At 41.9% G+C, this 288,358-nt stretch overlaps 1 protein-coding gene and 1 non-coding gene across 3 annotated transcripts; both read right to left on the bottom strand.

Moving 5' to 3' along the window:
• Positions 1-31,922: 31,922 nt before the first annotated feature.
• Positions 31,923-32,028, bottom strand: LOC122437463. Its single transcript, XR_006268287.1, has one exon. It is a non-coding gene; the product is annotated as a U6 spliceosomal RNA (small nuclear RNA).
• Positions 32,029-143,567: 111,539 nt separating this feature from the next.
• Positions 143,568-266,714, bottom strand: TBX15 (T-box transcription factor 15). 2 transcript variants are annotated; one of them, XM_043459603.1, is made up of 8 exons: positions 266,594-266,714; positions 193,358-193,571; positions 188,357-188,458; positions 186,530-186,701; positions 185,257-185,424; positions 174,044-174,108; positions 158,075-158,172; positions 143,568-146,073 (listed from the first exon to the last, which is right to left on the bottom strand). In XM_043459603.1, exons 2-8 carry the CDS (start codon positions 193,456-193,458, stop codon positions 145,289-145,291), a joined length of 1,491 nt encoding a protein of 496 aa, XP_043315538.1. In that variant the 5' UTR covers positions 193,459-193,571; positions 266,594-266,714; the 3' UTR covers positions 143,568-145,288. The 2 variants fall into 2 exon arrangements, with proteins under 2 accessions (XP_043315538.1, XP_043315530.1); XM_043459595.1 differs by lacking the exon at positions 266,594-266,714 and adding an exon at positions 265,233-266,428.
• Positions 266,715-288,358: the final 21,644 nt, after the last annotated feature.

The raw sequence follows: 288,358 nt of genomic DNA, 5'->3' as shown, positions 1-288,358 counted from the left end.
AAAAGTAGGCTTAAAACTCAACATTCAGAAAACTAACATCATGGCATCTGGTCCCATCACTTCACTGCAAATAGATGGGGAAACAGTGGAAACAGTGTCTGACTTTATTTTGGGGGGCTCCAAAATCACTGCACGTGATGATTGCAGCCATGAAATTAAAGGATGCTTGCTCCTTGGAAGAAAAATTAGGACCAACCTAGACAGTATATTAAAAAGCAGAGACATTACTTTGCCAATAAAGGTCGGTCTGGTCAAAGCTATGGTTTTTCCAGTAGTCATGTATGGATGTGAGAGTTGGACTATAAAGAAAGTTGAGTGCTGACGAATTGACGCTTTTGAACTGTGAGGTTTGAGAAGACTCTTGAGAGTCCCTTGGACTGCCAGGAGATCCAACCAGTCCATCCTAAAGGAAATCAGTCCTGAATATTCATTGGAAGGACTGATGCTGAAGCTGAAACTCCAATACTTTCGCCACCTGATGTGAAGAACTGACTCATTTGAAAAAACCCTCATGCTGGGAAAGATTGAAGGTGGGATGAGAAGGGGACAAACAGAAGATGAGATGGTTGGATGGCATCACCAACTTGATGGACATGAGTTTGAGTAAACTCCAGGAGTTAGCGATGGACAGGGAGGCCTGGCGTGCTGCAGTCCCTGGGGTCGCAAAGAGTCAGACACTACTGAGCAACTGAACTGAACTGGCCAAGGGTACAAACTTTCAGTTATATGATGAATAAGTTCTGGGGAATTCAAAGTACAGCATGATAGCTGTAGTGAACAATATAGTATTATATAATGAAAAGTTCTTATGAAAGCGGAACTTTAATTTTATCACCATAACATCAACAAAACAGTAAGTATATAAGGTAAAGGATGTGTTAATTAACTTTATTGTGGTAAACATTTCACAATATAGTTGTATATAGAATCATCACATTGTACACCTTACAAGTGTTAAGACAAGTGTAACCCAATGTTATATGTCAATTATATCTCAATAAAGATGGGAAAATTTAAAACAAATTGAAAATCTACAGTAATGAAAGAAATTGAATCTGTAAATGATAGATGGGGTTATTTGTTCAAAATATTATACTTGCCGTACATGAATGGACCTAGAGATTATCATACTAAGGGAAGTAAATCACACAAAGACAAATATCATACAATATCACTTACATGTGGAATCTCATTAAAAAAAAGGATACAAATGAACTTATTTACAAAACAGAAACAGATCCACAGACATAGAAAAAAAAATTATAGTTACCAAAGGTAACAAAGGAAGGGTAAATTAGGAGTTTGGGATTAGCATATCTATGCTACTATATATAAAATATATAACCAAAAATTATCTACTGCATAGCACAGGGAACTCTACTCAATATTCTATAGTAACCTATAAGGGAAAAGAGTCTGGAAAATAACATATATATGCATAACTGAATTACTTTGCTATATACCTGAAACTGGCACAACACTGGAAATCAACTATACTTCAATTAAAAAAAAAAAAACTTGTTGCATCTCTTTACCAAGCCATCTTGGTAGGAGAAGCATATTTCCCATATCATTGATGGCATGCTTTGCCATATGACATGTCTAGCCAATGAATATGAGCAGAAGTAACATATACTATGTCTGAGAAGCAGCTTTCTTTCAGCTCTGCTTGCTTTCATCTTTTTCCCACATTTGATCTATATCATTTAAGTGAGTTCAGTGTTCATAAGTGAATAAAACTCTGACTTCCTGTCCAAGTGTCTTTAATGTGATCCTCTAAGAGCACTTTGAGATGTCTCAAATACAGATCTCTTTTCCGTAGAACACCCTAGTTTTCCTGTCTCACTGGAAGCTATTGTTATAACCAGTGCAATCATCACTGGATGGCTATTTCCATGGTGAAAAATATCTATGTATCAAAGAAATAGTACAAAGCCTTGGTTTCGTGGTAAAAAAAAAAAATCCACCTGCTGTACAGGAGATGTAGGTTCAATCTCTGGGTCAGGAAGATCCTCAAGAGTAGGAAATGGCAACCCACTCCAGTATTCTTGCCTGGAGAATCCCATGGACAGAGGCCCCTGGTGGGTTACAGTTGCAAAGAGTTGGACACAACTAAGGTCACATGCATGTACATCAAAGAAAGCCACTGACTCTCAGACAAATGCTGAAGGATTTCTCTCCTCTTCTTTCATCCTCCCCACCAGTGCTACCAGCTCAAAGCACTATTACCCTGCTTCTCCTCTTACAATAGTTAATTCCCCAGCAATTCACATATAGCGTTCTTCTGGTCAGTTGGGCAGCTGTGTGTCACACCCTACCATTAATTTTTATGAGTCGTGAATGTTGGATTTCCATTTGCTCTTACACATGGTTTTCTAATGCTGACACTAGTTTCCTCGTACTGGTTATTTTGCCTATTTGTTAGAAGCAAGTTTAAAATCATTAAGGGGAAAATAATTGGACTATAATTTCAGTTTGAATCACACACAACTGAAAAGAGATATTAGAAATCAAGGGCACACACTCCAGTTTTCTTCAAAATTTACTTCCCAAATCAAAGTCAGAGAACTCCAATCAGTAGGGTTCTACCCATCTCTAATGAAAGAGGAAAATCTCCCAATGAAGCCAGAGCAGAGCCAGAATGCATCTATGGTTTCAAATAGAAAGAAACTTAGGCTGGCAAACACCAGCTGGTGCCAAGCATCTGTTATTACTGTAAAAAGGCAAATGAAGGCTGCTGCCAGTACCTCAGCAAGCCAGGGACCTGGGTTTCTTGGAGTCCACAAGGAGCAGTATTACAGGGTCTCTGCAAAAGTCCTTATGGCAGTCCTTATGGCATTCCACAAATGCATAGACTGATTAAACAGCTTCTGCTCTAATTAACTTTCTGGTCAACATTTTATCTGGTTAGAGATGGAGAGACTGTATTTTTAACAATCTTACACTTTTGGCCTTGAAAGGAAAAAAATAGAATCCCCAGAACTCCACATGTTTTAAAGCCAGCTTCCTAGAAGAGTCTTCTGCTACAGGGAAGCCATGAAACTTGTGTCTTTCTATCACCTTCATGAAGATTTCCTTCACAGCTTTATTCTTAAAATAGTCACCTTTCCATTGCTATGAGCCAACTGGAAATATCCAGCTTGGAAACACTGATAGTTCTATTCAGACCCTATCAGCAACGCATCTGAGACTGAAATTGTCTCACTAAGGGAAGAGTTGATAAGGGGTATCCACAAGGATACTCAGCCATATCTGACTCACAAAAAACTCTAAAGTTTAGAGCTGTGGTCCCCAACCTCTGAGCCATGGACCATTACCTCCTACATTGGCAGATGGATTCTTTCCACTAAGCCATGACTGGATACTATTTCTTTGATACATAGATATTTTTTGCCATGGAAATACCTGTCCAATGATGATTGCAGTGGTTATGATAATAGCTTCCAGTGAGATAGGAAAGCTAAAGTGTTCCAAGGAAAAGAGATGAGAAATAAAACACACAATAAAAGTAATGTTCCTGAATCATTTTGAAACCACCACCCTCCTACCCTCCATCTGTGGAAAAATTGTTTTCCCTGAACCTGGTCCCTGGTGCCAAAAAGTTTGGGGATCTCTGGTTTAGAGGAGGAAGGTGGCTAAAAATCTGCTAGTCCCCTCAGTTTACATATTAGCCAGACAATGCTGTTGTGAAATGAGCAGATGGCTCATTTTCTCCTTGGATTCTGTGAAACCTCAACTGTCTTTCCTAGAAATTCTCCCTACCATTCCCCCAACTTCTTAATTTGTGCCTAAGTTAGCCAGAGCTGCTTTTGGTTCTGGTAATCAAAGAACCTGATACAGAGACCCTGAGAAGGTGGAGGAGAAAAATCTGACGTGTTCACCTCTGACCATGCTGTGTGCCGCACAAAGTTGGTTTCATAAGCAGGCAGCACAGGTGGCCAGCTATGAGGTATAAATCACACCTTTATTCAGACAAAAGTTATGCTTTAGCTAAGTAACCTTACCTGAAACACCACCAATTTCAGTTTAAGCTTTTCTTAAAATGAGTCTATTGCCTTATTCATCATTCAATAACAAATTGATTGCTGGCTCCAGTATTTGACAAAAGTAGGTTTTTCTCGACAGAAACATGAGTGGAAAGTGGGAAGAGAGGGGCAGAATTGAGGGTGGACACTGTGGTGAACAGTCTGGGACAACCGGAGGTATCAGGAGGACACCAGGAGAAGGAGGCGCTTCACCCATGGCCCATGGCCAGGCAGTTACTGCCACCTTGTCTGAGGATCTCATCAGATCTTCCGAGATGCTTGCAGCCCTCCTGACGCGGCCTCCTGTCTGCAGTCCCACCGCCTCTCCTCCTCAAACTCACCTCCCCCACAGAGGCCCATGACCTAGTTGGAATCCAAGTTTGGTCATCACTCATTTGCTTTATCAAAGATTCACTGTCTCCACCACAAGGCAAAACCTAAGTTCCTCAGCATGGCTGGGATGGCCTTTCATGATCTATGTTTCAGTCTGTTTCTTGTTGCTGCCCCATGGTCACTGACATTCTACGTGTCTTTACTTACAACAACTCCACTTGCCCTGCCTTCAAGCCTTCATACTTGCTTTCCCTCCATCTGGAAGCCCCTTCCCTCACATCTCACTCACACTCTTCTCAGTATAAATTCTGGTAACACCTTTTCCAGAAAGACTCGCAGGACCCCACAGTTAGAACTAGGCATCTTTTTTTCTGTTCTCCTAAAGTATCCTGGAATTCACATTTTAACTAAAGTCTATCGAAGAGGCTTTAGCTATCTATTTATAGCTCTAGATTCAGAGCACCTACAGGGTTTAGGACTATATCTTTTATCTCCATATCCTTGGCTCCCAGAGTACAGTGGACTTTTGATAAATGTTGTTATAGAATTCAGTGTTCACAACTGAATTTAATTTTCCTTTAAAACAGCACTCATCACCATTATGCATTTTAAATAATATTATCCATTCCATCAACCACGCTGAGAAATTTATCATATTTAACTCTTCCCTGTCTCTCTCTGCCTTTAAGCATTCTGCACACTCAGGGAACCAAACACCCCAATTAAAGAGTTACAAATGTTTATATGCCGTAAGTAGAGACTCTTCTTTTCTTCACCATTTCATACAAGGTTACCAGAGACCATGAGTCTGCATTACCCCAGCAATGCCCTTGTCATTAGAGCTTTCTGACTTGAACTTTGGTTTATTAAAAATAGTATTAAGTTATTATGGTGTCCATTTGCTGAGGGAACAGAATCCTCTGGGTTTAGTGATAAAAGCTTTAAATGGCACCACATATCTCAAAGATAGGAACATCCGTGGCAATAAAATTATCACCTCAGCCCAGGAAGAAGGGACAAGACCTGAACTGGAGCTGGTGGGGATTAACGTGGAAGGGGAAGCAGGAGCAGCTGGTGGACATTCGACCTTAGGCACATAGTATTCGGAGTTCAAGCTTAGCATGTCAGAGACCTGCCTTAAAACCACAAGCTCCTTTCACTCTTTTCAACAGCTGAGGCTTCCAGCTGAGAGATGGAATACTTGCCTATCTTAGAATATTTTCCTGCTCAGTGATTGATACATTCCCCACTGCTGTTGGGTGTGGGGAAAAGGTCCTCTCACACACTGCCAGAAGAAATGTGAATTGCTACAGTCTTTCTTGGACAGCAATCTGGCAATTTCTTTTAAAATTAGAAATACACATACCCTTTGACCCAGCAATCCAACTCCTAGGAGTCTCTCCCACAGAAATAAAGGCACAAGTATGCAGGGAAATAACAGGGCCAATATTCAGTGAGCACACACCCGTACAATGTAGCAGCCAGCGTCTGCTCTGATTGGTCTGTACCTGTGCCATACCGGTTGTTAAATATTTTTAATGCCACCTCTGAATATACAAATAAAATTTTACATAAGTGAGATTTTAAAAATTCTGAACACTTTTTTCCTTGCAAACTGTGTATGGATACACGCGCCTGGCTTCCTTTCATTTCCTCTGTATTGCCATCACTCCAGGTAATCAAGGTTCTTTAGTGTTTTTTGTTTTTTGCTCATAGAATTTATATATAAATATATATCCTTATGCACATAAAATTTGGGGAGGCTTATAATTTATAAATGAGGAGGCCATATTATAGACACTCCTCTACATCTTGCTTTGCCCTATACATATAGGAATCCCTCCAGTTAAACTTGAAATTCTAATCCATAGTTTTTAATTTTCATGTAATATTTATAGTCTAGATGTGTCACAATATAGTCAACCATTTTCAGATTGAGAAGCATCTGTTTGAAGGGCTTCCCTGGTGGCTCAGATGGTAAAGAATCAGCCCACAATGCGGGAGACCCTATTCAATCCCTGGGTCAGGAGAATTCCCTGGAGAAGGGAACGGCAATCCACTCCAGTATTCTTGCCTGAAGAATTCCATGGGCAGAGGAGCCTGGCAGGCTACATACGTCCATGGGGTTGCAAAGAGTTGGACACCACTGAGCAACTAATACTTTCACTTTCAAGCATTTGTTCTGTTTCTGTTTTGTCCTCTAGGACAAAGATTCCTGCAATATACATCCTTGTTACCAACCTGGCGGTTCTGTCACTAAGTCATGTCCGACTCTTGTGACCCCATGGACAGCACTCTGCCAGGCTCCTCTGTCCATGGGATTCTCCAGGCCAGAATACTGGAATGGGTTGCCATTTTCTTCTCCAGGGGATCTTCCCAATCCAGGGATCAAACCCAGGTCTCCTGCATTGCAGGCAGACTCTTTACCACCTGAGCTCAAGGAAGCCCCTTGATATCAATCTAGTAGAGGAGAACTCGCTACTACTGAGGTAGATATAACAAATGTTTGTATTTTGATGAGTATTTGAATTTTCAATTCTCTGAATTGCTTTTTCCCATTTTTACTGTGTTTTCATCATTTTAGTGTTGATATGAAAGAATTTTGTGTATTTAAATACTATTTCTCATTTTCTCATTTACATTTTATCTTGCTTACGGTACCTACCATAAAAACATTCCTAATTATCATATAATTTTTAAAAAGCAATTTTTTCTTTTAATGGCTTTTAGGTTTTCCATCTTGGATTAAAAGTTCTCATGCCAAACTTAGATATTATATACACTCTCCACAATTTTCTTCTAAGAGTTTTAAATTAACTTTGAAAATTACATTTCTATGAGTAAAGAAGATTTTACCTTATTTTTCATTTAAATGAGTAAGAAGATGGCAGGCTATTTCTGGGCTTCTTTAGACTCACTGATTTTTTTTTTAAGCTATTCTTTCCATAATATCCCTTTTATTCACTAACTTGGAGAATGTGACATTTGCATGTGTTAAATTTTTTCACCCAAGAATATGGTATGTCATTCCATTTTTTTTTTTAAATAGGTCAGCAAACTATAGCCTGTTGGCCAAATCTAGCCATGTCCATTCATTTACATATTGTCTATAGCTGCTTTCATGATGCAACTGCAGTTGAACAGTCAATCCACAGAGTTGCTATAGAGACCATATGTGCTACAAAGTTCAAAATATTATTTTGACCTTTACAGAAAAATATTACAAGTACCGGGCTTATATCATAATTTATGTTCCTGGATAAAATGATATAGTTTTATTCACCAGTACCTTTCTAGTTAAAATTTATTTCTGAGGACTTTCTCATCTTGGTTGTAATGGATTTGTTACAATAGTGTATTTTTCCCCAACTCTATTTCTGAGTATTATTATTATATGTAAAATTAGAGTAACTTTTTTTTTTTATGACCAGGTTCTGTCTTAAGCATTGTTTACATATCACAACTCATTTCATCCCCACAACAGGGCTCACCATCAGATACAAACAACAGCCTTTCATGGATTTCACCAGTTCTACTCTGTGGTCCTTGGTTAGACTTCTGATTTTCCATTCTTCCTCTCTGAGACCTTTACTTCCCCAACTTCTCCCACAATTTTATAAGCTCTTATTTCTTTTTTTTTTTTTAATTTTTTATTTTTTTTTCCAGTGGGTTTTGTCATACATTGATATGAATCAGCCATGGATTTACATGTATTCCCAATCCCGATCCCCCCTCCCACCTCCCTCTCCACCCGATTCCTCTGGGTCTTCCCAGTGCACCAGGCCCGAGCACTTGTCTCATGCATCCCACCTGGGCTGGTGATCTGTTTCACCATAGATAGTATACATGCTGTTCTTTTGAAATATCCCACCCTCACCTTCTCCCACAAAGTTCAAAAGTCTGTTCTGTATTTCTGTGTCTCTTTTTCTGTTTTGCATATAGGGTTATCGTTATCACCTTTCTAAATTCCATATATATGTGTTAGTATGCTGTAATGTTCTTTATCTTTCTGGCTTACTTCACTCTGTATAATGGGCTCCAGCTTCATCCATCTCATTAGGACTGGTTCAAATGAATTCTTTTTAATGGCTGAGTAATATTCCATGGTGTATATGTACCACAGCTTCCTTATCCATTCATCTGCTGATGGGCATCTAGGTTGCTTCCATGTCCTGGCTATTATAAACAGTGCTGCGATGAACATTGGGGTGCACGTGTGTCTTTCAGATCTGGTTTCCTCAGTGTGTATGCCCAGAAGTGGGATTGCTGGGTCATATGCTCTTATTTCATGTCACTTATTTGCAGTGTTTTCCCAGTCAAATACTAACTGCTATACATTTGTTCTTCTGTGTTCTTCTTCCTTTGCCCTCTTCCTATTTTTTAAATGCTCAGAATATTGTTTTTCAACCCTTTTTGTTTCCTGAAAAATGTTGTAAAACTACACATTTCCCTATAAGCATGACTTTAGGTGTAATCCCACAAATTTTGACAGCTCTTAAATTTTCTTTAGTTCTATTTTTCAGTTTCTCTAATGACTTTGTTTATACCCATGTATTATTTATTAGTACAATAATACAATCTGTACAACACTGATTGCCATTTATATCATGTTCTCTACTTCCTCTGGTACCAATTTTGGCATTTTTATTTTTTTCAGGAATATCATTTTATCCAATTTATCTAATTCATTAGCATAACATTATTAGTATGATATAATGGATATCTTATCAACAGACAGTTGAGTGAATTGGACAAGTTACTTAACTTTTGTATACCTTAGCTTGTCAATTGCAAGATGGAAATAATAAGGGACCTATTTTGTATGAAGATTCATATTACTTAGAACTGTACTTCTAAGTTCTTAACTATTCTTAACATTCTAAACACTTAACTATTAGTAATTATGTTAATTTTATCATCATTACTTGTTCCTTGGTATGTATTGAGGTGCCCTTTGTACATGGTAAAATTTTGTAAATATCCTGCTGCTGCTGCTGCTGCTAAATCTTCAGTCGTGTCCGACTCTGTGCGACCCCATAGACGGCAGCCCACCAGGCAACCCCGTCCCTGGGATTTTCCAGGCAAGAACACTGGAGTGGGTTGCCATTTCCTTCCCCAATGCATGAAAGTGAAAAGTGAAAGTGAAAGTGAAGGTTCCTCCGTCCATGGGATTTTCCAGGCAAGAGTACTGGAGTGGGTTGCCATTGCCTTCTCTGTAAATATGGTACGAGTACACAAAAATGTATATTCATTGTTACTGAAGGTTCTGCATATAACTAACAGCTTGTGCATATTGATTTCATTGTTCAGGGCTTCTATATCTTGGCTAATTTTTCCTTACCTCATTCCAAGAGGATTACACTAAAAGTCTGAAACTGAAACAGCTGATTCACCAATTTCTTCCCACAATGGTGTCATTGTATTTTGAGGTTATATTGTAATATAGGAATATTCATAACTATTATATCTTGTTTTATTATTCCTTTTATTAGAATGTAATTCTTCATCTTTGCAAATTTTTGCTAACTTCTATTTTATCATATATTAAGATGGCTAATGTCTCATCTTTTGTTAAAACCTGTTTTTTTTAATTCTTTATTTTATAGTTTCTATATCTTTTTGTTATAATTTCTATCTTTTAGACATTGAATGAAGCTTTTTAGTATTTTTAATCTAAATTAAGTTTAACTTTTAATTATTGAGTTTAGCTCAATAAATATATATCATTGCAACTGCTATAATATTACTATCATCTCATTTCACATTCGATTTCTCAGACTTTTGTTTATCCACTTCATTGCTCTCTAATGAAGAGAACAAAAATTTTTCCTAATGGTTTAAACTTCATTATATTTCATTTTTATTTTTATAGAGATTGTCCTAACCCCAAGACTCAAACATAATACTTCTCAAGTTTTTCATATTCTCTACCTTCCTCTCAATAAGGCAATAACTCTAGAAGGCTCTCACATTTCCAGGGCTTTTCCCACCCCTCTCCCACAAGAACAGTATTGTTTAGAATTTCAATTCTGAGTCATATTATGAACATCCAGGCTTGGGCCTTAAGATAATGGGCAGGCCTCCTTCATGCTTCATTTCCCCTTAATACCAATAGAAAAGAAATTATGGAATCCCAGCTGAGACCACGTAATGATAGTGCCCTAGATGATGGCAGAGCAACATGATGAAAGGAAATAAGGCCCTTGTATAAATAATCTGCATAATGCATATGTGTAATATGTGTGTATAATATCTATCTATCTATATATGTTGTATATGATGCATATAACATACAAAATCAACAGTTCCCAAAGTGTGATATTCTCAACCCTGAGGGTTCCTAAGAGCTTTACAAGGAGGCCACCTGTAAAAACTATTTTCCTAATAAAAATAAAACATTATTTGCATTTTTAATTGTGTTGGCATTTGTACTAATGTGAAAAAGAAATGGTTGGTAAAATTGTTTAGCACAAATCAAGGCAGAACACTTAACTGTACTGGTAGTCATATTTTTCACTGACACAAACTTGCAATAAAGCAAAAAGTGTTTGTTGTATTTGAGAATATCCTGATAAATAATGAAAGAAATCAAAGATGCACAAACAGATGGAAAGATTCAACACATTCTTTGATTGGAAGAGTCAATGTTGTCAGAGTGACTGGGCTACCTGTTGCAATTCATATCAAATTACCAATGGCATTTTTTGCCATAATTCACAGAATTATAACAATAAAATCTTAAAATTTTCATGGAAACCCAAAAGACCCTGAATAGCCAAAGCTATCTTGAGAATGAAAAATGGAGGAATCAGGTTCCCTAGCTTCAGACTATCCTACAAAGCTATAGTAATGAAAACAATATGGTACTGGCACAAAGACAGATTTATTGATCAATGGAACAGAATAGAAAGCCCAGAAATAAACCTAAGCACCTATGATCAATTAATCTATAACAAAGGAGGCTAGAATACACAATGGAGAAAAGACAGTCTCTTCAATAAGCTAGCACTCAAAACTCTACTCAATATTTGTAATAACCTATACGGGAAAAGCAGAGAAGGCAATGGCACCCCACTGCAGTACTCTTCCCTGGAAAATCCCATAGACAGAGGAGCCATGCAGTCCATGGGGTCGCCAAGAGTCGGACACGACTGAGCGACTTCACTTTCATTTTTCACTTTCATGCATTGGAGAAGGAAATGGCAACCCACTCCAGTATTCTTGCCTGGAGAATCCCAGGGACTGGGGAGCCTGGGACGGGCTGCCGTCTATGGGATCGCACAGAGTCGGACACGACTGAAGTGACTTAGCAGCAGCAGCGTATGGGAAAAGAATATGAAAAAGAATGGATACACGTACATGTAAAACTGTATCACTTTGCTGTACTCCTGAAACTAACACAACATTGTTGATCAAATATGCTCCAATATAAAACAAGCACTTAGAAAAGAATCTCCTCATAAAATTAATATTTTTTGCTGCTTTATCAAAACTTAACCCTGAGTACTTCACTTTTAATATTCTGTGTGGTGAAATGCAAAATGTGCAAAGAATGCTTCTATGTATGAAGGTAGGTTGATTGTCTCAAGGAAAATCACTTGCGTGATTGGGTTGAGATCTGAACTAATATATATGGAGATAGACATAGATATAGTTATATTCCACTGGAGAAATGTATGCATGATATATGCACACATAGAAAAGTAATTAACAGTCTTTCTTTCTAAAGACAAAAACTAGAACTCTGAGAAAACCTTGAGCTTGACCCCTTCCTTATACTTAAAGAATTTTCTTCTTTTAAGTATGATGAAATTGGTGAGTCAATTTAGTTTTCTGATAATGAAAACTGATTTTGACAACATTTTGAAGATTAGCAAATGCATTGAAACTATATTTTCCACATTGCCAATGCATGATGTTATAAAACCAAACATGGATAAAAGATCACTTCAAAGTGTGCATATTTAGCTTCTGTAAGTTTTGGTGCACATAGATTTAAAGCTAGACATGATCCTAACCTGCACCTCTTATGATCATGTATGCCTCTTCTTATCTTGTTTATGCCTTTTAACTTATCCGATATTAATAGTGTGACTTGTGCTTCCTTTTTATTTGCATGTACCTGTTATCTTTTATTTTCAAATTTGCTTTATCATTTTGAATTGTTTTACTTGTAAATAACTTGCAATTGGATTTTGTTTCTTAACTGAAAGAAATCAACTCTGTCTTTTAATAAAGGGATTCAGTCTGTTTCTATTTAGTGTTAACAGTTGGTATGCTGACTTTATGTTTTCCATGGTACTTTGTGTAAACTATTTGTTTTACTTTGTGCTATTATCTTGATCAGTTGTTTTAAAGAGAATAAACACACAAAATATTCATTAATAATAAGCTTGGAATCTATAAAGGAAAGAGACATCTTACAGCAGTTAGGTTAAGTTAAAAAATTCACCAGCTTTCAATTAAAAACACATTATTTTATTCTTGTAGATATCATCTGTGAGAGATAATGTCTCCCAGTAAATCTTGATTCCAAAACCCCACTGAGATGACAATACTGTCATTATACTGCCAAATCCTTTTTCTAAGTGGTGTATAGATAATATTTCAATTCATCCTCACAACAGGCATATGGGATAGTTACCATGTTATTCTCTTTAACACATAAGGAAATTGAAGCTCAATGAGGTGACTTGTCACTAGTCACATAATCTATAGGTTTGACTAGGAAATAAATCTCCAGTTCTAAAGTTGGAGATACAAGATAAAATATATATATATGCCTTTTCCCAGAGACCCGGACTAAAGAATGAGTGAAAGTCAACGCGTTAGTCACTCAGTCATGTCCGACTCTTTGTGATCTTACGGAGCCCACCAGGCTCTCTTGTCTATGGGATTCTCCAGGCAAGAATACTGGAGTGGGTTGCCATTCCCTTCTCTAGGGTATCTTCCTGACCCTGGTATTGAACCTGGGTCTCCTGCATTGCAGGCAGATTCTTCTCTGTCTGAACCACCAGATCAGGGAAAGAATGAGTATTAAATACAAATAAGCTTTCTCATCACTTTCTAGCCTCATGGACTGCAAGGAAGAAGGATGGGGAGGGTGCCCAATAGAAGATGCTTCACGCCTCCAGGCAGGTTTGGTATGAGCTGATAGAGAAGGGTGGGTGAAATCTTCCAACAGACCACTAATTCCTCATGAAACTGAGTCTGCACTTTCCCAGGCAAGAGAGAAAACCCACCACCATCAGTTGGTCTGAACAGGTGCCACAGCAGCCACAAAGGCTGAGTAATTCTCATTACTCAGTATTCCATAATTGACTTTCAACCCAGTTTACAAAGTGCCACCTCCCAACAACTGTTCGCATCCTGGATGGTTCTCAGCTGGTCCGTTTCCATGTGTAATGCTCATTCCCTCTTTGAGACCACCACAAGAGACAGAGTCCTGGGATGCTGTTAATAAACAGCGATCTGGCTGGTTCTTGGTATCTCCTTTGTTTTTCTACCCGCCTATAGTTCAATTTGTTTAAGCTATGTAGCCATGCCGTAATTGAAACAGTACTCCAGAAGAATTCAAAAGGAACCCTATATCCACAGAAATCATCTCAGATTGACGCTACCTAAGAGATCATCAAATCCTACTACTTTATATTCTAGATGAAGTCCTGAGGCCCAGAGAAGAGAAACGGGCAGATCCTGTTGATGCCCCACTGGAGAGGTTTCATTTTGCTTGTAGTTAACGGGCTGCCCTTGGGACTTTAGGGAATCGCTCTTGGACCCTAGACTCCTTGTCTTTTACTGAGGGTCTGAGGAGATTGACTGCTTAGTTCTGCACTACCCAACCTCTACTCCAGCCCAGGACATTGAAGAACTACCTAGTATAAGGGTACAAAATTAAGGGGCTTTGCCTCCAGGAAAACTCTTAGGGGAGATTTAACTCCCTGCATTCCTGGGGCTCAGGCTGAGGGAGGAACTTCCCCTGAAACTGCATCCTTACTTGGCTTCTGCTCTCTTCCTCTTCTATTCCTGCAGGTCCTTTCTGGTCTTTTCCAAGGAGCACGATAGGAATAGGCCCCTAGTGTCTGAACTCACATCCAGGAATCTGCTTCTGGGAAAACCACATCTGGGACAGGAGGAGATTTACCCTGGCTACACCCGCACTCAGAGGCCAGAGCAGAACAGAAATGTATGACTTCTGCTTCCTAGTTCAGCACACTGTTCATCTCTCTACCGGGATTCCCCATAATTCAGCTACAAGAAGTGATACTCAGGTTACCCAGTCTGAGAATCCTGTCTGCCCAGACCTCCTTACTGTGGTCTCCTGCAGAATTTCTTCTACTGAAGCGAGTTAGTATTCTGCTACTGTCCTCTCTGAGGGACACAATAAGGAATCTTCTAACACCATGGTGTTTATGGTAGCTCGGTGACCACAATCACCATCTGCCACACAGCCTACTGGCCTTTGTACAGGAGAAATTTTTATTAGACCTCAGAACCAGGAAACGCTCTGCTTCTCTTAAAAACTCAGTGGTCTATTTATTATATTGTCAAAAAGAATCTTGTACTTCATACTTTCACCTATTATTTCGGCCATTAGAATATTCAGAGACAAATTTGCAGCTCATATTCACTGACTGTGTTGGGCTTTTTGGTATGTCTGTTCCTGACTGTTCTCTGCCCTCACTTAGCATTCCACACTGTTTGTCTCTGCCTTACTCTTTTTTTTTTTCACCTTTTGATATATAGTTTTTCAGCTCTCCCAAAACCAAAGTGAAGGAGAGTGTTAAACTAAGATGACAACAATACATTATGTAGATAGAACATGAAGTACTTTACTAAAGGAAAATTGTTCTAGTTTTAAAATACTGGTTTTATTTTTTTTAATTTATTTTTCAAATACTAGTTTTAAAGTGTAAAATACTATTTCTTTCTCATTTTTAAAATGTGTGTTGTCATCTCACACACGGTAGAAAGAATATGCTGCCCACTCTAGTATTCCCTGCTGACTCAGCCAGTAAAGAATCTGCCTGCAATGTGGGATACCTGGGTTCGATCCCTGGGTCAACCCTGGGTCAATCTGGGTTCAATCTCACACATTCTCATTTTTTCAGTTTTTTTTATTTTTGGTTGCACTGGGTTTTTGTTGATGAGCGGGCTTTCTCTAGTTGCGGAAAGTGGGGGCTACCCTCTAGTTTTGGTCCTTGAGCTTCTCATTGCAGTGGCTTCTCTTCGTTTTGGAGCACAGGCTCTAGGTTGCACAGGCTTCAGTAGGTGGCTCGTGGGCTACACAGCACAGGCTTAAAAGTTGTGGCTCACAGTCTTAGTTGCTCTGCAACATGTGAGATCTTCCCAAATCAGGGATAGAACCTGGGTTTCCTGCATTGGCAGGTGGATTCTTTACCACAGTGCCACCAGGCAAGCCCTCTTCCTCATGGTATACTACATTTTTCACTGATTATTTTTAAATAATTTATGGTGATAACTATGCTTTTTCAAAAAGCCTTTCCACAAGATTGCTGTGTGAGATGACGACACAAATATAGAGACTCAGGGTTTAAAGCGCTGCAATGTAATTTTCCCATGGTTTATTTTTTGATTGATTCCTGCATCATTAACACAATAAATGTTTTCAATTTCTGTTACCTTTACTGAAATTTGTACTCATTAGGCAGACATTTCTAGTGACTACTCCCAGCATTTCTGTAAAAATTAGCCATAACAAGTAATAAGACTTTCACTGTGAACCGCTAAGGGATCAACACCTTCTTTAGAGAAGCGTAGCTAATTGCAATTCAATTGCCAGGGGCCTCTTTTCAAAGGTTAAAAGCATTTATGACCATTAAAGGTATTGATTGACTAATATCTTGTACTCAGAGTTGCTTCAGATAATAATACACACTTATCTGGCACTGTCTATACACAGCATAGGCCTTCCCAGGTAGCTCATCAGGTAAAGAATCTGCCTGCAACGCAGGAGAGCCTGGTTTGATCACTGGGTTCATCCCTGGGTTGGGAAGTTCCCCTGGAGAAGGGATCAGCTACACAGTCCAGTATTCTGTCCTAGAGAAGTCCATGGACAGAGGAGCCTGGTAGGCTACAGTCCATGGGGCTGCAAAGTCAGACACACCTGAACAACTTTCACACACAACATGTTGTTCTAAGCGCTTTACAAATATTAACTCAATTTTCACAATGACCCTTTGAGATAATATACTATTATGTCCATTTTACATGTGAGGAAGCTGAGTCCCAAAGAGATTCAATAACTTGCCTTATACTTTTCCTTTTTATATGGAAAGGAGGGGAAGTAGAAAGAAGTAGACACAGAGAATTTAAATTGTTTTAGGTTGTGATCATAACTACAACAAAAATAGAGTGAAATACCACCATGGAATTCAGAATTTCTAGTTCACAAATCCAAATTTAGTATCTCTGTTCTCTTTTTATATCCTTATGAGGTTAGCAGTACCTCCATATGCCTCTTTTGTATTTCCTGAGAGGCCTCAGAAGTAGAAGATAGTGGCCAAAAGCAAGATTCAGAGTTTCTAAGTTCCTTGACCAAACGTTTGTTAAATAAAGTAAATTTACAAAGTGTTTACAGAAATCAGGAACTAAATATGGTAGGCTCTGATCACTGATAGTAAGTACCATAATATTAGGAAAGGATCATCTAGTTATATAGTATCATCAACAAAACACTGTATCTAGACACTTAACTATCTATTCATCAATTTACCTAAAATCCTGTGTTGGGAAATATACAAAGGAAGTAAACCATCTTAGTTCTTGTCTTTGGGGGAGTTTATAAAATGAAAAATATGCGAACATCAGTATTTCACACAGAAATTAACCAAAAACTGCATACAAAGAGGAAATAATTAATACACATTATGCTTCTGTTATGCCTGTACTTTGCTTCCTGTAGAATGAGAGAATCATTTCCCTACAGCATATTCAGATGGAAACCAGGTTGGTCACTGACACACTCCGTCAGCCCTCATACTCTTTAAAATGCCCTCCCTCAGGAACCGTGTCCAGCAGCAGTAGCTTGTTGCCCTTTAGAATCTCACAGAACATACGTGACCTACATGAATAAAAACATCTGGGTCTCCTCATTCTTTTCTGTACTTTTTGAGGCTGACACCAAGAAGAGCATATAAGCTGCTCATGTCTGGCTGAGTCTCCCAGTGGAAGGTAATGCAGGAGTTCTTTGGAAGAAAAAAAAATGAAAAAAAAAAAAGGGGGGGTGAGGGGGATCAGTCCAGGCAAAGTTAACAGATAAAAGAGTTAGAAGCAGGATTAGGATGATGAAGGATGTTGAACAGATTTGTCTAAAATTAGCTAAGAGAAAGGATGGCAGAATAAGGAGATTCAAAAAAACTCAGAGGCACTCTAGCATGACACCTTGAAAAGGAGCCCAAAGGATTAAAGTTTGATTCACAGCAACATGACAAGTCACCAGCCTGGGCCTGCTGCTACTGCTGCTGCCAAGTCGCTTCAGTCGTGTCAGACTCTGTGCGACCCCATAGATGGCAGCCCACCAGGCTCCCCCGTCCCTGGGATTCTCCAGGCAAGAACACTGGAGTGGGTTGCCATTTCCTTCTCCAATGCGCGCATGCATGCTAAGTCGCTTCAGTCATGTCCGACTCTGAGCGACCTTATGGACAGCGGCCTGCCAGGCTCCTCTGTCCACAGGATTCTCTAGGCAAAAATACTGGAGTGGGTTGCCATTACCTTCTCCAAGGCCTGGACCAGTATCCTGAAAATAATAGTCCTGCAATAAATATCTGCTGTTTTGAAGACAAGATTGGCAAAGATGATGATGATGTTAAAGAAAAGAAAGCATGGTGTTGTGCCCTGGTGTCAAACAGAGAAATAGCTTTGGCAGCGTGTTTGTTGCCTTTCAACAGGTTTGGTGTCCATTAAGGAAACTAACATTGAGAGCAGAGCTTTTTTTTTTTAGAACCATACCTTGTTCTTTAAAAAAACACAGGGGAGATAGCACAGAAGAGGTTAGAATTTGAGTTGGGACAAATAGAGTTTAAAGGTGACAACTATGCACGTACCACAGCTCAGCTGGACATCAGCTCTCTGAAGACAGCCCCTCCTGCTTGTACATCCAAGTAACTCTTAGCACGCCCTCTAGCACCTGCATCTCCCAAGAAGCCTAATTCTCCTCTTCATACATACAGTCATTGGTATCTAACCTCTCTCATCACTCTGTCACTATCTTCCAGCTCATCTGGATTTCACCTGTGTAAAATGACTGATCATTTCTGGTGAATAAATCTCTGGATGTTTTCAGGGAATAAAGGCAATATAAATACACATAGGCACGTCTTAGTCGCTCAGTCGTGTCCAACTCTCTGCAACCATATGGACTCTAGCCCACCAGGCACCTCTGTCCGTGGTTGGCTTCTCCAGGCAAGAATACTGAAGTGGGTAGCCATTTCCTTTTCCAGGGGATCTTCCTGACTGAGGGATTGAACCTAAGTCCTCCTGCATTAGCAGGCGGATTCTTTACCACTGAGCCAAGGAAATGTAGCACTGTTTAAAATGAAGGGAAAGGATATGTGCAGGGAAGATCAAATCAAGGCACTGGGTCTTTACCTGGCTACTCTCACATACAGTAACACCTGGCTCTTAAAATAATGAGTAACAACAACAACAAAAAGATCTTATCACTTTTAAAAAATCTTCATATTGGATTAGCCCAAGAGTTCATTCAGATTTTTCTGTAAAAACTCATGGAAAAACCCAAATGAACTTTCTAGCCATCCCAATAATTGGAACATCTGTAGATACTTGGGGAAATGGCAATAAGGCAGATGACACTTTCAATATCAGAAAGAAGATGCCCTCCTACCTTGGAGTTGTAGATTAGAAAAAAAAAAAAAATGAGAGAGAGAGAGTGCTATTTAAATGTTCACTAGACCACTGACACAGAAGTTTAATGTAGTAAAGAGGTTTATGTGGATGCCAGGAATGGAGCTAGCTAAAGAGGAAGAGGAAAATCTACACTAAGGAGAAGCCCATTGGCTTGTAACACATTCAGAGAATGCAGAGAGCTGTGAACCATCAGGAGAAATAACTAGCAAATGATAGGATAATTACAAACAGATGTATCTGAAACTACTGGCAGGACTTGCAACTGTGGATTTTATCAGATGGTAATTTATCCTGGAACAAATGTCAATCAATGAACTATCCCATTCCAAAACCAGGATTTATTTCCAAGGTTTGACAAAATATCATAGGAGAACAATTATTATTGAGATAGTAACCATCCTCTCAAATAAAAGGAATAATCAGGGAATGAGTCATTCTCTTTAAGAGATACTAACTAGCAAACTGAAAATTATTCAGAAAACCCTTGTAACTCTCATCTATAGTTTTGAAAATGATCTGTGATTTTCCATAGAGCATGGTGAAAATAATGGAGTTTTCCTGCTGCTGGGAAACGTGAGGTGTCACTGTTTCTCATTGCCCAGGACTCCAAGTGGAAGGTGTAAAGAACGTGGCTTCCTGTGTCCTGGTCTCACCATCCTTTGGGGGCCCCAGCCTTACCAGAGCCCAGGGGACACCATTCCTTCTGGATACTGGGTTCCAAAGTGCCGGTCACATCATGAATGGAATTCCGTGGAAAGACAGTACTGTCTGCAGATGTTACACTTACTGTTTTAAACAAATATGCCTGATGTCCATTTTTTTTTTTTTGTCATTTGCTTTTATTTCCAAAACCAGAGAGCTGAGGAGCAGCAAAAAGGGATGGGTATGGTGAATCCAGTTTTCTGAAGAAATGGTTCTTAACTAAGGGCTATTTTGCCCCTCCAGGAGACATATGAAAATGTCTGGAGATATTTCTGAATGTCATAATGAGGGGGATGCTACTAGAATCTAGCAGGTAGAGGCTGGGGATGCTACTAAACATGCTACAATGCCCAAGACACACCCCTACAACAAAGACTCATTTAAACCAAAATGTCAACAGTAATGAAACAGAAATGCTGGTCTACAATTACTATTCATTTCTGGTTTACTATTTAATAGGCTATCAAATGGTATGTTTATTTCACATACAAAGAGCTGACTGAAAGAAAGGGATTCTTTTGGGAATAGGCTGAACAGTAAGAGTTGAAGGGTAGGAAAGGAACTATTTTTCTCCAGTGTTTGAGCATGTACTATATTCTGAGAGCTGCACCTGATACATCACTTACTTTATCACATTCAATAATTCAGATAACTTTATGAGACAAATGTTTTTCCTGAACTTTCTTTATAAGTAGACTCTTCTCAAGTAAACAAACTTGAGGAACCTGTAGGCAGCACTATAGAGAAAATGAATTCAAGAGGTAAGAGTAACATATAGGAGTAACATATAAGGAGTAACATAGAGTGTTTTTCTCTGACTTAGTTCACAAAGCATAATACTCTCTTTTATATGGAATCTAAAAAATAAACAAGTGTATATAACAAAATAGAAGCAGACTTGGAGATACAGAGAACGAGCTAGGGGTTACCAGTGGGGAGAGAGAAGGTGAAGGAACAAGATAGATGTGTGGGACTAAGAGAGATAAACTACTATGTTGTTGACTTCCCAGGTAGCGCAGTGGTAAAGAACCCGCCTGCCAATGCAGGAGACGCAAGAGACACGGTTTCGATCCCTGGGTCAGGAAGATCCCCTGGAGGAGGAAACGGCAACCTGCTCCAGTATCTTGCCTAGAGAATCCTATGGGCAGAGGAACCTCGTGGGCTATGTTCTATAGGGTTACAAAGACCAAAGTGACTTGGCATGCTCACATGCTGAACAAGTGCTGAACAAGTCCTTCAGCCCATCTTCGAGACTGAAGAAAGAGCCTCAACTCAGGAACAGAGACACCAAGGGTTTAAACGGTTGGGGTGGGGAGCTTGCATGTCTGAAGCAAGGTCCTGGAGTGGCACCCCACCACCTGCGGTAGACAGCAGAGTGGTCACAGCAGCAGGCTTCGCTTCCAGGGCAGGGGGAGGGTAAAAGTTATAGAATTGATGTCAGGCGTGCCCATCAGTTACCAGGAAAACCAGCAAAGGAGCATGCCCCTCACCACCCCTTTGCTAAGCTAACTTGGTGGAGATGTTCTGACCTAAAGCTAGAGCAATACTTAGTTGGGGCCTGAGGCAAGTACGCAGGGAGGTCAATCTGTAAGTAAAGTGTAAGTGAAGCAGGCACTGGTCAAGCTGGGGATGTAGGCAGAGCAAGAGGGCAGACTCCTTTGGTGGCATGATCATACATATGTATAAAATAAATAAGCAATGAGGAAATACAGCTGTTATTTTGTAATAATTTGAAATGGAGTATAATCTGTAAAAATATTGAATCGCTATGTTGTATACCTGAAACAAATATAATATTGTAAATACGTCAATAAAAAAAAAGAGGTGAGGCTAGAGGACCTAAGTCACTGTGTGTGCGCGTGTGTGTGTGTGTGTGTGTGTGTGTGTGTGTGTGTGATCAGTCATGTCTGACTCTTCACAACCCCATCAACTGTAGTCCACCAGGCTGCTCTGTCCATGGGATTTTTCCAAGCAAGAATACTGGAGTGGACTGCCATTTCCTACTCCAGGGGATCTTCCCACATCTCCTGGGTCTCTTGTATTATCAGGTGGATTCTTTACCACTGTGCCACCTGGGAAGCCCATGACAAAATAGTGGGAAAAAAAAAATTCGCTCAACGAGAACCAAAAAGCACCTAAGACATAAGCTATCACCTGTCACCCTCAGCCTGGTGGGGCTGGTTCTTTTGCCAAGTGGTAGAAAATTCCTTTAATTGTTCAATCATGAGAACAACTGGCTCCTCTGAGTGTAGGATGCCTCTAAGCTAGTTGCACACACATTCTGAATCCTGCCTTGATTTCTGACCTGTGGTCTGAGCCTGTGGTCTCAAGAAGACTGTTAGAGGGGAACGAAAAACACATTTGTTAATCTGGATGGCATTAGCTCTGACCACCCTGCCATGGGACAAACACTGTCAGTGCCAGGCATCTGCAAACCCACAAACACCAGGATGCTGGCATATTTTTCTGGCTAACTAAGATGCTTTGCAGTTTTCAAATTTGTAATGTGCCCACCAGATACTGGCTCTAACAGCATTCTAGGGGTTTGGGGTTTCTATCCTTTACTAGTTATCTACAAAACAACCCTAAATATGTGTTGTTCAGGTCTTATGTTACTAGTCCTCTAATTCTATAGCTGCCATATAGGAATATATTTTGATGTTAGTGGTAGTCTCAGTCCAACACTGCAGCAATGGTTGGTCCAGAGAAGGAAAAAATATGCCAAATTCAGTGTTTCTTCTATAAAATCACTGATTATTATTCAATTGATTTTAAAAAATTATGTTGTACCTAAAGACCATAAGGGAGGATGACTAAAAAGGAATGCAGTCTAATCATGTTCATATTTTCTATTCTCAATTTCTTTTTTTTAAATTGTAGTTGATTTACTATGTTGTGTTAATTTCAGGTGTATAGATGAGTGATTCAGGTGTATAGATGAGTGTGTGTGTATATATATATATACACATTCCTTTTCATAGTTTTTTCCCTTATAGGTTATTACAAATATTGCTACTCTCAATTTCTTTTCATTAATTTATATCTCTTATCCTTGCCTGGTCTCAGGAAAGCCTTTTCTTATATTTCTAACATTGCTTGTCTTCAACTTCTGGATTTCTTTGGGGTTTCTAGCCTTCAGAGCACTCTATGAAAGTTCACCAATTTAAGACTTCATCCAACCTTATTCAACCTGCTTACTTCACTTCTTTAGATAGGACCTTATCTAGTCCTGTGTGCCAGGCTGTTCTTGCCTCCTTCTGTAGCTGAGGACTTCCCCTCATAATCAGAAGAGCACAGTTCCCTGCTCCATCCATACTGCTCATACAACTCCAACTGATCACACAAGAGATCTAGATGACCATGGACTTGCTTTCCAGGTGGCACTGGTGGTGAAGATTCCGCCTGCCAGTGCAGCAGACAAGAGACGTGGGTTTGATCCCTGGGTTGGGAAGATTGCCTGGAGGAGGGCATGGCAACCCAATCCAGAATTCTTACCTGGAGAATCCCATAGGCAGAAGAACTTGGCGGGCTACAAGTCCATAAGGTTGCAAAGAGTCGGACCTGACCGAAACAACTTAGCACACATGCACACATTTCAGCAAGTCTTCTTCACTGAAGATCTGCTGCAATCCAGGAATTCTCCAGCTGCTATCTTTTTATGTGGCTCTACACCCTCATCCATCACATAGCTAGCCTACTTTCTTTTGTCTTTTTTTCTTTTTCTCAAAATTTTAATCAATTTTTGAATGGAGCACAATAGTTCTAAAACTTATCTTTGAGTCCCATCAACATTTTATCATATGAGAACATGATTTGAGAGATGTGAATGCAATTTATTGAAAATCTAAAGACACTATCACCTGCACATCAATGAATACATTACAAACAGGTAAAAAGTGAAAAGGAAAAAAAAATCCTCTAGGGTTCTTGGACTTTAAAATGCAAGCTTTTTCTTCTTTTCAACAACCCGCTAAATGAAAATGTGAAAGGGAAATTAGGTAGTTTAAGCTGTTGCAAGTTTCTTTTAAATTGAATCCATGGTAAGAAAAAAGTAAATGAGTAGTGAATACAGTTAATTATACCTCTGAACAAAATCAGTGGCTGCCAACAGAAGTGTGATTTGAAGGATTCCAGAAATACACATACATCTAAAAAGCAAATCTTCTTCTAGTCTATTAGTGTGTTTAATGTCATCCTTAGAGGATCATGTATAGTATGCAGATTAAAATGTAAATACCCCTGGTAAATAAATGAATTAAATGGTTTTGCTCATTAACATATATATAAGGCTGGGGGGGGCAGGTTGTAATGCAAAGGGATGTCACTATGGAAATGATACATTTGGATAAGTGGGGAGTGGGTAAGGCTGAGGCACAGCTGAAGGAAATAATGCCTGTACTGGGTAGTGTGGTTGCAAGAGGGGAGAGTATACAGGGCCTGGGTAAATAGGAAAAGGTGTGAAGGAGGAGGTATCAAGAAAGAGAAATGAGTGAAAACAGCAAGGTGCAAACACATAATTCACAATTTTCCATAATCTGGAAAAGTATTCTTCTGCACAGCTTTCCCCTTCTGTCTGACATTGAGCCTCTGAGAGTTTCTAAAAAAAGAACACTTTTCCTCCAACTCCTCTTAATACTCTGCTTAAACCCAGCTTAGCACAGTGCCTTTCACGTAGTAAGCACTCAATAAATATTTGATTGATTGATACTCTCCTGTCAGCTTATGTGTCCTGCAACTAACACCACATCTCAAGAGGCTCTAAAAGCGAAGTAGGAAAATGCTCATGTTAAATGTGCAGGAGACAGATGCATTCCCACACTTAATGGTATGCAACCACACAACTGGGTCCATACAGTGGGACAGCACACCACAACTGGTATTTATATAGTTTATTAAGATGGATGAAAAGCAAATGCAGTCGTACTTCTCCTGGGAATAAATAGCAAGAGAACTTCCCAGCATAGGTTACTGTGGTTAGAAAAACAGGTTTAATAATCTTACGTCACAGATGTAAGATCCTAGCTATTAGAGAATTGCAGTATTCAAATGCATTCTAAGTGAACACAGTCAAATGAACAACAAAGCTTGGACTCTTGAAATTACCCACCCAATCCATATCCTAGTCACAGTGAAATGTACCAAGAGTCACTAAATCCTAGGTGGTTACATATGGAAGGCTCTGAAAGGAATACTGCCTTTCATATGCTTTTGCATTATGCTCTTTGGGAAGTTCCATACATTTTTTTTTTCTCTAACAGTACAAATGAAACTGTAAGCTGCTGTTAGTGAATAAAACCAGATTGCTCTGGGCACAGAGCCACACCAATCCAGCCCTAATGTGTCAAACAGAACTGAGCTTGGTAGGTAGCCTCTGCCGAGCAAGAAACTTAAGCTAAAGAGAGGAGAAGCCTACAGATATTTTACTTATGCAAATCAGTCTTGCTACAGAGTTGAAAGAGAATGGCATTGAAACATGTATATTATCATATGTGAAATGGATCACCAGCCCAAGATTGAAGCATGAGACAGGGTGCTCGGGGCTGGTGCACTGGGATGACCCAGAGGGATGGGATGGGGAGGGAGGTGGGAGGGGATTCAGGATAGGGAACACATGTATACCCATGGCTGATTCATGTCAATGTATGGCAAAACCTTGAGAGTCCCTTGGACTGCAAGGAGATCCAACCAGTCCATTGTAAAGGAGATCAGTCCTGGGTGTTTATTGGAAGGACTGATGCTGAAGCTGAAACTCCAACACTTTGGCCATGCGAAGAGATGACTCATTGGAAAAGACCCTGATGCTGGGAGGGATTGGGGGCAGGAGGAGAAGGGGATGACAGAGGATGAGACGGCTGGATGGCATCACCGACTCAATGGATGTGAGTTTGCATATACTCTGGGAGTTGGTGATGGACAGGGAGGCCTGGCGTGCTGCGATTCATGGGGTCGCAAAGAGTCAGACATGACTGAGAGACTGAACTGAACTGAATTGAACTGAACTGATAGCAAAACCATTATAATATTGTAAAGTAATTAGTCTCCAATTAAAATAAATAAATTTATATTTTAAAAAAAAGGACTATAAGAGGTTCAGGGCAGAAACAGATCAGTTAGGGACAGTACTGCAATAAAGCAAGCAAGCTCTGGAAATGGCTTAAACTATAGTGGTAGTTTATAGTGGAAGTCACAGTAAACGGTAAGAATTCCAGATAGAGTCTACAGGTAGATCAGAGAGAATCTGCTACTGAATTGAAAGTGTGATACAAGAGAGAAACAATAACAGTATCTCTGTCCTGACCAATCGGATGAATAGAGGTACTATTTATTACATGGAAGTGCAAAGTTCAATAAGAAAACAAGCTGAAATCATTTTAGTTGAAAAGCCTTTCAGACATTTAAGTGGGGAGGTCAAGTAGACACATGGACCTCTCTGGATTTGAGAGGTTTAGACTGGATATGTAAATTTGAGAGTCATCAGCATAAAGATTTTGTTTAAAAGTGTGAGAATAAATTAGATCATTAGGTGGTAAGTGTTAGTAGAAAAGAGAAAGTGTCCAAGGCCTGACCCTGGGACATGTCAGATTCAAATCATGGCCATATTGATGGAGTTTGCCAGAGGATCATTATGAGAAGCATTCCGGGACCACTGACTAATACAGAACCAAGAGACCATTGCGGGACAGGACTATTTTTATAGATAGAAAATCAACTATGTTAAAAACTCTTATATCCTCTAAATAAGCACTTTCTTATTTATAGTGTATACATGGGGAAAATTGAATAAAGAATCAATTACTCTATAAATAATTACTAGATATTTTTAATCTGTTTAGTCAACCCACAATCCTCCAAACATTTTTTTTAATATTTTACTTTTTATTTTACAAGAGAACTTGGGGATTGAATTGCCGTAATTCTCCACTTCATTGTGCTTGGTATAAAATCCAGAGCCTCCATAACCAAAATCAAAGAGTTGATCTGCTCATTTTTTGATTCATTTGAGTTGCTCAAGTCAAGAAAACTTTTAACTGGGACATATAATTTTGCCTTAAAGCTTAAGCCTATACTATTTTCCTATGTTTATAAATTCCTGGAAATCATATACCCATCTTACATGATTTAAGAATCTAAGTAATCAGAATGCACAGCTTTGGACACATAGAAAAGTATTAATCTCTTTGAGATAATGTTGGTGTGGATGAATGGATGAAGGAAGAAACAGAGAAATAAACATACACTACAAAAATCATTCCTAATGATTAACATACATCAAGATCAATGAAACAGGTAGTTTCTATGACCTTATCTTAATGAAATGAACTGAACTTTCTGGGGGCACACACCTAGTTGTGATTCATCTACACCACTATGCTTATTAGTAAGCCCATAAAACTCATGCCAGATAAATATTCAGAAACCATCTCTTTGATTATCCCAATACTTTGATTAAAAACACTACTGAGACTAAAATCAGTAAGATGATAAGATAGGAAGCCCTAGACTCCCTTTTTTCCCCATGAGCACACCAATTCAACAATACATGGATTCTGCAACCAGAATACACACCAATTCAACAACAATACATAGGCTGCACATAAAACATTTCAACCTTTTCAGATGGTGCCCAAGGAACTGGTTTCTAACTTGCCCATTTCTGAGAACTGATGGGATCCTCCATATACTAGACCCTTGGGGGCTACAGAGAACAAATATGACAGTTTGAGCTAGTGAGTAGACACTGGCCACAGGAGGAGTCCTGTTTCAGTACAGAGCAAGCAGATAAGGGAGGAAAAACCCAGCTCCCAGATTTTCCTTGTGGAAGGAAAGAGCTGAACCTCACATCAAGAATTCAAATATTTTCTGGAGATTGCCCATGGAATGGCTTCTATCTTAGAGTGCTAATGAGACCCAACATATTCTAGACACTTGAGAGCCACTGAGAAAAAAGAAATTGGTTTGAACAAGAACAAAAGAGCACTGTAAAGCCCCTTGCTCCCTGACCCAATGTAAGGCATTTACTGAACCTATCAGAGAAATAATCTGGAGTCATTAAGAATAAAGATGGCAGTTTAGACTGGCATGAAGATTTGAAAGACCCACAGAAGTTGTAGCCAGGTTGATTTGTGAAGGTCTTCTATATGTGGTCAGCATGTAAAGATTGGGAGAGGAGATATTTTTTCTAAAGCATAAATACCTACACAGAATAAAAAAAAATGAAATAATTGGGAAACACAATCCCAACAGAGGAATAAGATCCAGAAACTTACTCTACTAAAACAGAAATACATGAATTACCTTAATTTTTTTTTTCAAAAAAACTTCACAAAAAATGCTCAATGAGCTCAGAAGAACAATGCACAAAGCTAAAATTTCAAGAAAATTTAGTTAAAAGTACTAAACAGAAATCATGGCGTTAAAGAATAAAATAACTGAACTGAAAAATTCAATAGAGAGGTGCAACAGCAGACTAGAATACAGAGTAAAAAGACTCAATGAACCTGAAGATAGGACATTTGAAATTATCCACACAGACACCAAAAAGATGGAAAAAAAAAAACTTAAGGGGTTTATTATTCACCATAAAGCAGACCAATATACACATTGTCAAAGTCTCAGGAGAAGAAGAGGGAGAAAAAAGATAAGAAATCTATTCAACGAAATAAAACCTCATCAAATCTGGGGAAGGGAATGTGCATTGAAATCCAAGAAACCCAAAATATTCCAAGTAAAATGAGCTCAAATAAATCACAGTGATACATATAATCAAATTTTCCAAAGATAAAGACAAAAGGTGAATTTTAAAATGCAAGAGAAAAACAATTTGTCATGACACAGCAAGTCCCATAACATGATCAGTGGGTATTTCAGCAGAATGCTACAAGTCAGTAAGGAATGGGATAATATATTCAAATTACTGATAGAAAAAGAACACTGCCAAAATAGAATATTATGCCTGGCAAAACTGCACTTAAAAAATGAAGAAGAGATGAAGACTTTCTCAAACAAAAACTAAAAGAGTTCATCACCACTAGAAATGCCTCACAAGAAATACTAAAGGGTGTTCTTTGATTTGGTATGAAAGGACACCAAAGGGAAACACAATAGCATTAGAAAGTACAGTTGAACTTTGAGCAATGTGGAGGTTAGAAGCACTAACCCCTGTGCAGTCAAAACTCCACACATAACCTTATAGTCAGTCCTCCATATCTGTGGTTCAGTATCTGCAGACTCAATACTGTGAAGTATAGTACTGTAGTATCTATTGAACAAAATTCAGGTATAAGTGGACCCATACACTTCAGACCGGTGTTGTCCAAGGTTCAACTATATAAAACTTGTTGGTAAAGGTAAATATATAGACAAATACAGAATACTGTATTACAATAATTATGATTGACAAATCAGTTTTAATTCTAGTGTAAAAGTCAAAAGAAAAAAGTACTAAAATAACTATGATAAAAATATGTTAATAGTACACAGAGCACTATATACATATGAAATACAAATTAGATGTAAATTGTAAAGTTGATAACAAAGTTTAGGGGACATTAGTGAAGTATATAATTAATAAAGTTTGTGATTGATGATAAGTTGATAGTAGCTTCAAAAAGACTGTTATAACTATAAGATATTTTATGTAAGCTCCATAGAAACCACAAAGAAAATACCTATAAACACAAAAGAAAGAGAGAAAGGAATCATAGCATATAAATTTTAAAAAAATGAACAAAACACAAAGAAAGACAGGAAAAGGACAAAAGAACTACAAGACAAAGAGAAACCAATTAATAAATTGACAATTGTATATCCTTCCCTATCAGTAATTACTTTAAATGGAAATGGACTAAACCTCTCAATGAAAAGAAATAGAGAGGCTGAATGAATTTTTAAAAACAAGATTTAGCTATATGCTGTGTATAAGATATTCATTTTAACTATATCTGAAAGACATAGATAAGGATAGGCTGAAAGTGAAGGAACAGGAAAAGATATTCCATGCAAACGTTAGCCAAAAAGGAGTAGGAGTAATTATATTTATGGCAGAAAAAAATAGACAAAGTCAAAAATTGTCACAAGAGATCAAAAAGGATATTATGCAATAATAAAAGAGTCAATTCTTTAAGATATAAAAATTATAAATATATAGGTACCCAACATCAGAGCACCAAAATATATAAAGCAAACATTGACAGAACTGAAGAGAAAAATAGACAAAAATAATGGTAGGGGACTTCAATACTCCACTTTCAAAAATGGACAGAACAGCTAGATAGAAAATTAACAAAGAAATAACAGACTTATACCAAACTATAGACTTAATGAACCTAATAGACATGTAGAACATTTCATGCAATAGTATCAGAATTCACCTTTTCCTCAAGTGCACATAAGATTCTCCAGTATCAATGCTATGTTACAAAATAAACTTTAATATAGAAAGATTGAAATTATACCAATTATCTTTTATGACAACATGGAATGAAACTAGAAATCAATAAGTGTCGATGAGGATGTGAGAAACTGAAACGCTTGTACACTGTTATTGGAAATACAAGATTTTTTTGTGGCTACTACTGAAAACAGTATAGATGTTTCTCAAAAATTAAAAAAAAAAATAGAATTACTATAAGATCTAGTAATCCCACTCCTGGTTTATATTCAAAGAATTTAAATCAAGATTTCAAAATGATATCTGTACTTCCAGTTCATTACAGCACTATTCACAACGCTCAAGATGTGGAGACAACCCAAATGTGTATTGATGGATGAAAAGATAAGGAAAATGACATATACATATGATGAATATTATTCAGCCTTTAAAAAGAAAGACATACTGCAATATGCATCAAAATGGATAATGGTCAATCACAAAAGGACAAATACTGCATGATTCCATATAGATTATCTGAAAGTCATCAAACAGGAAACTTTCTAGATAGTCCAGTGATTAAGACTCTGTGCTTCCAATGCAGAGGGTGCAGGTTTGATCCCTAGTCAGGGAACTAAGATCCCAGATGCCACACAGCATAGCCAAAAAAGAAAAGAAAATAATTTTTAAATCTAAATAAATAAATACAAGTAATCAAACAGAAGCTGAGAGTAGAATGATAAGGGCTAAGGAGAGGGAGAAATGGGAAGCTGTTAATTAATGAGTATAAAGCTTTAGATATGCAAGATGAATAAGTTACGGAGACCTACTGTATAATGTCAAGCCTATAATTAACAGTATTGCATAGTACACTTAAACATTTATTGAGAGTTGTTGTTGTTTAGTTGTGTCCAATCCTTTTGCTACCCCATAGACTGTAAACCCCCAAGCTCCTCTCTCCATGGGATTTCCCATTCTAAAATACTAGAGTGGATTGCTATTTCCTTCTCTAGGGCATCTTCTCAACCCAGGGATTGAACTTGCATCTCCTGCATTGCAAGTGGATTCTTTATGCTGAGCCACCTGGGGAAGCCCTTATTGAGAGTAGATAGCATTGAGAGTAGATAGTATTGAGAGTACAGAGTAGATAGTATTGAGAGTAGATGTTATATATTCTTATCACAACAAAATAAAAATTAATAATTTTTTAAAAAATCCATTGACTTCTTCCTACCTTCTACTTTTTTAAAAAATAAAAACCTCTTCTAACACTAAGTTCACATTATGTGCTTAATTGCTCAGTCATGTCTGACTCTTTGTGACCGCATGGACTGTAGCCCACTGGGCTCCTCTGTCCATGGGGATTCTCCAGACAAGAATACTGGGATGGGTTGCCATGCCTTCCTCCAGGGGATCTTCCCGACCCAGGGATCAAATCCAGGTCTCCCGCGTTACAAGCGGATTCTTTACTGTCTGAGCCACCAGGGTAGTCCATGTTATACAGATACTTAAATATACCTTTTTACCTTCAGCTTTTAAATATGCCTTTTCACGTTCAGTTTTCCCGATTCCTTTTTTGTGTTTTTTTTTTTAATTGGGCTCTTAAAAAGATGGAATGCTTCATGAATTTCCATGTCATCCTTGTGCAGAGCCATGCTAATCTTCTCTGTATTGTTCCAATTTCAGTAAAAGTGCTGCCCAAGTGACCACCTACCTCCTACTTGGTGTGTGCTTGCACGCTTAGTCACTCAGTCACGTCGACTCCTTGCAACCCTGTGGACTGTAGCACACCAGGCTTCTCTGTCTATGGCATTTTCCAGGCAAGAATACTGAAATGGGTTGTCATTTCCTCCTCTCGGGGATCTTCTGAGCCAGGGATCGAATCTGCATCTCCTAAGTCTCCTGTATTGGCAGGCAGATTCTTTGACTTAAGTTAAAATGTTTTGACCTACTGTTCAAGGCTCTCTGTAATCCACTAATACCTTTCTTCATCTTACTTTATTCCCACTATTCCTCTGGATGACTGCTTTCCTGATGTCACTATCTACTCATTGTCTGTCTCACCTTCAGCTTTCCTGTGTCATTATGTTTACTCACGCCATTGTATGCTCCACTGCAATAACCTTCCTACTCAGCTCCACCTATACACATTTAGCATTCCTCAAGGCCAAATCTAGGCCTTTTTTATCCACAAAATCTTTATTAAGCATCACAAATGGTACAATATTTCCTTGCCCAAATGCTGGCAGCACAGTAACTATGCTCTTTTCAAGACTTCTGTCACTTTCTGCCTTGACCTATACATATTTCCCCTATGAGACATTAACCTCCTTGAAAATAAAATTCAACTCTACTTCATATTTGTATCATCTTAAGTGATACAAATAATTCTCAAGCATACTGAGTACTGAAAAAGACATTTGTTTAGTGAATAAAGCCATCCTGGAGAACCAAACGTAAGGAATGCATTGAACAGAACAGCTACTGATAGAAAATAATTTATGTTCAGCCTTGGCAAACATAAATAGATACATAAGCCGTGTTTGTGAGCAATAATTTTTTTTTCCTCAGAAACTTCTTTAACTTCTTCAACCATCTTCAGTCCAAAAAAAAAAAAATTAGGTCATCTGTGCATCCTTCTTAGCATTTGTGATAGCCAAAAACAATAAATAAGCTATTTTACATTCCATGTGTGCTTTCCTATAGGCACAGCCTAAATGTTATAAACAAAGAAGCTTAAATTCACACTGGTGCACCCTCCTTTCAGCACCCATTACCACTTCATTACTGCTATGTTTGTTCATTACAAACATAAGAGGAGGCCTTCAGATCACAAAAATCATTATCCAAGTAAACAGTCAATTTTGATGTAAGGAGTTATTGACCACTGCGTTTCAACAACATATATGACCATCACACAAAGCCTTGGTATAAAATATTAATAGCCACTGGTTCCATTCTTTTCCTTTCTCTCCTCCTTCACCTTTTCCCTGCCCTGCCCTCTCACCTTTTCCTGCCAAGGAGGCTTGCAGAAGGATTTCCTTACCTCTATTGTATTTGTCATTTTCCATCTTCTCATTTGGAACAGAGGCTTGCTATGGTCTTGTTTTAAATTTTGTGTTGGACCATGGTGGGTCACTGGTTGAAGTGGAACAAAGTGAAATCCAGTCTGGAAAATGATAATGCTGCTTCCCAACTTCTCATCACTGCATTTTCTGCCCGCCTTGGCTCCAGAAAATTCTCCAGTTATTTCCTTTTGGCAGCACCACTTTTGTGCACTTAATAAATCTGGACTTATGAGGGCGTAGAGTAGCCTTCCCAACATTTTTTTTTAATGTTATGGACGTTGCTATTTCCCTTAGGGAGAGCTAAGTAAAACACCTCCTGCTCTTTGTAATTTCTGGCTCTGCTGTGAGTTTCAGGTTTTGCTGCTCTTGGTGCTGCTTCATGACAGGCAGAGTAACGGTTCATCTATCCAATACGGTTCAACAGGGTCCAAGGGAGTCCTGAGGCCCAAAATTCTTTCCCCTCCTAGAAGCCAATCAGCTTCACCCTTTAGATGTATTGGGTGCTTAAAGTCCCCCCATTAGTATTTATCACCACACATCATTTAACTCAAATGTCCCTTTCTCCATGAAGCCTCTCATAATTTCCTTTGCTCATTTTAGCTTCTGTTTCAGATATAATAAATCAACCTTGCATCTTAATTCTATAATTAAAAGAGAAAATCATATTCTATTATACAATTAGTTGTTTTATATTTCTCTCTCCCCTGCTGAACAGTGAAAGTCTCAGAGGTTAGGACCATATCTTATTAATCTTTGTTTCCCCAGCCTGTGTCACATAGAAGAGGAGCAATTAATGTCCCATGAATGAATATAGTGCCTGAGATCCTATCATACATCATTCCTTTGGATTCCTTTTCTACAAAGCTTCTTCTTAAATGCAAATCCTCTTGGGTAGAATATCATGGTATAATACTAATTCAGTGATTATTATTGGTAAACTATTAAAGCATTCCTCTTGACAGGGACCAGGATCAAGATGAAAACCTTGGGGGCTGGGGAGTATGCCAGAGGATGATTTAAAAGGGAGAGAAAAGGCTCACAAAGGGAGGCATCAAAGATCATCTACTTGATGATTTCAGGTTTTAGGCCAAATCTATCTCCCAGCTCAAGGCTCATTTACTACAGAAAATTATGCTTTCAAAATGTTTGCCCATAGAGGATGTAGGAGTGGACTGTCACAATTAATCCAGAGATGCATTTGTAACTGCAATATAATAGGGTACATGAAATCTTGCCTAGAGCCAATACGTCTTTAGGCTGGAACTCAATAATGATGCGCCTATAAAAAATGTTCCAGCTCTTACCAAAAACTCTGGCAAGCTGAGGGGCTCTTTTCACAGCCAGCCCTCTGGGTTCTCCAGTGACTCAATGTGTCCCTGCTACACCCCAGCTCATTAAGCCGCTGGGTTATACAGACAGACATTAATTACTCAGAATTAAGTGCCTGCGTATAAATGCTTATTTTGGATAATTCAGAAGGTTATTTTAAAGAAGTACCATTAACTGCCCAGCAATTTTGACTTGTGTTCAAAAAGCTTAACTTGGGAAGGCCAGTCACCCCAGTTGGATGACAATTTAGTAAAAAGACGTCACACTTGACTCAACTGGTTTGCTTTCCAGTCTTCCTGGCTCTCCTCTCTGGAGGATCCTTAGCATCTGAGAAGACTGTGTCTCCAAAGATTCATTTACTTACATATATCAGCACCCCTGAAAAAAATGTCTCAATAAATACCTGAATCACTCTCCCGCTGGTTGCGGTGTTGTTGGCACAGCTTTTCTAAGCAGACACGTTATGGTAGTTACAATAGAAAGTTTACTTTAAAAGCAAGATAAAGTGTATGAAACTCTGTCCATACACTTCTCATCACCACAGCTACTTGCTTTGATACCAGCAGACTTTTCAAGACCATGGAGATTTAGGTGCTTGAGCACAATGTTTTTAAATAATCAAATTTATTATTTTAATTTTTTGCCCGAAAGGTACATTTTTAAAATTAATGTCTGCATCCAATTTAAAATTTTCCTATTAGGTGGTTCCTCCCCCACATCCACCCCTTGCCAAGATATTGACATTAAGATTAGTATCAGGGAATTAAACCATAAAATCCACATATCACAATAAAGATCTGAAAAATCATGTTGAAGAGATGATGGCTTCCAAGACCAGGAGACTCTACTGTAAATCTGGCAGTGGTTATATGCACTACAGCATTATAATCTCAGAGCTCTTGTCTTGGGAGTTCCCTGGTGGTCTAGTTATTAGGGTTTAGCACTTTCATTCCAATAGCATGGGTTCAATCCCTGGTGGGGGAACTGAGATTCTTCAAGCTGCACAGTGCAGCCAAAAAACAAACAAACAAACAATAAATAAAATGTTCTTACCTTCCTACTTTACTTTTGACATTTTGCTTTTTGTACCTCAATTTATGCCTCTTTAAGATGGTAACAACACTATCTCATAGGATTGTTTGGGGTATCAATGAAAGGATGTGCTTAGCATAAGGTCTAGTTCATAACACGCACTAAATAACTGTTAGGAATTATTGCTATCCATTGAAAAAATAAATATTCACATAAACACCAATGTGTGCCTTGTACTATGAATGAAAGGGGCATAAATCATGAAATTTCAGAATACAAGAGATAGAGAAACACATCTAGTGGAGAGGGAGAATCCAGACTTGAGCAAGGAACTGGAAACCAGAATGATGTCAGACTTTCTCAACCACAACCACTGAAGCTATAAAAGGATGGAATAATGTCTTAAAATTTTGGAAAGAAAAAGTGATTTAACCTGGAATTCTGTGTAGAAACAATCTAATTATCCAGGGTGATAGGAAAATGATACATTACTATCAATATCCTCAGATAGAAAACACAAGATAATGCATTTGTAAAACAAAAACAGGATGCCATGAAAAGGGATGAATGTGAAAAAAGAGAAAGAAAGAAAAAATTCTTGAAAAACTTTTAAGAAAGTTAATATAATAATTAAAAAATAAGGCCTAAAATATACAGTCAAGAAAATATCTCAAAAATAGGGGAAATAATAAGTTAAAATAAACAACGCCAGTCCAGCTTGGATGCATGAGCAAGTGCTCAGGGCTGGTGCACTGGGATGACCCAGAGGGATGGGATGGGGAGGGAGGTGGGAGGGGGGTTAAGGATGGGGAACACATGTAAATCCATGGCTGATTCATGTCAATGTATGGCAAAAACCACTACAATATTGTAAAGTAATTAGCCTCCAACTAATAAAAATAAATGGAAAAAAAAATGACAATAGAAGATAAAAGAAAAATAGCCAAGTCAGAAAAAAACATTCAACTAATAGTTGCTCCAAAGAAACAGAAGATAGCAAAGGAGGGAAATAAAATTATCAAGCAAAAATTATAGCTTCTCAGAACTGAAACATGTGAGTTTCCAGATGAGAACATTCTATCCTGTGCTTTACTATGGGTGGGAAAAAAAAAAAATTCTATGAATGAAGAAAGTATATAATCAGAAAAATTCAGAAGCATTGCAAGAGAAAAAAACCCCAAATGGCATACAACTGCAAATCAGAATGATGTTAGATAACCTAATACAACTACTGGAGACAGGAAAACAGAATAATGGAATGATGGATGTTGAGGTGCATAACTGGCCTATCCATCTAGTGTAAGAAGAGGCACATGTTCAGAACTATGGGTCAAAATTTTTATTTCTTTCACAGCTTTTTAGATACACCTACCAAGGATTCAATCCAGCAAAAGAATGCATGCTCCAGTTTAAAAAAAAAAAAAAATGGAATGAGATTTGGAATTCAGGAGATAAGAATTCCGTTATAATTTAACAACAAAGAAAAGTCCTATTTTGACAGAAGAAGAAATTCCAAGAACAGAGCAGTGAAGCAGGCCCAGTGTTTAAGGTAAATGGGATCAAAAGGGTAGATGACTCCAGGAGACTTGGGGGAAGTGAAAGGGGAAGTGAAATTGACATTATGATTGTCTGAGCTTTTGTAAATAAAATTAAAAGGCAGTTGGCAGATCTATTGAAACATTTGGGGAAAATTAGAGACAGACACACAGAAAACCAAGCAAATGAAAACTAAAACCACCTAACTTTAGATCGTGATTTCTAAATGCTGCTGCTGCTGCCGTCAATATGAATGCAAACCTATTCAAACCTGGCGACAAGGCCTATGCTCTTTGGGTGAGAAGTGAAAGTGTTGGTTGCTCAGTCGTGTCTGACTCTTTGTGACCCCATGGACTGTAGCCTGCCAGACTCCTCTGTCAATGGAATTTTCCATCAAGAATACTGGTGTATTCCTGGGATAATAGATCACCAGCCCAGGTGGGATGCATGAGACAAGCGCTCCGGCCTGGTGCACTGGGAAGACCCAGAGGAATCGGGTGGAGAGGGAGGTGGGAGGGGGGATCGGGATTGGGAATACATGTAAATCCATGGCTGATTCATATCAATGTATGACAAAACCCACTGGAAAAAAAAAAAAAATTTAAAAAAAAAAAGAATACTGGTGTAGTTGCCATGCCCTTTTCCAGGGGAATCTTCCCAATCCAGGGATCAAACCGGTGTCTCCCGCATCTCCTGAATTGCAGGCAGATTCTTTACTGCTGAGTCACTAGGGAAGCCCTATAATTTCTAAATACCATTCCCCAATAAAAGGAACCAAAACCCTTGGAGAAATGGCTGATTCTAGGGCAAAGTGAGTAAATACAAGATGAGACGGGAGCATCTTATAGTGCCAAAAAGTGAGGAAGTGCTCAAAAAGCATAAGCATGGAAGCACGTCAAAGGGATGCAGGAGTCAACCTAGAAGACATCCCAATAGCCAAAGCTGGAACTATCTGAACAACAAAATAAATAACCTAATATAGAATGATAACCCAAAGTATAATATAGCAGTCCATGAACTCATACTGATATAAACAAGTGACTGAGTAAATCAATGAAAGAGAAGAGAAGAAATCCAAACAATTTATATAGATAGAGTCCTCCCTTCCAGGAGGTGAAGCTAGTTATATCCTTCCATGAGTGTAAACCAGGCTTTGTGATTTGCTTCCAAAAAATAGAATGTTGGGGAGGGGGACAACAGCTTTACCCTGGAAGATACCGGTAAACACTACCTTGGCCAGGTGGTTAATGTTAGCACCACCAGTGATGACTCATGTTGATAGCACGAATCCACTGATATGATGATGAAAAGAGCATTCATCACTGTATCTGTTCTTCCCAAAGCACTATAACCCCAATCTAATCATTAAAAAAAAAATCAAACAAACCCATGTTGAGAGGCATTTTACAAAATACTCGACCAGTACAACTCAAAACTCTCAAGATTGTGAAAAACAAGGAAAAACTAAGAAACTGTAACAGACCAAATGAGACTAAGGAGATGTGGCACTAAATACAATACGGCACCCTGAATGGAATTCTGGAACCAAGAAAAAGAAACTAGTGAAAAAATGAATGAAATCCTAATAAAGTATGAAGTTCACTTCATAGCAATGTACCGACATCAGTTTCTCTGTTCTGATAATGTACCATGATAATGTAAGATGACATTACATTATGAGAGGTATATAGAAATACTCTTTACTATCTTTGTGACTTTTCTGGAAATCTAAAATTATTTTAAAATTAAAAGTTGATCTTTTTAAAAAGTATTCATTAACTCTAGGAAAACAAACAGTTATACAAAAAGAAAATATTATCCAGTATACTACCTGGCTCTGCAGTATATTATACTTGTATTGTTCATGATAAAAAAAAAAAAATCCAAATACTGATTTAACTGAAAATTGTGAGATCACTATTACAAAAGGATGGAAGGAAAAAAGCAGAGGAGGTGTGTGAAAGAAATTTCAATTCCATTTACCATAGGGGGTCCATATGTAACACAATATTGATAAACTACAAGACAGTGCTGTATACGTAGCATTTTCAAATACGGAGGTAAACACCAGTACAAGTTGGACCATAAAGAAGGCTGAGCACCAAAGAATTAATGCTTTCGAACTGTGGTGTTGGAGAAGACTCTTGATAGTCCCTTGGACTGCAAGGAGATCAAACCAGTCAATCCTAAAGGAAATCAATCCTGAATATTCACTGAAAGGACTGATGCTGAAGCTACAATACTTTGGCTAACTGATGCAAAGAGCTGACTCATTGGAAAAGACCCTGATGATGGGAAAGATTGAAGTCAGGAGGAAAAGGAGACAACAAAGGATGAGATGGTTGGATAGCATCACCGATTCAATGGACATGAGCTTGAGCCAATTCTAGGAGATAATGAAGGACAGGGAAGCTTGGCATGCTGCAGTCCATGGGGTCGCAAAGAGTCAGACACAACTTAGCAACTGAACAACAATAACAACAATTTGGTCTTTAAAAAATAAAACTTTGTTCAAAAGTTACATATATATACATACATACATACACACACACACACACACACATATATATAACTGAATCACTGTGCTGTACATTTGAAACTAACAAAACATTATAACTGAACTATACTTCAGTAAAAGGTAAAATTAAAATTAAAGTGAGATTTATACTATAAATAAGAAAACTACCTAGATTTTTTTCCACCTCATGGAATCAGAGAGAAAGTAGATTCAAGAAAGAAAATTATTTTTAAGTTTATCCAAGCAGCATCTAGGGAGAAGACACCCCACTCTGTGAAAGCACTCCTGTGTCCAGTAGCATCCCTACTTTATGCTAGAACTAGCATAAAATAACTAGTAACTAGTGTTACTCTCCCATAGTAGGTCCACAGATATCTTTTAACCAAAGAAGTGAGTGTATGAGTTATAAGGGGAGCTCCCACTATGTGCTAGTCACTAAACATACATCACTTCATTTAAATTCAAAGAAAACTGCAAGGCAAATATTATTTCCACTTTGCCAATTATGAGATTGATGTTTAGAGGTTGAATATTTCACTTATTGTCACACAGTTAGTAAATGGCAAATATGATCTAGACCCAGCCCTCTCTGGCAGTAAAGCCAAGTTCCTTAATTGCCTTTCCCACCCCACTTCCTGTAAGCCCCAAGGAAAGAACAAGTAAAGTATCAGAATGATGAGCAAGCAGCTTGTCTGGAGAGTCTTTTTGGAGAACTTAGACAAGAAATAACCAGAAGGAAACAGCAAGGGATTCATAATTTATCAAAATAAAATGGTGTAAAAGAGCAAGACGCACAAGAAATCATATGGTGACCGGCTGAGCAGCAGAGTAAGGGTGAAAAGGACATGGTTAATGATTCAAATGGTTGGTAACAAGCTGTGATGTCTTCACTAATGTTTTAACCATGACTCTTTTAAGGTTAAGAATGAGACTGAAGTTAGACAACCTAATTCAAATCTTAACTCTGCCACCTTAGGTAAAATACTGAACTATACGTGCCTTGGTTTCTTCATTTGTTAAATGAGGAAAGTAACTGTAAATTCCTCATAGTATTATAGTGAGGATTAAATGAGATAATCCATTAAATGCGTTTAAGACTGTGCCTACCACATAAAGAGCTCAATACACACTGCTCTAATTGGTTCTTAGTGGACTAGTCATAAAATAAAGTCAGTGCATTCTCCCAGCTTGACCTAGGGCATCTTTGTAGTGTTGCTAACTGGTTGGAAACAGAAGATGCTGCCATTGTATTTTCATGGAGTTAGGCATTTATTATCTAGCTGTCCCCCAGCAAACTCTGGTTCTCCCCACAAAGTCAATCTCCCTCTTCAGCAAAATGAATGAGAACAACAGGCCATTATTGCCCTGCCCCACATCTAAACATGGACTCTGTGACATTCCTTTGATTCATTTTTCATCCTTTTGATTGATCAAAACATTTTATAGCCACTTACCATAAGCAAGGAACTCAGCAAGTCCTGTGACAGATATAAAGATATAAAGCTTGGTCTTTATTACCTCTTGCCTCGGCTCTTGCAAAGCATCATTACTTATCTCCTGCCTCCTGTGTCTTACCTGTCTAATCCAATTTATATAGAGCTCCAGATAACTCTTTTTAAAGTCTACTATTTGAATCATGTCATTTTTAGCTCAAACGTATTTTGTAAATGTCTCTTCCTTCGCAACTGAAAATCAAACTCACAAACTTGTCATTTACAGTCAGCATCTGACCTGAATCTACAATTCTTATCTCTTTATAGTTTTACTACATAACTCACATATCCCTGAATTGCACTGCCTCCAAGGATCCCACACTTTACCTGAAATTCCTCCAGCCATTCCTACCTCATGAAATACTATGTAGCCTTAAAAATTAGCTCAAAAAACCACTTTCCCCTTATAAGCTACATTCATCTCATCCATCTATTCTACCAACAAACCTATGTTGAGCATTTGCCGTGTTCCATGTACTACAGTAAGAGCAAGGGACACGCAAGTGAATAAGGTAATACTACTGCCTTAAGAAGCTCAGAGTCTAGTGAGGGGAGACTAAATATAATCAAGTAAGAGTGATATAAATAGAAAATATTTACACAGTGAAATGAACCATAGAGAAACTGTCAGTATGTACTGTTAATATATTTCTTGTCTTGTGACCTGGTGGGTTCAGCTGTAGTTTCAAAGAAGATTCAGCATTTGGGCTAAGTGTGGAATAAGCAAGTGTTTACAAGACAAGCAAGGTGATAACAAGGAGAGCGTGGTGGTGCAAGATGGTGAGGAGAGCTTGAGTCTGAGAACAGGGTATGTACCCGTATGGCAGCCTCAGAGACCGTGAGTGGGTGGGTTCAGCGTGGAAAGTAAGAGACGAGTGGAAGAGAAGACAGGACTGGTCTTAATGTGCCACACTAAGGACACGAGATGTATTTTCTGGGGTCCATGGGAACCATGAAAAAGCTTAAACAAGGAGGTAATATAATGAGATTTCCATTTTAAAACATATGCCACTCTCTGGCAGCAGGATGGATAGGTTAGAGAGGGGATGATGATGGAGGGAGACCTGGTGGAATTCCATCCCCATGTTCCAGTGAGAGATGACAAAGGCTGGACTGAGGCAGCGGCAATGCGCACACAGTACAATGAACAAATTGAGAAATGGTGAGGGAAGGAGAATGGAGAGGATTTGGTCAGAGTTGGTATATAAAAGACTCAGGAAACAGAAGTGGAGGATGACTCTGAAAGTCATCATCTTCCAGAGTTCTGTCCTCTAAGTGGAAAGGGAGCATCTGCTACACAAGAAAAAAAAAAAATGTAGGAAAAAAAAGGAGTAACAGATGTCTATTTTTGAGGAAGAAGTTTTCACATATTGAGGGATGGGAAAACCATTCTGGTTTATATATGATCGAAAGTGAAAAAGTGAAAGTGTAAGTCGCTCAGTCATGTCCAACTCTTTGTGACCCCATGGACTATACAGTCCATGGAATCCTCCAGGCCAGAATACTGGAGTGAGTAGCCTTTCCCTTCTCCAGAGGATCTTCCCAACCCAGGGATCGAACCCAGTCTCCCACGTCACAGGCAGATTCTTTACCAGCTGAGCCACAGGGAAGCCTAAGAATACTGGAATGGGTAGCCTATCTCTTCCCCAGGGGATCTTCCTGACCCAGCAATCAAACCGAGGTCTCCTGCATTGCAGGCGGATTCTTTACCAATTGAGCTATCAGGGAAGCCCTTATACATGATTAACTTCAACTTTATGCTAACTAGAAGAGCCTGTTTTGTGACCTATTAAACATGCTTTGTACATCTGCTTTAACCATCAAAGAAAACAATGCATTTAAAAATCAAGATGGAGTAACCACGGTTCAGGCATCCAAAATGGAGTTGGGTGACCATTGTGGATGTGGTTTCAGACACATTCCTGTGTTACTGAGAACTTGACTTTTCTGAACTCTATCAGACTCAGAGATAACACCCAGTTCCCAAAAGAGTATCTACTGCCAGCTGCCAGCTGCAACCTCATGACCTTAAGATCTCCTCTTCTAACTGTGCAGTCATCTTAGACCACAACCTATCCTTGTTTAACAAACACCCTTAATTCTTGCCAATTTCAATCCTAATTCTTAAAAAATAACTTAAGTAATTTTGACAGTTTTGCCTGTATAAGCCTCCCATATTTTGTAGTCTGGTAGAACACAATCCAAGTGCTTTTTGAATCTGTGTCTCCCAGGCTAAGTCCTCAGTCTGTCTCAAGTAAAACTCTTTTCCATTCCTATTATAGATTGTTATTTCCATTGACAGTAGTGATACATTTCTGTAATTAAGAAGAACAATTTCAGTGACTTCTTCAATCCAGAGCATCCATTTCAAGGTAGTTTTCTGCATCCAATTATACAGAAGAGGGAAAATGTTTAAGTCTCTAAAACATTTAACTTCTACCTCTCCAAATATCTGGTTTAAAATATGCATACCTTAATGGAGGAGACTGTGCCCTATTCATTTTGGAGTCCTTATGTTACCTCATGAATAATTCTCACTCTAAACAAAATGGGCCTAAAAATTCTGAATTACAAAAACATCATAAAAAAACCAACAAGGACCTACTATATAGCTAGCACAGGGAACTCTACTCAATGTTATGTGGCAGTCTGGATGGGAGGGGAGTTTGGAGGAATGAATACATGTACATGTATGGCTAAATCCCTTTTCTTTCCACCTGAAATTATCACAAATTGTTAATCAGCTATACTCCAATACAAAATTTAAAAAAAAATTTTTACGTTTCCTATTTTACTTGTTCAAATGCACTGTGTAAAGACTCTTTTATTTAGTTGTAGGTACCACAATTGCCTATGTCAAAGAATTTGAGGCAAAGTTAAGTGCCAAATATTGTTGGAGAACCTACTACGTGTCAAACAATTTCACCAAGTGCAAATATAGCATAAGGTACCACATTCCTCTGAGATAGATTTTTGTTGTCACATCAGTCACTATGTCACATCTGCCTCTTTGTGACCCATGGACTGCAGCATGCCAGGATTCCCTGTCCTCCACTATCTCCTGGAGTTTGCTCAGACTCATGTCCATTGAGGCAGTATCGCTATCTAACCATCTCATCCTCTGCCACCCTCCTCTCCTTTTGCCTTTAGTCTTTCCCAGCATCAGGCAGTTGGCTCTTTACATAAGGTGGCCAAAGTATTGGAGCTTCAGAATCTGTCCTTCCAAGGAATAGTCAGGATTGATTTCATTTAGGATTGGCTAGTTCAAGCACCTTGAAGTCCAAAGGACTCTCAAGAGTCTTCTCCAGCACATAAGGTATTAAAAAAGAGCTTGCCCAAGATCCAATAGCTAATAGTAGAATCTCAATGCAAAACTATTCAAACCTGGCGCCAGGGCCTACGTTCTTTGAGTGAGAAGTGAAAGGGTTAGTCGCTCAGCCATGTTTGACTTATTGTGAGCCCATGGAAGAGAGCCCACCAGGCTCCTCTGTCCACGGATTTCTCCAGGAAAAAATACTGGCATCAATAGCCATTCCCTTCTTCAGGGGATCTTCCTGATGCAGAGATTGAAACCAGGTCTCCTGCACTACAAGCAGATTCTTTACCATATGAGCCATCAGGGAAGCCTTATGTTCTTTGGGTAGCCTACCCCATTTCTGAAGCATCAAAAGCAGAGCAACAAAAAAGAGAGTTCAAAGGCCCCTACTGAAAAGCAATGCAGTGTATATCAGGTGCAGATCTGAAAATACAAGGGTTTTGATCGCAGAACACTTAGGCAGAAGCAGGTTATCATTGGTTGAGAAATGAGATAAATACTGAAAAGTAGTGTATTTTGCCAGGAAATAATGTTTATAGCACACTAAGAAGATGAAATATTAGTACCCAGAAAGACATCTACTTCTGCATCACTGACTACACCAAAGCCTTTGACTGTGTGGATCACAACAAACTGGAAAATTCTTAAAGAGATGGGAATACCAGACCACCTTACCTGCCTCCTGAGAAACCTGTACGCAAGATAAGAAGCAACAGTTAGAAGCAAACATGGAACAACAGACTAGTTCAAAATTGGGAAAGGAGTATGTCAAGGCTGTATATTGTCACCCTGCTTATTTAATTTACGTGCAGAATACACGATGCAAAATGGCAGGCCAGATGAAGCACGAGCTGGAATCAAGATTGCCAGGAGAAATATCAATAACCTCAGATTTGCAGATGAAACCACCCTTATGGCAGAAATCAGACAGGAATGAAAGAGTCTCTTGATGAAGATGAAAGAGGAGAGTGAAAAAGCTGACTTAAAACTCAACATTCAAAAAAAAACCAAAACTCAACATTCAAAAAACTAAGATTATGACATCTGGTCCCATCACTTCATGGCATATAGATAAGGAAACAATGAAAGACTTTATTTTCTTGGGCTCCAAAATCACTGCAGATGGTGACTGCAGCCATGAAATTAAAAGATACTTGCTCCTTGGAAGAAAAGCTATGACAAACCTAGTCAGCGTATTAAAAAGCAGACATTACTTTGCCAATAAAGGTCCACATAGTCAAAGCTATGATTTTTCTAGTAGTCATGTGTGGATGTGAGAGTTGGACCAAAAAGACGGCTGAGCGCAAGAGAATTGATACTTTTGAACTATGGTGTTGGAGAATACTCTTGAGAGTCCCTTGGACAGCAGTGGCCACAGGACTGGAAAAGGTCAGTTTTCATTCCAATCCCAAAGAAAAGCAATTCCAAAGAATGCTCAAACTACCACACAATTGCACTCCTCTCACATGCTAACAAAGTAATGCTCAAAATTCTCCAAGCCAGACTTCAACAGTATGTGAACTGTGAACTTCCAGATGTTCAAGTTCATTTAGAAAAGGCAGAGGAACCAGAGATCAAATTGCCAACATCCGCAGGATCATCAAAAAGGTGGGAGAGTTCCAGAAAAACATCTACTTCTGCTTTACTGACTACACCAAAGACTTTGCCTGTGTGGATCACAACAAACTGTGGAAAAGTCTTAAAGAGATGGGAATACCAGACCACCTGACCTGCCTCCTGAGAAATCTGCATGCAGGTCAAGAAGCAACAGTTAGAACTGGACATGGAACAGTGGACTGGTTCCAAACTGGGAAAGGAATAAGTCAAGGCTGTATATTGTCATCCTGCTTATTTAAATTATATGCAGAGTACATCATGCAAAATGCTGAGCTGGATGAAACACAAGCTGGAATCAAGATTTCTGGGAGAAATATCAATATTAAAAGATGCTGGTTCCTTGGAAGAAAAGCTATGACCAACCTAGATAGCATATTAAAAAGCAGAGACATTACTTTGTTGACAAAGGTCTGTCTAGTCAAAGCTATGGTTTTTCCAGTAGTCATGTATGGATGTGAGAGTTGGACTATAAAGGAAAGCTGAGCGGCAAAGAATTGGTGCTTTTGAACTGTGGTGTTGGAGAAGACTCTTGAGAGTCCCTTGGACTGCAAGGAGATCCAACCAGTCCATCTTAAAGGAAATCAGTCCTGAATATTCACTGAAAGGACTGATGCTGAAGCTGAAACTCCAATACCTTGGTCACCTGATGCGAAGAACTGACTCATTTGAAAAGACCCTGATGCTGGGAAAAATCGAAGGCAGGAAGAGAAGGGGATGACAGAGGATGGATTGGTTGAATGGCATCACTGACTTGATGGACATGAGTTTGAGTAAGCTCCGGTGGTTGGTGATGGACAGGGAAGCCTGGTGTACTGCAATCCATGGGGTCGCAAAGAATCAGACATGACTGAGCAACTGAACTGGACAGCAAGGAGATCCAATCAGTCAATCTTAAAGGAAATCAAGCCTGAATATTCATTAGAAGAACTGATGCTGGAGCTCCAATACTTTGGCCACCTGATATGAAAAGCAGACTCATTCGAAAAGACCCTGATGCTGGGAAAGATAGAAGGCAGGAGAAGAATGGGACAACAGAGGGCCAGATGGTTGGATGGCATCACCAACTCAATGGACATGAGTTTGAGCAAGCTTCGGGAGATGGTGAAGGGCAGGGAAGCCTGGCAAGCTGCAGTCCATGGTGTCGCAAAGAGTCCAACATGACAGAGCAACTGGACAACAGGATATTTGAAGAACTAAAAGAAAAAGATGATTAACCCATTAAAAATTGGGTAGAAGAGCATGAGTCAGACTTTCACAGAACAGAAAATACAAATGGCCCTTAAATATATGAAGACACTCAACCTCATTAATCGTAAAAATACGCAAATTAAAATATCAGTGGTATCTAACTTTACATCCACTAGATTAACAAAAATTTGAATAATTCGAATCACAAAGAGATGGCTAGGATGTAAAACAATTCTCACTAGCACAGGGAGTATAATTTGGTGCACACTTGGACAAAGTTTGACATTACCTAATGAATCTAAGCTTGCCTACATTTTGTGACTAGAAATTTGACTCCTTTACTTTGAACATATCCAAGAGAGAAATTCTTGTATATGTGTACACTAAGATATATGTCCAAAGCAACACTGTGCATAATAACAAAAAGAAAAAAATCCATAAATAATAAAGTGGATAAATAGATTGTAGCACTTTCATAAAAATGGAGCACTCTATAATACTGGAAGTAAATTACCCACAACATTAACATGGATGAATCTCAAAAACAAAATTTTAGAGTAAGAGGATAAGTCACAAAGAATATACACAGTATGACACAGGTCATATACAGTTTTAAAACAGGAAAAACTATAGAATCTGCCTCTTAGAGATCCACATATAGGTGATATATTTATAAACACAAGAAAATATTAACACAAAATTCAATATAGTGACACTTTCTGGAGTGTGATTGGGGATGGCTGTAGGGGATTTTTAATCACTGATCATGTTCTAGGTTTTAAACTAAGTGGTGAACACAGATGTTTGCTTTATCATTATTCTTTAAAAGGTACACATATATCATAGACATTTATACTATAACTTATTCACAATGAAAGTTTTAAGCAGCTATACACTTAAACCAAAGATGTGACAACTGCACATTTTCACAAAGAATTCCTGTTGGCTCTTTACCAACATGTGATCCAGCATAAGTGGGCTCCAGGAAGCAGGCTCTCCTGCAGGTGCCAGCAGGAATGGGAGATGGCGTTCATGGCAATTGTCCATGGTGATTAGGATCCTGTGAAGACAGGGCTGCTTCCCAGAGCTAAAATTTCTCCACACCTGTCTACTGGAATCTCAAATCTGAGACAGCAAGCAAGGAGCCAAAGTTAAGTACTTCAGTGACCAGTGATCAGAATCTATGATGTGATCATGGGAGAAAATAAGTCAAAGTACTGTCCTGGAGAATCCAAGTGGAATGGTAAAAACCTGTGCACTCTTGTCTTCACCTATCTTCTCTTTCAACTTGCTTTTAAACCACGCAAGGGCCAAGTCTGTCATCTCCTTTAACACCCCAGGTAGCTTTCAAGTAAAGATATACTGTGACTGTCCATCAATGGGATAGGTTACTTGAGAAATACATAAGGTCACTCCTAAAAAAGAATGGTCCACGTTGGCACATAACTCATTTCCCCAGCCAGCAGCCTTGATCAGTCCCCAAATGCAGTTATTTTTACTTCTTTATTTTTAATTGGAGGATAACTGTTTTACAATATTGTGTTTGTTTCTACCACACATCAACAGGAATCAGTCATAGATACACATATGTCCCCTCCCTCTTAAACCTCCCTCCTGCCTCCTATCCCATCCCACCCCTCTAGGTTGTCACTTGCAAGGCATTTTATAAAGTTCTTTTTACAAGTCATATACACATGCAAATGTACAAAACCAAGTCCTTGATTTAAAATCTATATCTTTCATTTTACTGAAATAGGATTGTTGATTAGATCAGCACTGGGTTCACTGGCATTCTGCAGAATAACAGTGCTTCCCAGAGAGGAATGTTTTGTTCTATTAATGTTAAGTAAAGATTGTGTTTCAGGCTCCAAAATCAATTCCATGTTGGGTGCATTTTCTAAAAGTCTACAAACAACTGAAGGATAGTAAGTTAAAAAAAAAAAAAAAAGAGGTCTAGTGTTGGATTCAGGAGCTCTGAGGTTGAATGCAGGTCTGTCTCTTCTCAACTGTGCTACTACCTTGAACAGGTCTCATTTCTCTAGGTCTCAGCTTCCAAAGCAACTGATCTTAAAGAGTTGGCTAACACCCTGAAATGGCTGCTGGGAGGACCAAGTAGGAATTATATGAAATTACTTTGTAAACTGTTAAATACTGTGTAAATGTAAGAATCGTAATTCTAAGCCTAGAAAGCATGAAAAAAGCATAAAGAAGTTTTTAATAACAGATCAGGCTTTGAGGTTAGAGATCTTTATATCCACTTTCCAAACCTAAGAGCTGACCCCAGATAAATAACATAATCTCTCTAAACTTTGGTTTCCTTAGCTATAAGATTGAATTAGTAATAGTACATACCTCTTGGTGCTACAGTAAAGGACTGAATAAGATAATTGAGGTGGCGCAGTGGTAAAGAATCTGTCTGCCAAGGCAAGAGACACAAGAGATCCTTGGGTTTGATCTTTGGGTTGGGTAGACCCCCTGGAGAAGAGAATGCTTATCCACTCCAGGATTCTGCCCGAAGAGTCCCGTGGACAGAGAAGCCTGGCAGGCTGCAGTCCATGGGTCACAGAGTTGGACACAACTGAGCACAGAATACACACACACACACACACACACGTAATACTTAAATCTATTCCTGAAAATAGTGAGTGCAAAATAAATGTTTATCTCTATTATGTGTAATTAAAGTCCTCTTTTTTGTGGTCTCACCCACACGAATTAGGCATTCTCTTTTCCTAGGATCATGAATTAATTCATGAAATCACTAAAAATTGTATTCTTTTTAAAATTGTAAAACCAATAGCCATGAACACACACACACGTATATAGCCATATCCAAAATCACTTCAACAAATAGCTACATTTCTGAGCCTCTGCATCTGAGCCTCTGCCAGTCACCGTACTAGACATTTTACATATATCAGTTCATTTAGTCTTCACAACAAGCCTACCAGGGGGTTATTATTGCCAAGTTTTAGAAAAGAAAGCTAGCCTCAGGGAGGTTATGGAATTTGCCTGCAATCACACAGCAAGTCAGAAATGAAGCCAAAATTTCAACTTAAGTATCTTGTCTGACTGCTAGTCCCATGATAGTCTTTTCTTTTTCTTTCATCTTCTAGTCTTTTCCATCCTTTCTTCCTTTTCTTTCATTGTTCAAAGTTTTACTATAACAGTTATCTACCTCAAATGCAAATCATTTATACTGATTAATGCAAGCAAAATCAGCTTATCTTGAATCTTTTGTTCTGTTAACTACACAAGAAACACTGAACAAAATAAAGATTGAGGGTGGGGTAGTGGGAGGTACAAACTATTGAATGTAAGATAAGCCACAAGGATGTACCGTACAGCACAAGGAATACAGCCAATATTCTGTGGTAACTGTAAATGGAGTACAGCCTTCTATAAAACTTGCTGGGCAAACACCGAGGAAACCAGAATTGAAAGAGACACGTGTATCCCAATGTTCATCGCAGCACTGTTTATAATAGCCAGGACATGGAAGCAACCTAGATGTCCATCAGCAGACAAATGGATAAGACAGTTGTGGTACATATACACCATGGAATATTACTCAGCCATTAAAAGAATACATTTGAATCAGTTCTAATGAGGTGGATGAAACTGGAGCCTATTATACAGAGTGAAGTAAGTCAGAAAAAGAGAAAGAAAAACACCAATACTGTATACTAACGCATATATATGGAATTTGGAAAGATGGTAACGATGACCCTATATGCAAGACAACAAAAGAGAAACAGATGTAAAGAACAGACTTTTGGACTCTGGGAGAGGGCGAGGGTGGGATGATTTGAGAGGATAGCACTGAAACACGTATATTACCATATGTGAAATAGATCACCAGTCCAGGTTCGATGCATGAGACAGGGCGCTCAGGGCTGGTGCACTGGGATGACCCTGAGGGATGGGATGGGGAGGGAGGTGGGAGGGGGGTTCAGGATGGGGAACACATATACACCCATGGCTGATACATGTCAATGTATGGCAAAAACCACTACAATATTGTGAAGGAATTAGCTTCCAATTAAAGTAAATAAATTTAAAAAAACCCATTGTGGTAAACATTTTCACAGTACATAGGTGTATCAAATCATGTTGCACACCTTAAACTCATGCAATGTTATATGTCAATTATGTCTCAATAAAGCTGGCAAAAATAACATCACCAAAAAAAAATTGTATAAAACTTTATTGTTGTTGGGGCTTCCCTGGTGACTCAGATGGTAAAGAATCTGCTAGCAATGCAAGAGACACAGATTCAATCCCTGGGTTGGGAAGATCCCCTGGAGAACGGAATGGCAACCCCCACCAGTACTTTTGCCTGGGAAATCTCATGGACAGAGGACCCTGGTGGGCTACAGTCATGGGGGCAGAGAGTCAGACATGACTGAGTTACCAACACTTTCACTTTATTATTGTTAGAAGATATTATTAAAGTAGATTGAGGAGGTACAAATATAATCTGTGCTGCTCTGACTGCTTACTCTTTGGGGACTTTTTTCCTGTTGTGATACTCATTGATATTTCTATGTAGGGGCAAAGAGTTGCCTTTACTTCAACTGATGCAGTTGCAACTTCATCAGCTCTGGGCCTATCTAGAAATAGCTCAGTCACCCCTGACTCTGACTCCATGTATTGGGAACAGAACTTTGAAAATTTATAATCACTCACCTTTGAAGTATCAATCAAATATTGACTGAACACCACTCTTGAGCAAGGGGTTGTACTAAGTAATAAAGATAAAAATATACTTAGTGAAGTGAGCCAAACAGAGAAAGACAAATATCATATATCACTTACATGTAGAATCTAAAAAAATGAAACAAGTGACCTTATTTACAAAACAGTAATAGCCCCACAAACAGAAAACAAAGGAGAAGGTGGGGAGGGACAAATTAGGAGTTTGGGATTAACATATATACACTACTATATATAAAATAGATAACCAACAAAGACCTACTATATAGCACAGGGAACTCTACTCAATATTACAGAATAACCTATAAGGGAAAAGAATCTGAGAAAAATATATATTATATAATAACTGAATCACTCTGCTATACACCCAAAACTAACACAAAATTGTAAGTTCAACTATAATTCAATAAAAAATAAACAGAATTAAAATTGATGAGTAAAAGTTGAAAAAATAAATAAATAAACAGGCCCTGTTTTTGGCAAGACAGTAGAGTAGAATCTGACTTCTCACACTGTGATGAACAGAGTTTTAAGAAGAAACATTTAGTCAAGATCTCAGGTATACAAAATTCCAATATGAATATGGCAGTAGCAGAGGGGTATCTTTATTTTTTAAGAGTTTGTTTCAGTAATGAATAGAAATGCTTTGAGTTCACCCTGAGGAAAACAGCCTCTGAAATCATAATGCAGCCATGGAAGGACTTACATGATGAAAAGAGGCCACAGATAAGAATCCCAACATGCCTCCACTCTTGTCTCATAACAGTGAACATGGCTGACTCACTAGCCTCTTTGTTCTCCTCAGTCAGCCCAAAGGCAGTTAACAGCACTATTAATCTCATCTTTTATCAGTGACAGTATCTTAAAACACTTCAAATCATGAGTGCACATATTCTTATTACATATTTGATTACAGCAGTTATATCAAAGATGTTGGAAAATATATGCAGGTACTAGTCAAAGCTATTTAATAAGAGTCTCTCTGGACTTTACTGGTGGTCCAGTGGTTAAGAATTTGCCTGCCAGTCTTCAGGACACAGATTTGATCTCTGATCTGGAAGATTCCACGTGCCTTGGGGCAACTAAGCCCTGCCATGACTGAGCCCACCTCTAGAGCCCACCTCTAGAGCCCACGAGCCACAACTACTGAAGCCCGTGTGCCCTAGAACCTGTGCTCCTCAACAAGAGAAGCTACCACGGTTAGAAGCCTACATACCGCAATGAAGAGTAACCCGCACTAGCTGCAACTAGAGAAAGTCCATGCAGAGCAACTAAAAATAAGTAAATAAGGTCAATGATCATGTTTTCAAAACAAAAAACCTCTCTCACATGTAAAGACACTAATTTATTTTGTTGATTGAGTTTGATGGGACCAGGGAGATGTGAGTAGGTGCTTATGAAGGACTTATCCTTGATGGCTGCCCTTGAGGATTTCCTTGAAAATGCTTCTCTCTTCATATGAGACCTTTGGTTGCATCCACCAATGGATCAACATTAAATATGCTGGCAGAGAAACTGAATGACTCCAGAAGAAGCTGAAATGTGTATTCTGAACTTATTAGAAATGTAAGACTAATGTGGTAATAGGCACTCTCACTTCAGCCACAAGCAGTCAAAAAGAACAAAGTCTCTAATTTACACATCAGATACTGGCCATAAATATGGAGAACAGGTTTAATCAGAATGATAGGTAAGATGCTCTCAACTGGGCACCTCAAGACTCTGGCTCTGCAATGTACTGAATATGTCCCTGCAAAATTCAATTGTTAAAACCTTAACTGCACTGTGATGGTATTTGGGGGCCTTTGGGGGTATTTGGGTGGAGCCATCATAAATGGGATTAGTGCCCTTATAAAAAGAAGCCAGAGAGTTCATTCTTTCTACCATGTAAGAATACAGCAAGAAGTTGAATATCTGTAAACTCATCAGAACTTGACCATACAGGCACTATGATCTTGGACTTGCAGCCTCCAGAACATTGACAAATAAGTTTCTATTGTTTATAAGCCCCTCTGTTTATGATGCTTTTGTTATAATAGCTCAAACTGATCAAAACAGGGCCCTACTGAAGAAATATGAAAGAAATATTTATATAATCAACATAATAATTCCATTATAAAAAATATGATATACATTTCAGAAGTAATTAAAACAGTGTGTAGAAATTTGGGCACAAAGGAAAATCAGATATGGATCCTATCCTCAAACAATCTATGATCTAATAAGAAAAGATAAAATATGTAAAGAAATAACTATAATGCAAAATAGAAGCTTAAAAGTGACACAAATAATGATAGAGTTTAGATTTTGTGGGATTTCAGAAGATGAAAAATTTCTTAAAGTTAGAGAAATCAATGTGAGATTTATGATAGAAAGAATATCTGGATGACAGGATTTCATATATGGAGAAGAAAGAAAAGATAAAAAAGAAAGTAAAGATACAGAGAAGATGGTTTTTAAAAAATTTTTAAAGACCTTTTTTGTAATGTGGGCCATTTTTAAAGCCTTTATTGAATTTGTTAAAATTTTGCTTCTGTTTTTTATTTTTTAACCAGGAGGCATGTGGGATCTTAGCTCTCCTACTAGGGATGAAATCCTCACTGCCTGCATTGGAAAGCAAAGTCTTAACCACTGGACCACCAGGGAAGTCCCCAGAAGATGGTTTTAATACAGCAAACTAGCTCTTCGACTGGATTAGAAGGCACAGATGAACCTGCTTGCAGGGCAGGAATAGAGATGCAGACAGAGAACAGACTGGTAGACACAGCAGAGGAAGGAGAGGGTGGGACGCATTGAGAGTGTAGCACTGACACATACACATCACCGTGTGTAAAACACAGCTTGTCGGAGGCTGCTGCATAGCAGAGGGAGCTCAGCTCCATGCTCTGTGACTAAAGGGAGAGAATGAGGGTGGGGTGCGAGGGAGACGCAGAGGGAGCGGATACAGGTATACTAACGGCTGTTTCACATAGTTGGACAGCAGAAACCATTACCACAGGGTAAAGCAATTATCCTCCAATTAAAAAATAAAAAAGAACGTCTATAAAGCATCAGGGCAAAAAGTTAAGGGAACTAAATCACACAGAACGTGAAGTCTACTCACAACATGGCCTGAAGCAGACCTCCCCCAGCTCCCCATTTAGTCTTCCTCTCTTTCCAGAAAGTTCCCATTTATGGCTCCCCACTCAATGCCACGGCTTTATTTAAATCAGACCTGACACCCAACACCTCTCTCCTTTCTTCCCCAAGACATTTCCCTTCCAGCCTTGACAGGATGCACGGCCACAGCGCAGACCGAGCACCAAGCTCCCACTTTTGCAGACCTTCCTGTGAGACGTGTGGTGTGGCAGCTTGCCAGGCCCTGATCACTTAGCCCGGGGAGCCTGCCATAGGGGAGTTCCTCTGACTGCAGAATGAGCCTCCATGCCCCCTCTCCAAAGGCACTGTGAGGGCATCGGCGCTAAATTGTACCTGACATTTAATTCCAGCTTTGGGCAGTTTCGTGTGAAACTTGACTTCAGTGAGACATTGATCAGCCTGCAGCTCTTCATGAGCTTTGACACAATCAATTTTCTCCAGCAGATTGGACGATCATTAGCTGCCTCAGAGAAAGGCCTGGGTCACGCACAACTTTCCGCAGGCCGCAGAACTGCACACCAGGAGGAAATGATGAAAAATTGCTGTTGGCAAGTGACTGCCCCTTTCCTCGCAGAACGTAACCAACAAGCTCTATGAAGAGACCTACCTTCCGTCTCCTCACCTCAGAAATCTGGGTCTCTGAGAGGCTTAAGGAAATCAGTTAATTTAGGAACTAAAGACAAAGTTGGGTGAGACTCTGCTTGAGATGTCCTTTACAATCATGCCTTATTGTCTGAAACATCCTTAATTCACTCACCCCATCTTTACTTAACTAGAACTGTCTGGACGGGAAACGAAAAATAAGGCTCTTGATTAACGTGGGTCCGGATAATTTATTTGCTTCTCTGGGGGCTCAGTGGTAAAGAGTTCACCTGCAATTCAAGAGACACAAGTTCATTCTCTGGGTCTGAAGATCCCCTGTAGAAGGAAATGGCAACCCACTCCAGTATTCTTACCTGGGAAATCCTATAGACAGAGGGGCCTGGCAGGCCATGAGTTCACAAGAGTTGGACATGACTTAGCGACTAAACCACCATCACCATGTAACTTATTGTGGTGTTTAAGTCAATGGATCAACAACAAGCACTTATCGGGTACTTGGAGACATTGTGAAGGCAAAACAGTGTTTTCAAGCCACTAATTCCCATCCTTATATGCAGAATTACCCTGTTAACAAGACAGAATAGGATGACTCCCTGTATTAGATGATTCATAATATACAAACAAGCTTGCTTCTCCAAAAACATGAACCGCTGTATCAGAAATGATGTCAACATTTGCTCCCACCTCTGTGCCCAGTGGTCAGCCAGTGACTTCCACAAGATCAGCACTCATTTAAAAAAAAAAAATAAAGAAAAGAAAGTTGAATAAATGAATGCATAATTCAGGTGCCACATTTCTGATACTGGAGTATTTCCTGCGGTGAAAGCATTACTAAAAGTGTTTCTAGAAAGTTCCCATTAAAAGCACAAATACAAGCTTATTTGCTCTCTTGTATAAATTAACACAGCCTAGTATGTATTCAATAGGTATTTCCTGAGTGACTGAACCTTGTTTATTCAGTCATTTTGGAAAGTGAAGTAAGACAGGCAAATTTGAAGGTGAAGGAGCCGTCTTAAGGCAGTACTGCATCTGTGTCTGTGGAGACACAGGTAGGAGCTGTAGGAGGCTGAGATTTCTGGAGCAACTGGGAGCTTTGTAAATACACAGGTAGCCCCTGCCCCCTACCCACACCTTGAAAAGCTGTTAATTAGGGTGTTTCCGGAGCATGTCTCCTGTTCTTCCCTACCTAAACCCACAGGTCCTTCTGCATTCTCATGAGGAGATGCAGTTTTCATTCCTTTGAAGGAGGAAGGTCTAGGGCGCCTGAACCAAATGGACTTTGGATTACCTCCTCAAGGAAAGCTGGCGTCATCTAAAGTGAGTAAGTGGAAGTTGCTCATTTGTGTTTGACTCTTTGCAATCCCATAGACTGTAGCCTGCCAGGCTCCTCTGTCCATGGGATTTTCCAGGCAAGAATATTGGAGTGGGTTGCCATTCCCTTCTCCAGGGGATGTTCCCAACCCAGGGATTGAACCCAGGTCTCCTGCATTGCAGGCAGATTCTTTACTCTCTGAACCACCGGGGAAGTCCATCATCTAAGGCAGAATCAATTTGCCAGAAACTGGAGATGATACAAGACAGGCCAGATTCAGCACTGCCAGGCACTCAGAACTCAAGGTCTGGAACATACCAGGCATTTAGTAGATATTCAATAAAATTTGCTGAGGGAATTAACCTCATTTCATTAGGTATTTTAAAGTACATTTTATTACTTGTAGAACAGATGTTCTCATACATCTTAAAGCAGCTTGTCAGAGGGGGGAGAGCTTTAATTTTAGAATTAAAGACATATTATACATTCCAATACTGGCTCTGCCTGTCTTATCCTTAACTTCTTTGGCCTCAGTTTCCTCAGCTATAAGGTGGGTATGTCTTCCTGGCAGAGTTTTTATAGGGATTAAATAAGGAAATAAACATGAAAGCTCTGTGGAAAACTAATTTAGGGGATAAATGAAATGTAAGTTTTCATTCATATATAAACAATATAGCTTAGCAGTACAAATAATTTGTATTTGAAGTTTAAATGATATGGTTGGCACATTACTTTACATATGCTGCTGGAAACCCCTAATTAGCCTAATAAGCAAACCGCTTAAAGAAAAGAGGCACAGTAATAGTTTAAACAAGATTCCAGCTGATCCATTCTCAGTATTCTCAGAAAAAGTCATTAGGCTTCTTCAAGCTTCAGTTCCCCTACCTCTTAAAATTGATAATACCTGTCTCATTTATCTCACATATACTAGTGAGAGTCAATTCAGATGGCAGATAGGAACACACTTTGAAAAACATTAAAAACAATAAAAATGTAAGGCACATTTTGTGTTTTCCCTTAAAAAGTATGGAACTTTCTCTGACATGATCCAATGGAAAAAACCATGTTTCCTGCTTTGATGTAAGAGTCTTCTCTGAATACGGATTCTGGCTTAGGAATTGACTGCCTCCGAACACAGTTTCCCTGTTCATTTAGGATGACTAGGAAGTGTGATCATCAATATGGAAAACTTCAGCCATAGGTGTTGGTCAGTGTTTATTCAAAATACTCAATGGAATGGAAATAAACAACCCTGGTTTCCATGGTCTTTCTCAGGTCACCACCCAGGTACAATGTGTCCCTTGGAAAGGAACAAACTCACCAACCATGGGTCACTTTGTCCATCGAGCCAATGACACCAGGAACTGTAGAAAGCCTCCAACTTCTAGGAGCTTAATACAGCTAAAGATTATTTCTGACTTATATTACAATCCAGTGCAAGTCAGATGGTTCAGGCATGGTTCAATGGTTAGATGGGGGAAGGGAGAATATAGAAAAGGTATGTCAAATACTCATCATGTAGCCCTAAAGTGACAAGCATCACTTCTCACAACCCATAGGCTACACTAGACTCATGGCCAACTAACAAGAGACTGGACAATGCAGAGGTGTACAGAGATAGCAGTGAGTATGAACAGTCTCCAGGGGATTCCATCATTAAGAGCCCTAGTCCGAGTTCAGCAGCCATTTTCTGATCCTGTAGACCTAACTGCAGCACAGTCCACCAAGATGGAAGCCCTCAGTAATGTCATTCCTCATTAAGATGGGATGGGATGGATGGGATGGGATGCGATGCAATGGGAAGTGATGAGTTAGGCTGGGTAGACTGAACCCATACAAATCCTCAACAGTGCCTGCAAAGTATCTGGTTTATAACAAATGAACAATATGTATTCGTTGACAAACACAACAAAAGAATGACAGGAGAGAGTGACTATCCAAGAAAGGAGTCTCTCTCACCAAACATGGCCTTAAGTTGTGTGGTTCTCAGCAGGCCAGGATTGTGAAAGAATCAACAAGGCTGAAGAATGGAATGAGGTGAAGCAGTGATCTTTTTTTCTTCTTCTCTTATCTTAATTTGGCTCCACAATCTCTAAGGAGGCACAAACTATTTTCTTCACTCCACTCCTAAATTTTCCATTGATCTCCTCTCTCACTGTCTACTTTCCTCTTCAGCTCCAGTTTTCTCCCTCATATCCTCCTTCTTGCTTTGATTCCCCTTTCCTAGTACCAAGCTACAGAAGGACTGGAGAAGATGTGGTCAAAATTTGAAATGTGGTTAATGTTGGACAAATGGGCAAAACTGAAAGTAAGGTCAGCCATTAAAGAGAATGCTAGGTCTAAAAGGGAATCTAAAGATTGTGGAATTCATAACAAGTAGTTCAGATAACAAGTTCCTATTCAATAATTATGATTAAAATCTTATTCATTCATATTAGTTCCTGATGATATTGATTTTTTATTAGATTCTGTGCTAAAAAGTGGGGAAAAGAGTGATGTAGACCAGTTCTCTTTTTATATATGTGAAAAGAATGAGCCATAAAAGAAAAGGTCGCTGAGCCAAGGTTGTATAGCGAGTGAGTAGTCAAGATGGTCTAGAATTGCTCTGCCCACTATAGTAGCCACTAATTACATGTTGTATTGAACATGTGAAGTGCAACTAGTCCAAACTAGTAAAACACACACTGAGTTTCAAAGACTCAGTATAAGAGAAACATAAAATATCTCCATAACATTTTGTTCTGATTATGTGTTAAAATGATATATTTTATTACATTGAGTTAAATAAAGTATATTATTAAAAGTAATATAACCTGTCCATTTGTTTTTAATGGAACTCCTGTTCATTTATTTTTAATGGAACTCATGGAAAATTTTAAAACACATTTGTGCCTCAAAATACATTTCTATTGCACAGTACTGAACTAGAATGCAGGCCTTTTGCCTTCATGGAAGTTCTTTTCCATACCACAATACTAATTTCCTTTGCTGTGTTTACCTGATTATTTTCTTGAGCACCAGTAACAGTCTGGTCAGTACTCCATCACGTTTTTCAACTTTAAATCAAATGAAACATAAGCAAAAAGTTTCATCATTCTGCTTTATTCCAAATATGAACTTGGTCTTCTACAAAGAGACAATTATTTATCTGTACTCCTCATGTCTTTCTACTATTGTCTAGCTAAGAAACAAGTGGCCTTAGAGCATAAGCTCCATGTTTTAATTTGCCCCTTGTACCACAGATTCAGCTAGGCCTCATGTTTGCTAGCAATCACAAACTCCGGGAGATGGTACAGGACAGAAAAGCCTGGCATGCTGCAGTCCATGAGGTCGCAAAGAGTCTGACATGACTGAGCGACTGAACAAGTGTTTTCTAATTCAGTGAGAACCCTGTGCAAGAAAGGACCCAGAAAAAGCCAAGGTTGCCACTGTTCCTCATGCTCTGGGGAATTTGTTGTTATTGACACATAGAAACAATTGCTAGTCCAACTATTCAATCTTCTATCCAGTTGCCACCTGATTTTTGTATCCTGAGTTTTTTATCTTTTTTGAGTTTTTTCTAAATAGGAATTAAAATAGGAAAGAACTCATGGGGATTGAAATTGGTGGTTTCTATTCCACTGTGAACTCAGAGGAAAATCTAAAGAGAAAAATAACCCTAAAAGGAAGCAGAAGAGGAAAGCAGAAGAGATTACAACCTTTTGTCTTGTCTTCCTTTTCTTGGCCTCTTGCTCCTTTTTATTCTGGCTTCCTTCTCTCATCTATTTTGTTTGGCATGTTTGTCATTATAGTTTGAGCAATAGAAAGAAAAAGTATCTTTGATACAGCCAACAAAGAGAAGCTATCTAGTGTGCAAAGATAGGCCACTTGCCTGCTTTAGCCAATAGGATACAGTCTTTCAATCAGACAGAATCTGATTGGCCTACCAAAGGTGAAAGGTCAGGTGTTGTGTGGTGGTCTGACCTCATATAGCTAGCCCTGCAACATCATTATCCTATGATATATTCAAGGGTTTCACCCAGCTATGTATTCAGAAGAAAGTGAGAAGGCCATCTTCTTAAGATTACTTCTGTACACACCATCCTTGGAACTTAAGCTCAGTCGGAGATACTTGTTTAATGACTGGACTTTTTACTTTTATTAATTTTCATCTCACTGATACTTGCTATAATCCTTTAATAGGAGCTTCTCTGTGGCAAGGTCATGGATTAGAGGTTTAGTTGCCACCAAAGACTATTAATATCCTTAGTAAACCCTGCCCTTCTGAGTTCCTACACTGTAGGTGTCTTTTTCTTGAATTTATTTAACTTTTGGCCATACCAGAATATGTAGGATCTTAGTTCCCTGATCAGGAATCAACCCATGTCCCCTGCATTTGAAGTGCAGAGTCTTAACCACCGGACCACCAGGGAAATTCCTGAAGGTGTCTTTTGAATGACCTTACCAACTACTCTTGAGTGGCCCTATGACTTTTGCAATAACTTCAAAAGGAAATATTTTTCTTAAGACATATGTTCTGGAGTTTGCAAAAGAAGTCAGGGTGTGTTGCCTAAGTAGGCATTTTTCACTCCTCGTGTTCAGCAGAAACACAGCGGAAACACAAATGTTCACTTAGCAACCACCTCTGCCCTTGACCCAAGAAATAAGGAACAGAGGTGATTTTGGAGAAATAAAGAGAACATGTTCCAAACTCAACTTTTACTGCTACTCAGAAGGACTCCAGATTCTAAGGACAAACCTAAATTCCCTGATTCCCTGATTCCCGAAAAAAAGAGCAGAGGAGATCCTTCCCAAACTGCCTCCAAAGTCAGGTCATAAAAACAAAAGCTGTCATTTGGGTCCCTCACCCCACCCTCCCACTTCTGCATGCCTTCTAGGGTGATCATCAACCACATTTTGGTCCCCAGCACATTCTCCTGCACATTCTGTCACATGACTCCCCAGTGCATCTGCTCAGAATCACTACTGTCTCACTTTAATTCAAATCACTTTATCCCTCATTTACTCTGAATGAAAACAAGGAAGGAGGTGGGAGGCGGGTGGAGGGAGCAAGGGTGTGATTGCAGAGTGAAGCAGATGTTGTGTTAGGGAGTGACTGCCTCAAAAAAAGAAGAGAAAGGAAGAATTAGTAATGAACCCCAGTAAACCAATTTGCTGAATTAGTAGACAAGGTCAGGAGTAAGTCTTGATTTGATAGAAAGTATAAAGCAAAGATGTAAACCCATCTTTAGGAAACCATACTACAGTCTCATCCCCTATATTAGTACTATATTACCATGTAAATATTACTCCAAAAACTTACAGGCTCAAAAACAACATTTGTTATTTCATAGTTTCTTTGGATCAGAAATGTGGGCACAGCTCAGAAGGGTCCAGGTGGCTCAAATTCTTTCATGAGGTTGCAGTCATAGGCCAGGGTTGTGGTCTCATCAGAAGGTCTGGCTGTGAAGGATCCCATGGTTGCTGGCAGGACATGATCTCTTACTCCAGGGAGTCTCCTAGTTCCAGTGGCTGTGCAGAATAGGATACCAGAAAATAATACTGAACCTGTCCATATACCCTCAAGAACACCTGGCCTATGGTGTGGGGAGTTTGCTGTAATTGACACAAAAAAATACTGACTGGTCCAATGACTCAGTCTTCTCTCCAATCCCAATCTGCTTTTTATATGATCTTTATATTGAGGTCTCTCCACAGGAATGTCCCATAACATGCCAACTGGCTTTTCCCAGGGTGAGTAATCTGTAAAATGGCAAAAGAGTATTCCTAAAATAGAAGCCACAGTCTTTTTGCAACTTAATATAAGAAGGCAATAAAAGGCTCTAAAAGAAGGATGCAACTTACAAGTTATATCCCAGAACTTTGGCCATGTTCCATTCGATAGAAATATATCTGTTAGCCCAGGTCACATTCAGGAAGAGAGAATTACAGGAGCCTGAACTTTAGGGATAATTAAGACCATCTTGGAGGTTGCCTTACATCCCTGTCTAAATTCATGTTAATTTAAAGGTTTTGGGTTTTGACCAATACGCAGACCTGTATAGCATTGGGGAGTCCTGTGTCACAGCACCTGTGGCGTCCCAACTGGGAAAGGGTCCCAGGCAGCGCATCTGCTTCATGGGTGAGACTTCAAAGAGTGCATTTTGGGCTTCCCACTTAAAATACTAGGATGATCGCAAACTGATATCATCATCAATCTGTGACCAAATTGCAGCTCTGGTTTCATGTTAACACTGTTTTTGTTGTATAAAACTTGGAATGTAGTTAAGCCTGGGGCTTGGTTGGCCTGGCCCCCTCCAGGGGCTCAACAATCTCAAGATTTCTCCCCCATCTTATCTATGGTGCTGCAAATCTTGCACACAAAGCAGGCAGTCACTCACTGTTACTCACAGTCACGACAGTGTCCAGGCAGGTTAGAAGCAAGGTCAGAGGCCTGCTCTGCCTTGTCTCTGAAGCCTAAACAAGATTATTCATTTAATTTCCCTAGCAGCTACCCACTCCAGTATTCTTGCCTGTAGAATTCCATGGACAGAGGAGCCTGGCAGATTACAGTCCAAGGGGTTGCAAAGAGTTGGACACAACTGAGCGACTAACACTTTCACTTTTCACAGGATGTGTTTCTTAAAGTTTTATAGATCAGTCAAGGAAGGTACAAAGAAAGACTACTTCGTGATGATCTAGCCAAAACTATCTGGACTGAAAGCAATATTGTTGAATTTTTCAACAATAGAATAGAGTGTTTCAACAATTTGGTCAAAACTACATCCTAGTTACTGGAGAAATAAAAGTCTAAAAGCAAATAAAAATAGAAACTTCCCAAATACTGAAATGAAAATTCCTAAGATGAAAATTCCTGAGAATTCATAAGGAATTATAGAAAACCTTTTCATGATATACCAAAATAAACCATATCTTGGAACTAAAGATGGGCTATTAGTATTCCAATAGAATATCATATTGGTCAGCTTACTTCATAAGAAATTGCATTTGGCAAAATTGCAATCAGCTAAATCACCCTATCTCATTAGAGAAAAACAGTGTAATTCACTGTAAAGCAAGCTTGCTGCCAGCATTTTATATCAAGATTTCCAGGATAGGTAACTACTACTGTGAGGCTGGGAGATGGTGCTAAGTAACAAGTTATGCCCAAACCTAGGATTTAAAGCAACAAAAATAATTTACCATTGCCCATGGTTTCCATGGATTATGAATCCAGAAAGGACTCAGCTAGTAACTCTAACTTAGGGTCTCTCATGCATTTGCAGTCAGATGTCAGCTGGGGCTTCAGTCATCTGAGAGCTTGACTGGGGCTGGAGATACTTTCTAAGTGTCTTAAACACATGGTTGCCAAGTAGGTCCTGGTGGTTGGTGAAGACCTCAGTTTCTCTCCATTCATGATATATTCATGAGCTGTGTGCATGCCTCATGGTATAACAGTTCAATTTCCCCAAGGTGAGAGATATAAGACATCAAGGTGGAGGCTGCAGTCCCTTTTGTGACTTGACCTCTGGAAGTCATGTACTTCCAGAATCTATTGGTCAGACAGAGCCAGCTCTGATTCAGAGTGGGAGGGCAGTACACAAGAGTGTGAATTCTAGATGTGGGTCATTAACAGATTGGTTCCAAATAGGGAAAGGAGTACATCAAGGCTGTATATTGTCACCCTGCTTATTTAACTTACATGCAGAGTACATCATGAGAAACGCTGGGCTGGATGAAGCAAAAGCTGGAATCAAGATTGCTGGGAGAAATATCAATAACCTCAGATATGCAGATAACACCACCCTTAAGGCAGAAAGTGAAGAGGAACTAAAGAGCCTCTTGATGAAACTGAAAGGGGAGAGTGAAAAAGTAGGCTTAAAGCTCAACATTCAGAAAACTAAGATCATGGCATCTGGTCCCATCACTTCATGGGAAATAGATAGGGAAACAGTGGAAACAGTGGCAGACTTTATTTTTGGGGGGGCTCCGAAATTACTGCAGATGGTGACTGACTGCAGCCATGAAATTAAAAGATGCTTGCTCCTTGGAAGAAAAGTTATGACCAACCTAGCCATCATATTAAGAAGCAGAGATATTACTTTGCCAACAAAGCTCTATCCAGTCAAAGCTATGGTTTTTCCAGTAGTCATGTATGGATGTGAGAGTTGGAATAAAGAAAGATGAGTGCCAAAGAATTGGTGCTTTTGAACTGTGGTGTTGGAGAAGACTCTTGAGAGTCCCTTGGACTGCAATGAGATCCAACAAGTCCATCCTAAAGAAAATCAGTCCTGAATATTCATTGGAAGGACTGATGCTGAAGCTGAAACTCCAATACCTTGGTCACCTGATGCGAAGAACTGACTCATTGGAAAAGACCCTGATGATGGGAAAGATTGAAGGCAGGAGGAGAAGGGGACAACAGAGGATGAGATGGTTGGATGGAATCACCAACCCAATGGACATGAGTCTGAGTAAGCTCCGAGAGTTGGTGATGGACAAGGAGGCCTTGTGTGCTGCAGTCCATGGGGTGGCAGAGTCAGACATGACTGAGCAACTGAACTGAACTGTAGGCTGGCAAGCATATAAATAAAGAAGATGGGCCACATCCAGCCAGTTTTCTACAGATCTTTTTCTCTGTCTCCTTACAGAGATAAATACTGGCCCTTTCTTGGCTTCAGTGAACCCTAAGTCAGGGTGAGTTCAGGCCTCTACATCCACATGGAAACTGAAGTAGACTTTATGGGAAGAGTAAGTCTTACACTTAAGAACTGCCTGGTGGAATATCAAGAACGTAAGGGAGGGTTCTTTTCTAGTAAAATATACTAAACACTTTGCTTGGGAATAGAGCTAAATTCCTCTAGAAACAGGCAAAATGCTGTTGCACATTTAGAGGAAAATATAAAAGTGCATGCACCCCAGAGAGAGGTAATATGCTGGTCTAAATTTGTGTCAAGGTGTGAATGATTGGTGACAGATCTCTTCCTGAGAAGAAACTTTCACAGGGGTTGGGCAACAAATAGAAAATGGAAAGACTCTACCAAAAAATATGGGAGAGGCTGCCAGGGAAGTGAAAGTCAAATCACTGACATCACCATTTTTCCAGGACCTACACTTATCCCACAGCAATTCAAAGAGAGAATTACAGAAAGTAAGATAGAGTAGCCAAAGGATAGTAATGGGCACTAAAATAGAGTGCCGTTAGGAACTAGTCATTGAGGGAAGTGTAATTTTTTAGGAACTATAACTTATTTTTGCCTTTTGACAAATGGTATTTCCATGCATGTAGCTCTGCTGTATTAGACCTTTAAAGGCTCTTATATAAGGTGTTCTTATTAGGAGCAAGATTGAGATAGAAGAGACGGCATAGAGTTCTATGGAGATGCAGTCATAAAACCACACTCAGACCAGAAATAAATGATCGCTGCCACACTTTTGCTAGTCCTTCACACCACCTGAAATTGTCTCAAATGGGCAGAAAAAAGTATGCCAATGTTGGCCTATATTCCCACAAATGACTAAGAGCTGGCTGGCTGTGCAAAGAGTGTTTTTAGGTCAAATCCCATGACAATGAATTTCAAGTGGTGTGGAGGGCTGCTCGAATGCTTCCAGAGTTCTGCAATTTGGTTGTACCAAATATGGCTCAAAATCACTCCCAAATACCTGAAAACCATTCCAAGGAAACAGACCCTATTTGAATTAATTATGGCTTAAGATATATAGCTTACAGACTATAATTTTTAAAAATGTGGATATTGTGATACCTAACTCCCTTGCCATGTCTTCCTTTTTCCTGCCAGAACCAACTATGCTACCACATTCTCTCTTTTTCTGCTAGAAAAAAAGTCTTCCATCTCTTTTTTCCCTGTTAGCCATGGCCACAGATATAATTTTTGTCATTACCAGTGAGTACTCTCATGGACCATATTGCCCACATATTTCACCATGCAACTAAATTTTCATTTTTTTTGGCTTTAGAGGAAAATCCACTAGAACAATTAGAAATTATACACACACCAAAAAAAGAAAGAAAAGTTGCTAATTGGAACACTAGCCTAGATAACAGAGCTTTCCTCAATGGAGCCCTAGTTAAAAGAGACACTATTTGTGAAATATTTGTCTCTGGCAAGAGATCACAGAATGCTGAACTCAATGTGTAGAATTTAAAATGATGTCCCTTTGCCTTTTTCTTTCAACTAGACTTTAAATGACTGTATCTGTCTTGTTCACTACTATGTCTTGATAAGTAATGATGTGCCTAAGATATGGTAAATACTCAATAAATATTTCTGAAATGAATAAACATGGATAAATAATAAATGCATTAATGGGTCAGTAAAATGTTTTATGATTCTTCCTTTTAACTGTGACTTGCCATCCCACAAATTCTATGGAAAAATATATTTTTCCAAACCCTAGAATCCAGCTCTATGCCCTAGACTTGCCTGGCTTTCCAGCACTCTTTCCTCCATCCTCACTAGCTGGCCCTGGTTTCCAGACACCAGGACATCTCCTTTATCCCTTCCCAACCTCCTTCTATTTCCTACTGATCCCCATAGATAAGACAAACACTGTTCTACCTCAAAGTTCAGAGCAAAATTAAAACACATTCAAGAGAAAATAGCACCCAGGAAAAAATACCTATTTGCCTTGCTATGCTCCCCCTCAAACCCTAATTTCAATCATTCATGTGTTCATGTACTAGTTCACTCATTCTACTCACAAATATTATATGTCAATTATACCTCAACTTCAAAAATAGAAATGCCTAAATAAACATACAAATACACAAAATTTAAACATTGAGTTACTTTTCAGCACTATTAGCAATATTGATACAAAGATACTTCCAAGAGTTACAATTCAGTAATCAAAATCTGGCAGAAAAGAATTTATTCCTAGCGCTGATGTGCCAAGGTACTCCTAGTGCTGAATCCCATTTCACTGATGATGATTATAGGCAAACCAACATTACTGAGCCTCTTCTGTGTGCCAGGCACTGTATTGGACACTTTTCACATGTCATAAAATATCATTACTATGGAGCATGGATGATGTCCTTGGATACTGTTTTATTACACTGAGTCTGCATGTCCAGGAGAGTCCTCCAAGCTCCCCACACTTCCAGAGTCCCCTGGCTGCTGTGAAGTCAATAAGTGAGTCACAGCTAATACAAGCAACTGTAGCTATCCAGTCACAGATCTTGCTTGTATTTACAGAATTCTGATCCCACCACGGTAAACACTGGTTTGGGGTATTATTCAACATTATAAGATTTGTTGTTATTCAGTTGTGAAGTCGTGCCTGACTCTTTGCAACCCTGTGGACTGCAGCATGCCAGGCTTCCTTGTCCTTCACTATCTCCCAGAGTTTGCTCAAATTCATGTCCATTGAGTCAGTAATGCCATCCAACCATCTCATCCTCTGTCTCCCCCTTCTCCTCCTGCCCTCAATTTTTCCCAGCATCAAGGTATTTTCCAATGAGTCAGCTCTTTGTATCAGGTGACCAAAGCACTGGAGCTTCAGCTTCAGCATCAGTTCTTCCAATGAGGGTTGATTTCCTTTAGGATTGATTGGTTTGATCTCCTGACTGTCCAAGGGACTCTCAAGAGTCTTCCTGCATTATACTCAGGCTTTACAAAAAATCTGACTTCAAGTTAGTCACAGTGGATCACTGAGTATCTGAGAATGAACATTGTGGGATAAGTCTTTGACTTTATTAAACTTTGACCAAAGGAGCATATCCATATCTCTTTTTTCTTTTTTTGCCTGTTCCTCCCTTCCCCACATCTCTTTTTCTTTTCTCATTTGAGCCTCTGCCTTCCTCTTCTTCCTCCTCTGCCATATCCTCACATCCCTCTCCCCATCTCTGAATGTGAATGGCTATTTTCATGACTCTTGTGTTTGGGAACATTCAATGGAGTTCACCACCCAAAATGTCTCTAGGTTTGAAGACCTCCTTCTGAGTGTCAGGAAAGTCAAGGTGGTTTGCCAGGTGTGTAGGTTCTAGTGTGTGCCAATGCAATGCTCCAAACCACCTGGGGAAAGAATATACGATTTTCCAGTGTCCAGATGAGCCAATGAAATATGCTTTAAATTCCTGAAATATGGATTGTCTACATTTTGTGAAAAGATTCTCTGTTATAACTGAAACCTGGCAGAAGGGGGAGCAACCGGAGGGGACTTTCTCCTCTCTGCCTTGAAACCCCCCGGGGAAATAAGGTTTCACTTTTAAGCACGTCTGGTTGCCAGTGAATTCAGTATGATTGAACTTCACACTTCAGATTCCATGAAATTTCCTTTAAAAATAAAACTCTTGAAATTTGACCTTTTATAGCCATAAAATTCCACACTATTTAACACATTTACCAGCACCTGAAATGATGAGTGAACATCTTGATTCATTTTAGGATAATAAGTATCTGATAAGACAGGACCCTTAGGGGCATCTCTGAGGTTTTATAATTAACTTGAGCTGTCATCAGTGCATTATCTCTGTTATCTTACTGATTAATTATGCTTGTTACACAGCCACAGCGAATGTGGGTGAGATGGTGAAAGTGAAAATATTCCTTTTGAATAGATGAACAGAACCAAAACAGACATAGAAAGTCTAAACACTAAATGTAAGAGTCAGAGATGGCTTATCTTTCAAATGGACTCCTTCTAAATTGGCATTATTTCACAAAATCTTCCATTGCCCACAACCCTGTCTTTCAAAAGCATAAATCAATAAATGTGATGTGTTGGAAGACTGTACCATTATACAGATGTCTATTTATACTAAATAAAGTCATCATTTCCAAATATTTCAGAATTTCAAAATATTCTTATCTTGTTTGTAACCCAACCAAGCCCTGATGTACAAGGACTAACAAAATCATAAGGCATGCCTATTGTATGAGATTCAAGAATTGAGAAAATTATCCAGGTAATTCATTGTATAATACTATCATCAGCAATAGATTCTGGCTCCTAAACTCCTCTTCTGCTAAAGATAATATTATATTTGGATGATGATGATGACCCACACAACCCCAATCACATTATACTTATTTGTGCCTGCTGCTTGTGCCTAGGCAGATCATAAATACTAAGTATTTCCTTATTTCTATTCCTCATATGAAAATAAAACTGTACAAGGAAATTCACCCAAATATTAGTAACAATTAACTATGTATAGTGGTATAAAGAGTTATTTATTTTTAAAGTCTTCAAGTTTTTTTGACTAGAATATTGGATCACTTTTCAAATAAGTAGGACAGGTTGACAAAAGAAAAAAAGACAATAGACTGAAGACCACGATAATTGTTGACCCCAGAGTTCTCATTTAATTGGGTTTTCTCCATCTAGATGAGTTTCAGTTCCCTGGCATTTGTCTACAGTACTCTGTCTTCACCCATGATGAAGGATTCCCAAGTCTTCATATCAGAGCCCTGAACTCTACCCCTCGTCTTTCATTAGTCACCTCTTCTAAGTACTGACTGCATGGAATCTACCTCTAAATTGCTTCTGGACTCACATACTTTCTCAGTGACAGTAAATGTAGGTAGCTAAAATCCCCTCTTCTCCATCTCCTAGCTATGTATGCAATAAGGTCCTGAACATAAGACCTTGATCATTTGCACTTATTTGACTCCCACTGATGGAAAGACTTGGCAGATTCCAGTCTGGAAACGATATATTTAAACTCTGTCTCTTGAAACCATAGAGGAAATAGGATATAGAATTCGTTCCATGTCTTCAAGTGCTAGGAAGCAGCATTAAGCAGCTGCTGCATTCCACCTCAAATGTAGACACATGGAGTGAAAGGTAGAATGATTCTAACAATGAGAGTTTAGACTTAAGCATGGTGGAAATTTTAAAGTGCGTTAAGATCTTCCAGGATGGAAATATGCAGCTATTAATAGCCTCTAATTAAAACAGATAGGTTTGTTGGGTTTGAACTTGAACCTTCTTCTTAATGGCCATACCTACTAGCTAAATGAGGCGGATGGACAGAAGGAAAGTGACAGAAACAGCTTCAGCAAGGTGTTGGATTGCAGAAAAAGACCTTTTTGGTTGACTCAAGTTTTTTTTAATCATCCTATTTTGATACTGAGTAAACATGTCTATTCTGGAAGAAAATGGAAACTAACATTTTCTGAGGTTGGCTAAAGATTCCTTAGGACTTGATGAGAGGATGTGGAGGTCGCAACTGTGTGGCTACTGGGGACCAACCAGTAAATAATATTTGTTGGGAGAACACCTGAGAGTAAAATCATCTTCCCTTTTTTTGTATTCATGTTGGGCACCTTGGAATGAATAAGAAAAGATGCAACAATCTCTCCGAAACGCTTTTCATCTTTTGTCTGAAATAGCAAATATGAATTTTTAAATATCTCAGAACATTAACAGATCTTAGAAGAAGTTACTATGGGACATTATTTAAAAAAAAAAAAAAAAAAGCAAGGGAATTCCAAAAACCATCGACTTCTGCTTCATTGACTGTGCTAAAGCCTTTGACTGTGTGAATCACAACAAACTGGATAATTCTTAAAGAGATGAGAATACCAGACCACCGTATCTATCTCCTGAGAAACCTGTACATAAGACAAGAAGCAACAGTTAGAACTGGACATGGAAAAATGCATTGGTTCAAAATTGGGAAAGGAGTAGATCAAGGCTGTATATTGTCACCCTGCTTATTTAACTTATATGCAGAATACATTGTACAAAATTCCGGACTGGATGACTTACAAGCTGGAATCAAGATTGCCAGGAGAAATATCAACAACCTCAGAAAAACAGATGATACCACCTAGTGGCAGAGAGTGAAGATGAACTAAAGAGCCTCTTGATGAAGGTGAATGAGGAGAGTGAAAAAGCTGGCTTAAAACTCAACAATCAAAAAACTAAGATCATGGCATATGGTCCCATTACTTTGTGGCAAACAGATGGGGAAAAAGTGGAAGCAGTGAGAGATTTTATTTTCTTAGGCTCCAAAATCACTGTATACGGTGACTGTAACCATGAAATTAAAAGGTGCTTGATCCTTGAAAAGAAAGCCATGAGAAACCTAGACAGCATATTAAAAAGCAGAGACATCACTTTGTGGACAAATTCCATGTAGTCAAAACTATACTTTTTCTAGTAGTCATGTACCAATGTGAGAGTTGGACCATAAAAAAGAGTGAGCACTGAAGAACTGATGCTGTCAAACTGTGGTGCTGGAGAAGACTCTTGAGAGTTCCTTGGACAGCAAGGAGATCAACCAGTCCATCCTAGAGGAAATCAACCCTGAGTATTCATTGGAAGGACTGATGCTGAAGCTCCAACACTTTGGCCACCTGATGCAAAGGGCTGATTCATTGGAAAAGACCCTGATGCTGGGACAGATTGAGAGCAGGAAGAGGAGGAGCTGGATGGCATCACGAACTCAATGGACATGAGTCAGAGCAAACTCCAGGAGATAGTGAAGGACAGGGAAGCCTGGCATGCTGTAGTCCATGGGACCAAACGTTACTTAGTGACTGAACAACAATGGAACATTAATCAATAAGCCTATGAGGTGGGAGGGGGGATCGGGATTGGGAATACATGTAAATCCATGGCTGATTCATATCAGTGTATGACAAAACCCACTGGAAAATAAATAAATAAATAAATAAATAAGCCTATGAAACTAGAACTAACTTCTAAATTTAAATGCCGCAATAGGTACATCTTGAACAGGCTCAAAAATTCTGATCATTAGCTTGTGGACTATAGCAGGATTGTAGACCTGCTGACTGCACCACACTATGAAGACAATCCCAATAAAATATTAATATATAAAGCTGTCTTTGGTGAAACTGAAATAAAATGCTTAGGTTTTATTTAACATCAGAAGTAAATCTTGAATTCATAATAATAGCATCAAGTGTTATGTTATAAAAAATGTAAATATTATCTAAGAGCAACCCTCAGTCTACCTGGAGGCCTTTCAAATAATACTATTATACAAGAATCATGGATCTAAGGGAAGGCAGGCAGAATGAAAAACCTGGAAAAATATCTATGTTGGACCTCACCTGGGCCATCTCACCTCAGTCAGATTTTCTCTACATGAATACCAAGGTCTAAATATTTATATACTCAGCATCTGTATTCTATCTGTAATGGGTGATTCAGAAAAAATAAATGGCCCTCTGGTCTCAAGTTGTACATTTTGATTATATAGATATCCATTGCCACATTTGAAGGAAATAACACAACTCAGTATCTGACAGGGTGTATAAGTAGCTCTTTTATGATTGTTCAGGGTTGGAGCAAATATCAATCTCTTATTTTTAAAAAAAAGTTCTATCACAAAATTAAACCCTGCGATTTTTGTCTTTTAAAAAACTCTTCTTAATGGTTCCAATCTCAAGTATTTATTAGATTATAAATAGTGTCAACAGAAATAACTTTTCTTTCCCCATGAAGGAAACTCAGGAAAGAAGAAGGCCTCTCAGGAATCTAAAATTTATAAAGGATAAGCATCCACTTCTGAAAATACTATTTGAGCTTTAGAACTTTATACATAGACTTTAATCTCAGATATATTTTCTTAAAAGCCATGTCTCCACAGTAAAAAGAGAGAAGCCAACAGTAAGAGCAATTAGGGTTCATTATGATTTCAGGTCCACACTGAGATGTCGACTGTCAGCACTGCTCTGGCGCTAAGTCGTTCAGTCATGTCCGACTCTTAGCAACCCTGTGGCTTGTAGCCCAGTAGCCTCCTCTGTCCATGGGGATTCTCCAGGCAAGAATACTAGAGTGGGTTGCAATTTCCTCCTCCAGGGGATCCTCCCCATCCAGGGACAGAACCCACATTTCTTATGTCTCCTGCATTGGCAGACAGGTTCTTTACCACTAGAACTACTTGGAAAGCATTGCTCAGATTCCTACAAAAATTACATACACTTCCACTGGACGGATGTAAATTCCATTTAGGTGGAAAAGCATTAAGAGTAAGCTCCCAGCAAAATGCTAACTGGATAACCTTTTATTTCTGATGCCACAGCCAAGATGACATCTGAAGGGTTTATACAATAGGAAAAAAAAGAAAAAGAAAGAGTTCCTGATTATTGACACAGAATATACTGGACAACACTAGGCCAGACAGATATGTATACAACCTTCCCACTTGTAGGAAATAACATTTGAATTAACAAAATGCATTTGCACATGCCAATATTGCTGCAATTTTGACGAGATAGATCCCTCATGTATGTTGAATGTATGTACCTTGACTTCAGTTTTCAATAAAGTTATAATGTTTCCAACCAGAAGAAAACTATTGTTTTTTCATACATCTCTTTCACCCATTCTTCCTAGAGCTTCTTAAAGTTCTGCCTATTTAATGGCCTAAATTTAATATCTCATTATTATTTGAATTTGTGTTTCTCTACTAGTGAATTTTAGCATCATTTTACTGGCTTGTAGCCATTTGAATTTATTCATAATTATTAGAATTTTTAATTGTGAAAAGTGGGAGCATAAAAAAGTAAAAAAAAAAATTGTTACATTGTAATGTAAGCAATGTACCCACTCTCCAGATTTAACACTTTAATATTTTGACTATTTGCTTCGGTTTTTTAAATAAACAAAATTTTCAAATATGGATGATGAATTTCCTCCCCTACTACATCCTATTCTTTCCCTTTCTTCTAAAAAAAAATAACTAATATCCTGGAACTAGTGTACATTCTTCTCAGTATTTTCATACTTTTACCTAAAATACATTAATCCAAATTTGCATTTTTAGTTGCTCTACTGGTCTGGACATTAGACCTTCTATTACTACTTTTTATTAGGTACCTTCAAATTTCAACATGTGTATTTAACATAAAATTTAAAGCTATTTAAGAATCAGTATTCTGTCCTCCAGAAAAATGCAAGACCCTGAGTTCATTAACTATGATACCTACCTCCCATAGTCTATGATTTTTAAAAATCTACCTGTCCACTGATTCCTTGGCATTCTGTTCCTTCTTAGAGCTTTCTCCTCCTTTTGAGTCCCTTCCTTCTGCAAAATGGCCTTTCAGTGAAATATATGAATGGACAATACTCACTCTTGAATAAAAGTTTACAAATCTAGGCCAATGGGACTTCTGACTTAGCTCTTTATGGGTTTTACTCTGTTGAATTTATCTGATTTTTCTTTTAGGCAGCTTCTTTGGTCTCTGGTTACATGTAACTGTCTTTTTTACTCTTCATAATACAGTTTGTTTTACTACAAAGTTTAAATATATTTTTCTTAGTCTTGCTCAAGTACATTTTTTAACAGATATTCAGAATTTTTCTTCTGAAAAAAAACCTTAGTAATTATTTATCTTTGAATATTACCTGTCCTTTAGTCTCTCCAATTCCCTCCTCTGTAGCTTCTGTTAGATATATATTATCCTTTTATTTCTAATATCCATGTTTCTTACCCTAGTTCATATTTTCTACCCTTTTGTATATTTATGCCACATTCTAGGCAATCACCTCACCTCTTCTGTTACAGGGGTTTGCATTTCAGCCCTTCCCTTTCATGGGTCTACAACTGTTTCTAGTTTCTTGGGCCTATACCTGAGTCTAACATCCCTCTGTACTTCCAGTAAAGCCATTCATGTTAATATATACAAAGGTGGAGAAACTCAGGTGGTGACAAGTGTCAAAATCATGTCAAGCAGAGAGTTTACTTGTCTGAAAGATATCTTTATTTTATCCTCACTCTTAAATCTTTTACTAGGTAAAAAAAAAAAAAATTCTAGGTGTACATTTTTCCTCCTCAGATTCTTGAGGAGTTTGGCATGGGGAAAAGACTAAATGTGGATAATATATATTCTTTTTAAATAGCTGAAGGTTTCCCCTACAGAATAATTAGTAAACTCTCCATGTCACCTTGCAATACAGAACTATGGTATGAGACATCTGCTAAAAGGAAAGGACTTCTGGTTTACATAGTGAGGAATCTTCCAGCATTCAGACTGCCAAAAATGGTGTGGACACTCTCCAAAGATACTAAGATCCCCATCATTGGAGAGGCTTTCAAGTATAAAGAGAACAACTAAAGCAGACCAACATTTGGCAAGAATGTTGCAGAGGGGATTTAAGTATCATATGATGGCTGAAATGATTGGTCTCTTAGGTTTCTTCCAGAACTGAGAACCTCTAATTTCTTTTCATGACTTAGATACAATTCCATAGTATTTGCTCTTACTGAGTGGTTCAATAATTATTAATTAGGTGAAGATTTCTATATTACTCAGATCCCCAATCTCAGTGCCTTATAAAAACAAACATTTCTTTCTTTGCTCACATTACACAAGATTTGCAGTTTGGCTGTGGTTCCGCCAGACTGTGCTGAAAATAGCTTAATTTAGGCAACTCTGTGTGTCTTCACATTCTGAGACCAGGCTGAAGGATCAGTCATCAACTGGAGCTATTCTCAGAATGGAGGGCAAAAACTCCAAAGGGGTGGGAAGGGCAGAGCCAAACCATACAAGTACGTCTAAACCTCGGCTTGGAGTGTCTTGTGTCATCTGCTTATATTCCATTGGCCAAAGCAAGTCATATGGCCAGACCCAACGTCAATGAGAGTGGGAAATAAACACCTACAAGAAAGCTTAACAAGACAGGAAAGAGTCAGTGGTGTGTTGAAGCCAGCTTATACTGACTTGCAAGAGCCAATATTTTAATTTCAGGAATTTGGCCGACTGGTTGTTAAATCATCAGTATTTTGAAATCAACCATGATGGAAATATTTACACCATGAAAGTTGGAAAATGCTGCAAATCAGACTTCTCTCTGCCCTAAGAGCCACTTGTTAAACACTTACTAGCACACCACTAGAAGGAACCAATAGTTGTAAACAAAACTGTCTACCATTATTTCCTCAGCAACCAGGGCCTCTAGGAGGCCAACAGTAGCACTGAACGAATAACATCTAAAAAATCCTTCAAGGTGTGTCTCTTCTCTGTAGCAGGAGGTCATAGTATTGGTTTTCTTGGCTCACAGGAAAGAAATCAGTGTCCTGTAAGTCCTCTTAAATCACCTTCTGGCACAACAAGCTGAAGCAAAACCAAGAAGGTAAAAACCTATTTACCCCACCCTATCTTTAATGAGCTCAGTTTAGGGTCTTCTGTTTCCTTGGCAACATACCTGACACTAAAACTACTTCCAGTTCCCACTTTTCTTAGCTGCTTTGAGTGTTTCCAGTAAAATACTTCCATGCCTTTCTGATCTCTTGGCATGCTCTATGGCTGTCACCCCACATGAGTTTTGGGATGGTTTCCAGGCTGGGCCCCCCACTTTAGCACATAGTCCCTTCTTTAAACTGGGCTCTAATTGAGTCCAACATTTTCTTTCCTGCAGTGTGGGCTGGATAGTGCTAAATGCTGTCACTTAAGGAACCCCAGGTGCAAAGGCTGGACCTCCCCCACCCCACCCTGTCATCTGTCCACTTCCCACACTCACCAATTGACCTATACTGTCAAGAATTCCTAAGCCAGTGTGTGAAGTCGGAGTATTTGTGGATTCTCTCTGGAGACTGTCCCATCCTAAGGATGATGAAAGGATTAAGGAGAAACCAACTTGAAAGAATACCAATAGGTTTCGGCAGAACTGCCTCCAGAAAACACCAAAGCTGTGTTTCTGCACAAAATCCATGGCCATTTGCCCCCTCTGTCCTTCCTCTATTGCTCCCAATTTCCCTCTCCTGCCTCCACCCTCCCCCCTCCCTCGTCCCAGAGGGCTGGTTCCAATTGCAGGGCCATTCCCGCAGCAATCTCTGGCAACTGGAGTGAAAGGTGCCGACAAAGAGGCCCTCTCCACAGCTCCCTTTTCACAAGAAGCATGTATCCAATTAAAGGATTTTAATTAAAATGCTTTCTGTAGCATCCTGTTTCTACTCACTGTTATAAATTAAACTTGACATTCTCTGATTTAACAGGTGGGTGAGATTATTCTGAAAGCTGCCAGATGAAAGGAAATAGAAGAGAGGCTGAAGCAAGCTGTGTGTCTGGGAACATGAGCATGTGTGTGAGAGTGTGTGCACAAGTGCATGCTTGTATACAAGTGCATGATTATGTGCGCATGTGTCTGTCTTTAAATTGATATTAAAGTGTTTGATTTGGAGTGGAAAAGTCATGATATGACTAGGAGACACCAAAAGAAGGCAGAATCTCAATGGAAAAATTAGAACTTCATGCAATATCCTGAAAATCTCAGTCAGTCCTGCCCATTTACACATTTCTCACGATGACATTCTTTTCTAAGCATCAGCTCAGAAAGACCCGTAACTCCATTTGTTGATTTCTATAATGATGTTTTAATCCATGCTACTTTATGCAAGGGGATAGGAGGGAGGGAGTTTCAGCACTAGTATGAGGTTTCAGCCATTTCAAGTTTCACTTATGAGGTGCTTTATGCCAGTCTCCAAATTAATGCTTCAAGGAGTTACCATGGGCTGTGCATTGTACCCTCGGAATAATCTGGCTACTTCTAGGGCCTCCTATGTTCCAACCAAAGTAGTTTGCTCTCTAACCCTATACATGAAGTGTGTTATCTAAACACACGTTGTTGCCTACATCATTCTCCCTGCCTGCCTGAACAACTTCTCCCCAAAATCACTTCTTCCTTCCAGATTCTGCCCCATCTCCACTCCCCCATGACATTCTTCTTGACCACTCCAGCCATGCTTTCTGCTGTAAATACCTAGCACATTCATTCGTTTACTCAACAGGATCAAGAAATGTTGTAGGTGCTGAAGGTATATCAGTGAACAATAAGAAACTAACCCAACATAAAATTTGTTCAATGGGGGATATATGCTGGGCTTCCCTGGTGCCTCAGTGGTAAAGAACTCGCCTGCCAATAAAAGAGACCCAGGTTTGACCCCTGGGTCAGGAAGATCCCCTGGAGAAAGAAATGACAACCCACTCCAGTATGCTTGCCATAACGGTCCCATGGACAGAGGAGCCTCATGGGCTACAGTCCATAGGGTCACAAAGCGACCTGGACATGACTGAGCACACACAGATACATGCTAGGAAGAGATATGAAACAAGTTTAAGCAGGCAGAGTGTTGTTTCTATTTTACCTAATTCTGTTGTCATTATTTAAAGTTTTCAAGTGTACATCCCATTTCTCCAATTGGGTTGTAATTTCCTTGGAGATGGGAATTATGTCTAATACTTAAGCATCATAATCAAAATATTTAACACGAGTATAGCAGAGGTACTCTTTAGTCAGAGTGAACCTCAACCATCCTACTGTGGCCAGCACCCCTGCTAAACTTCTTTGTATCCTCCAGGCTACATTATTGCTCAATATATTTTGGTCAACATATTGATTTCATAATAGAGTTTGTTTCCTCGTATTATCTAAGTAGTACACCAGTGGCCTGAAAGAGTTAATTAATTTCAGAGTCTAACTTATTTTTATGAAGAATATGAAGGCTAGGCATTCCTCAAGCAGGGCCAGGCAGTTACTATTTCTGGGTGAATTTCTTTGTCAATCTTGACAATTCATCAGAATTCCCGCCCATTTAGGAAAGATTTTCAAAGAAAAACAGGTCTTCCAAAGTCTCTTATCTGGAAAAGTCCTAAAATTGCAGCTTTACCATTTGAGTTCCTGAGGGAAACTCAGGAACTGTTTGCTGTATATTAGAAAGATGATGGACTTTGGATTTAAATAGATCAGGGTTCAAATCCTGCTTATTTGTCTTAGATACCCAGCCTGCGTTAATTAACTTTTCTGAGGCTTGGTAACAATAATTGTAAAATACAAAGCATAATACCAAGCTAGTAGTGTTGTCTTGGAAATTAAATGAAACAAAGTTAGAAAAGTGCATAGTTCCTTCCCAATGTGAAACTGATGTTTTGTATTGAATGGTAGCTATTTTGTGGTTGTCCTCATTGGCTATTGTCGTATAAAATAGTACAACCACACATGTGGTCAGATGGTAAATAATACATATAGACTCAACTTCACATGTCTGTGGATACCTATATATGACTTATTTTCTCAAAAAGCTCAGAGTTCCAATTTTACTTAGCTTCCACCACCCCGTATCCAGCAAAGAGAAGAGATATCTACAACTCAAAAGTACAGCATCCCGCAATAATGCAAGGTCTCTGAGAACATGCAACTCAACTTCCCTTTCTCTGTATCTTTACTTCTTCCCATCACATTTCTATGTCATTCCTGGTATGAGGCTCGAACTACAATGTGAAATACAACATGGAGCTGAAGAGCAGGAGAAGAGTAATTGACGTGATTGAAGTACCTATGGAGTGAGTGATTAGACGAGTTACTAAGACTTTTGAACAAGACTGAACGAGAACATGCTAGGGACTACTGAAATATGCCTGTTCATCTGGTGAACACACTCTTTTACAGGAGACAACTGCCTCAAGCTGGAAAGAGGCAAACCTAGAGGCAATAAACAAATGTCAATTTCCATGATAGATTCTATGATTATGGAACTTATTACTCTCAAGAACTTATTTCATCGCAAGATGAAACTATAAATGGCTGCAAAAATGAGTGAGAAAAACCCATAAAAGACTGGCCTATCTTAGAGTTTGTTAAAGGAAATGGGAACATTTAAGGTATAGCGGCAACAATCAACAAGCGTTTACTAAAGCCAGGACTTGGGCTAAGTGTAGATGGAGAAGCAAAGAAGTAAAGACAAGGTCTCAGGCTGAAGAGATTATAAAATAATAGTGAGATGTGCCCACACATGGCCACAGGCAACTTAGAATCCGATCAGCAATGAAATGCTGCGGAAAATTAAAAGGGAGAGTGCTGTACCTTATCATTTGAAGGCTTCAGAAAAAGGTAGCATGTGAGATCCACACTGAAGAAGGGGTAGAATCTGTGCAATTAGAAATTAGAGACAGGGCCATTGAAAGGAGAGAGGAAAGATTGAAGTGAGATTGATGCTCAGTGTAAGGGGGCCCAACCTCTTTTCTACTGCTAGGCCCATTCCTCCTCACCCACCCCACTGGTGGGGACAAGGGTGAGGAAATGAAGGAAAAGTTAAGACAAAGATAAGAAAGGTAAATGACAAGAAGGTTATATGTCTATCAAGTAGTAGGGGTGGGGAGGTTAAAGAAGATGACATCTAGAATCTCTACCGGCTCAAGAAGTGCATTAATTTATTTGAAAATTAACCCTTGCCTGAAAGGAATTAACTCCCTGCCCAGCCCACTGGACCCCAATACCCACATACAATGAACTCCCATTTCTGAGGGGCTTAGTGTATGGCCCCACAAACAGGAAGAAACTAAACAAACTATTAAAGAAACTAAACAGCTATTAAACTAAAGAAGAATAACCAACATTGTAAAGCACGTGGGACAGGAACAGGGGCTATATGAGGACTGAACATTAAACAGATAAACACACAAATAAACACATACTTACAATCCATGCTATACACTTTACAGAAACAGATCATGGTTCATTGACAGAGGGTGACTGATGGGTGACAAAGAAAGGCTGGTGAGGATTTCCAACCCTCTTCTTGGAAGAGCTCTAAATTTACCCCAAATGCCACATTTAGCTTCACAAATGATTTCCCAACAACATCTTTCAACTTATTTTCACTCCCTTTCCATTTAACCACCACCTTCGCATGTATCACCTCTCAGAAGCATATATAAAAGACTATATGGGGTATATAAGAGATTGTATGGGATATGTAGAAGAATACTTTAGAATGCTATTGTTGTAAACCCTGAAACCAAGTTTTAAAGCGTGGATGGTCATGCAAGTCTAAGCATCCACCCTTTAAGTCCCTGGAGTGAAATCTATTTATGGGTCAAAACATTTTCCTCCAAAGCACCCAAGGAGATGAACTTTCCCAAGAACTCTCCCAAGATGCACCATGCTTTTCATTCCAGGAAGAAGTCTGCTTATGAGAGAGTCCATGTCTGATCCATTAGTAAATGATGAATTTGTTGGGGGATTATGTATGACACTCTGTCCATTCTTTTGGCATTGAGTAAGAAGGGTATAAAATCTGCTTGTGATTCTTCAAGAGGGGACTCAGTTATTACCCATAAAGTTCTTGCAATGTAAATACTGACGGCAGAGAATAGAAACCTAGACTCAGAATATCAGGATTAAGCAGTAGAGTTCAGGCCTAGTAAGAAACATCTATCCATCTGCTGTGAACGGATCAGCAGTTAAATGCACAAGAGACTACAGGAACACCTTAAAGTTAAGACAGAAAGATTGGACCATACCTTTCATATAGATATACACTAAGAAACTGTATTTTATTCCTTGGTAAAAGAAGAAAAGAGGGTCCCTTCAGGATAATTTATTTAGTTTCCAACTTTCCTTTGCCCAAGGAGGTTTACCAACAGTGTCAGTTCAGTTCAGTAACTCAGTCGTGTCCAACTCTTTGCAACCCCATGGACTGCAGCACGCCAGGCCTCCCTGTCCATCACCAACTCCCAGAGATTGCTCAAACTCATATCCATCGAGTTGGTGATGCCATCCAACAATTTCATCCTCTGTTGTCCCCTTCTCTTCCTGCCTTCAATCTTTCCCAACATCAGGGCCTTTTCCAATGAGTCAGTTCTTTGCATCAGGTGGTCAAAGTATTGGAGTTTCAGCTTCAGCATCAGTCCTTCTAATGAATATTCAAGGCTGATTTCCCTTAGGATTGACTGGTTTGATCTCTTTGTAGTCCAAGGGACTCTCAAGAGTCTTCTCAAACACCACAGTTCAAAAGCATCAATTCTTCAGCACTCGGCTTTCTTTATGGTCCAAATCTCACATCCATACATGACTACTGGAAAAACCAAAGCTTTTATTAGACAGACCTTTGTTGGAAAACTAATGTCTCTGCTTTCTTAATGCGAAAGTAGGAAGTCAAGAGATACCTGGAGTAACAGGCAAATTTGGCCTTGGAGTAAAAATGAAGCAGGGCAAAGGATAACAGAGTTTTGCCAAGAGAACGCATTGGTCATAGCAAACACCCTCTTTCAACAGCACAAGAGAAAGTTCTACACATGGACATCACCTGATGGTCAATACCAAAATCAGATTTATTACATTCTTTGCAGCTAAAGATGAAGAAGCTCTACACAGCAAAAGCAAGACAGGGAGCTGACTGTGGCTTAGATCATGAATGCCTTATTGACAAATTCAGACTTAAACTGAAGTAGGGAAACCACTAGACCATTCAGGTATGACCTAAATCAAATCCCTTATGATTATACAGTGGAAGTGACAAATAGATTCAAGGGATTAGATCAGATAGACAGAATGCCTGAAAAACTATGGACAGAGGTTTGTGACATTGTACAGGAGGCAGTGATCAAGATCATCTCCAAGAAAAAGAAATGCAAAAAGGCAAAATGGTTGCCGGAGGAGGACTTAACAAATAGCTGAGAAAAGAAGAGAAGCTAAAGGCAAAGGAGAAAAGGAAAGATATACCCATTTGAACGCAGAGTTCCAAAGAATAGCAAGGAGAGATAAGAAAGCCTTCCTCAGTGATCAATGCAAAGAAATAGAGGAAAACAATAGGATGGGAAAGACTAGAGATTTCTACAAGAAAATCAGAAATACCAAGGGAATATTTCACCCAAAGATGGGCACAATAAAGGACAGAAATGGTATGAACCTAACAGAAGCAAAAGATATTGAGAAGAGGTGGCAAGAATACACAGAAGAACTATACAAAAAAGATCTTCATGACCCAGATAATCACAATGGTGTGATCACTCACCTTGAGACATACTTCCTGGAATACGAAGTCAAGTGGGCCTTAGGAAGCGTCACTACAAACAAAGCTAGTGGAGGTGATGGAATCCCAGTTGAGCTATTTCAAATCCTAAAAGACAATGCTGTTAAAGTGTTGCACTCAATATACCAGCAAATTTGGAAAACTCAGTAGTGGCCACAGGATTGGAAAAGGTCAGTTTTCATTCCAACTCCAAAGAAAGGCAATGCCAAAGAAGGTTCAGACTACCACACAATCGCACTGATCTCACACGCTATCAAAGTAATGCTCAAAATTCTCCAATCCAGGTTTCAACAGTATGTGAACCGTGAACTTCCGGATGTTCAAGCTGGATTTAGAAAAGGCAGAGGAACCAGAGGTCAAATTGCCAACATCTGCTGGGTTATAGAAAAAGCAAGAGAGTTCTAGAAAAACATCTATTTCTGCTTTATTGATTATGCCAAGGCCTTTAACTGTGTAGATCACAACAGACTGTGGAAAATTCTGAAAGAGATGAGAATACCAGACCACCTGACCTGCCTCCTGAGAAATCTGTGTGCACGCCAATAAGCAACAGTTAGAACTGGACATGGAACAAAGGACTGGTTCCAAATTGGGAAAGGAGTATGTCAAGGGTATATATTGTCACCCTGCTTATTTAACTTATATGCAGAGTCCATCATGCAAAATGCCAGGATGGATGAAGCACAAATTGGAATCAAGATTGCTGGGAGAAATATCAATAACCTCAGATACTCAGATGACACCACCCTTATGGCAGAAAGCAAAGAACTAAAGAAACTCTTGATGAAAGAGGAGAGTGAAAAAGTAGGCTTAAACTCAACATTCAAAAAACAAAGATCATTGCATCCGGGTCCATCACTTCATTGCAAATAGATAGGGCAACAATGGAAACAGTGAACCACCAACAGTGTGGTTTGTCTATAATTTCAACAACTGGTGTGCTTCAGACTTAGAACATCAGCCTATTCTTACTCTGGGACACCTGCTGATAGCATCCCAGGAACACAGAAGATAATAGCTATCCTTCCTTCTGCTGGTCCTCTTGCTGCAACACAGGTAGGGTGACTAATGGTCCCAGCCCTGGGGTTGCCCCAGTTTTAGCTCTGGAGATTCCACATTTGAGGAAAGTCTTCTGTCCCAGGGAAGCCAGAGCTGGTCATCCTATCAGATCACACCAAGTCCAGTATTGCCACACCACTGAGGGGTACATCAGGACTGGGGAGTGGCATGGAAATGGTAAAAGAAACAATGTACTAGACTGACTTTGCTCCATCACCATCTTTAAGGGCCTAGGTCTTCACTGAGGAAAACCTTTAGTCCAGTTTTTATTTGGGACTAAAAGGTATGAGCATTATAAAACAGGAACAATATTCAAAACTTTTCCTTTACTCTGGATAAATCAGGATGTTCCTGACAAGAAAACATAAAACAAAGATCTCATTATTTACTGGGGCTGTTTTCAATAGAAACCAACTAGCCCTTGTAGTGAAATAGTGAAATATTGAAAATGTCTTTGAGATAATTTGAATTTCTGTTTCATGAATAGCAGAAAGTGAAAACAATTCATCAACTGTACATTGAATTTGATTAAGTGGAGAGATACTGAAGAATAATCTGAACTGCTTACAGAAAGCAAAGTTACCGGTTCTTACTGAGCTTCTATCGTATAATCAAGAATGGTTTGAAAACTGGGAAGAATAGAGCACATACCATTAGGAAGGATATTTGTTCTCAGAAGGAGACAAGGTAATGAAAGATAATTCATGCTTTTCATTCCTCAATATTTCCCCATGGACTGACTACATCAAAATCACTTGGAAACTTGTGGCACAGATTACAGACACCAATTCTAACAGGCACTGGTTTAGGTCTGGGTGGACCAGGGAATCTCATTTTAACAAGCTCTCTAGGTGAATCTGATGAGCAGCTAGTTTTAGAACATTAACTTAGACAATTAAAATAGTTTAATGGTTTAAAGTGGCATAAATTGGCAAATTCACATGGATTATTCTCTAAGGTATAACATCAAGAGGCAATGGAACTCGATTATGAGACTGGGATATAATATCTCTGGGATATATATATATATACTATCTCTGGGATATATATCTCTAAGGATATAACAGAGCCTAATAATATAGGATATAATCCTGACTCTAAATCTGTTAGCTCCACGAACTTAGAAAAGTAAATAAGCTCTTCTGTTCCTCAATTTCCCATCTAAAAAATAGAGGTAATATTAGTCACTTCCCAGAGTTGTTGTGAGGTTTAAATAAGTAAATGCATGTCATACTCTTCAAAAATCTCATGTCACATAGTAAGTGCTCAATATATGTGTGTAGCTCTTATATATTCGGTAGTTATTTGGCTGCACTGGGTCTTCATTGTTTTGCGTGGGCTTTTTCTAGTTGGGCAAGTGGGGGCTACTCTTCATTGCAGTGTACAAGCGTCTCACTGTGGTGACGCACTGTTGTGACGCACTGGCTCTAGGGCATGCAGACTTCATGGGCTCTAGAGCACAGTCTCTGTAGTTGTGGTACACTGGTTTAGCTGCTCCACAGTATGTGGAATCTTCCCAGACTAGAGATCGAACCCACGTTGCCTGCACTAGCAGGCAGATTCTTATCCACTGTGCCACCAGGGAAGTACCTAGGCATAGTTCTTATTAATGCTGAAAGAGCCAGCAGATGAGAGTTCAGAATCAGCATCAGTGATTCTATGTGCATTCATGATAGAAGAAAAGTGGTGGAAGACTAAAGATAACTATACCAACTAATCTTCAAAAAGAACAAAACAATGCTTTTGAGAAACTCAAATGACTTCTAAAATTCTAGAGAAGATGTATGCATTAGATTATGAATACCTATAGGAAAAAAATATCTCTAGAAGCTATTATAGGTTCACTCACAATACATAATGCATGGACTTCAAACATTTCAGTTGTCATTAACAGTTGTTCTTTTATTTTTATTTCAGGAAGTCTTCTCTAATGTCTTCATGGGCATGGTGAGTTGGAGCTCAGATGAGAAGTGTCTAGAGGTGAACATATTCAGAACAGAACTCTTAATCCCTCTTTACCATCTAACCTAACTCTACCCATCTTCCCCATCTCAGAAACGATAACCACCATCTATGCAGAAACCTGGGAATCACCTTGCTCTCTCATCCCACACAGACATGCATGCAGTTGATCAAATAGCTCCCATAAATCCTACTTCTAAATTGTATCTTGAATCTATCCACCTGTCTTTAACATCACTGCTACCAACATGGTGCTGCTCACCATCCTCTCTCATCTAGAAGCTCACTGTAGCCACCTAATTTGCCTCCTTACTTCCACTTCTGATCCCTACCAGGCATTCTCCATGCAACAGCCAGAGTGGACTTTAAAATGTATACTTCATCTCACTCCCCAGCCTAAAACTCTGCAATCCTTTCCTATTGCACTTAGAACACTAAGTCTAAATTCCCTGCCATGGTCTATGAGGCCCTGGACAACATGCCTGCCTTCTACCCTCATCCCCAAGTACTTCTCCAACAGAGGTTCCTGCCACTCCTTCTCCATCATACACAGTAGCCTTCTTTCAGCTCCTCAGCGTGTAAAACTCACTCCAGAGTTCCTGAGCTTGCTTGTCCCTCAGTCTTCATGCTCTTCCTCCAGCTTTCCCCATGGCTGGTCTCTCCTCATTTTTTGGGTCTCTGTTTAAACATCTCTTCATAGAGAAGACCATCTTCACTATGTCTAAAATATGACCCTCCATTACTATATATGGATGCAACTCTACTTATTAGCTCTATACTACCTATTGTAACTTGTAACTACCTTTGTGTTTGTGTGTGTGTGTGTGTGTGTGTGTGTGTGTGCGCATGCATGGGCACACATGTGCTCGGCTGTATCCAAGTCTTTGCAATCCCATGGACTGTAGCCCACCAGATTTCTCTTGCCTGAAATTCTAAAGCAAGATAAACAAATCCCTTAATGAAAGAGGTACATTCATAGCCAAGTAAACATCCATAACCAAAGATTTGACTGATGTTTTTATTTTTAATAATATAGTTATGTGGAGGGTTTACTATACATCCTTAGAGTACAATTGCAAGAAGCATTAAGGGGAAGCAACTGAGATATCCCTGAAATTTCAGCACAGTTGCCTTTTACTCATCCTAAAATCAAACTTGTGAACACTATTTAATTTGAATCTTCTCTCCTTGGGTTTCCCTGGTGGCTCAGACCGTAAAGAATCTACCTGCAATGCAGGAGACCCAGGTTCAATCCCTGGGTTGGAAGATCCCCTAGTGAAGGGAATTCTACCCACTCCAGTATTCTTGCCCAGAAAATCCCATGGAAGAGAAGCCTGGTAGACAAAAGTCCATAGGGTTGCAAAGAGTCAGACATAACAAGCGACTAACACTTTCACTTTTTTCAAGGTCTAATTTGTGAACATTATTTAATTTGAATCTTCTCTCCACTCTGACCCTGCATAATGCTTGGCCAGATCCACAGTTAACTAAATCAGCCACCAGTGGAATGTACTGAAGTGAATAAAACATCACGGAGCAGAATAAGTTAATGCAACCAACACTTAATGATCTGTGTTGGGAGTGGGTGAGGCCAAAGCGGGTAGTTCAGTTGAATAAAATCCGCCCATGCTAGGGATCCATTACTTTGTCTCTAGGTTACTCCTCCCAACAAAACCTCCATGAGCTGCTGGCAAGGAGCCAGAAGGTCTGATGAGCGTTCCACACCCACTCATTCCTTCCCAAGCCCAGGTCTCTGGTGGAGGTGCTAATGAGCAGTAAAAAGGCCAGAAGGTGATAAGGAGGATGAGGAAAGAGAGCCTGGATTATCCATGACCTGTATAACCAGTCCCTGAAGATTTGACAACTGGATTTGCAGAATCCTCTTTCCACCCAAGAGCCTGTGAGAAATTCAGAGGAGATGGGCAAGTACCGGGAGTGGAGACATTGTCTTGTTTTGAGTGCGCAAACATTGAGACAGTTTCCATAAAATGGGCTTTGTGGGGGACACAAGATAGATGCTGAGTGCCTGTCAATGGGAGCTCTCTATCTGTGAAATGTCTTACAGCTCATTCAGTCACAAAAACTAGTATGATATATTTGGAGCTAAAATTTCTGGAAAGAATTTCACTTCACCACTCCCATGGCTTAATGCTACAGTTGTCTTCTTCAGAGGAGCAGTTTGACAAAGTAAAACACACAGAAGGATAAAATAAAGTCTCCAAGGGGGACAAAAGCATTAGTTTGCAGAATCTGCAAATTTCCAGGAGGTAAATATAGGATTTCAAACTACCAATAGGATGTCACTAAAGACAGGGTTGGAAAGAGGTAGGCAGAATCTATAGCTGTGAATTGGAATGAGCTGGCTTCGTCATATCACTGATACACACTTGGATTTTAGGAGTCAAACAGAGTAAACTCTGATGCCTGTTCTGCCCCTTATTGCCTATGTTACCTTGGACAAGATACTTAACCTCTCTGAGCCTCAGATTCCTCATCTTTTAAACAAAGGTAATGCAAATAAAACAGTTTAAAATATAAAGCTAAAGAAAACAGTGTCGAACATGATAGACACTCATTAAACGAAATGCAGGAGATGCCAGAGATGTGGGTTCAATCCCTGGGTCAGGAAGATCCCCTGAAGGAGGAAATGACAACTCCAGTATTCTTGCGTGGAAAATCCCATGGACAGAGGAGCCTGGTGAGCTATAGTCCATGGATGGGGTCACAGAGAGTTGGACACAACTGAGCAACTGAACACACACACATAGACACACACAAGAGTAAGTATTACTGATTATTAACTTCAACTAAAAGAGCCATAATTATTATAGAAAACCAATGAGTAACCTGTATTATATTTATAGTTCCTGTATATTATATATATATATTATAGTTCCTGTATTAGAGATACTCACATAACAAAGTCCAAAAAAGTCACTGTTTAGGCACAAGGGCCACTAGACTCCAAACATTTTTCTTGAGAAGGAATTAAAGAAAGAAGGAAAATTATAGCTCTTTACTAGAGATGTGGCTTGAATTTTTACAGCAAGAAATTTTCATGTTTTAAATGTAGAGTTATTTTTAATGTTTTAAGAAAAGCTATGGAGAGAAAATTCCAGAAGCAACGCTTTCTGAGTAATAGAAATAAGCACTGAATTTTAACATTGTCAAAGCGAAAATGATATACAGCTTACTTACTGTGAGTCTTTAATATAGACCCAGATAAAATTCCTAGGAAAATCTTACTGAAAACTATGAACTTGGACAGAGGAAAACAACAAAGAGGTAGCTTCAGTGGAATCCCTGGAATGAAATTTTACAGATGAAAAGGGGAGAGACACTCCAGTGTAAATTGTAAAAAATAAAAATCAAAAAGTAATGATCACAAAACAAACTGAAAACAAAATTCAGTTTGAAAAAGTGTCAAGATAGTGCTGAGTGAAATATGTTAACCTTTACAAATCACAGCTGACAGATATCCAGGCTTATATAACTAAATCACAAAGTTTATAAAATGACTGTAGAGTATGTGAGGATGTTTTACAAAAGGAATGAATCAGGATGATGAACTTCAGTGACGGAGCAATGTGATTAGTTAACAGTTTACATTTCACAGTTTCATCAGTCCAGGTATCTATGGACAGAAATTTCATAGCCACCGTGGAAAACAGTACAGAGGTTCCTCAAAAATCTAAAAATAGAGTTGCCATATGATCCTGCAAACATACTCCTGGGGATATATCCAAAGGAAACCATAATTCAAAAAGATACATGTACCCCAATGTTTACAGCAGCAGTATTGACAATAGCCAAGACATGAAAACAATGTAACTGTCCATCAACAGATGAATGGATAAAGAAGATGTGGTATATATATATAAAATGGGATATTACTCAGCTGTAAAGAAGAATGACATAATGCCATTTGCAGCAACACAGATGGACCAAGAGATTGTCATACTAAGTGAGGTCAAAAAGAAAAATACCATGTGAAATTACTTATATATGGAATCTAAAATATGAAATAAATGAACTTATCCATGAAACAGACTCATATACATAGAGAACAGATTTGTAGTTGCCAAGCGGGAGAGGAGTTAGGGGAGGGATGGATTGGGAGTTTGGGATTAGGAGATACAAAATATTATATATAGAATGGATAACAACGAGGTCCTACTGTATACCACAGGGAGCCATATTCAATGTCCTGTGACAAACCAGAATGGAAAATAATGTGAAAAAGAATATGTGTGTGTATGGATATATATACATGTATATGTGTATGGAATCACTTTGATGTGCAGTAGAAATTAATGTAACATTGTAAATCAACTATACTTCAATAAAATAATTTCAAACAAACAAACAGAAGAACCTAGACATTTTACAGTGGGAAAATCAAATCATCTACTGACTTGTATATGAATCACTGAAGGCTGACCTGGGGCCACAGGTATGTGTGATGTGATGGTGCATGCAATCTCAAGGGTATCCCAGGATGAGTCTAAACGCCACCATCACCCAACTCCTTCATGAAGTACTGAGTTGCAGCAGATCCCTCTAGATCAGAGCTGGAGGCAATTCCACTATGGTGTTTGGACATTCTTTGGCTTACATCTTGGGAACAACGGCATTATTTTTCAAGACATGGGTAGCTGTGACGTCCCGAACACCTTGACTGGAAACCCGGACAGGAGCCCATAGCAGTGGAAACTTTTCAGACCTGGCCTAGTAAAGTACTTCAAGACAGAGTTCAATGGCAAGGGAAGCTGCAAGGAGTGGTGGAAACTCAGACTCAAGCTGATCCAGGGTGTTGAAATATATCTATGTGTATATGATGGCTAGTTTAAGAAAAGCCAAGATATGGAAATCTGAGTTGATTTAAAAGATAAATCAGGATCCAATTATCCTTGTCACAAATGGACTCTTTCTCTATGAAACTATTCAGAATATAATTATTTTATTTTTTCCATTCTTTGCTACTGTTAAAAATATGCTTGATTCACAAATACCATATTGAGTCACCTTTCACTGAAATTTCCTTTTCTATAAAATATAGTGAAGCTGTATTTAAATGAATCTAAATAAACAAAAACTGATTTTGTTAAACATTCTGTTTAGATAATATTTTGATCTAGGGGCTCGACACTTTTTACAAATATGAAGTTCAGTTCTAGTTCAAACTGATTCATTAAGAGTGTTTTTATTTCTTCAGTGTGCAAATGTGTGTTCGGGGTTTTATTAGCATTATTATTGTTGGAGAGGCTTCAATTCAGTTCAAGGTTCAAAACGAGATTCATAAATGGTTTTTGAGTTCAATAATTCAGCCAGAGCTTCCCAATTTAGTTCAGTTGGAGCCCATGTATTTGTGTGTATTGTGTACATGGATGTGTAAATGTCAAATATGTGCATGGAGCTTGACTTTATTTAAGCTCGTTTTACCCTGTCACTAAGCGCTGTTGAACGAGACCTAGAGGTCACAGGAAAGTCTGGAGCTTTATAAAAAGAAAAACAGTGCCCTGTGGCTGTGTTGGAAGGCCACTAGCGGCAGCAGCCTGGGATGAATGCTTCAAGGATGACTGCCTCCTGCCTCAGCACTCACCTGACACACGGCTCAGGCAGTGCACCACTAACGGCTCATCTGGCCCCACTTGCGACCTCTTCCTGGGCTCCCATTTCTACTTGGAAGAGGAAAGACAGAGGAATCAGCTCTATAACATTAGTCCATCAATAGCTCTCTGAGCATTTATTAATATCATGAAAGTGAAAAGTGAAAGTGTTAGTCACTGAGTTGTGTCTGACTCTTTGTGACCCCATGGACTGTAGCCTGTCAGGCTCCTCTGTCCATGGAATTCTCCAGGCAAGTATACTGGAGTGGGTTGCCATTCCCTTCTCCGGGGCATCTTCCTGTCCCAGAGGTGGAACTCAATATTATGAGCCAGGCTCTATTTCAGGCTCTAATGATCAAATGAATTAAATAAGACAGATACATTTCCTGCTCTCATGGACCTCACAGAGCTATTCACTGAGATACTGACCTCCTGAATTCTGAATTACAATAATTTTCAACAAAGGGGTGAGATAAGTTATCTATGTGTCATATATATATGTATATATTTAAATTTGTGTTTCATATATATATATATATATTTAAATTTGTGAAAGATAAAGTTTGCTACTATTTAGGGAGCACAGTTTAAATCTTACCTGTCTCCAGTGAGAAGTCCATCAATGGCCACCTTACCTGATGCTCCCTATTAAATGAGATGATTTCAAAAAAAGAAGGACCCTCAAATGCAGATGATCCTTGGGAGGTGTTAGGTCTATGCTACTTTTATGTCAAGTGTAAGACATGACTTCAAGAGTTATTATATGCGGAGAGAGGATCAAGATGGTGGAGCAGGAAGACCATGAGTTCACCTCCTCCCATAGGCACACCAAAATAACAACTACTTACAGAGAAACTATCTCCAAGAATGACACAGAGACAAGCAGAAAATATTTACCATAAATAACGACATAAAGCAGCCATAATGAAATGGGTAGGAGTGACAAAGACAGGGGGTAGTCAGGACCCACACCCCCAGGTTAGTGACTCACAAGTGGGAGGGACATCACAACCATGGAGTTACTCCCTAAGGAGTGAGGGGTGTGAACCCCACATTGGGCTCCCCAACCAAGGAGTCCTGCATCAGAAGAGAAGTCTTCAAAATATATGGTTTTGAAAATCAAGACTTTAATCTCAAAGGGGATGGGCAAAATGCTCTGAATCCCAATGTAAAGGTAGTAGTTTAAGAAGTGCCTGAGCCACACCTAATTACTGACGTTAGAGAGCCTCTCGAAGAGGCAGGAAGCAATTGAGACTCCTCATGGGAACTGAGAAGCTGGCAGCAGCCACTCATAATCTTATTCTGCTGTGCTGGTACTTGCACTGGCAGGCACCATTTTGGAATCTTGAGCTCACTAATCTCTTTGCACAAGGGCCCTGGCCTCCCCACCAGCATACCCACAGGAACACCGGGGGCCTGCTCTGCCCAACAACACTCCTGCAGCAACAGCGTGAGGCAAGGCGGGAGGCCAGTTCCTCCTGCCAGCACACCCACAGTAGCTCATCTTGCCCCAGCAGCAGTGTGCATGCAGCCCACATAGGCAACATCCTTCAAGCATATAGCTCTGGTGGCCAGAGGACATCTGCTAAGACATCTGCTCTAAGATTGAGATAAGTAACAGACCTACCTAATTCATAGAGAATTAGGCAAAAAGAGGAGGCAGAGGAGTACATTCCAAGTGAAGGAACAAGACCAAAACCTCAGAAAAAGAACTAAATGGAATGGAGATAAGCAATCTACCTAATAAACAGTCCAAGGTAATGATAATAAATGTTTACTGAACTCAGGAGAAGAATGGATGAACACAGTGAGAACTTGGACAAAGAGTTAGGAAGTATAAAAAAAGAACCAATCAGAGCTGAAGAATACAATAACCCAAGTGAAAAATACACTGGGAGTAATCAATAGCAGATTAGGTGATAGAGAGGAACAGCTCAGCAATCTGGAAGAAAGAGTAGTGGAAATCACCTAGGTTGAACAGAAAAAAGAAAATAAAAACTAATGAAGATAGTTTAAGGGACTTCTGGACAACATCAAGCATAATAATATTTGCATTATAGGATCCCAGAAAGAGTAAAGAGAGAGAAAAGGGCAGAGAATTTTTTCAGAGAAATAATAGCTGAAAAATTCCCTAACCTGAGAAAGGAAACAGAAACCCAGATTCAGGAATCACAAAACATCCCAAACAAGGTGAAGTCAGAGAGCCACACAAAGTCACATTGTAATTTTAATGGCAAAAATTAAAGATAAAGAGAAAACCTTAAAAGTAACAAAAGAAAAGCGACTAGTTGCATACAAGGGAATTGCCACAAGAGTATCACCTGACTTTTCAGCAGACACTTTGCAAGCCAGAAGGGAGTGGTATGATATATTTAAAGTGATGAAAGTTAAAATCTATATACACTACCAGGCAAGGTTATCATTCAGAATTTAAAGGGAGATAATGAGTTTACAGATAAGCAAAAGCTTAAGAAGTTTTGGCCTTATAAGAAATGTTAAAGAGACTTCTCTAAGCAGAAAAGAGAAAATCACAACTAGAAATATAAAAATTATGAAATGAAAACAGTCATTGATAAAGACAAACATATAGTAAAGGTAGTGGATCAACCACCTATAAAGCCAGTAGGAGGGTTAAAACATAAAAGAAGTAAAAAAAAAACATCTGTATCTACAATAAGCAGTTAAGGTATACACAAAATAAAAAGATGTAAAATATGATGTCAAAAATATAAAATATGGAGGGGGAGTAAAAATGTAGGGCTGTAGGAAAGGAAAGGAAAAGGGAAAGTGTTAGCCACTCAGTAGGGCTATGGTTTCTTATAAGTAAACCTCATGGGAACCACAAACCAAAAATCCAAAATCAATACCTCAAAAGGATCCTACATCATGATCAAGTGGATTTATCCTAGGGATACAAGTATGGCTTAATATCCACAAAACAATCAATGTGACACAGTATTAACAAACTAAAGAATAAAAACCATATGATCATCTCAATATCTGCAGAAAGAGCTTTTGACAAAATTCAACATCCATTTATAATAAAAACTCTCAAAAAAGTGAGTATAGAGAGAATATACCTGAATATAATGAAGACCATACATGACAAATCCACAGCTAAGATACTCAACAGTGAAAAGCTGAAACATTTCCTCTAAAATCAAGAAAACAACAAGAATTCCCACTCTCATCACTTTTATTCATTATAGTATCGGAAGTCCTAGCCACAGCCATCAAATAAGAAAAAAAAAATAAAAGGAATCCAACTTGGAAAGGAAGAAGTAAAACTATCACTGTTTGCAGATTACATGATATTGTATATAGAAAATCCTAAAGACTCCACCATAAAAACTATCAGAACTAATAAATGAACTCAATAAAGTTGCAGGATGAAAAATTAATATACAGAAATCTGTTTTGTTGCTGTATACTAATAACTATCAGAAAGAAAAACCATGAAACAATCTCATTTACACATGTACCAAAAAGAATAAATACATAGCAATAAATTTAACCAAGGAGATGAAAGACCTGCACTCTAAAAACTATAAGACATTGATGAAAGAAATTAAAGACCACATAAATAAATAAAAAGATATACCATGTTCATGGACTGAAAGAATTAATATTATTAAAATGTTCCTACCTCCCAAGGCAATCTATAAAGTCAATGCAATCCCAATCAAAGTACCAAAGGAATTCTTCACAGAACTAACAAGTAATCCTAAAAGTTGTATGGAACCACAAAGGAACCCAAAGAGCCAAAGCAATCTTGGTAAGTGATGGCATCATGCTCTTAATTTTAAACACTACTGTAAGCCTATAGTAATCAAAACAATATGCATAGATCCATGGGACAGAATATATAGCCTAGAAATAAAAACAGGCTTTTAGTCAATTATTCTATGACAGAAGAAGCAAGAATATACAACAGGGAAAAAACAATCTCTGCAATAAATGATACTGGGAAAACTGGACCACTCCATGCAAAAGAATAAAACTGTTAAAGACTTAAATGTAAGACCTGAAACCATAAAATGCCTAGAAGAAAAGAGAGTCAGCATGCTCTCTGATAACACTCTCAATAGTATTTTTTTGAATCTGCCTCCTCAGTCAAGAGAAACAAAAGCAAAAATCAACAAATGGGACTACACCAAATTTAAAAGCTTTGCGCAGTGAAGAAAACCATTAACACAAAATGAAAAGACAACCTACTGAATAGGAAGAGATATTTGCAAACTATATATCCAATGAGGGGTTAATAACCAAAATATATAAAGAAATCATACAGCTCAACACACACACACACAAACCCAACAACTCAATTTTTTAAAAAGGGCAGAGGACCTGAGTAGACATTTTTTCAAAGAAGACAGATGGCCAACAGACACATGAAAAAGTGTACAAAATTACTGATTATCAGGGAAATGCAAATCAAAACCAAAATGAGATATCAACTTCACACCTGGAATGGCTATCATTAAAAAGGCAACAAGTAAGCTTTGATGAGAATATGGAAAAAAGGTGATTCTCATGCATGCTTGGTAGAGTTATAAATTATGGCAACCACTATGGAAAAAAGTATTGAAGTTTCTCCAAAAATTAAAATAGAACTACCACATAAACCAAAATTTCCACTTCTGGGTACACATCCAAAGAAAACAAAAAGATGAATTTAAAAAGTATGTATGTACCTCTGTCTTCATTGCAGCATTATTTACAATAGTCAAGATATGGATGCAACCCAAGTGTGCATTGATAGATGAATGAATAAAGCACATGTAATATTTATATGCAATGGAATGTTACCCCACCACAGAAAAAGAATGAAGTCTTGCCATTCATAACAACTGGATGGATCTAGAGGATATTATCCTAAGTGAAAGAAGCGACAAAGAAGGCAATTAGCACATGATCTCCCTTACAGGTGGAATCTAATAAACAAACAAAAAACAAAGCAGAATGAAAATAGATTCATAGATACAGAGAACTAACGGATGGTTCCAGGAGGTGAGAAGGATTGAGGGTTGGGTAAAATAGAAGAAGAGGATAAGAGGTACAAAGTTCCAGTAATAAAATAATCATGAGGATGTGATATGCAGCCTAAGAAATATGGTCCATAATACTGTAATTACTTTGTATGCAGAAAGATGGTTACTAGACTTATCGTGGTGGTCACCTGGTAATGGAGTTAAATACTGGTCACTGTGCTGTGCATCTGAAACTAATATAATATTATACATAAACTATATTGCAAAAAAATAATCAAGGGAATTACAAGCACAAAACTGGGGACAGTGGTTACTTCTGGAGACAAGATAAGGAAATGGACTAGAGAAGGAAGATATAGGTAGATACAAATGAAATAGTACAAAATAAACAAGATAAAAAGTAGTAGTTGGATGTTGAGATGCTTGAAACTAAGATTCTGAGGGGAATAAGATTCTCAGTAAGGACAGGATCTTGTGGGTATGACCATGAGAGTCAACGGCTGAGGTAAGATGGAGTATGAGATGTTCGGAGGAGAAGAGGTCAAGGAGCTGAAAGGCCAGTGTACTGGAAGATTCAGCAAGATAAGATATTGAAATTGTCAAGGATATAATGAGCATAGTAATGGAGAAAGTGACTGGGAGCGAGGAATGAGGAGAAGTGATGCTGGGTCAGTAGATGGTTGCCGAAAGGAAAGTGGCTGATGATATCGTCCGAGGTTGAGTTTCAAATCTGGATGTTTTTATGGAGGAATGTGGGACAGTGGTTTGGGTCCAGCAATAAGAAGCAAGGAGAACATTTATCCTGCTCAGGCCATGTGGTACCAGGAATGTGGGAGAGAAACCAGCCACCCTGAGAGAGGACCACAAAGGGAGTAATATCCTCAGGGAACAGTTAAACAAGAGGGTAAAAGGGACACTAGGAAGAAGCAGATTTTCCATTTATACACTGAGTTCCAGAGACACAAGGGGAATAGCTTTGAAAAAAAAAAAGTTATTGTGTGTTAAAATCTGTTAAAAGAACCTGTGTGAATAAGTAGCACAGTAGATTTGGGGATAAAAGTAACTTTTACTTTATTATAAATTTATTCTTTCTCATTCTGTCACTCAAAAAAATATTTATGGGGTCATTTCTCTGAGGCATGCACTGCTACCCCAGGCTTTATTATGAATGTGTTTATTACCTGAAATTGTCCTGAGAATTACCTTGTAACACAGAAGAGCAATTATTATTATTATTATTATTGTGTGTGTGTGTGCTCAGTCATGTCCAACTCTTTGCAGCTCCATAGACCGAAGCCTGTCAGGCTCCTCTGTCCATGGGATTCTCCATTCAAGAACACTGGAGTGGGTTGCCATTTCCTACTCCAAGGGATCTTCCCGACCCAGGAAACGAACCCACATCCCTTACATCTCCTACATTTGCAAGCAGTATTATATCATTATTATTCACATCCTGAGTACTAAGGCTCAAAAAGGTTCAGAATGCCTTCTCAATAACACATAGCTGAGGAGCAGTGCAGACAACTGGGCAGGGGATATAAACACAGAGTCTGGAGTTTTACTTCTTGGGACCAAATGCTGTCTCGGCTGGATGGCCTTAGGCAAGTGACATCTCTGTGCCTTGGTTTCCTCATTGGAAAATAGAGAAAATGATGGTCCCTTCCTCATACATTATTGTGAGCATTAAATCAAATATTTCAAATCAGACATTGAGAATGGTGTTTGGCAGATGGAAAGAACTTAATCAGGGTTTGTCATTACCATCAAACTCAGTCTTCTGTTGTCAACACCCCTCTCTGCTGTCTCTGTCCATAACTCCAATCTGATTTCACTTTTCAGTGTCTTCATTCCCTCAGATCAGAAGCATTTATACCTCAAACTCTCAAATTCCTCTGGAAATTCTGAGTAGGTTCATCAAAACCATTATGACAAAAACCTTAAGACCAGTGACCCTGACCAATACAGTCTAACAAGCTTTTCACTTTCCAAAGGAGAAAAATAGTTACATTTTCTGAGTCCATCCATCTTCCCTCATGGAAATTAAACTACTTGGGATTCTGGTAAACATGATATTCTTTTCACTGAAGCACTAATTATTTTCTTTGTATAGTAGAAGTAAAATTTGACCCCGGAATTGATATATGCTTTAATATTCAATAGACAAGGGTCCCTTGAGAATTTTTTTTTAAAAAAAGGTTTAGTTTGGTCGACAAGAACTTCTGTGATTTCTGTTTTTACACAGTGACCCCTTAGCCAGCAATCAGTTCATAAGCACACATTTCCTGAACACTTATCTTATGCTGAGCCCTACAGTAAATCTTGGAGATTGAAAGATAAAAGTTCCTGACATCATGGTCAGAGGGAAATTGGAGAGGCAGCCACCCTCTAAGTGGGTATCCACGTGTGCCTATGAGTTACCTTGTTTGCAGAAATCTGACTTGGAAAAAGCGTTTGAAAATTGCATGCTGAGCTCACTACCCCCGATGCTTTAAGCAAGTTGAAGGTGCAAAGAAACTGATCGATCTCATAGGTACAATGACCTCCATGGCTAGCACAGAAAATATTGGATCCATTCTGCATAACAGAGTCATGAAATTGGGAAAAGGGGGAATCCTGCAGTCTCATGCCCAGAATGGAAAGATGCTTTGGCCAGGTGGGGAATCCCATGAGGTTGGCAGAATGTCCCACTGTGGGGCTCTCAGTCTCAAGACCCATGTTTTCTTGGCAAAATAGCAACTTCCTGCTTCAAAGTAAGCAGGGGTTTAAAGGCTTATGGAAATAGTTCTGAAAGGCACTTGGCTATCCAAAACATTTTTGCAAAATAACATCTCGATAAGTTAAGTGTGAAAGAATCAGAAACAGATGGATTAAGTTTTACACAGAATGCCCAGGGTTTACCAATTAATCAACAACAACAACAAAAGGGAAAACATGTTTGGCCATTGAAGGAGGATTTGGGATGTTCTGGCAAACACCTAGCTCTGTCAAGTCCGTCCTTTTCTACACACCACCACTATGGAAACTTACATGAAATTAAGTTTGTACGCTGCTGCCGCCTCCTCCAATATATAAACCATGATACAGTCAGATGACTCTTAGTTGTTTGGCCACCTGTTGCAAAGATCTGACTCACTGGAAAAGACCCTGATGCTGGGAAAGACTGAAGGCAGGAGGAGAAGAGGACGACAGAGGATGATTGGTTGGATGGCATCATCGACTCAATAGACATGAATCTGAGCAAACTCCAGAAGATAGTGAAGGACAGGGAAGCCTGGTGTGCTGCAGTCCATGGGGTGACAAAGAGTCAGACACAGCTAAGCAACTAAACAACAACCTAGAATGGTAAGTCCCCTACATACAAATCTTCAAGTTGCAAACTTTCAGAGATGCGAACACACATCTGATTCTAGCAAGGAAGGTCAAGCTCTGAGCCATCAGTGTCAGATGTGAGTGAAATTGCAACTTGCCCTCCATCTCCTATTGTTGGCGATCCTTCCGCTCTACCATTGCCTATCCCCTCTTCTTCCTTTAGTCCTCCACTCTTCTTGCCTGTCCACTCGATGCCAGCCCCTATATACCAGCTGTTGTACTGTACTTTTCAAGATACTATACCATAAGATTAAAAATGTTTTTTTTAGTTTTTGTGTTTGCTTTTATGTATTATTTGTGTGACAAGTATTATAAGCCTGTTACATTACTCTACTATATAAATGATTGTGTTAGCTGTGTACCTGGGCTAACTTTGTTGGACTTAAGAACAAATTGGACTTACCAACGTGCTCTCAGAACAAGACTCATTTGTATGTAGGGGACTTACTGTATGTGCTCCATGGACCACAGGCTCTGTGAGATTCAAGCCTCCATGCCGCTGCTCACATAATCCTCTATGCCAAGGAGGGCCTTCCCCACTCACGGCCTTCAGGGCACACCTCCAGCGCCACTTCTTCAAGACATTTTCTTTGACCTTCTTTCATCCAGGTCTCCCACACAGCCTGACAACTATGATTCCAATTGGGTGGCTCCAGACATCTGGCCCTAAAGAGAAAGCCAAGTTGCCCACAAACCAGAGAAAGAGCAAAGGCCAATGAACACTTCTGAGAACTAAGCCTGCACGTCAGTACTACCCCAGTGCACAATTTCAAGGCACGTCAGTAACACTTGATTCTGTGAAAATGGCGCTCTCTATTGTTAAGTGTGTGTTAGTCGCTTAGTCGTGTCCGACTCTGTGACCCATGGACTGTAGCCTGCCAGGCTCCTCTATCCATGGAATTCTCCAGGCAAAAATGCTGGAGTGGGTAGCCGTTCCCTTCTCTTGGGGATCCTCCCGAGCCAGAATCAAACCCAGGTCTCCTGCACTGCAGGCAGGCTCTTTACCATCTGAGCCACCGGGGAAGCCCTCTCTATAGCTAGCAAAATACAATTGCATGATCCCTCCTGAGTGTGTGCAGAAAGGCAGCTTTACCGAACTCATTCATGGCCCTACTTCTTTGCACTTAGCCATGTACATTGATGGTCATGCTACTAAGGACACAGCGGGAACCAGAATACAACAGAGTAGTTGGAAGTAGAGGGAAAAGTAAGACCCAGTAGTTCCAATGGGAGAAACCAAGATGTGGAATGGCCCGTCCATTGGTCCAGATTGAACATGGGCCAGTATTTCCTAGCGCTTCCCTGATGGCTCAGCAGATAAAGAATCCACCTGCAAAGCAGGAGACACTGGAGACACAGGTTCAATCCCTGGTCAGGAAGATCCCCTGGAAGGAGGAAATGGCAACCCACTCCAGTATTCTTGCCTAAAAAAAAATCCCATGGACAGAGAAACCCGGCAGGCCACCATCCACAGGGTCACAAAGAGTCAGAAATGACTGAGCAACTAAGCACAAGCAGGCAGTACTTCCTAGAGTCTCTTCTGTGAGGTGTTTGAAGTGTTATACAAAATAAGTTCTTGGACTTGCCTGGTGGTTCAGTGGTTGAGAATTTGCCTCCAATGTACGTCTGATCCCTGCTCCAGGAAGATTCTACATGCCACAGGGCAACTAAGCCCCTGCACCACAACCCCTGAGTACCCACTCTAGAGCCTGTAAGCCACAACTATGGAGCCCACATGCCACACTACTGAAGCCTGAGTGTCCTCGAGTCCATGCTCTGCAACAAGAGAAGCCACTGCAAAGAGAAGCCTGCACACCACAACTAGAGAGTAGTCCTCGCTCGTCACAGTTAGAGAAAGCCCGTGCACAGTAACAAAGACGCATTGCAGCCAAAATAAATCAATAAAATTTTTTTAAAAGATTCTTTCATCAAATTAATTTGGAATTTCTCCAAGATTTCTTAGGGTATGTAATATACTATTTTCCATCATAAATTTCCAAAATAGAAGTGCAGAGAGAATTCTGTAGTGTTTCCCAAACTTATTTCACCAAGGAACCTATTTTTGTAAAATGTGGTTGTGGCTTTCTGAGAACCACATAAAACAAGAAAAAAGCTATGGTTTCCTTTTGACAATATCCCATCTCTATCTGATTGCCTCATTTCTGTCCCATAACAGTTACTCTTCACCAAGTGTCCCTAATGTGAGGCTCATGGATGGGTTACAGGAGGTTTGGGAATGCCCTGAAATTGCATGCAAAATTGTATTTGTATATATGTTCTTAGGAGGATCTTCAGGTTTGAAGAGAAGGCCAAGACCCCAAAGTAAGATAATTCTTTCCAAAGTCCCTCTTCAACATCTCAGTACGGTGCAAGAGGCTGGGGCGAGGAGTTCCTTTCATGCACAGGTAAATGAGTGTGCAGTAAAAACAAAACAAAACTCAAGAACATAAACGTTTATCTTAATATTATTACCCCCTCATCTATAACAAGGTGAGTGATGTTCCTAATTTGGTCCAGAGTCCCTTCCTAGGTAAAATGTGGAATTTCTACTCCGAAAGGCCCAGGTTAGCATTTAACCTCATAATGAGTATATTCTGATTTCCAAGGCCCTCTCCTCACCCTCTGCTGTTCCACCAACAAGGTAGGCTGGCAAGGGGCATGGATGGCAAATTCATCCAAGGAGCCCCAGATGCCTTCAGGCATCGCAGAAAACAGCCCTATTGTACAGGAAAGGATCCAAGAAAAAATGAGGGAGTTCAAAAGATCAAGATGCATTTTCATTGATCTTGGACTTGTAAGAGCCACACCATCAATCACAGTCGTTTAAAAATTCCTATTAATGGTGCAGAGAGCTGGAGCTCCCATATGGTTTGTCTTTGTAACATTTGGTTTGGGCATCTCTTTGGAAATCAGCATGAGAATCTGTCAGTGTCAGATTCAGCCCCGTGCCTGCTGCCTCACTTGAAGCAGCAACGTAAGGGAGGGAAGGAAGAATGTGGGCTTAATTAGATGCTTTAAGACAATGGATGCTGGGGGCTCCAAGAAGGAGCCGGAAGACTAAGAATATCTTGTTCCTGGGAAAAGGCAGAAAGCTGAAGCAAGATTCAGCCAGGCCAAGAAGAAGGTCCTAGGATATGTTCTGAAATGATGGTGAGGAACCAGCATGTCTGGAAAGGAATTCTACTCTGTACCCTGTACTGTAGGTACCAGGGTCAGGGCTGGACACGATGCTCCTGGTAGCTCAGAGTGTATTTGAGGGGCTGGGATGAATCAATAGGAACTGAGAGAGCATCAGAAGGCACAGTACAAAGGGCAAAGATTTTTCTTTCTTGCTCCCTCTCCTGCCTTCGTTAAAACAGTGTAACACACACAGGCTTGACACAGGGAAAGATCAGCCATGGTCTATCCAAAATGGAAGCCTCTAGTCACGCGTCAGTGGAAAACTTGATACAGCTAGTCCCAAGTAGAGATGTGCTGTACATGTAAAACACATATTAAATTCAAAGACTCTAAAGTATAGCACTAATAATTTTATATTGATTACATGTTTAAATGATAATTTTGTTATCATTTTTTGGCCTGATTTTTTTAAACAGCTGTATTGAGGTACAAATGATATACAAAAACTGTACATATTTAATGGGCACAATTTGATGAGTTTGGACACACAAATACTACCATGTACCATCACCATAATCAAGGTAAGAAATGCACTTATCACCACCAAAAGTTTCCTCACACCCCTTTGTGGCATTGCTGTTTGCTTTCTTTGTGGTAAGAACACTTAACATGAGATCTGTCATCCTAATGAAAAGTGTTAAGAACACAGTGCATGCATGTATGCTAAGTCACTTCAGCTGTGTCCAGCTCTTTGCAGCCCTATGAACCATAGCCTGCCAGGCTCCTCTGTCCATGGGATTCTCCAGGCAAAAATACTGGAGTGGGTTGCTGTGCCCTCCTCCAGGGCTTCTTCCCAGCCCAGGGATTGAATCCGTGTCTCTTATGTCTCCTGTATTGGCGGGCAGGATTTTTACCACTAGTGCCAACTGGGAAGCCTGAAGAGCACAGTACACAGTGTTAACTTTGGCACAATATCATACAATAGATCTCTGAAACTTATTCATCTTGTATAATTGACACTTGGGTTAAATGAAATATATTACTGAAGTTAATTTACCCTTTTGACTTTTTAAATGAAGCTACTAAAACATTTAAAATTATATATGTACATCCCATTATCTTTCAGTTGGACAATGCTTCTTCATGGCATAGCTATGTTAGTTTCCTAGAGCTACCATGACAAAGTATCACAAGCCATGCGGCTTAAAACAACAGAACTGCTTCTGACATTTGCGAAGGCCAGAAATCTGAAATCAAGGTGTCATCAAGCTTGTTTCCTTTTTCAGGGCTCTGAGGGAGAGTCCTGTCTTGTGACTCTCTTACCTCTCGGTGGTTGTTGTCCACCTTAGCATTTCTTTACTTGTACATGCATGATTCCAATCTCTGTCTCCATTGTCACACGGTCTTCTTCCTAGCGAGTCTCTCAGTCTGTATCTTTTTCCCTTATAAGGATGCTAGTCATATTTAGGACCTACCCACCCCAGGATGGCTTCATCTTAACTTACTAATTACATTTGCAAAGGCTCTATTTCCAAACAGTCACATTCTAAGAATCCACAAAGAACATGAGTTTTGGAGACACTAATCAATCCAATATAAAGGCTTTTGTTGTTGCTCAGTCACTCAGTCATGTCCAATTTTTATAACCCCGTGGACTGTAGCCTGCCAGGCTCCTCTGTAATGGGATTTCCCAGGAAGAATACTAGAATGGGCTGCCATCCCTTCCACCAGGGATCTTCCCAACCCAGGGATCAAAAATATGTCTCCTGCATCTCCGGCATTGGCAGATGGATTCTTTACCACTGAGCCACTTGGGAAGCCCAATACAAAGGCTAAACTTGTTCTTTTAAGGAAACAGGAGCCCATGCCTTCCCTTCATGGAGAACACTCATTTTCTCATCACGGTATGCTGAGGTATACCTACCACATCCCCTTCCAAACTCATGCTGTGGACCCTAAAAGAACAGCTGTCTGATGAAAAGCTTGCTAAGGTAAAACACACTTAAGACAGGAAATTAGGAGAGCTGGATTCTAGCCCTAACCCTATCATTAACCATCACAGTGGTCATCAGCAGAGATGCTAAACTCCTCTGAGCCTCAGAATTTCCCTATTTCAGAAATGGAGATACAGGCCCCTACACTTCCAAATTCACAAAATAGCTGTGATGATCATGTCGGATAATTGTGAAAGTTTTTCTTAAAGTACTAGATGTGGCATATATATACAATGAAATATTACTCAGCCATTAAAAAGGAATGAAATTGGGTCATTGTGGTGATGTGGATGGACCTAGAGTCTGTCAGACAGGGGGAAGTAAGTCAGAAATAGAAAAACAAGTAAATATTAATGCATATGTATGAAATCTGGAAAGATGGTACAGATGAGCCTGCTTGCAGGATAGGAATAGAGACACATGTAGAGAACAGAAATGGAGGCATAGTGGGGGAAGGGGAGGGTGGGACAAACTAAGAGAGGATTGATATATATACACTATCATGTGCAAAATAGATAGCTAGTGGGAAACTGGCATACAGCACAAAGAGGTAGGTTTAGTGTTCTGTGATGAACTAGAGGGGTGGGATGGGGGAATGGGAGGAAGACTCAAGAAGGAGGGGGTGTATGTAAGTGTGTGTGTGTGTGTCTGTGTGTGTGTGTATAGCTGATTCACTTTGCTGTATAGCTGAAACTAACATAATGTAGTAAAGCAATTATACTCCAATTAAAAAAATTACTAGTAACCTATATGTACATAGCTCAGTTGGTAAAGAATCCGCCTGCAATGCAGGAGACCCCGGTTTGATTCCTGGGTTAGGAAGATCCCTGGAGAAGGGATAGGCTACCCACTCCAGTATTCTTGGGCTTCCCTTGTGGCTCAGCTGGTAAAGAATCTGCCTGCAATGCAGGAGACCTGGGTTCGATCCCTGCGTTGGGAAGATCCCCTGGAGAAGGGAAAGGCTACCCACTCCAGTATTCTGGCCTGGAGAATTCCATGGACTGTATAGCCCATGGGGTCACAAAGAGTCAGACATGACTGATTGATTTTCACTTTCACTTATATGTAAATATAAGCCTTTATTACAGGCTACCCACTCTGCTCCTTTTTCTATAACTTTGAGAGAAATGGGAGAATCCATCTGAATGCTGGGCGATCTGGGATGTCTCAGCCTCAAGCACAGTTGGAGATGGCCTCCTGAAAAATCTTCCCTACAGAATCACCCCTTTTGATACATTCTTCCTACTGCAGCTAGAGAGTTATTCACAATTTTTTAAAAATTTTAATCATGTTACTTGCTCCCTGCTTAAAAGCTTTAACATATATATATATATATGTGTGTGTGTGTGTGTGTGTGTATTCCCTAGAGGAGGGAATGGCAACCCACGCCCCTGGGAAATCCCATGGACAGAGGAGCTTGGTGGGCTACAGTCCATGGAGTCGCATAGAGTCAGACACGATTGAAATGACTGAGCACATACACTGAGCATATACACATTTAAATAATGAGCTTGCCTAATTCTGATGCAGAGAGGGGAGTTTGGGATGGTCTTCTGCTAGCCTCCTTCTGATTGAGGCACTAGGATTAGAGTCAGGCAAAATAAACAGAAGACCTCAGTTGATGAAAGATTTGAAAAATTGTCTGATGTGGGAAGGAGGAAATGAGCACCATGCTGCCTGGAATATATGCAGCCATTCAGAAGAGACCCAGGACAGCCAAGCCAACTGTGAACCAGGCCCAATCATCTGGGCAAAGAGCTGCCACTTCTGCAAGACCAGGTTCCAATGGCCTATCGGAGAGAGGAGGCCCAGAGGAAGCCTGAATTAGAAACACTTGCTGTTTCTCATTAGGCCTAAGAAAGTTATTTATTTTGTTTTTCCCAGACTGTTTTATTTGGCAGATCCTGGGTGAAATGGCATCCTCTTTTCCCAGGGTCCTCGAAGCTGCTTATTTGTTTTTGCAATTGGCCGTTTTACAAGTAGGGGTCACGGGCACTCACATGGAGACCCGATGCCACTGGTGAGCATGTTACTTTGCAGAAATACAGGGCTTGGGTAGGGTTGGCTGAATGGCAGGAAGGCCTGGTCCCAGAATGGCAACGTGTTTCCCACCTACATTATTGGTGGCTACTGTCTGCAGCTCCACCAAGGAGCCTTACAAAGCCCTCCTCTCTCACTGAGCACTGAAAATCTCTAAGTCAACTGAAAATTTGCTGTTGATGCCTCCTGTATCTCCAGCAACAGTCTCTATCAATACCACCTTCTTCTTAAAAATCCCAATCCTGCAGAGCCATCCCAACCATCCTGTTCTGTGAGAAGCTAAGCCTATGCCATCCAAGTAGGATGACGAGATGTCCCCAGCTTACCTGGGACCGTTCTAATTTATACTTGCTATGCAGATATACTAATACCCTGGCTTTTCTCTCTCAAAACTTTCAATAATATGTAGGTTCCTTAAACTAAAAATAGAACTGCCGTATGATCCAGCAAGCCCACTCTTGGGTTATACCCATAAAAAAAACATAATTCAAAAAGATACAGGTACCCCAATGTCTATTCCAGCACTATTTACAACAGCCAAGACATGGAAGCAACCTAAATGTCCATCAACAGAGTAACGGATAAAGATGTGCTATATACACATACAATGGAATATTACTCAGCCATAAAAAGAGTGAAATAATACAGCAACATGGATGAACATAGAGATTATCATATTAAGTGAAGTAAGTCTGAGAAAGATAAATATCATATGATATCACTCATGTGTAGAATCTAATTTTTAAAAAATGATACAAGGGAACTTATTTATAAGATGGAAATAGACTTACAGAAATCGAAACAAACTTAAGGTCACCAAAGAGGAGATGTGGTGGGGGAGGGATAAATCAGTAGCATGGGATTAACATACACACACTACTATATATAAGGCAAGGACCTGCTGTGTAGCACAGGGAACTCTACTTGATATTTTGTGATGACCTATATGAGAAAAGAATCAATATATGTATATGTAAAACTGGATCACTTTGATGTACACCTGTAACTAATACAACATTGTAAATCAACTATATTCCAATAAACTTTTTTAAAAATACACAAAATGTTCAAGTACATATGTAATATTTTAAAATATTTCATGTAACAAAACTACATACCTTTAAATATTATCAAAAAAGTTTTCAAAATTGTTCTGGCTTGGATGAAAAGTTATAGGGACATTCTGTTTCCAATGTATGTTTTCTAAAGAGTGTTCTTTTGAATGATTACACCAGGAGATATCTAGAGCAATAAGTTTCCTTTTGCAGCAAGTTTGAAAAACACACACCCCTTGTTTTAGTCACAGTTTACATTAGCAAATTAAGGGCTCTGATCACTGACTAAAGATTTTTGTTTCATTTTGTTTAACCTAATGTTCCCAATTTATTTATTCAGCCACAGCCCTGATTTTTCAATAAACACCTATTAACAGTTTCTTGGAAAGCAGTTCGGAAAATGCTTTCCTGAAGTACTAGAGACCCAATGCACTGATCCTCTCAGGTACCAAATTTCAAAGAGATCCCTCAGTGAGAATCATATATCATCTGAAGGAGAGAAGATGTCCTTTACAAATTATTCACATGTTCATAATCATATTTTTTGAACTAAAAATCAGGCAACATGATCTGACACATAGTCTAAAAATGAGACAAGAGATGTGAAATCAGGACAGACCTAAACAAATATGAGTCTTCTAAATACAACCTTCCCTCCATTCTCCCTTACGGTTGGCCTCAGCCCCTCACCAGAAGCCTGGGGGCTGGTGCCACTAACCTATCCCAGCTTACTTCTGAAACTCTCCCAGGGCAATCATGAGGTACCCCTGCTCCTCCCAGAGGCTTGCCTCCTATGCTTCACAGATATGAGCTGAGTGCCAAGTGCATAGGTTGTGGGAGCTTATGGATTCTTGCAGAGGCCTCTCCCCATGAGAACATAACAGCGTCCTCTCTGATTCATGGGATAAAGATATAAATGACCAGAGCTGGCCAACAAAAGATAGCCTACCTACTCTGTAATTGTTGCCATGGGAACAAACCAAATCTTACTATACTTCTGACAAACCTGGGTGTCTAAAAACAAGCCTTACCCTATAAGGCTTAAGGATAAGCCTATAATCTTATCCCCTTGTGCAGTGCCCAGAACATGGAAGGCATCTGCAAACACTACAAACTAAAGACACAGACTGATAAAGTAAACATCTGTTTTCTTAGTCAAAAATATAGGATTTTTGTCATAATTTTTTTATTTCTCCACTCAGAAGATCTATGCTAACAAAACGTTCATGGCTTTGAAAAAAATTTTCCCATTTGTTATAACTTGATCATAGTCCTACATAATGCTTTTAATATTCCTCTGAAATCATAAACAATACCTAGGTGATGGGCCACCTCTTATAAAATGACTTCTCTGACCCTCACAGAGACAGTGAAATAAAATATTGTATTGGGTATAATTAGTGAATGATATAAAAACGAATCCAGAAGTGGGCATCTGGCAATCTGTAATCTATTATAATCTGTAGAATTATTTGATGACATTGGCTCATCTTATCCTGGTTCCCAAGACATAGGTCCCTTTGGATCTTTGGGGGAGTTTTCCTTCTCACCCAACCTGGACACTAAATCATATACCACCCAGAAGAATTTTATAGAGCTAGACACTCCTGGCTGTATCAAGCCATGCTGACTGCATTCTGGCCTCCTCAATATTGAGAACTAAATCAGAAGAATGAACTCTTTTGTTGGTCAATTCTCTCTGGAAATTTCCAGGAAGAATATTGGATCTAGCCGAACAGTTGAAAAATAAGGCCAGCATGACTTTATTAAATAGATAAGAATTGTTTCTCTGTGAAAAGTGAAGGCTCAGGAGGATCTGCACTTTGTTAAACAAAAAACGATGCCTAGGGACTTCCCTGGCTGTCCAGTGGTTAAGAATCTGCCTTGCAATACAAGGGACACCAGTTGGATCTCTGGAGCAACTAACCCCATGTGTCACAACTACTGAGCCAGCTCTCTAGAGTCCGAGAGCCACAACTACTGAGCCCCCGTGCTGCAACTACTGAAGTCTGCAAGCCTAGAGCCCATGCACCACAACAAGAGAAGCCACCGCAATGAGAAGCCTGCACCCACAACAAAGAGCAGCCCCACTCGCCACAACCAGAGAAAGCCTGAATGCAGCAATGAAGACCCACCGCAGCTAAATAAACAAATAAATCTTTTAAAAAAAAGAAAGAAATGATATCTACATTTCCACTGAAGCCAAAATAAGAATAAGTTGGAGTCAGAAACAGTTTGGTTCTGTGGAAGGATGCTGGGAGAGAGCCTTTGGATATGGGATGCTTCGTTTATTGTCTTCTTGTTAATCCATCACTTAATCAAAATTTACTATGGTGTGGACACTGCAGTCTCCAAGCTTCTGGCGACCAGAGAGAACAATTCCAGTTCTTTAGATATACACTCAGCAGTTGGGAAGACAGCATGCAAATGACTGATGAGCACATGTGAGTTGGTACTGAGAACGGAATGAGAGCCCAGAGGATGGAGCAAGCAATTGACATACTCTCAAAAGAGTAGTTCTTTCCATGGACAAAGGGGACCAGGGCATTCCAGGCCAATTAGATGTCCTCCACAAAAGTAAATAAGTGTAAAATAGGATAGCATTAGTTAGCCCAAAGAGCAAATGAAGAAGTGGTGAGAGATGAGGCTGGTGCTAGATTGCCCAAAGGCATAGGAGTGGACTGCTAAGGTAATCCACTATTCAGTAACTGCAAGATTCATGACTATTTTCCACCAAGCTGTCACCAGCTTTTGTGCCCTGAAATGATGTAGTAGCTCTTGTTAACCATGTCAAAAGCTCAAAGTGGAAGGTCAAACCGAAGCCAGAATGAGGACAATGCTGATGGATTTCCCTGCACAGTTTAAGAGGATTCATATGCTCACTAAAAACTAACCAAGGGCCAAGATCATGTGCATGTATACTTCAAGTTGCTTTACTAGAGGGTTTCCCATGTGGTACAATGGTAAAGAATCCACCTGCCAATGCAGGAGACATAGGAGACACAGGTTTGATCTCTGGGTTGGGAAGATCCCCTGGAGGAGGAAATGGCCCCACTCCAGTATTCTTACCTAGAAAATCCCATGAACAGGGGAGCCTGATGGGCTGCAGTCCATGGGGTTGCAATCGTGACTGAGCACGCATCGCTGGAGAAGGGATATGCTACCCACTCCAGTATTCTTGGGCTTCCCTTATGGCTCAGCTGGTAAAGAATCTGCCTGAAATGTGGGAGACCTAGGTACGATCCCTGGGTTGGTAAGATCCCCTGGAGAAGGGAAAGGCTACCCACTCCAGTATTCTGGCCTGGAGAATTCCATGGACTGTATAGTCCATGGGGTTGCAGAGCTGGACACGACTGATCAACCTTTCCTTTCATGCATGCCTTACAAAGAGGATCATCTAGGTTTTTCCTGACAAGTGGATATTTGACCCAAACAAAGATGCCCCCAACCACACAGGAAATCATATGGTGATTTGCCTGTCTTAGTGTTTCATAATCATGCGTTCTGCATCCAGGCACCCATAATGGGACTGCTTGAATCTAAGGCCTCCACAGAACAATATTGCCATCCACCTGGTTAAGCAAAGTGGGTGTGAGTTTCTGCTCTCCCAAACCTAGGATTTGGCCCATCCTTGAAGAAAGCAGCACTGTTCTCAAGAGAGCAGGCTGCCGCCAAAACAGAACCCAGAGCTAACTGAGCAGGCACAACTTTATAGCTCAGTGGGGAAAAGAACAGGGCCTGTGCTTTTCCATGAGCTATGCCTTAGGACAGAGGCCCCCGCTGCCTTCAGAAGAAGCTGAGGTGTCCAGAGCCAGAAACACTGGAGCTGGAACTGCTACAGACCTCATGTGCACTGGCTTATGCTTTGTTATAAACATTACTGAGTCCCTTTGGCTCAGCACCCTCTGTTTTTGTTTGAAACATAGTGACTTCCCCTAAAGATCTCCAGAGGTCATTTCTTTTTTTTTTTTTTAATTAGAGAATAATTACTTTACAATATTGTGATGGTTTCTGCCATACATGAATCAGCATTAGGTCACTTCTGGGGCATTGAGAATACCAGGGTCTAAAGCTTTCTTTTCCATATCACCTCTCTGAACAACTAACTTTTTGACTTATTCTTCTAGAAAATTTCCTACAAGCTCAATATGATTGCCCCTGTATTGATATTTCACCTGCCAGGTTGGCTTTGTGGGTTCCACACTCAGAAAGGATCACACTTGGTTAAATGCTCTGCTCCGCCATGCTGAAATTCTCAACACACTTTCCACAAGGAGCCCCACATTTCTGTTTTGCACTGAACCCTGTATATTATGTAGTGGCCCTGACTAAAACAAGTGGAAATAATCTTTGGCTTTGGAATAACATTTTTTACATTTTCAAAGTTGTTCACATCTCTTGTCCCATAGGATCCTCACAATTAAGTAGCCAGGAGAGAAGAGAAAGTGATAAAGAAGATGTAACCTTGAAGATAAGAGTGATCTAGGTTCAAATCCAGGCTCTGCCATAACCCTGGGCTAGTGATTTCATTTCTCTGATCCTCAGCTTCCTCTTCTATAAAAGAGCAGTACTATCTGGCAGTTGATGTGATACAGTTGATGTGATAATTATGCAAATCAATGGATGAGAAAGTGCCTGGCCTATGGTAGACACTGAATAAGGCCTTCCCCTCTTCTCTTCTAAGCCTTTTTTCTGTCCCCTGACTCTCCCAATTTGTGAGATATAAGGATTGAAACTGAGAGGTTTAAATGATCTGCCAAGTACAGAAGTCAAGCTGGGATTAAATGTACACTGATTTAATTAGGAGAATGCCTGTGTGAGTTAAAATGGAGAAGGAGCCAAAAAAATAAAAGAGAGAGCTGTCAGGCCAGGAGGCAAGTCTGATTCTGAGTTAAACGAAGAAAAACAGAAAGTTGGGCAAAAGTTTCCTAGACTCCTATGTCATTTAAGGAAGATTCATCAAGGCCACTGGGGAGTTCTGGAGCTAGCCAGAGTCAACCATTAGCAGAATCCCACATCTCCCAGGCATGGTCTTGCCTTAGTATCCTAGCAACACCATCTTTGAATGGAGCAGCTCATGGGAGGCACAGCCTTGTACCAAACAGGCTGTGGATTTCAGGGAGCAGCATTTAGGTCCTTGGTCAATTGTTCTGTCTGTATTTGGAGAGCTGTGAGCTGCATCTTGGGCTTCCTAGGTGGTGCTAGTGGTAAAGAATCTGCCTGCCAAAGCAGGAGACATAAGAGATGCAGGTTTGATCCCTGGGTTGGGAAGATCCCTTGGAGGAGGGCATGGCAATCCACTCCAGTATTCTTTCCTGGAGAATCGCATGGATAGAGGAGCCTCATGGGCTATAGTCCACAGTGTCTCAAAGAGCCAGACACGACTGAAGTGACTTAGCACAGCACAGAGAAGCATTTTCAGGGCCACCATGTCACAGTTCACTGAGTTGATGCCAAAGCAAGATACACTTGACTCTTTCCTGCAAGGAATTCAGCTAGCCCAGCATCTTCTGGAAATGTGAAGGAAGTTGTTCTTGAGTCATTGCTTCCTCAAAGAGCAGGACAGTTTTCTGTTAGAGTTAGCAATTCTGCCTGCTCTTAGACACAGAGAGCCTGTTGGCTGAAGATGCCTTTGTCCTGTCTCTCTGAGGAAGTGAAACATTTCCACAAAATTCTTCTGGGGCTTCTCAACACAACTATGGGCTTTTGGAGCCCAGGAGAGGAGATTTATTCAGTCATAGAGACATAATTCCATTCAGAGTCATTCAAGGGAAATTGCTCAAAAATTATCTTTTGGCTGTAACGGTCCATGAAATAATTTTAAGGAAAGAAGTGGAAAGAAAGAAAGAAAGAAGAAAATAAGGGTGAGGGAGGAGGAAAGAAACTTCTTACTTACAAGGAACATTCACCTACATCACTATGTTGACCCGTCAGTCTGTGAAGTGGGTGAAGACAGATCAAGCGATCTTATTATTCTCATTTTAGAAATGTGGAAATTGAGATTCAGAAAGGTTAAACCACTTGCCCAAATTTCCATAGCTCATAAAAGGCAGAGCTGGAACACCAGCCCTGCCTCCTGCCCTCCTCCAGGAAGACTGGTTCTACGCAACACCAGTAAAGGCCTTCAAGTGAATCATAGAAAATATTAGTCATTTCAGCAAACCATTATTCTGGCAGTTCAGCACCATCCCCCAGTCCCACACACTCCCTCTCAAGCTTTCTTAAGGCTCTAGAGCCCGTATATATAATCACTGATACTTTTCGTGGGAGGGAGAAGGCAAGATGACAAGAAAGCATAGTCAAACTTCATTAATTCAGAGTAATCAGATGGTGGGCAGAGGAGAAGATGAAGGAGGAGGGAATAAGACGTCTAGACCTAAATAGGCAAGAGTTCAAATAAAGGAATGTATTCAAAATCAATTCACTTTGACTTTCTTGTTTTCACCTAAGTGAAGTTTTAGTAGAAATTCTTCAAAGATTTGCATTAAGGAACAAGACTTATTTATAGTTTATGTTTCTGATTCACTCAGCTGTTCCTAATTCAGAGTTTCTCATGCTGAACAACAGGGCCTGAAATTTAGTTTTTATTTCTAGCATACATTGAGAAAGATGATCTAACCAATTAGTGAGTGGGAATAACAAGAATATGGGGAAATTTGCTATTAACTCATTTCAATATAGTAAAGTTGCAGGATATAAAATTAATACACAGAAATCCCTTGCATTCCTATACACTAACAATGAGAAAACAGAAAGAGAAATTAAGGAAACATTACCACTCACCATTGCAACAAAAAGAATAAAATACTTAGGAGTATATCTACCTAAAGAAACAAAAGACTTATACATAGAAAACTATAAAACACTGATGAAAGAAATCAAAGAGGACACAAACAGATGGAGAAATATACCATGTTCATGGATTGGAATAATCAATATTGTCACAATGGCTATACTACCCAAAGCAATCTATAGATTCAATGCAATCCCTATCAAGCTACCAACGGTATTTTTCACAGAACTAGAACAAATAATTTCATAATTTGTATGGAAATACAAAAAACCTCGAATAGCCAAAGTAATCTTGAGAAAGGAGAATGGAACTGGAGGAATCAACCTGCCTGACTTCAGACTATACTACAAAGCCACAGTCATCAAGACAGTATGGTACTGGCACAAGACAGAAATATAGATCAATGGAACAGAATAGAAAGCCCAGAGATAAATCCATGAACCTATGGACACCTTATCTTTGACAAAGGAGGCAAGGATATACAATGGAAAAAAGACAACCTCTTTAACAAGTGGTGCTGGGAAAACTGGTCAACCACTTGTAAAAGAATGAAACTAGAATACTTTCTAACACCATACACAAAAATAAACTCAAAATGGATTAAAGATCTAAATGTAAGACCAGAAACTATAAAACTCCTAGAGGAGAACATAGGCAAAACACTCTCCAACATAAATCACAGCAGAATCCTCTATGACCCACCTCCCAGAATATTAGAAACAAAAGCAAAAATAAACAAATGGGACCTAATGAAACTTAAAAGCTTTTGTACAACAAAGGAAACTATAAGCAAGGTGAAAAGACAGCCCTCAGATTGAGAGAAAATAATAGCAAACGAAGCAACAGACAAAGGATTAATCTCAAAAATATACAAGCAACTCCTGAAGCTCAATTCCAGAAAAATAAATGACCCAATCAAAAAATGGGCCAAAGAACTAAACAGATATTTCTCCAAAGAAGACATACAGATGGCTAACACACACATGCAAAGATGCTCAACATCACTCATTATCAGAGAAATGCAAATCAAAACCACAATGAGGTACCATTACACGCCAGTCAGGATGGCTGCTATCCAAAAGTCTACAAGCAATAAATGCTGGAGAGGGTGTGGAGAAAAGGGAACCCTCTTACACTGTTGGTGGGAATGCAAACTAGTACAGCGGCTATGGAAAACAGTGTGGAGATTTCTTAAAAAACTGGAAATAGAACTGCCATATGACCCAGCAATCGCACTTCTGGGCATACACACCGAGGAAACCAGATCTGAAAGAGACATGTGCACCCCAGTGTTCATCGCAGCACTGTTTATAATAGCCAGGACATGGAAACAACCTAGATGCCCATCAGCAGACGAATGGATAAGGAAGCTGTGGTACACTTACACCATGGAATATTACTCAGCCATTAAAAAGAATTCGTTTGAATCAGTTCTAATGAGATGGATGAAACTGGAGCCCATTATACAGAGTGAAGTAAGCCAGAAAGATAAAGACCATTAGGGTATACTAACACATATATATGGAATTTAGAAAGATGCTAATGATAACCCTATATGCAAAACAGAAAAAGAGACACAGATATACAGAACAGACTTTTGGACTCTGTGGGAGAAGGCGAGGGTGGGATGTTTCAAGACAACAGCATCGAAACATGTATATTATCTATAGTGAAACAGATCACCAGCCCAGGTTGGATGCATGAGACAAGTGCTCGGACCTGGTGCACTGGGAAGACCCAGAGAGATTGGGTAGAGAGGGAGGTGGGAGGGGGGATTGGGATGGGGAATATATGTAAATCCATGGCTAATTCATGTCAATGTATGACAAAAACCACTACAATATTGTAAGGTAATTAGCCTCCAACTAATAAAAATAAATGAAAAAAAAAGAAAATTAAAAATTATTTATTCATTTAGAATCACTGATTTATTTATCAAAAAAGGAAAACACATCTTAAGTTAGGCTTGTTCACTAAAAACAGATATAAAAAGAGGTAAGCTTTAATCAGATTGAAAATAATAGAATAAAACCAAATTCTTTCTTAAAATATTCTTTTATTCATTCTTAATATAATACAGACCAACTCTCTTATATCCTACTTCCTTTTTACCAACACCCCCACAACTTCATAGATACATCCTTTGCTCTGTTAATTTAAAGAAATTTTACTGTGCTTGCATGGTAAATTTGTAGAAGCCTGTTTCTATCCATAATGCCATTGCAAAGATGGGTTCCATGCAAAGATGGGTTCAATAAAGGACAGAAATGGTATGGACCTAACAGAAGCAGAAGATATTAAGAAGAGGTGGCAAGAATGCACAGAAGAACTGTACAGAAAAGATCTTCATGACCCAGATAATCACGATGGTGTGATCACTCACCTAGAGCCAGACATCCTGGAATGTGAAGTCAAGTGGGCCTTAGGAAGCATCACTACAAACAAAGCCTAGTGGAGGTGATGGAATTCCAGTTGAGCTATTTCAAATCCTGAAGGATGATGCTGTGAAGGTGCTGCACTCAATATGCCAGCACATTTGGAGAACTCACCAGTGGCCACAGGACTGCAAAAGGTCAGTTTTCATTCCAATCCCAAAGAAAGGCAATGCCAAAGAATGCTCAAACTACCACACAATTGCACTCATCTCACACACTAGTAAAGAAAGGCTCAAAATTCTCCAAGCCAGGCTTCAGCAATACGTGAACCGTGAACTTGCAGATGTTCAGGCTGGTTTTAGAAAAGACAGAGGAGCCAGAGATCAAATTGCCAACATCCGCTGGATCACTGAAAAAGCAAGAGAGTTCCAGAAAAACATCTATTTCTGCTTTATTGACTATGCCAAAGCCTTTGACTGTGTGGATCATAATAAACTGTGGAAAATTCTCAAAGAGATGGGAATACCAGACCATCTGACCTGCCTCTTGAGAAACCTATATGCAGGTGAGGAAGCAACAGTTAGAACTGGACATGGAACAACAGACTGGTTCCAAATAGGAAAAGGAGTACATCAAAGCTGTATATTGTCACCCTGCTTGTTTAACTTATATGCAGAGTGCATCATGAGAAACGCTGGGCTGGATGAAGCACAAGCTGGAATCAAGATTGCCAGGAGAAATATCAATAACCTCAGATATGCAGATAACACCACCCATATGGCAGAAAGTGAAGAGGAACTAAAAAGTCTCTTGATGAAAGTGAAAGAGGAGAGTGAAAAAGTTGGCTTAAAGCTTAACATTCAGAAAACTAAGATCATGGCATCTGGTCCCATCACTTCATGGGAAATAGATAGGGAAACAGTGGAAACAGTATCAGACTTTATTTTGGGGGGCTCCAAAATCACTGCAGATGGTGACTGCAGCCATGAAATTAAAAGACGCTTACTCCTTGGAAGGAAAGTTATGACCAACCTAGGCAGCATATTAAAAAGCAGAGACATTACTTTGCCAACAAAGGCCTGTCTAGTCAAGGCTATGGTTTTTCCAGTGGTCAAGTGGATGTGAGAGTTGGACTGTGAAGAAAGCTGAGCACTGAAAAATTGATGCTTTTGAACTGTGGTGTTGGAGAAGACTCTTGAGAGTCCCTTGGACTGCAAGGAGATCCAACCAGTCCATCCTAAAGGAGATCAGTCCTGGGTGTTCATTGAAAGGACTGATGCTGAAGCTGAAACTCCAATACTTTGGCCACCTCATGCGAAGAGTTGACTTATTGGAAGAGACCCTGATCCTGGGAAGGATTGGGGGCAGGAGGAGAAGGAGATAACAGAGGATGAGGCGGCTGGATGGCATCACTGACTCTATGGACATGAGTCTGAGTGAACTCCGGGAGTTGGTGATGGACAGGGAGGCCTGGAGTGCTGCGATTCATGGGGTCGCAAAGAGTCGGACATGACTGAGCTACTGAAGTGAACTGAACTGAATTTCATGGTAAATTTGTAGAAGCCTGTTTCTATCCATAATGCCAGTAAGAAAGTGAAGGCCCATGGTGGAAATTTAATATTTAGTAATAAAAAAGGCATTGTGTCTTTTACCCCCCCACAAAATCATAGAACAAAGCTTCTACCCAATTTCGGAGGCCCCATAACAATATCCTTCAAAAGTACTACTGTATATTATCTATGGTGAAACAGATCACCAGCCCAGGTTGGATGCATGAGACAAGTGCTCCGGCCTGGTGCACTGGGAAGACCCAGAGGAATCGGGTAGAGAGGGAGGTGGGAGGGGGGATCGGGATGGGGAATACATGTAAATCCATGGCTGATTCATGTCAATGTATGACAAAAACCACTACAATATTGTAAGGTAATTAGCCTCCAACTAATAAAAGTAAATGGAAAAAAAAAAAAAAGTACTACTGTCTCCATAGGAACTCTCTGGGGACAAAGACCTCTTAGCATTGCCAGAAATCGTGACTTTTTCAAATGACTCCAACTTCTAGAAACTAATTTCTTTTACTTTAAGTCAGATAAACTCCTCAATTATTTGAAGATATTTATCCCAGCACCCATTCATCTTCTCCTTTCCAAGTTACCCATAAACAGTTCTGTCAAACTCACATGAATCCATGAAGAGATTGGTCCCTTTTCTCTCAAATATTAAACTTGTCCTGATTCTTCTTTAAGTGTAAAGCAAGCTCTGAACTGTTTACACCACTGAATGTCTTTCCCTTCTTTAAAATGGGATTAATAACAGTATCTACCTCATAGATATGTGTTCAAGAGGAAAATAAGTGATTCAGACTCTTAGTGCTTACCTGCACCTGTGTTCTGTCCATCCTCTGGTGCACACAGCTGGAGTATACATCCCTTGAAATTAGAGGAGGCAGGTGACTGAGTTCAGGCAATGAAACATGGGCAGCAACAATACCTACCACTTTCAGATCTGTTCTATTTCACTCCCCAAATTTCTTGCAGGTGATTTTCCTTCTCTTTTGCCATCGGCCTGTTTAATGGAGAGAATTCCAAGGACCTAGAGGAGGATGGAACCACAGGATAAATAGAGTCTGAGTCTCAGCACGACTGTGTCCCTTCAACCCCATCTCTCCTCCCTGACCCACAAAGGTGTGTAAGGTAAACAAGAATAAAATTTTATGATATTAAGTCGCTGAGGTTTTAGCGTTGTTTCAGCCATTAGTCTAATTCTCCTGTGTATACTAGACTGATTCATTCGTGTAAAACCACAGTGTCAGGTACAGAAGAAGTGTGCAATAAATATGAGCTACTGTTACCACTAACTGCACTTTTATCACTGCTAATATTGCAGTTGCCCCTACTACAGACAGAATCTGAGTGAATCTACTAGTTTATGAATCACAGAATGTTGTTGTTGTTTAGTTGCTAAGTCATGTCCAACTCTTGAAACACCCATGGACTGTGGCCCACTGGGCTCCTCTGTCCATGGGATTTCCCAGGCAAGAATACTAGAGTGGGTTGCCATTTCCTTCTCCAGGGGATCTTCCCAACCTATGGATTGAACCCACATCTCCTGCTTGGCAGACAGATTCTTTACCACTGAGCCACCCGGGAAGTAAATCACAGCATACGCTGACTTAAAATGAAATTTTAGACAACTCTGAAAAGAAAGATCCAGATCTTTTTTCACATGTGCTTCTTTCCAACATAGTCCTCCCCTTTTTTTGTATTTTCAAGAGCTGAAAATTTTCAAATTTTAAAGTAAAAATAAATATGCATCTCTGATAGTTTTGCTGATTTTCATTACCAGTCCATTTTGAAGATGGGTGATATATTTTTGAATCTTGATCATTTCATTCAATGTATTATTGATATTTTCTTCTTTCAGTTTTTATATGTGCTCTGAATTTTTATGACATATAATCTGTTTTCATCCAAATTGCTGCTAAAGATGTCTATGAGGATAAGACCCAGTAGAGAACCCTGTGGCATAACCTTAGTAGTTCCCTCAAGAATTGTTCCCTCATCAATATTTGAGTTCTACAAGCCTGGCCTGTACTATCATTCAATCGAAGCCTCACCATCTTGTCCACAAAATATCTTGAAATCTTTGTCAAATGTCACATCAATAGTGTGATTTGCTAATCCACAGTATTTACCTAATTGATTAATTTAACATTTTGAGACAAAAGTTAAGTGGGATTTACTTGGAATGACTTTTTTCTTAACATTTTTGGGTTGACTTCTAGTAATCATTGCTGTCTTTTCTAACTATCTGATTAATATGTTATAGAATTTTGCCTGGATTTGACACCAAGTCTATAGCATTGAATCTCTCTTTCAACCACTCTTTCAAAATAATGATGTTTGCCCCTTGCCCTTCTCCAATTTTTCTAGGACCTCTCTCAGTATTTGTGAATTTTTAACCATTACCAACAACAGTTGCCTCATCTCATGTATAAATTCTCCTGGTACCCAGGGTACGATTCATCTTGATCTAAAGAACTGAACTGACTGACGTCTGAAACCCCACTCCCCTGGTCACAGAAAGCACTTGCAGCTATCAAATACTGTAACCATGACTACAGATAATTCCGGAGATAGGTCAGGGAACTCTATCTTACTTAGGAGTACCTCCAAGCTGAGAAACCCGCATGCCCACTCAGTTATGCACTTGGAGAGTGCAATGTGCCAGGCATTTAACACACATACTTCATTTAATCCCAACCATGAAAACTGAGGTTCAGAAGAGAAAGCTGACCAAGGTTACACAACACGAGTCAGCTGAGTCAGGAGTCAAACCCAAGTCTGTCCAACTCCAGAACCTAGGTTCCATTCACTGAACCATGCCCACGTTCTCACTAGGACTCTAATTCTCTCTTCCCACCTATCTTGGCCTTCAGTTTCCTTTTAATTACATCTGTTCTATACTTTACAGTTGAGACACTTCTCCTTGGTGAAGAAAATGAGATCTTGTCAGAAACTGAGGTGCTGGGACTTCCCTGGTGGTCCAGTGATTAAGAATCTGCCTGCCAACGCAGGGAACACAAGTTTGATCCCTAGTCCGGGAAGATCTCATGTGCTGTGGAGCAACTAAGCCCATGGACCACAACTACTGAGCCTGTATGCCTAGAGATTTGCTTGGCAGTAAGAGAAGTCACCACAATAAAAACTCTTGCGCCATAATAAAGAGAATCCCCCGCTTGCCACAGCTAGAGAGTACCCACACATAGCAACAAAGACCCAGTGCAGCCCAAAAAAGAAAAAAAAAAAAAAAAAAGATAAAAAGAAACAAACTGAAGTGCTTTGCTCCCTCCTATGTCTGCCATTCATTCTAAACATTCTCCAAATGATTGTGTTCTAACAAAAGGAGCTTTATCCTTTTTGTCCCCACAAACTTCTTATTCTGCATGTTCATTCCCTATCTTTCACCTAAAATCCTTTTGCATTGGTAAGACTTGGTTCCTCAGGGTCCTCAGGATATGCCTTCCTATCAGAAGTGAAAAATTTTCATACCAACCCTGTTCTTTGAACCCCATCCTCCCACGCACTTCTTTCTATGTAGTCCTGGTCTTCAAGTGGAAGATTCATCTGAGTCCCCACCCTCCTTCAAGTGCATTTTGTACCCACATGGACTACTTATAAGCTAAAAACATAGGTGTCAATGAACGATTCTTTAGTATCAGCCAATGAACACTCCAAGTCTCCCTTTGGGTGTATGTATGCTCACTCATTCAGTGATGTCTGACTCTGTTACCTTATGGACTGTAGTCCACCAGGCTCCTCTGTTATGGGATTCTCCAGGCAAGAATTCTGAAGTGGTTTGCCATTTCCTCCTCCAGGGGATCTTCCCAATCCAGGGATCGAACCTGCATCTCCTGCATTGGCAGGCAGATTCTTTACCACTGAGCCACCTGAGAAGCCCAAGCCTCCCTCTACCTGGAGGCACTTTCAGTTTTGGAAGTGACTGATAAAGTGAAGGACAGTGATTCCAGGCAGAACTTCTGGAATGAGAATCTTCTTTAATGGGAAGCCAAATCCTGGCTTTACCACTTACTACCTCTGTGAGCTTGGCAATTCACTTAATTTCTCTGAACCTCACTTTATCTATCTGGAGAAGAGAGGTAATAATTCTGCTAGGGTAAATGTCACCTCTTATTATTGAGTGAATCTTAATGTTAGCAGTTTTGCCCTCTAGGTAAATGAAAGAGTAAATATTTGAGAGTTGGGAGGCCCAAAGTTTGCCACTAATTCATACTGTGTGAGTGGTTAGCTCATCTGCTTAGCCATGAATAGCCACAGAACATCTGGTTTGTCAAAGTCATCACATCCTAGCCAGAGGCCTGCAGTTACAGGCTAGGGAAGAAGACTAGGGGAAGACTCTGTCAAACTGGAGAGCTCACAACCCTACTGAAGATGGCAGCCCTCTCTGGCCCCCACATGAAACTGTGGTCTTGATGGTGCCAAATCTTAGCTTTTCCCCCCAAAGATACCAGAAGTTCAGAATTTTATGCAAAACCTCCATATTTTTAAATGTTGGCAAATTATTTATTTTTAATATTTAGCATTCTACATGTTTACTGACAACATATCAGAAGTTTGCAACCTCTGGCCAAAAGCCTGAAGTTAGAAGCCCCACTCCTCAGTTACAGAAAGCACTTGTAGCTATCACATGCTGTAACCATGGCTACAAATAATCCCAGAGATAGGTCAGGAAACTTTATCTTATTTATGGGGCACCTCCAGACTGGGAAACCTGCGTGTCTACTCAGCTATGTGCTAGAGTCACACTTTTTTTGCCACAGATATTAATTTACCACAAGACTGCGCTTGTCAGATCCCCCAGCATCTCCAGGTCAAATTCCTGGCCCATCCCAAGATTCCAGGCACTCACCGGTGATCTTATTTATGGTGTCAATTACTAATGGTGCTGAGATTAAGAACCTGGTGAAACAGATGCCAGGCAGGCTATTGCTAAAATTGTCTATGTATGGTTAGAGGTGGGGAGAACCTGTCCTGTCCTGTGCATCCTTGGAAGAGAGGGGGAGGTTTTTGGAGCCAGAAGCTAATTTGTTCACAGTCAGGTTAAGTGAAGCCCACAGGATGATGCTTTTGGGGAAACCAGGGCTGGTGGCAGCTGTTGGGTTAACCTTGCTCATTTGCGGGTTACGAGAGAGCTGGAGAAGGCTTGATAAATCGCTAAGCGCCTATCTTTGGAATATACAATAGATTTTCCAGCAGATTCAACCCATAAAGACTAGAACCTGGGTTTTCTGAGATTTAATGCATACAAGTGGCTAAAATACATATTTTTAAATTTTTATTTAAATTTTGTCTGGATTTTCCAAACAAATGTATAAAATAAAAGCAATCTTAATGTTTATCTGTAGAGAAGTGGTTAAAAATTGTAGTGCATCATACTATAAAGTAGTACAAAGCCAACTATAGGATAAATAAAGTTAATTTTAAAGAGCTATCTATAGAATATTATCTATGGTACTATCACTTTTTCATTAAAAATAAGTAAAGGAAGGAAATCAAAATCCATGAGAATGTGTAAGTGTGAGTAAATATATGACTATATGGGCTGAATAGGCTTAGGAAAATCTGATAAGATATATACTAAAGAATTAACAATAGTGTGCTATATTTTCATTGAATATTTGTTGGCATTTTATTTCATTAAAACAAGAAATTACTTTGCATATTTTAAAAAGTGAATATGTAAAGAAAATACTTAATCCTTATCAAATCAGGTCAACTCATAATTAATTTAGCACCTATTGTGACTCCAATATTTGCTACGTATCAAGAATAATATGAGAAAAACTCCTATCCTTGAGTATTATAGTCCACGAGGGGAATATATACATACAGAGAGATAGGTAGATAATAGATGTTGATAAACACTACAGGGTCTAAATCCAGGCATCTTCACTACCAAATTCTTAAAGCTTTGGAGTTTCATATTTCTTAGAGTGTCATGACTGTGAAGAAGAAAGGACATTGCAAAGGAAACTAATTAAGAAACATTTAGAAGTGCTTGAGCAGAGATGAGACACCCGTTTCCCTTTCTATGCATGTGAGATTTTTCAGCTTATTGTTGATCTATCTTTTCACTTAAGTATAATCCATTCCAAAGATGGATTATGAATGAGATCCAGCTACCTTCCACAGAACATCAGAGACGCCAGAAATCTTCCAAACCACCTCTTGTGACATTTCTATTTTAAAGACAGGAAAAAAGGGCCTAGAAAGGTGTGAGGACTGGAATAGAACTGATTGAAGACAGGATTGGAACGTGAAACTTCTACTGTTTCAGCCCACCCACATCATGCTCATTCCCATGAATGATTCAGCTAGTAAGACATCAAAGTAGAATTCTTCAGTACCCCAGTTTACCAGGGAGGTGCTCCCACCAACTGCAGTCTGACCTAGGCAAGATTCTTACTAGTTCAAAATTTCCTAGATCAACTTTAATGGAGCAGGCAGGCAAGCCATCCTAATCATGTCTTTTTTAAAACAGTTTTTGCTCACATGTTATTTTCTATCAGGAAGACAAATGAACAAACACCAGCATAACTAGCATTTCTCAGATGCCTGGCTTCTCTGGTGGCTCAACTGGTAAGGAATCTGCCTGCAATGCAGGAGACCTGGGTTTGATCCCTGGGTTTGATACACGGGGAAGACCCTGTGGAAAGGAAATGGCTACCCACTCCAGTACTCTTGCCTGGGAAATCCCATGACAGAGGAGCCCGGCAGGCTACAGTCCATGGGGTTACAAGAGTTGAACACAACTTAGCGACTAAATCACCACCACCACCCTACAAGTAGAACTTTTGATTACATTATCTTTTCTCAGAAATACATGACTATCTCCATTTCACAGAACCAAAGACTCAAATCCAGGCCTTTAAAAATATGTCTAGGGCTTGTTCCCTGTATGCTGTCTGCCCTTTTATAGCAGAAAAAGCACTGGATACGGCCCAAAGACTGTAGCTTCTCTAGAAGCAAAACACACTAATAAAATTCTCTGCTTCTGGGGAGGAGAGTCAATTGAAATCAAATAAGAGTACATTTCATCCTGTCATCTCCTGACCTATAAAAGTGAGTTAGAAGACCGGACTCCTGGAGAGTTGTTGCCTCTGGGCTCTACAAAAGTCTCTGTTCACTTCTCATTGTTGCAGATTTTTGAATCTTGTCTTCAGGCCAGCTTCCTTCTCTCTTGTAATCACAACACTCCATTCTGTACTTGGACAGTCTGTGAAATCTGTCTTCTCTTAGAACAGATGATAGAGCTCAGGTTTCAAAATTCAATAAATCTTGTCCTGTGAGATTCTTGAAGTGGGCATTCAGGAAAGCAGAAGCCAAAAATAGATGTTCTTCAATTAAGCCTACAGTAAAGGTGTTAGTTGCTCAGTTGTGTCTGACTCCTTGAGATCCCATGGACTGTAGCCCGCCAAGACTCCACTGTCCTTGGAATTCTTCAGCCAAGAATACTGAAGTGGGTAGCCATTCCCTTCTCCAGCGGATCTTCCAGAACCAAGGGGTCAAACCTGGGTCTCCAGCATTGCAGGCAGATTCTTTACCGTCTGAGTCACCAGGGAAGCAAGTAACTCTAAGGGTTACTCGGTCACTCTCCCACTTCCTCCTTAATGTCTCCTAGTTCTGATCAGGCTTAAAGCAGTGGAAGAAAAAAGACAGCTTTTTGTGGGCAGCAGCATGTCCCATTGGAGCTTGTGTGCCTGCCATATAACTCCTTACAAAGCAGCATTTTCCCTGAGAGAATGAGCTGGAGTGAATTTACCCCCTACTGCTGGTTCTTCTTTATTTCTTGAAACAGAAAGGACTATGTCATTCAAAGTATAAAACACACCTAAAAAAATATTCTTCAGTGAAGCCCAATGGAATTAAGGTGTGACATCCCCAAGAACAGCCAAGTCACAAAAGAGCTAGTCATGCTCATGGCCAAGTTAAATAACTCATAATTTTGGATCCCTGGGTCCTGCTAGCACTCTTTGAGTGTGGGCTTAGGAAATGCCTGAACTGAACAGGCCGGACGGCTCCTGTTGAATCGCGCTTGCCTTGGCCCCGGCAGGGGTAACTCTCCTGTGATTTGGCTTCCCCCACACATATCACACCTTCCCACAAGTGACGTTTTCACTTAGTGCTCAGCTTTTCTGTGGTGGCTTAAGTGCCTGCACACATTTGCGTCATCAGGTTCACGCTGTGAAGATGACGTGGCAGCTGTCCACAGTGTGGCTCTCCAGATGGGTTAGAGTGCTGCTAAGGGTCCTGCAATCCTTTCTGGGATAAACATGGATATGGCGCGATGATGTTTGCCTGACGTGTCTCCATGATGCTGCTTCCTGTGGCGCCTTCTGCTGGCCAGCGCTTTATATTTAATTTATCAAACTGAGTTTCCACAGATCTAATGGCACCTGGCTCCTTGAACTTTAAATCTTCAGCCAAGTTTCGGGATTTCCAAATATTCCCCATCTGCTGATACAAAATTTCCCAGAATTTCACTAGCATACTGCATCATGTATCAGTGGGCTTCTACACTTCCTTGGAGCATCAATACAGCCATCTTGACTACAATCACTGGTCTTCAGCTTATTCTACATCTGTGTGAAGCAGTCTAGCTTTTAACCACCTATCAGTACCCAAAGGATGTCTTCCCTGAACTCTGAATTGACCCAGCTACTTCTCTTCTGTGCCCCTGCAGCAGCCACCTTTGTCTCTACAATCTCATTCCTACAATACATACACTAATTGCTTCTGTTTATGGTCTGTATCCATACTAGACTGTGAACCCCTAAATTGTAAGACTATATATTAATAATGAGATTCACTAGTAAAGAATCCACCTGCCAATGCAAGAGACATGGGTTTATCCCTGGGTTGGGAAGATCCCCTAGAGAAGGAAATGGCAACCCACTCCAGTATTCTTGCCTGGGAAATCCCATGGAAAGGAAGAGCCTGGTGGGCCAAGTCCATGGGGTCACAAAAGAGTCAGATTTAGGGACTAAACAAAAACAAAAATATATTACCAACATCTAGCACCATGTCCTGCACAAAACAGACTTTCAGGAAATGTTAATGAGCCATTGCAGGTTTAGTTGAATGAGTTTAGATGAAAATTATTTCCAGGCCTGTGAATTAATTCTATTCCAGAAACTTTTTTTGTATCACTTTGTCATGAAACGTTACTTATGGCTTATGTTGACACATGGAAGGACACACATCCAACTGCAGTTGTTACCACAGGAAGACTAACTAGTTTAACACTCAGAGGATAACTGTATTCAGGAGGTCTTGCAGAGGCCACATGGAGGGGGATGACTGACTTCCCCCACACTCTCACCTTATAGGAGGCAAGAAATTAGCAGCCACTTTGGATTGGTCTGTAACTCAATATTCTCTGACAGTATCTTCCTTAAATCCTCCCAAAAGGCTCTGCTGGGATTCATATATGTTATGAAACCCAACTGTCTGTTATGACATATGGATGCCTCACCCTCTGCATCAGCTTTCCAGCCTCATCCCACAAGTGTGTTTGTGTTCCTGTCTTAAATACAGACTGAGAACCCCAGAGATAATCCTTCCCAATCGCAACACCTTCAGTTTGCTTGAGGATAGCCCTGTTCAGCTACATAATAGAGAATGTCCTCGGATGGTTAAGTCTCTAGGAATCTTGCATCCTGGAGGTTTGTATTTAAAAAAAAAAAAGTCTTTCCAACTGTGGCTCCTCTGACTTTTGCCCTGATTGTTTCAACTAGGGCCTCAGTCTTCTCTAGTTCTGAATGGTTAAGGAAGCCCTTCCCAGGCTGTGTTTAAGAAGAATTAACCCATGTTAGTGTGAGGCTTGGAGAGCTCTAAGGAAAAGATGCATGTAAGCATATATTGCAAAGAAACAAAACCAGAATTTAGGAAAAAGGCTCTATTGATGAAGCATGAAACACTCCCTAGACCAAACCATTCTAGAAATGGGAAATGGAACCTGTGGCAGTTTGCCTACATGTTTCTGGGAACCACTTCTGGATGGAGGGATTGTTGAACCAGTTCTCTTTGGAAAAGACAGCTAACTGGTGAGCAGACCAAGATGGTGCTTGGCTTATTCTATTGGGTGCCCCGCTCTCTGAGCTTCCTCTCTGAGGATCAACACTAGCCACACTCTAAGACCAAAAGTCTCATGAGGTTAGACAAAACCTACTTCTAGAAACTTAGTTTGGAAGCCATGCAAAAAAATTTTACTGGGTCTTTGGCAACTGCACAGAACGTTACACAACAAGGCTTTCTGTGCTCCTACTTAGGGATAGGAAGGGTCATTCCACAGACCTGCAGAAGTGCAGGCTGAATAGATTGGGAGAGAATGGATACATGTATATGTATGGATGAGTCCCTTTGCTATTCACCTGAAACTATCATAGCATTGTTAACTGGCTATACCTGAACACAAAATAAAAAGTTAAAAAAATAAAAAAGACTGTGATCCTGATACTCTCAAGATATCTTCCATACCTGTGTCTATTTTATGTCGTCTCAACCTATGAATAGTGACGTCATCAACTAGGAATGCCTGGGGGTGCTCACCTGGGCCCTACTACTGTGAGAAGCCTCCACAGACTTTTCCTTTCCAGAGCCAATGTTGTGGCTGAACCAGCCCTTGTGGTCCTTATTATGATTGCAAGATGCACCTTAGCAACAGCCATTGGGGAACTTTGACAAAACAAGGTTTCTTCCCAAGTCCTGAAAAGTACACGGCATGCCCAGAGCCACACAAACAGGTCATGAATAGAAAGAGTGTGGACCTGGGGTTCTGACTCTATTGGAATTGAGGGTGGGGTGCCTAACGTTTTGTGGGTTCACCAGCTACTGGTGAACTTAAAACTTAAGAGCAGGAATTAAGGTGCTGGAAGGTCAAAGCATGGTTACTCAAGTCCTTGGTTATCTAGGTGACTGAGGGCTTCCTAAAAGGGGAAATTTGTGTGTGGGGTGGGCTTTAGCTATGTAAGTGGCAATACATTTATTGAGGATGGATGTCTTTGAAGTGGATGCCTCAGTAATCAAAAGCATATACTGAGGTAAGTCACTTCCGTCGTGTCTGACTCTTTGTGACCCTATGGACAGTATCCCACCAGGCTCCTTTGTCCATTGGATTCTCTGGATAAGTATACTGGAGTAGGTTGCCATTTTTTACTCCAAGGGATCTTCTTGACCCAGGGATCAAACCCATGTCACTTTCATCTCCTGTATTGGCAGGCAGGTTCTTTACCACTAGTGCTACCTGGGAACATTAAAACAGAAAACATTAATCCTTAGGTACTCATACTACATTGTCAAATGTAGCATCTTTTTGGATGAAACCGAGTAAGAGGCTATTCCTAGGTATCCCTTGCTCTTCATTTGTAAGAATTCATATTCTTAAAATGGTCATACTACTCAAAGAAATGTACAGATTTAACACTATCCTTGTCAGATGACATTTTTCACAGAACTAGAATAATCCTAAAACTTATTTGAAACCATAAATGACACACAAATTCCAAAGAAATCCTAACAAAAAAGAAGTCTGGGCATAACTCTCCCATACTTCAGACAATACTATGAAGCTACAGTAATCAAAACAGCATGGTGGTGGCACAAAAACAGACATGTGGATCAATGGGACAGAAAAAAGAGCCTAGAAATAAACCCACACACCTATGATCAATTAATCTTCAACAAAGGAGGCAAGAATATACAATGGAGGAAAGACAGTCTCTTCAGCAAGTGGTTTGGGAAAGCTGGATAGCCATATGTAAATCAACAGAACACACCCTCTCACAAAAATAAACAAAAAATGGCTTAAAGACTTAGATATAAGACATGACACCATAAAACATAAGCAAAGCATTTTCTGACATAAATTGTAGCAGTGTTTTTTTAGGTCAATCTCCCAAGGCAAAAGAAATAAAAAACAAACAGGACCTACTTAGAAGCTTCTGCACAGCAAAGGCAACCATAAACAAGATGGAAAGACAATCTGGAATGGGAGAAAATATTTGCAAATGATGCAACCAACAAGTGCTTAATTTCTAAAATATATAAAAAGCTCATACAGCTCAACAATAAAAAGCCAACAAACCATTCAAAAAATGGGCAGAAGACCTACATAGACACTTCTCCAAAGAAGACATACAGATGACCAATAGGCATATGAAAAGATTCTCAACATTGCTAATTATTAGAAAAATGCAAGTCAAAACTACAGAGAGATATCATCTCACACCAGTCAGAATGGCCACCATTAAAAGTCCACAAAGAATAAATGCTGGAGAGGGTGTGGAGAAAAGGGAACCCTCTCTGGTGGCTCAGGCAGTAAAGAATCCACCTACAATGCAGGAGATCTAGGTTTGATACCTGGGTTGGGAAGATTCGCTGGAGAAGGGAACAGCTACTTCAGTATTCTGGCCTGGAGAATTCCATGGACAGAGGAGTCTGGCAGGATACAGTCCACGGGGGTCACAAAGAGTTGAAACAGCTGAGCGACTTTCATTTTCACTTCCTACACTGCTGATGGGAATGTAAATTGGTGCTGCCACTATGGAGCACAGTAGGGAAGCCCCTTAAATTAAAAAATAGAGCTACCATATGACCCAGCAATCCCACTTCTGGGCATATAACCTGAAAAGATGAAAACTCTAATTGAAAGATACATACACCCCAATGTTCACAGCAGCACTATTTACAATAGCCAAGACAAGGAAGCAACCTAAATGTCCATGAACAGATGAATGGATAAAGAAGACGTGGTATGTGTTTGTGTGTTTACATGGAAAGTCATGGAAGAATGATATTCTGCCAGTTGCAGCAACATGAATGGACCTGAAACCTAGAAATAATCATACTAAGTGAAGTAAGTCAGAAAGGGAAAGACAAATATGATATCATTTACATATGGAATCCAAAATATGACACAAATGAACTTATTTTCAGAGATAGACCCCCAGACGTAGACAACAGATTTATGGCTACCAAAAGGAAAAGGGAGGGGGAATAAGTGAGGAGTTCAGTTCAGTTCAGTCGCTCGGTCGTGTCTGACTCTTTATGACCCCATGGATTGCAGCACACCAGGATTCCCTGTCCCTCACCAACTGCTGGAATTTACTCAAACTCATGTCCATTGAGTCAGTGATGCCATCCAACCATCTCATCCTCTGTTGTCCCCTTCTCCTCCTGCCCTCAATCTTTCCCAGTATCAGGGTCTTTTCAAATGAGTCAGTTCTTCGAATCAGGTGGCCAAAGTATTGGAGTTTCAGCTTCAACATCAGTCCTTCCAATGAGGAGTTAAGGATTAGTAGATATAATCTACTATATATGAAAGAGATAAACAATAAGGTCCTACTGTATAGCACAGGGAACTATATTTAAAATCTTATAATAAAGTATAATAGAAAAATCTGAAAAAGTATATATATATGCACACACAAATATATAACTGAATCACTTTGCTGTACATCAGAAAGCAATACAACATTGTAAGTCAATTATACTTCAATATAAAAAAGAAAAAAAATACCTATACATAGAAAACTATAAAACACTGATGAAAGAAATCAAAGAGGACACAAACAGATGGAGAAACATACCGTGTTCATGGATTGGAAGAATCAATATTGTCAAAATGGCTATATTACCCAAAGCAATCTATAGATTCAATGCAATCCCTATCAAGCTACCAACAGTATTTTTCACAGAACTAGAACAAATAATTTCACAATTTGTATGGAAATACAAAAAACCTTGAATAGCCAAAGTAATCTTGAGAAAGAAGAATGGAACTGGAGGAATCAACCTGCCTGACTTCAGACTCTACTACAAAGCCACAGTCATCAAGACGGTATGGTACTGGCACAAAGACAGAAATATAGATCAATGGAACAGAATAGAAAGCCCAGAGATAAATCCACGAACCTATGGACACCTTATCTTTGACAAAGGAGGCAAGGATATACAATGGAAAAAAGACAACCTCTTTAACAAGTGGTGCTGGGAAAACTGGTCAACCACTTGTAAAAGAATGAAACTAGAACACTTTCTAACACCATACACAAAAATAAACTCAAAATGGATTAAAGATCTAAATGTAAGACCAGAAACTATAAAACTCCTAGAGGAGAACATAGGCAAAACACTCTCCGACATAAATCACAGCAAGATCCTCTATGACCCACCTCCCAGAATATTGGAAATAAAAGCAAAACTGAACAAATGGGACCTAATGAAACTTAAAAGCTTTTGCACAACAAAGGAAACTATAAGCAAGGTGAAAAGACAGCCCTCAGATTGAGAGAAAATAATAGCAAATGAAGAAACAGACAAAGGATTAATCTCAGAAATATACAAGCAACTCCTGCAGCTCAACTCCAGAAAAATAAATGACCCAATCAAAAAATGGGCCAAAGAACTAAACAGATATTTCTCCAAAGAAGACATACAGATGGCTAACACACACATGCAAAGATGCTCAACATCACTCATTATCAGAGAAATGCAAATCAAAACCACAATGAGGTACCATTACACGCCAGTCAGGATGGCTGCTATCCAAAAGTCTACAAGCAATAAATGCTGGAGAGGGTGTGGAGAAAAGGGAACCCTCTTACACTGTTGGTGGGAATGCAAACTAGTACAGCGGCTATGGAAAACAGTGTGGAGATTTCTTAAAAAACTGGAAATAGAACTGCCATATGACCCAGCAATCGCACTTCTGGGCATACACACCGAGGAAACCAGATCTGAAAGAGACATGTGCACCCCAGTGTTCATCGCAGCACTGTTTATAATAGCCAGGACATGGAAACAACCTAGATGCCCATCAGCAGACGAATGGATAAGGAAGCTGTGGTACATTTACACCATGGAATATTACTCAGCCATTAAAAAGAATTCATTTGAATCAGTTCTAATGAGATGGATGAAACTGGAGCCCATTATACAGAGTGAAGTAAGCCAGAAAGATAAAGACCATTAGGGTATACTAACACATATATATGGAATTTAGAAAGATGCTAATGATAACCCTATACGAAAAATAGAAAAAGAGACACAGATGTACAGAACAGACTTTTGGACTCTGTGGGAGAAGGCGAGGGTAGGATGTTTTGAGAGAACAGAATCAAAACATGTATATTATCTAGGGTGAAAGAGATCACCAGCCCAGGTGGGATGCATGAGGCAAGTGCTCAGGCCTGGTGCACTGGGAAGACCCAGAGGAATCAGGTAGAGAGGGAGGTGGGAGTGGGGATCGGGATGGGGAATACATGTAACTCCATGGCTGATTCATGTCAATGTATGACAAAAACCACTACAATATTGTAAAGTAATTAGCCTCCAACTAATAAAAAATAAATAAATAAATAAAATAAAATGCTTTCAACATCTGTAAGCCCCCCCAAAAAAAAAGAAAAAAAGAGGCTATTCTTTCTATTAAGTTTTCTAGAGCAGGGAACATGAGTTATCTATTAATATAGCATTCTTAGCATTTTGCTGAGTAAATAAATATAAAAACAAATGATTGAAAAAGCCTACTGTAACTAACATATTAATGAATAGTGAAGACTTTGAATGGGACTGATTGAGTGTGCCCTTGGGCAAGATTCTTAGCCTCTCTGTGTATTTTCTCTTACCTGCAATATGGGCATAATAATGATAGTATCTATCTTAGAAGATTGCTGTTGATAATTAAATAAGATGATGTATGTAAACCACTTAGCTGGCATGTAATAAGCACTTGATAAATGTTTCTTGTTTTCTAGTTATTACCACTTGAGAAAATCTCATTCTGCAATTTTGCAAACCCTCAAGATATTTTAGGAAGTGGAAGGAACTCCTGCTGAAACATATATCTTACTGATGAACTGAACCCTAATGGGGTAAAGTCAACCACTGCAGATTGTTTTGCAAAACAGTTACGCTGGGACTAGAAGCTAGCCTTACCCTTACCTGCTGTTTTCATAGGAAAAGCAGGTCTTAGGAAATAAGCCTAGATCGGCTCATGGACTTGCAGAGACTCCTAATTCATACCTAACACGTTTCCTTTCCTTTCTAGGTGCTCAACTAGACTATATTTCCCAGCTTCTCCTGCAGTTAGGCATAGTTAGAGTTCTAACCAAAAAGAGAAAGAGTCATGTAACCAGTTTCAAGCCTGGCTTACAAATATTTCCCATGTCCAAGTTTCCATTACTCCTCCATCTGCTGCCTGAACGGAGAACTACCAAGCTAGGAGCTGATAGTGAAGTCTGGTCGGAGCCTGGTTCTCAGAATCATTGCTTGGAAAAGAGCCACATAACCAGGAAGCCCATGTAGACTGTGAAGTGAGTGGGAAATAAACATTAATTTCTTAACATTTGGGGATTTATCTGTTACGTCATCTAGAGACAGCTTAGGGGGGACTTTACATGCCCATGGATAGAAGAAGGATGTGTAGTGTGGCAAGACTTGGAGAACTCGAAGACTCCTCTTCACAGAGTCCAGGAACTTCTCTTAGAATGAGAATTGCGTGAAGGTTGATCTGGCCATTCTTGGGCAACCCACTTCATTTTGGCTTCATTGAATGAAAGTACTAACAAGGACTCAAAATCTCTTTGGTTTTCTGTGCCTATGCTGGGCTTACAATGAAGGTGAAAGTCGCTCAGTTGTGTTCGACTCTTTGCAACCCCATGGACTATACAGTCCATGGAATTCTCCAGGCCAGAATACTGGAGTGGATAGCCATTTCCTTCTCCAGGGGATCTTCCCAACCCAGGGGTCGAATCCAGGTCTCCCACATTGCAGACAGATTCTTTACCAGCTGAGCCACCAGGGAAGCCCAACAGGGCTTGCAATAAAGTTCAACAAAAGCAAACAGTATGAGTATGCAGCATCTGCGGTAGGAAACATTGTTAGGTTGGCCCATGAAAGATAAGTGCTCTGAGCAGCTGTAGGGATGGAAAGTTTCCCCTCTTGCCTTCTGAGTTCTTTAGCTGATTTAATAATTAAATTAACATAAAACAGATTAACAGGGCTTCTCAGGTGGTGCTAGCACTAAAGAACCTGTCTGCCAATGCAGGAGACATAAGAGAAACAGTTTTGATCCCTGGGACAAGAAGATCCCCTGGAGGGAGCATGACAACCCACTCCAGTATCCTTGCCTGGAGAAACCCATGGACAGAGGAGCCTGAGGGCTACAGTCCACAAGGTTTCAAAGAGTCAGACATGACTGAAGCAACTTAGCTCACACGTACGCAAGACAGATTAACAGAAGGAAAACAAATTTAATTCTGTCTGTGTGTGCCTGCTCAGTTGTCTCTGACTCTTTTGAGGCCCCATAACCCATAGCCCGCCAGGCTCCTCTGTTCATTGAAAATTTCCAGGCAAGAATACAGGTGCGGATTACCATTTCCTTCTCCAGGGGATCTTCCCCACCCAGGGATCGAACCAGCGTCTCCTGAGTCTGCTTCACTGGCAGGCAGATTGTCTTACCACTGACCCACCTCTGTAAAGAAGCCCCCAAAGATATGAAACTAAAGAGCAAGTAGGGCAATTAAGGTCTTAGGAACCTTCCTGAGCTAAGGGATGTACTAGGAGCCTGGGGCTTCAAGGGGGAGGAGGGCAATTCACAGGAAGTTAAGAGCAGCTGATGCTTGGTGGGTAGCAGTTTGCCCTGAGCACAAGCATCAGACAAAAAGGTGTCTCTCATAATAGGATTTTTTTTTTTTCTTTCCTGGTTCATTTCCCACCCCCTCCCCCAACTAAACTCATTGAGGTAATTAAGGGAGAGGTAAAGGCATTTCTCCAATCTGTAGGGTCTTGATTGCCTTCAGTTGAAAATAATCCACACACCAAAGTGGCATATTTTGGGATAGCATATTCTGCTCCCCTTCACAGTGCAATGAGCTAAGAAGGAAAACATGATGAATGTTTTCTCAGCCTTAAGAAGCAAGGTTCACCTTTCACCATCCCGTGTGGCATAGCATGTGCAGCTGGAGAAAGCAACGGGCTCGTGCAGAGCCAGACACAAGGAGCATGGCAGCTGCACCTATCCCTGGGGACTTGGTGGGAGAGGGTTAGACCAGTGGGGTGGGAAGGTTGGGGAGATGTAACGTGACTCTTCAATCACTCCCTAGACCCCACTGGGCCTTTCCAGGGTGAAGGTTCCCACTGAGACACTGAAGGGAATCCTGAATTGCCCAAGTTAGAATGTTGAGCTGCACCCTGCAGTCCTCTAAGCTCTACACTTGCCCAGCTTCAATGGTTTAGCAGGGGTCCCCAACCTCCAGGCCATGAACTGGTACCTCCTGTCTGATCAGCAGCGGCGTTCGATTAGAAATCAAGGGCACAATAAATGTAATGTGTTTGAGGGCTTCCCTGTGGTGGCTCAGGGGTAAAGAACATGCCTGCCAATTTAGGAGAAAGGGTTTTGATTCTTGGGCCCAGAGGATCCCACATGTAGTGGAGCAACTAGGCCCGTGTGCCGCAACTACTGAGTCTGAGCTCTAGAGCCCAGGAACCAGAACTACTTAGCCCACATGCCAGAACTACTGAAGCCCGCAGGCCTAGAGCCAGGGCTCCACAACAACAGAAGCCACCACAAGGAGAGCCTTGCACGGCAGCTAGAGAGTAGCCCCCGCTCGCCACAACTGGAGAAAAGCCCAAGCAGCAAGGAAGACCCAACACAGCCAAAAATAAATTAATTAATAAAATTTTAAAAGTAAATGCAATGCACTTGGATCATCCCAAAACTGGGGTCATTCCGAAACCTCAGTTCAGTCGTTCAGTCGTGTCTGACTCTTTGCGACCCCTTGGACTGCCGCACACGAGGCCTGAAACCGGGCCCAGGGAAAAACTGTCTTCCACGAAACTGGCCCCTGGTGCCAAAAAGGTTGGGGGCTGCTGGTTTAAAGGACAGCGGGGATCTTACACGTCTGAAGCAAGATCCTGGAATGACACCCCACTGTGTGCAGCCCATGGTGAGTAGATCATGGCGGCAGGCTTCACTCCCAGCAGCATGAGGGGGAGGGTCCCAGTTACAGGAGGAGTTGAGGTCAGGTGGGCTTCTCATTTACCAGGGAAACCAGCAGAGGGGCACACCCCTCAATGCCCCTTTGATAAGCATAGTGGAGAATTCTGATCTAAAGCTTGAGCAATCCTTAGCTGGGGCCTGGGGTGAGTATGTAGGGAGGCCAGTCTGTGAGTAGGGTGTGAGTGAAGCAGGCACTGGTTGAGCTGGGGTTGTCCAGAGAGCAAGAGAACAGCCATCATGAGTGGCCTGACCATCCACAGAGCTAGGACATCTCATATCAGAAAAGGGAGTCCAAGGTCACAGTACTGGGGGCAGCAGGGAGAGCATAGGACTTATGATTTTTGAGATCTGACTTAAGAGAGCAATAATCCTCTTCCCGAATCCCACCACCATAACTCATAGTCCCATAGAGATTACTTATCTTTGCTGTACTGCCTCCCACCATCCTCATTTCTCCTCAGTTTGTATGGCTTCTATGAATTCTTCAAAGGACCATTCAAGTTCCACCTTCTCCAGGAACACCTCTCTTTATTATTGACCTTATAAATCTAATTTGGGGAAAAACACACTAATGGAAAGGTCTTTGTTGGAGCCCTGTCTTTGTTGCATACAAGCTCTGTTCATTTTGTGCATGTTACTAAACCTCTATTAGTTTCAGTTTCCCCATCTGTAAAACAGGGATTTAAATACAAATCCTAGAGGATTGTTGCAAGGATTATAGGATAACCTGGCATAATGTGTAACATATAAGAAAGACTCAATAAAAATTTGCTTCATTCTAAAATTCTGCCATGCATCTGGTCTCTACCACCACCAATTTAATGGTTTTATTGTTCACTGCTTTATATGCATATATCTTGACTCCTCAACCATGCTGAAATCTTTTTGAAAGTATAAATTTTCAATATCTATCCCACAGAATAGTTCTGAGAAAACTAGAATACTAAGCTGTGTTTAGTATTTTTCTTATTAATTATTGTTCATTATTAATCTGCTATTAATTAATTGGTTGCTTGAGCATTTATTTTAACCTTTTAATAGAGTCAGAGAAGGAATGACTCTCCTCCTCTGCCAAGGAAGTCTTGAAAATAAAACTTTATTGGGACCATGTAGAAGATAGATTCAAATTTGAAGAGTCGGTAAATGGCCCCAGTTTCAGGTCAGCAGCAGGGCATTAGTAAATAAGTATCAGTGCTATTAACACAAAACCTTTGGAAAAAGACAACAATGCCTGGCTTCAGCTAACATAAAACTAGCAAAGCACATCTTGCAGTGAGGATATAGCTGCCTTGGCAGAAGTAGGAGTAAGTAAACTCTAAAATAAGTCTTCATCTGTACTAACTCAAATGTAGCCCTCTTAGTCTGTTCATTCATGCTAAGTTGCTTCAGTGGTGTCTAACTCTGTGCAACCCCATGGACAGAGGAGCCTGGAGGGCTACTGTCCGTAGGGATTCTCCAGGCAAGAATAAAGGAGTGGGTTGCCATGCCCTCCTCCAGTGGATCTTCCCGACCCAGGGATCAAACCCGGGTCTTTTACGTTTCCTGCATTGGGAGGCGGGTTCTTTGCCACAGGTGTCACCTGCGAAGCCCTAGCCCTCTTAGTAACCCTGTCTTCAGGGGTTACTAAGGATGAATAAGCCTTCATCCTCTTTCCCCAATCATTCTCTATCATCTTTTTATTTTAAATTTCCTCAAAACGATGTTTGCAATCTGAAATTACATTATTCGTTTGCTACCATATTCTATGTCACTCTCACACCAGATCACGAGCTCCCTGAAGACAGGATCAAGTTTAATTGTTCTTTTATATGTCCAAATAATCAAGTTCTACCTCTGCAGTGGAAACAATCCCAACTTCACCTTCTTACACTGAAAATCTTCATCAAGTTTTGAGAGACTTTTATATCATTTGCCTCACATGTGCATGATTGCCTGAAAAGTGAACACTTTCAAGGACAAAACTATAACATGTATTTTTTTTTAAGTCCTCTATTATGTGTAATGGATTCTGTCAAGCTAGAATCTAAGGTAAATTTTCATTAATCTGTCACAGAACACTGTGTGAAAAATAAATCTTTAATTTGGGTCCTATTAATTTGGAGTGAATTCAGCCATGTAACCATTTTGCACTATTGAAAAAATTGGTTTGGCCAATAAATTCAACAATAAGAATGACTATGTATTAGGATTCATACTGGGCCTTGAGAGTCAAAAGGGAGCAAGACAGCCTTTTCTCAAAAACATGAGCATCTTAACTCAAAGAAGGGTAATCTTTCAACAGCCCTTTGTATGCAACCATTGTGACAATTAAAACAAGCTTTCATCATTTCATTAAAAATAATTGGATAGAGTATATTCTTGACAATCCTTATCCAGTTTGTGTTGAAAGTTTTTTTTTATTACTTTCTCAGTAATATATGCCATAATTCAAATGTAACCAACTTGGACTATCCTAATTTATCCAAATTATAGATATTTTCTGTACTTAATACTCTTGCATGATTATTGTCCTTTAATAAGAAAAAATAAGGTAAGAAATTATTTTTACTATTAAATGAAAATATGGAGCTTCTATGTCATTTGTTGCTCAGTATATTATGCTTTCTTATTACCTATAACCTCAAACACTGGTAGACCAGTGAACATTTGGTATGCTGCTAAATCAGTAAGAAATAACAATAAGCTTTGTATATTGTTGTTCTTGGTCTACCACTGTGAAGCCAAGTGTTGACTGTTAGATTTTCAAATAGGAGTGTCTTTTTATATTTTCAGATGTCACCCAGAGAGCTTACAATCCTTGAAGATACTCAATCAGCTACTGTCCTGGCTATTTTAGCAATGATCTGAAGGCTAATTGGGCTTCCCAGGGGGCACAGTGGTAAAGAACCAGCCTGCCAATGCAGGAGACAGACGCAGGTTTGATTGCTGGGTCAGGAAGATCCCCTGCAGCAGAAAATGGCAACCCACTCCAGTATTCTTGCCTGGAAAATTTCAATGGACAAAGAAGCCTGGCAGGCTACAGTCCATGGGGTCACAAAAGAGTCAGACACAACTGAGCTGATGGCTAATGGAGTTAACTGGCCACTCTTTGAAATTATTCATTAAACCAAAGCCATGACTAAAGTTTTTGTTTTCCCAACCCAAGCTCCATTTCCACTGAAAGAGTGTGGTGGTCCAGCAACTTCACCCCCACAAAATCAAGCCCTGGTGAAATGGGTCCGTGAACTTCCAGTGTAACTGTCTGCTGGGAAACAGCTAAGGTAGGTGTAAGAGCAGGAGATTTTAAGTCCTGAAGGACTGATGCCGAAGCTGAAACTCCAATACTTTGGCCACCTGATGCGAAGAACTGACTCATTTGAAAAGACCCTGAAGCTGGGAAAGATTGAAGGCAGGAGAAGGGGATGACAGAGAATGAGACGGTTGGATGGCATCACCAACACGATGGCCATGAGTTTGAGTAGGCTCCAGGAGTTGGTGATGGACAGGGAAGCCTGGCATGCTGCAGTCCACTGTATTGCAAATAGTTGGACCCGACTGAGTGACTGAACTGAACTGAACTATGGCTTCCTAGTGACATTTATGTATGGACAGAGCCCAACCTTCAAAATCCTAGCCTTCCATTTGCAAAACAATAGTTTCTGCCCTGTTCACCTCTCACCGTTATTGTGAGGCTCCAATGAGATGATATGTAAATGCTTACAAATGGAATAGCCCTGGGCATGTAATTAGTCTCTTAAAAGTCATTTGATGCCTAACAACTCAAAATCACTCCTCTTATGCCGGGAGGCACATTCAAGAGGGAGGATATACATTTATGATTAAACATTCTAAGTAAATTCTGCCTTAGAGAAACTTTGGCCCCAACCCTTCAGAATTCTTTCCTGATGGTCCCCGAGCATCCTGAGTCTGCTGGGGCTCCAGCAGAAAAGCATAATGCTAATCACACAGACCCTGGGGTCAAATTGCCAGCTCAATCACTTGCTACCTGAGGGCCTTGGTCAAAGACTAACTTTTTTAAGTTGGTTTCCAAATCTATAATATGATCATAAAAATAATACCCACTATAGAATTGTGGGAGGGTTGGATGAGCTATCTATGTAAGACACATGGTGTAATATCTGGCACTTAGCTACAATGAGGATTGCTATTAGACTCACAGGTTTTGGTTTTTAAAAAACGGCATATAGATTTATTCTTATTTCTACAACTTTTCATGAAATACATTAATTATATTTTTTTATTTTAAAAATTTTATTTTTAACTAGAGGATAATTGCTTTACAATGTCGTGTTGGCTTTTGCTGTACAGTGTGAACCAGCGATGATTATACATACATCCCCTCCCTCGAGTCTCCCTCCCCCCCTCCAGTCCCACCTCTCAAGGTCCTCGCAGGGCACAGGGTTGAGCTCCCCGTGTTCTACAGCAGCTGACTCACAGGTTTCTGCAGCTAACATGAAACCAGGTATCCCACTACAGTCCTGGCTTCATGTCCTAGTTTCCTCTCTGTCGGGCTGTGTGATCTGGATAAATCAGTCCCTTGGAAGCTTAGTCACTGATCATAAAATGAGGATGGTAACACAGACTTCATGTGTTCTGAACAAAGGTCATGTTAAGTAGCAGAGATGAGAACGCTGTGCTTCTGCACAGCACAATTCAAAGGCATGGGCTGCTGCTTGCTCATTCCATACGAACGGATACGCAGAAAACAATTGCAAAGATTTTATTTAGCGGCTTTCTGTGCTTGGCACTTAGAAACAGAGTTCCGTGCATAAGGGCAAATTTTTATACACCTTTTCTTCATACATATTTTACATACCCTTTTTATTGCCCCCTTTTTTAATATTCATAATATTGGATTCCCCACTAGGCACATAAATACATTTATCTACAACACCTCAAAACCAAAAAAAATCTTAGTAATATCTGAATTCTTTTACTTGGTACTATCTGCATTTCCACACCACTTAAAAAGTTTAGCTGGCACCAAACTTCACTTTTCTTATCATTAAAAGATTTGAAGGGGAAGGGAAAGATGAAAGGAAAAATCCAAAACTTCAAAATTGCAATGAACTATTTGATTAAAAAAAAAAAAGTGGCGATCTAAGAGCAGGTGAAAGAATGTATTCTAGAAGGCCCATTCTCAATTCTCTGGAAGGTGACAGGACTCCTCCTGCCACAGGGGAGATGGGGCAGGCAATCCAGGTCAGGCATCTGGATCTGGCATTCGGAAGGCCAGACCTCCCTGTGTTGCCTCTGTTCTAGGTATCATCTGTTGAGGTTATAAAACTCTTCCTTTCTCACACTCCTTCTACTTCCCTTCCCCTGCCAGGCTGCATGCTCTGGAATCGGCACTTCCTGTGTGGTGCCCCTCTCTTCTGGCTCACGGTGGTCAGAACTGTGGGACTGAGACTCATGCCTCGCCTGGGTGCTTCTCACCCGCGCCCTGACCATGCATAGCGTCCCAGAGAGGTTTACTCCTCAACAACTCCACGGCTCTTCCATACCCTGGGGGGTAGGGGTGGGGACCAAACCCATTTCCTCAGTGAATTAAAACTCTCATCACTGCTCTCACTTCCTCATTCAGTCTCGTTCTCCACCTCTCTCTTACTCTCTATTCTTTCTCCTTCTCTCTCTCTCTCTCTTTCAGCTGCTCTTACTCCCTCTTTTCACAGGCACCACTGGGAACATCAATGCTAGCACACCAATCGAAGAGAGCCAAAGTTCAAAAGCCATCTTTTCAGGAAGCCAAGTCCAGTTGTAGTACTGATGTCTTTCTACCCCCATTGATGGGAAGGGGTTTCAGGATACATGGTTCATTCCAGAAAAAGGGTAAGCTGCAGGGAAGAAATGCTGGCAGGCAGCTACTGCTGACCCAGTCCGTCTACTGTTGTACATAGACAAATTTTTGGTGAAAGCACCCATGCTGGGCTTCCCTCCACAGAGTTCACCCAGTTCCGAGTCAGTGTGCATGTATGTTTGTGTATGGATGAGTGTGTGTATGCATATATTTATGTACGTGTGTGTGTATGCATGCACATATGTATGTGTGTATGTAAAGGTAGGTCTGTATCTGTGTGTGGGTAACTTTTCATGGCTGCTACATGCTAGCATCTCCCTTAACATTATTATAAAACGATTATTCAGTTTCTTCAAAGGCCACTCTGAGTAGACGATGCTAAGATTTGGGAAGGCAGGAGAATGGCCGCTGAGTCAGAGATGATTCCACTGCAAGTACTCCTTCAGTGGCTTTAAGTGTCTCTTGCTGTCGTTGGGTATGTGCTTTCCTCCTCCAGAAAGTAATAATAATAATAATACGCAGTTCCTGTTTTTCAAAGGCGTTGGGCTCCCACAGAGGAGGATCTGCCCCTGGAGACTCTGGATCTGCCTCGGCTGCTGTTGGCTCCACGGTGCTAGGACTGGCCACTAAACCATGTGGACAGACATCTGGGAGGAGGAGCCTGGGACCGCCCCATACTGCCGGCCGTCACAGGTGTTAGTCGCCTGCTGATTATTGGGCGAAGGGCTAATCATGTGCATGCCGTGCTCCATCCCCGTAGGCAGGTACTGCCGCTCTCCAAAGGCCCCATTGGAAGGAGAAGAACAGAGTAAAGTGCTTTGAGAGGCGCTCAGTTTTTCTGGGCTTGCAGCTAGCCTAGGGGAAGTAGGGAAATTGTACCCATACAGATTATAAGGATTGTGGAGAGAGAAGGCATTGTAGGAGCTCTGCTGCATGTGGCTGCCCCCGAACATGTGTGGTGATGAGGAGCTGGAAGCTGCGTTGCCTGCCTGCATGACATACTGAAACTGGGAAGTCGGGAAGGACCCCAGCTGGCCACCGTAGGCTTCCATCTTGCTGTTGCTAGGCAACGAGGGAGGCGTTGGTATTCCTGAGATCAGGGATGGAGTCCTCTGAGGCATGAAGGTTTCAGAGGGCTGAGCAGCCGAAGTGGTGCCACTCTGGAGCCTGTTGTAGCCACTGTCACTCAGCCCTGGGTAGCTCTGCAAGGCAGCCATGTTGCTTCGGGCACACGGTGGATAATCGGAGAGGTTTAGATTACACAGCTGGCTCTCTCGGCAGCCCACGTTGAAAGTGTTGGGGGCCAGATGAAATGTTGGAGGAGAACAGGATGGAGATAAAAGATGAGAAGAAGCTGAAGGGGATGGTGTCCCAGTGCTGGAGGTGGTTGGGGAAGTGCCTGTGCTGCCCCCTGGAAAATAAAACATAAATTCTTTTGAGACATGAGAATCACCTGAAAGGCTTGTTAGAACACAGATCACTCATTCCACCCCCAGAATTCTCATTCTGTAGGTCTGAGACAGGCTTCCCCAGTAGCTCAGTGGTAGAGAATCCACCTGCCAATGCAGGAGACCCAGGGATGGTCAACAAGATCACCTGGAACAGGAAATGGCAACCACATCAGTATTTTTGCCTGAAAATCCCATGGACAGAGGAGACTCATGGGCTACAGTCCATGGGGTTGCAGAGTCAAACACGACTTAGCGACTGAACAAAAGCAAGGTCTGGGACAGGGCCTGAGGATTTGCAGCAAGTTGTCAAGTGACCCTGAGGCTGCCGGTCCAGGGACCACTCTTTGGTTAGATGATGTCCAGGACCATTTTATCTCCTAAAATCCCTGAATTTTATTTGAGAGAGCTGCTGTAATACGGCAGATGTTAGAACTATGTTGGTGGCTGATGCACTGATAGACAAAGGGCCAGTTCAACCCAATCTACGTCAAATGTGTTCTCAGGTAGTTTGAAAGTGAAAGTGTGAGTCGCTCAGTCATGTCCAACTCTTGGCGATCCCATGGACTGTAGCCCACCAGGCTCCTCTGTCCATGGGATTCTCCAAGCAAGAATACTGGAGTGGGCTGCCATTTCCTTCTCCAGGGGATCTTCCCACCCAACCCAGGGATTAAACCCAGGTCTCCTACATTACAGGCGAATTCTTTACCATCTGAGCCACCAGGGAAGCCCTCAAGTAGTTTAAGAAAGTCAAAAATGACCTTTCTAAGCCTCCCCTTTTCCAGACTGTGAAGAGCAGTGCTGCACCCACTTCCTGTCCCATCTACTGGAAGCTGAAAGTAGTGATGAGGGTCAGGACTGCTGAACCTTTCATGTGAATTCCAGCAGGAGCAGCTACTTTGTCTCCCACTGGGACTCTCCCCTCATGGAATTTCTCTTTCAGGGCAAGGTTGGGACTTGCCCAGAATTGTTGAGAGCTGTGATCCCTCAAGGAGCACTGTACCCTTTAGGCCATCCACAACTCATGCCAAGACTCCACAAACTTGAGCTGCTCTACAAGAGTAAAGGAACTTGACATGGAAAGGGGCAGAAATAAGGTTTTTGTCAGTGAGGGAAAAATGTGCAGAAAACTAGTAGGATTCTAGAGATAATGGGATCCAAAGAAGCCACCCACAATGTACAAATGAAGAAGGTCCGCATATGCAAGTTGAGAGGCAGATACATCAAAGAGAAACCCAAAGTTAATTTTTAGCACAGGAGGTAAAAAAAGCCTTAGCCTACCTTCACAAGTATTAGAGTAGTTTTGGCTGTAGAAGCATAAATTTAGCTCTTGTTAATAGTTTTTTCAAAGTTAATTTTTTACAAAGCCCAACCAACAACATCTCTTGCTTGGTCAAAAGAATTTTCCCAGATAGAACTGGATTTAGATATCAATAGCTCCTGATTGTAGAATCATTTCAGGAAATTCTCCTTCTTTGTTTCTTGTTTAAATCTTAAATTCTCTTTGATGTTGTTCAGTCACTAAGTCATAGCTGACTTTTTGCGACCCCACTGCCTGCAGCACACCCGGCTTCCCTGTCCTTCACTATCTCCTGGAGTTGGCTCAAACTCATGTCCATGGAGTCGGTGATGCCATTCAACCATCTCATCCTCTGCTGCCCATTTCTGCTCCTGCCCTCAACCTTTCCCAGCATCAGGAAAATTCCCTCAAGATAGGTAAAAAGATGTTTATTCCACAAACTGAGGTAAGACCAACAGTGTAAATACCTCTGAGAGAAGTAAGCCAGAGCTGACCACAGAAAGAAGGGCATCAAACCTGATTCCAGGTTCACTGGCCTCCATCCAGCTCCCATCCACAGGCAAGGCAAGCTACGTCTTAAATCTCACCTGTGAAACAAGGGCTCGAACTGATAGGCTGCAGTTTCTGTCCTTCTCAGAATTATATTTATGTCTGGCGGATTACATTTCTGTTAAAGTGTGAATAACTAGTAACAAGTACTTTCCCAGGAGTCATTTAAACACAATGAAGAAGTTCTTGAAGGGGAAACAAAAGGATGAGCGAGAATACGCTTCTTAATTTTGTACCACCGAGTGGCCCAGTCTATGGAGCCTTGCGTGAAGCTCAGGGGTTCATTTTCTGTAAGCATGTGGTTCCTCTCTGAGGCATCCTCCACTTTTTTCTCCCTCTTCCACCCTAACTGCCAGGCATGTCAGTGAAATAAATGCTGTGGCAAAAATGGAGAAACTCGACTCCAGCTGTAAAGAGCTCTGTGTTTTATGGGATGCGTGTCTGGTCTCCTCTCTTTGAAAGTCCATCCTGGCTCTTCCAGCCCTGGTGTTTATGTGGTCCTGGAAGAGACCCCCTGTTCGGCACGCCGTACCATCCCGTCATAGGTATACGCTCCACCAGGCCAAGCTCAAGCCCTGCAGCAGGAAGTGCAAGATGGAGCAGATGACTTTTTATAACTCTAAATGCTTTTCTCGGATGGCCCATGATGGAACGAATGGTACTGATTTAAAGCCTCAATTGGTTTCACTAGAAAAAAATAAGAAGGGAACTATTAACAAGTTACAGGGATCTCTGCCGAGCAGATGAGGGGCACATGTTAAAGAGTTTGTAGTCAGCTTGCTCTGGCTTTTAAATGACACTCACTGAAAATGAGGCTTGGTGGCCTGCTGAGCTTCAAGGGGTGAGAGCCCCCATACAAACTAGTGTTTGAAGGGGGAGAGCAAGCCTGTTCGAGAGAAAGTCACGTTGCTTCCACCCACTTTGAAGAAATGCTCTTATGTACTTAAAATAATCAATAAAGATAACAGCCATTTTTTCCAGGTCCACACAAAAGAGAGAAGCATTTGTTGTGCCGAGAAGCAAACCAAGATATTGAGATATTTACTCTCTTATGATCTAACAGCTTGTCAGCTGTTAAACAAGATTGGGAGTGCCAGCCAAGTGCTAAATAAGCATAAGGAGGCAAGCTGCCCTCCCTGTGCATTTCAACACTTAACTTCCCAGAGGCCTCTCAACCCAGAAGAGCCAGGGCCAAGTGGGAGGCCAGCCTCTCTGATACACAGCAGTCAGAGCTGTCTCTCAAAGGAAATCATGCCTCCCTTTCCTGTGTAGCCTTGTCTTTGTCCCCATCTGCTCTGTACAGCCAGGTCTGGAATGCTCTAAGAGTGTTGACTTAAACTTTATTTAATGGATGAACAGGGGCTGTAGAGTCAAACAAACCCAGTTCTAATCCCAGTGGTCTTTCTAATGATGGGACCTTGGCAAGTGGGCTTCTCCATATAGATGGAATTTTTAATATCAGTGTTGTAAGCATGTACAGAGAAATGGATGAAATAATATATATTATCCTCTTGGATAGCAAGGAGATCAAACAGTCAATCCTAAAGGAAATTAACCCTGAATATTCATTGGAAGGACTGATGCTGAAGATGAAGCTCCAATACTTTGGTCACCTGATGTTGAACAGCTGACTCATTGGAAAAGACCCTGATGCTGGGAAAGATTGGGTCCTAGTGGGGATGGCTGTTGTGGGTTGGCCCCGTTCATGGAGCTGAGCATCCTGGCCGCTCTACGCTCTAGGGAGCATTAAGTCACAGCCAACTGCCCAAATGTAACAGGCTATTTGAGTCTCTAAGGCTGTGAATGGTGGAGCACTGGACACCCACTGGGTCCATATCCCAAAGGCTAAATCAACTGTTTCCTCTCTGAACTATCTGCCCCTTCCCTCTCACTCCCCACTTGGGATGCAAATAAGATGCTCCATGTCTCCATCTCTCCTCAGATCAGATCCAGCAAAGTGAAATTGAATACGAACAGGTAAGTGGGTGTCCTTCTCATTATCCTCAGAGATCTTAATTCTTCTGAAGTGTGAAGTCACTCAGTCGTGTCCCAAACTTTGAGACCCTATGGACTGTATGTAGCCCACCAGGCTCCTCTGTCCATGGAATTCTCCAAGTAGCCATTCCTTTCTCCAGGGGATCTTACCAACACAGGGATCACATCCAGGTATCCTGCATTACAAATGGATTCTTTACCATCTGAACCACTAGGGGCCCCACTTCTGAGAGATGATTAAAATGTAATGCTATAAAAAAAAAAATGTAATGCTATAAGTAGTTAGAAGCTCTCCAGCATTTCAGGACCAATCCTCCACCACCCCACTTCCCTGAAGGCTATTTTACTCACAATCCAAAGTGAGGAGGTACTCAAAATTCACTTCAATGTTAACTTGCTCCAACATTCAAGGCCAATAGACAAAATAACCAAAAAGAATACATGTTTAGCAGTGATTCCATACAAGGACAATAACCTAGAATATACTTGTGTACCATGAAGACAAGTTAAATATGACCATGAAAATCCTAAATACCAAACCTGCTGACTTTTGCATCTTTAGATTGATCACTTCCAGACTGTAACATGGAGACTTTCACAAACAGTGTCCTTGTGGGTTTATTTTGTTGTGCTTCCCTCGCCCAAAATTGAAAAACAGTTGAAACAAAACCCCATCTGGGCTAGTGAAGAATAAATTTCCATATAATTACTTGGTTCCATGAGCCAGACTCTTCTCTCATGTAACTCAATGGCATCTGCCCCTGAGGAGTGCTGATTCACCAGGTGCCCTTGAGTAGCCTTCTTCAAGGCTTTCAAACAGGTAAGAAGTAGAATGTCAGGATCCTACGGATGAATCCCAGAGAATAAACCCAGAGGCTGTAAAGCTTAATGATCAGAGCCCTGTTTATCCCAACTAAGGAATAACCCTTAGTTGAAATGTGCACTTTTCTCAAAACAGAAATATAAACATTATAGTGTTAATGGGAATTATGTGGTTTCAATCCTAGAAAGAGTCTTTATGAGTCTTTTCAATCCTAGAAAGAGTGCCTCTCTCCATAAAGTTTAAAGATATACATAGATTCAAACCTCTTCCTTTTAAAACAGTTTTAAATTAGATTCACCCAATTCTCATTTTTCACATTGGTTCTCTGTGTTCTGAGTCTCTCTGCTTCTTAAATGCCCCTATTTCATACCTACCACATTCCCCACCACATTCATACCTACCACAGAATGTTCAAACTACCACACAATTGCACTCATTTCACATGTTAGCAAAGTAATACTCAAAATTCTCCGAGGTCATAGAAAAAGCAAGAGAATTCCAGAAAAACATCTACTTCTGTTTTATTGACTACACCAAAGCCTTTGACTGTGTGGATCACAATAAACTGTGGAAAATTCTTAAAGAGATGGGAATACCAGACCACCTTACCTGCCTCCTGAGAAACTTGTATGCAGGTCAAGAAGCAACAGTTAGAACTGGACATGGAACAACAGACTGGTTCCAAATAGGAAAAGGAGTATGTCAAAGTTGTATACTGTCACCCTGTTTATTTAAATTATATGCAGAGTACATCATGCAAAATGCTGGGCTGGATGAAGCACAAGCTGGGATTAAGATTGTCAGGAGAAATATCAATAACCTCAGATATGCAGATGATACCACCCTTATGGCAGAAAGCTAAGAGGAACTAAAGAACCTCTTGATGAGGGTGAAAGAGGAGAGTGAAAAAGCTGGCTTAAAACTCAGCATTCAAAAAAATTAAGATCATGGCATTCAGACCCATCACTTCATGGCAAATAGATGGAGAAACAATGGAAACAGTGACAGACTTTATTTTCTTCAGCTCCAAAATCATTGCAGATGGCAACTGTAGCCACGAAATTAAAAGACGCTTGCTCCTTGGAAGAAAAGCTATGACAAACCTAGACAGAGACATCAATTTGCCAACAAAGCCCCATATAGTCAAAGCTATGGTTTTTCCAGTAGTCATGTATGGATGTAAGAGTTGGACCATAAAGAAGGCTGAGTGCCCAAGAACTGATGCTTTTGAACTGAGGTGTTGGAGAAGACTTTTGAGAGTCCCTTGGACTGCAAGAAGATCCAACCAGTCCATCCTAAAAGAAATCAGTCCTGAATATTCATTGGAAGGACTGATGTTGAAGCTGAAGCTCCAATACTTTGGCCACCTGATGCAAAGAGCCAACATATTAGAAAAGACCCTGATGCTAGGAAAAATTGAAGGCAGGAGGAGAAGGGGACAACAGAGGATGAGATAGTTGGATGGCATCACCGACTCAATGGACATGAGTTCTAGCAAACTCTGGGAGATGGTGAAGGACAGAAAAAGTCTTGCGTGCTGCGTGCTAGGGTCGCAAAGACTCAGACATGACTTCGTGAACAACAATAACCATATTCCCTAGGTGGCACACTCCCATTTTTTCACTTTCCATTATTTTCCTTGCTTATTTTCCCTGATACTTGTTTTACTGCCTTCTCTGCTGCAGTTTACATCTGCTCTTACTGTCATTTGGAATCCTGCCTCGTTCCTGGCAACAGCGTCCACTTTTCCCTCTGAGAAACACTCCCTTTCCCACTCACCCTTCACACATACCTCCAAGGAAGGGATGTGATTCAGGCCTGGATGATCTAAGCAACCCCATCCCTGCCACAGTAAGTATTTCAGAGGCAACTCAATTAGAGTCAATGAAACTCAGTGAGATTGTGCTAGAAATCTTAAAGAGAGATACATGACCTTTCCCATCCAATTTAAACCTAAAAAGATGCAGATCCAGAAATGCTGACAGCTATGTCACCACCATGGGGAGCCTGAGGATGAAGTCTGGTGAGAGATGATAATGTCTTAGAGTGGAATAGTAACAAGGGAGATTAGATATGAGCAGATTCAAGAACTCGATTATGGGTGGATATGGTGGGGACAGCGAGGCCTGTTGTGCTGCAGTCCATGGGGTTGCAAAGAGTCAGACATGACTGAGAAACTGAACTGAACTGAAATGGATATGGTGGGTAAGGAGGGAGGGAACCGTCTGGTGACTAATGGGTAGCAGTGTCCTTCCCCCAGGAGAGGGCGCCAAGTCTGTGAGGTAAATCATGGACTCCGTTTTGGATGTATTGAGCATATCGGACTACAGGACAAAACAGGATATGTAGCCAATAACCATTTGCTCTGGGGCTTCCCGGATGGCTCAGTGGGAAAGAACCCACCTGCCAATGCAGGAGATGCAGGAGACTGGGGTTCGATCCTAGGGTCAGGAAGATCCCTTAGAGGAGGAAATGGCAACCCACTCTAGTATTCTTGCCTGTAAAACTCCATGGACAGAGGAACCCGGCAGGCTATAGCTCACAGTGTGGGGAAGAGTCAGACATGATTGAGCAACTATTTGCTCTATGGATTGAACTGAGACACTCTCCAATCCTCGTCAAGAACTCCTCTCGGGCATTATTTCTTACCTCAGGGACAAATGAGATCAGCATAAATTGGCTATCTTTGAAACATTATAATAATCAAAGACCTCTGTCCACTGAACTTTCCTCCATTCCCAATCTCTTTACTAGTATGAATTTTCTCAGTACTTGATCTCTTTCTCTGACCAACCTCTAATTAACACAAATCAACTGATAAAAATGAAATAAGGACCTACTAGAGTTAACACTCAAGTTGTTGACAACTCCAAAAGAGACCTTCATGATCCTAACTTTTTTTTTTTTTTTAATATTTATTTCTTTTATTTATTTATTTGGCTGTTCCCGGCCTTAGCTGCAGCATGTGGGATCAAGTTCCCTGACCAGGGATTGAACCCTGGCCCCCTGCATTGGGAGCACAGAGTCTTAGCCGCTAGACCACCAGGGAAGTCCCGATCCTAACTTTTAACTGCCTGATAAACACTAAAAACCGCAAAGATGCTGAAATCTGTCTAGTGATGTCTGCCACCAGTTGAGGAGAAGGGAGCTTTTCTGTCAATGGCGGGTCTCCTTACATTCACAGATGGAGACGTATGACCAGCTTTGGAGCCACTGGTCCCAGATGGTTCCTTTTCACATAACAGTTGTCAGACCACTTGGAGACTCCACTTACAAAAACCCTCTCAGTATTGGTCATACAAGTAGCTCAATTGTATATATTATCAGAATAACCTCTTAACAACATCAGGATATCATCAGAACAACAAGATTAAACTTGGCTATAACTGACCTGGGCTCTTATTTCTTTTTACTTCTTTGTCTGTGTTGCCTCACTCCACTTCCACAAGCACAACTTGCTTGGTTAGTTTACTTTGTCCCTGCCACAAGTGGTGTTCAGGCAGAAGCCATTCCTGAAATATAATTTCTATCTCCAGACTATCCGAAAGTATAAACTCCCTTGCTGATTCTAAATGAAGATGTCTGAAAATAAAACCATACACTTGACTTCATAAAAATGAAATATGGATTTACTATTTATAGAGCAAATGCTCAAGCTGTTGACAATAAACTGTCAAATGGACTAATAACCTGATTGTGTGTGTGTGTGTGTATGGTAAGAAGTAAGAAAGTCTGGTGGAAAGGAAAGTGCCCAGTGAATCAGGAGATCCACAGAGTCCTCAACTCAGTTCTGCCAGCGCTTAACTGCAGATACGTTCCTAGGCTGCTCTATGCCTCTGTTTATTTTTGTGTTAAAGTCAGAGGACAATGAATCCCATGCATTCTTCTCCATAAGAGAAAACAATTATATAGAGCATCCATTCAATATATTTTTTAAAATAGAAGGATTTGGATTTTTGTAAAACTGTGGTTAATTCACCTAAGCACATTCCTTGAAATGTTATCAACAAATGGGTCTTAATGAAAGAGAAATTTAACTGACAACAAGGGCAAGATGGAAAAAGTGTCCTTCACTGCCTCCAGCAGCAGCAACAGCACAAAACTGTCCCAGGGCTAAGTGTTTGACATCCAGATATTCATGTGCTTGAAGCAACGAGGTAATATGGACACCTGGGTGGGTCGATCACAGTTTTGATCTTTGGTCTGGTGCCAACATTGCCAATGGTCTCTTCACCAAAAGGGAGTTAGTACAAAATCAGTCTGCCATTGAAACTTCCACTAGAAACTCACCACTCTTTACTTCTAAGACACAAAACAGTTTAACACAGATGGCTGTGTCTCTTTTGTTCATTTTATGACTGATACTGTCCAGAGTTACTGGAAACCTCAGTTTTTAAAGGAAGAGGGAATGAGTATTGGTACTTTTACATCCTTTGTTAATGTCAAGAAACTCAAGCCACATATTTTTTAATAATGAGAATCTGGATCAAGTTCAATGTATAGTTCAAAAATATATTCCAATTAAACTATTTAATAGTCTTGGCTTTTCCTCTAGCACCATCTCACCACCATATGTATCCAATAATTCTATGCTCATTTCCCCCCATCAGTATAAAACAAGACTCAGTGAATAAGGGTGACATCTTGCTCCTCAAGTTCAGTTTCTCTTAAACCATTGTTTCCCATGTGTCAATAATAAGTCTTCAGATGGATAAATTTTCAACAGAAGCATCATGAACCCCGCTAAGCTGCACACCTTAGCAATGCAGGTTCCCTTTCAGCTTCCCCATGCCTACTACACCTGCCCAGCAGTTCCACATGCTGGTGATATGCAGGTAGCCATCCCCAACCACTACTCCACATCTGTATCCATGCCCATATCAGGTGACTGTGCTCCAAGATTTAATCAGAGGGTGACCCTGCCTACCTGAGCCACAGTGCCACCAAGTGATCTCATTCATTATTCATTAAGTACTTCCTGGGTGCCAGGCCCTGGGGTAGGTCTTGGGGACACAGCAGTGAACACAATGTCACCACCCATGCCTGCTCTCAGGAACTGAGAACCACCCTTCCTTCAGGAACCACCCTTCTCATACCAGCCTTCATAATACAAACGCCTGCTCAGCTAGGGCTTGGAAAGTCAATGGGCAAAACAAAGGCAGATAAGCAAGGAGACACCTCAGAAATAAATAGGGTCAAGTAAGTGTCTCTGCATGACAGCTTCATTTATAAAGCATGTTTATGTAAATGGCCTCACAAACACACACACACACAAAATCGTCACTCTTTGGGATAATTATCCCTTTTTGAGATGAGGAAATGGATTCAGAAGTAACTTGCCCAGGTTATATAGAGAGTTTAGTGACCATCAGTCAAGATGAAGGCCCAAATTTCCTAACTGCCATAAACCTCTGCCATTGAAGGGCCATGAAGGCACCAAAGCATCAGCAACATCCTGAATATATATTGATAGCCTCAGAAGGAGCAAGATGCTTCCAACAAATGGCTTCCATTTCTCCTCCATTTATTCAAAAAGGAAATAAAGGGATTACCTTGGCAGTCCAGTGGTTAAGACTCTGAACTTCCAATGTCGGGGGTGTGGGTTTGATCCCACATGCCATATAGCATGGCCAAAATAAAATAGGCCTACTTGTTCTCTCATAGTAAAAAAAAGCAATATAAAATAAAACAACAAAAATTTTTTTAAAGAGATGGATATTCTGGACCACCTGCCTCCCCAGACCCCTGTGAAGATGAATGGTCTAATCATGTTATGAATAAATCATCAGAACAGCAATATTTCCTGTCTCTGGTGTGCTTTCTTCTCTGGTATTGATATGAGGGACATAGGGGGTAAAGACAATGACAGCGATGATGATGACAATGACAGAAAGCACATACTGAGGGCTTGCTGTGTTTTTAAGTGCATTATCTCATTTGATCCTTACATGAATTCTATTATAGTCTCCCATTATGCAGATAAGAAAAATAAATGTCAGAAAGGATAAGGGACTTGATCAATGTCACCAAGCTAGCAAAGAACAGTGATAAGAGCCTAACCCAAGTTGTCTGACTCCAGAACCTATGCTTTTAATCACTATCTCATCTTAAAGCCTGAGGGAGTTCAGTAATTCACATAATAAAACTTAATTCAGTGTGCAGACTGCTAGAACCTCCCTGAGAAGGGGGTGAAATATAATATGTTATCAAGTCCTAGAAGGGACTCCTATATCACTGAGCCATAATTTAAAAACTAGGACTCTATTAATAGCAACTATTTGATAGAATGAGTTCAAACTAATTTTGATCACTGTCACTTTGACACAAGAGGAGGCTGGAGAGGAAGACTCATTAAGCGTCTGACATTTGGGAAACTTTCACTTGGGAGACCCAGTGAATGGGTGCTGCCCCCAGGAGAGCCAGTGGTCAGACTGAAAAGAGGAGGTGAAATCAGCCCACGAGCCTGTTCACATGGCCACAGGCTTCCCAACCTGAGAAGAGAAGGGAGATTAGAAATCGGATGAAAAGCACAAAGCAGTGGAAGAAAAATGTCTATGCTGCCCATCCACTTGAGATGGGTGCGGCTCCACACCAGCAAAACAGGAGAAAGGACAAGTTGGAAGATTCAAAGGGGCTTGCAGCAGCCCCCTCCTCACTGTCAGGCTTGAGTGATTCATTCCCACTGTCTGCGGCTAAGTTGTTTCTTATCTACAAACTAGAATAAGAAAACAGATAAGGCTGCCATGAGTAATAAGTGAAATTATTATTATCTCCAAATCTCCACCCCTGGGCTCCCTGGTGGTTCAGTTGGTAAAGAATTTGCCTGCAATGCAGGAGACCCAGGTTTGATCCCCTGGAGAAGGAAATGACAACCCACTCCAGTATTCTTGCCTGGAAAACCCCATGGACAGAGAAGCTTGGTGGGCTACAGTCCATGGCGTCACAAAGAGTCAGACACGACTGAGTGACGAACACTTTCACTTTCCAAAGCCTAAGGGCTACATGAATGCTTAGTGATAGAAACAATCATCTCACCACCATTGTGATCATGAACATAACCTTGCTTCGGGAAAAGGGAGAGGGATCTGGAGCTGCCAGGTAAAACACTGCCTCTGAAACCAGCTTATTTGCACAAGTGGTGATGCTCTGGTTATTTACGGAGCTATCTAGTACTCTTCGTTCCAGGAGAGTCCATGTAACTCGTGGCTTGGCTCGGGGCCAGCTGCGCTATATTCAGTTCAGCTCCCACTCCCTCCCCCGCACAGTCTCTAAGCAGAGGCCTTGCCCAGGGCTTTACCTTGCTGCTTTTGCATGGTGGTGAAATCTTCAAAGGTGAGTGTGCGCACAGGGGGTCTCCAGAATGCATAAGTCTCCATGATGGCTTCCAGTCCAGTTCTACAGAGAGAAAAGCCAGCAAGTTGTTAAATAATCCCCAGAAATTCACTGACTTTTAAAAAATAATCCTGAGGTGGTTTGGCGACAATCAGTATACGCATAAGAACTGAGAGATGTCATCACTGGGGTGGAAGAGCACAGGTACAGATGTTGCTAGACTACAGGAGAAAGAAGAAATTAACCCAATTCAGATTATCTGCAAACAAGTCACAGCTACGATAGAATTTCACTCTGACCTTTCTTCAGAGAAGGTTTAGTCTGCATGAAAAATACATGTTAAATGTTAAAGGTCAAGGTCCCTGGATATCATGAACATATCTGAGCAGAGAGCAGCAGTGACCATTTCTCTACCACAAGACAGTGTCATCATCATTACCACAGTGCACTGATACAGTCTGCCCCAGAGTCAACTCCATCACCAGGTATGTGGAGTCAATGAAACCGTCATATTGCTGTGCCTTTAAAGGCTTCTTAAACCAACCAAGACAAGCAGGGTAATAGAAATAGAAGGAGAGAGAAGTGATTGAATACACTTCAATTTCTGCTGCAACAGGAAATGCCTACTTGAAGGCACAACAAGTGTTTGGTCCCTACAAAAGGACCAATACATTTCTGCAAATATTTATCTGCATTCTGTAATATAATAACCTAAGTGGTCTTTGACAGTCATATACTTGGGACTTCAGGAACATCCAATATTTTTATAATATATTACTTTAAGGCTTCTGCTTCATTGATACTGGAAATTCCATTAATTGAACTATGTGCACACTGCCTAGTTTATCCTTCAATAAATTCTATTATATATATATGTATGTATCTTTAGGGCTTCCCTGGTGGCTTTGTGGTAAAGAATCCACCTGCCAATGCAGGAGACAGGGGTTCAATCCCTGGGTCAGGAAGATCCCCTGGAGAAGGAAATGGTAACCCACTCCAGTATTCTTGCTTGGGAAATCCCATAGACAGAAGGAGTTTGGCGGGCTACAGTTGGCGGGGTCCAAAAAAGTCAGACACGACCTAGCAACTAAACAACAACAATATATGAGATTGATGGACATTGTTTTAACATAATTATCCAGGCTATCTGGATTATCTTAAACATATTGCTGCTGATATTCCATATCCTCAAAAGAGAATATTGGTTGGAGCTTTGTTTACAGCTTTGAAACACAGCTTCTGATTATTCACTCTTTAAAACTAATTGTTTCACTTCCAGCTACATGCAGGCAGGGGAAATTCAGGCAGAAGAAGGTAGGAGAAGAAAGTTAAAGAAGATTAGGGAGCATAAATCCTTTCATTGCAAAGTCACTGGAAAGGAACACGGTGTCCCTTCCTGGAAAAGATACGCTTTCCTCTTGAGATGCAATTTACACTGCCTGGCCTCCCTAGGTAATACATATCCAGCGTTCTCTTCAGTCCAGCACAGCAAGAATAATGTGAGAAGCTTTACATTAAGTGGGAACAAATATCCTTCCCTAATAAATGATTACAAGATCCCCTGAGGTTCTTCTCTGATGAGCTGCTGATAAACTGATTGACTCTTTGTGTTGGAAAATTTCCTCTCTGAACTGGCCATACTTGCACAGTTAACTTTCTAAAGTCTTCCCTGGAATCTTGGAGGCTTTAAATACACCAATGTTGGCAAATCAAACTCTGTATTTTTAGAAGAGGTTGAGAGGAGAGGGTGTTGCATGGTGTTTATTAGCTGTTAATCTGTTAAAAGTAGGAATAGAAGACATCTCCACATAGTCACCGTACATTAATGCTGAATACAGTACATGAAACTATTTGTGGAGAGAAACAGTCCAGGCAATTAGGGAGTTCAGAATAATAAGAGGATAGGCAGATAAAGCCATGCTGAGCCTTGATGAACATAAAAAATAGAGAGGCCAGGCTTAGCTCTTACTGCCTTGTTTTGGAATGTTGGGGGCTCACCAGAACATCTTAGGATTCTCTTTAATGGCATGAGAAGCTCACTGAAAATGGCCAAAGTCTCTATTGTTCCACCTCCTATTCCATTCTTCCAGCAACATGTACCAATGATGGGGACAAAATACTAGTTCAAGGACAAAGAACAGTTCCTTCTCACTTCATAATAAAATGATAGAACACTGTGAAGAAGTCATAATACACTGGTATACTGCCAATGATATATTTATTGAAGGAATAAAAAATGAACATTAATTTTATTTACATAACAGGCAAAAAGGGCAAAGGTATTAATAATTTTATTTAAGTAATTAACTCTAAAAAGGATAGCAGACATTCATCCATTATCCAAATCGAAAATCTCCTCCCTATGTTACCATCTTAGATGGAGAGCTATCTAGCCTCGGTCTGAGTATTTCCCAAGGAAAATATATAGTTTTGTGACAGATCTATTAGAAAGGTCTTTCTGACCTTGAGCTGAAATCTCTGATGTAACTTTTCCTTGTTAAAAAAAATAAACATTTTTAGTTTTAAAAAATAAACATTTTATTTTGGAATACTTTTAGATTTATAGAAGTATCAAAGATAATACAGAAAATTCCAGTGTAACTGATGTAACTTTTACCTTCTGGTTCCATTGTTGTTGTTATTGTTGTTGTTTAGTCACTAAGTCTGTCCGACTCTTCTGCAACCCCATAAACTGCAACCCACCGAGCTCTTCTGTCCATGGGATTCTCTGGGCCAGAATACCAGAATGGGTTGCCATTCCTTTCTCCAAGGGATCTTCCTGACCCAGGGATGGAACTGGCATATCCTGCATTAGCAGGCAGATTCTTTACCACTGAGCCACCTGGGAAGCCCCTGGTCCTATTGTGTTGTATGCTAAGTCATTTCAGTTGTGTCCAATTCTTTGTGACCCTGTGGACCATAGCCTGCCAGGCTCCTCTGTCCATGGGACTCTTCAGGCAAGAATACTGCCAATGGGTAAACAGTAAGAGTGCCAGACACCTTCCATATACTCATCAGGAAAAGCTTCCCCAGCTCTTAGCATGATGTACGACATGCCACATATGGACGTGCCCACGGTCCATCCAGTTCACGTGTCTGTCCCAAGGAGAGTTTTCCTGGTGGTGAATTTGGGGTTGGACATGACTACCAAAAACTAATAGCTGAGTCCATACATTCCTAACCACACTTTACTGATGTGCTGTGGATCTATCTCTTATAGATTCATCCTAGACCTCACTGAATCTATTTATATATTCAGATTGGGTCTCTTTTTAAAAAAAAATAAATCCTCTCTGTTTACTATGGGCTTCCCTGGTGGCTCAGATGGTAAAGAATCCACCTGAAATGTGGGAGACCTAGGTTCAATCCCTGGGTCGGGAAGATTCCCTGGCAGAAGGCATGGCAACCCACTCCAATATTTTTGCCTGGATAATCTCCATGGACAGAGGAGCCTGGTGGGCTACGGTCCATGGTGTCACAAAGAGGTGGATATGACTAAGCACAAGCATAGTTATTGTTTACTATATGCCACATCATATCTGTCTTCAGATTTCACTAAGTTTTATTGTATAGATCAAATTGTTCAAAAGCAGTATTTTGTTTATTTATCAGGATTTGGTAAAGTGCCGCAGCAAGGTAAGTATTAGCTAATTCACTTTCCACCATATTTTTTAAAATTTATTTTTGGCTGCCCTGAGTCTTCATTGAAGCACATTTGCTTTCTCTAGTTGTGGAGAGGAGGGGCTACTCTTCCGTTGTGGTGTGTGAGGCTTCTCATTGTAGTGGCTTCTCTTGTCATGGAGCATGGGCTCTAGGGCTTGCGAGCCTCAGTAGTTGTGGCACGTGGACTTAGTTGCCCCTCAGCATGTGGGATCTGCCCCAATCAGGGATCGAACCCATGTCCTCTGCATTAGCAGGCGGATTCTCAACCACTGGATCACCAGGGAAGTCCCACAACCATGCTTTTCTATGTCTCATACTTAGCACAATGCCTTTTACATGGCAAGATTTCAATTTATATGTATTAAATTAATAAATAAAGGAATCATTTTTATTATTTATTTATTTAATATTTATTACTATTTTTATTACTGAGTCACTATTTCCCAACCTTTAACCAGCATTCATTTTTCTAAGCCTAAAACAGGAAAACAACTTGATATCCAGTCAAGACTCTGAAGACAGAAAGAATTCTCTAGTACCAGAGATGGGAATTGCATCTACATATGGCTGTTTGTGTCTTTCTTGACTCAGGTCCCAGAGAGGTTTCAGTTTTTCTTTGATTTCTTCTGTTCTGGTCATAGAATTTCTAACCTTCAACAGATTCTGAGTCCCCTAGCACAGGACAGTCATTTCTACCCTCATCTTCTCTTGTAAGAATCCTTGCCAACTACCCATTAACATCTTCAGCCACTTGGATGTCTATTCAAAGTTTATGCTAAGCAGTGACATGTTGTTTACTTATTCATCATCATTATATCCCAGTTTTCAAAACTTCATCTCAAGGGTTTTAAAAGTGAATTCATTCTCTAATGGATAAAAAAAAGTAGTCTTAGGTAACCTACATGTCATAAACATGTTCCACATGGTGGGCCTCAAAGGGTCTGCTAAACACCAGAGACCTGATGTCATCTCTGAAGCTTCCAATCAAAGATGATCAAATTGGCAAGTGTCCCCGTCTTGCTTACTTTCCCCTCTTTGCTCCGGTGACAACAGAGACCATATCTAAACCCCCTTTGTTCAATCGTTTGGCTGTAATCACCTCTCTGATTTCCAGGCCTGTCCTCTTTAGACATTTCCGTCTGCTCACTGGCCAAGCCAATAGCATGCACTGAAGAGGAGGGAGACAGGGAAAGCGAAGAAGCAAGTCAAAGAGCTCTTCTGTAAATTGATGATGCCTTGAGAGTCAACTGATTTGGAAAAACAGTCAAAGTGAAAAGAAATAGTCTTCCAATCTTCTCATTCCAAAAAAAAAAAAAAAAAAGTGAGACCATCCTTTTGAGGTTTATCAAATATTTGATGATTATAATAACTACAACTACATTCATAACCTGTTAGATAACACACCTATGCATAGTTTCTGTTTTTTATTTATCTTCAGATAGAAAACTATTTTTTATGTTTCTTTCATTTATTATCTTTGTAATTCTGACATCTTAGTCTTTGCTGGTGATTCCATTAATAAGGGGAACTTATACTAGGGATTGTTAGGATCACTGATCAGCTGTCAATAGAAGATGGTCAAGGACTAAGGGAAGTCTAATGAGATGGGGTCTTGAAGTCAAAAAGAGGTTATTTAATCAGGAAAACAATTATGTGCTAGTTTCAAGAGATATAAAGGCAAAAAAACACCCCCAGGGTCTTTACCCTCAAGGAGAATTCTGCTCAACAGAAAGATAATGACATGTAAATTACTGATTTCTGAACTGTGTGACACATGCTATACTGGAGATATGTAGAAGATGCCATGAGGCACTGAGCAAGATGTCTTGAATACACCTGGAAAACTCAAGGGTAGGGGGGTGTTCCATAAAAGGCCAGTTATTTAAGCTTAATATTATAGGGCACTCAGCAGCTTTTCACACAGATAAGAGGAAGAAAGAGCTTTCTCAGTAGAATTAGTAGTATATGCACGGACTTGGAGGCATGGAAAAGAAGATGTATTCTAGGAACTGAAAATAGTTCAGGGTGACTGGAGCTCCAAGGGCAAGATGAGGGAGGTGGAGGATGTGGGGGCTGGACACCGTGAGTATTTATTCCATGTTAGGTCGGACACAACTGAAGCAACTTAGCAGCAGTAGCAGCAGCAGGTTCTTGGCTTATATCCCATGGCCAATACTGTGCTTCAGAACTCCTTTCCTTTCTCCTCCTGTTCCAACATTTGTGGTACATATACACCATGGAATATTACACAGCCGTTAAAAAGAATTCATTTGAATCAGTCCTAATGAGATGGATGAAACTGGAGCCCATTATACAGAGTGAAGTAAGCCAGAAAGATAAAGAACACTACAGCATACTAACACATATATATGGAATTTAGAAAGATGGTAATGATAACCCTATATGCAAAACAGAAAAAGAGACACAGAAATACAGAACAGACTTTTGAACTCTGTGGGAGAAGGTGAGGGTGGGATATTTCAAAAGAACAGCATGTATACTATCTATGGTGAAACAGATCACCAGCCCAGGTGGGATGCATGAGACAAGTGCTCAGGCCTGGTGCACTGGGAAGACCCAGAGGAATCGGGTGGAGAGGGAGGTGGGAGGGGGGATCGGGATGGGGAATACGTGTAAATCTATGGCTGATTCATATCAATGTATGACAAAACCCACTGAAATGTTGTGAAGTAATTAGCCTCCAACTAATAAAAAAAAAAAAAGGTTAATAATAAATAAAAAATAAATAATAAAAAAAAAAGAAAAGACACAAAACCAGAATGTTCTGTTTTTTCAAATCTAATTACCACATGTCAACTTTCTAATCCTTTTTCTTAGACTGTCCTTGGTCCACTGTGGTCAGGTCAAACCTTCCACATGTCCTTCTCCTTCACTAGATCTGAAATTTTCTCCTATATTAAGATTCCTCAGGGTATTTGTTCTCCAGGGATAGTCTTAAAGACCTCCCAATGAAGGTCTGCAAATTGGCAAAGAAGCCATCATTCAAAACTAGGAATAAAACTACCATATGACCCATCAATTCCACTACTGGGCATATACCCTGAGGAAACTATAATTGAAAAAGACATATGTACCTGAATGTTTATTGCAGCACTGTTTACAACAGCCAGGACATGGAAGCAACCTAGATGTCCATTGACAGATGAATGGATAAAGAAGTTGTGGTACATATATACAATGGAATATTACTCAGCCATAAAAAGGAATGCATTTGAGTCAGTTCCAATGAGGTGGACGAACCTGGAGCCTGTTACACAGAGTGAAGTAAGAGAAAGACAAATATCATATATTAACACATATATATGGAATCTAGAGAGACGGTACTGACAATCCTATTCACAGGGCAGCAAAGGAGACACAGACATAAAGAACAGACTTTCGGACATGGGGCAGGGGCTGGCATGGGTAGGGGGAGAGAAGAGGATGGGATGAGTTGAGAGAGTAGCATTGAAACATATACATGACCTTATGCAAAACAGATAAAAAGCGGGAGTTTGATGTATGATGCAGGGAACCCAAAGCCAGTGCTCTGTGACAACCTAGAGGGGTGGGATAGGGAGGGGGGTAGGAGGGAGGCTCCAGAGGGAGGAGACATATGTATACCTATGGCTGATTCATGTTGATATATGGCAGAAGCCAACACAAAATTGTTAAGTAATTATCCTCTAATTAAAAATTTTTTTAAAAACCTCAGCTTTAGGTGTGCAATAAACACATCTACCTGATGAACTGGTACTTTACAATGGTTTGGAAGAACAGGTGGCCAATGGACAGATTTTAGAGTTGAGTTAAAACTGTTCCTTACCCAGGGATTTCCAACATGGGAGTGCTGTAACCACTTGGGAGTCTGAGTAAGTAGAGTAATGCTAAATTACACAAGGCACAGATTAGCTTACTGGTTAAGAGTACAAGGTCAGGAGCCAGGCTGTTGACCAGGGTTCCAGCTGCAACCCTGCCACTTAACTGGTGCAACCTTGCCAAGTTATATAACCTCACACTCCTAAAGCTCCCTACCTGTAAAATGGAGATACTATTACTCCCTCTTAATTGTTACTTAATAAATGCATACTGATTAGGACAAAATATTTCAACACAAGAGAGAAAATACAATAAAAGCATGAGGACCACTGGTCTAACTCAAGTAATAGAAATCCCACCATCTGCTCAGGTTGTGATATGGAACAAAAGAAAATATTCTTACTTAACTGGAATACAAAGTTTTGTCAGCCCTCTGGTTCTGGATTGAATGTGGAAGGACCCGTATGTTACCTAATTTCGTTTCTCATTCTCTCCTCTAAGAACCAAAAAAATGTGTCCCTCAAGCCTCTGTAGGCCTCATTATCTTGAAGATATTTCAGACTCCAATATGTTAGCCATTAAACAGACGTCACTCTGTTAGATGACACCATCGCTGGGAAAGAGCCATAGATAATAAAACAACTGCCAACTTTCTCTGGCAAACCCACATGGCCAAGAGGACAATAGGGGGAAAGATTCATGACAGAGGAGGGAGAGCAAACAACAAGGCAGGGAAAAATGTTAAACACTGGCTGAAAGACCGTAAACCCGGGGACGCGAAAAACAGCTATGGCCTGGATGAACAGGAGGAGTCTGGCAAGATGTTGCTGCCAGAGTCCACTATGAAGCCAGCTACCTTCAGCTGCAGATGAAGCAACGCCTACCAGGGAGTCCAGCACTGATCGCTTCCATAGTTCTGTTGAATGGCACCCACGCCAGGGATAACAAAAGAGTGTACAAAATCTCCAGGGGCTAGTGAGCTGCCAGGAACGAGCAGGATGAGATTGGCTGGAAAAATACAGCCAATGGCTCAAGGAAGAACAAACAAAAACTATAGGAATTTAAAGTGAGGGAAACACTTGCAAAGTCGTCCTGACTGAAAGGAAGGCAAGCGGTCAGCTCCTTGGCTCTAAGCTTACCTTCAGGAGTGACGAGGAATCAGAGGTGGACAGGGGCAAGTGTGTCTGCTGACTGGCAAGTGATGCCTGTCGGAGGAGTGTGACACCATTCTCTGGATGCTGTCACTGGCAGATTTGCCAGCTCTAAAAGCAACTACCTCATTGTACTCAGTCTTGCCATCAGTAAAATGGGAAACTCTATACTGATACCAATCAGCTCTGAGGTAAAAGTAGAAAACTTGGACCACAGATACTCAATGAAATGATTACTACTACTATTTATATACTTAGGATTTGAATGCCTAGAAATAAATATACAAGGTTGAGCTTCATGAAATAGCTAGTATCTCACCATTTTGACCTACAACTAAGGAAATTTCATATGTTCAGATTAACAGATAGATAAGTGTGTACACAGTATTTGAGATACTTGGTCATACTAGAGAGCTCTACTAACAGATTTTAACTGAGACCCACCTGCACCTTAACTCCCAAAGCATAGTTTCTTTCAGAGGATGTGGCCCTGGGGCTAACCTTTTCCCCTTTTTCCTCCTGTTAACTTTCAGCACTCGAATTCCTCATCTCACAGTCCTCTTTCATGCCAGGAAATGGCTTTTCATTCAGTGAACATGGCCTTGGGACAGCAGCTGCTTAACTGGGGTGGGGGGGGGGTCCACAAAATAAAACTTTACTCCCAAATACTTTCCCCCACACCAGTAGAGATTCCTTCCTTTGGATTAAGTCTCAGCCTCATTAAGCATCCTCTTCCAGTAAACAGACACATCCATTCCCGTAAGGCAGTCAATGGTTCCATTTTTAGATCACCGTCCCCCAACACACGTAAGGGACACTAGGCACCAGGAAACACTACCACCAGCCATATTCCCAGAAAGCAGCAGTGCTTGCTGCAAACACTCTGAGAATCAGCTCAGACTCAGCACAGGCCCTGTTGTGTTCTTAGTGAGGGGCAACCTATTAAACTCGACATTAAAAAATACTAAGATCATGGCATCTGGTCCCATCACTTCATGGAAAATAGAAGGGGGAAAAAGGAAAGCAATGACAGATTTTCTCTTCTTAGGCTCCAAAATCAGTATGGACTGTAGTCATCAAGTTAGAAGACGCTTGCTTCTTGGAAGGAAAGCCATGACAAACCTAGACAGCAAATTAAAAAGCAGACACATCGCTTTTCTGACTAAGGTCCATACTGTCAAAGCTGTGGTCTCTTCAGTAGTCATGTATGGATGTGAGAGTTGGACAATAAAGAAGGCTGAGAACTGAAGAATTGATGCTTTCAAACTGTGGTGCTGGAAAGACTCTTCAGAATCCCTTGGACAGCAAGAAGATCAAACCAGTCAATACTAAAGGAAATCAACCCTGAATACTCATTGGAAGGACTGACGCTGAAGCCATATTTTAGCCACCTGACACAAAGAGCTGACTGATTGGAAAAGACCCCGATGCTGGGAAAGACTGAAGGCAAAAGAAGAGGGTGGCAGAGGAGGAGATGGTTAGATAGCATGACAGATTCAACGGACATGAACTTGGGCAAACTCTGAGAGACAGTGAGGGACAGGGCCTGGCATGCTGCAGTCAATGGGGTCACGAAGAATCGAATAAAACTTAGTGACTAAACAACAACAATGCAGGCCCTATTGTGTTTTTAGTGAGAGGCAACCAATCAAACCAAGCTCCCCATAATATAGGGCCTGCGCCCTCTCTGACAGTCCCTGCCTTGTGGAATTTGAGTGTCCTAGTTTAAGCCTCCAAGGGCAAACTCCATCGAGACAAAGACACCCTCCCCAAAAGCTGCAACAACTCCCTGGGCTACAGAAGGGCAACTCCCAAGGGGACCTGTCATGGAAGCACAACAGTGCCAGCAAGGGGCATCTGGAGGAAACCACGTCACCTGGGACAATCCCCCTGTAGTTGTCTTAGACTGTACGGAAGCTGGGAGTATAGGCAAAGGCCAAGGTCAGAGACGGGATGAAGGCTGCTAACGGGAGAACCCAGAGTCACACAGTTCACACCACTTCTAAAACAAGTTCACAGAACCTTCATTCCATCGACAGGTCATAATTTCAATCCTCTCCTCTTTGTGTACGTGTTTACTTTGGAGGAAGTCCCTGGGAACTATATAGACGTTCCCAAACTTACTGAGGCTTTCTGTAAAATCTTATAAAATCCTAGCAGGAACAAGGTTTTCACTTTGGATGTTGGCTGAGACCTGCAGGGTCCTCTCTCCTGCTGCTCCTGTCTGTCCCCTTTCAAATACCAGGTCTCTGCCGTGGCAATGCTCCCTCTAGCTGCACACGTGGGCCCTCCAGGCATGTGGACACAGACCTCCCAGGCTGCTTCTTGACTATGAGACTCAGTGCAAAGACTCCTGTTTCTCTTCAGCCCCCTGACCGTCGTCTTCTCTTTGGACAGATTCCCATTGGGGTGGTCATCACCGAAGATGTCATTTGACCTCTCAGTTTGCTCCTGAGTGACCTTTCTCAACCAAACCTTACTCCGCTTGGGCTCATCTTCTGGGAGCCCGTCTTCCCTGAGGCTCACACCTCTGGAACTTGCTGGATATCCTCCTTCTTCAGGGAGCCAGGGAGCCCAAACACGCCCTCACTGTACAGGGCCAGTTCAAATGGCCTGAACATTGCTAATCTACAATTAAGCTAAATCAGTGTCTTATAGCAGCAGTCCATCTCAGATTTGAATTAAAATTGCCCTTAGTCTTTCCTACAAAGACTATTTATAGATTCACTCTTTCTTCCGTTCTTAGTGTCCAAAACCAGCTCCCCACTGTTGCTCTACCTGACTCATCCCTGGTTGGCCTAAGGCTTTCTTACTCCAGAGGTCCCAATTTTTAACTTCTCTGCCACTCATCAACTCTGTTTAATGTTTTGTAACTAAAGGAACAATTATTATTTTACTCTATATACCTGGTACTACATGAGGAAAAATATAAGAATAAGAACCAGAAAAACGTAGAGCCCCATATGCAAGGAACTTCATTCTAGCAGGGAACAGACAGAGCCCAGGAGCACAGATCACAAGACAAAACTTAACTCAAGCTAAGGGCATCTGTTTGCCCCCAGGAATAAGAAGGAGTTACTGCCTCCTCCTTATGAGGAATCTCCCAGAGGGGATGCTGGGTATTGCACCCTGGGTCTGGGCCTGCTAAAGGTAAATACATACTGATGCTTCCACCCAAAGCTGTATTTGGGCTACAGAATTTCTGAGAAATCTAGAAGGAAGAACAACAGAAATGAACAATCTCCCTCCCATTGTAGAGACAATACCTGGAAGCAAAATCTGTCAGTGTTTTCACTGCAAAAGGACTAGATGTCTACTACTCTTCTCCATAACATGAGCACACACACACACACATACACACAAACTATTTGGTAGACACTTCTATTCAGGGACATAATTACATGTGAATGCAAAGTAGGAGCTCCATAAGTAAAGGTCAAAGGGCAGTGACCTTCTCACACTGTAGCGTGTGAATGATGCTTCCTAAAGAAGCAGGAGGAACCATGATGGGCTCTGATGATGTCACAGGGCTGACACAGTGAACTCACTGGGATTCCCATTGGGGTTCCAGAACACCCAATGGTTATCACCCCTTGTCCTCATTTGAACTCAGAGTAAATTTCTGAGAAAGACCTAGGAGCCTGATGCCATGGAGACCAAAACACCAGTTTTACTATTGATAAAAAGTATCTGGAGACGACAGCAGAGCTACGAAGGCTGAAAGAGTGTGCTGGAACCCCCTGAAATGAGTTGACTTCCTGCAGGCCTCCTCTGCTGGACTTACCACGCGATGGGAAGAGCCCAGATTGCATACTCTCTGCAGGCAAGCAGTCCTGAAGAGTTCTAGACTCAGCAATCACATCCGTCACCCTGGTTCCCAATGAGGGGAAGGAGAAAGTGATGGGGCTACAAGCCACGAATACTTCTCATAGACCTCTCCTTTCGTTCCAATAAGAATGGGAGGACTTCCCTGGTGGCGGCAATGGATAAGTATCTGCCTGCCAATGCAGGAGTCATGGGTTCGACCCCTGGCCCAGAAAGATTCCTCATGCTACGGGGGAACTAAGCCCATGCGCCACAACTACTAAAGCCCGTGTGCTCTAGGGCCGGTGGGCCACCACTCCTGAAGCTCTCATGACTGGCGCCTGTGCTCCACAGCAAGAAAAACCACCTCAGTGAGAAGCCCGTGCGCCGCAAGGAAGAGTAGCCCTGCTCTCTGCAACTAGAGAGAGCCCTTGCAAAGCAGTGAAGACCCAGCCAAAAATAAATAAGTAAGAACGGGAAATAAGTGTCCTCACAAGAGCTGCCTCAAGTCCTTCTCAGCCCTCAGAGGACGCTGCTGTCACCCAAGCCACGCTCCGTCACCCCAGCACTGTAGTGAGAGGTTTATGAGCCCAGGGAGACTCATGAGAGGCTTTTTAAGAGAGTGCAGTGGCAGCTGAGTCCTCCCATCTTTCCTCTCACACTCCCCTCTGGAACCTCAGGATCACACTGGGATTGATGGAGATCGACAAACCTAACGTGTTTTGGTTTGAGGTCTGGCAATTTCTGTAACTCCAAAGTATTCCACAAATGTTTTTGTGTTCTACAAAACCAAAAAACACTGGCCAAGCACTTTCCCTCCTAATTTTTAAGCCCATGTGTCTTTAAAGGAAATGTAATCCATATGTTTCGGGTACATTTCTATGCAACTCATCAAACCATGCACCGTCTGTATGAGTCATCTGATGTCTAAAATGCATGGGGAAAATCATAGATTCTTAAGAACTCTGTTAGCACAAGAAAGGCCATCAATGAGCCACTGATTAGAAGGTGATGAACTAACTGGATTCTGGTGTTGGCATAGACCACCAGTTCCTGGAGATTTATAAATAATCCTCTATATCCTCACCCATCAATTTTCCCATCTGCCAAACGGCATTAATAATTCTTGCTGCCATCCTGCAGGCAGCCAGTAAGAATTAAAGTGTGGTTAACAGGCAATTTTGAGCTTCTTAAAGAGAAAATACAGGGACTCCTGTATTTGCCCCAACAAGTTTATTTTAGTCTAGCTTCCCAGAGAGCTGGAGGATGAGAATGGCTCCTACCTTCGCTAATTCATCCCAGTCCCTTCATGACACAGATGACTTCACTCTTGTCATATCACAGTTTCACCTGCGAGGGATGTTCAGCCCGACCTCCTGTCCTCTACTAGGGACCCCTTATTTACAGGGATATGGGGAGTAAATGGGGCTTTCTTTAGTGGCTCAGTCAAGAAAGAATCTGCCTGCAATGCAGGAGAGAAGGGTTCAATCCCTGGGTTGTGAGGATCCTCTGGAGAGGGGGCATGGCAACCCACTCCAGGATTCTTGCCCGGAGAATCCCATGGACTGAGGAGCCTGGTGGGCTACAGTCCATAGGGTCACATTGAGTAGGACACAACTGAAGTGACTGAGCATGTGTGCGCGCACACACACAGAGGAAGTAAATGACAAAGTCATGGTGAATAATCTGCACAGACAGCCAGAGAATACTGGTTGATTTATTTGGAAAAGGGAAAGTTCTGGCTACTCGAGTAGGATCTTTAAGTAGAAGAATGATTTTTAGAGAAAGAGCTCTATTCTCCATATCTGTTGAATATAAAATAAGCAAGATTAAACTGCTAGCATGATAAAGCTTTAAGTGCACAGACTTTGATGTGAGGTGGACTTGGGTTATCTTCCCTACTCCCAGATTTACTGTGTGACATTAGGAAAGCTGCTTAAGCTCTCTGAGCCTGTTTCCTCATTGGTAACAAACAGGTTGCCTTAAAGATTAGAAACAATGTAAGTAAAAAGTCTGGAACACAGTAGTGTTCAATCACAGATAACTACTATAATTACTGATATTATTGAAAACAGCCTGCAGGTTTTAATACGACATAATGAAGAATTTCCATGCTATAAGAAATTAATGAATAAGACACTGACATGGGCTAATGAGGATCTCTAGTTCTATTTTCCTGGAGTTCTTACAAAGAAGAACAGTCCATCACTCAGGACAGACATTTGTCTGTCCTAAGCAGTAAGATATTCACCAGCCTTAAGGCAGACACAGGCCAAGGCCAAATGATGTGTCAAGATCCTATCTGGCCTAGTGAGGAGACAGGAGAACCTCAGGACTTGAACTGAGCTGTTATCACAATTTTCTAACCAGAGATATATGCTTCAAGACACAAGGTCTTAATCTCAAGATTAAAGTGTGCCTCCAGTTTCCAGTGCAAGCTCTAATCCTGGTCAATACACCCTCTCTATTCTAATTTTCTCTTCTAAGTCATGCCTCTGAAAAACAAGGAATCCAATGGGAAGACAAAACAAAGGGAAAAAGGAGAAAAAAAGAAGGCATTCTTTGGAATGCCAAGAAGAAAATAAACATGAAATGCTGCTGAAGATACAAGGAAAGAAAGTAATTGGATACCTAAAGTCACCAGGATTGGTCTCTGGAGAGAGATGGTGATGTCTAGAGCAGAAATGCTTAACTTTTTGGACACAGATATTTTTTGAAAATTTGAAGAAAGCTATGGACCTCTCCCTAGAAAAATGCACACCTGGTCATCCACTCACAACTTTTCTTTCACTATCTGGTAACTCACAGAACCCCTGAAATGTGCATGGACCCCAAGTAAACACCTTAAACACCATAGAGGCTTCTTTATCAAAGGCCAGCTTTTATTTTGCGCTCCTCTTCACTAACAAGGTTCTCAAGAAGGCCAAGGCAGAGCCCCTAAAAGGGGGCAATAGGAAACAACTGACAAGCATGTTCTTGACTTGGCCGTTGGGCATAGAATAGAAACCATTCTTCACTGGCTACATTTCGAAAACAAAGGCTTTTGTTTTATTTTAAAGAGTCATTAACAGGAAGGTATTTTCCTTGGGCTAGTCCACTAACTGGGCTTCCCAGGTTGCACTAGTAGTAAAGAAGCCAGCTACCTGTCAATGCAGGAGACGCAAGAGACAGGAGTTCAATTCCTGGATGGGAGCATGGCAACTCACTCTAGTATTCTTGCCTGGAGAATCTCATGGACAGAGGAGCCTGGCAGGGTACAGTCTGTGGGGTCACAGTCAGACATGACTGAGCACAAGCACAAATTACAAAGAACTGAATAATTCAACCTTTGGGAGACAGCTCTTTGATTCTTGAACAACTACCCATATCTCTTGGCCTGCGTCAGTCTAGCATGCAAGTGTTCTCCAAAAAGCAGGAGTCAGAGCCACCAATGGGGCGTGGGGAAAATAATGCCATATAGAAAAGAAAGGTCAGTGAGTCTTGTCCAATTTGCTCACCTGTTTCTTCCAGAATCTCTGAATCCTTTAGCAAAAGGGTTTCGGTCAATTTTTAATCTGGTGATCTAGAAACAAACAAAAAATAGGATGAACTGTATTTATATTAACTGATTTCTTTTTCTGTTGCTCCTAGAAAGTTAACAAAAATCACCCAGTGAACAACAGCTGTTATTTTTATTTAACTTCCTTTTAGTTTGAGATTTAGATTGAAGTTGACATAGGACTTGGGCCTGGCACACAGATGTCTGACCCACCTGACCCACTTCTTCCTAAAAACCAAGGTCTTCCCAGTATGTGACTCTGTAAACTCTCTTCTGCTCACCTTCCTTGCCCCCAAATGGTGATAAATCATGTGCCCAGACAAACAAAGGTATCCAAATGGAAAACCGGACAATGGTCAGATACAAGACACACAGGAAGTACCTGAAAAGTACTTGTTGAATGAATGAATAAATGAATGAGTGAGCAAGTGAGTGAAGAATGAATGAATGGATTCAGTCAATCCAATCAGGTGCAATTAGACCACCAGACAACCTGCCTCAGCCTGACAGAACCAAATAATTGCCTGCATTTCCCATTTCACTTAAGCTGTGCCTTTTCTGCCTTTGTGTATTGCTCATCTGATATGACATAAAATGATCTTGTAGACAACACAAAAAAGTAGCTAGACTTTTGTCAAGGCTGCACCCAAAGAAAAATCTAGAAATGGGGGACGGGATGGGGCAGGATGCAGGGCATCTCACCCAGTTTCTTAAGTCCCATAAGTTAATCAAAAGAAACAAAGAAGCAGCTTCATAAGGCTGAGCAAATCCAGTGTAAGCAACTGTAAGCCAAGTTGGATGGGTCTTTAGGAGTCATGTGCTTCAACCACCACTCCACACAAGATCCCCCTCAACTTCATCCTATCCTCGTCCCCTCCCATTCTGCTTTGGTATATATTACCCTATTGCCTTCAGACCAGAACAGGCCTGACCAACAAATTCCATCTGTGCGCCTGTGTTTCTGCCTTTAACCTCTGTCATGGGAGGCATTTTGATATCTTCTGTCTGAACTGGATGTTAATGACTCACTACATTCAAACAACAGAGACTTAGAGGTGGGGCCTAGGGAGCTCAGGAAAGGAGGAAAGTCATCCTCGGTGGTAATTCTAGGAATAAGGAAATTTCATTTTTAAGATCATCTTCCCATTTCTTTTTTTTTAATCTTTTAAAAATTCATTTATTTTTTAAAATGTATTTTCAAATTCATTCATTTATTTTTAATTGGAGGATAATTTCTGTTCAATGTTGTGTTGGTTTCAGCTTTACAACAACACGAATCAGTCATAATCATATATATATCCCCTCCCTCTTGAGCCTCCTGTCCCCCTCCCATCCCACCCCTCCAGGTGGTCAAAGAATGAATTTGAGTCAGTTGAACTGAGGTGGATAAACCTAGAGCCTGTTATACAGAATGAAGTAAGTCAGAAAGAGAAATACAAATACCATATAGTAATGCATATATATACAGAATCTAGAAAAACAGTACTGATGAGCCCATCTGTAGGGAAGGAATGGAGATGAAGACATAGGGAACAGACTTAGGGACATCTTCCCATTTCTGATCACAGCAGAACTTATCACTAGGACATCTAACAGTGTTTCTTACATTGCAAATCTTTCCAGGTCCCTTTTCTGTCTCCCTTCGTCACAACAGAATTTCCTAAAGCCACAGTCTGAAGGTCTTTAAAATACAATGTGAGATTCTGTCAAAGAGACTCTGACTTGAAAGTACCAAAGTTTATTTTTTTCCCCTTAAACATTCCTTGCTTCAGAGTGGCACACTAATAATGTAGCACTAATAATGAAGCAAAAGCAATTTTACATCTATTTTATAGACCAGAGCAGGAGCCTGAAGCTTCGGCTTTCTAAAGTCTAGTGTCTGCCCTGTGAATACTGTATTGACTTTAAAGGCTGTCACTGCTTTTCTGTTTTTGCCTTAAAATCAGTTCTTTCTTCCTCTATAATCCATAGCAATAAACCACACACCATATTTTCTTTTCAAGTTGGAGTTATAATATTTTATTTTCTCTTTCAAGTTGGCTTATCCTGTCTGACTCATTTATGATAGCGGCTTGTGATATATGATTGCGCTGCTGTGTTTTGGGGGCACATACCCCTGTAAATATAATGACGTTCTATTTCACGGGCCTGGGAGAAACAGTTGAAAAGCTGTTTCCCACAGTTCCCTGTGTATCAGGCCAAGGGGTCTGCAGGGAGATTTAATAGACAAATGCCACCAAATATTAGGAAACACAACGCTTTTCTACTTCTTTCAAAGTTTTTAATGTGGGATTTACAGAGTTTTATGAAGAGGGTGATGGTGCTACTCATTATTCATTTATTATCAAGGGTTTCACAGGTGGTGCACCGGTAAAGAATCTGCCTGCCAATGCAGGAGATGCAAGAGACACAGGTTTGATCCCTGGGTCAGGAAGATCCCCTGGAGAAGGAAATGGCAACCCACTCCAGTGTTATTGCCTGGGAAATCCCATCAGGAGTCTGATGGGTTACAGTCCACGGGGTTGCAAAGAATCAGACACGAGTGAGCATACACATTGTGTTACATTTGTGTGCAAAGCCATGTGACAGGTTGCAATCACAGAGTGGTGGACAGTCAGTCCTGTGAATCATCTGTGCCTTCCCCAATAAAATTTATAATCAAGGAGAAAAAAGAAGATACATATATATATATTAATGATTACAACATAAATAAAAAGTTATAAGGTTTTGAATAAAGGCAAAGTGCCATAAGAGCTTAGAGGAAGTAATAATTGCTCCAAGCTAGCTGAAGGGCTCCCAGGTTTCACCTTAGAGGAAGCATGTAAGCCAAGCTGGGAAGGATGCATAGAATTTTAATGAAATCTGCAAAAATGGGAGAAAGGAACAAGGGATGCATTTAAGAAGAAAGCTCTTATGTAAGTCATAGAATTGAAGTGGGAAAGAATGAAGATTTTGTTTTGGCTGCATTGGTCTCAGTTGCATCATGTAGGATCTTGGTTGCGGTGTGTGGACTTTCCAGTTCTTGCACATAGACTTAGTTGCTCTGTGGCATGTGGGATCATAGTTCCTCGACTGGGAACCGAACCTACATCCCCGGCATTGGAAGGCAGATTCTCAACCAGCAGACCACCAGAGAAGTTCCAGAATGAAACATTTTTAAGAAACACTGAAGAGTCTGATGTGACCAGAGCACAGGGTACAAGAAGAGAAGCGTGAGAGAGAAAACAGAGGCTGACCTCAGGTCACATCATGAAAAGCCTTTACTACCCTGCAGACATTTAGTTACTCTGTAGGCAGAAGAGAGCAATATTAGCTATCCACACCAAATTATGACCCCGATTAATGCTTATGCCAACAACTTTGGCTATGCCTACAAATACCAAGGGTGAGTTTCCCAGGTGGTTCAGAGGTAAAGAATCTGCCTGCCAACTCAGGAGATATGGGTGCTATCCCTGGGTCAGGAAGATCCCCTGGGGAAGAAATGGCAACCCACTCCAGTATTCTTGCCTGGAGAATCCCATGGACAAAGGAGCTTGATGGGGTGGCAAAAATTCAGACACGACTGAGCACGCACACACACACAAATATCAAGGGTAACATGGACAGTATTTTGGAGGAGTAAATCAACATATTCACAACATCAATAATCCCATAGTTCCCATATCAAGAGCCACCTGGTAGATTCAGTATAGTGGATGCTAAGTCGCTTCAGTTGTGTCTGACTCTGTGCGACCCTAAAGACCATAGCCCACCAGGCTTCTCTGTCCATGGGATTCTCCAGGCAAGAGTTAAGTTGCCATTTCCTCCTCCACATTCAGTATAAAAAGGGATGCAAATGACAGCTTGCTGTCCTACAGAAGGAAAGATGTGACATGAGATGAATTTTCATCAGGTAGAAAAAGAAGTAAAAAAAAATCCTCCCTTTCTACTCCAGTGGGACATGAGAAGAGAGGTGACAGACAGAAGAAAGGCAAGCAGTTAGAGTGCTTGTGCACTCTGCTCAAACTAAAATCCAGGGGCAGGCTTGGGGAGACTCCGAGGCGCACTGGCAGGTCACCTCCACACACACACACACGGGGAGGCTGCACTAGCACGAATGCAACAGGAAGAGGCCTGAGCTAGGGTTCCCAAGCCTTCCATGGCCCTCTACAGTGGGTCAGGGGCTCAGAGGAGAAGGCACGCTGACCGTGACACAGAGGTGCTGCCGTCCAGACAAGAGCCAGAGGACCTGGATGAAACCTGAGGTGGAGCCGAGCTATCCAGGGACGCCCGGGGCGTCTGACTGAGGCAGGAACACCAAAGCACAAGTTCAATGGTCTCCTGTTGGTGGAGCATATCAACACAAGGAACCCAAGGACCAGCCCAGACCTGGCCCCAGGCCACACCCCTAGCAGAAGCCAGTGAGGACAAGAGAACAGCACAGGGGCCCCCAAGAAACCACAATTAGGACTCATAAACCCCATGGCACCCATCCCTGTCCATGCACTGTACATCTGGAGTAGCAGGGAAGGCTCGTTTGAATACTTCATTATCAACCATACCCTTAATGTTATTTATTTACTATGATCAAATAGGACGGTCAACCTCTGCCTCCCCATCTTAGTTAGACCAGGTCACTGTTGTCTTTTGACTAAACTACTCTAAATACCCTTCAAACTAATCTCTCCTCTTTCACTCTTGTGTGCTAAGTCACCTCAGTCATGTCTGACTCTTTGCAACCCTAGGGACTGTAGCCCACTAGGCTCCTCTGTCCATGGGAATTCCCTAGGCAAAAGTACTGGAGTGGGTTGCCATACCCTCCTCCAAGGAATCTTCTTGACCCAGGGATTGAACCTATGTCTCTTATGTCCCTGTCCAATCTCTTCTCTTCACTCAGCAACCAAAGTGATCTTTGTTAACACACAGCCAGACCATGTCACTCCTTCAGTGCTTACCACTGGACTCAGAATTCAATCCAAGCTCTGCCTGGCCTTGCAGGGTCAGCATGCCCTGGCTCCTGCCTGCCTCTCCATCCTCCCCTAACTCTGGTCCACAGGCTCCAGGCAAACTGAGCTGCTCTCAGAGTTGGAATGTGTCCAACTCTTTCCCGCTCAGACCCCTCACATGCATTCTGTGCTGTGTTTAGTCATTCCAGTCGTGTCCAACTCTGTGACCCCGTGGAGTGTAGCCCACCAGGCTCCTCTGTCCATGGGATTCTCCAGGCAAGAATACTGGAGTGGATTGCCACTCCCTTCTCCAGGGGATCTTCCCAACCCAGGAACTGAACCCGGGTCTCCCTCATTGCGGGCAGATTCTTTACCATCTGAGCCACCAAGGAAACCCATTCTACCCCCAGATTAAAATGTTCTCTTTTCTACTCTTCATATAACTGACTCCTCACCCTAAGTCTCAATCCAAATGTTAACCTCCTGAGAGAGGTCTTCCTTGATTACCCCTCCAAAATAGGGTACTTCTGCCACTCTCTTAACTACATTCTCTTTATTTTTTCCAAATTATATATAATTTATTTGTTTTTTTAACATAAATCAATTATTTAAAAGGAACATTGAAGAACTGATAAATCCTCTTATATTTTTGCTCATAGCTAGTTTATCTCCCATCTGTTGTAGTGGTAAGTCAAAATTTGTACTTAGCCTAACATTATAATATGCATGTTACAATTAAATAAAGTGAAATTTATTTTCAACAATATTAAAGATACATTTTACTATTTACAACAGCATCCATAGAGATTTGGAAGGAAAATATATATCTATATATTATAGATAGATATATGTAAATATAGATGCGGGTTCAATCCCTGATTGGGAAGATCCCCTGGAGGAGAAAATGGCAACCGACTCCAGTATTCTTGCCTGGATAATCCCATGGACAGAGGAGCCTGGCGGGCTACAGTCCACAGGGTCGCAAAGAGTCAGACATGATTGAGAATGCATACAGCCACAGCCAGCCAAGATGACATGCTATTTGTGTTCAATGAATGCATAGAGTGAGGGAGTGAATGAATTTCATTCATTGGTGAAACAGAAATCACCAGTCTCAAAGCCATAATAAACCTTAGAGAATATAGACCAAACAACTCCGCCAATCCTATTTGCTTTCACTATAGGGATTACAGACAAAAATCTTAAATGCCTTTCCCGTCAGGACAAGGTCTATTAGTAACTTCCATTGTAACTAAAGCTATTCTACAGCAGTTGTGTTCAAACTTGGTCCAATGATAATGAGGCAATGTGGAAAATATAGAGGTTATGGAAGCATTTTTCTTCACTGATTTTCTTTCCATAACCTTATACTGATTTGTGTAGTCTGAGTTATTGAAGACAATGGCACATAAGGGGGTGGTTATGGCTTGCCACTATTCATTTTAATCATTTTCCCCCACTGTTTTGCTTAGTGACATAGATGCAGTTAATAAATCAGGTATACCTCACCATGCACACTGCAGACATAAAGAACACAACCTATAAAGAAAATCTGAATATCCTCAGTATAATTTCACCAGACCAAGGCTCAAAGGGACTTCCCTCATTAACATTCACTTATTCTTATTTTTTTACCAGATTGCTTGAAAAGTATTCCATCAGGATAAAAAAATTTTAATCCAATATGAACAAAAATTCTATACTAATTTGATTTCAAAGTTAAGGCAAAACTGGCTCAGTAGTTCAGGGTATAATGAGTGGCTCAGAAATCCTATTGGATTTGCTTACACAAACCTGGCCTGGCTGTAGTTTCAGACTTCCCATACAGTTCATGTAGCCAATTCTCATCAAGAAATAAGACTGTGTTACCTGAGGAAGACAGGGCTGTGCCATTTTGAATCTAGTTTCCTATTTGGAGACAAAAAAAATCAAGGTCTTTTTCCCTTAGAGAGGACAAAGACTCTGCAATGGAGATTTCCTGCTAATTCCATGAGGACATATATTGGCATCAGCTTCTTCCAAGAAAAAGCATTAAGGGTAGAATCACCTTTATTCCCACTTCTACCATGTTGTCCTCCTCAATGAGAGTCTGGGCATCGTGTACTTTCCTCTCTGCCATGGGCCTGCCAAGTTGGCACTCCAAGAGCAAATAATAGCAATAATAACTTCAGTATGTTAGTAGCCCTGGGAGTCTATGTGTCAGTCAGCAAGGATGAGTAGAAAGAATGGGCAAGAAAAGCATCAATTATTTCATGAAAATAGAAACTCTTTCTTCACATGCCACTCCTAATTATATGCAAAGAAGCAGAATCACAGATACATCAGGAACCTGGTAGTAGAGGTATGTTGGCTAATTATCCATTCAGTCATGTTCCAAGCATGTAGTCAGCGCTGCATGGACTATAAATAGCTTAGAATTATGGAGATGGAAGAGTCTTTCCTTCTAATTAGTGGTTTCAGTTTCAGGGCATCCCTGGTGGCACAGTTGGTAAAGAATCTGCCTGCAATGCAGAAGACATAGGTTCGATCCCTGGGCTGGGAAGATCCCCTGGAGGAGAAAATGGCAACCCACTCCAGTATTCTTGCCTGGGTAATCCCATGGACAGAGGAGTCTGGCGGGTTACAGTCCATGGGGTTGCAGGAGTCAGATATTACTTAGTGACTAAACCACCACCACCATGGAGATGGAAGGGTCCTTCCTCCTAATTAATGGTTTTGGGGCTTCAAAATGTCACAGGTCAATTCTAAATCCTCCCCTTCCACCATGTGAAGAATCAATATTGATATTGTAAATTTTTTATTCTACCAAATGAAGAGAATTAATAGCTCCCCACTATCTCTTCCTGCCATCACTATTTCTTAAGATAAATGGCATTTTAATAACACATTGAAGCCCCCAAAGACAAAACAACTTGCTCAAAGTGACACAGGAAGCTAGTGGAGAATTTAGGACTAAAATCCAGGTCTCCAAATATCTAGCCCTTTGCTGTATGTGGAACAATGCACTGCTTTTCCCTAGGAAGGCTGGACAACAGTACAGTTCATTTCAATTCCATTCCTTCTACTATCCTTCCTGCCATGTGCTCCTCCAGACAAGTCCCCGAGAACAATGAGAATCTATCCCTGACTCTTTCCTCTTTCCTTACTCATAGCCCTCCTTAACCGTTCCCTTAAAAAAAAATGAAGTAAACAACTTTGCTTTAAGATATTATTTGTTCTCAATCTAGAAGACTGAGGAAATAAAAACACAGTAATCACTGAATGCAACTCACAAAAGAGAAAAGTTTATGCTACCCGGCATCTTTATGACAAGTTTGAAAATTATTGGTACATAACAGATCTGCCTTACAGGATGCAGACCTCTAGATTCCTGGGGGAGAGACCCAAGGTTAGTTTGCTTTATTAGAAGGCACCGTGTTATATTAAATCATATCTACACAGCCAAAGGGAATGTTAAACAATCATGCTTATTGATTTATCCAGGGAATGGAGGCTTGTTAAACAGGCAAAAGCTGTTATCTGGATTTTAAAATGGGTGGAATTGAGTATGACTCATCTATTTTGAATGTCAGCACATCATGAATTCACCAACGTGACAGGAGAACAGAGAGATCAAAGTAGTTACCTATTGAATGTAATTCCTTCGAGAGCCCACGTACCTCCTCCAGTCCCCAAGAATCCTCTCTCTCCTTAATAAGAAATTTATTCTTTAAGATTGCCTCTATTCCCCACTATCTTTCATGCCTGTGCAGACCCAGGCATTTAGCAATGTAGGCTGACTACTCTTAATTAGATGCCAGGTTTATGTCAGTGACAACGCATGTCCCTTCATCTAGTCCTGGTGAGGTCAGGACACTTTCAGGCCAGGAAACACAAGATGAGAGGAAAACACAAATTGTGTGACCTTGCTCAAGGTCACACAATTTGCCAATAAAAAGGTAGAAACCAAACAGATATGTCTACTACCAAATCCCATGAGCTGAGTCATAGCATCCTACCCACGCCAAACTACCACTGCCCCTACTCAAGTCCATACGTGGGCTTCCCTGGTGCCTCAGTTGGTAAAGAATCTGCCTGCAATACAGGACACTCAGGTTTGAGTCCTGGGTTGGGGAAATCCCCTGGAGAAGGGAATGGCTACCCATTCCAGTATTCTGACCTCGAGAGTTCCATGGACAGGGGAGCGAGGCAGGCTATAGTCCATGGGGTCACAAAGAGTCAGACACGACTGAGCAAATTTCACTTTCTTTTTCAAGTCCAGATATAGGCAAAATATTTATATGAGTAGAATGTACTCAGATGCTGGAACATTGTCTATGAAATGCAAAGGAACTGAAAGAGATTTCAGGCTCATGCTTGGTCTTCTTTCATTGTCGCAGTGAGTTGTAGAGTTTTAGCTTTAGCTTGGGTTACAGTACTGACTCTTTTGGCCTCTAGAATGGATCTCAGTGAGGCAGTGGGATGGTCATTCAACAGTGTTCTACTTTGCTCTACAAGCTACATTCTAGAGCCATATTTATTGCCACATCTCTCCACCTGCATGAGAGGTAATGATTAAAATGGTGGCTGGTGTAGTCTTGGAAAAAATTCAATTATTCAAAGAACTTACATTTCCCCTATTCTGTAATACAATTAATCCCAAAGTTCCAACTGCTCCAAAAGTCATGTTGATACTGTGGCTCTATCCTATATCAGAGCTTAAAAAATCTTGATTATTAAAGTTTTTTGTAAGAACCCTCCATGGTCTCGGCAATTTTACTATCTGAGGGTTTGAGAGAGTTTAAGCAATTTTAAATAGCACCCTTCGCAAACTAAAGCTCTTCTACTTAAGATCAAATGCAGCATCTAAAAGGAAAGTCTGAAGTTGGGAACACTTTACAGCTGCTGAGAAAGTGCAACAACCATACAGCACTTAACCTTTGTATGACTAAGGGATTGTTGTATATCAAATTCCCCTAAGCTAAAAAGTATCCAAGGAATCTTACCAGGATGTACTATCAAAGGTAGAAAAAGTTTCTATATGAACTGAAGATTGTGTAACACACCTTCACCTGCCTGGCACATAGTAAGCCCTCAATAAATAAATGTTTCTTTCTTTGTTAGAGCACAGTGCCCAATATAAAAGGTATTGAGTTCTATAGTATAAGTCCATTTTGTTCCAAGGAGGCCCAAAATAAAAGTATGCAGAGTTTCAAGTAAAATAAACAAGCAAAAAAATCTTTGCTTTGGAAAAGAATTCACTGTAGGATCCTATTAATTAGATAATTTACCAAAATGTGAAATGCAATCTAACTTACAAAATGAGATTCATATGCAACTTTTAGAAAACTGCATAAAGTGAGACAACTTGTAAATCCATCAAGTTATTCTCTTCAAAAAAAAAAGAATGTTTTTTAGAAATGTCCACAGTAATCCTAGACTTGGCCTCTCTCTTCCTCTCCCCCACCAATTGGCTAATTCCTATGTGTGTCTGAACAACAGAAAAATCTTCAGTTCTTCCAGGAAAACTTCCCTCATTTCCCACACCAAACAAAACAAAACAAAACAAAAACAAACCAAAGCAAAACAAAAAAACACCCTGTCCACATCTCTTGTTATTCCACTGTATTATCATTATGTATTTATGTGTCTTTCACTCAACTTGAACTCTTCTTTGCTTAGGGAGAAATGAAATTAAGAAATGAGCCTTAATTGGCTAAGCTTAGAATATTATAAGTTCTCAATAAATATTAACAGAATGAATACATTACTGACATCAAATCATACAAATCTTAGGGTGTGGCTGGTGAGCACATGCCAACTTCGTCTGAAAGTATAAATGGGAGTGGTGAGTCTGACATAGAGTCTGAGAGGCTCGATGACTTTGATGTAGCCTGATGGAGGGCTCCACGGAGAGGATAAAAGGGAAAGAATGAATCAAACCTCAGGAATTTCAAGTGATGGGGAACATTTGCCAGGATGTAGTAGAGATCATGAAACATGGGTACGAGTGCAGAGAGACCTGAAAATGACTGAGGTTTGGTCCTCTTGGTCAAAGATCTCGTCTCTGATCTAAATCTAGACTCTGACAGCTGCTACCAGGCATTACCGCCTTGTCATCACCAGCGCTGTCTGTGCGCCACCAGCCCGGCGGCTCTCACCCCAGCATTTCAGTGCCATGGAGAAGGACTAAGCAGTTCTTACAAAAGCATGAATCAACTCCTTTAAAGGCAGCTGCAGCAGGCGACTCGCAAAGGCAGCCTCTTACCTGCTGGTTCTGATAGGCTGTGACGGTGGTGAACACTGTCTCAGGAAAGTTGAATGTCTTCACGCCATCCCCAACGGGGACGGGCTTGGTGGGGGAAAGGTCACTGCTGAAATCCTTGCGAATCACGTGAACTCGAGGCTGGTATTTGTGCATGGAGTGAAGAATGATCTGAAATGAGAAGGGGAAACATGACTACAGGGTTGACTCTAAGGTCCCTAACACCTCTTCTAGCTCTTATGCAAACAAATTGCAGGATAAAAGCATTATAGGAAGAGCACAGATTGGAGGTGAGATGTACAGGGAACTGGAAATCGGTGTACTTGCCCATGGCTGGAAGGACTAAGTGACCAGAGCGTCACATCACATAGAACCCTGTGGCAGAGCATCTCAATCATAGGTGATGAATGCACTGTGTCTTCTTCATTTGGATAAATACTGAGTGAATTGGTTCTGATACCAGTAGACTCCACTCCACTAAAAGGTCTCAGAACCCCTGCTGTGTGACTGTTGTTCCCTCCTGCTTCACATCTTCCTCATGGGCTCATCTGTCTTTAAATTTTACAAGCCATCATTTGCCCTTTGTTATGGATTTTATGGACATCCTCTCATGTTATGTGAGAGCAAAGGGTATATGGGTGTTCTCTCTTCCTCAGAAAGTTACCATTTCCAGAAAGATAGGAACCATGATTTTAGCTTCTGCAGTCTTCTTCCATAGCATCCAGTGTGGATTCTGGCTTTCAGTGAAAATTCAGTGTGTTAACAGCCAAAATTAAACCAGGGGCACCAATTACACCTGGCCAGCCTTAAGACCTAGTCTTCTCTCATAAACTTATAAATTTCTTGACCAATCAGCCAGAACTGCCCCTACAACAGTTTCTCTGAGTTTATTGCCCTCGGAGGATAATATGAATTATATGATATGAATAATAGGAATTACTCTACTAAATGTTATGATTTATCTCAGCATTTTGAAATTCGTCCTGTGTTTCTCGACACACAGTGTCTTGACTTGACTTGACAGTGAGTTCCTAGAGCAAAAGAACTCTGTCTGATAAACACAACCTGATACATAACAGACAGTTGCTAAATGTTAGATTTGTAACAAATGTAATTTAACAAGAAAAAAAAGCTTTTATGCTTGCTTAATTACTTAAAATGACTCAAAACAGCATAGAGATTCTTTTTTACCCATTTGAAACAGCCTGGAACTAGTCAGTTCTAGAGCAAAAAAAGGGAAAGAGGAAGGTAGAGGAGATGGGGTTATTTGACTCACATGTCCTTGATCATCCAATTCATTGTTGGTCAGCTTGAGTTTGTCAAAACTGACCACCTGTCTCATCCAAGTATCTCCAGAAGCTAGAGAATCGGGGTGGATATAAACTCTTGGGGGCACGGGGGAATCAGCGTTGCCAGCCACCATCCACTTGGAGCTGTGATACACATATCTGAGACAGAGAGGGAAGAAAGAATTCAGAGACAGATGCAGGGGAGGAGCAGAGACCCGGAAAACAATTAGGGACAGGAGGGAGGAGACACAAATGAGAAAAAAAATGGAGGAGGGAGGATTAAACAGAGAATACAAAGGAGCAAGGGAAGGGTGGATAACCAGGGAAAATGAAATAGAGATGGAAATTGGAAACAAGATGGGTGGGGGAGGGCAGAAAAGTGTTGTGGTTAATGATCAAAGCTGCAGCTCTCACAAGGAAAACATTCTCACAGTTCCTTTTCTTTCTTCTTCCTCTCCTTGCCTTGCACCCCTGTGTGCACACAGGCATCCTGAACCCACGTGTTTAGCTATGGAAAAGGTATTTTACTGCAACCTTTCACCTTTCAAATGCAAACCATATAATCCATTGGCCACTTGCTCAGGGTTTGGTCCCTTATTAAAAACATCTTCCATATTGTCCTATAAAACACAGCCATGTGCAGAGACCCTCCAAGCCTCTCACTTGTTAACCATTTCCTAGCCAAGACTCTGAATTTTGAAGCATTTTGATGAAAACTTAGTTTTAAACATCCACATTATTTTCCCACAAAGTCACTGGAATGAGACTAGGTTAATCAAACACAACTAACTGGGAAGTCTTGGTGTTTCTGGGAATGGCTGCACTAAGATAGTGGTCTCCATTTTCACTGAAATGAAGTATGTTTTTAAAGAAAGGAGCATCTCCCCTGCTAAGTCCAACAACAAGACCACTTTTTTCTTAACCAGCACTCCCTCTAACATACAAGTAATGAACTTCTCTATTCACATCTAACCTCCAAATTCATGGGCTTAGGGCCAAGTTCTGAAATATCTCAAAAATGAGCCATGACTCACTGATGTGATTGAGAACTCAGGAGATCAATTAAGCCACAACTGGTTTCTGACAAGAAGTGAGACACATGGAGACTATGTTGCCTTTTAATGGCTTTGAAGGAAAGTTATTTAGCAAACTTGTTCATAATCCATATTAATTACCAATAATTCCCCTAAATAGATATTCTTCTTGAGGTCTTACCCAATTCTCTCATTCTTCCTCTCCATCAATAACAGGATAATCCACCATGTATATGATTGAATATACTATACTAATGCACTTCTCTGACCACTTTTCAAAATAAATCATCTCAGCTCACTTAACCAAATCATTCAATACGTTAATCACTTGCAATGTTAATTGAATTAGTTTTAGACTTAAGATCCATTTGATTTTTGCTGACATACACTATACAATCCCACTTTAACAAAATTGTTTATTTTTTGTTTTTTAGACTGTGCCATGTAGCATGCAGAATCTTAGGTCCCTGACCAGATATGACCCCCTGCAGAGGAAGCTTAGAGTCTGAACCACTGGTCTGGCAGGGAAGTCCCTATATAATCCCAGTCTTTATAGAAATGTTAGGAGGATCCAGACCAAACCATTACTGGTTCTGATTCCCTGCCTCTCTAGTGACTACTTCCTGTCTGGTGCTCTGCCACAGGCGATTGGCATATCCTCTATCCTGTTCCCCATCCAGTACATTGTACAGTGCACTGTTAAAACGTGTCATCTAGTGCGCTTACAGAACATCCCGGGTGCTGGTGACGCCCACAATTCCACATGCCAGTCGTCATTACCTGTATCTTTTATTGTCCACAGGTACAATGTCCATTGCTATGTAGTACTGCTGGTGTGGATCCAGGCCAGTGATTTTCACTCTCATGGCAGGAAACATCCTCCTGTGATGGCAAACAAGGCAGGAAGCTCAGCAATCAGAGGGGAAGAAGTAGCAGGAGCAAACATTTGATGAGTCTCTTCTTAATAGGAAGCACATCAATATCCCATATCCTTTAATTCTCAAAGTTGGCTGGTTTTTTTTTCACTTTGAAAATTACCACTATCAAATATCCTGAGAATTTACACTGCTGAAATAACACCTCTTCTGAACTTAAATTGAACTGTTTGATTATTCATATACTCAAAGATCTCATACCATACCATGCTTTACATTATTAATCTTTAATGTGAGATAGATGGAGAGACAAGAGATAGATAAAATGCACGTATATACATTCCCTATTAGACTGTAATATTCTTCTCTTTTTTTTGGCTGCATCATGCAGCTTGCAGGATCTTAGTTCCTCAAACAGGGATTGAATTGGGCCTCCTGCAGTGGAAGTATGGAGTCCTAACCACTGGACAGCCATGGAATTCCCTAAAATATCTTTAAATATACTTACACTTTTATACTTAATACACTTGAATAACTTATATTTTTATTCCCCAAGTAGCTTATCACAGTTAATTGCAGTGACCATGAAATACTTTTTGATTGTCTACTTGAAAATTACCACTCTCAAAATAATATCTCAAGAAAAGAAGAAAAGAAGGAAGGTGCTACCAGTTCTCAAACAAAGGACCACCAACGTTTTTTTTTTTTTAATGCATAAAACTGTAGAAAAATTTCTGCAAGTTCTCAGGCTGTCAACGTGTGTGTCAGAGGAAGGACCCTGTGGAATAAGAAGCAAATACCAAATGAATTCTAGTGGCCTCTGGGCAATACCTTGTTTCTACCACAATGGCTTGTTAAACTTGCCAAAGCAAGCGAGGTCAGGATATGGCACTTTACAACTACCCTCATAATTGAAGAGGAGGAGAGGGAGCAGCCCCAAAGAGGTATTGAGTTTCAAGGAGACTAAAATAAAATTTGCCATTCTTCTTTAACCATAAGAAAGAAGAAAAACATCAGGCTATTTTGCATGTCGTTCATTTAGGAGCCAGACATAAAAAGTGCTCAGTTTTTAAAAAATGTGGATTGCCCTGAATGTGCTCTAGGGTACTTGTACACAAAATGCTGCATTAAGTTTAGCCATCTGGGGCCAGTTAGTTGAACTGGGCAGAGCACGGTGCTAATGAGGTCAAGGTCACAGGCTTGATCCACATATGGCCTAATTGGCTTTGCTCCATTTCACAGCCATAGACCATACCCTGACCCCAGACAGTCATCTCACAAATGTGCACCGGTTGTTTACATGAGGGGCTTTCTGTGCTAGTCACACACTCTACTACTCATCAAAAATTACTCAGAAAACAAAGGTCCTCTGGTATTAGGTTGGTGACATCATAATCTTGTTTGAGGTTAAAGCACAAGAGTGACCATAGATCTTCAATAGAAATGGTGGCTATTTCTTAAATATTTGCAAAGAATAATGTCAGTATTACCAATTCTTCTTTTTCACTTTATAACTTTCAGAAGCTCCTATTGGTATTCCAGTTTTAGATTTTTTTTTCTCTATTCTTAAAGTTTAATTAGAAAGTCTTCTATTTTAGTATTATGGTGAGCTAACAAAATTTTATTGTAGGCTGCTCATAATGACTAAATCTATCATTCACTGTAGGTGAGGCACTTTGATTCACATTAACTCTTTCCAAAAATTTGGGAACCTTGGTATATACATTTTTTTTTTTTTGGTATATACATTTATAGATCATTAATTCCCTTCTTAAGAACCATGACCTATGATTGCCCTGTCTATATAAATGTTTGGAGAACATCTTTCTGGGGGTAGAAAATCCTCTCTCTTACTACCTGAGATAAGAAAATGTGGTTTCTGTCAGCCAGCAACAGAGCGATACACTACACTGAAAGAGATGAATTTATTTCCTGATGACTTCAAGAAAAAGGGTCAGATGGTTTTAAATTCAATATCTGTTTTGTCTGAAACATTTATATGACCTTGAGTGGAGAAACTACCTGTTTTTTCCCAGTACTTAAGTTCTAAAACGAATGAACTGTATGGCTCTTGATAAGTCATTTAAATTCACCATCTATAAAACAAAGGAAAAGAACTAAACAATCCTTACACTGACTTCTTGCTTTCAATTCTATGCTGATATTTGAATTCTCTCATTAAAATCTTACCAAAGTTGCTGTTTCTTTTTGTCAGTATTTTAGCACAGAATATCAAGCAATGTCATAACACCCAAGGAAAAATTAATCTTTCACATTCACAAAATGAGATGAGTTTAGTTTTCATTTTATGCCTAAATTTAGGTCAATTTTTTGGACTTCCAAACCCATTAATCCCTACAAACACCTCTGTCCATGGTGCTGACCATGCAGGTTCTGTAGACTACAGTAGTTCTGAATCAACAAGTTTACAGTTTGGAATGTGAAAAGAAGTAGATGGTGACTAAGGTCTGAGAGGGAAAAAGACCAGAGAGGCACACATAACTAATAAAACGGAAACTGAAATTAAAACTGAAAAGGACACTACATAGGAAGAAAAATGAAGTGAAAAGGAAAGAATCAGTTTCTGGGGTGGGGAGGGAATGAAGAAAATTTACAGAAGAGAAAGACTTCTTTGCATGTTTCTGAGTGGTTCCAGAATTACTTGAGCAGAGTTACTGATTGCAACATTATTAGCTGAGGCAATCCAACATGGAAGCAATGAATATAGTTTCTAAACCTAAACAAAGGGATATGAACAAAGAACAAACTGTAGGTCTGTGCTCAGAATGCCTGGATATATTCAGGTTGCTGTTTAGTCACTGAGTCGTGTCTGACTCTTTTGTGACCCCGTGGACTGTAGCCCACCATGGCTACATGGCTCCTCTCTCCATGGGATCTCCCAGGCAAGAATACTGGAATGGGCTGCCATTTTCTTCTCCAGGGGATCTTCCCAACCCAGGGAGTAAACCCACATCTCCTGTAAGGGCAGGTGGGTTCTTTAGGCAGGTTCTTTAGCACTGAGCCACCTGGGAAGTTCATATACTCGAGTACCAAAGTGAATTTGTGAAGGCAGAGATACAGAAAAGAAAACACTGCAGAAGAAATCATGAAATGACATCACAGGAGAGTTGTCAAGGAAGTGTTTGAGTAAACTGAATTCATTGATGTGCAGGGAACAGGGAATGATATCAGGAACCAATGTGATTAAAATACACAGACATAATGTTAACCGTAGTAAGTAAACTGCCCCCAAAAGAAAACTGGAAAATCTTTTAGACAATAAAAGTAGTATTTCCCCTCTCACCAAACTAATGCCCTTAACAAACACTAAGAAAAAGAGTAAAAATATCTTCCTTGAATTGCTGTTTCTGTCCAAGTCATAATATCTCAAAATGTAGACTGAAACTCAAGCAACAAAAAAAGATGGCTTTTGAAAGTAATTCTGAATAAACAGCAAAGTCTTACTATATAGCACAGGGAACTATATTCAATACCCTGTGATAAACCATAATGGAAAAGAATATTTAAAAGAATGTATATATATGTGTGTGTGTGGGTGCGGGTGTGTGAATATACTGAATCACTTTGCTGTAGAGCAGAAATTAACACATTGTAAATCAACTATACTTCAATTTTTTAAAAAATAATTCTGAAAGGTATTTCAATTACTCAAATTGCTCCTCCAAATAAAGTTTTTTTTAATGATTTTATTCTCTACTAAAACTTAAAGAAGGAAGGGGGTTTACAGTGGAGGATGAAACTGAATAAGACTTCTGCGGTTCATTTTAAGATCATCTTTTCGTAACATCTTATTGAGAGGGTTCTCTAAATGCATATTCAAGTGAACTAGACCCAGTCAAAACATGCTTTTGCTTTAAATGTCCATGGTTCACAAAGACAGTTTACAATCAGTGAGGTGAGTCTTTTTGGTCTCTGTGATGTGAGACTACGTGGATTGACTTTGTAAATATGAAACCAGTATAACTGTTTTAATTTCAATGAACTATTCTTATACACTAAAAAATTCAGTACAAATTTATTTTCATTTGAATTCAAAGGGCAGAACAGATATAAATACTTAAGACAACTGTTTTGGAGCCAAACAGATTTGTGTAGAATTCTGAGCTGTCCTTTACTACCTGTGTGGCCTTAGTCAAGTTAATTAACTTCTTCCAGCTTTTGCATCCTCCTCTATATATGGGATTATCATATCCTCCCTCAAAGGACTCCTGTGAAGTTTAAAAAATGTAATACATGTTGAATATCCAGCATAAAACAGATACCTAACTCTGAACATATGTAAAGATACCAATAAAGAAGTAGCTTAATTAACAGTGTTTATCTCAAGAAATGCTGTGTTTTTAAGACTTTTATCATCCTACCTAAATCGTTTTGAAAGAGTTTCCAGCAGGTCCCATTAAAGTGATAATTTCAAGCCAACAGTAAAACACAAAGAATCAATCAGCAGAGTTCCAAAAATGCACCAAGCCCAAATTTTACCAAAAACAAAATTCTTACAGAAATATCTGGCTGATTTAAATGCCTTAGAAGATGCAAGCTTTTTCTCTTGAAAACACTGGTTGGTGAAGTAACACTAGCTTTAGTGATCTATTGTTTGACTGTTATGTACCATGGATCTCTAGTACTGGCTGGAACACATTTGCAAGCAGAAAATGTTTGTGAGGGTAGAGGTGATTTAGGTTTGAGTGATCCTTGGAGGAAAATAGCAAAATCCAATAAACACAAAAAAAGCATTTTATCAAGATATCCAGATGCTGAAAAGTGAATGGGAGTGGCTTTGTCTTCACCAAGGCCATCTACCACAAAAAAATAAAAAGAAAAATGTAACAGCTCCTAAGTTTGTTCTCCTGGTCTTTGAATCTGGCTATTAAAGAATTGTCCTTACCTGCCTGCTTTGGTGATAATCATCTCGGTTCCAATGTCATGGAACCTCTTCCAGAGGTCAGCACATTGTAGCTCCACCTGAATCTCTTCCATGGAAGACATGGCAGCAGGCACGGGGCCTGCAGCACCAGGGCCCAGGTCAGTGTGAGTGTCAAAGGAGCAGGAAGTCCGCTCAGTGAGCACCTCGGAGTCGGAACCTGTGCTCTGCTCGGAATCTGCAAAATAAACAATTGAGCCTTAGGTGAGAAACTGCTGACTCCCCCCATGCCCCGGCCTCAAAAAGATGGAGGCAGGGTGGGGGGCACGATGGGGTGGGGAGAAGGGTAACAAAAGGAGGCTTAAAACTGGGAAGCTCCAGAGCACAGTACTCAGGGTATTTTTTTTTTTTTTTATGGTTTGTTTTTGTGATTTATGATCTTCTTTCAGGTTTCATGTTTCCAACATGACATCTGGCATTTTAGTAAGTTCTAGCAACAGCTGAAGAAAATTGGTCCACAATAGGCAATAGAAAGAGTATGAATGTCACCGTGTTGAAGGGAATAAAACCAAACTGGGGCAACAAAATAAACAAAGGCCAAATTTTAAGAAAGAATCATCATCACAGACTCCAGCTGCAAACCCAGATTAGACTTTTCAACTTGGGGGAAAAGATTCCATGCTAACAGCAATGTATTCTTTAATTCCATACCACACAGCATCACTGTCCATCAGTCAGTTACTTTTAAACACAGCAATTTCCCTCCATTTATATATCCTGGTCATCACCAGTAATGAAAAGCTGTTTGGGATCTTCAGAAATGCCTTGCTGTATAGTTGAGTAAATGGCTTTCCCTAAAGCCCAATTGGGCCATTTTGGATTTAAAGGAAAAAAAAAAGTCTGTTGTGAGGCAAGGATGTAAGCATATGGAAAAAGTTACCCCAAGAAGGCGGTTAAAACAAAGGGAATAAATAAGTTTAGGAGACACCTTGATTGGTTTCTGAAGTATGGGCAGAGGGGAGGGCTGATCCAAACAGGAAGGTAGGATTGAGAGCAACCAAATAAAAAGCGGGCATGCGGGGCCAGACAGTCCTTTCCTCCTGATTCTTCTTTTCTCAAAGAAGGGGCAGGGTTGGGAGTGGGTGACTAGGGAGGATGCAGACCAAAGAGAATGCTAGAGTCAGGTCTGTAACTTTTCAGAATTTACTTTTAGAAGAATTGTATCTCCTAATATTTTCCAAACTTGGAGTAGCTAGTACAGTCTCCTTATGTCAAATGATACTGCAAACCAAGCCTAAGAACCTATTTCTTCCACTCACCCTTAACATCTAGGATTCTGATCTCTACCCCCTAATTAAATATATAAAGAGAGGTTAAAAAACAACAATGCCTTACTCTGACAACTGGCTTTTCAATGCTGTCAAAGGTCAGGACCTCTTGGGCACCAGTCCTTGACATTAACATGACAGAAGAAGGCTGGGACACAGTGCCAGACCTTCTAGTGACCACCCTCACTAACTGGAGCAGGTTTCCAGGCCTGTGAAAAACACCTCTCATGACACCTTTAATTTTCTTTCCTTCCAATTCCTAAAGTGTTCCTCTCTCAAGTCCAGGCAGCATTTCTAGCAAGAATCTCCCACAGCTTTGCAAAGCCCATAGGAAGCCAAGTGTCGTTTTTCTCCATCCTCCCCAATTCCTCACCCTCACTGCTGAAGACATTCAACACACCGCAGAACTGAACCAAGCTCCTAAACAACAGGGAAGCCTCTGCCCATAATCTTTAGTTTATCCACAACCACTGATCCAGTCATCATCTTCATCAAAAACATTAAAAAGTTGTATAGCCAGATTTTCCATGTCTAAGCATATCATTTTATACCTTGGACTAAACAGAAGCTAATATTGGTCTCTTCCAAGTACAGAAAAGTGGAGCTATTCATCTAAGGGGAGAGCTGTGGTTGAGTGACAAATCTCTATCCCAGCCTGATTCAGTCTGCCTTTCAGCAGAGCCATGACATCATCACGAACTCTCCAAACAGTAATCCAACCCCCTGAGGTGTGGATTCCCAAATCCCATTTTGTTTCTGTGATATGCCCAGAGCTCCTGGCTTATCACTAAAATTGTGACTTTTTCAAGATCTTCTCAAAGCAAGATTTTTAAAAAGTAGTCTTGTCCTACTTTTGGGAGCAAAGTACTATGAAATCTCCCTATCATAGCATGCTATGATTGTGAAACAATTGGAAATAAACAACCTAAGTAGGGCCCGGCAAAAATTTTTGACACATGATTTCTCTAGCATGTGTTTAGGAAGGAGGAAAGAAAGGAAAGATACTGCAGCACTAAGTGATCCATTTCTAAAGGCAGCCAGCTTGAGGTAGGGATTGGAATTGCAGAGTCAGGAAGTAAAAGTCTCTGCTCTGAGTGATGATTCCCTTCATCATTTGGAATAAAACAGGTACTCAGAATCTAACATTAAATGGACTAATGAATAACTTTGGGCAAATTATTTAGCCACATTGGACCTATTTCTTCACAGTACAAATTAGAAGGACTGAACTGAAAACTTTCATAATCTCGTCTACCTCTAGTGGTTTGAAGAATGTAAGAATCCTTCTTAATGCAACTTTCAGGATTAACCCAGGCTACCTCAATTAGAAGCATCATTTTTAAAAATTCTACTTCAAAACTTTAGGAAAAAGTCCAAAACACATGTAAATAAGTCAAAAGAGATAACCTTTTTTAAAGATCATTATACAAATTGCTTAATTGGGACTTTAGTTCTAAGTACTCAATGACCGACTATTTCTAATAGATTGTTAGCTGTTCAATGGTTTTTTTTTTTTTCAGATAAAACACCAAAACCACGATTCATGAAAGAAAAATTTGATAAGTTGGGACTTGAAAAAAATTGCAGAAGCATCAAATTATAAACTGTCTGGGCAAGATAATGAAATGAGGAAAAATCTGAGGATCCAAATTCACATTAGCATAGGAGTTGAAGAATTGAGTATTCTGTTTATAGTTTCAATCAAATCCATCAATAAGCACCTATCAGCATGTGGCCCTATACAAGGTACCATGTAGATAATTTGAAACAGAATCCAAACCTTGAGAAATTTTCCAGTTAGTTAGTATTGATTAATTATGTGTTTATTGAGTGCTTATTATGTGCCCGGCACTGTGCTAGATTCTGGAAAATACTCAAGTACACAACGGATCTCTTTACAGAACAAGTAGAAACTGGAAACATTCATAAATAATCAGAGACCGAGACAACTACTGCCACACAGTTCTCCATACCATTACATATTTTTCTGTATGTCACATAGGAATTCAGGGAAGAAAGAGATCAAAGAGGGCTGGAAAATTCCATGGTTACTAAGAAAGAAATGGACAAGATGTGGAGGCAGAGGCACTATTTTCCCATGAAGAGGATTTTCAGAGACATTTCTTTGCCTGGAAATACTCTGTGCTCCTGAAGTCTCACTCCCTCACAAACTAAAGCCCAAACAACTTCTACATACAGAATGCAGGCACCAGCCCACATTTTCAATCACATGAATGAAGCATGTAATTTTCTATCCTTGATTGTTTAACTGTCACAGGTTGGAAACAAAACTAATATTATAGCTTACATAATTTGTTTTTTCAGAAAGGAACATGTATGTATTATTATAGAAACTGTGAAGAGTGAAGTCACTCAGTCGTGTCCGACTCTTTGCGACCCCGTGGACTGTAGGCCACCAGGCTCCTCCGTCCATGGGATTTCCCAGGCAAGAATACTGGAGTGGGTTGCCATTTCCTTCTCCAGGGGATTTTCCTAACCCAGGGATCAAACCCGGGTCTCTTGCATTGCAGGCAGATGCTTTAACCTCTGAGCCATCAGGGGAGCCCTGATATAGAAACTGTAGATGATCAAAAAGACAAAAAAAAAAACAAATCACGTTTAATCTCATCATGTAGAAATAAACACAAACACTTTTGTGAGTGTAGCATTCTAGGGTATTTTCTGCAACTTTTATTTACTAACTTTATCTCGCTAAAAGATTAATTTACATTTATAGATATTAATTGACACATAACCTAATGTTAGTTTCACATGTCCAACATAAAGATTCAAGTATGTATATACTGTGAAATAATCATCACAATAAATCTAGTTAACATCCTTTACCACGCCTAGTTATTTTTGTGTGTGCAATCAGTATTTTTAAGATCTCTCTTCCTAGCAAGTTTCAAATATACAGTTCAGCTCAATTCAGTTGCTCAGTCGTATCCAACTCTTTGTGACCCTATGAACTGCAGTACGCCAGGCCTCCCTTTCCATCACCAACTCCCGGAGTCCACCCAAACCCGTGTCCATTGAGTCAGTGATGCCATCCAACCATCTCATCCTCTGTCGTCCCCTTCTCCCCCTGCCCTCAATCTTTCCCAGCATCAGGGTCTTTTCCAGTGAGTCAGCTCTTCACATCAGGTGGCCAAAGTATTGGAGTTTCACTTCAACGTCAGTCCTTCCAATGAACACCCAGGACTGATCTCCTTTAGGATGGACTGGTTGGATCTCCTTGCAGTCCAAGGGACTCTCAAAAGTCTTCTCCAACACCACCATTCAAAAGCATCAATTCTTCGGTGCTCAGCTTTCTTTGTAGTCCAACTCTCACATCCATACATGACCACAGTAAAAACCATAGCCTTGACTAGACGGACCTTTGTTGGCAAAGTAATGTCTCTGCTTTTTAATATGCTGCCTAGGTTGGTCATAACTTTCCTTCCAAGGAGTAAGAGTCTTTGAATTTCATGGCTACAATCACCATCTGCAGTGATTTTGAAGCCCAGAAAAATAAGGCCAGCCACTGTTTCCACTGTCTCCCCATCTATTTCCCACAAGTGATGGGACCAGATGCCATGATCTTAGTTTTCTGAATGTTGAACTTTAAGCCAACTTTTTCACTCTCCTCTTTCACTTTCATCAAGAGGCTCCTTAGTTCTTCTTCACTTTCTGCCATAAGGGTGGTGTCATCTGCATATCTGAGGTTATTGATATTTCTCCCGGCAATCTTGATTCGAGCTTGTGCTTCCTCCAGCCCAGCATTTCTCATGATGTACTCTGTATATAAGTTAAATAAGCAGGGTGACAATATACAGACTTGACGCACTCCTTTTCCTATTTGGAACTAGTCTGTTGGTCCATGTCCAGTTCTAACTGTTGCTTCCTGACCTGCATACAGATTTCTCAGGAGGCAGGTCAGATGGTCTGGTATCCCCATCTTTTTAAGAATTTTCCACAGTTTATTGTGATCCACATAGTCAAAGGCTTTGGCATAGTCAATAAAGCAGAAATAGATGTTTTTCTGGAACTCTCTTGCTTTTTCGATGATCCAGCAGATGTTGGCAATTTGATCTCTGGTTCCTCTGCCTTTTCTAAAACCAGCTTGAACATCTGGAAGTTCACAGTTCACATATTGCTGAAGCCTGGCTTGGAGAATTTTAAGCATCAGTTTACTAGTGTGTGAGATGAGTGCAATTGTGTGGTAGTTTGAGCATCCTTTGGCATTGCCTTTCTTAGGGATTGGAATGAAAACTGACCTTTTCCAGTCCTGTGGCCACTGTTGAGTTTTCCAAGTTTGCCAGCATACTGATTACAGCATTTGCACAGCATCATCTTTCAGGATTTGAAATAGCTCAACTGGAATTTCATCACCTCCACTAGCTTTGTTTGTAGTGATGCTTCCTAAGGCCCATTTAACTTCACATTCCAGGATGTCTGGCTCTAGGTGAGTGATCAAACCATCATGATTTTCTGGGTCATGAAGATATTTTTTGTACAGTTCTTCTGTGTATTCTGGCCACCTCTTCTTAATATCTTCTGCTTCTGTTAGGTCCATACCATTTCTGTCCTTTATTCAGCCCATCTTTGCATGAAATGTTCCCTTGGTATCTCTAATTTTCTTGAAGAGGTTTCTAGTCTTTCCCATTCTATTGTTTCCCTCTATTTCTTTGCACTGACCGCTGAGGAAGGCTTTCTTATCTCTCCTTGCTATTCTTTGGAACTCTGCATTCAAATGGGAATATCTTTCCTTTTCCCCTTTGCTTTTCCCTTCCCTTCTTTATACAGCTATTTGTAAGGCCTCTTCAGACAGCCTTTTGCTTTTTTACATTTCTTTTTCTTGGGGATGGTCCTGATTCCTGTCTCCTGTATAACATCATGAATCTCGTCCATAGTTTATCAGGCATTCTATCAGATCTAGTCCCTTAAATCTATTTCTCACTTCCACTGTATAATCATAAGGGATTTGATTTAGGTCATACCTGAATGGTCTAGTGGTTTTTTCCACTTTCTTCAATTTCAGTCTGAATTTGGCAATAAGGAGTTCATGATCTGAGCCAGTCAGCTCCCGGTCTTGTTTTTGCTGACTGTATAGAGCTTCTCCATCTTTGGCTGCAAAGAATATAATCAATCTGATTTCAGTATTGACCCTTTGGTGATGTCCATGTGTACAGTCTTCTCTTGTGTTGTTGGAAGATCGTGTTTGCTATGACCAGTGCGTTCTCTTGGCAGAACTCTACTAGCATTTACTCTGCTTCATTCTGTCCTCCAAGGCCAAATTTGCCTGTTACTCCAGGTGTTTCTTGACTTCCTACTTTTGCATTCCAGTCCCCTATAATGAAAAGGACATCTTTTTTGGGTGTTAGTTCTAGAAGGTCTTGTAGGTCCTCAAAGAACTGTTCAACGTCAGCTTCTTCAGTGTTACTCTTCGGGGCGTAGACTTGGATTACCATGATACTGAATGGTTTGCCTTGGAAACAAACAGAGATCATTCTGTCGTTTTTGAGATTGCATCCAAGTACTGCATTTCAGACTCTTTGTTGACTATGATGGCTACTCCATTTCTTCTAAGGGATTCCTGCCCACAGTAGTAGATATAATTGTCAGCTGAGTTAAATTCACCCATTCCAGTCCATCTTAGTTTGCTGATTCCTAGAATGTTGATGTTCACTCTTGGCATCTCCTGTTTGACCACTTCCACTTTGCCTTGATTCATGGACCTAACATTCCAGGTTCCTATGCAATATTGCTCTTTACAGCACCGAACCTTGCTTCTATCACCAGTCCCATCCACAACTGGGTATTGTTTTTGCTTTGACTCCATCCGTTCATTCTTTCTGTAGTTACTTCTCCACTGATCTCCAGTAGCATATTGGGCAGCTACTGACCTGGGGAGTTCATCTTTCACTGTCCTATCTTTTTGCCTTTTCATACTGTTCATGGAGTTCTCAAGGCAAGAATACTGAAGTGGTTTGCCATTCCCTTCTCCAGTGGACCACATTCTGTCAGATCTCTCCACCATGACCCGTCTGTCTTGGGTGGCCCCACACGGCATGGTTTAGTTTCATTGAGTTAAACAAGGCTGTGGTCCATGTGATCAGATTGGCTAGTTGTCTGTAACTGTGGTTTCAGTCTGTCTGCCCTCTGATGCCCTCTCTCAGTGCCTACCATCTTACTTGGCTTTCTCTTACCTTGGATGTGGGTTATCTCATTATTAATTATAGCCACCATGCTGTACATTATATCCTCAGGATGTATCTATTTTTTTTTTTTTTTTTTTGACCCCATGGACTGTAGCCCACCAGGCTCCTCTGTCCATGGGATTTCTCAGGCAAGAATACTGGAGTGGATTGCCATTTCCTTCTCCAAGGATGTATCTATTTTAACAACTATAAATTTGCACCTTCTGACCATTTTACTCATTTCACCTCCCCTCCAGCTCCTGACTCTGGTAACCAACCAATTTGTTCTTTATAGCTAAGAGTTTTGGAGAAGGAAACGGTAACCCACTCCAGTGTTCTTGCCTGGAGAATCCCACGGACGGAGGAGCCTGGTAGGCTACATACAGTCCATGGGGTCGCTAAGAGTTGGACACGACTGAGCGACTTCACTTTCACTTTTCACTTTCATGCATTGGAGAAGGAAATGGCAACCCACTCCAGTATTCTTGCCTGGAGAATCCTAGGGACGGGGGAGCCTGGTGGGCTGCTGTCTATGTGGTCGCACAGAGTCGGACATGACTGAAGTGACTTAGCAGCAGCAAGAAGCAGCAGCAGCTAAGAGTTTAGGGTTTTTTGTTTGTTTGTTTTGTTTTGTGCTTTTTCTTTTTTAGATTCCACATATAAACGAGATCATGCAATATCTATCTTTCTCTATTTGATTTATCTCACTTAACATAATGCCCTCAAGATCCATCTGTGGTGCTGTAACATAATAACAGCTATTAAAAATTACATTTACAGTTAGTAAAAATATCAACAGAGCTTTCCTTTTTATGTCTGAATAATATTCAATTGTATGTATATATATATCACTGATTCTATATAGTTGTTTTTTAACTCCTAGAGCAGTGAGGGCTACCTGTGACATTAACTACTCTACAGTACCCTTAAAATAGTCATCTCAGAGTCCAGATCAACAGTCGAGATAAAAATAAAATTTACTCCTTTGTAAAGCACATTTCCAAATCATAGTTACATAAAATATTTAGGCTAACCAGATAAATTATTTCATCTGTTAATGAGAATACACAATCAAGTGCATAGTGCAAGTGCATATTACCTAAGTGCATAGTGAGTACGTTATTCCAATTAAGTCAGGTCCTCCATTCAGAAATATAATGTCTTTTGAAGATCAGAAAATACTTCTGTGTTTCAAGATTCTTTCATTCTTGACAATTTGTGACTTCCTACCTTCAAAAAATAACCATTAGGAACTCATTTGAATGACCTGGATAGATGTTTTGGCTATCAGATGTTTCTTGTGAACAATATTGTAATGAGGGAAGTTTTAGGAAATCAGGAACATAAATGAAAAGTTACACATAACTAAGGAAGTTAAAGGAGAAAACTTTGGGAACCTGCACTAAGCCAGGTATAAGTCACTGGAGAACATCATGTGACTCAGAGTCAAACCGACATATTTATTGCTTTTCAAAAGAGAATCTAACCATCAGTTCACAGGGTCACTCATTTTCTATCTCTGACCTATTTTGTATTGACAAGCTGGATATTGTAACACTGAGTTCTCAAGAAAGCTCAGTTTAGCCTAGAGAGAATTCCAGTTCTCAATTCATGCAAAACATAGCAATAATAAAAATAGTTTCTTCCTTTATATTTTACATACTATCTAATATATGGCATATATGTTTATGTTAATTTTGTAGATGCAGAAATTAAGACTAAGAAAAACTAAAAACAACATGACCTGTGAAGTTGATCTTCTGCTTCCTGAATCAATGATCAGGTCTCCCCAAGATCATACTACATTCATCCTTGGCCAAAGCAGTCAGCAATACTGTAATACCCTTCAACTGTTTTAACCTTCCTTACAACTGAAATGGCTTAAATGCTTGATCTCGGCCAAATCACATAACTGGGCTTCCCTGGTGTCTCAGTGGTAAAGAATCTGCCTGCCAACGCAGGGGACACGAGTTCGACCCCTGGGTCAGGAAGATCCCTTGCTGAGAGAATAGCACTGAAACAAGTACACTATCAAGGGTGAAAAAGATCACCAGCCCAGGTTGGATGCATGAGACAAGTGCTCAGGACTGGTGCACTGGGAAGACCCAGAGGGATCGGATGGAGAGAGAGGAGGGAGGGGGGATCGGGAAGGGGAACACATGTAAATCCACGGCTGATTCATGTCAATGTATGGCAAAAACCACTACAATATAAAATAAATAAATAAATACATAAATAAAATTCAAAAAAATAAATAAATAAAATCATGTAAAAAAAAAGAAGAAGGAGGAAACGGCAACCCACTGCAGTATTCTTGCCTGGAAAATCCCATGGACAGAGGAGTCTGGAGGGCTACAGAACATGGGAAGGCAAAAGAATTAGACACAACTTAGCAACTAAACAACAAAAAGAAGCCACATAACTATTCTGGTCCCTATTTTCCTTAATCTTTATAGCACAGCACATGTACATATAATTAGGGGTACTATAAAGTCCCCTTTAAATTTAATGTTTAATAAAGAATTTGTAGTATAGCTTAAAGACCAAAAAGTCTAACAGCAGCAACCCAACCATGATAAACTGATTCGGTTGACATGTATAGGAAAAGCCTGTATATGTGTTCTTTGACTTAATTTCAAAATTAGATATTATGAAAACATATTTCATGGGCTTCCCTGGTGGTTCAGCAGTAAAGAACCCGCTTGCAAGTCAGAAGGTGTGAATTCAATCCCTGGGTCGGGAAGATCCTCTGGAGGAGGGCATGGCAACCCAGTCTAGTATTCTTGCCTGGAGAATTGCATGGACAGAGGAGCCTGGTGGGCTACAGTCCATAGAGTGGCAAAGAGTCAGACATGACTGAAGCGACTTAGCATGCACACACTGACCAAACATATACCAGAGTCTGCCAGGTGACTTTCATCTCCACTTCACTAATAACTTTAAGTAGTCATTTATTACTACAGTTAACAAGGCATATTTACTTTTGGGGCTTGGAAAACCAAGAGTAGGGTCTTGGAAAGTCACCTCATTTTGCAGTACCTCAGTTTCCTTATCTTTACTATCTCCTTATTTTACTATTAGAGTCAAGGGGAAGATACCTTCCTTCTCAAAAACTACATTTGTATCTTTATGATAAAAACAGAATCTAATGTTATCAGCAGAATAACTTTGGACAGTGAGATAAATATAAGCTCACAAGAACTGTCCCAACCAAAGAATTAATGTGTGCATACAAAGTCACTTCAGTCGTGTCTGACTCTTTGCAACGCTATGGACGGTAGCTCGTCAGGCTCCTGTGTCCATCGGATTCTCCAGGCAAGAATACTGGAGTGGGGTGCCATGCCCTCCTCCAGAGGATCTTCCCAACTGAAGGACCGAACCTACATCTCCTGCGTTTCCTGCACTGGCAGAAGATTCTTTACCACTAGCCCCACCAGGGAAGCCCAAAGTGTTAGTAGTCAACATATACTGAGCACTTACTGGCATTCTGCTAAGACTTTACACACATATCATCATTTAACAGAACAACTCTAAGAGTTACCATTATTATCTCCATTTCAAGTAATATTGACAGTCAAATTCAGATTACATCAGTTCTACCTCCTAACGATTGCAGGCATATTAAACTATACTTACTGTCATTTTTATTCCAGCAAACATTTCTGCTTTGTATAGATCAGGTTGTATGTGAATGTGCCAAGACAGATAAAACCAGTTCTTGCTCTGAAGGAGCTCACAATGACAGGAAGGACACAGAACCTGTCAAAGACAGTGGTCTTTAATAGGTGCTCTGACAGACGTAGGAGCAAAGTGCTAATGGAAGCTCTGAAGAGCAAACAAGTCACTGGATGAGAGGATCGAAAATTTCATGAGGTGAAATTTTAAGAGTGGGCTTGAAATCTATGAGCTTTATATTGGTTTAATATGAGCAAGCAAAGAAATTATGGGGACAGAATCTCAGGTAGTGAGAACAGCATTAAGAACTTGTCATTTTTAGAAAATTACAAGCACACTGAAATGGCAAGAGCTTAAAATACATAAGGGAAGAGGGAAAGTGAGATAAATTGGAAAAATCAGGTTCAACTCAACTAGACAATGACTTACTGGTACATAATAAATGTACCAATTACTCTTCTATCTATAGATTCTTGAGATATCATTGGAGAAAAAACAAAAAACCCTGGCCTCATGGAGTTTATATTTTAGGAGGAATGTGTATGTGTCATAATATGGAGTTTAGACTTTATTTTGTTTACACCAAAGTTTTCTTTTAAACGAAGGTGCAATTAGCTTGGTGTTCCCTTCTAGACTATGAATTCCATAAACTGAGCTTCACACTTTGCTACATCTCCTGAATGAATGATACATGATAGCCTGGTTTCAGTGTGAAAGACTGGCGGTAGAAGACTACTCTAGAGTCAGATAAGAGATGCTGAATTTTCTGAGATTAGATGGACAGTCACTTCCATGAGACTGGACCTCAGGTGTCATATTTTAAGCCAAGGGAAAAAGTAGTTAGAGACAAAAGAGAAAGACCCAACCCAGATGATAATCAAGCAATTGCTTTTGTTTCTGCCAATAACTGGGACATGACTACATTGAGCAGTACCCTCTATCAGATACTGGTAGAGCAACCACTTCTTGATCTACATCTTAAGTCCCAAAGTCTCTAAAACCAATACCCCCACAGTCATCTCAGGGCCCCCATTCATACCACAGCAGACATCAGAAGCTTATAACCCAGGCAGCACTCTCTGTACCTGGCTCAAGTAATTCCTATTTCCAGAGGACCTCTGCAGTGGAAATTGGTCCTGGGACATCAGATTTTATCAGGTAGCTTAGCAAAATCTGGTGATGAAACTTTTTATAGAGTAATTCTAAATACGGCAGAGGCAGAACATTTGGCATGGACCTGAGTGCGGACTGAGCCCAAATTTGATACCCCTTCCAGAGCTTCAAGGGAATGAACTATAAACCAGGTTGGATTAAACTAAAATTATGATGATAGCAAACACTCAAATGAGCCTGTTAGATGACTTTAGTAATGGAATGAAGTCTCTGAGCCCTCCACGCGATCCAAGTTTTATTTGGGAAAAGGGGGGTGGTAACCTGAAGCCTGCAATACCCATGCCAATAATCCAATTAAGGAGACTGAGCGCACATATCCTTCAGCTGCCTAAAGCACTCTGCACCTGACAACCAGCACCTCTCTCACTGACAAGCAGACCACAGGCAAGGACCCAATGTCATCCCTGCACTCTAAGCCTTTTAAAGGGGCTTTGCAAAGAAGTGGCAGCAGTCATTTTTATATCTGTTTCTTGTTGATCAGACAAAGGCTCAGTGTCACCAAAGGTTCAACCTCTAGTGCTCCAGCATGCTTTAAAGGTGGAAGCAAGCAAAAGAAGAGAAATAGCAGGCACTCCACTAAATAGTCAGTATACATTTATATGTAAGCCTCATGCAATTTTCACAGAAAATCCTATGGAATAAGCATTACTGCTGCCATTTTATAAGTGAGGAAACTGAGGTTTGGCAGGATGAAGAAGCTTTTCTCACATTATATAACTAGCAGGGGTCAGAGTGGGACTTGAGTTAGTCTGACACTGCAGGCAATGCTCTTTACACTATCGACTGTTGCCCAGTTTTTAGAGCTAGTCCTGCAGAGTTGTGAGCTTCCCACTCTGAAGTGGGAAACACAGAGCCAATGTTCAGGCTGCTGGGTGAGAAGATAGCCCTATGGAAGCTGAAACACTGTGCATCCTCAGAAAAGAGAAAATTCAAACCAAGGTCAGATGGGAATTTTCCTTCCTCAGTCGGAGGGCAGTTATGTTCAGGAATATTTTAGGTCTCTTCACCAACTTAACATTATTTAACACATAAATACAAATGTAAAAGGCCCTTTTTGTCGTATTTCACCTCCTGTTTCCAGCCCTCCCTGGGTAAAAGATCCAAATGTGACAGATCACTAAAGATCACTGTTATGCTGTAGCCGAGAAATTAAGTAAAATAACATTAGAAGATACTTGGATTGGAAAATGTTTGGACTTTGTGAAATGTGAAATGACAGCGTGGAAAGACAACAAAACACAGCTGAAGTAGTTCCTATTTGTGCATAATTTAGTTTATTTAGGCTGAGGTCAGAGTTCAGGGCACAAAAGCTTTTGATAGTCTTACATGTATACCTACACTTAAGGAGAAATCATCTGATAATAACATGTGAAAGCACTTTATAAACAGTAAAACATCAAATTAACATATAAGATTACAAGCCAATGACCAAGTTAGTTGGGAAGGCTAAGAATAAATAAGGACAACTATGGGTCCTGGATTTTTCTAGAACAATCCTAAGTTCAAATATTTTATTTCTTCCCCCCACCCCCATAAAATTACAAGTTTTGAGACCAACTCTTGGTTCAAAAAATATTCTTGATCAAAGTACAGAAAATGCATAAATGGAATAACCAAAAAATGATCATAAGCTACATGGCAATACTGAAATCTAAAAAACCTCTAGTCCCAGAGGTCTTCCAAAATTTGATCCTGGTTGACTGGGTGGTCTTCAAGATTGACTAGTCAATTTTAGGCCAGCAGCTGTCAACACATGCCCCTCCCCGAGGCTCATGGCATTTCTTCTGGGTGAACTGACACATTAGATCATCCCTAAGCCAGTGCTTGTTTGCTCTTTGCAACCACAACTACTCCCAACCTCCCACCACCCCCCCACCTCCACTGCAGCCACTACCATAACACCATCAAATACCTGCCAAATTTCCATGATGTGAAAAGGAGGCCTTCCCCTAAAGGCTCTAGAAGAACATGCTCTACCTTGTTAGGCTATTCTCACTGAACACCAAAAAATAAACAAATCCATGCTAATATGCTAAATGGAAGAATTAAGCAGCTGACTTGCAATCAACAATTGTAATTTAACTATGACTCCTGGAGTAAGTGCGCTTGGAAGTGGCAATTTCAAAAATGTAAGTAACATAGACATTCAAAGACAGCCAGGAACATGCCATATCCTTCAATTATACTCGACACCACCAGCTACACTCAATTTAAAATCCACTCAACCTATCAAGACAAATATAACGAACCATCTTGTTTAATGAATAGAAGAGTTATGTGGCTGAAAATGTAACCACCTCTCCAGTAATTTTCTAAATTTATCCATTCAATCACTCACTCATTTATTCAACAAATACTTTTTGACTATCTAGTCTGGGCCCACAAGTGTGTTAGATACTATGAAGGCACAAAATGAAATAAGCTATGTTCCTATGTCCTCAGGAATTTACAAAATCACTTAGGAGATAGGTCAGGTTAACTAGGAATCTAATATTAACAGAACAGTCAAAAGCCAGCATGGCATACAGTGTGCTGAGGGACTGCAATTCAAAAAACCAAGTTCTGAAGTTCATCTCTTTTTTCCCAACTGTCTCATCTTGAACAAGTCATTTAACCTCTATAAGCCTTAGTATCATCATTCACAAATTGAGGATATCATTAGTAACTACTTTGTGAAATTTCTATGAATCACTAACAAAGTGTGTGTCTGTGGGTTTATGTAAACACTTTATCAGAACTGAAAGAGACTGCTGTATTGTTGTTATCCAGTCACTAAGTTGTGCTCAGCTCTTTGAGACCCCATGGACTGCAGCCCGCCAGGCTCCTATCCACGTGATTCTCCAGGCAAGAATTCTGGAGTGGGTTGCCATTTTCTACTCCAGGGGATCTTCCTGACCCAGGGATTGAACCCATGTCTCCTGCATTGGCAGATTAATTCTTTACCTCTGAGCCACCAGGGAAGCCCAGTAAAAGGGATACTTAAATGCTGATTTTCATTATTATCTAAAAGGAGTATCAAAAAAATGCTATAGGAATTGTGAGGTGACAAGAACTTCTTCCAGTGCAGGAGGCTTTTTTGTGCCTAATGAAGAGATGTCTTGAAGATGAAAAGGAAGAGAGGGGGAAAGAAGAAGAAAGATATTCCAGGGAAAGGGAATTTTATGGCAGAGGCATGGCAGTAAAGTCTACCAGACAGGTTTTGAGAACAGCTAGTAATTGAGACCATATCTGTGTGATTTCTCTTGAATCCTCAGCACCTGAGACAGTGTCTGGCATCTATTATGCACTCAATAAAATGTTGTTTTTGTTGAATTCATGAATGAATGAACGAAGTGCTATAAGTTTAGCAAAACAAGAGAAGAGTTGTGGCCAGAGAAGCCTGGAGCCATATCAAGAATCTTGAATGCTATTCTTCTTCTGATCTTCTTCAGGAGACCAAAATATCCCCACTAATGAGATGTCCTAATTAAATGCCATGTTCCCAATAAAAACCCAACAGGGTCACCTCCACGCATAATTTAAGTTTTTGGAATCCCATTAGCTATTCCTTCCAGGACTGTGAGTTGTATTAAAACTAATTGGCAACATCTAACCTGAAATCTTTCAGGGGCATCAGGGAATTCAGTCACCTCTATGAGTAGCAATCAGTCAGTCATCTTAAAAATTCCTGATACTAACTCTCCTCCACATGAACTTAAGGAGAAAAGGTGCCTGTGGTAATGAGAGTAAAATGAGGGAAGAAGCAAGCCCTTCTGCAAGTGCTGGGACTGGTGATGCTTGTGTGTGTGTGTGTCAGGGTTGCAGGGGTGCAGAGATGACTTATCCTTCAGGAAAAGGATGCCTCCTGCACATAGAGCTGCCACACCCTCCAGACCCTCACAGCAAGTGTCCCTGCTATCTGTGATGAAGTGGGGTGTCCAGAGAAGCTGCCAAGAAAGGGTAGGAGCACAATCCCTCTTCAGAATCACAGTGACCCAGCTTTATGACTTTGGGCAAGTTATTTAACCCGCCTGAGTCAATTTCCTCAATAAAGCAGATATGTCCATGGCTCTCAGCAAAGCCCCTGGCACACAATAGGAGTATTAGTTCTGTCCTTGGAAAAGGCAGTGGCCACAGGGTTAGATCTTTTCCCAATAACTTCCCAATCCATATCTGAGAGGGAGAAAGAAGGTTCTTTCAAAAAGAGAAAAGCAAATTCTAGCAAAAAGAACTTAGGATGTAGAACTGAAAAATATCATATAATGAAGACAACAGTTCAGGGCCTAGAACAAAAGCTATCAGAATTGAATGTGTTAGAAGGAGAGATTGTGGGAAGGCAGAAGGAGGGAAAGCAAAGGAACAGTGGAAATGCCAGCTAAGAAAGCCTGTTTTTCATGTAGGTCTAATCCCTTGGACTGCAAGGAGATCCAACCAGTCCATCCTAAAGGAGATCAGTCCTGGGTGTTCATTGGAAGCACTGATGCTGAAGCTGAAGCTCCAATATTTTAGTCACCTGATGCGAAGAGCTGACTCATTTGAAAAGACCCTGATGCTGGGAAAGACTGAGGATCCTAGGAAGAGAAGGGGATGACAGAGGATGAGATGGTTGGATAGCATCACCGACTCAATGGACATGGGTTTGGGTGGACTCCGGGAGTTGGTGATGGACAGGGAGGCTTGGCGTGCTGCGGTTCATGGGGTCGCAAAGAGTTGGACACAACTGAGCGACTGAACTGAACTGAATCCCGGTTTGTGATGGCTGCTGCACTAGTTGAGAAAGAAAATGACTAGAACCTGAAAGAAGAGAAAACAGGGTGGACCACTGAGAAGAGATGTATGTTGAATCTTCAGTAAGGAAATGGGGCCAGGGAAGCAAATTCTAGCCCTGAAGAGAAAAGCAGAGCGATCATCCTTGGCTGAAGAAGCAGCCCAAGGGCACTGCTCCACAAGAGGTGGGAACGACAGGGAGCAGCTGGGACCCGGCAGGGTCCCCTGGCCCCAGATTGACAACCTTGTCAAGAGTACTTACCCTCTGGCTCAGGCTGAGCAAAACACACCCTGAGGAAGCAGCAAAGGTCTGGTGCCCAGAGGAGTCTCCCAGAGAGCACGCGGGTGAGACCTGAGATTGTGCAGCATAACCCCTTTGACAGGTGAGATCACTGAGACCTAGTCTAGCTGCCCAGTGCCACTTACACAGGAGCATCAGAGAGAAGAAAAGGACTCCGGCCTCTTACCCCAAAGCTGGAATTCATCTACCATCCGCTCCACTCCACTTCATCCATCCACCCCAAAAACCCTAAAATTGAATTCTTTAACAGTAGAAATGAACCCACTCTGGGGACACAGGGCAAGCATTAAGAGTGAGACAAACACTCTGGATTAATTGTATTTGTAGCAGTATTTTTATGTTTACAATTTACCAACCCCTCCTTGAGATGCTTGCCTCATGTCCCAAGTCCCCAATGAAATTCCTCTGCAAAAGCCCACCTCCCAAGTCTCTCCTGTCTTCTTTCTTTCCTTCAAAGCCCTCCCCAGAGGAGAGTGAGTTGTCAAAGGAATCTAACCTGGTGAATTTTTTTGGTGATAGCCAATAAGAAGAGGGTGAAGCAGGGTTAAAAAAAGAAAAAAAGAAAGCATAACACTGTCTTCTAGGTAAAGGATACTTTGGGAAACCCACAGTTTCCCATTTCTGACCACCCCCATTTCTGACTCTTTGAGTCATCTTGACCAGGTCACTTCATTCCATTCATTCCTTGGCCAACACCTTGGCTATACAGCATGCCTCTGCTTTTCCCAGGCCTACCTACCTTGAACGGTCAGAATGACCTTTGAAGAAACAGTGTCCTCCAAGTGTGTCAGCAATTCAGAAACTGACAGCTTCTAAAATAGCTGGTGTGTTGTTGGGTGTCTGTTGCCTTCTGAAGGAGTGGTGGTGTCGCCGAGGCAGCAGGATTTCCTTGCCAAGGTTGCTGCTACCCTCCTCCCTGTGAGGCTCTGCACTGTCTCTCCCTACTCCAGCCCAGAAAGACTTCGAGCCCAGGGGCCGTGGCATTTAAGCACTGTCAAAGTTCCCACTGCAATCCCCACCGTGGTGCCAATTCAGCAACTGTCATGATGACCCAGCCTGAACTGTATTTAGAAGCTTTGGACTCGGTACCATGTCCTAGCCCATCTCGGAGTGACAGGAGATTTCCTGAGCACCTGGGCCTGTGATTCAAGGGCTCCTCCTCCCAGAGAATGAGAGTCAAAAGCACTTTCCTAACGGTCTGTTTCCTTCTCAGGAGGGTACCCATCTGTCGGAGGGTTCTCTTACAGAGTCAATCTCCATCAACATTATTATACGATGCTATTTTAAAAATCGGTAACTCTTTCATAAAGTTTATAAGATGTGGCAGAGGAAAAAGAGAAAACCAGTTAAAAAGTGGGTTTAGTGCTCTGTGTATGGACTATGCTTACAAAGGTACATTTCCCTGGGATTACACCCTGGGAATGCTCAGAATCTACCAGATATTGCCAGTGAATGGAGAGACCCAGCCTATGACTCAGCTTCTAGGGACACTGCGTAATAATTCACTTCATCTTCTCAGCAGGTTCTTGTGCCAGTCTTGAAAGTAGCCTACTGGAGTCCAAAAAAATTTATAAGGGATTCCTGGTTAGTGGTTAACAAAATAAATTTTAATTTATTTACACTTTAATGTAATCTCCACCAGGCAGGCAGACTGATAATTATATATCATTAATAGGATGGGCTGTCAGTTTTGAGAGTCACTGCACAGACAGTGGGTCTAGGTCCTCAACTCTGCTAGACCACAGGAGAGAGAAAGGCTTTTTTTTCCCAGCTGACCCTCAACTCTCTGCCCCAGTATCCCTGAGCAGAGTCCCTTGGAGATACCCTGTCATTTAAAAGGCATCAAAGTTTGGCCTCTTCCCATTTCTGGGCAAGGGCCCAACACTCAGAGAATGTGGTTTTAGGATCATGGCATCTAATCCATTCAAGGATTATTTTTCCCCCCTACTGCTCAGATGGGTGTGTTAATCATCACCTCCCTTTGTTCTGTAATAAATTCAGTCCTGGCTAATTCCAAGCCTCTATGCATCACTGAAGTTTAAAGATGGCGTTTTGACAGGTCAGCTATTTAGAATCAATAGACCACCAACCAGTCAAAAACCTTAAGTAGTTTTAGGAACATGTGGAAGTAATTTTTTCTAAGAATTCACAAGTCTGAAGGATGAGATCTTATTGATGGCGTGTGGGCTGTTGTAGGTATTAAAGTATTATTTTATATGCCATATTCTACATGTAATCAAAATTGATTTACAGTGAAGGCAGATTTTCCTTATTATACCCAATATTGCACATTATCAGATATAAATTACAATGGAATACAAACTATATCACATCTTTAAAAGAAACCAATAAAAGACTGAAATAAAATTATACATGAATGTGCAATGACTACATATGTAAAATACAATGACATAAGGCAGGGAATTTCAGAGAAATCAGAATATTTTATGTGACATTGCCTATATATCTACATTTTAATTACAATCATCTCAACTACATGTACTGAATCTTTTTGTAAAGAAAAAATTATCCCATAAAACATTAGTTTCTAAATTTTTGTTTTATTTTTAAGAGAAATATTGGTTTTAATTAAATATAGGGTAAACTCTAGCCTAAAAATTAGCAAAATTGTTTAAACAAGACACAATTTCCACCCCCCATACTTCCTCTATGGCTTCAATTATTAAAAAAAATATATGAAAATGTTAAAACAAAAATAGAAGCCTGAGATATTTTTAAATGTATAAAAACGCCCACAAAATCTTTCAGCACTGTTTCTTGTTTAACAAAATAGCATCAATAGGAAGAGTAAAAAGTGTTAAAAACCATTATGACAACATTTCTGAAATTAGGGATAAAGTTCTAATTTTTTAAATTGAGAGGTCATTTACCTAAAATCAATGAATGGACTTTGGAGTTTTACAGGCGACCTAAAATTCTAAGTTAAATTTGTAGGAGCTTGCATTTCTCTGGGAAGAGGATGAATGGTATTCATGGAATTATCAAAGGAATCTACTGACTTTAAAAGGACAAGGACCACTGATTTAATAGGATTTCTTCAGGTGGACAACTGTCTGTTTTCCAAGCTCTCTTAAGCTGTAATGTAAAGCATTTCCCCTTAGCTGGACATTTCCAAAGGAAGAAATATTCAAAAGACTATTACACAGAATACTAGTGCTCATCCTAATAGAAGTACATATATATATATATATATATTCTTTGTCTCCCTTACAAAGTGGTTGTGTTGTCTAGGAGTGTTAAATGGTCACATGAGACCATCCCAACTTTCTCAGTATGATCCCTTAGTTCCCATTTATCTTTATTTTAGCCACATATACATGCAAGTGAGGGCTTCCCTGATGGCTCAGTAGTAAAGAACCTGCTTGCAATGCAGGAGACGTGGGTTCCATCTCTGGGTCAGGAAGATCCCCTGAAGGAGGAAATGGCAACACACTCCAGTATTCTTGCCTGGAAAACTCCACGGACAGAGGAGCCCGGAGGGCTACAGAAAGTCCATGGGCTCACAAAAGAGTTGAACACGACTTGGTAACTGAACGATGGCGTGCATGTGTGATTTTTTTCTGTTTTTACTATAATCCACATCACATCACGTTGAAAAGTAGGGTGATTATAAATTATCTTTAAGTGAATGAAAATGGGGCTATTCCTTTGGCCTGGCTACTTTTACTCTTTCATACTCTCTTGGCGTCCTCCCCCCTGCCCCTCAGAAAAACCTCAGGGGGTACAGGAACCCCAGGCTACTTCTGTGTGCCAAAACCCAGCCAGCTCGCTGTTGTGGGACACATGGTCCAGTCCCAGCATCAGGGATGTGCTCTCAGTCCACGAACCCCACACCCCAGAAGAAATCCTGCCCCCCTCCCCACCCCCCCAGCCCTGCCTGTGTCCTCTAGGGCAGTGCCTGCGTCTGGCCTTGGAGCCAAGAGGCAGCTTCTCAGAGAAAGCTGGATGTGGTGAGTAGGTGACGCTGCCCTCGGCAGGACTGCCAAGGCTTTCCTAAAGGCCACGGCAACCGAGTCTGCCCACGAGAACATTTTGGTGAGCTCAGTTTGTTTGCTACCGAGAACCTCCTTGTCCTCACAGTCTATTTTTACCACGTTGTGACGCTGAACACTCTGCTGTCATTAAAGTGAATGATATACAGAATCAACTCTCCATGAGTTATCATTGTAGGGTGAAAGGAACCCTGGATTCAGAATCAGAAATCAGGAGCTTGACCCCTGGTTTTGACCTTGATGTGACCTTGAGGAAGTCACTTAACCCTGCTGAGTCTCAGTTGAAATAGCTGTGGAAAGTGGATTAGGAATCTTACTGCTTACCCAATTCAGGGAGTCATCAGCAGGGTAAAATAATGCAGATGAAAGCACTTTGTAAACTACAAATGACTTGGAAATGTAAGTAATCAGCATGGCATTTAATCATTTAATTCACAGAGATTTCTCCCCATGCTCTAAACAGCATGCTAAATCCATATTTCTTTTATAGCGTCTGTTAAAGATAGGACACTGAGGCTCAGAAGCAGAGTGGTGACATGAGAAGACCTGGATTCCCTCCTCTCATTCATCTACACCTCCCCTACACTGCACTCTTAATGTACTCTGAGCAACTATGATCTTTATTTTTATTTTTTAATTTAATTATTAAAAAATTTTTATTGGCATATACTTGCTTTACAATGTTGTGTTAGTTTCTACTGTATAGCAAAGAGAATCAGCTATATATATATGCATATATCCCCTTTTGGGATTTCCTTCTCATTTAGGTCACCTGTAGAAGGGAATGGCAATCTACTCCAGTATTCTTGCCTGGAGAATCCCATGGACAGAGGAGCCTGGTCAACTACAATCCATGGGGTCGAAAAGAGTTGGACACAGTTGAGTGACTAACACTTAGGTCACCACAGATCCCTGAGTCAAGTTCTCTGTGCTGGACAGTAAGATGATAATCCCCAGCTCCTGTAAGGCAAAGATCTAGAAACAATGACTTCCCCAGCATCTCATTCCATGACCCATGATTCCTCTAGAGGTGACCAAAGTCACAGAGTACCTAGTGATGGAGTGGCAACTTATTAATGGCACCCAGATCTGATGACCAGGGTCCCCATCATATCCCTGTTGCCCTGTCCTCTTGAACCCCAGCACCTGCTCATCTCCTAAGTGCTGACCCTGTGATATGACAAGATCCTGATTTATCAGCAAGAAATCACAGTACAATTAGGGTGTCTCCCATGCTAAGTACATTTTACTATAGATTCTCTGTTAAACAAAGTATGTAGCACCTTTTCATTGATCAAGAAAAACAGCCCAGCCTCTAGTAAAGCAGGCAGATTCCATCTCTAAATGATCATTTACAGTCCATTCCAGGAGATCTGCTCTATCACATACCCCTTTACATAGAGGCCATGAGGCTGTAGGAAAGCTATTATAACCAAACAGCTTTACCAGTGACAGAAGTTTTGTCCAGTCCAAAGGCAAAACATTTTGTGCATTAGGCCCATGAAATTCCCATACCTGCAGCAGAGTCAGGCTGCTCCCATTCTATGAAATGAATGAAACCTGAGGGTTTTCAAAAAGTTACTCAGTTTCTCCAGGGTCCAACATACCTATCTCTGTTCTCTCCAAGCCTCAGAGTAGCTCCTCCCTGGAAGTCTGTCTCACCTTTTTTTTTTTTTTTTTTTTGCCCACAGAGTTACTATTGTGGCAGAATTCAACAATGTCTACAACTTTCTTTAAGCGCCACAAGGAAATACCTAATGAAGGAGGCTGACTGGATTCTTATTTCTTAAAAGGACCTTCTGGACATGCTGCTGACTGTTCAGAGGGTGGCCGACTTTCCTCCCCATCAGAAATACCCTTCCATGGTTTGGGTTGGGATAACACACTAGGATTCAGTTCCTGAATCCAGGATAAAGCTGTTAATCCCTGGAGTTAGATGTTCTGCTAACTTAGTCTTTGGAAGAAATAATGTGACATGTCTCTTGTCTGCTCCTGAACTACCTGTGAAAGACTTTCTTCTTGTCATTACTTACAATTTAATGATGAGTTCATGTGACCCATGATAAAAATACATCCTCTTAGACAAAGAGGATAAATGCATTTCAACAAATATGTCAGCTCTGGCCATTTGATGGTGGCAGTGAAGATCACAAAATTGGGGAGTATAAAACCTGATTCCAGCTTAGAGAGAAGAGTGCCAGATCAATTAGTGATGTCTGCCATCGGCACGGGAGCAGGAGATTAGCAGCCCACAGGTTATTACATATTCGCTATCATACTCTTTCCAAGGCCTCCACTGAAATGCTGCCATGCATGAATTACAATGCTGTTCCTCTTCCCTACTTTAAGGGAATAAAGGCTATTGTGTCCTTGTGCATATTTTGTGTCATTCTTTCCATGTGGACCAGGTTTTCCAGAGGCAGCAGATAGGCTGCCTAATCTCTCTCCTCCTGCAATAAGGTCATCATGTTAGCAAACTTCCTCTGCTCTGACACAGTTGTGGTTTTAATGGAGAACTAATGTCTTCATCAGTATCTGTGCTATTTCACACTTCATTTCCTTCCCCAACTCTTGGATGAAAACCATCCGGTCCTGGTGATTTACTTTGTGGGAGTTTCTTTCAAGTTAGTTTCCTTCTCTGGGGATGCCACGCAAGCATTTTCAGGGCTCCAGCTGGGGAGCACCCAGCCTTGAAACATCAGTGTGTGATCAAGTCATTCAAGAAAGCCAAAGGCCTTGGCAGGGATCTGACAGCAAGGCCCTTAGCCCAGGCCTTCCAGTCTGAGGGTAACAGAAGCAGCTGCTAGTTTTTCTGCCTCTCAGTCAGCACAGTGTCTTGAGGTGGTCCAGATCACCAGAACCCAGAGAACTGTGAGCAGATGGAAAGAAAACACAAATGCTTTGAAATTGTGATCCAAGACTCAAGCTGTCTCCAGACCTCTCAATGAGGTTCACAAAATCTCTAAGCAACCTCAAGGCATTCCTGTCTCTTTTCTCTCTGAGCCTCAGAATAGCTCTTGCCTGAAAGCCTGTCTCATTTCTTTGCGGTGGCAGGACTCAGCAATGTCTGCAGCTTCCTTTAACCTCCTCAAGGAAATGCCTAGTGAAGAATGCTTGATTCTTGATTCTTATTTCTTTTCCATGTCCCATAGTTGTAGCCATCATCCAACCCAGATTTCACTAAAACAGTCCTAATATCAAGTGGTCCATTCTGTGGCCCTTGAAATACATCTGCATTTAAAATTTAAAGATAGGAGATAATATCCTAATATCTAGCTTGAAGAACCATCCCTTAGCATAAGTACACAACAAATACTTTACTTTTGATTTAGTACTTTCTGGCTACAAGGCACAGCTGGGAGGAGTGAATAGGGAGGGAGAAGAAAGAAGTGTCATGATTCCAAAAGATTTGTGAAGGGCTGCTTTTATGGAACAGAAGCAGAAAATACCCCTCCACAGAAACAGTGACACAGTCCTGGGGACTGGGCATGTGTGGCTGTGGAGGAGAGATGCCCCAGCTAACGCGAGGCCCGAGGCTTCAGAGGGGGCAGGACTGCGTTCCTCCACTGGGAGGGCACATGAGGGGACAGAGGGGACGGAGGACCCAGAATGAAGCTAGCTAATGCAGAGCCAAGAGCCAGGGGCGTAAAGAGGACTGCTATATTTAAAACAGATAATCAACAAGGACCTACTGTATATCACAGGGAACTCTGTTAAATGTTATTTGGCAGCCTGGATGGGAGGGGAGTTTGGGGGAGAACGCGTACAGGTATGTGTATGGCTGAGTCCCTTTGCTGTCCACCTGAATCTATCAGGTTGTAAACCAGCTGTATGCCAATATAAAATAAAAAGTTTAAAAAAAAGAGAACCTCTCTCCTCATGCATCCTTGGGGCAGAAGCCCTCACAGTGTGGTCTCATTTTTGGCCACAAAGATAGTTTAAATGAGTACCACATTGGACCACTGAGGTATCTGCCAACAGCAGTAGAAAACATATGACCACCTTCCCCTCAGAGCAAATTCTAAACACAGGGCAGAGCTGAGGCCCTCCAGAAAAAGCCTCTTTAAGGGGCACTAGTCTAAGCTGCATGACTGCTGATGTGGCTGTGCTGTTACCGTTCTGTTACTTTTTTTTCTAATGAGTATCTGATTTTTATGCCTTGATAATTACAGGGCTATGCCTTACCATTCTACAGAAGGTAAGCTTTAATCAAAACACCAGGGAGAACTCAAATACCATTACCAAAAAGCAAATAGGAAAAAGACAGCCTCAGTTTCTCAGAGCGTGCTGGATGAAAGCACAATGTGCCTCACGTTTCTCACCTGGAGGAGCAGGAGAGTCAGTCTCAAGGTCAGCACTTTAATCTGGTTCTTTGCCAAATGAGGCAGTGAAGACAGGGGAGCTGGGCATGTCACTGTGGCACTCTGAATAGGTATTGCCATTTATACCACCAAAAAGCAGCACGCAGGAGCAATTTTCATACTGCAACAACTGTGAACTTTTAAGAACAGCTAGACTCATTCATGGAGAAGGCAATGGCAACCCACTCCAGTACTCTTGCCAGGGAAATCCCATGGATGGAGGAGCCTGGTGGGCTGCAGTCCGTGGGGTCTCGAAGAGTCGGACACGACTGATCGACTTCACTTTCACTTTTCACTTTCATGCACTGGAGAAGGAAATGGCAACCCACTCCAGTATTCTTGCCTGGAGAATCCCAGGGACGGGGGAGCCTGCTGGGCTGCCGTCTCTGGGGTCACACAGAGTCGGACACGACTGAAGTGACTTAGCAGCAGCAGCAGCAGCAGACTCATTCATTCAGATGCCCTCCTGCTATATTCAATAAGAGCAGAATATTTCAGGAAAACAACAACTGGACATAAACTTTATCAGTAATGTCATAAACACCTAGCTTGGACTACATTTACTTGACAGCAAAGATTCTCCTTTCCCAAAGACTCGTGCATGCATGCTCAGTCGTGTCCAACTCTTTGTGACCCACGGACTGTAGCCTGCCAGGCTCCTTTTCCCATGGAATTTTCCAGGCAAGAATATTGGAGTGGGTTGCCATTTCCTACTCCAGAGGATCTTCCCAACCCAAGAATCGAACCCCAGTCTCTTGCATCTCCTGCATTGGCAGGCAGGTTCTTTACCACTGCAGCACCTGGGAAGCTCTTCCTGGAGACTAGAAATGTTCAAACTGCAGCTGTCAGAAGATTATCAAATAATTAGGAAGAAGTTCATCTCCCAACAGTAGGAGATACCGTCCCCAGTTGGCTTGGTACCCTAAGTTCTTAGCAGAGTTCCACACTGAGTTCTGTGGAGTTTCACATACAGGCAACTGCTAACATGAAATTCCCCAGAATAAGAAGCAACATGTCGTTCAGTTAAAGAAAAGGAGTAGCCTATGCCTCCTACTACTTCTCCCGGCTGGAGAAGGGCGACTGGAGGAGTTTTGGGGTAACAATAACAACAGTCCTTGGCCCTGAGCCTGGAGCAGGAGATCTGTGGAATCCCAGGCCTCAGGCCTCGCCTTCTGGCTGGCAGGGTCTCCAAATGGCTTTTGAGCTCTCTTTGGCAGTCATTACAGTTCACCTGCTGCAACCGCAGGTGCCATTTTCTGCTCAACCTCATGGCCTTGGTTGCAACACCCCACTGTCCCTGATCCCGTGTGCTGAAACCTGAAGGTCACCACTGACCTCAGCCAAAATTGCTTCCTGCTCCCAGCCCTGCCAGTCTGTACCACATACTCCGAAGGTCATGGCCTGATGTCAGTGCCCCTGTCTCGACATGGGCCTTGCTGCTTCCCCAGACCGACAGCCCCTATAAGGTTTTCTCTCTTCCCTGTGCCGCCCCTCCTGCGGCAAGTGTGAGAGGGGCTTGTCCCCACCAGTGTTAGAAATCTGAATGTGACTCTCCAGCAGTGCCATCACTTGCTGGGAATGTGAGCTGGGAAGATGATACAGGTCTAAACAAGGAGTGTAATTTTTTAAAGGATTTTCTGTGCTTAAAACCATCCATGCATTCAAAACGAAACAAAAACAGGCATTCCCTGGTGGTCCAGTGGTTAAGAATTCGCCTTGCAATGTAGGGGGCATTGGTTTGATCCCTGGCCCGGGGAAGATCCCACATGCCACAGGGCAACTAAGCCTGTGCATCACAACTACTGAGCCCATACTCAGTCCGTGAGCTGCAGCTGCTGAACCTGTGTCCTGCAACTACTGAAGCTTGCTAGTCCTAGAGCCCATGCTCCGTAATAAAGAGAAGCCACTGCAATGAAAAGCCTGCACACTGCAGTGAACAGTAGCTACCACTTGCCACAACTAGAGAAAGCTCATGTGCAGCAATGAAGACCCAGTGAAGCCAAAAATAAATTAATTTAAAAAAGAACTTCAGTGAGTCTCCAAAAAAAAGTTAAAAACAACAACAAACAAATAAAACCAAAAACCAAACACGCCTTCACAGATTGAAACCAAGACTCTCAATTATTTTAAGTGCAAGTTCCCCTCTCACCTAGGGCCTTTAGAGGCAACAGTCTTAGGTCCACTCTTTTTATGAGACTTTTTACAACCCTGGAGCCTACCATCAGTTCAAGGTGTTTAATCCCTCTGTCTCCGAGGAAGTCTGCCCTAACATAGGCTTCAGTTCAGTTCAGTTCAATTCAGTCGCTCAGTGGTGTCCAACTCTTTGCAACCCCATGAATCACAGCCCGCCAGGCCTCCCAGTCCATCACCAACTCCCGGAGTTTACCCAAACTCATGTCCATTGAGTCGGTAATGCCATCCAGCCATCTCATCCTCTGTCGTCCCCTTCTCCTCCGGCCCCCAGTCGCTCCCAAATATAGGCTTAATCACCCACAAATGCCCAGACTGGGCACCCACATGAGTATGGCTCAATTTCCCAAGTGAACTACCCTTCAGAGGCTCAGCAAATAGAAACACAGCTACTCTTGGGCTCCCAGAAAGCTGACAAGGACTTTTTCTTTGGCTAAGAACCTGCACTGAAGCCCACCAAAGACAGACATCAAGTGCTTCTTTTTCTTGAAATTCTGCTGTCTCAGAAAACCAAGAGCAGGAAACCATCAGGAAAATGCTCTTAGCACCTGAGGCAACAGTACATCCCATATTTAGATCTACCCTCAGCTCAGCCCTCTGAGCACTATGAGACAGAGAAAGCAGCCACAAAAGAAGGCTGAAGAAAATGGGGCATTCATTTTTTTAAAAATATATAGACCCAGTACTGGCATTTTTTCCATATTACAAGGAATTGGTTTCTGGCCTGTGGACAGCTGAGATTATACTCTTTAAAACTGGATTTTGTAACAAAGCCACTGATTCTAATTATAAAACACATTTTAAAATTCAGTTTCATTATTTCACAGTTCACACCAGAAGATTTCAGATGGGAATGGATGATACATGAGAAAGGCCATGTGCTTATAATATGTATGATGTTACACATATGGGAATTATCTGAAATCAATGTCTTCTTAATCCAGCACTAATGCTTTACACACAGGTTGTTACACTTTTCTTTATTTCTTCCTTTCTTTCCCTTTCTTTCTTTCTTTTTCAGTTTATTGACCTTTACACTCAAGAAAGTCAACAACTCTCTTCCCTAAATGAAAAATTTTCATGAATTTTGGTGAATATTTTCTTGCCCCCTACAAAGGTAGATATTATTTCAGCAGACCTGAATTCGTTCTCAATAAACACTCTAAAATTAACTGGGCCAAGCAGTTGTCTTCATTTGAAGCAGGAGTAGACTTAACATGAATACTGTAAACTGAAGGTAGTGGCCCTTGCCTGCCTTTCTAAGTTCTCAGGAAGACCAAACGAAGCCCAATGTACTATTCCTCAAGAATCATCTTATCTCATGACATCCAGGTGATGGCTGGGAGGAATATTAATCTTCACATGGACGCTTGGAAAAGTATCAGTCTCATCAGCTACTTTCCAGTAGACTGTCAAAGCTTTTTCTTTTTTCTCTAACCAGCAATCAAAACAATCTGTATTTTGAAAACTAAATGGCTCAGATTCTCAAAGTCAGATGAATTTGGGGGTACCAAGGAAAGCTAGGGAGTTCTCCTACTTGACTTGTCGAAGCAAGGATCAAAGGAAGCTTGGAATGGGTGCAGTATCACAGCCCTGGAATGGCGGTCAGGTATTCAGCCTTTCCCTGGCTTCCAATGATATTGAATACAACAGATAAATTAAGATCAAGGCACATGGCAGTTCTAAAAGCACCAGCCTGTCCCCAGGAGATCCCAAGGGAGAGTCGTCATCTACCACGGGCCAGGTCTTGTCCTCACTTGGAGGAATGCCTGTTAACATGGGGATGGATTACCTACAATAACGTGTAATCAAAAGCCCTACAACATGATCACAGAAGGAGGCAAACTCATCAAGTGCATTCACTTAAACTTGGCCAAGGAAGAGATCCCAGTGTGGCACAGAACATAGCCGACAAGACTCGCCCTGCTCCGACTCCTGATGAAGCATGCGTGTGTGGAGAGGTGGTTACCCGAAATAGCAAGAGAGCTCAAGTGCTTACGGGAAAATCTGACCCTTTAACTTAAGGCAAGCATGGCCTACCAGCAAATCTCAAAGACAGGAAATATTTCTGGGCTTAATAACTCAAGTTGATATTCATTTCAAGTTGGGGGATTTCCTTGATCCAACTGTTGGTTTCCACAATTGCAGGCATCCTAGCTGGGAGCACTGCAGGACTTAATAGGTTCTTATTCAGCATAGACTTCAAGTTCCACAAGAGCTAACCATACCATTAAGAAGGCAGAATTCTAAGTATCACCTTGGTTGGAAGAATTACAAGATACCAAGCTTCAGGCTTCATCAGACTCAAGAGTAAGGGCCATGAAGGGAGTATGAAGAATCTGAGCCATCTTTCCAGAAGTCACCCTCATGGACAACATAGAATCACCTACATAGTGTCATTTTAGGGTTACCAGGAACGCCTCCCTTGCTCTAAGTTAGCCTACAGCCCACCCCACCAATGGATATCATCTAGGCCGTGGTTTTATTTTTATTTCAAAGAAACTTTTCAATATATAGGGGCCCTTTTCTTTTAAAAGGCCATCTGCATTTTAAATAGGGAAGAATACATTTATATGTATATAAATACATAAGAATATGCTTAAATATACATGGTTTTTGTTGTTGTTTAGTCAACCAGTTGTGTCTGACTCTTTTGCAACTGCATGGGCTATAGCCTAGCAGGCTCCTCTGTCTATGGGATTTCCCAGGCAAGAATACTGGAGTGGATTGCCATTTTCTTCTCCATGAAAAATATATACGTGTGTGTGTGTGTGTGTGTGTGTATACTAGAGAGAGATATATATGTATTTATGTATAAATATATATTGAAAAGTGAGGTCTGGAACTACTATAGTGATTTTTATTCTGCAATGGAGAATGTAGAGCCACTTCAGGGTCACAGTGTTAAGCTAACACAGAAAAAGCTTTAAATTTACAAGAGTCAACAAATTTCATCATTCTGTCTCCTATCATACACATCCCAAAGCAGTCAGTGTTTTTCAGAAAACCATTCAATAGATGGATAATTCATGTGGGGGCACAGGGAATGGGGAACGCCATAAAATATAATGCAGTGCCCTGCCCCCAAAGCACTTACAACCAGAGGGTAGACAGTCTGGAGACACAAAATTGTTCAGTCAGGAAAAAAAAAAAAAACCCTGTTATGCTTTTATGCTATCAATAGGTAATATTCTTTCTGCAAGGGTCTGGAAACATAGCTCACAGAACAATTTCACAAAAATAAAGAACTTCTACCTCTAGGATAAGCAGAGAGTGGAAAAAAAAAAAAGGGAGAGAATTACTTGGGTCATGGTCTCCTGCTTCAACTCCATGACCTTGTTCTAGCCTCCAAGGAATGCTTGGGTATGGAGATTTAGTGAGACCCAAGGCTTAGTGACAGCAGCCCACTCTTCCCTATGTGTGTCCCATCGAGATTTATAAGCCCCATGTAAAAATTCACCTATAAAGCAGTTCATCTTTCCAGGCAAGGTCAATGTGCAGAGTTTATCCTAGGTCTGTAAAGACCTCCTCTCCTGATGGCTATGAGCTATAGGATCTTGTCTGCCTTCTCCATTCTCATCCATACCTTCCTTCTCAGAATTGGTACAGACTTATTCTTGGTACCTGTATAACACAGTGATGATTTATACACTTTAATATGATATTAGCCATGGCTTAGTATATGCTCGTCTTCTCTTCCCTACAAGAATATAAACTTCTTAGGATCAGGAACCATGTTTTATGCTCTATGGACTCTGTAAGGACTAATCCAAGAATCAACCATCACTAGACAAAAGCATATTAAGTTAATTGGTGGATTTATTGCAGTTCTCAACAAACATTCAAATAAATCAATTACCTAAATCAAAATTATACATTGGGCTTCCCTGGTGGTCTAGTGGTTATGAATCCACCTGCCAATCCAGGGGAAATGAGTTCAATCCCCCACATGCTGTGGGACAAGTAAGCCCATGGCCATAGCTACTGAAGCGCGCATGCCCAGAGACTGTGCTCCACACCAAGAGAAATTACTTCAATGAGAAGCCTGTGCACTGCACCTAGAGAACAGTCCCCACTCACGGCAACTAGAGAAAGCCAAGTGCAGCAATAAAGACTGAGCACTGCCAAAAATTAATTAATAATAATTATACATCAATGCACCTGTGTGAGTCACACCTAGGCTTGAAATGTTGAACCAAAGCAAATTCAAAGAAAATTAACTAAAGACCTTAGAGTAAAAGGTCAACTAATAAACAGAGAAGAAATGATGGAGATAAAAATATCATTACCAATAGACCTTGAAGTCATCACTCCACTTTAACAACAAGTAAAAACCTGAACAAACTGAAAAATCAACAGATTTGCTTAGATATGTCAGAGAAATGAGGCCACAAGGAAAATCACTCTACCAATCAAAGAGTGCAGGGAGGGGAGGGATACTGAAAAATCACAACTTAACTACTGCAGAAACCCATGAGCACAAACCTCTGCAGGAACTGGTGCCAGGGTAGGAAAACCTAACCTGTAATTGACCAATTGCTGGAGGCAACTCTATAGAGAGCCAGTTATAAGTGGTTATCCCACACTTTTGTGAGTTTTACCTCCAGGAGCTCTTTTTTAGTGAATATCATAGAAAAATCCCCTCATACTTTCAGCATGGAAAGGAAACCATTCTGAAATACACCAGAGCATTCTCTTCCCAACAAAGCCTTCCCTAAGAAGAAACTATGTGCCAGAGCATAACATACCTGGATGAAGGAAATTACCCAAATTCAGCACCCCTCTATCCATCCTGTCCCACTCAAGGGAAAAGGAGGAGAAAACAGAGAGTCACCAGTGAAGTTTACAGTCCAGGACACAGGCTCATCTGTGCCCCAGTCAGAGAATTAATTCTTTCTCTCCCTTACACACCTCACCACCACACCACTAAAAGCCTGTTCACTACAGTTCCTTTCACACAGTACAACATGTCCGGATTCCAACCAAAAACTACAAGGCAGGAGCTGTGCTCAACTGCTTCAGTTGTGTCCAGCTCTTTGTGACCCAACGGACTGGACAGTATCTGCCAAGCTCCTCAGTCCATGGGATTCTCCAGGAGAGAAGACTGGAGTGGGTTGCAGACCCTCCTCTAGGGGGTCTTTCTGATGAAGGGATTGAACTTGCATCTCCTGTGTCTCCTGCACTGCAGGTGGATTTTTTACCACTGAGTCACCAGGTGAGCCCCTACAGCAAACTAAAAGGCAAAAATCTACAGTCTGAAGAGGCCGAACAGCAGCACAATGAGAGTCAGATGTTGGATTCAGGGATGTTGGAATTATCAGGCTAGGAATTTAAAACAACTATGATTATGGTGTTAAGGGCTCTAATGGAAAAAGGAGACAATGCCATAATAAATGAACAATGTAAGCAGAGAGATGAAAAGTCTAAGATAGAGTCAAAAAGAAATGCTACAGATTAAAAATACTGTAACAAAAATGGAAAATGGTTGTTCAGTTCAGTTCAGTTGCTCAGTCGTATCCAACTCTTTGTGATCCCATGGACTACAGCACACCAGGCTTCCTTGTCCATCACCAGCTCCTGAAGCTTGCTCAAACTCATGTCCATTGAGTTGGTGATGCCATCCAACCATCTCATCCTCTGTCATCTCATTCTCCTCCTGCCTTCAATCTTTCCCAGCATTAGGGTCTTTTCCAATCAGTCAGTTCTTCACATCAGGTGGCCAAATTATTGGAGTTTCAGCATCAGCATCAATCCTTCCAATGAATATTCAGGACTGATCTCCTTTAGGATGGACTTGTTGGATCTCCTTGCAGTCCAAAGGACTCCCAAGAGTCTTCTCTAACACCACTGTTCAAAAGCATCAATTTTTTGGTGCTCAGCTTTCTCTATATTCCAACTCTCACATCCATACATGACTACTGGAAAAACCATAGCCTTGACTAGACAGATCCTCATTGGCAAAATAACATCTCTGCTTTTTAATATGCTGTGGAAAATGGTTGTAATGGGCTCATTGGTAGACTGGAAAAGGCTGAGGAAAGAATCTCTGAGCTTGAGAATATAATAACAGCAAATTACAAAATGAAAACTTAAAAAGATAAAGACTGAAAAAAAAAAAAGAACAGAATATCCAAGAACTGTAGGACAACCATAAAAGGTATAACATAAACATAATGAGAACACCCAAAAAAAGAAGAGTAATAGGAATGGAAGCAATATTTGAGGTAATAGTAACTGAGAATTTCCCCAAAATTAATGTCAGACACCAAACTATAGATCCAGGAAGCTAAGAGAACACCAAATAAGATAAATTAAAAAACAAACAAACAAACAAACTGTACCTGAACACATATATTCCAACTTAAAAAATCAAAGATAAAGAAAAAACATCCTGAAAGAAGCCAGAGGGGGAAAAACACATTACTTATAGAAGAATAAAATAAGAATTACTGCTGACCTTTTCTCAGAAACCATACAAGCAAGAGGAGAGTGGAATGAAATAATTAAAAGAGTTGAGAGAACAACCAACCAACCTAGAATTCTGAACCCTGCAAAATTATCCTTCAAAAGTGTAAAGATTAAAGTTTTCTCAGATAAAAATTGAGGGAACTTGCTGCCAGAGATCTGCCTTGTAAAAAATGTTGAAAACGATTCTTCATAGAGAAGAAAAATGAAACAGGTCAGAAACTTGGATCTACATAAAGAAAAGAATAAATAAGTGAAAGTAAAACAAAAAGTTCTATCTTTCTTATTAATTGATCTAACACATAATTGGGATTTCCCTAATGGTATAGTGGTTAAGACTCCCACTTCTAATGCAGGGAATGTAGGTTCGATCCTTGGTCAGGAAACTAAGATCCCATGTGCCTTTTTATTGGGGTTTCCCTGGTAGCAGAGCTGGTAAAAAAAAATTCATCTGCAATGCAGGAGACCCTGGCTCAATTCCTGGGTTAGGAAGATACACTGGAGAAGGGATAGGCTACCCACTCCAGTATTCTTGGATTTCCCTGGTGGCTCAGAAGGTAAACAATCCACCTGCAATGCAGGAGACCTAGGTTAGATCCCTGGGTTGGGAAGATCCCCTGGAGAAGGGAACAGGTACCCACTACAGTATTCTGGCCTAGAGAATTCCATGGACTGTATAGTCCATGGGGTCGCAAAGAGTTGGTCATGACTGAACAACTTTCACTTTCACAACAGGTAATAATAACAACAATGTATTTGATTATGCATGTTATGTATTTCTTTATGCTTATGTGTATATGCTTATTTTTGTATGTTTATGTGCATATACATACATACAAAAGCATTTATACATGCAGACATACAAACATATGCTTATGTATAAGTGAAATGAATGACAGCAATGATTCAACAATGGGAGGGAATAACCCATAAGTGAAAAGAATCTGAAAAAGAATATATGCATATATACGTATGCATGCATGCTCAATTGCTAAGCTGTATTTGACTCTCTGCAGTCCCATGGACCAGGCTCCTCTGTCCATGGGATTTTCCAGGCAAGAATACTGGAGTGGGTTGCCATTTCCTCTTCCAGGGGATCTTTCTGATCCAAGAATTGAACCTGCATCTCCTGCATGGGCAGGTGGATTCTTCACTGCTGAGCCACCAGGGAACGCCCATTTCAGATACACACAAACACACACACACATGTGCACGTGGGTGTGTGTTAGTCATTCAGTCATGTTCAGCTCTTTGCAACCCCATAGACTGTAGCTTGCCAGGCTCCTCTGTCCATGGAATTCTCCAGGCTTTAATACTGGAGTGGGTTGCCATTCCCTTCTCCAGGGGTTTTCCTAACCCAGGGATTGAATCCGAGTCTCCCACATTGCAGGTAGAGTCTTTACCATCTAAGCTACCAGGGAAGCCCATACACAATATATACTCACACATATATACAGCACTTCCCAGGTGGCTCAGTGCTAAAGAATCTGCCTGCCAATGTAGGAGACATGGGTTTGACTCCTGGGTCGGGAAGATCCCCTGGAGAAGGAAATGGCAACCTACTCCAGTATTCTTGCCTGGGAAATTCCATGGACAGAGGATCCTGGTGGGCTACAGTCCATGGGGCCACAAAAAGTCAGACACAACTTAGCAACTAAACAACAAAAACATCTGAATCACTGTGCTATACACCTGAAAACAACATAACATTGTAAATCAACTACACTTCAATTCTAAGAAAGAACGGAAAGAAATAATTAGGAATACTTGGTTGTTATAAGAAATTATCAGGAAATTCCCTGGTAGTTCAGGGGTTAGGACTCAGTGTTTCCACTGCAGGGACCCAGGTTTAATCCCTGATTGGGAGCTAAGATCCCACATGCCTCACAGTACAGCCAAATAAAGAAAAAGAGAGAAAGAAAGTATCACTCACACTACCCAGGAAGCAGTATAATGTTATTTGAAAGTACACTTGGATTAGTTGTAAATGTATATTACAAACTCTTAGGCAACCACTAATAAAAGCAAAAATTTTAAAAGATATATAATTGATATTCTAAGAAAAGAGAGAAATGGAATCATACTTAAAACCACAAAAGGCAGAAAAAGTGTGCGAGACAAAAACAAGAACAAAGAGCAAGATAACAAATAGAAAAGCAAACAAATTGGTATATATTAATCCAACTATATCAAAAATTACTTAAACATCAATGGTCTAAATATAGCAATTAAAAGATAAAGATTGTTAGAGGGAATCAAAAAACAAGAACCGACTCTATGTTGTCTGTAAGAAACCTACTTAAAAGATAAAGACACATAAAGATTAAAAGCAAATAGGTAGAGAAAAACATACCATGCTAATACTGATCAAAAGAAAGCAGAAGTAGCTATGTTAATTTCAAACACAGCAGATTTCAGGGCAAGGAAAATTATCAGGAATAATGAAGGTGATTACATAGCAATAAAGAGGTCAATATTCCAAGAAGACGTAACAATCTTTCATGTATATGTGCCTAACAACAGAGCATCAAACTACCTGAGGCAAAAATTGACAGAACTACAAGGAAAAACAGATATATCTACTATTACGGTTGGAGACTTCAATATCACTTCATCAGAAACCGATCAGAGGTTGAAAAATCAGTAAGGACACAGCTGAATCCAACAACACTGTATTATATCCATCAATCAACTGGATATAATTGACATCTATAGACTACTTCATCTAACAGCAGCAGAATACTCATTTTTCTCAAGTTCACATGGAACATTTGCCAAGACCGACCATATCCTAGGCCATAAAACAAAGCTTATGAGTTTAAAAGAATAAAAATAACACAATGTCTGCTTTCATGCCACAATGTAATTAAGTTAGAAATTAATAACAGAATGATAGCTAGAAAATCCCCAAATACTTGGAAATTAAGCAACACACTTATAAATAACACACAGGTAAAGGAAGACATATCAATACAAATTTTTAATATTTTGAATGAAATGAAAATGGAACAAAATCATCAATGGATACTAAAACAAGTGGGTCAAAGTTAGATTATGAATAAGATAAATAGTCTCAAAATATCTCTATATTATATCTCTATATAAATACATAAACTATATATTATAATTATATAATTATAATTGTATAATTCTATATGTCTATATATTATAATCTAATATAAACTGCATGTTTATATTCCTTCCAAAATTCATATGTTAAAGCTCTAACCCCAATATGATAATAATTGGAAATGAGGTCTTTGGGATGTAATTAGGGCTAGATGAGGTCATGAATGGGGCCCTCGTTATAGGATTAGTGCCCTTATAAAGAGACACTAGAGTTCTCTCTCTTCCCCCTACTCACCACCATGTGAAAACACAGTGAGAAGGCATCCATCTGTAAGCCAGGAAAAGAGCTCTCACTAGAAACCAACCCTGCTGGACCTTGATCTGGTATTTCTCAGCTTCCAGAACTATGAGACAAAAATATCTGTTGTTTCAGCCACCCAGTCTATGGTATTCTGTTATGGCGCCTTAGTGGACTAATACAGACAAGTTCAGCACTCCTAACTTTTCCTTCTGCTTCAGGCTCAAATATCACTCCAATATTTTGATATTTAGTTCAATATGGGTTTTTTCACCTTAACTTTGATATTGTCAATACTGCACTAAAGTAATATTATCTATCTTGATTAGTGTAGAACACCTTTTCTCACCCTGGTCCCAGCCCCACCATAGGGAGCACAATCTAGGGCTTCACTCTGTTCCCACAATATTCTCACATTTCACCACCAGCCCACACTCCCCACTAAGTAACTAAATCCCCATGGTTCCAGCCCACATTTTACAATATCTTGCCTCGTCAGGCGATTGTGAGGTGCTTACCAACTCCCTACCAACTCCCCTCAGCCAGCCCTGACTCTTCTGCTTTCCAGGGACTGTTTCCAAACAGATGTCTCACCCCAGGAAAGGCAAAGATAGAGATTAGGGTAGTAAGTGACATGGGCAAATTCATTAAAAGAACAGAACAAGATGCTGCTTAGTGTTTCAGTATTATAAATACTATTTAATGGAGAGTCGAACTCAGAGAAAAGAAGCCATACCATCATCAAAGAGTATAACATCTTCATTATGTGTGTGTGTGTGTGTGTGTGTGTGTATGTAATGGGAAATTAACTGCAAGTCCTGGTAACTTTCCTTGAGAGAGAAGGTAGGAATACGGCAGAAAAGGGAGGTGGAGTAGAGGAAGGAAGGTCAACAATTAAGTGCCTAGAGAAAGACAAATACCATATAATATCACTTACATATGGAATCTAAAATATAACACAAATAAACATATCTAAGAAACAGAAACAGGCTCATAGACAAAGAGAACAGACTTGTGGTTGCCACGGAGGGTGCAGAGTAAAGTACTGGGAGTTTGAGGTTAGCAGATGCAAACTATTATACATAGGATGGATAAACAAGGTCCTACTGTACAGCACAGGGCACTATATTCAATATCTTGTGATAAACCATAATGGAAAAGAATATGAAAGAGAATATAAATATAACTGTATTACTTTGCCATACAGCAGAAATGAACACAGCATTGTAAATCAAGTATATCTCAATAAAATTTTAAAAAACATCAAGTGTCTGATCTGCACCAGGGTCTGTGCAGGTGCTTCCCACAATGCCTCACTGAATCCTCCCAACTTTGAATGCTGGACTATGGAGGATACATGCTGCCCCTATACGAGAAAGCTTTCAAGCATGTAAGAGTATGTATCTATAGACATCTGTGAAAGAGACCACCATCTCTCTGTGTTGGAAGGCAAAATGCTGTGGTCTGCCAGGTGTGCAAGGCTTTTGCATCTGAATATGAAATGTACAAGGTGTCTCAGGCTAGTGCCTGAGAGATGAAGGTCCTGGACATTCCCAATACCTGACCTCTGTCAGCACTGCAGGGGCTCCAGTCTCTGTAGCTGGAAAAAAAAAACACACCACTCCTGCCAAGCTGAGCTAAGCCCTCCCTGAAGTTACTGCTGCTACAGCACCTGTTTCATTACTCTTGTATTTTACCCAGCTCCCCAAATCACCTTAACATTCTGAGCACTAGCAAAGTACAGAGATTTGTTCTTCACTGTCAGTGTCAGTCCTACATCAGTCTCCTAATTCATTACTACTAAATATACCGCTACCCACAGACCAAATGAGAAAGAGATGAAATCTGACTTCCAAACCAGAATAAGCACAAACATCTGCCATAAATTCATCCAAAAACACTCTTACGAAAACCTAAGCTGGGAGTCAATTTCTCCTCCTAACTCAGACACCTGGGATATATTGCCTTTGGGCTGAGCAGAGAGGCATGTTTCCTATGGCTTCCTAGAAAGAAGCCATTGGAGGAGACCAGCTTCTCTGCACGTCTCTTGCAGTCCAGGAAAAGACCTAGCCACTCCGAGACCAGCAAGACAACCATAGTCCTATAGACTAGCTGAAGAGTCCCTAAAGCAAAATACAACTTGAAGAGAGAAAGAAAAACCAAGAGGAGAAAGCAGAAGGCAGAGCAAGGGAGAGGAATGTCTGGCAGGAGCTGGTGGGTTTGAGTGAAGCAAGATGGGGACCCCTGAGCTATTTCTGCCTCTGCTTTTGGCGGTGTCTCCATCTCTCTGTGTTTATGGGCCTGACGTGACTTTCCACCCAAGTACACTCACTAGGCTTGCACTGGAAAACCTGCCACCTTCCACACAGTTCAGGTTTCATCTGATTCACACCAGCAAGCTCTAGTTTCAAGAGCCTGATGCATTTTTGTAACTGGATGGAAACAGTGATGCAAATCAGACCCAGAGAACACCTGAAGCTCTTCACCACACTTGTACCTTCATCTTTGCCACTAGCTCCCCCATCTTCAAGGTCACTGACTCAGTGGCCAGGCTCCATGCCCAAGCTTCTCCAGGCTTTGATGTCCACAGATGCCAGCTTCCCAGGACCACAGGAAAAGGAGCTGGTCCCCCAAAGCACCAAAGTTTACATAACAAGGTAGGGTGACCAGGAGGCCAAATTGGAGGTTGAAAGGAAGGGCTGCAGGAATGCATGCCAGGGCAAAAGGCACAGGGTTGTCATTTATAGGACATGACACAGCCTCCCAAGCAGGCTAGTGTGTGAGCCGTCAAGAGTTCCCCTCATGATCAGGCCTTCATGTTCCAAGCTAAGCAGGTGTGAGCAAATAGGCACAAGTGGCCACTCTGACTCAATCATAGCAAATTTTTGCTACTCATTGCTTGGAAGGGAGGAGGGAAGGCAGAAACCAAGATCTGGTCAACACAGGAGTGGCTGAAGTGCAATTTTAATCTTCCTGAGCTTGGCCCAACCCATCCTCTCGGTGTAAGGGGAAAATAATTTGCTACTCCTGCTGTCATGGACACTGGCAGGCAGAGCCAGCGCCCCACAGGAAGCAGTAGCAAGAGAGGTTTGGGACAGGACGGGAGTGGCCCGTTCTGAGCCATGGGGGCAGCAGAAGAGGAGTAGCCACACAGGGACTGTCATTCACGCAAGGGCTTCCTTCATCTAGACCCTGCTTCTGGGAAATGTGGTGGAAATCAGGAAACTAAAACTGACTTCTTGATACGGCACATTTACACGATAAAATATGGGTGGTGGTGGTTTAGTTGCTAAGTCATGTTGGACTCTTGCCCACCAGGCTCCTTTGTGCATGGCATTTTCCAGGCCAGAATCCTAGAGTGGGTGGCCATTTCCTCCTCTAGGGGATCTTCCCAACCCAGGTATCAAACCCACGTCTTCTGCATCACCTGCATTGGCAGGCAGATTCTTTACCACTGAGTCACTGGGGAAGCCCCCCACAATGGAACATTACTCAGCCATATGAAGGAAAGAAATAGTGCCACTTACAGAGACATGGTGGGCCTAGAGACTATCATACAGAGTGAAATAAGTCAGAAAGGGAAAAAAAACAAATAGAACATATTAATGCATATACGTGGAATCTAGAAAAATGGTCCAGAGGAACCCATTTGCAAAGCAGGAAGACAGACACAGACGGTATGGACACCAAGAGGGGAAAGGGTGGAGGGATGAATTGGGAGATTGGGGTTTACATATATATACTACTATGTATGAAACAGATAATTAATAAGAACCTACTGTATAGTTCAGGGAACTCTACTCAATGCTCTGTGATGACCAAAAGGGGCGGGAAATCCAAAAAAGAGGGATATATATATATATACTGTGGATGGTTCACTTTACTGTAGAGCAGAAAATAACACATTGTAAAGCAACTACACTCCAATCAATTTCTCTTAAAAATAACTTCCTGGCTTCTTCCCGACCCAGACTGGGTCAGGCGTGCCTGCACATAGTCCGCTGGAGCACTCATCACCTTGTACCACATTTATGTGTTGGTCTGTCTGTCGTCCTGAGAGCAGGGACTGTGTGCTTTCATCTTTCTCCCAGCACCTAGTGGCCTATCTGCCTAGGTTAATGTTTGCTGAACGAGTGAATGAACTACTACTATGGTTAAAGTGTGACTCATCCCTTCTGCTGAAACCTGAGCAGGTGCTGCTGTGTTGTGCTGCAGTCTCTATGCATCCAAGGCACTAGCTGGGATGAGGCAGCCATCTTTGCTCGGGCAAAAGAACATCAGTTAGGCTTGACTCATCAATGCCATGTGACCTCATCTATGCTAACTAAACCCTGATCTCCCCATTCTTTTTTTTTTTTTTTTTCATTTATTTTTATTAGTTGGAGGCTAATTACTTTACAATATTGTAGTGGTTTTTGCCATACATTGATATGAATCAGCCATGGATTTACATGTGTTCCCCATCCTGAACCCCCTTCCCACCTCCCTCCCCATCCCATCCCTCTGGGTCATCCCAGTGAACCAGTCCTGAGCACTTGTCTCATGCATCCAACCTGGGCTGGCGATCTGTTTCACACTTGATAATATACATGTTTCAATGCTACTCTCAGATCATCCCACCCTCACCTTCTCCCATAGAATCCAAAAGTCTGTTCTATACATCTGTGTCTCTTTTTCTGTCTTGCATATAGGGTTATCATTACCATCTTTCTAAATTCCATATATGTGCATTAGTATACTGTATCGTTGTTTATCTTTCTGGCTTACTTCACTCTGTATAATGGGCTCCAGTTTCATCCATCTCATTAGAACTGATTCAAATGCACCCCAATGTTCATCGCAGCACTGTTTATAATAGCCAGGAAATGGAAGCAACCTAGATGCCCATCAGCAGACGAATGGATAAGAAAGCTATGGTACATATACAGAATGGAATATTACTCAGCCATTAAGAAGAATACATTTGAATCAGTTCTATGGGCATTTTAAAAAGATGCAAATTATCATTTAAGTAACACTACCTGTCAGGGGAGAAAACCCAAGGCAATGAGCTCTACATTTGAGGAATACAATGATCTATGCCCTCCTTCCTCTCATTTCTGGGCTTTTAATGAATGGTCAGTGGCCTTTCCTCAAGGTTCAGCTGCAGCCTTTCCCAGGAGGAAAGAACACAAGCTCATTTAGCATGAGTTCCCAGAGGCAGGGTCAGTGATGCCTTTGTGGGGAGTGGAGGAGGAGTGCTTTGGACAGTTAGCACTCAGGGACACATTATCTTGTCTTAAAGAGTCTTCATTAAGACTTTAAGATGAGAAAATTACTAGGAGGGAAAAGCGGGGGAGGGATAAATTGGGAGATTGGGGCTGAGTAGTACATACAGACTACTATATTTAAAGTGAAAGTGAAGTCGCTCAGTCGTGTCCGACTCTTTGCGACCCCATGGGCTGTAGCCTACTGGGCTTCTCCGTCCATGGGATTTTCCAGGCAAGGGTACTGGATTGGGTTGATCTCCCCATTCTCAACTTTCCCCATTACACACTTTACCATTTTATTTATTCAATACTGCTATCAAACAGCTCTTCCTAAGGCACAGTCCTGGTGACAAAATATCTGTTAATATTAACTGATCACTAACTATGGATTTCTTTATGTAATTCTTAGAACAAAGTTACGTAAATATGGAAATTGAAGTCAAAAGGAGCTAAGTAAGTTTTTGGAGCCAGTAAGGGACAAAAAAAAAAAAAAAAAATCACAATTCAAACCCAGCTGAAGCTTATAACCACTATCCTTGAAATCTTTCAGAGGCTCCAAATACTTACTCATTTATCCTTTTTCTCTAGATTTTAAAGTCCTTCAGTTCAGTTCAGTCACATAGTTGTGTCCAACTCTTTGCGATCCCACAGACTGCAGCACGCCAGGCTTCCCACTCCATCACCAGCTCCCAGAGCTTGCTAAAACTAGTGTCCATCGAGTCAATGATACCATCCAACCATCTCATCCTCTGTCATCCCCTTCTCCTCCTGCCTTCAACCTTTCCCAGCATCAGGGTCTTTTCCAATCAGTCAGTTCTTCACATCAGGTGGCCAAACTATTGGAGTTACAGCATCAGCATCAGTCCTTTCAATGAATATTCAGGACTGATTTCCTTTAGGATTGACTGGTTTGATCTCCTTGCAGTCCAAGGGACTCTCAAGAGTCTTCTCCAACACCACAGTTCAAAAGCATCAATTCTTCAGCACTCAGTTTTCTCTATATTCCAACTCTCATATCCATACATGACTACTGGAAAAACCATAGCTTTGACTAGATACATCTTTGTTGGCAAAGTAATGTCTCTGCTTTTTAATATGCTGTTTAGGTTGGTCATAGCTTTTCTTCCAAGAAGCAAGCATCTTGTTAATTTCATGGCTGCAGTCATCATCTGCAGTGATTTTGGAGCCCAAAAGAATAGTCTCTCACTGTTTCCATTGTTTCCCCATCATTTTGTCATGAAGTGATGGGACCAGATGCCATTATCTTAGTTTTCTGAATGTTGAGTTTTAAGCCAACTTTTTCACTCTCCTCTTTCACTTTCATCAAGAAGCTCTTTAGTTCTTCTTCGCTTTCTGCCATAAGGGTGGTGTCATCTGCATATGTGATTAATGATACACAATCTGACTATTGATATTTCTCCTGACAATCTTGATTCAAGCTTATTGTGCTTCATCCAGCCCAGCATTTCACATGATAAATTCTGCATATCAGTTAAATAAGCAGGGTGACAATATACAGACTTGACATACTCCTTTCCTGATTTGGAAGCAGTCTGAGGTTCCATGTCCAGATCTAACTGTTGCTTCTTGACCTGCATACAGATTTCTCAGGAGGCAGGTCAAGTGGTCTGGTATTTCCATCTCTCTAAGAATTTTCCACAGTTTGTTGTGATCCACACAGTCAAAGGCTTTGGCATAGTCAATAAAGCAGAAATAGATGTTTTTCTGGAATGCTCTTGCTTTTTTGATGATCCAAAGGATGTTGGCAATTTGACCTCTGGTTCCTCTGCCTTTTCTAAATCCAGCTTGAATATCTGGAAGATCACAGTTCACATACTGTTGCAGCCTGGCTTGGAGAATTCTGAGCATTACTTTGCTAGTGTGTGAGATGAGTGCAATTGTTCATGCAGTAGTTTGAACATTCTTTGGCAGTGCCTTTCTTTGGGATTGGAATGAAAACTTTTGCAGTCCTGTGGCCACTGCTGAGTTTTCCAAATTTGCTGGCATATTGAGTGCAGCACAACATCACAACATCATCTTTCAGGATTTGAAATAGCTCAACTAGAATTCCATCACCTCCACTAGCTTTGTTCGTAGTGATGCTTCCTAAGGCCCACTTGACTTTGCATTCCAGGATGTATGTCTCAAGGTGAGTGATCACACCATCATGGTTATCTGTGATCTTTGAAGATCTTTTCTGTATAGTTCTTCTGCGTATTCTTGCCACTTCTTCTTAATATCTTCTGCTTCTGTTAGGTCCATACCATTTCTGTCCTTTATTGTGCCCATCTTTGCATGAAATGTTCCCTTGGTATCTCTAATTTTCTTGAAAAGATCTCTAGTTTTTCCCATTCTTTTTCTCTATTTCTTTACATTGATCACTGAAGAAGGCTTTCTTATCTCTCCTTGCTATTCTTTGGAACTCTGCATTCAAATGGCAATGCAGGAGACCTGGGTTTGATCCCTGGGTCGGGAAGATCCCCTGGAGAAGGAAATGGCGACCCACTCCAGTATTCTTGCCTGGAGAATCCCATGGACAGAGGAGCGTGGTAGGCTATAGTCCATGGGATCGCAGAGAGTCGGACACGACTGAGCGACTTCACTTCACTTCACTTCACTTCTCTTCTTTTCTCAGATATTTAAGGCCTCCTCAGACAACCATTTTGCCTTTTTGCATTTCTTTCTCATGGGGATGGTCTTGATCACTGCCTCCTGTACAATGTCACAAACCTCCATCCAAAGTTCTTCAGGCACTCTGTCTATCAGATCTAATCCCTGGAATCTCTTTGTCACTTTCACTGTATAATCATAAGAGACTTGATTTAGGTCATACCTGAATGTGCCAAAGAATTGATGCTTTTGAACTGTGGTGTTGGAGAAGACTCTTGAGAGTCCCTTGGACTGCAAGGAGATCCAACCAGTCCATCCTAAAGGAGATCAGTCCTGGGTGTTCATTGGAAGGACTGATGTTGAAGCTGAAACTCCAATCCTTTGGCCACCTCATGCGAAAAGCTGACTCATTGGAGAAGACCCTGATGCTGGGAGGGATTGGGGGCAGGAGGAGAAGGGGACGACAGAGGATGAGATGGTTGGATGGCATCACCGACTCAATGGACATGAGTCTGGGTGAACTCCAGGAGTTAGTGATGGACAGGGAGGCCTGGCGTGCTGCGGTTCATGGGGTCGCAAAGAGTCGGACACAACTGAGTGACTAACTGAACTGAAGGGAACTGATACCTGAATGGTCTAGTGGTTTTCCCGACTTTTTTCAATTTAAGTCTGAATTTGGCAATAAGGAGTTCATGGTCTGAGCCACAGTCAGCTCCAGGTCTTGTTTTTGCTGACTGTATAGAGCTTCTCCATCTTTGGCTGCAAAGAATATAATCAGTCTGATTTTGATATTGACTATGGTGATGTCCGTGTGTAGAGCCTTCTCTTGTGTTGTTGCAAGGTGTTTGCTATGAGCAGTGCATTCTTTTGGCAAAACTCTGTTAGCCTTTGCCCTGCTTCATTTTGTACTCCAAGGCCAAATGTAAAGGCTTAGGGCAGGACTATTCCTCACTCATCTACACACCATAAGTGTTGAATAAATAGTTGTTGAATTTAATTGAATGCACCATTTGTCTTCGGCATCTTGTACAAACAACCAGAAGAGCTTGTGCATGGATCAAGGAAGGCAGCAGCGCTGGGATGGAACGAGCAGCGGGGATCATAACTGCTCACAGCCATTCTTTGGAGAAGGTGGGAACAGTCTTCTAGGAATCATACTCTGAGTCCCCCTCCAGGCTTTTCCACTGGCTCCACCTCTTTCTACTACAGGAAGGGATAAACACCCTTCATATATTTCCTCTCACCCCCAACTGCAAGGAAAACAGTAACACTAATTAGTTGTAACAGGGTGTTCATTTCACACAGTTCTCAGCAGGTTGCCCTGCTGTTCTTTGAAATGGTCTGGAAACAGCCTTGATTTTAAACATCTGAAGATAATTGAACCAAAGTTGCACCCAGAAAGCCTGAGTGACATGCCTTTTATTCTCTCGCTCACTAACAAGAAATGTTTGCTGCCATTTCTTATTGACTCAACACCTTGAAAGCCTCCGGCAACGATGACTTGCACCCCAGGATCCTAAAAGAATAAGTTAAAGTAATGATTGGTAATAAATGCAGGAACAGGGGAGCCTGAGAGATTAAACAAAACCCTCTGCCTATTTAAAGGGAAGAAGGAATTGCCCTAAAGCCCCATAAACTTAAGTTCTGTACCTTGAAAAAATAGGGAAGTTGTGGGGAGAGCTGAAAAGAATTTATGACAAGATCAATTTGCAAATATTTTTCAAAGACAAGGATATTAGTTAGCAAAGATGGAAACATTTTCTAATATACTGTTGGCAAGTGGGTGGGAAACTAGGCTGTCATGTCCTGTGGGTGGAAGTGTAAATTGCACAACCTTTTATGGAGGGCAATTTTGGAACATCCATCAGAATTTTAAATGACGTAACTTCAACCACACAACTTCTCGAATTTATTCCATAAATGCTATCACAAGAGTGCCCCCTCAGATAGTCAAGGAGCTTTATTTACAGAAGCAAATGACTGAAAATAATGTAAAGGTCCATTAAAGTAGTTTGGGTAAAAATTATGATAAATCCACACACTGGAATACTATGGGACTCTTAAATCAGCAGGAAGGGGAAAACCTGTAAGTATGTCTATTTAACAATCTCCAGTATAACAGTTTGAAACTAACTTCATAAAGTCCAAAGTACTGGGTGTATTATGCCACAATCTGTGTTTTGATTTTAAAGGTTTATATATAAACATATGTATGTGAGTATATATAATGATTCATACACATCATTCATATAATAACTCATATACATTATACCTATACCTGGAAGGATACAAAACAAAGTGGTAACAGTGACTGATCCTGCAATGATAAACTAGGACACTAGCAATGGGAGATTAATTTTCAACTTTGTGCATTTCAGTGAATACTTCTTACGCTATTTGAATTTTTTTAATATGTGTACAAGTTATTTGAGTATTTTTAATTTGTAAGAAAAAGAGAAAAATAAGTAACAACTGTTGCAGTCTATAAAGGAATAGAATCTTGCAGGACAACTATGACCTCTAAGACACAGAAGTGAACCTGGTACTTCTAAGAGGAAAAGTACAGAACCTACCTTGTGATTCTTAGGCTTTGACTCAGCCTGTCAGGGAAAACTTACAAACACACTTGCCAAGAAGTCAGAGATTTAACAGGTATACAGGTAACAGAAGCCCATCCCCAGAAGGAGGTACCTAATGATCACTGTCACTCAGCAGAAATTTAACAAATAGTACAGAGCAGGTGCTCCTGAGCCTACTGGGCAGCAGCTAAGGAAACGGACAGGCAGATATTCTGGGCCCAGAAACCGTGACTCCTCAAAAAGAGTGAAGGAAACTCTCCACATCACTTCCATGTACTTACAGGCCCGGCTCGGCTCTGTAGAACCAGAGGAACCTCAGGGTACCTTCAAAGGCCCTCAGAGTGTAAAGCCGTATCCTGCCTGCCTCCAGCTCATCTTCCAATCCAGGGTAAGGGAAGAGGGGGTACTGAGCTTGGGGGGAGGATGCTCAGGGAAAATCAATGGCTTTCTCCCAGGGCTCTGCTCACACCTGGCTGTGATGGTGGGCCATTTGTTTCCCCACCTCCAAAATACGATGACTAGTGGCTCCATTTTGCATGGTTTTGAGAGAATCAAATGAGATTATCATGATCTTCCATCCTAGGACAGACAATGCTCTGAGAAAACAAACTGCCATGCAAATATAAAATATTAGCAATATGACACTGATCTTTTTTTGTGAAAAGCCAGCAACTTCACTGAATTATACAGTCATTTGGCTTAGTCAAAATGGTCAATCAGGCAAACAAAACCCAAAGTTATGATTATTCCATTAACTGCCATGCAAATATATTATTTTATTATTATTATATATAACTATATAGGATTGTAAGGTAAGGGTGGTGTAAGGACTAGAGATAACAGCATAAAGACAGATTCCTGACCCATAGGAAATTCCAGGTCTAGTCAAGAGGACATGTGAACAACTGTATCCAATATCATCACGACCATATTCCATTAAAGGTACTGGAGAGATGCCATGGGAGAAAAACAAAAGGATTGACCCTGTGATGCTTAGAGGATCAACCTCCAAATACAGACTCACCAACTACCTAAGGATACAGACTAGTGACAACTGCTCACTAAACCACATATTTATTTGTTAAGGAATCTGCAAGTAATTAGCAGTAATTTTTTGTAACAGAAATGTTAATCAACATATTTGTTTAATATTGTTTGGATTTAGTCAAGTTTCTCACTGAATAATTTCAAAACTAAAGGAACCAAAATGACCCCACAATTAGTAGTCATTTCAGATTTCACAGTGGTAGGAACACTGAGTAAAAATTAAAGAAATAACCTGTCAGTAGCAGCATTGTTAGGCAATATTTCAATCAAGATAACTTCAAATAATATGTTTACCACCATCAAGCCCAGGGCTTATGATCCCCATATGCCTGACAGACAGATCTGTATTCCACCAAAACAGCAGCTCATCCACCAATTCAGTGGATCCTATCCATCAGTTAAAGGCAGAAAAGGGACAAAGGGAAGATAAAATAGACAAATCAGTTGTTTAAAGCCATGGAGACAAAAGAAAAGGTTAACTAAATGTTTCATTTTCAAACCTGTGTTGCTTTCAGCTTGGTGTTTCATTCAGCTCTAAACATTAGAGTTGCAAATGTTGGGCAGAGCTCCCTGAGTTAACCTGCATAAAATTAAATTTAATTCTAATTTAATTCACTTCCAGAATGGTATTCTGTTGCCAATGTTAAAACCCTGAAGGAGTTTCATTTTCCATGACCTCTATAAAATAACAAGTTGTATTTGCCACAACCAGAAAAACATCCTGAGCCTCATTTGCCTAGGGAGCCTGTAATCAGATCTTACTTTACTGCCCCACGTTATTTCAATAGCCACAAGTCATTCCTATTAAAACAGAAAGTAATTTTCTGTCCTTGCTACAATAACGAATGTTCTCAGTTGTGACATTTATTTGGGTGCTGGCAGAACTATTACAATAGCTTTAAAAATACAGGGTCCAGAGCACTCATTTAAGATGCTAAACATGTACTAACCAGTCCCTTGTCTCCCAGGCATTCCTAATGAAAAGATAGTGGTAGAGAGCAGTAGTTTCCATACCTGTTGCCTGTCAAAATCATCTGAGGACTTTTCTAAAATACAAGTTTCACCCCCTCATCCTCATCCAGATATTCTGAAAGGAATATTTGGATTGAAACCCCAGAATCTAACCTGGTAACATACCCTTCAGGTACACTGGGCAGTCAGCCCCAGTGTAGAATTTTATTGGGTGTGTGGTGTCATTAAAAGAACCAACTAGGCAAATCAGAGAAGAAAAGCTGATGATAATGAGGGCTGAACAGTTTCTGGACAAATCAAAGAAAGTTGAATACGGACTAACTAAGATTATATCAAGAAATTAGTATCAATCATGTTATATGTGATGATGGCATTGTATTTAGGTCAGAAAATGATCCTTCTTTTGAGGTCTACTCAAGCACTGAAGAACTTTGTTGTAAAATGACATAAAGTCTGAGGTTTGCTTTAGAATGCTCCAGTCAAAAAGTAGAAATAAAGATGGGGACAAGCAAAAATATTGGTGGCACTGAAGATGGATGATGGGTTCATGAGAGTTCATGGTACTTTCATGTTGAGAAATTTTCATAATAACATGTTTTTAATTATCTGAAACAGAACAGTAATAACAACCAGAGCCCATCTCTACCGTACAAATCTATTTCCCACAACCTCTGAAAGACAGCTGATTGGCATGCTGCATTCTCTCCCATTCTCCATGGAGGAATAAGAGTGCAGAAGGGATGCATGATTTACCTCCATTGCCAGTTGCCTGCTACCAACAGTAGGTGCCTGACATTTTTCCTTTAGAGGAGCCTTTCCATTCAATATCCTAACTATACACATGGAATTAGGGCTTTTCCCTAATCATAATTTAAGCAATGTTTAGAGGCTGACCTTTGTGAAATACTTTGAATTTTTCTTTAAGAAATTATCTGAAAATAGATGCCGCTGTTTTCAGTTAGAAATACACTGAATCTCTGAGCATGGTAATGTAAGGGAGGTAAAATCTTAAGTCATCAAGTATACAAAATGGGTCCATTTTCAAGTCTCAACAAAGAATACAGAATTGGTTATAGGAAGATATGACTTACTTTTAGCAAATTTGGTATATGAAAATCTAACATTACCAATATGATAAGAATTTGTCTTCATTTTATCAATGGATTTTTTTTTTTTTTGCCCTCACAGCATTTCATTCTATAACACCTATAAACAACAAACATCCTTTGAACATTGAAAAGTAAGTCTTATCATTCAAAGAGTCCATGTACACATTTGGTGAAAATTCATGTACTTCAAAAAATGTACAGCACCTAGCTATAAGCCCCAGTGGTTAAAGTTAAGTATAAATTTATTTACAGAGACTACTCAGATATCAGAGGAGCTGGTGCTGATAAGACTTCATGCTAAGTAAACAGGCTGTTTTGTTGATGCTGCCAGATTAAGAAGGAAAGACCTAGAAGCTCTGAAAGCATAGAAACTACTGAACAATTTGAGGAGTTGCTGGTTCTGGTTTGACCTTCTGAAAAAAGGGTGTTGGTGCCACGCTTCCCATCTGTAGAGAAGCATGTGATGTGGATGTTGGATTACAGTCTGTAAAGAACATGGTCCCTGAGCCAAGTACAGGGAGCTTCCCTGTTTGCCCAGATTCCCTGCCAGATAATAACAACAAGCTTCAAATTCAGTCTTGAGTTACTGGGTGTTTCAAGCTTTTTTGGAAAGAATTAATGTGTGTGGGATTAAAAGTCAGTTTTTGGATTGCTCTAAGACAAACTAGCCCAAATGTCATAATCACTATATCACCTAACAGGGATGGTTAACAAGATCTGGGTTAAGCTGTCTGGTGAGTCATGAAAGGCAAATGACACGGCAATCAAAACACCTCTTTTCCCAGAGTATGTGCACCAAGTCCCTGAGCATCCTGGACAACTGTACTCACCCTCTGTTCCCAGTGCAGCTCCAAGGAGAGGCCTCTCCCAGAATTCTGAAACTCAAGATCATCCCACCTTCTCCTTCACTTGACGGGGACAGTCTTTCCAGTGAAACTGGAAAGAACTCCATCTGTGTGAAAATTAAGGGACCATGCAGTGGTGACCTTCTGGACTTACTATCTGTAATTACTGATCCTGACCTTCTGGACTGTGAGAGATCTAAAGGGAAGCTTAACATTCAGTTAAGGATCAGGATGTCTATAAATGAGTAATGAACTTTTAAACCTCGTATGGGCAGCACATAACCATCGAGATGCACTTCAGTGTCTGTAGAGCCCAGCTGTCCTTCAGAGATATGTAAATATGATACCTCAAGACTGACAACTAGATCTTGGTGAGCTGTCCTGGGTACCCCTCCTAAGTCTGAATTCCTGGGTCACATTCCCTTTCTAAAGAGGATTCAGAATAAACCTTAGGTTGGAATGTCGGAATCCCAAAAGACACCAATGTTTCCTAAAATCTGTTGGCTACTAACATTTAGGGACCCACAAACTCATCTTGAAGAAGCATCTTCATGATTCAGGATCAAAGATAGTCAACTAGAGGAAGACAGACTCAAAGTCATCCTGCTGTTTACATATAAACCATAATTCAAAAAGATACATGCAGGTCAATGTTTACTGCAGTACTATTTACAATAGCCAGGACATGGAAACAACCCAAATGTTCATCAATGGATGAATAGATAAAGAAGACGTGGTGCATATATACAGTGGAATATTACTCAGCCATAAAAAGGAATGAAATGGTGCCATTTGCAGAGATGTAAATGGACCTAGAGACTGTCATACAGAATGAAGTAAGTCAGAAAGAGAAAAACAAATATTGTATATTAATGCATATATGTGGAATCTAGAAAAATGGTATAGATAAACTTATCTGCAAAGGAGAAATAGAGACATAGAGAACAAACATACAGATACAAAGAGGGGAAGGGAGGATGGGATGGATTGGGAGATTGGGATTGACACATAATAGACATAACTAGTGAGAACCTACTGTATAGCACAAGGAACTCTGCTCAATGCTCTGTGGTGGCCTAGATGGGAAGGAAATCCAAAAAACAGGGGTGTGTGTGTGTGTGTGTGTGTGTGTGTGTGTGTGTGTACATATAGCTGATTTGTTTTGCTGTCAAGCAGAAACTAACACAACATGGTAAAACAACTATGCTCCAATAAAAAAAATAAAGAAATGAACTGCGGAGGTCTTTTTTCCCACAGCTTGGAGCTCAAGGCATCAACTCACCTCAGGTCCATTAGCTTTCATGTGAGTTTCTTTTCCCTCTGCTGTGTTTTAAATTTAATGATGATTTGAAAGCCATGAGCCCTGCAGAACCCACGATGATACTGGGTCAGTCCCAACAGTCAGCTGCCACCCTGAGCACAGTAAACCAAGAACCCAAACAAAGACAAGTTTGGAGAGCCATATCCTCTAAAGTGAGTTCCAGCCACACACAGCAGTAAGACAGGACATGAAGAATGAAAGGAGAGAGTGAAGTGAGGCTGTTTATCTCCTTGACGGCCTGAGTCAGTTCCCAGACAGTATTAAGGGTTTTATATGTGATTTGACAGGTACCAAAAAGTACCTGCCACTTCGTGTATCTCGGTCGCTGACTCTTCGTTATGATTGTGCTGGTTCTGAAAAGTATTCTCAGAGCTTCCACACATGAACCTCTCCATCTTCCTCAAAGAGTCCCTTGTGTCTCCGAGGGTTTTCTCCTTTTTCCTCCTGACAGTTCACCTTCATTCCCAGCATGGGACCGAGCCTGAGCTGGGCCCTCCTGCCAGTTCATTCATGTATTCCTGCTGCTCATGGGAAGGAATGACCAGGGGAATTTCTATCATTCTGCTTCAGCTGAACCCAGTGCTACTTTCTCAGGCAAACTTGTGCAATCTGTCTTTCATTTAGAGATATTTTTGTCCTTCTGTTTAACACTGGGGGTTTTCAGATTGCCTCTTATTCTATTTCTTTTTCTCCCTTGCTGGGCAGAAAGCAGAGGCTGCCATGGACATAAGACCTGAGACATATACAGTAAGATGAGGCAGTTACTCCTACAAACTAATTGTGCTTCCAAATGCTAATACCTGGTCAGAGAGAGCTCTGAAATAGAGCAGACAGCACTGGGTAAATCCTAGCTACAGAAATGTCTTGTTAATGGGACAGCTAGAAAGTCTTTCCTTCTCACTAAAATCTGATGATCTTATCTCCATTAGAGACAGAGACTTATCAACTCACACGTCCAAGACCACACCTAGAGGCAACTGGCAAACACCTCAGGCTGTTCTCCAGGAGCATCTAGAAGACAAATGTCTCTAAAGTGGCTGTTGTGCTTACCACACCCCTCACTACAGTTTGACAACTACTGATTCAGTTTAGCAAATGTTCATGGAGACCTAATAGGGATTCAAAGATGAGAGAGACACCGAGCTCTCCAGGGTTTTCCAGTCTAGTTGGCTCGCAAAACAAATATGCCGTCCAAAAAGTTATCACTCAAGGCAAAATGTGTTAAGTGTCATAAGAAAGGTACAAAGTATTGATTTTTTACAGGCTTTGACTTTACCTCTTCTTCTGTAACCAACTTTACAATGTAGACAAGACCAATCAAAAGTACCGTGAGAGTGTACAAGCGTGTGCATGTGCACAGAGAGCCACAGGACAAAGAGAGACAAAGCCACTGTCTTCTTGGCTGAAGGCATCAGCTGCCCGAGTGTAAAGGTTAATGCCAGTCTAATAGGATACCAAGAGGATAAGAGGTATAAATGCTGGTAAGGCAAGAAAGAGCTAAATTCAAATCACTGCCCTGCTCAGGAATAGAGACACAGACATAAGGAATGGACATGTGGACATAGTGTGGTGGGAGGGGGGCGGGTTGGATGAACTGGGAGATTGGAATTGACATATATACCCTACTACTATGTGTAAAATAGATGTTAGAGGGAACCTGAAGTGTGGCTCAGCTCGGTGCTCTGTGATGACCCAGGTGGGCGCGGTGGAGGGGGTGGGAGGGAGATCCAGAGGGAGATGACATATGTGTACATGTGGCTGATTCACTTCGTGGCAGAGCAGAAACCAGCACAAGGCTGTAAAGCGACTATACCCCAATAAAACAAACAAACAAGAAAACTAATCACTGCCCTGCTGGCAATGTGAAGCCTGCAGGAATTCTGTGAAACCAGAGGCAGAACGGGAGTCTTCCTCATAAACAGTCTAAATCAGGTTACTTGGTGAAGACCTCCCCTCAAGAGGAGCTTTGTGGTAATGAAGGCCAGTGGGGAACCTCTGTATTTTTACCATCTTGGCTACACACTTGATAGTTGAAGGTTGTCTAAATGAGACTGCCTTATGACTATAAAATCACAGCAGCACATAGGCACCATTTTGAGAGGAAATTACAGACAGGCCCCTAAAAGAGGAGTTTCCTATAGTGGACTCCAAATGAAGATGAAATTGGTGACATGTGAGAAATTCGTTCCCTATAGCAATACCCAAATTGTACATGAGCTCTGCATGGATACATGTAATGGTCTTCTGAAGTCACCCTGTTTGAATCTGTATAGCATGCCAATTAATGTTTATATCAAATTATTCTTTTTCATCTTGGAATATTCCTGTTATATTAGATGCTTAAGATAGGTCTCAGAAGCAGTATAAACTTTTTTCAGAGGAAATTTTAGGGAAGGAGAAGGCAAAAAGTACTCAAAACAGAAGGAGGAGCAGAAACAACTGCATGGAGAATGATAAAAACACCTCTGTCCAGACGAACTGCAGTATTCCAAGAGATCTCCACTCCCATGTTTGTTGCAGGATTATTCACAATAACTAAGATATAAAAACGCTAAGTGTACAGGAAACCATATTCAATATACTTTGATAAGCCATAATGTAAAAATATGAAAAATGTACATACATGTAAAACTTTCCTGTACAGCAGATAGTCACACAACTTTGTAAATCAACTATACCTCAATAAATTTTAAAATAAAAATAAAAAAGAGTTCCCTGGTGGTCTAGTGACTAGGATTTGGCACTTTCACAGCTATGGCCGGGGTTCAATCCCTAGTCAGGGAACTAAGATCCCACAAGGCATGTGCCATGGCCAAAAAAGGCTAAAAAAATAATAATAAAAGCAAAAAATAAAACAAAGTGGCCATCAATGCATGGATAAAGAAATGGACATATACATATATATACCCATATGTGTGTATGAATATTATTCAGCCAGGAGAAAGAAGGAGATCCTACCATTTGTCAAAACAATGTGAATGGACCTTGAGGGCATTACTCTAGGTGAAATAAGTCAGACAAAGACAAATGCTGTATGATCTCACCCATATGTTGCGTTTTAAAAAAGCTGAATTCATAGAAACAGAGTAGAATGGTGGGTAGCAGGGGTGGGGTGGGGGAATTAAGGAGATGTTAGTCAAAGGGTGCAACCTTGCAGAGAGAAGGTAAACGAGTTCTGGAGACCTAACACACAGCATTGCGATCATATTCAACAACACTCCACTATGTACCTTGAAGCTGCTGAGACCAGATCTTAAATGCTCTCACCACAAAAGGCGGTCATAGTGTTTCAGTATATAGATGTATCAGATCAACACATTGTAACTTAAACTTGTACAATGTGTATGGTCATTGTTTTTTTTTTTTTTTGTCATTGTTTTTAAAGTCAGCCTGAGCAAAGGGAATAGGGCAAGCAGCGGAGATAAGCTAAGAAGGGTAGTTCCGGGCAATGCTGTCTGACACTCACCAAAAGGTTTCTCATAAGAACACTGGAGTGGAGAGTTTCTGAGTTCTCAGTTTACCAACAGTGTAACTCTGAGCATGGAAATACTGAGCACGGCCCATAGGCCTGGCACAGTGCCAAGCACTTTGCATTTGTTATCTCACTTAACTCTCACAACAGCTCTGCAGCATGCGTTACTGCCCTCATTGTTCACAGATGCACCAGAGGCACAGAAGTCAGTCACTAACTTCAGGCTACACAGTCAGAACCACGTCCACCGTGGTTCAGTGGGGTCCAGTCTCCCTAACCAGCACGCCATGCTCCTCTCCACTGTACAAGGCTGCCTCTTTGGCTTCCATCTGTTATCTTAGTTTCCCAAACTGGCTGGTTTCTTCTGCTTCTAGGATATGAAGGACCGTCTGCTTTCTAGAGAATTTCATGCTCATTCCCCAACAGAGGCCATCCAATACAATATAGGGTTGGTACTCAGCTGGCAAGATGATGAATTGAAAAAAAAATCCTCAAAATTTAGGAAAGATGCTGGATGAAAACATCTCAAAACTCTACCTATAAACATGCCCCCAAACTGCCCCTGCATTTTAAAGCCAGATCTGTCATTCTCAACACTCACCAGCCATGAGCCACACAGCTGTACAAGGCTAACAATTTGGGCAGGAAAACAGACAGGCAAAGAGAAAGAAGAATGTAGTCAAGCCCCAAGGAAAAAATGTTAACATCCGGAACCAATTCGCCCACGCAGGCTGGGGAACCGTTACACCCAGCTCTCCGTAACACCCCCCAGCCCTCCCTATACACACACACACACACACACACACACACACACACACACACACGCAGAGTCACTCTCTAGGCCACGGTTTACTATTTGCTCCCTCCCACGGCAGTCAAACTGTCCTGTGTCCATAGGAAGTGGCTTCCACCTACATAGGACAGTACCTACCACCCAGTCAGAATATCACAGAGATGCCTTAAATCTCTGTAATGTCACAGTCTAATCTGGGTAATGCACGGTTGCAGCAGATGGGATCTAACGTTCCCAGGATTAATGCTGGTCATGCAACCAGCACTCCGAACACAAGAACTGAAGGAACACTGAACTGGCCAAGGCCTGGCTGATTTCAGATCCTGAGGCATCTACATTTCTAAATGGACGCATCTCATGGATGAAATCCAGCAAATCACCCAAGACTGCAGCATTCATCTCATCCTCTGCCACACTCTATATTTCAAGAGTTTGGCTCCACATGGGCTCCTTGAGAAAGGAAATAGGCCCAGAGATCCATATGCTTCTGTTGCTGTCACAGCATATCAAATCTCATCAATCACTGGCAGCCCAGAGCAAGGTGGGCAGAGGGAGAAAGTAAGGCTTGAAAAGAGAGACTGACTTGACATCTTCCTCTTTTTAGCTTCTAAAAGCCATTTTTCTATCACTGTGCACAACAGACAGGAATATGATAGACCTTACTGTTAAACAGCCAAGAAACACATTAATACTGAAGTCCACACGCTGAAACTGGGGGCAGGGGTGGGGGATTGTTTTTCTTCCAAATCCCTGTTGGAGGCATCAGACTTCCTAAGAAAGAACGGTTACTCTGAGTGAAGGAGGGGGTGAGAAATGATGGAAAGACAGTGAACAGGTCAACCAAAAATCCTTGAAAACCACTGCTAAGTTTCCTGAAACTCACTGCTTGGATCATACCCACTTATAGTGCGTCAGAAGAGTAAAAGAGTTCTGGGTTGTAAACGTTTATCGGGATGAGAGACTTCTGCAAATAACTGATCCCATACGGAACTAGACTGCTCTAAATAGAGCTGTTACAAAATAAATGAATCAGAGCAGTCACTCAGAGGTTAAAGTTAAAGCCGTGACTCTGAGAGCGAGTGTACTTGCTGTGGGTCCTCAAGGCAGTTTCCTAATCCTTGGGCATTAGAAAGAAGCCACTGTGGAAATCAGAATCTCCTCCTTTGTAAATTCAATCCATGGCAAAGGGATTTCAGCTGTGATTGCTGAGTTTGAAAAAAAATCAACAGCACTTAGAAATGCACGAATTGCTCGTCACTGCAACTGATACGTTTCTAAGCTGTTCCATTTTGAATCAATTACCAATAAGATTCCATCCATCCCGTTGTGAATGGAGAAGGGAATGGGTAAAACAGAGCAGTTAAAGTTTCCCCTGAATTTCACTGCAGGAGGGGATTTAGGATGAGGAGGTTTTAGATAAAATTCAATATACAGCCACTGCATTTCAAACATTGAGATTTCTGTGCATTAAAATCAAAGCAAGTCATGCTGAAAAGGCTGTATTTGCCCCATTCCAAAAATTATGGCTTATAAACTCAACCCTGAATTGCTGTCCCAGAGGCTTCTACAGCAGGTATGAAGAAGGCATCTTAGGGTTTGTTGTTGGTTGTTCAGTTGCTAAGTCATGTCCAACTGTTTGCGACCCCATGGACTGTAGCCCACCAGGCTCCTCTGTACATAGAATTTTCCAGGGAAGAATACTGCAAAGGGTTGCCGTTTCTTCCTCCAGGAGATCTTCCTGACCCATGGATCAAACCCAAGTCTCCTGCATCACAGGTGGATTCTTTACCACTGAGTTACCAGGGAAGCCCACCTTTGGGCTAGAGGGACTTAACACAGGAAAGGAAGATAGAGAACCAGAAACTATAAATGAGGTCTCTTTCATTTACAATTTAACAATCAGTTTAGGGGAACAGCACAGACAGCAAGCATAAGTTTCCATCTACAAAAGTACGAAGTTCTCTTAAAGCACTGAGGAGACATCCACAGTGGGGAGCAATACAGTCTAACGGTTAAGACATTGATTATGGAGCCGTGTGGAGCCGGGTTTAAACTCTGGCCCAGCCAGTTAAAGTGAACTAGAGCTGTGTGCCTGTGGGCAAGTTACTTTCCTCGTTTGTGGGCTTCTCACGTGGAACTAGAGGTAAAGAACCCACCTGCCAATGCAGGAGACATAAGAGACATGGGTTCGATCCCTGGGTCAGGAAGATCCCCTGGAGGAGGGCATGGCAATCCACTCCAGTATTCCCGTGTGGAGAATCCCATGGACAGAGGAGCCTGGTGGCCCACAGTCCATAGGGTCACACAGAGTCGGACACGACTGAATTGACTTAGCAGCATGCATGCATCCTCTTCTGTAAATGGGGACATGATTACTTCCCTTGGAGGACTAGTGAGTGTATATAGTGAGAGAAGGTGAGTAAAACCATCAGCATATTGACTGTAGAGGGTCCACTCTCTAGCCATGAAAGCTCTTAATGACTAGCACTGTGGGCATGCTGAGATAAGATGATGCTGGTAAGATTGGAAGTATGGAAACATCTGATCAAATGTGGAGCAGAGAGTCTATTTTGAAGACCGAGACCTGCCTCCAGCCAGGGCAAAGCAGCTCCCAGCTCTGAATGGCCAGGCAGGACCTGAGTGCTGCTGGTGAAGGGCCCCAGCTCCTTAAAGGAGGGAGGCCTTGGGAGGGATCCTTTCTCTATTCCTCTTTCCTTGGGAATGCACCTTCTCCCTCTGTGGTGGAGAATCAATATAAACAAAGTCTGAGGTGTAGCTATTTTTTTTTTAATAGTAAATGATCAAATCCAGCCTTCTGTTTTCCAGAAGGAAGAAAACTGCAAGTGTGCAGCCAGATATGAGTTCTCACAGAATGGCTGCATCTTCTTCTGCTTCACTGGAAAAAGACTTCCCAGTGTCTTCTTTCCCAACAGTCAGCTTAGTTATAGTTTTCCCTTTCATTTAGTCCCTTTACTCTCCCTCTCTCTTTTTAATTCAACCAAGCGTGCTAAAAATCCTTCACAGCAGCCTCAGCTCATTGGTTAAACTGGACATTCTGCCCAGAATCCTGGGGTCCATCAGAAGACAGGCTTTACAAACAAAGCCTTATGAAGATGAACATTATTTCCTATATGATAAAACCTGACCTTTGGGGGATTTCTGAGCTCCAAAAACTAATCAAAGAGAAACACACAGGAGTTACTCCACTTCCCTGCATCCAGAAAGGCCCCTCTGTCTGCCGCCAGAATGGAGTTCCTGAAGAGCTGGTAAAGCTGAGGCTCCCCAGCCCCAGCCCCTACCCAGACCCTCTTCCTAATGTTTGCCAGCTGGCTGATCCCAACCCTTGAAAGCCCTCCCTCCCTCCCTTCAGTGCTCACTCAGGTGCTGGCTTTCTGCCTCAGTGGAACCCTGAAATGGCTCTCAAAGTTCAGTTTGATTTAAGCCACACACACTTAAAATCCTGTCCTCTGTCTCCAACCATAGGCTATATACACCAAGCGGGGATCCCACTTCAAGTTCCAAACATCCCATTTAAAGCAAAAGACTGGGGGAGAGGGGTACTGGCTATAGTAATTTACAATGTGCAACAGTTTCTTATGTAAACTAGTCACTAAGGCGAGTAATCACTATCAATTCAATTGATGGGACTAATAAGCACCATGATAATTCTTTTTTCTTTAAATGTGCACTATCTCATTTAGTCCTCTCAACCACCTTCTGATGAATACATTTCTTACTACCCATGCAGAAACTGGGGTTGATAGAGATTAAGTAATTTGCCCAAGGTTACGCAACTAGCAAGTGTTGGAACTAGGGCTCAGACACAAGCTGTTTAACCCCAGATACCTGAGCTTTTAACCATTCTACAATCCACTCATTGTAACAAATTGAAATGATAATAGAAGTAACTATCTCATTAGAGTGTTTTGGAAAATCTGCATACATATATAATTGTTATATATAATTATTTGGTGTATATACTGTTATATATCACATTACATTATTACACATAATATATAAAATAAATATTTGCACATATTACATTATATTGATAATATATATATAACTTTAGCACAGGCGCTGGCACATAGCGTTCAATAAGTTGGTTATCATTGTTCTTATTGCCTTTTCATTACATTTTTATTATTTACTAAGTTCTTATTGCCTTTTCATTACATTTTTATTATTTACTAAGTGCTCTGTGCCAGCCACCTGCACCAGGCTCCAGACATACAAAACAATGAAGACAATGTCCCTGCCCCACAGCAGATTATAGGGCAACAGTGAGAGAGGATGACCAGTAAATCTAAAACTCCGTAACAAGAGAAATTCTGCACAGGGCCTGGAGCTGCAGAGAATAGGGCAGCAACTGAGGGGGCGGAGTGGGGGCGGGGGGTGGGGGGAGCTGTCACTGGGGTTTGAAGCCCAACTGTAGAAGTCTGTAAGGAAATAAAGTCCCACAAGATGGAAACATGAGATACTCTCCTCGGTGTGTCCTGGGCCCAGTTTTTTTGTCTGACCCTGCCCTCAAGTTCAGCAGCTATGAATAGAGGTCTTGAATGCTAAGCTGTCTTCTGATCTATCTTGTTGACAAGCGTTTTGCCTGTTACTAAGTCATCCTTTTAGCATTCTCACATCTCTGCCAGATCAAGATCTCGGCTTAGCAGACTGGACATGGAAAATAGTTACTAGTGCTTTCTATCAGGCTCAAATAGAAATGAGGGGCAACTGATTCTTGGCGGGTGGAGCCAGGTGGGGAGGGTGGACCACCAATTCAATTTACCAGTGCTTAAGTTGCTTTTCTCAGTCTTCATTTTTTCAAATCCATAGAATTTTTCCAGCTATTTCTGAGAATGGCAGAAAAAATGTTCGAAGCAAAAATAACTTTTTTTCCTTTAAATTCAGTAATGCCATAGAACTCTTTTGGCAGGAGAGTCCTGGGCGTTCACACAAGCAACAATAGGTTACATCAAACACAAAGACTAGAAATCACTGATCCGGGACTTCTGAACATGTGATATTAATCTAAAAACTTTTCAAGAGCTTTATGGAAGCTCTTAATTCTAGCTATAAAAATCTTTTTTTTTTTTTTTTTTTGGTCTTATGTTGCTATTACTGTTACTTTCTACAACTGCAGTAAAACTTCCCTCATTCCAACAAAGAAAAGGATGAGTCAAGTGATAGCTAAGTTGTATTAGGAGGAAAAACTAAAAAAATTTTTTAAGTTAACAGGATTACAGAATCTTATAGCTAAAGAGGCCTCAGGTGTTATTTAAGCCTCTCTCGTATTTCATGAACCAGGAACCAAGGCCTCATCAGTGGCTATGAAACAACTTTAAAACTTTTTTTTTCACCATTTATGTGTCTGCCTTTAAAACCAACATCCTCGGTTCCAACATTAATAACAAAGCTTGCACTAGAATTTAGTCTAATTTAAGTTAGTGTAGCCGACTTCCTATCTTAATACATGGACATAATCTAGAATACAAGGGCCTGTGTCAAATGCAGTGTAGTAAAGGTTCATAGACAGCCATGTAAGCAATTAAGGTTTCTGAAAGGTTTCACAATTCAGTATTCCTCTGCAAGCTTACGTATACAATTAATTTTCTAAGAAGCCCTTTCTTTTCATATACAGTGCACAGATATATAGATATATATATATACACGGAGCCCTTGGCCAGCTTTGCTGCAAACAAAGATCAAAGTATTAGGCTTCTGAATTGAGGAAGATTTGTCATATCCAGGGAGAGCATTGCTGCATTCACAACCACTTACCGGCCCAAATGCGTGCCCCTCCCCACTGTGAAAAGCGAGTCTTTCTCAGTAGCAAGAATGGGAGGCCTGAAACAACCAAGTCACCTACCCTCTAGGTTACAATTCTGGGCCCTGGGGCCTGGTGTGATTGACGCTTGGGAACCAGGATGCCTCGAGGCGGGACTTCCCTCGCAGCGAACGCTCAGCTCTTGAAGGGAAGCCATCTGGCTGGCTTCGTGCAGAATATAGTCATTTCTCAATCTACTTAGTAAAGCTGAATGATTTCTTTGCTTTTCTGAGAAACGCATTACTTCATTGTTTCAAACCTCCAAGAACAGCAGGAAGAACAATTGCCTGCCGTCCCTTTGTCTCGGTGGGCAATGCCGGCTTCCTGCGAAGAGGTATCTCTGCGGTTATGAGTCCCACGCATCCGGGAATCATCTGCGTTTCGAACCGACAAAATGACTTTCCTTTTTAACGGGCTGGCTATGATAGTGACTGACCCTAGAAATCACCCATTTGGAAATGGTTAAGGATTTTAAAAACTCTACAAGCCGAGGGCTTCTTGGTTTCTAATTGCTGATGTTTGAAGTACGTTTGATTTCTTGAAAATGTGTTTAGCCTGATGAAAGCAAAAGCTCAAACTCCCCCAGGGCGCGAGGTGTAAGAACCTCGGATCCAGTTTGATTTGAAGTTGGGTTGGGGTTCCCCCCGCACCGCTTCCGATTTTTCTTTGGGAGGGGGGACAGGAATCTTTCATCAAAGCCCTCCTGATTACCCCCAATGTCCCCGCATTTCTCCAGGATGTAAGTAGAGATGAGAAATGCACCCACCATCCCTGAGTATGCCGGCCCTGGTTTCAAAGGCCCCGCGGCAACCGCGGGCCCACGCATGGGCCAGGCCCAGCCTCGAGAGCCGGAGCAGGGAACCCCCGGCCGCGCGGCCCCGAGGCCCGGCCGCCGCTCCCTCGCCGAGGCCGCCGAGACCCCGGCAAAGAGCGAGGGGCGCAGGGCCGGCAGCCGCGACCGCGGCCCAATTCGCCGACTCGTGACGGTCACCCGAGGGGCCCTGGTTTCCCAGGGATGGTTTCACGGAAAGAGATGCAATCCCAATGCCTTCCTCAGTGAAGCGTCATCTGAAGTTTTTTTTTTTTTTTTTGAGTGGGTAAAAATGAGCGACCGAGGTGTGTGTAGGAGGTTGGAGGAAGGGAAAAGGATGTCGGGGTGCGGGGAGGTGAGGGGAAGGGGAAAGTCAAGGGGAGCTAACTGCTTTCCGAGCCCGGGTCTGGGGATTTTGACATTACGCCCTGGGCTGTGGGACAGCAAAAGAAGGGGGGGGGGTGGGGTTCGGGGTCAGAATTTTGGTTCACCCGATTGAGAACTAGGCAATGAACTCTAAGGATCCAACTAGGTGTATAATGATGATCTTGTAAAGGGAACTCTACTGTTATCTGTAGCGTTTTGTTTTTTAAAAGAAGGCTATATTAGGAGATTACTCCTGCAATCCACAATTAGGGGGTTGATGTTTTGTTGTTGCAGTCTTCTAAAGTGTGCGACAATTGAGAAACAGCTCAGCAAATATACTGCAGACAATATAAGGACAAATAAGGACAAGATTTGAATACATTTCCTATATTATTAAATTATTTCCCCCAAGTCACAGTGTTTCTCTCATGACTTCTACTAACCATCGTTATTATCCAGACTTCTCTTAGTGGTTCCCTTAACTCTCCTCTTGGGAGAAGGTGAAATTACTCTTCAGAATATAAGGCAGCCTCTGTCCATCCAAAAGGAAGATGGCATTATTCACAAAATAAAGAAAATTTTAGACATTTAGAAAAATTTCCACTCTCCTTGTTCTTTTCAATTACACCTGCACAGTCTCATTTCTGGTGTTTTCTTTTAGGCTTTAGTCAAAATCAATTAATTTGAGAGTTAAATAAAAATGCCAATAAATAAGTTTCAGGTCCGGGACACTCTTGAATTGTCAAAGGATATCTAGACATTACAAAATCTCTGGCCCCCCAGATTTTAGATATTCCCAGTTTGTTAAACTGGCTCCAGACAAAGAAAAAAAAAAGCAGTTTTTTTTCTCTGAAATTTTATCTATGACCCATTCAGAACTTGATGTTCACACATAAATTTGTATATAAACACATGCAAATTTTATAGAATAAAAAGTAGTGATTTCAGGGCCTATTTTCACTTCTGGCATCAAAAACTCATCATCAGTTGGTAGTCAGCAAAAATGCCCTGCCTCATAAGTGAAGCCATTAATGGCAGGGAATAAATGTTGATTCGTTGTCACCAGTTGCAATTCCCCACCCTCTTTCCATTTCACCTCCGGTCCTCCCTACTGAGTCTCATTTTCCACCCTGACACTTAGAACAAGGGCCTCACTTAAATTAACTAATGATTATCCATGCCCGGAGAGGTGTAAACAGACCTTAATTTCTAAATTTGCTAATTGCTCTAACCAGTGCAGACCCCTGAGTATCTCAGTCATGCACATATAAAATTCAAAGCTCACTAAAAACCAGAAAAGGCAAAGCAAAAATAAATCACCTGGATGAGAGGAAGAAGGGGGAAAGATTCCACTTTCCATCAGCTCCCTACTTTTCTCTGTGGAAAAATATCCCAAAAAGTTAAAACTTAAAAAGCCACTCAAATATTCTCCCCTTGCTTAACTACTTTGTCTTTTGGGAGTAAGAAAGCAATAACCAGTTACACCCTTGAACAATCATTGGACGGATTTCTGCATTTCCAGAAAGGAAAGTGAAATGCCAATCTGTTCTTTATCCCTGTGGAATTTGCACAGTTCAGCCTGGCTTAAAAAAAAAAAAAAAAATCTACCATCACCTAGAGAAGAAACTTCCAGATTTAAGAAGTAATCATTTTTCTCCTGGGGTATGAGAAATAAACTTCTGTTAGAGTCCATAACCAGGATCTCAGAAAAAGTGCTCTCATCTTATTAATATTATAATTTTGGCAATACAGAAAAGGATTGTGACAGACCTGGAATATTTCACTCTTTAATGCTAGCAATGCCCTTAGAGAGGCTTGGATGAACAAAATGTTTCGGTCTTCTGAGCCAAAATGTATTTGTCCCTCCCTTTTTGTGGCCCATAATGAAGGATTCATGATGAGGGACTTGGTTCCATTAAACTTGTCCACACAAAGGAAATTACACAAATAAATCGGGGTACACAAACCACCAATACCCAATCATTTCAGTTTTAGCTCCCAGGTTAAGCATTTCATACCATTTTTTCGCTTTCTCCTCAAGTGCCGGGTATATTAATTAAATATGCTAAGCTAATTTTCTTTAATAATTAAAAGATGTTCAAGACACCATTTGAAGTAATGGGGGAGCGCACAGGAAAATGGCAGCCGATATGCAGATATGTATCAACATAATTTAAATCCAAATTCCACTGTAAGAAATTTAATTCCCCTTTCCCCCTGCATGAACATCACCTCGTGAACTTTTCATTCTGGGAGTTTTTGCCTATAAAATCAGGAAACCCAAAGGCGCTAGTTCTGGATCCAAATAAAGTGTTCTATAAGAAAGAGCGCTGGGTGGGGCGTGGAAGACACGAATTCAGAATCGCTGCGCACCTAGGCTGTAAGCTGATCTGTCCAGGAAAGCCTTCACCTCCCATCAGGCTAGTGCTCTTCGGGCCGGTCTCCGAGAGGCAGAGGAAGCCAGCCGGGCAAGGGGCTGCCCTGCACGGAGTAGCCGTGAAGCCAGAACACCGCCCCGCCCCACCCCACCTCCCGCGCGCGCGCCTTCCACACGCTTTACACCCGTTTCTGAAACCTCCCTCCCCCGCAAGTGGAGGTGGCGGGGTACAAGGGGGCGACCTGCGGAGGTGCAAACCACAGCCCAATCCCCTTTCCTTCCACCACAGTCCAAACTCTGGGCATCAGGATTTTCTCCATTCCCAGTCCTCCCCGCTGCCCTCGAGCACTTTGCTCGATTCATGGGATAAAGCGCGTTAGAATAATCTTCCGAGTGCCTTCCGCTTTGCCATCACGCCAGGACTGGGGTTTTACGCAGAACGTCTCCATTCCCTTCCCCACCGCTCTGGGGACACTGCGGTGCGCTCTCCCAGACCCGTGCAAAAAAAGGCATTTGGCAGTCAGGCCCCAGTAAACCACCATCCTAACCCGGCCTACAACGAATTCAGACCTTGCCTACCCCTTCACTCCCTTTCGGATTCGTGCCACAAGGTCATTTACCAAAGAGGCAGGCACAGTGGAAGACTGTTTTGACCGGACACCCAGGTCACGTTCAGAAGGCCCCACACTTGGCTTGTTTGCAGGGCGCAGAGCCGACACCTCTAGGCCTGCACAGGCGTCCGGACGTAGGTACCACCAAGGAATCTGAGTTCTACCGCAGAAAGACCTTTAAGCGTCTTGCGCCGCGCGCCTCCTACGCTTACACTGCAGTCCAAGCCGCGGCCTGCGCCCTGGCTGGTGCTTGCCTTGCGTTAAGTATATTCTCCCCCAGTCTCAAACGCATCCCTTTTCCTCGTTACTTAAACATCAGTGAAGAATCATTTCCTCTGTTTTGACCCTTGTGTTTCCATATTGCGGAGAGGGGGAGTCGGTTTGAGATGTGAGAACAGGATTAAAATCTTGGAGTTCTACTCTGAGCGAACAAACCATAAACTGACAGATTAATTCCCGTGACAAGTTGATTTTCATCATTCGAAGGAAGCAAGGGCCCTGGGAACTGCGAGGGCTTTTTCTTGTCTTATTCTACTAGAGGTTGCGCAGCCGGCCGCCTGGGAGAACGCGAGCGCCTGACCTGAGTGCACGTGTGCGTGCGGATCTCCCTGGCGTTATCGGGTGTGCCCACCCGCGTGCGTCGCCACCTCCTTAGGCCGCCGCCGAATGCCTTGGCTGCAGAGGCTCGGGCCTGCGGGCTTCGGAGGGGGAAATCCCTTTGCAGAAGGTTTAAATTATTTTTCTCCGCGGGGGACCGGGCTTCGGTCGCACTGGGCTGTGGATTTGGGCGGGAAAGGCCCAAACCGGAGCTGGGGAAGCCGGGTGGAGCCGAGGTTGCGGTCCGAACGCAGATGGCGCCGCCGCGTGCCTGAAATATACTTCCAAGGCCGCAGCCGCCGGAGCAGCTGTTCCCGGCGATCCTGTCTCGAAAGTTTCCTCCGTTGCTGCTGTGTGAGAGGCGGGGGGCAAGCCAACCCGAGAGCCAGGCTTTTCGGAGACGGGTTTTGAGACCCTCCCCATCCCGCAGAGGCTGAGTTTCCTGGCGGTTTCTCCGAAAGACTAGAGAGCTGGCCTGGGTGTGAAAATGAGGGTACCTCGCAGGCCCTCCTCCAGGGCCCGGAGGGCCTCAGGGTTTGGGGGAGGGGAGGAACCACCAGGCTTGGTGGAAAATTTTGAAATACATACTGTGTGTCCTCTGATGTGTGAAGACCTACAGCGAGCAGGCCGGGCCGGTCCCCCGCTGCTGCAGGTTGGCGCCCCAGGCTGCGGGCGCGCTCGGCGCCAACTAAAGCCAGCTCTGTCCTGACGCCGAAAGAAAAACGGGCTGTGAAAAAGCAAAAGCCACGTCTTTGAGAAAAAAAAAAAAAAGCTGAGCATTATAATCGGACCCCTAAGTTACCTGTAGGTCCCGGGATTTTGAGGGAGGGCTGAAAATGATTGTACGGGTCAGAGAGGGTATGGTGAGAATGGTAAATACAGCTGATCTAAGGCGGTGGCCAGTGTACGTGTGCATGTTTGTTTAATCCCCCAGGACCTGGGCAATAGTCTTGTCGTGGTGGGGTTTTTTCCTGTCGCTGATTTCTAATCGGCCTAGGGCAGCTGAGCCCCACAGCGAGTCCACCCTTCTTGTGCTAATTGGGAGAAGAAAGTTTAAAGACAACGGCAAGGCCCAGCCCGGCAGAGACACGGCCCTGTGCATGATGGGAGTCCCGCGCCCCCTTTCCCGCCTCCACCATACACACACCTTTACATGTGGCCCTCACTTTGTATTGTTAGGGGTCTGTATTAGAGACAAAAAGAAAGGTCTAAAAGGAACCCCAAGCTCTCCAGTGTTACCCTCCAGGCTCAAAGCCCAAAGCTCTGCCTCCTCCACTCCCCTGACGGCGAAGCCTCCACATCAGAGCGCACTTTAAATGAAAGATCTTTTTTTCATCCTACATCCTGTTTGTCCTGGTCCTAAGAGTCTTGGCCCCTGCAGGGACCTTGGAGATTCCCCTGGTCCACCACCGAACGAGGCTCAGCAGGATGCAGCCCTGCTCTGAAGAAGGCCCCTCCAGCGCTCTTGGCTTCCAGCTATTTCCTCCTCCTGGACCTTTGCCCCACAAACATATTTCGTTTTCTCTAACCCAAAGGCCCTTTAAAAAAAAAAAAAAGTGATAATGATAATGGGAACTCATCACCTCAATTCTCTGTCAGGTAAAGTTCTCTGTTAGGTCCGCAACCCCTACCCCGACCCTGGGGGATCGAGGAAACAGCATTCTGGACACCAGGTCCTCCCATTCACATCCCTGAACTGGTCTCTCCTTGTTCCAAATCCTCATTTTTCTCTCCTCATTATTTTCTGAGAAGAACTTCAGAAAGAAAACTGCCTGCTGAGTCCCCTATTATGATCCGAGTGTTGATCCTTTTGGACATGCGACCCTACACCAGCTCCCTATGACCTGTACTCCCTCTCCCAGAGAAAAGTACCCAAGGACAGGACAGAGTGTCTGCATACTCAGTTAAGTAACTTCTCCCTTTTCTACCATCGCAAAAGTAAAATAAACTAACCCTCCCATTTATGAGCTGTCCTAAGACCTGAAAGAACTTCCACTAAACTGTGTGAAGGCCCAAAGGAGATTTTGACAAGTAAGTGCGGTGAGGAAATAGGGTCCATCCAGAGATGGGAAACACACATTAGCCATGCGTTCCTTTCTGGATTGCCCACACAGGGGTCCGCGTGGACAGGCACCCGCATCCAAATACAGGGAAAGGCTTGAGCGGACGAAATAAATCTCCTTTTAATTTTCTTTTCATCGACTAATAAAAATAATTCCCCAGCACTAAACCCAAATACCGTAACCGGCCGCAAGAACACGGAGAATTCATAAAACTCTGTCTCTGCAGGTCACCCGCTAATCGCGTTATTATTAGCCTCGGGAGCATGGAAATTGAACTGTCACTGCCGAAAGAGAAAATGTAAGCGACAGCTGTCTCTCCTTGGATCGGCCAGTTTTCCAGCCCCCAAGCTCCTTCCTGGGCCTCAAGCTGGGTCCCCAAGCTCCGTGGGCCTGCGGCCGCCCCTCATCTCTTTACGGTCCGCCGCCCCCTTCCGACTTGCCGGCGCTCTGACCCGAATCTACTCCCCAGCCCTAGCTGGTCAGCAGGAGCACCTCCAGAAAAGTTTTACAAATCCTGGCTGGAAAGTTTCTGAAGCGCTAAACCAAGCTGTGAGCGTAGCGTGAGTGCGTCCGTGCGTGCGTGTGTGTGTGTGTGTGCGCGCGCGCGCGCAAAATTCTTCCGACAACAGCTGTTCCCCCGGACTGTTTTGCACAGTTGAAATCTTGGCACTTAATACAAAACGTTAAGTTGTTCCCCACCCCTTCTAAGATTCTGTTAAAATACTGACATCGACATCCGCCCGGTGTTTTACATTTTATGTGCACATAACTGTGCATAGAATGCGTACAAATCCAACACGTTACTGCACCGCTCCGCACAAATACGCAAAGACGTGGGCTCTGAAGAGTGGCCCTGGGCGCAGCGTAAGGGGGCTAACACCCATTCCTCTTTCCACAAATGCAGGCGAAGTAGAAATATAATTGTACTCCCTCGTCGCGGGGAGTAGGATAAACACAACTTGAGTCCCAGAAAAGTTGGTGGGGGAAGGGAAAGGACCGAGGTTGAAGGCTAAATGGGAAAAACGGCGATTTCCACAGGGGTGTTGGACGGAGAACTCCGTGCCAGTCCTCGGAGCTCTCAGAAGCGAGTCCCAGCTCGTCTCCGCTCGGGCCGTTGCCTTCGATCCTCGCCCCTCTTAACCCCAGGGGCCTGCAGCCCTCTCAGTGGCGGGCATGGTGAACACTGCATTCTGCTCCCAAAAAGAGAAGGGGATAAGAGCAAGTAGGCCTTCTGGCTTGAGGTTGGCGACGAAACTGCAAGGCTCAGGCCAGTTCCCCCAAATTGGTTCCAGCGAATTTGGGGAAACCTCAAGGCATTGCGCAAAGAAAAAGAAACCGGCGTTGGAGTAAGACGGCGTCACGGTCAGGGCCTTCCTACTCGCCACTCTCCCCGCCGGCTGGCCGCCCCGAGGCCCCTCTCCGCCCGCCTCCCGCGTTCCGGCTCCACGCACTCACCCGGGTGAGGCTCCAAGCCGTGCGCGCCCGCGTCCTCCGCGTCTCCGAGTGGGCCCGCGGGGCTCAGCGCCTCCATGGACAGGTCCAGCCCCTTCTCCTCCCAGTCTCGCAGCTTCCGCTTTTTATTTGAGCCGATCAAGGCTTCAACGGAGAAGGCATGTGCTCGCGAGCTCAGGGCGACTGCAGATCTTCTCCTTTCACTCATCTTAGCCGCCCGCACCCCGGCTCCCGCTCGCCCCCACTACAGAGGGAGCAGCCCGAGCCCTCACGCTCCGAGCGCCCACCGGGCCGGGCCCGGGAGAGGCGGCGGCGAGGCGGCCAAGACTGAGGCAGCGGCTCCGCGGGTCCTCGGCACCCTCCCCCTGCTCCCTGAACGGCCGGCTAGGACCGAAGTCCTTGGCTGCCCCAGCCGCTAGGAACTTGCGCCCGGAGCGCCACCCGCTCGCTGCATGAGCGCCGGAGTCCTGCTTCCCACCCACCCGGGCAGGCGCTCACAGGCGGTGTAGACTGGACTTCATCATTTTTTTATTCTCTCTCCCTCCTCCCTCTCCCTTTCTCTCCTCCCTCTCCCTCTTCCTCTCTCGGTCTTCCCGTCCTTGCTCTGATCCAAACTTCTGGGAAACTTTTTTTCTAAATTCCTCCCTTCCCGAGGAGCTGGGGGCAGGCGGTGCGCTCCTGGCCGAGGGGCGAGGGAGAGGGAGGGGGGAGGAAGAGAAAGACTGAGGGGGAAAAAAAAGCCAGCCCCCGACCAATGGCGAAGAGGGAACTGGAGAAACCCTGAGAACGCGGGCCAATGAAAAGGGGGGAGAGACTGAGGCTCGCGCCAAGGCTCCGCGCTGGCTGTCCCCGGGATGCTCCTGGGCCGACTTTAACTCCTGGCTTCCCGGTCCCCCACGGTTCCTCGTGGGGGTGGGGGGAGGTGAAAGTCGAGGTCAGATCTGTGCCGTTACAAACTCCTGCAAGTCCCAAATTCATACCTTTTCCTCTCAAATCTGCTAGGTCTCATAGTCACTGCAAGCCTAGGGTCATTTTAAATGCGGAGCTGGAATTGGGGGGCTCTGACAAAACGTCAACCTGTCCAAATACACCAGAAAACGATTCCAATAATCTCGTGCTTGCCCCCCAGATGCTTTCAGATCTGCTAGTTCCGTCGCGACATAGGTTCCTATTTTCCTGTTAAAAGATTTCTAAGCAACTCTGATTAAGGCAAAACGAAAGAAACAAACAAGAAAGCCTCGTTACTATCCAAGGTCTTGTAATTGGAAACATAAAGACCGCTGCCTCCTTCCAGCTCTACCTGGTAGAGAAGGTGACGTAGGCGCCCTCAAAGCGAGAGGCCGGCGGAGGGGCACCCGGCTTACCAAGCCCTCGGCAGGCGGATCCTGACTGTGCCCCCGCACGCAGCAAATGCTGTCCTTCCGTTCGGCGTGGATGCTAAACCGAGCTTCGCCTGCTCGGGGCGCTGGCTCTGGAGAACCCGCCGAGAGGGGCTGGGCGAGGGCAGACGGGAACTTTGACAGCGGAGACGGAGCTTTTTCAAAATTCCCTTCAAATCCGATCACCTCGGGAGCCCGGCTCTCCCCGCCCCACTGATCCTCCCTCCATCGTAAAAAAAAAAAAAAAAAGGAAGAAAAAAAAACTTTCAGGACAGCGTGGTTGTGAGGGATTTCTAAGGGACTTAAATCCAACACTTTGGGCCATCCTGATTTCCCACACTCCCTCCCAGGTTATGCTACTGGTCTCGGGCCGCTGGAGACCCCGAGCGCACGCAATCCAGTGCAGAGCAAGTTTAGAGGGGCCAAGAAGTTTATCCTGCCAAGCTGGGAAAAGGTCTCGGATTTCTCGGAGGACGGCCCAAGCCACAGTCCGATCATCCCAGCGCCCTGGTCCAGAGCTTCTATCCCAGCGCAAGAAAGAGGCAGAAAAGAGCCAGCTCCCGGATGTGAAGGGCAGACAGAGAGACCCCAGCAGAAAAGTCATGCCGACACCTAGACTCTGAGCAGGGTCTGAACCCGAAACCTAGGGCCCACGGTGTTCCACAGCAGCGCCACCCTCCCTAAGAACGAGCGCTCATCGGTCCTTCCACCTTTGGGGAGAGAAGGGAGGGCCTCATGGACCTTTGAAACGCCACATTCTCCTCCTGACCACGGAACAGCCAGGAAATCTAGTTCTTGCTATTACAGTTAGAATGTAGTGCTCTGGTTCTGAAGGCAACCGTGTATGTCCTGAACCTTGGGCCTCTCTGAGAGGAGAGAGAAAAAGGCCAACTTTGGAGCCCCCTCCGATAGGCCTCCAGCATGGAGAAGATGAAGCTATCCCGTTCAGCCAATGCAGAAAGAATAATGGAAAAGCCACTGGATAAGGATGCTTCAGCTAGGCTTGGCCTCCTCTGCATTCCAGGAGCCTGCGCCTCGGGCTCAGAGTCCCTGAGCAGCACTCCAAACCGTGGGATCCAGCACTCAGCCCTTCAGCCTCTCCCACCTCACTGCTGAGCAAAAACCAGGGTGACCAGGTGCAGGGTCTCCTACCTCAGTTCACCACCCAGGGTTGCTTTTAGGTGACCTTGCCAAAAGAGACCACTCCCTGGGTGCCCACCACTTCCAGGGGTTGGAGAGAAGGTAGGTCAGGAACCCGAAGTTACCTTCCCCCCACAGCTCAGACCTCTGTTGGCTCCCAATTCTGATGTCACCACCCTTGGCCAACACCTGCCAGGATCAGGCCCAATGGAGTAGCAATGGGGCAGGCGTCTATTCCTTCCCAGCATTTTCCTCCTCCCCTGCCCCCTGTATGTTCCAGATATCTCCCTCTGGTAGCCTCTTGCCTGCCTTTCTCTCACAGACCTCGTTTGGTTTGAGAAACCCAATGTGAACAGCAGAGAGGCAGGTCTTTAGGGTTCAGACCCTGCTCAGAGCCTGGGTGTTGCACCATAGGCCACACACCCACTCCAAGGTCATGAAAGTTTCTCAAAAAGAGGACGTTTTTGTGACCCACCACCTAGGTGCAGATCTAGAAGGCCTGAACAATGTAAATGTCCACACACACATGTCCAAGAGTCGTACATAGAAAAATGAGCTGTGCCTTCAACATCCTGCATTTGCCCCCCACACCAGAGCATATAATCTGCACAAAGTTTTCAAAGGAGCTCCTAGACCTTCCTTCAGGTTGCACATACGTTGCCTCACCCCCATCCCCCATACACATGTATCCCAGAGTTGTGGGTTAGGCCGTTAAAACAAATTGGATGGTAACAAAGCCACACTCGTTTAGAACAGTCATGAAAATAGGACTTTTCCTCTAGGTGAAAGGGAGGGGCAGGGAAATTTTCTTTCTGTGAATACAGGGATCAGTTTTACCCCAGGGGCATGCACTTGGTGTGTGACCTTGTGCTGACAGGGGAAAAGGTCTGGAGAAAGATTCAGCAGGATGGCTAAATGTCTGTGACTTACGTGCATAATTTTATGCAACCAGAGAGAAGAAGAAAAACAGAGTTAGGGGATATTAAATGTAATTATCTGGGAATATGGTCTGCATTTTCCTTCTACTCACTACATCAAGGGGCTTTCAAAATTCCCTCTTGTTACCTCAGTTTCTCTCTCCTTTAACCTTTAGGAATGAGAGTGGGGTCTCCAATATTTAACTCTAATTCCTGAGGTACTCTCCAGGTTTCCCCAACATAGGCTCCACCCTTGGGCCCTATTTCACCCTTGGGTGAAATCTACAGATGGTGAGTCCAGTTCAGGTCTATTTCAGATCTAAGGATGATTGACAAGGACCAAGATGGAAGCCCGACTCTACCCACTGCAGGGTCCCCAAAAGGATGAGAAAGTTGTTGAGCACCTGAGATGTCAGAGGGGCGGGGGAGGGGGAAGAGGCACTCAAGGACCCCCATCGCATAAGGAAAGTGGACTTTCAGGCCTAGACTTGACAGGAGGAAAGTCAAGCCATGAGAAGGGCGACTTAGTGCCTGCTCACCTAAAACCGACTGCGTCCAGATAACTTGATTTTTCAAAGGAACATCAGAGTTCTGCAAGATGGGAACAAAAATACAAGAAATGGAACCCTACATCCTCCATATGCCTTGTCCTTTCCTTCTGTTTCTCCACACTAAATACCTCTAAATACCACCAATGTGAAAGCCTTAATACTAAGGTGATCCACCAAATACTGTGACTGTGCAGTTTTGAGGAACGAACTAAAAACAAAAGTTTTTAAACAAAAATTCAAAATCGGTCTATAAGGCGACTGTGGGATTCGAGGAAACCATTAGAGGACTTCAAGGCAGGTGGAGCCTAGCGACCAGGTCCCATTCAGTTCTAAGCTATAGGACCTTAGGCATATGGATGAATGCCCCATGGACTCAGTTTCCCTGCTGGCAGAGTGAAGGGGTCCCAAATACCTTTGTTGTTGCATTCAGTTGCTCAGTCATGTCCGATTCTTTGTGACCCCATGGACTGCAGCACGCCAGGCTTCCCTGTCCTTCACTATCTCCTGGAGTTTGCTCAAACTCATGTCCATTGATTCGGTGATGCCAATCCAATCATCTCATTCTCTGTCGCCCCCTTCTTCTCCTAAATTTTACCTTACAACTAAGCAAAGCAGGCAAGATAATCGGTAGGAAACTGGACAGATCCGGGGTTTTGTTACTGCTCTGCTAGAATTTTCAGGGAATGTGAGGCCAATGGACCCACTTTTCACTTCTTTTCCCAAATTGGCGCCCAGTTATGGGGTGGCACAATTGGCCTGGAGCTCTCACGTGGGCGTGGGCTGGGGATGGATTTCCGGAAAGTCCTGCCTAGTGCTGGTCCCGACAACCAGCCCGGGCTCACTCCTGTGGACCGCATCTCCAGTAGCTCGGCTCCGTCCAGATCCTGGGACCTGTGGGGCCGTCGTGCGTCTTCGACTACTCAACCACCCTCTCGCACTTTTTAAAAATAAAAGTCCGTGGGGGCAAAAGGGTCTTTAATGATGTTTTTTTGTTTTCGCGAAATAAAATCTTTTGTTTTTATTTTAAACCAGCAGCGTGCCCACCTCTCGGTCCTTCCAGATGTTTGCAATAAAATCGCAGGTTTTGCCTTTGGGACTGGAAATAAAATTTAACGGCCTTCACCCTGTAATTATTCTCTTAGCTCGCCCTTCATAAATTTATCTGCTTTCTATCGGCGTTGGGGTAGGGGGCGAGCGTAAGGGGAGAAAGCCCCGATTTTATATTTGCGACTATAAAAAAGCGCCACCCGGTTTCCTCGCCTTCGGCGGCCGCGGAGTAACCGAGAGAGCCTGGTCCGGCGGGCGGCAACATTGCGCTATTGTTCGCCCACTTCGTCCTGCGCCGGAGCCGGGCCCCTCCACAAAGGGGGCCTTGTGCGGCCGGGCTGAGCAGCCGCGCCCAGGAGGCGAGGAAATCCTGTTCCCCCAGGCCCGGCTTCTCTCCCCCCAGGGCGTCCCGCGCGAGCTGCAGCCTGCCCTGGGCCTTCTTCGGTGTGCGCCCGCCGCCCCAGGCGCCGGCTCGGCCCGGCCAGACTTCGCAAGAAGCGAAACCTCGAGTCTGCGCTGAGCCCCCTTGAGCGTGAGGGAGGAGCCAGCCTCTGGCCCTACTGAAGGCGGGCCTGGGGCTCCAGGCGAGAGGGCTTCCTGGAATGCCCTCCAGCCCCTAATCTTCGCTTTGCTTGATTTGGGCTGGAAGGTAACATTCCGCATCCTCAGGAGCTCAGGGTTGCTTGGCCGCCCTAGGCAACTCAAATCAAAGCGGATTTTGAGGCCGCCAGCGAAATTTCATGAACCTTGAAATAAATGCGGGTACACCGGCAACCACTACGTTCTTTCATAGGAAGCTCGTTAAGTACAAGGCTCATGCATTATTTTGCGTGACCAACACGAAGTCATGGTTACAGCTATCTGGCAGCACACACATGCTGGTACACACAGTTACAGCTACACGCGTGTAGCCACATGCCTTTCTAGAATCAAGCATGCAGGTAGGAACAAGACGTGCTTGGGTATGTACACAGTGTAATACACACGCATGGGGGAAACATTTGGTCACACACTCGGCTGACCCCAAAGGCTGCAAAAATCTACAAGCCTTTGGCCCTTGGGCAGTTCTCCCCGCTGCAGTTCCCCACTCCACAGCTCCCTGGGGCTCTCCCTTGCCTCCTGAAGGTTAATTTCAGGTGGCTGTTCCCTAGTCACCTCTTTTTCATCTGCACAGAGATGGTCAAGATTTCTCCAGCAAGGAAAGAAGGGGGAAATGAGGGGTACCCAGCCTTCAGGCCTGAGAGAGTCACACAATGCATGGGTGAAACCAGGACACTCTCCAAAGCACAGATCCCAGCAGGGACTGGGAGCCTGGGCCGCAAAAAACAGCATGACCACGCAGAAGCAGTAGGATTCTGTCTTGCTTGGTTTTAATTGCCTGCAGCCCCTTCCACCCTTCAGCCAGCCAGCCTCCCCAAACCTGGGAAGCCAGATACTTCCCAGGCAGAGCATTCTTTCAAGTCCTTTCTGCCCTGCCGCCTCCCAGGTCTCCCAGGTCTGCCCAGTAACTGTGATTCCCCATCTCCCCCTTCTTGCTAGGTTTGCAGGTGCTTAGCTAAATCAAGGCTAAGAGTCCTCTCTAGTGTTTTCACTGAGAGGAAGGATTATCTAAAGCTTGCGGAAAGAAGCGCCAGGCCCCACAACCTAAGACTGCCTGCCGACAGGGATCAAGAGAGTTCCCTGGGATTCCTGAGGGGGAGCTGAGGCTGGCAGTAGTGAGGCAATGGAGACGGACACCTAGAACACTGAAATAGGGCTGTCCACAAGGACCACCAGCTAAAGTCAAAGGATTTGTGGCATTAGGGCCTTGATGTGATGACTTTTTTTGCCAGAATTGTTTACATTTCACTAATAAAAGTCGGCCACCCAAGAGCAAAATGTCCTCAATAGAACTACACCAGCTAACCAGGCCCTGAACTGTCACCCAAAAATGAGACCAAATAGAATTTTCAGCCTCCTTACAGATCATTCTCTCCCTTCCCATGACTGGAGAACATTGTCCATCGTAGAAGAAAGACTGGAAAACAGCTCTCTGACCACGAAGCTATGAGGGGGGGCTGAGGGGCTGAATTCTTGGGGTAGCTGGGGTGGCCAGAGGTGTGCTTGACTCTGTTCTCAGGCTGCAGATGAAGGGCTGGTAAAAGGCATTAGCAACATCATAGGAGACTTTTCCTTAGTTTTGGTCCATAATTCATAGGCCACCTCTCTGACCCTTCTTGGACAAAACCAAACCAAAGCGGGTAGAAAAGAATCAGGAACTCTCCGGTTATATGCATTGAGTCCATGATGATACCAAAACTAGCAGAGGTAGGGAGATTATCAAGGAAGAAACCCTATTGTTTGGACAAATGAGCCCTGAAATTGTTTTTTTATATGTGTTAAAAATCCACTTGATATGCATATATTATATACCATATTATACAAATGGTATATATTATATACATATTACACATATATCATATAAAGCCATATTATATACCATAGAATATAAAACTACATTACATACCATAGAATATAAAACCATATGGCTTTATATTCTATGGTATGATGTATATAATATATACTACATGTAATATGGCATATAATATATGCATATCAAGTGGATTTTTTACACATATAAAAAACAATTTGAGGGCTCATTTGTCCAAACAATAGGGCTTCCCTCCTTGGTAATCCCCATACATGCAATATAAAAGCAATTATGTATATTGTTTTATAACTAAACAAACTATATGCTTTTTTAAATAACTCAAAAAGTCTTTTGGAACAAAGAAATATGTTGAGTGTCTGGAGAGCCAGACATTGCCAGAGTTCCAAGGCCAGCCACTGGGGAAGAGGTGGGTGAGGGGAGTCCCACTGCTGGTTGCATTCAAACTTCAGGAGACATTGCACTCTGGCCCACAGCCACCTACTCCAGAAAGCCAGGGGTGAGGAAAGTTGTCTATCCCTAATTAGGAAAAATATTCACTTAACGTCACATGCTTTCCAAGGATCTCATAGGACAGTCAACAAATTCAGGTAAATGAAAGCGTTTCCAGGACAGGACAACCCATGAACACACATTCTCCTAATTCTCAATGGTCTGTGCAGCACCAGGGGCGCAGGAGGCTTGAGGTTCCTAAGGGGCAAAGGCCAGTGGCCCTGGGGTGGCCTAGAACTGCACCACGGACACCTGCCCCTAGTATTGCTCTCCTTGGCTGTCTTCACTGGGAAAGAGAACTTTTGACCCAGCTCAATAAAACAACAGAAGGCAATGCCATCCAGAGGCCACTGCTTCCAGGAAAGGCAGAGAGAAAAGATGAGAAGAATTGCAGCCTTCTTCTCTTGCTACCATGTCTCATTCTGAAACTTCTCTCTTTCTGGTCTGCATCTCTTGTGAAGAGCTAGTATTAACTGAACCTTTTACTCTGTGTCAGGCCCTGTGCTAAGCATTTTATGCCCACTAGCCTGTTTTACCCATTTCAAGTTCTATGAACCAAGAATAGTATTACCAGCCCCATTTAACAAATGAGAGAACTGAGGTAGGGAGAGGTTATGTAACTTGGCAAGGGTCTCACAGCTTTTAGTGCAGGTAATCTAACTCCAGGGGCTTTCCAGGAGCTCAGCGATAAAGAATTCGCCTGCCAGAGCAAGAGACTGAGAGTTCTATCCCTGGGTTGAGAAGATCCCCTGGAGAAGGAAATGGCAACCCACTCCAGTAGTCTTGCCTGGGAAATCCCATGGACAGAGGAGCCTAGTGGGCTACAGTCCATGGGGTCATAAAAGAGTCAGAAAAGCTGAGCAACTGAGCGCACACACACAGATACACACAATCTAGGTCTGGAGCTAGAATTCTATACCTGCAACTGAACTGAACTGAAGCCTCTCTTGGTACAAAGACACATAAATACAACTTGCACACCTAGGTTCCCTCTACCTGAGACTTGGGAGAGGGTGCGGGTTCAAGAAAGGGACTTTGATGGAACTGTACTCTACTGGTCAAAAATAAGAAGCATACTCTCATTTAAATTACAATTAGGAGGCCTTCCCAGCTAGCATGCAGCATCCTTTCCAGCAAGGACACAAAAGGGCAGGAGCTCCCATTGGGTTTTGGGCAGGAGCTCCCATTGGGATTTTTCTCAGAGCTCGCTTGGGTGCTGAGCAGAACCTGAAGGCTATGACCCTAGTGGGGCTCAGCCAACTAAGATCAAGTTGCCAACCGCTGGTTAGGCTCTGATGGCGCCATGGTACTGGCTTCAAGCAGGCTTCTGTCAGTGGACTTGCAGCCCTGGGCCAGCTCTTGCCACAGCTCCCAAACCAGTTGGGTTGCTTTGCTAAAGTGTTGGTTTTCCTGGCTACAACCCACTCTCACCACCATCCCCCCCACCACTGCCCTCAACCACCTATTCCTTAAGGGCTTTCTGCCTGTGTTCCCTCCCTCAACCAGCCTCCCTCCAGGCTGCCGATCCTCACACACTTCTGGGCTGGTAACTGAGCTACTAGAAGGCAACCTTGGAGCCCCCAACTCAGTTCCAAGCACCTGTCCTTCTCCAGTGGAATCTGTCCACACCCCTGTGGGGGTAGTCAGTGCCATGCAGATGGTCTCCACCCTCAGACTGGGAGCTTCTGAGCACAGGCTGTGTTAATTCAGCATGGCACCCATCTCCAGAACTCCATGGTCACTAGAGAAATGCTGCTTTAGATAGTGGTCCCTCAAATGTCTCCAAACTGAGTTTCCCTCCATCCCTGCCCGCTGCCATGCATACATTCCCCAGGCTCATCTTCAAGATCATCAAGGCCCTTCATATATTGTAGCCCATGTTTCTACAGTTCAGATCCAGATGAAATGCAGATAAGGAACAGGTCCTGCGGCTTGAGACCTGATTGCTATCAGTCTTTTATTCCTCAGAATAACTGAGGACTTGGAAATCTGATCTGTCTGGGAAAGTGGGAACAGGGAGGAAAAACTCCTTGGATCTTGGGGACAGAATTCCACGGAGTTTTCAAGAAGAACCTCAGCTTGGCAGAGAAAGCTTCTGGCTTAATTCAGTGAGAAAGGGGAGTAATGCAGAGGTCCTGCATGCCCAACAAGAGCTACCCGTGCTGGACAGGAGACACCAAATCCCCACTGGAGTCTTCACCTCAGCAGAGGTGCCACCGAGTCCCAGGTAACCTTTGGGCTCCAAGGAGGCTCAAATTGAGCTGGCTCGAATTTTTCAGCGCCTGAGGCTTCAGCATCTTCCCCCCCTGCCACCCCTCCCCATCCAGGCAGAAGGCTGGCCTGGCGAACTGGGGCTGTGGGTGCTAAGGGAGCTGTGGGTGCTAAATGAACTGTGGGGGAGAACAGTCCTTAGGAAGGCCCAACTGACTATTTCCCATGGGATCCAGAAAGAGGGAAGTGGGTGAAATGCAAGAAGACCTTCCCTCCTCCTTTTTCCCTTTTCCAGATTTTGGTTTCTCTATGGAATGTTGGCAGCCTCTCTTCTTGGGCTATTTTTTTTTCTCTCCCCCTGATGGCAAATGCAGTCTCACTGGTGAACTTGCTCTAAGCAGATGCCGCTTTAAAACTTCTGTGCAGCCAATGGAGTGTTGTGCAGGGGTTTCCTTGATGTGGGGGCTGCCCAAGGCTTGAGCTTCCCTGTTCTTTAACCTCCCTCCTGCCCTCACCAGTAATCTTTACCATATCCAACCTGCCAGGCAGTTTCCCTCCATACCGCAGAAGCAGTTTTCCACTCAACCAGCTGATTTGACTGCTCCCCTACCTGCCTGGGGAAACTACTAGCCATCTAGTAGTTCCATCTATTTCCCCTAAATTTTTACACTATAACTGGAAGCTGAGCTCACATGTATCTTGTGAGGGAGATTATGGGGGAGAAACGTGAGCACGCGGGAGTGTGGGTCAGGTAAGTGAGAGGAAAGGTATATGCAGGGGGGACCCAGCAAGTATCTCTCCTGAGCCGTGGGCCACAGAGGCCCCTGAGCTTCTGTCTGGAGCTCCCCCTTTCCCACGCGGCCCCCACTGCAGGCTCTATCAGTGGGGGAGGGCAGGCTGGCTGGTGGTCCCTTTAGAGGCTGAAAAACATGGAGTGGGGCTTTTAAGACCGAGAAAGGCTGGATAAAGCAAAAGCCAGACAAACATGAGAAGGAAAGGAAGGACAGAAGGAAAAGATAAAACTTAAGAAAAAGGGGGGAGGGAGGAAAGGAAAAAAAGGAGAGAAAAGGAAAAAGAAAGCAAAGAGAAAGGAAGGTGGAGAGAAAGAGGCCAGAACTGCTTCAACTCCTGAAAACTTAATAGTGGTCTGGCCGTAGTCAGGATATGGATCCCTGATCCATCTTCCCGGGGTAGGATTCGAGGTGACTCGGGGCAGAGAATTATGGAGGGGGCCTGGAAAAGGAATCTTTCCAGCAAGTACACCAAGCACAGCAGAGCCCTAGTGACCTAGGTGTTGAAGCCCTCAGGGAAAGGTTCTTAAACTGGACTCCTTCAGAGGACCTGGCTAGCAGGAGGAGCCTGCAGATTGAAGGGCGGTGGGCAACGGGTGATGCCGCCCCACCCCGACCACCCCGCTTTCCATCCTTCCCCTCTCCCCCCAGCTTCGCCTCACCTTCCACAAGCACTAGATAGAGACTCCCCTGGGAGCAGAGGAAGGGCAGAGAAGAGATTTCAGGTAGAGTAGATAGAGCACAGTTATGGGGAGAAAAGGGCTGAGAATCTGCAGACCCCAGGGAATGAGAGACCCCAAGCAGACCCTAGTGTGGTGGGAGTTTGGCCAGGTTTGCCTAGTCAGAGGATGGAGGGTGGTCCAGTCGGGTGGGAGGAGTTGGTGTGAAGCCCGGGATATTTGTCTGGCGCTTTCTGTAGTTTAATATTCTCCTGAATCTTAATCCAATTTGAAGTTATTAGGCAAAATGCTGGGAAAGGTTGCATGTCGATTTTATTTCAGTAAATCCTCAAGGCAGGGAAGATTGGATGGGGACGGGACAGACTGGTACTGGCCCTCCACCCACTGAGGCTGCAGCTGCCCCTACTCTTTTTCTGGTGGGGAAGAGGGTGAAGGGCACAGAGTTCTCCAGTCATGTCCGACTCTTTCCAACCCCACGGACTATACAGTCCATGAAGTTCTCCAGGCCAGAATACTGGAGTAAATAGCCTTTTCCGTCTCCAAGGGATCTTCCCAACCCAGGGATGGAACCCAGGTCTCCCGCATTGCAGGCAGATTCTTTGCCAGCTGAGCCACACGGGAAGCCCCCTCTATAAGGCAGGAGGTATTTTTCCTCTCTGAGCTCCTTCTCTTCTTCCTTACAGTTCAATTCACCTAAGGTGGAGTGTCCGCCTTAGCTTTTCCCAAAGCAGCCTCCTCTCCTCCACCTTCCCTCTCAGCATCTCTAGGTCACAGGCAAATAAAGCCCAGCTTCTTGCCTGGGGTGAATGACAGGAACCCGGTCGCCCGGGCGGGCGGGAAGAAGAAACCCGCGGAGAAGAATGCGATGCACACCCAAGCGAGCAGATGTGCCTGCCGCCTCGGGCCCAGCCCTGGCCGGGCTCAGAAAATCTCTCCTCAGCCCTGCGTTCGCGGAATTACATTATATCCTCCCAGATCCAATCATCTTTTTACAGAAAAAAAAATTTAAAGAAATATAAATTGCTGCTTTGCAAGATCAAAGCGCGGCTTTCTGGTCCATCTGGTCGAGTGGGGCGTTGGGGGAGGGAGCAGGAGAGAGTGGCGCAGTCACAGCCAACTTCAAAGTGTTCTCAACAGTGAATTTTGACCAGTGTATTTGAAATTCTCTTCCCCTTCAACTTCGGAGGGGTGCGCAGCGGGGAAGCGCCTAGCTGGTCCTAGGCGCGTGGAGAAACCTCGCCTTGACCAATTCCACGCGGGCGTTAGAATCTGAGCCCCGAGGCTGCTGCCGATACACGGACTTCAGACCGCGCGTGGGTGAGGGCGGCTAATCACCGACAAGACGTCGGGTCATCAGATACCCAAATAAACCTCGGAGACACCACCAAATCGCCTTCCCCTGCTCAAGGAGCTGCCAGAGGCTCCTTGTCAGTCTCCCCGGCGCTCAGGCTGCAGGTCGCTTCTGCGCTGCCAGGAGTACTGGAGTGAACTAGGATAGTATCCGAATTATTCGGGGCTTCCGGGTCAATCCCAGGCTCTCCGGGCAGAGAGTAGCGAGGATCTCGACTGTGGGTATGTGACAGGCCAACTGGGCGACTCTGCAGGCCTGGTCGATTAGGTTGGACGACTCCTGGCCCTCAACTGCTTTCCTTAAGCGAAGCGCATTCGCCACGCGGAGAACTCAGCAGTGTGGCCCGGATGCCTTCGCCGCGAAGCGCGCAGGGTGCGCCGCGTGTTCTCAGAGCTTGGGAGTTCGTGGAGCCCGAAGAAGCTGAATCCAGGTTGGGCTGAGTCCTGGAGAGGGGCCGACCTTCTCTCCGTTTTCGCTGCACGGTTATTGTGGAGCCAAGCGGCAGAGGGTTGTTGTTTTTTCTCTCGCGCGTCTGCAGAACCTACTTTCCCTGCAAGACGCATAGGGCGACCGCCACGTACCCACTGGGCTTCCTGCGCTCTTCGGGGCGGGCCCAAAGGGCAAGCCGGAAGACTTGGCTTCTTTCAAACCCCCGAAAGTCTTTTCCTTTCCTGGAAAGACCAAGAGTGCAATATCACCTCGATGGTACTTGAGTTGTTCCTGCGTGGCCATTTCCGATGTTTTAAATTTCAGATTTCCCTGCCAGGGCAGGAAGAGTTAAAACAGCCGACAGCGCGCCTGCTCTCTCCTGCTCTGGATTCCGTGTCTCCCCAGCCTCCCGCGTAACTGAGTCTCAGAAAACAGAACTATCATGCCCCAGGGTGGGAAACATGATGTTAATATCATTTCTAGCCGAGAAAACCAAGGTTCCTAAAACTTCGTTGACTTTTCCTGTTTCTGAGTGGCAAAGTTAGGACCCGTTACCCAGGTCACCTAAAAATTCTTGTTCTTCCCGCTCCGTTGGAGATGATTCCACCCCTCTAACACTCCCTTCTCCCGCCCGTCACTCGAGGTCATCGCCCCAGCAGCTTGAGCATCTCCGCGCGGGCTTGTGCGCACCGCCCTGACCACGCGCGCGCCGGGCATCTCACCTCAGCCAGGCAGGTGCAGAGGTGGCGGCGCAGCAGCGGTGGGTCATTCGGCCGAAGGGCAGGAGTCGGCTGGCCGCCTCTTTCTGCTGCCCGGTGGCTGAGGGGGCAGAGAAGCGGGGGGGGGGGGGGGGGGGGGGGGGGGGGGTGACAGGACTGGAGAAACCCCAGTCAGCGGGTCCCGGCCCCGCCTCCCAAACACAACGTCCGGGAAAGCTCGGAACTTTCCATTGTCTGAGGAGCTTCACTAAACACATTGTCCCTATGATTACGGGGCCACACAGAAGACAGGATAACTGAGGGGGTTAAGGAGAAGAGCGGGCCTGGACCGGCCCTGGAGGAGCCCAGTGCCCGGAGCCTGCCTGCTGGGATGTGTGACAGGAACTCTCCACCGCCCGGGGCCCCGCAAGGAGGGAAGCCCCGAAACACCTCAGTACTTCCCCAGCTGCAGTCCTCAGGGAGCTGAGCACCGGGGAGGAGGGGGTCGTCCAGGACTGGCCTCCTGGGTTCTGGATGGGCAAGGGGCCACAGTACCGAAGCTACGGGCTTCTGGGAGAGCCAGGGCGCTTGTTGCTTGCAAGACACGGTGCCGGAGAGTCGATCCCAAGAGCCAGGCTTCCCAGATATTGAATTTGTAATGACCCCCACCCTAGACGGCGGGCGATGAAACTTCCCTTCCTTTCTCGCGGAGAAGTTACACTTGCCCCCTCCAGATACACGCTTTCCTATCTCGGCAAATCTCGCGCGTCCCACTTGCCCCCCGCACTCGCCTTCCTGCAGCGTGCAGTGCCCTTAGCCCCACCGCGCCCTTGTAGGTAGGTTCCTGAGAGGTTTAGACACTCTCCGAATGCAAGTCTTCTATTCTCACCACACTGGGTAAAAAACAGTCAGCCTTCTCTCAGGCAAGAGCCGCGGGTGGGCGCAGACCCGACTCACTGGGCCAACAAGTCGTCAGCTAACCGTGCACGAGTCTCTTGATTACCAAGTCCACATTTCCCGTTTGTAAAATTAGAATAATTGGGGCAGCCTAAAAGAGCTTTATGGTTCCCGAGGCGCGTCAACTGTGGCGCCCATTCGGAGCACATCCGACACGTGTGCACGTCTACGTTTGAATCCCACCACCTGAGCCCTTTGAACACCAGTGCACAGACCCACACTGTCTTTCTGTCCCTCTAGCTACTTTTCCTGCTTGCCGGGCTGGTTTCTGCTGGGTGATTAACGACCCCAGATAGTGTAAGGAATTTGGCTTCTCAAGCTCAGCATTTTCAATTCCTTAATTTGTCCCTAGGTGATCGTTAGCGATCGCGGCTGTAGATCACATGGCGGGGGCGGGTCAGGTAGAGTGAGCAGCTGATTCAACACTGTTGGGTTGGGGTTTGGTTTCGATTTTTAAAGGCGGTTCAGAAAGCGGCCCCTGGAGAACTTCAAGAAGGCGGCAGGCGGCAGGCTGCGGAGGTCCCCAACTAGCCTTTGGGCTGTCACCACGCTCATTCTTTATAAACTGTAAAGCGCTAGCTAGCAAGTCGCAAACTCCCTGGGGCCTTAGTCTCTGATGTAGGTGGGGCAGACAGGTGAGGAAACGGAAGATCAGAAGTGTCCTGCCCCTAAATCCAAGGCCTCACTTTGCTGTGGGTCAGGCCTGTTCCTGTAACCTATTTACCACAGAGCAGCAACAGAGGCTACTCCAGATGCAGCCTCAATTTGCCATTTTTCTAGCTGTTCAGGTTAGAAATGAGTTAGACTGCCCTCCAACTCCTCAGTCCTGACTGCTGTCATCTCATTTAAAGAGGAGTTACTGTCCCTCCCGAGGGGCTGGGGGTGGGGTCTGGAACATTACAGGTTGTCCCAAAGAGCTGTCACAATTTCTTTGGCAGCTTGGCTTTAGAGGAGCTTTAAAAATACTCCTTTCCTGCCCTGTCCCTCTCTCTTTCCTGAAAAAGCAGGTGGCTGCCCTGGGGGCAAAGCCTTTAGAGGCAGCTCCCTTCAAGGACCTCCTGGACTTCCAAATGCTAGGGAGAGTATGAGGGGAGAGGTGGGAGATGAGGAAGGAGAAACGGAATGAGGAAGAATCTTTGTCCTTGTTTTCCTGGGTTTTTCAGGCTGGGGCAGACTGTTTCTGCTCAGAGGGGGCAGAAATTTGCTCCTTACCTCCCCTATGATGACTAGGGCACTGGTAGGCTGCTCCTTCCAGCCTGCTCTGCCTCTGAAGGGGTCTGGGGGCAGGAGGTGGTGGGAAAAAGAGGGTATCAGCATCCTCTAGGTGGTAGGGGGTTAGCTGGAGCACATAAGAGGATCCTCCGACTCCCACAGAAGGGTGAGCATCTGCAGTCTACTGGAGGGCAAGAGTTTGATCCACTGGACTGTCTTCTCTGAGGTACCAGGTTTGTAATGTCTGAAGTCACACCGCATTGTGATTAAATATACATTTATATAAAACAAACCTAGAACATTAGATTTGTCTCAACCAAATTGGAAACAGTGGCATTTTTCTACCCTTCCTGGAACTGACAATCCTCTCCAAGATGAAGACCCCACGCATTCCTGAAAACTTCAGCCAGTCTGAAAATGCTGAGGCCAGGCAGGTTAATAGGGAGAACCAGTCCCTCTGTAGGCCTGTGAAATCCAGCAGTGTACCTAAAGATGTACAAAGGAACATGGGAGTGTGTGGGGTGACATCAGTCGAAGAACCTTTAGGAAAACATGAGTGTCTGTGAGGGAAGGAAGGAGGTGATCAAAGTAATGCATTTGCTTTCACTGGTTGACTGACAGGCTTTGGTGTAGGTTGGATAAGTTTACCACTGGTTGCTGAGACCTGTGCCTCAGGCAGGGACATGGGGGAGGGAGCTACTCAGAAGAACTAGAAGGGAAAAGAGGCAGATACCAAAAAATTCTCCTACATTCTGGGATATGTGACACAATTCCTTGCCACACATATATAGCACATACACATATACAAATTCATTTAGCTAAAAAACCTTAACCTGAAAAAAATAAACATTCACGAGTTCATTCATTCACTCAACAAAAATATCATTGAATGTCTATGGTGTGCAGGGCATTTTACTATGCTCTCCTTTGTAGAAATGCACGTGTGTCTGTGTACAAGTTCATCCTGCAAACTCTGCTCTGGCTTCACGGAAGGTTCGTGAGAGTTTCAGCTCTCAACAGTCAGAATGATGGGGGCTCAGACTTCAGGATGCACACACTTTCGGTCAGTGCCATAGGTGATAAAGAGTTTGCTGGCACCCTATGAGTTCACGCTTTTCCTCCACTGCATTTGTGAAAACTCCTGTCCGGCTACCATAGGATGGGAAATGCTTAGAAACAGTATGCTAAATCCTCTTTACACAAGGCTTTTCGTTTCTAAAGCCTGTTTTCCTTCCAGGAGCGGTCTAAGGAGCTTGGGAATCACAAACTCTGCAACCAAAGAAAATCTTTTCAAAGCATATGCCAGAAAGGAGAAACTGATTTAGGGTAATTTCCACAGGTGCACACTTCAATAGCATGCTCACACACCCAAACACACACATATATATACAAATACACACATTACTATACAAATTCATTTACATAGCATGAAACCATATTTACAGAAAAAGCAGAATAGGAGAAGGGTGCCTTCAGTTTTCCCTACTAGGCAAATTCAGAAACTCTTCTAGCAGGCTCAAAACATCACTCAGTTTTTTAGCAGTCTTTTTCATAAGTCCCTATCACCTTATTTGCTTTATCGGTGGGTTACCAGCTCAGAAAACACTACCCTAAAAGGGTAGCAACAAATGAGCCAATGGCCTGTGGCTTCTCAGCATAGTCGGTGAAAATCAGATTTATACTCCCTGGTAGCAGTGCTCAGAACCTCTGAGATCTAACGGAACTGGTGATGAGGTTCAGCAGCTTTGGCATAGGTATTTGCATGTACAAGCATATTCCTGGGCTATGACTTCGAATTCTAAGTTCCAAGTCAAGCAGAGAGATACCAGTATAAAGATTCTGTCTAGAAGTATCTTTGGGGGGGTTTCCACCTGGGGGAGAGTGTGGCACAGGGCTAGAGAGGAAGGTAAGATGAACCCAAAACAGGAAAGCTGGCTACAAGCTGCAATAGAAAACGCTGCTGGAGGGGCTAGAGGCAGAGCAGAGGGTGGGAACTGAACGCCACCGGAACTCACCCAGATGCTGTTGCGTTCAAGCAAATGCCGCACCAACGGCGGCCGAGGCGGGTACAATTTCCCCCAACGCGAAGGTAGGGAGGAGAGGGTACTGGGAACTGGAGCTTTTCCTTTTACGAATTCACAGGTTAGCATAAACTGCACAAGACCTCCCTAAATGTCCATTCGCCTTAGCTATGTTTAGTGAAATAGACAACGGAGAAAAACATCCAGCCCCATCAAGCTGAAAACATTTTCACTTTTACCCTAAACAAATGAAATAAACGGCTTTTCCTTTTCTGAACATCGCTCTTATTTTGCCATCTAGATTTTGGAAATGTAGCCTTGAAATTGAACGCGCACAATCATTTCCACTACACCTGTACAGGTGAGTCACGCTCTCACCCCCTGCGACGTCGGATCCCTAGATGACCGAGCTGGGCGGCTACCGCCCAGAAAGGAATTCTGGCCGCGAGCTTCCCTCCCGGGCCCAGGTTCAGCGGCGGCGGTGCGGGCTGGTGCGAGAGGCACGGCCGCACCCCCCGGCGCAGGAGCCGGGCTGGAAGAGCCCGGCCCCGGCCGCTCCGCGCAGGAAGCGGGGCGGTGCTAAAGCCAGCCTTCGTAGCTCTGCGCTTTCTCTCGGTCACGCGGGAGAGTGGAGGCTTCCTCAACTCCTGCGTGCCTGCGATATTCAGACGCAGACCAGGCTGGGGAGCCTGCCTTTGTTCCAGGCGGGAAGCCGCCGCGCGGAGTTCGGCGCGGCGGGGGGGGGGGGGGGGGGAAGGGAAAAAGCGAGGGGAGGCGGCGGGGCCGAGCTCCCGACCAGAACGCTCTCGGAAGCCCGCTCTGCGTCCCACTGCGCCTTTCGGTCCCGAGGCCTACTTGTACCTGACGCTCCTCGGGCCTTCACACGCGCATGACCTGGAGAAGTCGTGGATCCGGGCGCCCTGGAGCCCTGCGACCCCTCGCGAGGTTTCCGAGCGCCTCCCCCCACCGATCCCGCCAACATGAGCGGGCTGCGAAGGCGTGTTCCGCACCCCCCCACCCCCAACACACACACCTTATTTCTAGGGTCTAGAGGTAGAGGAGGGTTGAAGCTCCTTATCTACCCTAGCCCGGCATTGCCCACTTCTCCGTCTTAAGCAGGGAAAAAGAGAAAGAAAAACACTTTGGAGCTTTAACATCTTGCCCCCCCCCCCGCCTCCCCCCCACCCCACCCCACCCCACCAGATTTTGAAAAGCGGCTGCCTCCTCCTCTTTCCCAACAAGGGTCTGTCCCGCAGGGCACAACTTCCGGAGAAATGGGCCCACGCGGTGAATTCTATGGAGTCGGCGGGCCAGGCCCCGACAGACAGTTGGCGCTGCGCGGCAGCCGGAGCGAGCTCGTGGTGAAGGTCGAGGCCCAGCGCTTATGGAGCCCATTTGCTCCGAGCTCCCGGCCTGACATTGCCCCGCTCAGGAAACGTCCCCTCCTCCTGCCGGCGGAGGGTGCCCCCTTTTTCAGCGCGGTGGGCCAGAGAGGGAAGGAGGTAAAACCTCGCTCATAAACCCCGAATCCCCGCCGTGGTTTTGTGGAGCGGGGTCTGGCTTTGTTTCGGGCTCGGTGCTCAGGGCTTTTACTTTACACTCTCGCGGCTCGCACAGCCGACTGCGCTGTTGCTCAGCCGGCTCGCCGGCCGCCCCAGTCCCTGCGCCTGGAAGGACAAGCCCCCCAGGCCCAGGCGCCCGCCCACGGCCCGCGGGAGGCCAAGCGCTCTGCTTCCCGTTCACCCGCCTTATCCTCTAGCACAGGAAGGTCTTAGGGGCTCTTGATGCTAAGACATTAACCCCCTGGCGTCGCACAGAGCACAAAAGTTGCCATCTCTTGCTCCGACTGTGAAGGGCGCGGCCGATGAGCTTGGATCCCGCCCCGCCGCCCGCGGCCCCCGACCGGGCCCTGGCTGGAGGCGGGCGGCCTGGGCCGGCTTTGCGTCGTCCCGGGGGCCCTCTGGCGATGCCCGGATTCCAGCCAAGAAACGCCCCCGGAGCGAACCGACGAGCGCACCCGCTTGTGAACGAGAACTTCTGACTTCTGTGGCAGCAGCTAGACTTCAGGGCAGGCCGGAGCCGGCATTTCCACGGTCGGAATCGGCGAGCGCCTGGCAGGGTCCACGGCCCGCTCCTCCCTTTGCTATCGGGTCCCCTCGAGGTTGTGGGCGGGAGCCGGGGGTCTTGGAACCAGGGGGCTAGCGCGGCATGGCAGGGACGCGTGTTCGGGCTCCGGGGCGGGAGGTCTCGGGAAAGGCCCCGCATCCCAGGAATCCCTGGCCTCTCGCCCTCGCCCTGAGGTCGTTAGCACCCCAGGCCCCGCTGTCTGCGGCCACCGCCCCGCCGCCTTCTCAGCTTCTGAACTTTTCCATTTCAAAAAACTAAAGAACTGTTGTGACACATCTTCTGCATATTCTCGTGGAATCACCTCCTGTCGAAGACAGTGTAGTAATCAGTTCCTAAGTTGTCTCCTCCCTTGCCCTTTTTTCTCACCCCTCAACCTCGGGTGAAGAATCTGAGCACTTCGAGGGGAAAAAGTAGTAAAACGCGTACTAGCGTGAGGTGGAGGAAATTTAAGTCACAAGACTGCCCCCAGGTGACAGTTTTCAGCAACAGCATTTCTGCCCGATTTGAGGTAGCTCTCTATTTGTACTGAGCTAATGTCATCTGTGGTAGAAAAGTTATTGGATCCGAACGTTTATGTTAATCCCGCAAGAAAAGGAGAAATGTCCCCGAGAAACCTCTTTCCCATAGCTGCTGTGAAATTGTTCAATTTGTCTTTCTAGCCTCACTACCATTAACATTTGATAACTGCATTTTCAAAATCGAACTCTCCCCTCCCCAAGGTGCAGACCTGCTCCCACCCGTCTTCCCCCCACCCCTTCTTCACCGTATCCTCCTTCTGAAACAATAGCACGGGCTGCTGGAGTCAGTCTGATGATATAATCCTTAAGGCATTCATGGGCAGACCAAGGGCCAAGCTATCAAAGGGTTCAACTTCTTCTTCTTCTTTTTTTTTTTTTAAAAGCTGTTTACTATTCAGGAAATTTGGTAATTATTATTTTTTTCTCCATGTAGTGGTATTACCCTCTTTTGATATTAGATCCTCTGTGGGGCCGTAGCTTCATGCCGTAGAGACAGGAGAAAGATGAAGGGGCTGAATTCTGCATCAGAATGTAATTTTCCTTTATGTCATCATTGTTGCTAAAGACCAGCTGAGGGCTTGCAATAGAACAGGAACCCCAGGACAGGCAGAGTCCTCACGCTTCTAGGAGCAGAAGAGAATGCCAATTTCATTTATTCTTTTACACCACAAACTTGGGATTTTTATATACTTCACTCCATCAAAATACTTTCAGTACTTTTATAGCAGGATTGAAAAGTCACCTTGGGAAGGAAAAGTGAAGATAATAACCAAATTTTAAAAATGATTTGTTTAGAATGCATCACAATGAACCATGTCATTGATAGGTATTAATATCCTTTCGATGTTATCATGTTTATCTAGGTTTTCCCTGTGCCTAGCATAGTGCCTTTCTCATTGCAAGTATCAATGAATGTATGTTGAATGAAAGGACAAATGAAATATAAAGCAAAGGAGCACAAAAGGGATTGGATAGGTAACTTCATTCACTTAAAAATCCCTCTATGACATATCTCTTGAGTGAATGTGTCATGCAAAGCAAAACTATTTTTGCTGGACTGTGAGAGACTGACCATGTTAAATGGGTTTAAGTTTTATCTTACTAACTAAAGTGTCATGTACTGAGATCAGGAACTCAGTGTTAACACTTTCATGATGTACAATATCTTTCATATTTCTGGGCACTATCAATCATATTAAAGTATGGGGAAGGGGAAGCCTCAACTTAATATAGAAAATGTTGAGAGAAATGTAGTGTTAAGGTATCCCTTTGGGCAGTGCCAGATATCCTGGTAGAGGGACGACAGGTCAAGGGGTAGGGAAATTTCTGCTCAGACTCCTCCTTTAATCAGACCATATAGTCTCCTGTCCAGATTCCTCCCAGAACCAGTATCTTCTCCTCGGATACCTTCCCCCATAGGCTATGAAAGCATAGAGAACAGGATGTGTTGACCAGAGGATGACTCTTCCATGTTACATCCCGCCTCACTCCCACCACCCATAGCTTTTTTAGCTTCTCTAGTTTAAGCTCAACAGGTTTGTGTGAGCACTAACCAGATCATCACAAACTTTCCATCCACTGGGGCACTAGTTTGGCCTATTTCAAGCACATCATGATAATCTTTCCTATAAATTCATGTTATTTGGCCAAGGGAAATTTGGAAAGCGCGAAAGCGCTTTAATATATTCTTACTGGAGATTTTGTTTTTGGAAAATATTTGCCAATCAACTGGATTTCCCCATAGGAGCCAAGTCATCACAGAGGTTTATGTGCCTGTGTAACACTCTAATAAAAAAATAAAAGAGACATAAAATGTACTTTCAAGGAGCTTTCTGTTTTTCACCACTTTTTATATTTTTCATTTAAAATTTCCCCATGGCAAGCATAGGTAATCAGAATCAAGTTGTTCATCATTCCTTGTGGCTTTCCACATAGAAAGACTTTCTGCTTCTTAAGGAGCCATCTCATTATCACCCTGCACCTAGGCATAAAGCATGATACACCAACATTTAAAATGCTGGCTCTCCAAACCATGAATAGTTCATCCTTTGATTCCTCACTGTGTTTCTGCTTAGCATGTTCAAAAGTCCCAAATACTTAATTTGAATGTTGGCTAAACTGGAGGCCAGTGTTGAGTCTGCTCCTAAATATACCAAGTCAGAAGTATTTTCTATCTCATC

Source organism: Cervus canadensis, chromosome 2, assembly GCF_019320065.1.
Source record: "Cervus canadensis isolate Bull #8, Minnesota chromosome 2, ASM1932006v1, whole genome shotgun sequence".
In the NCBI taxonomy this organism is placed as follows: Eukaryota; Metazoa; Chordata; class Mammalia; order Artiodactyla; family Cervidae; genus Cervus; species Cervus canadensis.
This window is presented reverse-complemented; position numbering and strand designations above follow the sequence as displayed.

Bases quoted from the DNA above. Each gene is read 5' to 3' on its own strand.
- TBX15 (XM_043459595.1), bottom strand. From the start codon at position 265,437: ATGAGTGAAAGGAGAAGATCTGCAGTCGCCCTGAGCTCGCGAGCACAT. The intron at 193,572-265,232 runs GTGAGTGCGTGG...TTTATTTTGCAG, and splicing joins CGGCTTGGAGCCTCACCCGG to ATTCCGAGCAGAGCACAGGT. The intron at 146,074-158,074 runs GTAAAGCCCTGG...TTTATTTTCCAG, and splicing joins CACCATGCAAAAGCAGCAAG to GGGGCAGCACAGGCACTTCC.